Here is a 288,358-nt window from a genome sequence, read left to right as displayed (position 1 = left end):
TTCTTTGCCTTTCGATATAGACTGTGGTGGCAACAAGGACAGCGTCGAGACTTGTGGATGCAGAGATCGTGAGTTCGATTCCAAGCGGTGGCAGGGTTACGTTGGGAACATTAAATTTTCAGATACTTATGATATGAATTCCGGAAGCTGTGAAAACAGCTTGAAAATAATATTTAATTGATAATACAGCGAAGCTGTATAAAAATTATTCAACAGTTGCGAAATGGTTGAGAAAGCGCTTTCCGAAGATGTTACACAGCTACTTGTCGTATAACTGTCGAGATAGAGCAATGATCGATATGAACAAGAGCTACCAACACAGCTTAAAAGTAGCTGAGTAGATTCGCCAGATTTGTTGGTAAAAGGATCGCATAGAAGCTTTCGTTCGTATGTACAGCGCCTTTACTCAGCATAAAGCCGTATAAAGAGGGCCTAGAGAATGTTTACATTTGCACTAAATGTTAGTTGGGTAATAAATCATGATTTTTTTTATTATTACTACATTATGTGATAGTTCAAATATTTCATTATATTTGTGGTAAATTAGGGCATGTGTCTAGAATTCTTAAGAAGAAATGTCTTATGACTAGTGATCACTAAAATAAAATTTCCTGAAAAATCCTAAAGAAAATTTGATGAATTTTTATAAAAAGTCGTATTTTATAATCTCTAGACGCCCCTGAAGAAATGAACCCTTGAATAAACCAGGATGAGATCTCAACTAAGTTGATCTCTCTAGAAATTTTTCCTGTCATTTTTTATTTAAAAAAAAAATATTCAAAAGTTCAACCAAAGGCTATTGAAGCATTCTACAAGGAATTTAATCAAAAGTACATCAAGAAATTTATTATGAATTTCATCACAAATCCAATACACATTGTTTTTTTTTCAAGCGTTATTTTGGGATTGATTTCAAAGATTACTCCAGAAATTTCTCCTGGAGTTAGTCCTGGAGGTTCCTCCGAGAAATAATTTCAAAAATTGCTCCAGAAATTCCTTGAGGGTCGCCAGGGTTTTAACTATGAGTTATTTGATAATATTTTAAAAATCCTTTGAACAGTCCAAAAGTAGAACTTCACAAAGAGACTAGATGATTCTAACAGTATAGCTAAACTTTATTAAAAAAAAACATTGTTAAAGATATTTGAACGAACTCTTTAAAAAATCTTATTTTCGGCATAAATACCTGAAAAGAAAATATCTAGTATAAAAACTCTTTTTCAGGGAATACCCTTACATACAAAATATATTATAGCTCTTTCATAAAATAAAAAATATAGGGTTTTCTTCAGCAAAGTCAATCAAAATTTATTGTTTCATAACTGTGTTAAGGTGATTTGAAAACGAAGCCATTTTTTTAATTTTCAAGTGCACAAGACTGGAGAATCTGACAACAGTTCGCGTTGAAAATCAAGCAAATTATTTGCTTGCTGATGGTGACCAATGGGATAAATTTTCAACGCGGAACGCTGCTTGGTTCTCAAGTCTTGTGCTCTTGAAAATTTGAGGTGTGGCATCGTTCTATAATCATCGTTATTAAACGATGCAAACAAATGATATTTGGATTTACGAATCGCGGGGTCACACAAGTTTAAAAATATTAAAAGGTGTTAAAATATGAACGAATTTTGACGTTAACTTCGTCTTACGGCAATATACTGGGTGTCAATTGAAAATCTAAAATTTTGCGACCGTCACGAAATTATGAAAGATTTTGAACGCTAATAACTCAGTCATTTATCGATAGATTTTCAAAATTTTCCCACCAATCGGTCGGAAATGTATACAACAATTTTCTCGAATGGAGAAAACTATTGAATATCGACAATAAACTTTTGAAAATTTGGAAAATGTCGACCCCTTTCTTACGCAACCAATCACGTGCAAGCAGTTTTCCACGCTTCTTTTGCGTTCCGCTTCGCACTATAAAAACAGACCGATTCCTGCTTCTTCGCTCATTCTTCTTTTTGCCGTCAGACTGTGAACATGGTCGGCGAGCAAGTCTCGAGTGTCTGTCGCATTCTCAGCTCAGTTTTCAATGGAACGCGAATGGAACAACAACACGCCGCCACGACTGAAGCCGCTTGTTGAAGCGCCCATCGTCATCGCCACCGCAAACCTCATCGGGCGAGGAGGATTTCTACCAGTGCCCCGTCAAAATGTGTCCGTGTCACGCAAATTCAACAATTCAGTCGGCCCTTTTCAGAGCTAACAAATGTGTTTTAAAGAGTTGATTGTGTAATATTCCTTAATTTGTTCGAGATGGCTGAAGAAAATCGACCAAAGCCGCCAAAATGTGTCCGTGTTACGCAAATTCAATCGGCCCTTTTCAGAGCCAACAAATGTGTTTTAAAGAGTTATTTGTGTAATATTCCCTAATGTGTTTACCACATACTTGCTATAATCTCTTAATTCATCTCATAGCATCATACAATAATCGATTTATTACGAATAATTGACAATACGGCAATTTGAGGATGTTTCCGAGGACGCTGCTGCAGTGCCGTCGGGATGCAATAACAGCATAATGCTAATCTTGTACATCCCTTACCTAGACATCAGTTTCATATAGCCTATTTCCCAGATAAGAAACCGAAGAATTTGAAAGGAGGAGCATCACCTGCTATTCTAAGGGTATAAAGCATCCCTCCTTCGTTGAATTCGGTTTCATTCTGTTTTCGTTTTCGAGCTGGTAAGAGCTCCTCCAAACCTGCTCAGCTCCTCGCTCCCAGAGGCAAGCTGTTGATCACCAAGCGGCGGCAAGTTTGTACGAGATGGCTGAAGAAAATCGACCAAAGCCGCTTGTTGAAGCGCACATCGTCATCAGCACCGAAAATCTCACCGGGCGAGGAGGACGCAACCAGTGCGCCGTCAAAATGTGTCCGTGTCACGCAAATTCAACAATACAATCGGCCCTTTTCAGAGCTAACAAATGTGTTTTAAAGAGTTGATTGTGTAATATTCCTTAATTTGTTCGAGATGGCTGAAGAAAATCGACCAAAGCCGCCAAAATGGGCCTTTCAGACCATTATGGTGATATCTGCGCTGTAGAGATGACTATAATGGGCCAGCAACGATTCTGTTTTGCGTGTTTATTGAGCCGAATACCATAACGAAGCAAAAGAAGTTCTTCATGACGCGGAATTTATTCGAGTATCAGAAGGAGAACAGACCAATGATCGTGACAGGAAATTTAAACATCGATCTTACCAACCAGGAAAATATCGAGTTTGTGGATTTCATGGAGAAGTACCTGAAACTCAAACTAGCTTCGGATCGCTCTAAGCCAACCAATCTCAGCGGTTCTTGTGTCGACATGACCTTCACGCGCAACATTCGGGTGGAAAACAAGAGTTATTATTCTTGTTTCTTCTTTCATCGACCGATTCTTTCGGTGCTACAGTGTTAATCAAACAAACGGCCCTTTTAAGGGCCACCGAATTTTTCAAAAAGAGTTATTAAGCATTGATGAAGTGCTTTAAACAAAGAAACAAAACTACAAACATATATCTTTTCTAAATTCACAAACCATTACATTCTGGATTATAACTAAAGGAAGGTTGCAATTATGACATTTGACTATAAAACAAATGCAGCAAATTAAATGGCGTAGTTAACGTCATGCGGTCGTGTCTTGTACACAACCCCCACTGATTTTTTGAAGACACTTAGTCTGTCCTAGTTCTTAAAGATTAAATGTTCTATCAGAACTTACAACAACTAAAGTGATACTTTAGAGAAACTGATTTTCAAATAATTTTCTAATGCATGCCTGCCACTTATCATTCCGTTTCGCAGGCCATATATAAGAAACAACATTGTGCGGCGGGCCAATTGTTTTTTTCTTGTGCACAAGCAATTTTATCATTTTCATAACATTGAACAGTCAGTGAAATAAGTTTAGCTTGATGAAATCTCAAAAAAAAAAAAATAATGCTATTGAGTATCTAGCTTAGTATTCTGTAAGAATCTCTCCTAGGATTCTGCAGAAATCTTGCGCAAAGTAACTTCAGAATCTAGTTCAGGATTGCTATTGAAATTCTGTCACGAAATTTGTGAGAATGAAGTCCTGGATTTTATAGGAATCCTACCCAGAATTTGCATTACAGAGAAGTTTCCTTAACTCGAAGGCATCATGGAGTTCACAATTAATCAGTGCAACTGCGATTCATGGTCCCTTGAAAGCAGCTCTGAAGAACAGCTTATATCATACTTAAATAAGTTAAATAACTCGATAACAAAATATACAATATCGAGTTATGGTGAGTTGACTGCAATAGAAACTCTGCTCAGGGTTGTGTTAAAATAATGTCCTGGATTCTGAGAGAATCCTGCCCACGCTTGTGTTTAGTCCAGAATCTTTCTAGGAATTTTGTCAGGTATTCATCTTTTACCTGACAGATTCTGGGGAAATTATCTGGATTCTGAGGAATTATCCTGGATTCTGTGGAATTCTGGCACAAACTCTGTGAAAGTCTTGCCAAACATTCTTTAAAAATCCTGCTCAAGTTTTCCTTGAAAATTATATCGAAGATTCTCTGAAAGAGTAGTGTTTGATCTATTGAATCTGTTGCATTTTTTTTGTGTGCGAGCGACGGAATCCGAATCAATTGTGTCCGATTTGCCTTGTGCGGGTGCAGGGCCGCATTTACGGGGGGGGCCGAGGGGTCCATGGCCCCCGGGCCCCCAAATTTTAGGGGCCCCCACAAATCTCGAAAAACATATTTATAGTAAAACTTTTACAAATAATTACAATTATGAAATAGTACATACTTTTTGAAATCGCATCATATGATTCAACAGATTCATTTAATGAATCCGGAATTTTGTTTGAGCGAATTTTATGCAAATAAACTCAAATAAAATTACAAAAACAAAATATTAGAACATTCAGAACATGTTTAGAATAATATTCCATGTATACTTCACGAAAAACAAGAAGATTAAGCAATATTCAAATACTATTTGGATAAACAAGTAAAGTACTATCCTGTTGCTTAAATTCATTACAATTTTCTAACGTAACTTTTCCAACTGTAACGAAAGCATTTTCAACAAAGTTTAAGCCGATTCGAACGCCATTTATATATTAGTAGATCAAGTAATAGGACTTGACTATTTGAATATTTAATTTTAAAATTACTCTATCGATCACACTGTTCAAGTGCACACTAGGGCAATTCAAATTTTAAAAATGTTTGAAAATCCAATCTCCCATATGCTCCTTACCATCCTTACCATAAAAATAGTGTTCTGTGAAATTTTCAGCTTTCTAGGTGGTGATTTGAAGGTGGCCCAAAGACAATATAGGTTTATATAGAAATTACTTTGGAGAAATTTAGAGAAATGTTCCAAACACTCTAGTACTGTAATGTAAGTAGAAACTTATCATCCCATATTGAAAACTCATTCTTCAAACCTTAATGAAGGATGATGCTGAAGAAACAAATCCCTTTTGAGCTAATTTTGTTTGGGATTTTTGTACATGTTTGTAGGGCTATAATCCCATATTAGGCTAAATAATAGCAAACAAACTCATGGATATCTCTTCTGCTATCGTTCGGATATGAATTTCTCTCTTCAGCAAATTTCTTCATTATGGTTTGAAGAACGAGTTTTCAATATGGGATAATAAGTTTGTATTAATATTACAGAACTACCGTGTTTGGAACATATCTCAAAATTTCTCCATAGTAATTTCCATACAAACCTATATTGTCTTTGGGCCACCTTTAAATCACCACCTAGAAAGCTAAAAATTTCACAGAACACTATTTTTATGGTAAGGATGGTAAGGAGCATATGGGAGATTGGATTTTCAAACATTTTTAAATTTTGAACCGCCCTAGTGCACACCTCTAGTTTGAAAAAAGAGACCAAAAAGAGACCAGACCTTAAAGAAACCTAAAAGGAACCAGAAGATAAGAGTTTGATTCTTCATCATAGAATTGGGCCAGAATTTTTTTAATTCCCAGTTGCATTACGACAGTATTATTGCTTATATTATTGTATGTATTTCTTCTTGATTTTCTCTAGGAATTTTGTAAGAATTATGGTATTTTCTCAAAGATTCAGATATAATTGCGAAGATTTCTCCAGAAGTTCATTAAGTGATTACTTCCTGTGGAATTCCTCCAAGATTTTATTTAAGGAATTCCTCCAAAAAATTTGTTTTAGATATCGCAAAAATATAACCTGGATTTTTTCAAGGATAATCAATAAAATTACCTAAAAGATTCCATCAGAATTTTCTCCAAAGATTCTTTTAGATAATTTTCAAGGAAGTCCTAAGTCCTGCAGGATTTAATCCATCGATTTATATATTTCTAGTTTTATTTAGTATATCCTTCAAGATTTGCGTTTAGAACATCTTCAAAAAATCCTTGATAGAACTAGTAGGATAACGTTTGTAGAGTTCGTTTGAAGTATCTGGTTGTTTCACTGGAGGAAACTAGTGTAGTCTTTGGAAAAAAAAATCGGGGTAATCCCAGAAGAAAGTACTGGAGGTAGTATCGCTGGAGTTTGAAGTATTTCCTGGAGAAAATGCTCTAAGCATCCTTTGAAAAATCTCTAGTAGAATTCATGGGAGAATTTGTAGAGGAATCTCCACATGAATTTCTAGAGAGATCTCTGTATGCATCCCTGAAAGTATTCCAGATTAAATCTCTAGTTTTTAGTAGATTTTTTGAAATTTTCTTTGAGACATGTGAGACGAAATTCTTGCAGAACCAGCTTAATAGTCGCGTTATCATCTTTGAATTTTCTCTGGAGCCTGTAGAATTTTGCATCATGATTCATTGCAATCAGAATAAGGAAAAACATTTTAGAGACTATTTTGATTAAAATAGAGACCTTAGAGATCTTCCACTGGAAATAGAGATTTTTCAAAGACATCTATTAAAATAGAGACTAAGTCTCTAGAAGAGAAAACAAACTTGATATCAGCCCTACACCATTTTTTTCAACTCAAAACTGGTAAGTGAATCAACCTGGATGCTCAATAACTTGAATATTAAAACATGAATAGAATAAGCATAATTTGAATAAGAGTGCAAATAAGAAGGGAATCATCAACTGAATTTTGTTGTTGACAAATATGCCCAAAAAAAACATTGAATTTAACATGGAAACATGTAAAATCTACAAATATACATAGAACATTTAAGAAAATATTAGTTACATTAATTCAAATTTAAAATTGGTTTACATTCATAAGGGATTTGAAGCATTTTTAAACGTTAAAAATAGTTTGAATTCTGATAATGAAAACCTTACATAGAACGTAAAAAATATCTAATCTATTCTAAAGAATCAAAAAGTTTTTCTGAGTAAAGGGCCCCCACAACACATTGGCCCCAGGGCCCCCACATTTGTAAATCCGGCCCTGTGCGGGTGAGTATAATTCAAAGTGCGTCAGTAGTGTTTAATCCGTAGAATCTATTGCATGCGAGCAACGAAAAAAGAATCGTGTCCAGTTCGCTTAGTAATCGCACTATCGAGCGAGTTCTTTTGGAAGTCCAAGCAAGCCGGTTCGTTTGTTTTTCGTGGCGCCAGTGAAGAAGTTTTTTTACTCGGTTCGTTTCGCGCGGTCACTGGGCTATGCTTCGGGAAGCCCAAACTGAAAGTGGCTGCTCAGTCAAGAATTAAGGATCCATTGGTGAGCTCGTTTCATGCTTTTCTTTCAAATCCTTCAATTATATATGACTATAAACGTTGATTATAACAACGGTGAGAATTTTGCGTAAATATGATTTTTCAGTAAACTATGAATGGTTCGTCACTGTGGGTGTCGGCATAACTTCTTATTCATAAATTATTTATGATTTCTCGCTCAACATTACTAAAAGACCTATGTACATATGAGAGATTCTCTCCTCTCTCGCTCTCTTTTGATTATAACAGTGGAATACTAAAGCATTAGGGAAGTTTTTCACTATAGATCGAAAGGCAATTGCCTTGACTATCGTTTCATACAAAAAACGCAACAGAAGAGGTTAATGTGGTTCAGTTATTGATTAAAGAGAAAGTAAACAAAGAGAGCCTCTCAATGTAAGGATAGGCGTTGCGCGAGATTTGCATTTTTTATGAAAACATCTATTTCCTTTTGCTTCAATTTTTTGCAATAACAATAACTTTGAATTTCTGTGTGCCGGCATTAAATTTCATCCACTTGGAATTTTTTCATTTTAAGAAAAAATATCATATATACACAATTCCAACGAAACGTGTGAATTTCTGAGAATTATAATGTACATAATTGGAGTGTAGAATACCTTAGATATTCACATGAAATATCATGTAAACTGCAATTATATGTCATGTAACCCAGCAGGACCCTGCTGACATGATTTAATGTTGAGGTACCAATTTCCAACCCCTACTGTGGAGATGCTCTTAGCTGCGCATCACTGGAGTTGCTTTTAGCTAGCGCGCCATTCCTGTCATCACCGTGCGGTTAGCGCGCGCTTTTTGTTACTACCTCATTCGTGAAACAGTTGTCGAGCAAACAAGACTATGTTAACCTTTTTGCTAAAGAATAAAGTTGTTTGTTAGTTTAAGTTCATTAAACTAGTGTAGTGTTTTAGTTATTGCGGTTGATTGTCCGTTTTCCTATAAGGTTATGGCCCAGTAAATCGCAAATAGTAAAAATTCGAGAAGATGGAGAAGGACGATTTCGTGCGCGTTCCGTTATTCGATGGTTCGAACTATCCGGCGTGGAAGTACCGGATGCTGGGTGTGCTGGAAGAGCACGAGTTAACCGAGTGCATCAGTCGGGAAATCGCGGAAGTGGAAGAACTGAAAATCGAAGCAGCTGATACTGCTGCTGTCCAGGCGGATAAGAAGAAGCAGTTTGCTGCGCGGATAAAAAAAGATCGTCGGTGCAAATCTTTATTGATTTCTCGGATTCATGATAATCAGCTGGAATACGTTCAGGATCAGCCGACGCCGAAAGCAATCTGGTCGGCGTTGCAGTGGGTGTTCGAACGGAAGAGCATAGCTAGCCGTTTGCACCTGAAAAGAAAGATGCTGACACTCCGTCACGAGAGGGGAAGTTTGCAGGAGCATTTCCTCGTGTTCGACAAAATTGTGCGGGAGTATAAAAGCACCGGAGCACAAATCGACGATCTGGATATTGTTTGCCATCTTTTGCTGACGTTGGGGCCGGCATTTGCTACCGTCGTGACGGCGTTGGAAACAATGCCGGAAGAAAATTTGACAATCGAATTCGTGAAGTGTCGTCTGCTTGACGAAGAGATTAAGCAGAAAAGTGGTGGTGTGGAAGCTAGCCTGCCGGCTGGTGATTCAGCAGCATTTTCTGGAGCGAGTAAGAAGAAAACCGGCCAGTATCAGAAGAAATAGTTCAAGTGTTTTGGTTGCCACAAAGAGGGACATAAATTGTCCGAGTGCCCGGAGAAGAAAAGGAAGGGATCGAATAGGAGTAGTGCGCATTTGGGAGAAGAAGAAAATGGTGTGTGTTTTGCTGGTGCAAGGAAATTCTCAAGCCGTGAAGTTGGATGGATCGTCGATTCGGGTTCGTCGGAGCACTTGACAAACGACAAGAGTTTGTTCAAGCAGCTGTCGCCGATGAAGAATCCGATGCAGATCGCAGTAGCCAAGGAAGGAGAGTGCATCGTCGCAAAGGAACACGGTGAGGTACAACTTTACTCTCAAGTGAATGGTAAGTCGATTCCGATTACTTTGAAAAATGTGTTGTTCATTCCCGAAGCGAGAGTAAATCTGCTATCAGTGAGAAAAATGGAGACGGCCGGACTAAAAGTGATTTTCGCGGAGGGTAAAGTGTCGATTGAACGAGAATCCGGTGCAGTTGCGGTGGGTAACCGGCGCGGTAAATTATATGAACTGGACTTATACCGCGAAAAAGTGCATAAAGACTCTTCGTACTATTCGTGTGGGCGGATACCGAAAGGGCTTGAGATTTGGCATCGCCGGTACGGCCATTTGAGTGGAAAGAACTTGAAACTTTTGATACGTAATAATATGGTAACCGGTATGAAAGTGAATATGGATGGAAAATTCGCGGACGAAATCGTGTGTGAGCCTTGCATCGTCGGCAAGCAATCAAGAAAGCCATTTTCGGTTGGAGAAGAGCGACGGTCGACACGAGTGCTAGAGCTCATACATTCGGACGTATGTGGCCCGGTGACACCGGTGGGCGTCGATGGGGAAAAATACTTTGTGACTTTCATTGACGACTGGAGCCGTTTCACCGTCGTGTGCTTAATCAGTTCGAAGGATCAGGTAGTGGACGTTTTCCGCGAATATGAAGCCATAGTGTCCGCGAAGTTCGGAAGAAGTATCTCGCGTTTTCGTTGCGACAACGGTACGGAGTACAAGAATCGGGCTTTCCTGAGTTTTTGCAAGGAGAAGGGTGAGCAAATAGAGTGGACGGTGCCGTACACGCCAGAACAAAACGGTACCAGCGAACGCATGAACAGAACGCTTGTAGAGAAGACACGATCGATGCTGCAAGATTCTGGGGTGAGTAGTGAGCTGTGGGGTTCCGCTGTTCAAACTGCGGCGTTTTTGTCGAATCGCAGTCCAGCAAGCGCTATCGGCGAGAAGAAGACACCTTTCGAAATGTGGGAAGGAAAGAAACCAAACGTGGAAAAGCTTCGAGTATTCGGATCGGATGTTTTTGTGCACATTCCGAATGAGCTGCGGAAGAAACTCGACGGCAAATCATGGAAAGGAGTTTTCATCGGATACTCACATAACGGCTATCGAGTATGGGATCCAAGGCGGAAGCGGATTGTGGTGGCACGAGACGTGATTTTTGTCGAGGATAGAGGTGTGAAGCAAGCGGATCCTAGAAGAAGTATTGGAAACAGTGAAATCGTTCGGGTTCCTGTATCTTCCCGAGAAGCGGATTCTAGTGATGATGAAAGTGAAGAAGTAACCGATCCGGCGAATGAACATGAAGACGCAGAAGAGCAAAGTGACCTGGAGCAAAATGAAGAAGACAATGAGGGAGAATATGAATCCTGTGGGGACGATACGCTTCGTGGAGAAATATCGCAGGAAATGAGTGAAGAAGCCAGGAGTGACTGGCGGCCGCGGCGGAATCGACATGCTCCTTCTTGGCACAGTGATTATGATATGAACATTACCGGATATGCGTTGAACGCTACGAGCTACGTGGAGAACTTACCTAGTTCGTTGTGTGAGATGGAAAAACGAGCGGATTGGCCAAAATGGAAGACAGCAGTTCAAGAAGAGATCGATGCACTGGAGCGGAATCATACGTGGACGCTAGTGAAACTTCCAAAAGGGCGTGCTCCGATATCCTGTAAGTGGGTTTTCCGGGTGAAGAGAAGTGAAAACGGCGAAGAAGATCGGTACAAAGCAAGACTTGTGGCACGGGGGTTTACGCAGCGATACGGATTTGACTATTCCGAAACGTATTCCCCGGTGGCAAAGCTGGACACGCTCCGTGCAGTTTTAGCCATTGCAAACCAAGAAAAGATGACAGTCCACCAAATGGACGTGAAGTCGGCTTTTCTGAACGGATCGATATCTGAAGAAATTTACATGACTCAACCGGAAGGATATGTGAAAGGGAAGAACCAAGTGTGTAAATTGAATAAATCGCTCTATGGACTGAAGCAGGCGTCAAGAGCATGGAATGAACGTTTTCATAGTTTTGTGGAGAGACTTGGGTTCCGTCGAAGCACAAGTGATAAGTGTTTATATGTGAAGGGTACGGGACAGAATCAAATGTTTCTTGTACTTTATGTGGATGACGTTTTGCTTATTGGACGACACTTGAAGCTTATTGAAGTTGTGAAAAAGTGCCTTTCGACGGAATTCGAAATGACTGACGTTGGGGAAATTAACTGTTTTCTCGGCATGAAAACCGAACGAAATGTCGAGGAAAGGTTATTGAGAATTACTCAGCGGAGTTTTCTGGAAGGACTTTTAAAACGGTTCAACATGAGTGATTGTAAACCAGTATCAACACCGATGGAATGCAGGTTGCGGCTCAAGAAAGGAGAAGAATCGATGCGGACGGACAAGCCATATCGAGAGTTGGTTGGATGTTTAATGTACGTTACGTTGACATCTCGACCTGACCTGTGTGCGGCTGTAAATTATTTCAGCCAATTTCAAAGTTGCCCTACGGAAGAGCACTGGGTACATTTGAAGCGCATTCTTCGGTACATACGTGGTACTATTGACCTTGGGCTGGTATTTCGAGGAGACGATGAAGCGCCGGCAATGGAAGCATACTCAGACGCAGACTGGGCTAACGACCTGGTAGATCGACGCTCGCTGACAGGATTTGTTTTTCGTGTGCACGGATGCACGGTCAGTTGGCTAACAAGGAAACAATCAACGATCTCACTCTCATCTACTGAGGCAGAGCTCATCGCTTTGTGTGTCACAGTTTGTCATGGAATCTGACTGACTCGGTTGCTAAAGGAACTAGGAGTGAAGCTGGAAGAACCAATAGTTTACTTCGAGGACAACCAGTCAACCATTCGAGTCGTGGAGGGTGAACGAGATGTCGGAAGATTGAAACACATTGATATAAAATTCCGATTCGTACGAGAACTGATTCAGCGAGGGCAGGTAGCAGTACGATATATTCCAAGTGCAAATCAGCTTGCAGACGTTATGACGAAGGGATTACCTGGTAAGGCGTTTCTGCAACATCGTAACAATTTGGGATTGATGAAGTTCGGAAATTGAGCGAGGGTGTTGAGGTACCAATTTCCAACCCCTACTGTGGAGATGCTCTTAGCGTGCGCATCACTGGAGTTGCTTCTAGCTAGGCGCCATTCCTGTCATCACCGTGCGGTTAGCGCGCGCTTTTTGTTACTACCTCATTCGTGAAACAGTTGTCGAGCAAACAAGACTATGTTAACCTTTTTGCTAAAGAATAAAGTTGTTTGTTAGTTTAAGTTCATTAAACTAGTGTAGTGTTTTAGTTATTCCGGTTGATTGTCCGTTTTCCTATAATTTAAGGTTTAAATTTACATAACGTCATGTTTACACCACATAAATGAAGTTTACATGACATGTAATTTCATTATTTTCAACAGTGTATGATCATGTTTATTGTAGTAGGCGGATATTCATGTATTAGATCATAGTAGAAGTTGGAATAAAAACCTCATTCATTGTAGTGACTTTCGCTGGATCAGTCAAGCTTTTAATTCTTTCCGTAATCCGAACGATTGGGACACTACAACTGTCGACGACTCTGGGATCGAACCAAGCGAAAAGCTGCAGGAAAATTCCGATAACCCTCAAGCGAGAAGAATTTGGAAGTACTTTGAAAATGGCATCGGTAATTATACCAATTATTATTCTGTTATTATCTGTGATGATTTTTTTTAGAGAAACTAATTTTGAAATTAATTAATTAAATTGTTAAGTAGAGAGTACAGGAAATGCTATAAAGCAATTTCGGTCTGCTCTCCATAATGAAACGAAGGGTATTACCGGTCCGTTTCTGTTTAAGCAATCGAAGGGAATCATAAAGATTTCGGTCCTTTTCTTATAAAGAATTGAAGGAAGCTTTATGTGTCCGGTCCGTGATGCTAGAAGTGGATTATGGAAATTTCGGTCCATTTCTGAGAAGGAAATGAAGGGAATTGCTAAAACCATAATCCGGTCCGTAATAAAAAAAAATGAACGAAGGGATCCATGGATATTTCGGTCCTTTATCTCATTAGAAAAGAAGGAAATTTCATGCGAATAAATCCGGTCCGTTTTGAGTAGAAAATAATGAAAATTTGGTTTCGTCTGTCAATAACAGAAAAAGTTGTTATGCGTTGCTATGGAGACTGAAAATACAACTCCGGTAACTTCATACCTATAAAAGCTCGATTGCTATGATGAAAAAAAAATCTATCACGTATCACTAATGTACGAACCAAATTAAAAATGAAATTAATTACAGCTGAACTTTAACATCCATCCATTTTCCGAGATCGGTGACGGATCGACGAATATTCGCTGGGAATTATGGAAGGACCAGTTCGTTTCGTACCTAACGCTCAAAGGTATCGAGGACTACGAGGATATGTTTAAGGCGTTAATGTGCTTTGGTGGATCCGACGTCCATAAGATTGCGCGGGATGTGAACGTAGGTGAGTCGGCGATTGTGGACAACCGGTACAGATTGGCAATGGAAGTTTTAGATAATTACTAGGTACTCCCCGAGGATGTCGCAGAGGTACGAGCGGTTTAAATTTCGTCAACTTATGTTCAACCCGAATGAGCGGATTGACAAATTTGTCATTCGTTTGAAAGAACAAGCCGCCCAATGTGGTTTTGGCGAACAAGTTGAAGAGATGATCATGGATCAAATTGTGTTCGCTACACAGTATGACGACAAGCTTCGTGCCAAGTATCTAGAAGCTGACTCAAGCCTGGAGAAGATGTTGGAAATTGCACGCACGCACGAATCGGTGAAATCTCAAATTCAAGAGCTTCGTGGTAAACCCGTTCCTGCTGTTGAGTTGAATGCTGTAGGAGGAATTGTCAAGAATCCCAAACAGGGTAGGGTATCCTGTTCTCGGTGCATGGGAAACCATTTCGCAAATGATGTTCGTTGCCCTGCAAGAAGTTCCCGTTGCAGCAAATGCGGCAGACTAGGACATTATGCGCGATGCTGTAAAACCCAGCAATTCTGACCAAGCGGCAATCCAGCAATTCAGAATAGCAAGAATCGTGATCGAAAAGATAAATTTGTACGAGAAGTGGATGACGTAACGAATACCATCCAGATGCGTGAGTTGTTTCATCTTGAAGGCAAGCGTACTGTAATTGCTGTTGTTGGAGGTGTAAATGTTCGGTTCGTTATCGACACCGGGGCGGATGAGGATGTACTAAGCGTTGATGATTGGAAAACCTTGAAACGTGTTGGATTCAATGCTTTTGACGTCAGGAAAGACAGTGACAAAATCTTCCGTGCATATGGATCAATGAAGTCGTTGGACGTTTTAGGCGAAGTCGATGCTCGAGTTGCTGTTGGCGAGAGATACTGCAACACAACGCTCTTCGTGATCAAAGATGGAAAATGCTCGTTGCTTTCTGGTAAGTCTGCAGAAGCTCTCGGACTCATCAAGTTTCTACATGCTGTTACGGATGAAGCATTACCATGCATTAAAGGTGAGCAACTTTAACCCATATTAAAGAAACTCATTTAAAACTGATGTATGAAATTAAACATAATAAATTTGATTAAATGCAGATTATTCCGCGACCATCAAAATTGATAAATTTGTCCCTCCTGTGAGACAAGCGTATCGTCGTATACCTATCCCACTTGAAGAACTTACTCTACTTAAGCTTAAAGAGCTTGAGCGCCAGGACGTAATTGAACGTGTCTCTGAGGCTTCAGAATGGGTGTCGCCGATGTTGGTTAAACGTAGAAGCGCAGATGAAGTAAGAATTGTAATTGACCTCCGAGAAGCTAATAAGGCTATAGTGAGAGAAGTTCATCCTTTGCCAACATTTGAGCATATGGTTAGTCGATTGAAAGGCAGTAAAGTGTTCGCTAAGTTTGACATCAAACAAGCGTTCCATCAACTAATGCCTAGTGAAGACTGTCGATACATAACGACATTCATTTCACCTTTAGGATTGATGCGTTATAAACGACTAGTTTTCGGATTGTCTGCTGCACCCGAACTATTCCAAAAATGTATGGAATCAATGTTAGGAGATTTCACGTGGCTTATTGTATTTATCGTCGACAACCTGATTTTTGCCCCAGATAAGGAGACCTTGATGCGTAGAACAAATATTTTGAAGGAGAGATTACTGAAATACAATGTAGCTCTAAATGTTCAGAAAACCGTAGAATGTGCAGAAGAATTGGAGTTTTTGGGGTTCCGTCTATCTGCTGAAGGAGTCAGCATTTCACGAGAAAAGATTGAAGCGATTGCCAGATTTCGGCCACCGCAGTCAGCGGAAGAAGTCCGGAGTTTTCTGGGACTGATAACATTTGTTGGGCGTCATATTCCACATCTGTCAACACTTTGTAGTCCTCTTAATGCGCTCACAAGAAAAGGACAGAAATTCGAATGGACCAAAGATCATCAACATTCTTTTGAATTGTTGAAAAACAACCTTGCTAGTGTGGAAACGTTAGCATATTTTGATCCGGATTTAGAAACTTTTCTTATCGCTGACGCTTGTCCAATTGGTCTTGGAGCAGTTCTTTACCAAAAAGGGCCTGACGACATACTAAGAATAATTAGTTATGCATCTAAGACGAGAGTGTCTAATTTTATTAATTGAACGTCGATACGCGCAGACAGAACGAGAAGCTCTCGCTCTAGTATGGGCCCCAGAAAAATTCCACTTTTATCTCTATGGAAAATGTTTCTGGCTTATAACTGACCATAAACCATTGGTAACAGTTTTCGGAGATAAATCCAAACCTTGCGCCAGAATTGAGAGATGGAAGTTGCGATTAATGTCATATGACTATAAAGTCGTCTATAGGCCGGGAAAAAGTAACATTGCAGATCCATTTTCGAGGCTATGTCAGGAAGTACCAGTTGAACAAGGTAGCTACGATGAAGAAAGCGAAAGAATCGTGCGTTTAATGTCCGTTGACATTTGTCCCGTTTCTGTTTCACTCACGGAGATTATGGATGCAACTCGAAATGACATTGAATTATCGGAGCTCATTCGTTGGTTACCATACCCGACGAAAAGATGGCCAAAAACGTTGATACGGTACAAATCAATTTCAAGCGAAATTTCATCGGATGGGGACTTTATCTTGAAAAACAAGAAGATTATCATACCGAAAGCTTTACAGTTGAACATCTTAAGGCTTGCGCATGAGCCTCACCTAGGTACTAAAACGAATATTTTAAAATAGTTAATCATAGTTTTAAAGGTTTAATTTTAACAAACAATTATTTTATGTTACCATGGCAGAAATTAGTGATGGATTTTACAGAGGTAACAAATGGTACACATCTTATGGTTGTCGTTGATTATTTCTCAAGATTCCCTGAAATTGAAATAATGACATCCATAACTGCCAAGTTCACAATATTTAAACTACGCACGATTTTTGCGCGGTTTGGTTTTCCTAGGGAAATCATTTGTGACAACGGATCTCCATTTGGATCAGATGAATTCGTCACATTTTACAAATCATCTGGAATAATTCTCAATCATTCGGTACCATACGCTCCATTTCAGAATGGATTAGTCAAACGTTGCAATCGAACGCTTTTGAAGTCCATCAAAATAAGCGTTGCCCAAGGACGTGACTGGAAAAATGATGTTTATGATTTTTTACTAGCATACAGAAACACATCACACTCCATTACCAATGAAACGCCAGCGAAATTAATGTTTGGTCGTAATTTGAAGGATAAACTTCCAGATTATTCAGATGCAGATGTACAAGGATCATGGGCTAAGCTCCAGAAAACTGATCATATTAAGAAGGAGAAAGGCAGAATATATGGAGGCAACAAGAGACGAGCTAAGCATTCAGCGATTGATATTGGAGATCACGTTGTAGTGAAAAAATTCTCGAAACGTAACAAACTAACGCCAACTTTCGATCCACAGCCATATATAGTTACAAATAAAAATGGAACCCGTCTCACTGTGAAGAATTTAGAAGCTGGGGTTGAGTATGACAGACACATCAACCATACTAAACGTTTAACTTGTAATAGCCCGTTTTTCAATCTTGACCAGCCAGCATTGGTATTTGATGAAATTGTCAAAGCAAACGAAATAATTGACCATCCGAAGGCGGAAGATGATACACCGGCAGCATCTGGACCTGTGAGAACTAAGAAACATCGTGAAGCTCGAAAGCCAGAATATTTGAGAGATTATTTAGTATATAAATGTAAGAGAATTGCTTAGTTTCACGGGATTCAATTTAAATAAATTAATTTAAGATGAAAGGAGAGATGTAGTAGGCGGATATTCATGTATTAGATCATAGTAGGAGTTGGAATAAAAACCTCATTCATTGTAATGACTTTCACTGGATCAGTCAAGCTTTTAATTCTTTCCGTAATCCGAACGACTGGGACACTACATTTATATCCCACAAATAATTATTTATCATTGTCTAATTGCTTATGATGACCCAACGAACTACAAACTAATATTCCTTTCCCCAATCCCACCTGACTGCAAGGACTTAGCCGGCGCCGTTAGTGTATAAAAAGAGGCACTGGATTATGCACACTGAAAAAGATTATGGCCAATCGCAACCGATCTTCTAGTTCATTCTTTGTACATTTTCACAATCACGGAATAGCAACCATAGATATGTGTAGTTAGTCTAAGCTAAGCTAAAATTATATCGAAGATTCTCTGTAAATCCTAGGATGGATTAAGGTGAAACAGTTTGGAATCAATTTCTAAGATTACACTGAAACTTCAAAGGCACAAATCACGCAAAGGAAGCATCCAACAACAGTGAACTTTTTATTTTGGCTTTGTGCACTAGCAGAAAGCTTAAAATAAGAAGATCAGAAACGTTTACCAAGTATTTCTCCAGTTTTGTGCCTTTGAAAACGTGAGTAGGGGCACAAGTCGGCCATTGTGACGGCCATCTTTGGATTCCGAGATGTTTCACCTTAATGTATGTTTGCCCTTTACTGGCATATACCAGCTTTGCTAGTATGTCTGAAGCATAGTTTTGGGAACTTACAATCAGAAGACACAGTGTGTTTGTTTGACAAAATCGTAATTAGAATCGTAAGGTGTTCTGTAGCTTAGTTGGTTAAAGCGCCGGTCTAGCGTACACGGAGTCGTGAGTTCGAGTCTCACTAGAACGCGTATTTTTTCGCAAATTCATGTTTCAATTTGTCAAACAAACACACTGTATCTTCTGATTGCAAGTTCCCAAAACTATGTCCTAGGATGGAGTTTATCAGAAATACCAATACCTAAATTACATGAGACGGGGTTGGTGGTCTGATGGCTACCGCTTCTGCTTCATATGCAAAAGGTCATGGGTTAAATCCCAGGCCCGTCCCTTTCCTCGTACTTTTGTAGTTGTATATCTCTCACTTGCTTCTATCTTCCATTCTAAATATATGACACTCAAACTATTCGTTCATAGCAAACGCTAGAACCAGAGACGGACAAGAAACCGTTTCCCTAACGCTTCCTACTTCCACGCGCACGCATTTCTTACGCCTTATACATAGGCAGTCTGCTAACCACAAAAGCAACCCTCTCTGCCATGCCTTTCCCCCAGGCATTGGACATCCCTATATCAAACAGCAGTGAATGACAGTAGGCGCATGTCTCGGGCTCGAAAAATCGAGCCCTCTGTCAGTGTGCTGTCAACGTTGTCAATCGCGTCAAACAAACAAGCTCAAGCTCAAGCTCAAGCTCAATACCAATACCTAAATTACATGAGAATCATGATGTTGTCTCTAAAGATTGTGTTAAATTACAAAACATTCTGTGAGAATCCAGCCTATGGCTTAGTAAGATTGTATTTGACTAATTCAGGCTATTTTCAACAATAAATAAAGCTAATAGATGATATTCAATTTTATCTATGAAATCGTGAAGAAAGTTAAGGAAGAGAAACAGTTCTTGGAATCTTTGAAATTGAATCAAAACTAGAAATTGTAAACCTTGATCTAATAGAAATAATAAGTCTTGCTTCAAGTTTGATAAACAGTCAACGGGTCTGATATGAGACAAATTTTCAAACACTTCGCCGGCTGCACAAAATAACGCCGTAAGTCGTGCACGCAGCGAACTGGACTATCGAAATTCATACTTTTTGCCTTATGAAAGATGGAACGATTATCGCAATACGAACGCTTTATGTATCGTTTTAGCATCACTCCACACCAAGGCGTCGATAGGCGCGGGGTGTACGTACGAGTCTATCGATAGCAAGGTCCTTGATTCGATTCCAGGTTGCCGCGAAAACTATTTTTGTTTTCAAATTTCGGTTTCATAAGGCAAATTTATGAATTTCAACCCAATTCCTTGTGACGAATTTTCATAAGGGGTTCCTGTGTTTATCGATAGTCCATTTGCCTGAGTGTGTACGTTGTGCAGACCTGTTCTAAAGGAACTCCAACTTGGTCAATCAATACTTAGAAACTCTTCAGTAGAAAACGCAAACAAACATTGAGAAATCTTTGAAAATGAAAACTGAGAGTTCACAGGCCGTTCGAAGTTTGTATGGGAATTACTTTGGAAAAACAAGCAAATGGTTCAATCGCTCATAGCTATGCCATATGCCCTTAAGGGTTATTTGCTTTGTTTTCCCATAGTTATTCCCGCAAACTTTGAAGAGCCTTAACAGTCTCAATATTTATCCAAAAAAACTCAAATTTTGTCAGGATACTCAGAATTTGACCTAAAATCGAATGTGCGGTGTGGAACAACAACGATATTTTTAACTATCCTAACAAGTAAACCTAATAGTCAGCTCAATGATTCTATTGTACATTAAGTTCACTGATGTACACATTTCTAAATGTAATGCCATAGAAGCATTAACTCAATTTTACTACAGTTAACTCTCCCTTACTCGATATTGAAGGGACCATCGAGTTAGGGAGGTATCGAGATACAGAACACAAAACCAGTGCAACTGCGATCCAAGGGACCATCGAGTTAGCCATGAAAACCAACTTTTACTATGGTTCTCTAATTCGATATCGAGATACGGAATATCGAGTAAGGGAGAGTTAACTGTATTTGATTTTTTGAATTAAACACACATGTGTTCTAAAACAAGTTTGAAATTGAAAATGGTTTAAAAGCGTTCAAAAAAGAACTAGAAAATGAAGGCAAAACTGCAATATTGGTTTTGAACTTGGATGCGAGAAGCAACTATTAGGTTCCATCAAACGCAAAGCCTGCTACGATATGTGGCTAACATCCATCGTCTGGTTTTGTTGTCGTCTCTGCCATTGACCCTGCTAAGCAAGCCATGAGGTAGTCCTGCATCATCCATCCCACAGTACCTATATGTAATGAAGGTACGGTTCGCCGTTGGCTGATTTCCAGCGAGAAGAAGAGCCACAGAAACAGAATAGAGGCTGAACAGAAAACCTTGACTTTAGGTATCACTTGGACGGTTGGCTGGGTCGGGTACTGTATGATCTCTCTCCACTGACTGTTTCCCCGTATGAATATCCCGTACACGTACGACGGAGCATGCACAATGCATCACGGGGCGAATAGTGCAGACATAAGGTGGTTGGTCGTGTTCTTGGCAGTGTGCTGAAGTCATCTTCTATATCAATTATGGATAAAAGAGTGCAATTCAAAAGCCAATGCACCTACCTTAAACGAGTTCCGTAACACACATATGTTGGCAGCAGCCTATTTATTGCACCAATAAAAAAAAAATAAAATGCTCCATAGAACATTAAGAAGTGCTTCATAATAAAAGCAGTTATTCATCATTACATTATAAATTGTTCCAGTAGAAAATTCAAAATAAACCATAATTATAAAAGAATGACCCTTATAGCAAGGCATAGACTGACTGTAAATTTCTATGGTTGGTACTCCTTGATTGATCGGAACTGGCAAGAATTGCACTTCGATCCAAATTAATAAGGGATGGGACTGGCAACTCTGCTGTGCAATAGTGCGAAAGTTATATACCGCCAAGTAAAACCTATTTTTTTCGGTTGATATAGAATCGGATTATTAACTAGTCGGTGCTTAATTAGTGAATTCAGTAGCCAAGACTCTTTAGAAACTGTTATCCTTGAATTCTATAAGCTTATTTGCTAGAAAATCGCAAAGTGTATTGCGAGTCGTTTTCGATTTAATAGCATCAATTTTGTTTCATTGTATCGAATTCGATTACCTCATCCACATAAAGTGAAATATTCCAATTGAGTGCATTGTATAGCCTATGTACGTTAGTGTGGACAGTGAATATCAGTCACATACATCTGCAATATGTGTGGTATGCCACAAGGAAGAAAACGATATGAGAAGAATGATAGAATGCACGTACTGTCATAAGAGTGAGCATTTCAAATGCAAAAATATCATAGGCAATGCTGCTCGGAAGATTCGCGATCGTCCATACTTCTGCTCACTCCAATGCCAGGAGTTTCATCATAGGGAATGTAGTATCTCTTCAACTGAGTCACAAGTTTTGCGGGAAGTACAAACCGTCTTGTCCGAAGTAAGGGAAACTAAAAGAGAGCTGTTAAGCTTGAAAAGTACCGTTGGTGATATCGAGAAGTTCCAAAACTTCTTATCGGAAAAATTGGATGATCTGTTCACAGAGGTTACATCATTGAAGTCTGAGCAGGGAACATTAAGATCAGATGTGGCAGCATTGTATGAAAACGATAAGGCGTTGAATACCAGAGTGAGCAGTTTGGAGATGGAATTTGATCGGATCAATCGTACTGCTATTACCAGGAATGCTGTTTTGCTTGGAATTCCAATGAAGAGAGATGAAGAACCAAAACAAATTGTCCGTGATGTTGCTGCTGCTTTGGGATGTGAGTTAGAGTTAGGTGCTGTTGTCGAAGCAAAACGTCTTGCAAAGCGCGATGATCATTACGACCCTAAGTTTGCTGCCCCGATTAAAATTGTTGTCAATAGTGAGGTGGAAAAAGAGATTTTGTTCAGCAAGAAGAAACACCATGGTAAATCAATGCTGAACCAAGTTAATCCTGCATTTCATGACATTGAAAAAACGGTCGTTTTACGTGACGAACTAACGAGTTATGGAATCAAACTACTCAAAAATGCACGTGATATCCAAGATATGTCTGGTTTCAAATATGTATGGCCTGGGCGCAACGGCGCAATCCTCATGAAGAAGAACGAGTCGGCAAAGGTCGAAGTTATTCGCTCTGACATGGATCTGGAAAGAATCAAGAAGGAGAACCAGAAACGTCTGGCAAGAAATAACTCTTCATCTCCAATGGCTGAACCAGCCGCTAAACGTCGTTGAAATGTATTGTTTATTTTTGTGTTAGGGTAAATGATGGCTTCGGCACCCTGAGGGTATTTTCGGCAGCACTAACTTATCGTCCTTGTTTCAATTTATCTACGGAACAAGAGTTAACTTCACTGTACTCAACATATTCCTTGAACTATAATCTTCCATGTAAATCACATCTTTCACAAAAATATTATATAACATGGGTTTTATCGTTAAATGAAAGAAATGCTTACGAAATTATCGTCATTCGCGAGCTGCCGAATAAAGCAACACATGAACAGCATACAAAAACTTACCACTTTAAAAAGTCCAATTTTCCGCTCAAATGTCGATTTTTTCACAACAGCTACGCACCGATCACTTATGCACTATTGAACTTTTGATTTGTACATAAAGCACTCGCAAATACTTATTTTTTATGCTTTAAATCACAAATTAAAATTAATGCACTTTGATTTCCTCGGCAATCACTTTTTATTATGGGAACAGGTTGCCAGAAAACCATATTCAATTGCGGTGACTAATTAATTTATTGGAATTAGGCAACAAAGCATGCATTGGTAACAACTGAACCTTTTAATACTTTCTTATTTGAAGATTGTGGTGCATAATCTTCAGTATACTGAGAAACATATAAAATATACGTCTTTTAATAGTTGAACTACATTGGCAACACTCCTGTTGTTTTACAGGCTATCAGAGCATGATGGTTTTGTGTCAAGTCATAAGTGAATTGATTTGCAAAGGGCCAATTCTGATTTTCTCATACACTGAGAATAATAGGAACGCAAATAAATTTTATTGGCAAAGTTTAGATTTTTCCGAATCCGAAAAATTCGTGGAACATCGCAATCGGTATTTTTTTTATGTTACCATTCATTCTCTCGATAATAACATGATGATAGAGCAGCAACCTTCACAAACCACAACCATATCGAGCCATTCAGCGGGTCAGTTCAATTCACGGTGAAATTATTTACCTTTCGAATTTAAAGAAGTTTAAAAACAAATGTGCAAATACCGTCGTTGGGGGTGAGATTTGGCCAAAAATGCGTAAGTCCTCATTTATTTTTCAACAAATTTCGCAATTTGACCTGATGTGTTCGGCTAAATATGAGAATACATTGCAAATTCTGAACAAATAATTGAAATTTGATTATTTTCCTTTAAATTGGAGACGTAAAATTAGCCCAAATTCACCCCTTTGAGGAAATGGCATTGGTCCAAACAAACTTCACTCAGAAAATTGAACTATCGATAAACATAGGAAACCCTTATGAAGATTCGGCCCAAGAAAAAGGATTGAAATTCATAAATTTACGTTATAAAACCAAATTTGAAAACAAAAATATATCTCACGGCAACCTGGACAGGCTTCAAATTTTTCCCTCTTATTTACCATTATCACGTCTATCTTTTGATACTTTGGGTAGTGATAGGGATACTATCACTTCTTGGAAAAAGATGGATACCTTTATCACACTATCTGCAAAATTTTATAGCTATCCCTATCTATCCTATCATTGATACAAAAACAGAAAACAAAATCTTGCGCATAATGGGAAAAAGCTAATAGAAATAACTCAAGGTATGTTCTCATGAATATTCTCGCAACGGGCACGACGAGGGAATAACGGAAATCGATGTCCGACGCCATTTTGAAATCTAAGATGGCGGCCTCCGGTTAAGGAAAATCGTTGAAAACTCATGCAATATGGGTATTTTAGGAACGGGCGCGATGAGGGGATGAAGGAAATCGATGTGCGACGCCATTTTGAAATCTAAGATGGCGGGCTCTGGTTTGGTAAAATCATTAAAAACCCATGCAATATGAGTATTCTCAGAACGGGTACAATGAGGGGATGACGGAAATCGATATCCGACGCCATTTTGGAATCCAAGATGGCGGCCTCCGGTTAAGGAAAATCGTTGAAAACCCATGCAATATGGGTTTTTTCGAAACGGGTGGACGAGAGGATGACGGAATTCGATATCCGATGCCATTTTGAAATCCAAGATGGCGGCCTCTGGTTAAGATTTTTTTTTGAAAACTCATGCAATATGGGTATTTTTAGAACGGGCGCGACGAGGGGATGACGGAAATCGATGTGCGACGCCATTTTGAAATCTAAGATGGAGGGCTCCAGTTTGGTAAAATCATTGAAACCCCATGTTCAGTTTTATATGATATACCGGAGGCCGCCATCTAGGATTTCAAAATGGCGTCGCACATCGATTTCCGTCATCCCCTCGTCGCGCCCGTTCCGAAAATACCCATATTGCATGGGTTTTGAACAATTTTCCTTGACCAGAGGCCGCCATCTTAGATTCTAAAATGGCGTCGGATATCGATGTTCGTCATCCCCTTGTTGTGCTCGTTCCGAAAATACCCATATTGCATGGGTTTTCAGCAATTTTCCTTGACCGGATGCCGCCATCTTTGATTTCATGGCGTCGAACATCGATTTTCGTCATTCCCTCGTCGCGCCCGTTCTGAAAATACCCAAACTGCATGGGTTTTCAACAATTCTTACACTCCTGAAGCCGCCACCTTGGATTGCTATGTATGGAATTTAGTTAATTTTCTATATCCATCGTCCAACAATTTTTATTCTATAATATTATCAATTGATAAAGATAGACCCTCTATCATTGTTATTTGAGAGGTGTTGTACTGATAGTATCATCATCATCATGAGAATTTTTTGGGATAGGGATACTATCACTCTATCTTCTATCTCTGATAGAAACCATTCTCTCAGTGATAGTATCAGGATAGTTTTGATGCCTGAACCTGGAATCGAACCTAGAACTTTGCGATCGATAGGCTCGTGCGCACTCCCCTCGTCTATCGACGCTTTGATGTGGGGTGATGCTAAAACTATACATAAAGCTTTCGTATTGCAATAATCGTTCCATCTTTCTTAAGGCAAGATGTATGAATTTCTATAGCCCAGATCGCCGCGTGTAGAATTGATACGCAATAAGAACAAATCTAGAGAATCGTGTTCGACCATTCCGCTCTCCGCAACGGTCTTTGTATGAAAAAATAAATTTTGTGTTTGAGCCTACTCCCCCTCCCCCTAGAGCGTTACGTAATTTGTGGACGGCGCCTTAGTCTACACAAATTTAGTGGCGTTGTGTATTCAATATGACTCCCAGCTATTCTATTTATAACTGCAGTTGCATGCAATGCTGTTCTCAGTGTAGTCTGTTTTTTCTGCATTGGCCCTTTCAACGGGTAGAATATAATGAGTGACGTTTAAATTCAGGCATTGTCAACAAATACAAAAAGTTACCAATACATAACGTAGTTTTTGTGAAGTTTTGAATTGCCGAAGTGAACATTTTTGTTGCCGACAATAGTAAATGCATTGCCGATAAAAGAACAAGTGCCTCGTGACTTTGGTGAGGGAAAATAGATGATTTAGAGAACAAAATAGTGTTTTGTGCATAATAATCACTAAATAAAGAGTGCTCAAGTGCAGTTCAGGTGTATCCTGCTAATTGTTGTACTTCATTATTCTGTATAATTGTGTTCTTCAAAGTTCAGCTGCTTAGGCTGCCGACAATACGTAAGTTCCCCTACTTGTTTGAAGAAGCTCAATGGCTTGTAATCAGTTATTTGAATGTGTCGATGATGATTCTATGACACTACCCCGAACGCCACTACCCCGAATGCCACTACCCCGAACGCCATTACCCCGAAAGCCATTACCCCGAATGGGTCATTACCCCGAACGCCACTACCCCGAATGGGTCACTACCCCGAACGCCATTACCCCGAATGGATAACATTTTGAGACATATTCTAGTTAGAGAGTGGGGAGATAATTGTACGATTCCTTTTGAGTATTTCACAAGTTTGGCTCAAAAATGTAGTTTTCAAATATTAGAAGATAAAAAAGCAGCTAGTTGTTTAGCAAATAATTTTTACACACTAAGTTTTGTCCTCTAATTTTGGGAAGATTCACACAGCCACATTGCAATGTTCTGAAGAACAGCCTATTTCGAAAAGAAGGGTGAATTTATTATGAGAAGGATAGCTATAATATGCACAAAATTAGGATGTAGTAAAGTCTCTTATTGGACGTCGGTAGCCACTTCCTTTACTCATTTTTATAGGTGTCGGGCATTAAGATTAAGATCTTCTTAAAGATTTTGTTTCGTAAACGATGGTAATGGAAGTTCACCCTGAGATAGTCGCTGCAAGTGTTGTTCTATGGAACCCGCCTGAAAGCCAACCTAATAAACGACCGTTCCGCTATCGCACTTAAACACTTGTACATGTTAGAAAAATCGGCGGCCTCTTATTGACGCTACAGTAAGAACTTTTGTTGATTTGTGGGATCATTAATTTGAATTTCGGTGAGATAACCACAAAAAAAATTTTTTTTTTAATTCAAGATAATGAAGAAATGATGATGGCAGAAAAGTGGTGAGTAAATCCATAAGAGACCTGTCTGTTTTAATACAAGAAGATAAAAGAAAGGGAAATTTTCCGATTAGAATTATAGCAGGAATCACTTTAGTGAATGCCTTCAAGATATATTTCTTTATAAAAAGCTGTTCTATATGGAAATATTAGTGACTAACTTATCCAACAAAATCGTGAAAGAACAGCCTATTTAAAAAAGAAGGGCAAATTTCTGGTGAAATGTTTGCAGCTATGACGTGAATGATCACTGTAGCAACGTGATGCTATGACACAACCTATATTCATAAGAAAGAAAAATATTTGTTCAAAAACAAAATTGAAATATGAACACCACCAACAAGTCCAAATATCAGTGATTACGCATCTGTTGAGCAATACCATATTGAGGGTTATGGATTCGAATTCCTTTCAGTCAATAAAAGGCTTATTTTATTAAAGCCCATTCACAAATTTCGTAACGCTGAAGGGAGCAAAAAAGTTTTTGGGTGGTTGTCCTCAAAATGTTACAGCCCATTCACAATATGTAGAATTTCCATACAAAAAAAGTACGAGGGGGTAGGTAGGTGTTAAAAATGGCAATTTTTGGCGAAATTAAATTTGTGAATGAACCCTTGAATTGCGAAGGTGCCCACTGAGCTGATAAACAGGCACTGTCTCAGAAAGAATGAGAAGAATATAGTTGCAATCAAGATATTTCGAAAGAATAGCTGGTATATAAAAGAAGGGAAAATATATGATGAACATTTAACCGACGAATTTTACGTGCCATTAATTACCAGCCTTCATTAGAGACGCATTTTTGCACGCAAAACAAGATACTGTACTGTATTTCATACTATTCGGGGTAATGGCTTTCGGGGTAGTGACCCATTCGGGGTAGTGGCGTTCGGGGTAGTGGCGTTCGGGGTAATGGCGTTCGGGGTAATGGGATGGAGCCGTCGATGATTGGCTAATAAAACGGTATGTGTCTGGAAGTGAATCATTTAGTATTACTCAGCTTAATATAAGAGGAATCAATGACCTTGCGAAATTTGATAGTTTCCAAGATATTCTGCCCAGGTATTCTAGGAGAATTGATATTATTGTGCTGTGCGAGACATGGATTAGGAAGGATTGCGTAGCATTGTACAGAATTAGCGGTTATAAGGGAATATTTTCATGCAGAACTGAGTCTAACGGTGGTTTGGCTGTATTTGTGCGAAGTGAACTGAATATTGATGTTTGTCGTAATATTGTTGTGGATAGATTTCACCATATTCATTGCCATATTAGTACACAAGGAGTGCCTATAGATATTCATGCAATATACCGACCTCCAAGCTTCGATGTGAGGAGATGTCTTTTCGAAATTGAAAATATGCTATCAAATACACCTAAAGGGTGTAATAGTATTCTTGTGGGTGACATAAACATTCCAATTAATATTCAATCGAACAATATCGTTCGTGAGTATATGCATCTTTTATCGTGCTACAATGTATTCGTAATGAATACAGAGGTAACTAGGCCTATTAGTGGAAATGTGTTAGATCACGTGGCTTGCTCTGAATCTCTTGCCAGTGGTTTAATCAATGAAAGTCAATGAAGTTGTTGTTGATTTCAGCGACCATTCAATGATATTTTCCTCATTTAACGTACATTGTAAATCTTCTTCTATGCTTCTACAGAAGCAAATCGTAAACCATCGTATACTAGGAGAAATATTTCGGGACTGTATAGACAGAATGCCTCAGAATTTAACCGCCAATGATAAACTGATGTATTTGTTCGATTCTTATAACTCTAGTTTTGTACAAAGTTCAAAAACAGTAGAAGTAAAGGCAAAAGTGAAAAGTCACTGCCCGTGGATGTCATTGGATATATGGTGCCTCATTAAACAAAAAGAAAAATTGTTCAAAAAGAAACGCCAAGATCCGCAAGATTCAAGAACAGCAGAATTGCTTGAACATGTATCGAAATTACTTAGCAAGAAAAAAGCTTATAGCAAAAGAGAATTTTACCAGAATTTGTTGCGGAGAAATGATCAGAAATCTACGTGGAAACTGATAAATGAAACATTGGGAAGAAAATCAAAACAAGAAAATTCATTTGAAATTGAGAAAGATGGTCGCACAATAAATGATGCAAAAGAGATTTGTAGTATTTTTAACGATCATTTCATCAGTGTTGGAGCAAACTTAGCATCAGAAATCGGAAGCGATCGTAACATTTTAAGAATGCACACTATAGAAAATCAACAGAACTCTATGTTTTTAAGTCCTACTACGAGCAATGAAGTAATTGACCTTATTAACAAACTAGATCCAAAAAAATCAGCTGGATACGACAACATACCAGTGAGTTTCATAAAATTTCATTTCGATGTTTTTGTTCCAATGATTGTTGGTATATTCAATGAAATAATTGAAACGGGTCAATACCCAGATTCCTTAAAAATAGCAAGAGTTATACCGGTTTTTAAAGTAGAAGCCACAAGGATTTGAATAATTACCGTCCAATAGCTACACTATCGATCATCGACAAAATTCTGGAAAAGCTAATAGTGTCAAGGACAATGAAATACTTAACTCGCTACAACATCTTGTTCGAGCATCAATATGGCTTTAGAGAAAGATCCAGTACTCTTACTGCATCGTGTGATTTAGTAGATCGCATCTATGATACTCTGGATGGTAAACAGTTTGCAGGCACTTTGTTCATTGATTTAAAGAAAGCATTTGACACAATTGACCACGGTTTACTCATTGCAAAACTGGAAGCTTATGGTATCAGAGGCTCTGTACGAAAATTATTTGAAAGTTACCTTATGAACAGGAAGCAATATGTGTCTATTGGTGCCCACAAAAGTGATATGCAGTCGATTCGTATAGGAGTTCCACAAGGAAGTAATTTGGGACCAATTATGTTTCTGTTGTTTATAAATGACTTGGCGGGACTTCGTCTGATTGGAGAACTTCGGCTATTTGCTGACGATACATGCATTTTCTACAAAGGATTTGACCATGAAACAATTCTACATAACATGCGGCAAGACGTAACGATGCTACTGGAGTACTTCAAGTCAAACGTATTATCGATGAACCTAAAGAAAACTAAATATATGCTGATTCATTCACCAAGGCAACGAATTCCACATCATGATCCTGTAGTTGTCCAAGGGCAAGTACTAGATGAAGTTACTGAATACATTTTCCTAGGCCTTGTTATTGATTCTACTCTGAGTTGGAAACCCCATGTTGAGATGCTCAAGAAGAAAGTTAGTTCATTATGCGGTATTTTAAGGAAGGTCTCTGCATTTCTGCCTTCTGTTTGCTTGAAAAATATATATTTTGCATTGATTCACTCGCGTCCTTCATATCTTGTTGCAAACTGGGGTAATTCAAGTAAATCCAATTTGCGAGAGTTACAAGTTATTCAAAACAGATGTCTCAAGATAGTTTTCAAAAAACCCATTTTGTACCCTACAAATCTTTTGTACAGTGACAATTGTACATCTGTTTTTCCTTTAAAAGCCCTACACGCATTCCAAATAATACAACAAATGCACAAGATATCTACGAATATACCTTTACACCACAACTATACACTTTCAAGAATACAATCTACAAGAGAATCTCGACAGGAGGGGAATTTTAGTCTCCCGTGTCCTCGAACTGAGTTTGGTCGTAAGAAAAATACATACTTTGGAAGTAAATTGTACAATGAGCTACCTAGCTCGATCAAGAGCTCTCGTAGCTATTATACGTTTAAGTCCCAGTTGAGATAGTATTTCAAACAAAACATTGATTGCTTCCTTTTATAAATTTACCTAGAATCAATTAGAATTATGAATATAATTATGAATTAAACCTATTTAGACAATCGACATCTAAATTATTGTGAAAGGCCAACTGAAATAAAAATACGTATTCCAACATGCTTGAGTTCCTGAATTCACCGTGAAATTATGAATCATCTAATTATTTTTATTTAACTATTATTTAACCTTATAAATTAGTGTAATTAAAAAATCGCGCTGAAATGTGAATTGTGCACCATCTTCAAAGAGCTGCAAATAGGATTAGTTAATTATGTATCTACATTTGTTGTATTTTGTAAAAAGAAAAGATGGTAGGGTTTTTACGCTTTTCGGAGGGAGTTTGAAAGCCCCCTCCCAAAAGCTTTTCCCTAACCCAAAAGGATGCATAAGAAAATGAATAAATAAAAAAAAAGAAAGAAAGATTGTATGTTGTTAACAGAATATTAATAAAAGCTTAATTAAGTTTTACCAAATCAGGATGATAGTGTTGCCTAATATCTAAATATAAAAATTAAATGTAATGTTGTAATGATACTTATAAAGAAATAAAAAAAATGCCGTTTCAAATGGCGCTATCTGTAGCAAATGTCTTGATCCATTTGTTTATTTAAAGAATATGATATAATTACAATGGTAAATATCTTTATTTATCAAGGAGCACTTTTCGATTTTCCATGGAGCATTTTCATTGTCTCATAGTCGCTAAAACCTTTTGCCTATGTCGGCTGAACTGCTCTGACGTCGACGAAGACGATGACGACGGCGGGTGTGGGACAATTTGTGGTCGTGGTCGGGTTGCCCGCTGATGCAATAAACATTGGAAAGAGCTTTGAAAGAAGACTCTTCAATGCAGCAAAGACGACATGGCTCGCGTTGCACTCCTCCGATGTCGTATTCGTATGGATGGCCGGAGGGCTCTCGAAACAAGAGCAAAACTTTTCGCCCTCGCCTCCGTCTGGGATTGCTTGTAGTAATAATGAACATGCTTGCCCGATGGTACCGGAGAAGGCCCTTTCTTACGCGATGGTGTCATAACGAGACTCTTCAGCGTTGCTCTCGAGTGGTCGGCGTATGAGTGTAAGAATTTGCTCTTCACAGGACTACTCGGTACAATTCTTGGTCATGGTCATAGTAGGCACTGCGCACATGACATGCAAATCACCTTGGTGATTGGGAAGCCCGGTTCGGCATGGATGACTTTCTCCTGCAACAAAGTTGGCGTGGAAAGTTACCAGTTTCACTTCTAGGACGACAATTAAAGGTCGCCTCTGGCTGAAGCTGAATGTCGAGTTTCTCTACACGATCAATTTATTGTTAAATATTAGTATCCACGTTGGAATGAGGTAAGGCAACTCCACAAATTTTGTTTGCGATGACGTAATTTTCTTATTCAACTAAAACTTTTCCCCAACCCTAGCAATCTAAAACCAAAGTGTACATATCGGCCGGATAATGGATGGGTTCAATCCATTATTATTATTACAGCTTCATCTTTCCCCCTATCCGGAAGATAAAGTTTCTTTCGAACAGTAAAATCTCACTTTTGCGGTTCCAACCAATCTTGCCTACTGTGATTGATTGTTTTACACTAAAATTGATCTTTCTTCCACAATTTGACCAGCTCTTTAAAATCGACAAAGAGAGATTCCACTGTACCTTCTAATGCCCATCGGATCCAATGGCGAGCCAAATCTGCCCACGACGATTGAGAGATTCAAACATTCTTACTCGTACTCCGAACCAAACACACCGGCAGGAACAACAGCCGCAATTACGTGAATTATGCGCTCGATACTCCGTCTAGTAGAGGGACTGTGGCTGGCTGTTAGTTAGAAGAAAAGAATCTATCGATAGGTGAAGGTCACGCTGAGGCACGAATTTCATCATCATCATCCTCATCACCAACGGTCGGTCGGCAAAGGTTCCGTCTCAGAGGTAGAGATGGAAGAAAAGGTCAATGGCAGCGAAGGAACGATTCGGGTAGATTCACACGAATCAGCCTTCAATACGGCCTGTTCTCGCGAGTACCGCAATCTAGTCGTCGTTGACCGGTGTTGCCGCAGTGACCAGCTAGCTAGTCGTGATTAGATGAAAATTCCGTAGGCGGTCGTCCGGGTTGCTGCGTCCGTTCGAACACCTCGGGATGGACAGGAAATCCTACCACACTGATGAGGTTAATTAATTTTATGACTTTTTCCGCGCAACTTTGTAGAATCCGTACAGAATTTCGACGTGATTCATTACTGCGTTTACATAATTCTATCTGCCTACTTATGCACGAGGAGCGTGGAGCTAGAAGATGCATTTGGCTCGAGGCAGTCTGGATTTTCTTCGGACGATTTTCTTGTTTTTCACTCTATAAATCACCCATCACGACTTGCAAGCCATTAGCAACAATCAGCGAACCCGTGTTGGGACAGTTGAAACTGTTAAGTTGAGTAACCTTGCAGCAACCTTACTATCAGGAGGGAGTAATGGGCCAGAGTAGGCTTCCGTTGTTGCTATGCACAGCTAATAAATGTTGTAAATTAAAGTTTATTTTCATGCACATAGTTGGAGCAAATAAACGTAAAATTAAACGACTGATCGATTATTTTGCTATTGAATTCACATTTAATTTACACGATAATGTAAAATTCAAGCATTCTTAGTTGAAAATTTAATGTGTATACATATAGATTTACATAAACAGTATTCTTCAGTTTACACTACATTGACATTTAAATATTTACATCTACACTGTTCAGGCTCTACACTGTTTTTATTTTATTTGGGATTTTGAAGTTAATTGGCCTTGTTGTTTATTAATTTCATGAGAGAGTGAAAGAGAGAAAATGATTTTTGTGAAGAACCCCATGCAGCTATGAAGAAAGCGATGCGATAGGGTATCGGATTACTTTGGACGATGTTTTTAACTGAATTTGAATGAATGACATTAGTTTTGAAAATAAGAAGAAGAAGCAATTAAACTTTTTCAAACAGACTTTTCTTCAAAAAGCAAAAAAAATAAAACTATACCATTTAATTTCACTAGAGTTCGTATCCTTTGACAGATACGGGTATTTCAACCTCAACTGCAAGGCCGTCTGCAGTGTCGTGTAACACTTTCAGCTTTAGAAACCTAATTACTGGACAATGGTCCGAATTGACAATTTAGCACAAGAAAAATATATTAACACATATATTGAGCTTTTCGGTAATACAATCCGCATGTTTATTAAATTGATCAACTCATTACGCGTAGTAAAGATAAATAAATTATGGGTGAAATCATAAAAAAATACACGTGGTCAGCTGAGAATCTAACCCAGGACTCGTGTATATGCTCTCAGTTAATAACTGTGGAAGTGCTCATAAGAACACTAATCTGAGAAGCAGGCTCTATCCCAGTTGGGACGCAACGCCACAAAGAAGAAGAAGAATGAATCATAACACAACAATTTTTCATAAATTGTAAAATAATGGTGAATACATTCCGATAAAATTTTTGATACACTCAAGTGGTCTTGAACAAAATTGCAAAAAATGTTGTACTTAACTCGTTGCAGAACTCGATTTTTATTTTTACTCGTGCTGTAAAAATCATCATTCTGCAACTTGTTCCGTAAACTACTAGTTTAGTTCTCTAGATTCAAGGCTCCCCCAAATCAACGCGATTTTTGTCAGCCAAAGACATCATAGTCCTCATTTTACGTGTTTTACAGTTATTCAAGATTCACTTAGGCCAGAAATGTGACTTACTAGATATTTTTTTTGCAGAATATCAAACAAATGACCAAAACAAACAAACACATGAGAAAAATTCTATTTGAAATGACATGTTTTCTAAACTGCGTACAGCGATAAAAAATGTGATTTTTTTGAATTTGGAAGCAAACTTTCCACTCATCGAGATTAGCGATTACTTTTCTTGTCATTTCTTGAGTTCTTTTTACTTGAGAAAATCTCAAAAAAAAATATTGGAGGAATTTTCTTTAGAAATATTAGGTGAATTGCTGAAGATACCTTTAAAGAAATCCTAGTGGAAATCTTATATAAATCCTGAAAAAAAAGTTAAGGATTTCACTAGAAGTTATTGATTGATTTTTTTAAAGCTGTTTTGACAGGAAATATTTGGGATGCCCCAGGGAAATCGACGGATATAATCGTCTCAAAGAAAATTTTGAGGAATTCAGAATATTTCTGAAATAATCTTTGGAGAATTTCCATTTCTGCGGTTCACCTTGGATAAATCGATGTTGAATTCCTGAGATAATAAAATTCTTGGAAAAATTCCCTAGGAAAATTCGGAGAGAAAATCATTGGAAAATAATCACTGAATGAATACCTATAGAAATTTCAGAAGTAATGTCTAAACATTTGGGCCAATACATGAATAAATTTCTGTTTAAATTCATAGAGAAAACACATACAGTGATGCTTGTCGTAATGTCACTGGGAATTCTTAAAAATGTATTTGATCTTAGATGTACGCCTGCTCTGATGCTATGAAGAATCAAACTCATATCTTCTGGTTCCTGTTAGGTTTTGTTTCAAAAATCAGTCTCCTATGAATCATGTTGTTTTTTTTTTGTTGACCGAAAAAATCACCTGAAAATATCGTTAGAACGTTTGGAAACTGTACAATTTTTTCAACTCTACTCAAAACCGATCAAAATGTCACTTACGCCCTTTGCGTTTGAGCCCCTCAAATATAGTAACTTTAAATTTCCAGTCCAGGGTTCAAGTTTTCCTTGCCTCTCTGAGCAAAAATATTTGCCAACGTTTGTCCTACCCATGCTTGCGAACGTGGACGCGCCTCTGGTCTTCCAAGTCATAAATCCAGCCTTAACAACAATCAAGCGCCGCTCGATTTCCTTCGGTTTATGGGAACATATGAAATTGGATCACATTTGTATGGTATTCTGCAAAGTATCGAAAAATCGTATTGTGTAAAATATCGAAAAAGTCGTATTTATGCCCGCCATTACTGGTATTTATATTCCAGTGGAATTAAAACGCAGTATTAAATTAATTAAGCGAAATAAACGATTGTACTCAAAGAAACGATGTTTACACAGCGAGAGCACTTTTTACTTTGAATAATAAGATGGCGATTCTTGCACTACGCTTTGCTTATACAGCTATGGGGTTGCCACAGCTACTGCGGGCTGAGGGTAGAGATATGCATGCTAGTCGTATACATAATAGGAATGGCACGAAAGTTGTCTCTCCAATAGCCATAAATCTCGAATAATTCCAAAACGGATGAAATGAGGGGTATGATGAGTTTGGCAATGTTTTCCCCTACAAAATTTCCCATCTCTCAATAAGTAAAGAATGATAATAGCATCAAGCTATTACCAAACCACTTTTAACGATATAAAACATAAACTTTCTTAAAAAATCATAGTTTTCAAACATTTATTGAAACAGTGTGCAAAATATGCATTTAAATTATTTTTCCATGCTCTAAACGTCATTTCTCAGAGTTGTCCTTATACAAAAGTTTGATTGTAACATCCTTAGCTATCATTTGAAGGTTGAGCTCCCAAGTTTTCTAACAATGTGAAATTTTGGGACACCCTAAAAAGCATGCAACAGAACCAACGAAGCAAACACTACTCAATGTTGTTTCAATAGTTGTTGCGCTGCGTTGCGTGGATTGCATACTGAAAACTGTCATGTTATTTATTTTACCACTCTCATTCCATCTACTTATGGAAAACTATTTTGGATTAAATAGCTTTTCAACCGTAATCAGAGTCGAAAAGACATGACAATTTCCATGACACCTACTTGAAGAGAGGCCAGCGACTCACTGACGCCCTAATAGATGCCAAGGAGTTGGATTATAGTAAAGGGAATGACTTATGATTCACTATAAGCGAGTGATACGACTGGATTTAAATAATAGGATGTGGCGTTGCTAAGAAATTTAATGTCACTCCATGCGCGTGTTTTCCAGGGATGGGGATCTTTCCAATTTGTGTTCTTGCTAAAAAGTTTCGGTTTAAGTACCATTGTTGTTAGTTATTTAGGTATGAATGATCGTGTATTATTAACCTTGCTTAGGGGGGGTCTGTAGCCTTGAGGTTACGCTTTCGCTTCATAACCGGAAGGTCATGGGTTTGATTCCCAGCCCCTCCACAAAAAACCCGTCCAGCCACCAGAAGACACCTCACGAAGGACCGTGCTTTGGGGAGCACATCCATCCTCCGTCAGTATCAGATGGTGACTGAGACAAACTGACCCTCTTCGCAGGCAGCTAGCCTCACTAACAGCAGAGCTCTCTCCTACCTGCTCGGTGTGAGAGTAAAAAGAGTAGGAGAGAGTGTAGATGTAAATATAGATCTGTATCGGTTAAGAAGCTACAGATCAACTGATTCCGGCACAGTAGTGGCCACAAGCACGGAGTGCCTTACAAAAAAAAAAAAAAATTAACTTTACATGTTTGCACTTTTCTCAAAAAGGTCGCAGAGCAGATAAATATAGCATATTTTTGGCCGCCGGAAGATCTTACAGGGATTTTTTTAAGGATCTTCCCGATGAGTTGGGGATGCTTCATGAGCAGCGTTCAAGATAATTATGAAATCTGTATATAAATCTATCTATTTATTTTTGTAAATATAAATGAAATGGTGTTTGTATGTCACGAATTGGCTTCAGAACGGGTCAACAGATCTGTACAATTCCTTCACTTTTGTCTTTTTTAAGGTTTCCGATGGTTTTGTGAGAAGGAAAAGTATAAAAACAGTGATGCCATTTATTTAATTAGTAATCTAATTAGTATTATCTTGGTAAACAATGTTGCTACCGAGATACAAAAAGCAAAACTTTTATCTACATTTTTTTGTAATGCAACCAACCCTTAGTTCGATAATTCTCGATAACTTTTACAAAAATACATAATTAACTATCACACGATTTGTTGAAAGTCTTTCCATATGTTGAAGAGGTGTATGCTAGACTGAAAGCAGTCTGGATGGATGGTCTGAATCGACAATTTTAGCAGGAAAAAGTTATTTAATTGTTTGGAGTAAATTTTGAATCAAACTTTTTTGTTTGAGGAAATTTATGGTTGCGTTCTTCAGCAAACTTCCAGAAAATATCAATGTGAACAACTTTGATTCTCAAAGTTTTAACTTAGGGTGGACCCAAATATGTTTCTTTGTTTCAGATGGGTTGTAGAGAAAGTCAAGATACACTTCTATGCTGAAAATTGCAAATTCGTTATTCTTGCCTCCTTGGAGTAATATGACAATTTAAGAGAGAAAACTTTAAGTGTTCATAACTTATGGAATTGGTTCTATAAAAATTTCATTAGCTGTGTTCGAAAGGCCGTACATAATACAACTTTTGCCGCAAAAACTGTGAGAATGCTATTGTTTTAAATTAAGAAATTTTTCTTCAATAATGGCAATAATGGCAAACTTTAAATCCGTCTGGCTCTCACAAGATTTCAAATTTATCCCTTCAGCAAAGTTGTAGATTTTAACTAACTAGACTCTTCATATACCACTTCTCAAAAATTTGTATACGGGAAAGTTGTAGAGCTATTTAAAATCAATGCAATGTTGTAGCTGAAGAAGGCACGCCGATAACTTTATAAATCTTGAGAATAAAATGCGCATTTCGAGTTTTTATTGATATTTTTGAAGCCAATCAACTCAATATAAAAAATACGTTCTAACTGTTTAACAGATGGCCTTTTCGATTGTCAATAAAAGATTTTTTTTATCAAACACACTTCACGAGTTATGGGCATCAAACGATTTCAAAGTTTTTCACTTAAATTTTCTTATAACTTCATAATGATAAGAACTGCAAATTTGCAATGTTCAGCAAACAAGTGTATCTTCACTTCCTTAACAACCCTCCTGAAGACCACATTCACGTTAAACTGAAAACAAAAAGATCGACCAACAACTGATTTTTTGGGGCCACCCTAACTTAAAACTTTGATAATCAATTTACTAAGCTCATATGGCGAGTTAGGTCAAAAGTGTCTTTGGTAGAATTATTCATTAGTACATTATCTAAAAGCTCGCTGAAGAGCGCAACCACAAATTACCTCGAACAAAAAATTCTTGATCCATAATTACAGTCAACTCTCCATAACTCGATACTTAAGAAACCACCGAGTTAGGGAGGTTTCGAGTTATAGAACACAAAACCAGGGCTGGAAATGGTAATAGTAGTAGGCTGGAATTTCGTGAAACTCGCGTGGCTTTCATGATTAAAGCACATCAAAAGCTTGAATCTCATCAAGAGCCTTTGTTGGGGGCGAGAATTTTTCAAAATCAGTAGCGTCACCGATTGCAATATTTAGCGTAGATGTACCAATAGTGGAGGTACTAAGCACTATTGAAGTTCATTTAACCGCCCAAATTCAAGAAGCACAATTAATGTACATGTTAATGTTGCAACGGGAAGTAATGACCATTGACTTAATGAGAAAAATGATTTCATCACAGTAATCCACGGCCTGTCAGTGAAAAATAATACCTCCACTATTGGTACACTGTTCCTTTAGTTGCGGTATATTTTTGATTTGTGTTCCTATAGTTGCGGTATCCGTGGTTTTCTTATGGGATCCTCCACTATAGGAACACTTTACCGCAACTATTGGTACAAGCAAGAACAGTTTTAGCAACTTTAGTGATATTTCATCAGTTTTAAAGCAATTTGAAGCTCTTTTCAACTATTCCGTGTATCAACCATGGGCGTAAATAGCCATCAGACTTGAGGGGGGCCACGGCCCCTTCTCATGAGAAATATAAGTCGTAAAGGATTTAGATAACTTAACAATGCTTGTTTCGATAATATTTGTGAACCGATTATAGTGCCGCACTTTCATACAGAGGTTGATCAAAACCTAAAAATTGTTCAAAACCGACTGATCAACTTTCTTAGATACCAAATGTCACTTTTATGGAAAAATAGTAAAAAATTATTCAAAAATCTATGTTTTTGTTTTCTATTGCCAAGATGACGTATTCAACCCAATCTTATCGATATCGAATAGAATACAAGGATTTAAAAGCAGATTATTATAACCTTTCCAATTCGATTCGAACTAGATGTTTGCAAAGTTATAAAACAAGATAAAGATTTGAATGTATCCCAAGCCTTTGAAAAAAAAATGCTTGCTACTTTTAAAATATGAATTATTGTTGCTCAGCATTTCTGTAGCAAACGATTCATTTCTCTAAACCTCTCGAAACCAAAATGTGTACATAGGATTGAATAATACCTTTTTTGTTATAGTTAAAAACTTTAAATCCAAAAGCTGCTTGGCTACCATCATATTGAAGGATTGAAGTTTTTTTTTTATTCAAATAAAGCTGTCGTCAGCAAATTCGTACGATAACAGTTGTTTGAAGAAAACAGGCTGAAAGGTATTTTGCTCATGGATTTATTAATATCCAATCATAGTAAGGTAGAGCAAAAGTTCGACCTTAGTGGTATAATCAAAATTTTTATAAAAACAATAGCAGTTGAAAATAAATACCATACAGTGAACCTTCACAATATTTGCTATTATTTCGCTGATTGTCTTAAACAAACTTTTGCCCCATCGGTGGGGTTCGACATTTTTACAACAGACAAACTTTATATAAACTTATGCCTACAGATAAATACACTCTAATTTTTCATCAAAAAATTGCTCAAAGCCCAGTTTTTCGCAAAACTAGGTTAAAATGTGAAATGTTGGTGACTTTTTTTCGCACGATCAGGTTAATTTCGCTAAACTTGAAGATAATATGTGAATTTGGGGTAATTTGAAAATTTCTTTGCTAGATTATATGGGTCGAGCTTTTGGCCCGCTGATTTGAACTTTTACCACGCTATGGGCCAAAAATTGATTCCAAGCAATTATGTAGTAACTAATACACCTCACAGCATCCTTATGTTGCATAAAAACACCCTTACATGAAAGATCAAAGAAGATTTTATCCTTACTTATTTCCATGCAATGAAAATTTGATTAAAAATTATGTTTACATAAAAAAACAACAAATAGTCATTATTCTTCCAAATCTCAATCGATTCCTATGATATTTGTAGTGAAAGTCTCTTACTTGAACACTATGGCATTTATAAGCTTTGATTTGATGTGAGATAGAAATTCTAAACATTCGATATCTTATCATTAATCTAGAAACAAGTTTTATCTATTTTTCTTACAAATAACGCAACATCTTCTAATTACAGAAATTTTACATTAATGCATTTATAACGAAATAAAAAACATCTCTGAACCGAATTGATGTGGTGACGGACCTGGTGTAGAACACACGTCGAGGACCTGGGATCGAATCCCATTCTGGAGGTAGTCACTTATGACTCAAAAAGTTATAGTGGCGACTTCATTTGGAAGGGAAAAGAAGCTGTTGGTTTCGAAATGAACTAGCCTATGGTTAAAAATCTCTTTAACAAAGACAAACAAAAAGAATTGATGTAATGTCCATGTAAACTACGTAAGACGCCAAAAAAATTGGAGCAAGAAAAAATAATAAAAATAAATAAAATAAAGGGTCATATTATAAACACTTATAGAAGAATTAAAAGCGTGTTTTGAAACAATCTTTAGTTTGAATAAAATTTTACGTTTATTCTACAGAAACAAATAGTAACATGGTCTTATTATCTTTTCAATCTAAAAACTTCAGAAAATTGGTGTCAACATAACATTGAAAAACAATTGTTGCGACATCTACGATTCAACACGGTTCGATGTGGTTTTATGTACGAATCCGCCACTATCTTACACGGAGCCGCAAATCAACCCAACTTTGACTTCTTTTGACGCAATTCGGCTCTTCCGTGGGATAACCCAAATTTGGGTTAACTGATATATACACGGAGACGGAATTCAACGCAATTCCGTAGTTGAGCCCAATAACTCAATTTTGGCTGAATTTCCAAGGTCCCCACTAGGTAGTTTGGCTTTAATTCCATTAGAAAAATATACTCAATTTTGGGTTGATTTAACGCAGAATTGAGTTCTTTCGACCCAAACATAAGAAAAGTTGCATTTACCCAAATTTGGCTTATTGGGCCAAAGTATCCCCATTGGGTAGATGCAGCTCTCTCTATTTTTGACAACATTCGTGTGGGAGAAAGAGAAAACCGGGAAATTTTGGGTTGAAACTATAATCGATATACTTAATTTTGGGTAAACTCAAAAATTAGGTAAAAATATTTCTCCGTGTACCTATCATTAGGTTGTTTCCATTTGACAGCGGCAAAACAAACAACTCAGTGCAAAAAAAAATCTACCCAGCGTTAGCTTTCGAAGTCTCCGTGATGGGTAAAAAAAACTTAACGTTAGGTAAACTCGAAAGAACCCAAATTTGGCGTATTCCATTAAACTTCGACGATGGGTCGGTGCATCTCTCTCTGTTTTTGACAACATTGCTGTTGCAAGAGAGGCAAAACAACCCAACCGTGGGTAAAAACTAAAAGCAGTTTACCCAAATTTGAGTAAAAAGAACTTATTTTTTGGGTAGACTGATTTCTCCGTGTACTATATGTAAAGGAATTTCAATGTTCACAGTTTTGCTGTTACATTTGAATGCAACTGCTTCGCTGTCGTCTACTTACTAGCAGTTTATATATGTTCCCGACGTCTCAGAGACAAATTTATCGAATGGCTCATAAATTTGAATATGAAACATTTAAAAGTTTGCGAAAAATGTATACAAACAAAAGTTTCCTTACTGCACCATTGTATATTTTGAAGATTTTTTTTTTGTAAAACTTTACCATAACTCTCATACACAAACATTTCCCAGTAACAATTCGTTCTAGATAATTGATCACAAAATATCGCAGCTTGTTTCAAAATATAAAAAGGCTTTGGTTCTCTAATTAACAATACCACTACAAATGGATCAAGCCAGTTCTTCTTATTCTAAAACATGCTATAATAAATTTCAATATCGGGAAAGGCAAAAAGGAAACAGTATGGCAGTATGTGACGTTTTTAAATTACATATTGCTATTGCCTGTCAAACAATGATCATCCATAAATATATATTCAAAATGCATTTAATGCGTCTAGTATCATAAGTGTTTGATACTAAAAACTAGTTTTAACTGTATTGTCATTTCTTCTCCTTTTTTTCGGGGGGGCCAAGCCCATGGTTCAGGGGGGCCAGGCCCCCCCTGGCCCCTCCTTATTTACGCCAATGGTATCAACAAGACAATACGTCGATTGGCAGTGTCAGTACTGTGGCTAATGCAATAAAATCAGTGAAAACGGCACTACCGCAACTATAGGAACACCCACAACTAAGGGAACACTTACCCTAAGAGGTTATATATTCCGATAACTGATAGCTACTTGACGACGTCATTTCTATCCACCTCGATCAAATTTGTTGAAAAAATAATCTAGTGATCAAGATCGTATATGGTACGATAAGAATGACGTCATGTGATTACAATCATATTTGATGTTTACACAAGTAAGAGACTGCTTTGTCTTATTTATGCCGTGAGTAGTGTCATCGCAGGCTGCAACTGCAGGAAATGCAGTGGGTAATAAAACATTTTTGTTCTGTAATTTTGGGTTGTTATTAGCAACGGGTGTTTTTCTACTGTTAAGATATTTTGCCTACAGCAGCGACAGGCGGACATTGGCTCCCAACTCTGCACGAAACCAGTGCAAATTCTATACAAGAGACCATCGAGGTAGCCATGAAAACCAATAGTATGCGTTAGCGTTAGTGTTAGCGTTAGCGTAGTTACGGTAAACTTCGTAGATTGGATACTAGCAACATTCATGTTTCTCTTTGATAATCTCATTCAGAATGCTTTCAGGAACAAACTTTGATCCAATCTTAAACAAGAATAGCAAATGCATGGAAATTGCTATTCCTGGCCACGCCCATCTTTACCGTAACTTGGGATAGGGGAAGGAAATGTTGATGTAACACGTACTTAATGAGAGGCCACCGACTCCCTCATAAGTGCTACGGAGGTAGAAGTTGGGATAGGGGTATTAAATGTCAGGGTTCGCCTGAAAAACTAGCGATAGACCAAGGGCAATTGTTGTTCAGGTTATTTCAATTTAATCTTTTGAATGCAGGCACTCAAAAAAGAAGATATTTGTTTTATTTAACGCATAGATAATTATGTTTTAGTTTGTTGGTTTTATTACTGAAACATAACCCCGTTTTGTTATTAAGATGTTGAGCTTAATTAACTGCTCAGTAATAATTAAAAAGAAGTGCCGACCCCTCCAAGTTCATCGGAACGAAAAAAAAAAGAATGCGCGTAAATACGAATAAAAAAGTAAACATTGCACGAGATATATTTTCTGCTCTGCCATTTGCAAGCAAAACCGATTAAGATTCATCAAACGAAAAATATAAATAATTGTAAAAACAAAACTGTAAAACATAAAAAAGGGAAAACCAAACATTTTCAACAGAAAAAAAAAAACAGAAAAAAACGCGTGAAAAAAATATTATAATAATAAAAAAGCGTCAAAAGTCCAATGGACACTTTAAACAATACATGCGTGTATGATGATGATATAGGCTGCCATCTATTGTAGCAAGGTATCCACCGGTAGCAATGGCCTATTCTAACAAAACAATTTGTTCAAGGTTGTATGACTATTCGTATTCAATCATACTCCTGTCTGAAGGGCCAAAAACGAATGGCGGACCCGTAAGCAGAGACACTTACGCGAAACCCGCAAGGAAAAAGAATCTCCTTCCAAAAGTAAGTTCACACGAACAGTCGTACAATCAAGCCCTTGCTTGTCAGAAAGACCCAATAGATGGGAAGAAGAGCCCGCCCTTTTTCCACGAAATGTTAGCGATAGGAAGTTGACAGTTTCACTCTTCCTATCCATCTCGCTTCAATCGGGTGCCCTGATGGTCCCACCCAACCCAAAATGCATATAACATTGTAAATATAATTGAATAACACAAGTCATCATGGAAAGATCTCACCGTTTTTTTATCCTTGTTGTATTTTGAAGCTGGTCGTCGCAACGATGTCGTCGAACCAGGTCCGTCACACTTGGGCTCAGATTGTGTACCACTTCTAGTACTGCATTTCTCGCGGAACATTACTAAAGGACCTATCTAACATTGAGAGGCTCTCTTTGTTTACTTTCTCTTTCATTAATAACTGAGTCACATTAACTTCTTCTGTTGCGTTTTTTGTATGAAACGCTAGTCAAGGAAATTGACTTTCGATCTATAGTGAAAAACTTCCCAAAATCTTTAGTATTCCACTGTTATAATCGAAAGAGAACGAGAGAGGAGAGAATCTCTCATTTGTACATAGGTCCTTAAGTAATGTTCCGCGAGATTTGGTCCCTCAGTAGTACAAAAGGTACCCAAGTTTGACAGATCGCATTACACTTTTCACGGCATTCTAGATTACCTTATGAGCCATAAAATTTTGGGCAACTGCAAGGGACATCGAGGTCTTTAATTGGTCTTTGGTCGAACTATTTCACCGTTAGCTATAAAGTATCATTTATGCGAAACTATTCAAAAACCGAGAAAAAAAACAAACTTCCACTCTTCCGATAAAGCGATACGAAAATCAAATCCACTTGTTGGGCTTCTCAAACTGCACTGCCTGAAAACTGAAAAAAAAACTTCCATTCCGACGAACCGAAAGCCAAACAAAAAACACTTCTGCTATGCGAAAACTGTACCCGCTTGCTGGGATTCTCCAAATGAAGATCAAACGGTAGAGTTGCCAAAAATCGAACGGGCACTGTATTAAATTTGCAACACTCCAATTGAACACCACTGTACATGCCCAGTTTTCTAATCGTACCGTCATCTTGCTCATACCCGCTTCTCTTTCCCGCTTCCGAAAGATCACTTTAATCAGTTGGTGTGGGTAAGACTCGCAAGCGAAAATTCTCCTCACGTTCACCTCTCTCACCACACCACATCCACCCGTCCTACCTTTCACTACCACTACTACTGAGACCGCGTTCACTCATACACTAATCGCTTCCCCCGCGCATGCTGTCGCCAATCTTTTTTTTTCACAGCAATTCCACTTTTTTAAATTCTAAATTATTAACTTTTAATCCATTTTTCAACTGAAATTTAACTTGCACTCGCGACTTTGCTCTTTTCTGCGTTCGGATATGTATTTTTCGTCGATTTTACTTTGATATTTCCACATTTTTTCACAATTTGAGTACCACGATAAAAATGCACAACCTTCCCTCAGCCAGTGCTGCAAGGGTCCATCCTTTAAACAATACATGCGTGTATGCACAAAACAATCAAAAATGTATAAAATATTTTTTTTTATAAAAAAAACGTAGACGGCGCGAGTTTTGTGTGCCACATGTAAAGTTTAAATAGAGGGATCTCACCGCCATTTTGATGTTTAGCCATGATAACCAAAACTATGGGTCTCAAACTCAATTTCAAGATACGCGATATCGAATATGAGCGAGTTGACTGTAAAACATAAATAAGCACCATCCTATTCATTTTTTTTGTAATAAAATGCAAAACTCAATTACGAACAATTTCTCGGAAGACATCATATGTCTAAAATCAACGAGAACAGAGAAAATGCTTTTACTTTTTATTCCACCCTTATTGCTAATATTTGACAGATGCGCGTATTTCAGCTACCACTTGTAGCCTTCTTCAGTGACAGTTACTCTTATCCACTCTCTAAGCAGTTAGGGCGGAATTGAAAGTTACAAGGTACTCCAATCTACTTTTTTGTTTTTCTATCGAGAGAGGGTTCGAATACATTGAAAGGAGAGAAAACACATTTTTTGCAAAAAAAAAAATAATTAACTTATTTCGCATGGTAAAGATGGATGAATTATGGATGAAATTATGAAAAAAATCCTCGTGCTCGGCTGGGATTTGAACCCAGGACTCTTGTATGCTAGACGAGCGCTTTACCAACTATGCTACCGAGCCAATTGGTGACCCAATAACTCAGTTATTTATGAAAAATTGTTGTGTTATGATTCATTCTTCTTCTTCTTTGTGGCGTTACGTCCCAACTGGGATAAAGCCTGCTTCTCAGATTAGTGTTCTTATGAGCACTTCCACAGTCATTAACTGAGAGCTTTCTTTGCCGATTGACCATTTTTGCATGTGTATATCGTGTGACAGGTACGAAGATACTCTATGCCCTGGGAATCGAGAAAATTTCCAATCCGAAAAGATCCTCGACCAGCGGGATTCGAACCCACGACCCTCACCATGGTCATGCTGGATAGCTGCGCGTTTACCGCTACGGCTATCTGGGCCCATGATTCATTACGCAACTCAAAACAGTTGCGTAATGAAAAGGCGTTGCGTAATGAATCATTACAGCACTCGTTTCAGTTGCGTAATAACGATTCCCGCACCCAAGGGGTGGATCACTTCTGATGCATCTGATAAATTTGAATTATTTCATGCATTCAAATGCATTTAAATGCATACTCAACAAATTCGCATTTCATGGCATGCTCCAATGTTTATTTGCTATCCTAGTCTGAACGTCAAACTCATTTTTCTACAAGCTCAAGAAAAGCTGCTGCTCACCCAAGAAAATCACTACCTGTAAATAATCCTTCGATCTGATAGACAAAGGACTGACCCGCTTAGGACCCACAGTGAGGAAAACTACAATAACCTTACACTAACGGGATGGACGCTTCTGATCAGCTGCTGGCACTCCTCGGATTCATTGGAACACCAGATATTATCATTTTTGGCTTCACTCTCCTATGTGAAATAAATATAACCCTAATCCTCTATCCGCTTATGACCTTAGAGTTTAATATTCAGTACCGTTGTCTCCAATCAGTCTGTAAGTTAGACCTCACAGCGCCAGGGTACCCAAAAGCGAATTTTATAGTGAGAGTTGTGATTTTGAAGACAGATATGTTACTGAACGACCTATACACTATTTAATCCCTTTACCTACACTCGTGCCCCTTAATTTAATCCAAGCGTTGCAGTGATTCTACGCTCCGATTAAGAAATATTGAGATACTTGAAGGAGGAGAATACCAAGCTTAAGAGCTTATAGTTCTTTTCCTAACCCTAAGATTCTAGACCTACATTAAAGAAAATAAAACAAGTTATTAGTACAAATAATGTTATATTTGTTTAATTTTGTTGTCCTTTATTTAAGAATAGATGCGGATTTCTATTAGCCCCCAGTAAGCAAAAGACTTTAGGATTATCGGGAAGGAAATTCCGAGGGTTCCAATTAATCCTGATTAGTTCACAGGAGTTGGAACAATGTACTCCTGCAGTCAATCATCATTTTCTGTGCATCTAGCATATCCATAGATCGGTATTGAACTTCTTAGAGACCCAGATGGTTAGTGACCTAGATCGAGACTTTTGACTATAAACAGCTCTAATTAGGCTTCTGAATTGAATATATTTTCTCACTTCAAAGCTACATCTTGATCTTGATCTGAAATGAAGAGAATTTGTAAATATTTGAATAAAATGAGTGTAGAGTAAAACAATGATCAAACTTCCAAAACAAACAATGACGCGTTGCTATAGTCCGATACAATGGTCTGGTTCAGGGCTAAGTTGATGAATTTATTGAAAAAAATGCATTTAATGCAAATCGATGTACATTAGATGTGCACCGAACAAGTGATCCACCCCTTGCCCGCACCGCATACATCATTGCAGGAAAGTAGGCCGTTTCATAATAGATTGGCATGATGGAAAACAGCCTATTACGATGAGAAATTGTAAAAATCATTATAAACATAATATAATCAACTTTCGTTCGTTGTACTAAACTTGTTGGAACGACTAACAGCTGGTGAAAATACTCCAGACTAACGTATCTGGAGAACAAATCGTTACGAAGCGCACATATACATACACATTTATTCCATATATGAAGACTTCAATGCGACGGTACTCAGACGTCAAAGTCAGTTTGACATCTTCACTTGACATTCAAGTGCTTTATGGTCTTATCCACTGGTGTACTAAACTGACTCGGTCGAAGAATTTTGACACTAGAGCGGGTCCAGATCACGTGGTGATCATACGGGAGCGTGCCCCGCTCAAGTGTCACAATTCTCAGACCGAGTGAATTTAGTACACCAATGGATTAGACCATAGTTGGATTTTTTTTACAATCAGTGAACAATGAACATCCATCCATCGAGTGTTTCCATGTAGCGGACTCCCAACGGCCAAATCCCCACTGTACTAATGCTGTATATTATATAGTAATTATGCAAAAGGAATTAAGGAATGAACTCAGTCTTACTATGTTATCTATGTTAAGTAAGCACGTTATGTTATCTATGTTAAGTCTCCGAAGGCAAAATAAAATCTGCACTGTGCTGTTGGTTACAATCATCTCTCTTTAATTCGACATTAAAGAGATTGTCGATTTGTAAAACACAAAATCTGCCATGGAAACAATCTTTTCCATGCTTTTATAACACGATAACAAAATGCGAATTATCGAGATATGAAAGCTTGGTTATACTTCTTTTGCGTAATTTAGGATTTTGAAGAGCCTGTGCAATTTATTACAAGTTCTTTCACTTTAGTTATGCTCAAAATAATTACAATGAAATGATAAACATTGATTTTTATGCTTTAACACAATTTTTGAGAAAATCTCAGTGGGAAACCCAATTTGCGACTTGTCCGACTGCAGCAATATGTTCTGCTGTGACTGCGGTGTGCAAACCTAGCAAACCATGACTAACTTAGACGGTCTGCCCCTCAGAATGTCACAGACAGAGCCGACTTGCGAATGGATCAAAAAAGCAAACATTGCAATGAGAGGATGCACTGCTGCACATATATGCGTCAATGGTTGCTTGGATGGGATAACCCACCGAAAAAAGCACATCCCCGATATGTGACGGGTTCCTATGGGTAGAAGGTGCACTAGTCGAACATGGCTTCGAGCATAGCGCAGACTGACTTGTATATTGATAGAGGAACGAAGACGACGACGACGACAACGTCTTACAGCGAAGATGTGATGTCGGGATAGCGCGATTCGGATTTGAAGGGTACTGGGACTCGGGTCTTCGGGGCAGCGGAAATCTTCTTCCCTACACGCGGTCGATGGCTCGTGGTGGTGCCGTAATGGTTATGGGCTAGGATTTGTTCCGACGGTTTGTTGTGTGCTTGTAAAGAGTGGGACGAACCGGGCGCGCATCATAATCGTGACGACGATCGGCGGACTGGTTGCTCGGAACATCGGGGATATGAAATAATTTTTATGTAATCATGGCTGATGACATGTAATCGTATTTTTTCTGCATGCAATGGGAAGAAGGGTAGACGATGAAATAACCTGCTCTGGCGATGGCAAGTTCTCGGTCAGTTGGCGTTGTGCGACCTTTGGGTGCAATGAGCTCGTTGATGATGTAACAACACGAGCATCTCATATAAAACTCATATCAAAGCAACCATAGTTGTGGATGTTGCACCGCCTACTGAGTTTGTTTAAAATTCCTAGCATCGAACCCATTAATCTACTCACTTCATTGATCATTCTAACAAAGAACTTTCGATTAACCAGGTGTTTGTCCTAGAGTTTATCAGTAAGCCTCATCAAACATTCGTATTGGAATTCAATTCACCTCTCATTAATCAAAACGCCAATAGCATTCTGTGGTATGACTCAACGGCAAGCCATTTCTAGAATTCTCCAAGAGCCCCCTCGGGCAGAGTCCCAAATGCACTTAATAAATCACATAATTCTTTACCGAACAGTTAGACATTGTTCGCGGACCGGTATATCTTGCGCTCTTGTAGATGACTGCAGATCTCGAGCAGTAGCACCGTCGTCGTGGGTTGAATAGTGGCACACATGTCCACATGCATACATACAGTGCGAGCAACGGTTCGCCAAACTTCAACAATAAGAAATTTGTTAGCATAAATCTCACCATCACCAGCGTCGGCGTAGAGTGCCATGAAGTCAAGGTACGTCAGCTGACGGGACACGTAGCGGAATTTTGGGCAAGTGTGTCACCTTAAGCAATTTGTTCTCCAACTTTTTTCAGAGCTTTTCAACCTGATTGAAAATAGCAAGCCTATAACATTCACATACCAAACTGAACTGTAATACCTTGACTTATTTTTGCTTATGATTTGCTGTTATTTGGTTCAGTAAAAAGACCTAAGAATACATTAAACTATTATTTCTTAAAGTGAAGATGCATCGAAGCACAACCTCGAATTTTCAAGACCACAAGCGAGCGACCAGTGCGCTAAATTTTCAGCACAAACGGTTGTCTCGTTCTCTGGATTTGTGCACTTGAAAATTCAAGGTTTACGTTTCAAGGCTACGATGCATCTTCACCTTAATGAGCTATTCATAAGCTATTCAATTTAAATTTAAAATAAAATTTTAAGTTTAAATATTATTAAGAGTGAAGATTGTATGAACATACAGTTAAACTCCAAAAGAAAAATATTTATTCATTGTTGTATAAAGTAGGGGTAGTCTATCTGCCCCATACTCCTCTACGAATCAAATGCGGCACGAGCCACCGCCAAAACGAAGCAGGCCTTTGCTAAACAGTAACACCCATTGGAAATATTGGAATTGAACTTCAAACTGGACGAATGACACCGAAACAGACGAATGCGACTCGACGCTCTGGCCGAAGTGCAACAACCCGCAAGCACAAATGTTTGCTTTGAGCACCTACTGGTACAACCTCTTGGAGACTGAAGTGGCGTTCGCTGGAGGGAAGAAATAACAAACCTGAGCACACATAAATACCCGGAGACAATGATCTCCGGGGCGCCCATTCCCCCTTGCATCCCGAACATACAGGGAACAGTGAATGACTAATAAAAATATTGTCGGCAAACATGTTCTACTTGAAGGTTCTTAACCAAACAGCTGTGCTTTTGGATGAATCATGCTGCAGAGCGAACGGTCCTTTCAATAGAACGAGAGCTATAGTTGCACATATGCAAAGCCTGCTTCAATGTCACCGACGGTGGTGCTGCGTTAAATCCACGGCCTGCCATGATGTTGTGATTCATAATTGATAGCTTGAAAAGCGTGAAATGAAAAAGTGTAATCATGGCAAAGAGGTGTAATAGTTCACCATGAAATCCAATCGGCTGGGTAGAAACAGTCTTCTTTAAAGGGATTAATGACACTCTGTTTTGTCCCAAGCGCTCGCTCCCCCTTAACTCCAGACACAAACAGCTCAGGTGTCAACGAACGATCTTTGTGAGGTGGTATAACAATAACGAGTTTCCGGGAAAGAATCTACGAGGCTAAGTGCCACGTAGCGCGCAGGATCACGTAGGAACGAAAAAAAAGGCTAGGTTACAATACCGCGCCGTTCAACGTTCACATCTTTGGCGTGGTCAATTCTTTCTCGTAAAAAATACTTCACAAAGAATCGCGTTGCATCTTCTGCAGCAGGAACATTGCTCGCGTCATTGCGCAGTTTGTCAGCTGAGTGCGGCGATGGCATGGGGGAAAAGTGTGGTTATAGAAAGCAAAAATGCGAGTAACTAGGTGTGAACCTAGTTGCTTGGAATCGTTTCATGGTTTCCGAGGAAAAAAGAATCATAGTAGCGTCGTAGTAGGCGGTTTGTGAAGGATGACAAGAATGGTGGGTACTTCTTGCTGTGTTAGGTTAGAATAAATTGAACTAACATGGCGGTAATTGATGACTAATGGTTTTCAATAGCTGGATGCTCAGAATTTTTGGGATGAATTGACGAAAAAAGTTCTGAAGAGATGCTTTTTAATATTGCAATGTATTTTCTAAACCCGAATTACAAGTACGTACGTTTCACTGACACGTTTTACTGTCAACCATCGAGTTAAGCAGATATTAGAACACAAAAACAGTGCAACTGTGATTCAAGGGGCCATAGAAGTAGCTATGAAAGCCAGCTTTTGCTATGGTTCTTTAACTCGATATCGAGATACGGACACTCGAGAGTATTGTACTACAATACTTTTTTTTTATCATTACTTTGGTAATAAATTGTTGGATTAATTCTAATTAAACTTGCATATCTATAAAAATACCTGGAATCTCCACTGGAAACCACTACATAAAAAGAGGTAGACCCTTCAAATACTGAATAATAATTTAACGATATGATCTCAGAGGTAACAAACGAAAAAAAAACTCTTCCCAAAGCATGCCGAGGGACTCTCAATGGGTTTGTAAAAGGTTTTCAAGGATGTTCCTGTGGTTGTCAGAGTCTTCTTTAACATACTCAATGGGATTTCAGAGGTTCTTAAAGTTCAAAAAAGATAAAAAGTGTTGTAAAAAACGTTCACAAAGTATTCTCTAATAATCTCCAGTATCATTTTTTAATGCAAATTTCCTTAACGAAAACAAGAAGATGTTCTGAAAAGCGTTTTAAATGAATTCTCTAAACACTTCAAGGAGTTTTATGAGGCTGCAAGCGATTGTCAAGTATACTCAAGGAGATCTCTAGCTGTTTTCAAAAGGTTCCCAACTCAACCAGAGCAGGTGGAAAAAGCTGACCACCTTAGTAGAAATTTTCTAAAAAGAATCATACCAACCCTGCTGGTTATTTTTTCAATCAGGATTGAATCATTTTATAAAAGTTATTAAAGTCAAGTAGAAACATTGAAAACCTGCTTATTTTTGAATTCAATGGTTAACTAAGAGTGAATTTATATTTCCGAATAGATTATGAAATAATTAGGAATCCTCATATACTATGTAGTACAGGTAGTTGGAATATTAGGAAAATATAGTAAAATATATTAAAAGAAAACAAAAATAAAAAGACAGCACCAAATGGCCAGGTCAAAAGCCATCAATGAAGAAATAATAAAAAATCATTTGAATGTTTTTAAATTGCTGCAAGAAATATCAGCAACTTAAGCCTAATGGTGTCAGGAGAATGGTAGTAATTTTAATTTGTGCATAAAGGAATCATCTTATTATCTTATATCTTTGAAATCAAATGAAGATTTAGAATTCTGCTTGATTTGTTTCAATTTAAAATCTATCATATATGAGATCTGGGCAAAAATTCATGATTCTCATGCAAGATTTTTCTGCATTATGAAAAAAAGCTGGTGTAAACCGGAACAAATGTTTGAACACATCAAATAAGGCCTCCATTACATCTAAAGTATTTCTAACCATAATGTTTCGAAAGTGAATTTGATTGAAAAGCTTTAAACAATGTGAAATTGTCACCTTTTAAAACAATATAGCATCTACAAATGTGTAATTAATATTATCTTGTTCCGTTTTGTACAAATCCCTTATGACTCTATGATGGTTTTATGGTTTTGTAAAAGGTTATGCGTTATAAAATTTTGACAGTTTAAATGATGAATTAAATGCAAATATATTGTGAAAACACAATAAATAGATATATTAAAAAAATAGATTTCAATGCATTCCAAGCAACTATAACTTCATTATCACATTTTTCAGGCATTTTCAACTATGTATTATGAGAAACTTAGTGGTGAGTCTTCAAAATACTTTTAAATGTATGAATCATATCTTTGAAAATGTACAATGTATGTTGTAATATGATATATGAGCGAATTTGAATAAATAATAACTTAAATATATATATAAATAAAAATGGAATGGTGTTTGTATGCCACGAAATGGCTTACGAACGAGTCAACGGATTTGAATGATTCCTTTCACCGGGAACGTTGGAAAAATGACGAAACTGTCATTTTGTTTGGGACGATTCATAGCGTTTTTCATCAGCCTACTTGATGGCAAGACGAAGTATGCCGGGACCACTAGTTGATCAATAATATTAGATCCGCTAAAATTGCACTTCGAGAGTAAGCAAAAATTCCCTTCCCTTATTTATTTGAATCGTAGTGCCATTCTTAACAGTTCCGATCAATCACGGAGTAACAACCATTGACGTGGACAGTCAATCTATGCTATGCTATGCAATAGTAGTTACATCGTCGCGTAGAAGGTTAAAATGGTCCAAAATGCCACTGAGCGGTTCCATTTAAATTCGAATGTCGGTTTACTTTTGTATTTTTTTATTTGGATGAAATTTTGCACATGCTTTCTTTATGCCCAAAAATGCCTTTTTGCATCATCGGCTCGCCATTTTGACTCTAGCCTTACTTTTGAGAAGGGCCTAAGAAAAAAATCCTTAATAATTTTCAAAAAATTATAACTTAGAAACGGTTTGTCCGATTAGTTTGGTGCCTTCCGCAAAGTTTTAGGATATTGTTGGGACTATCTGGAAAAAAATATACACTGTAAAAAAAATGTTGTAATTTTGTATATATCAAAAATAAAGCTTAAAATTTTTTTTGATTTTTTTTATTTTTTTATATGTTAAAGTAGACAAAAAATGAAGTATTTTGCACAGTGGGTCAAGATGGAGAAATCATGGACAAAAAAGTTATGATTTTTTGAAAATAGGTGAATTTTTGAAAATGGTCATAATAAACTTTTTAAATATTTTTCAACTCGATTTTATGAAAGTACGCAAAATTCACAACAAAAATGGTATACGGAAAAATCAGGCTAACTTTTACCGTTTTAAAGATACAGCGATTTTAATACAAAATTATGATATAATTTTCAATTTTCGGTCATTATAATATAACTTAGAAACGGTTTGTCCGATCAGTTTGGAGTCTTCCGCAAAGTTTTAGGTTATTGGACTATCTGGAAAAAAAATATACACTGTAAAAAAAATGTTGTATTTTTTTATATATCGAAAATAAAGCTTAAAAATCAATTTTCTCAAAAATCGTATTTTTGATTTTTTTTTTATTTTTTTATATGTTAAAGTAGACAAAAAATGAAGTCTTTTGCACAGTGGGTCAAGATGGAGAAATCATGGACAAAAAAGTTATGATTTTTTTTTTAAAAAAAGGTGAATTTGTTGAAAATGGTCATAATAAACTTTTTAAATATTTTTAAATTCGATTTTATGAAAGTACGCAAAACAACAATAACCTAAAACTTTGCGGATGGCACCAAACTGATCGGACAAACCGTTTCTAAGTTATAATTTTTTGAACATTATCAAGGATTTTTTTCTTAGGCCCTTCTCAAAAGTAAGGCTTGAGTCAAAATGGCGAGCCGATGATGCAAAAAGGCATTTTTGGGCATAAAGAAAGCATGTGCAAAATTTCATCCAAATCAAAAAATATAAAAATCAAATTTGGGAAAAAAAGTCGTCATTTTCTGTGGAACCGCTCCACTTTAAGGATTTGTACACTCCAACCTCTTTTTACGACCGCTTTTTTACCGACAGTTCTTTTTCCGACCACTTTTTTACGACCGAAATTCAGATTAACGACCGTTTTTATAAATGATCGTTATCTTAAAAAGTATTCAAAATAGAGGATCATGATGTTCAGCAAAATTGTTCAGTAGTTCAAGGGCTAACATATGGTGGTCAATGAATTGCGGAATTCTGCCACTAGGCGGCGCTAGTGAGCATGAAACTTTTGTTTTGTGGATATCTCAGGATCCTGGCCACTTAGAAAGATGGCGTCTTCGGCAAACTTGTTCAGTAGCTCAAGGACTATCATTATAAACGCTATGAGGTTCAAAATTTTGCCACCAGGCGGCGCTTGTGAGCATGAAACATTTGTTTTGCGGATATCTCACGATCCTGGCCATTTAGAAAGATGGCGTCTTGGGCAAAGTTGTTCAGTAGCTCAAGGACTATCATAATTCTAGCAAAGAGATTCGAGATTTTGCCACCAGGCGGCGCTAGTGAGCATGATTTTTTTTTGTTTTGCGGATATGTTAGGATCCTGACTACATAGACATGGCGTCTTGGGCAACCTCATAGCGTTTAAAATGATAGTCTATGAGCTACTGAACAACTTTGTCGAAGACGCCATCTTTCTAAATGGCCAGGATCCTGAGATATCTGCAAAACAAAAGTTTCATGCTCACTAGCGCCGCCTGGTGGCAAAATTTTGAACCTCATACCGTTCATAATGATAGTCCTTGAGCTACTGAACAACTTTGCCGAAGACGCCATCTTTCTAGGTGGTCAGGATCCTGAGATATCCGCAAAACAATAGTTGCATGCACACTTGTACTGCATGGTGGCGCAATTTCACTTAAGCAGTGTTGCCAGCTACGAAAAAAAATTGAACCCTTCATGAAAAACTGGATTACAGTCGAAGAGTATTGCTATGTTGCTAAGCATTATATTTTTCTGTTCCGCTCAAGTTTGATGGTTTTGATCTTTACTTTATTCTTCTTAAACAGTGTTGCCAGCCACATGAACATTTGTGATTCAGCCGATTGTATGGCACGCAACACTTCCTTCGACTTTGGTGAACATTCGGTATCGTTATCTTTAAATTTTTTTGGTATTTGCAAATCACACCCCCATAAAATTGGCTCTTTTGATAACAATCGAGCAGTGTTGCCATCTTTTACCAAAATATGAAAACTTGAACGGCCATTTTGGAAAGTTCTCAACCCATGCTTCAACTTTGCCGAAGATCTCGAACCAGTATTTCCACATCTAGACGTTGCTTTTGGCAACAACATTATTATAACCCTGATTTTTTTACGACCGATTTTTTTTACGACCCCCCGATAACGGTCGTAAAAAGAGGTTGGGGTGTATTGTTTACTCGTAATAATATCAACATTAAAAATATTTCCCACATTTGAGTTTTTTCACAATTTTAAATCGTTCTGAAAAGTAGGTTGAAAAATGGGTCTGGTTCAAAATGACCCAATAAGTGGGGTAGTACCTAAATGGCGTTCTAAGAGAAGAAGGAGAACTAAGAGTCAGCAACCAAGCTCCTCCATGAGTTTGCGTCGTAGCATGGAAACGCTTATTCGTTCATAAAATCAGCGCTTACGACTTGTATAACTTACTGACTCATTCAACTACGTTCTAATTCTACATCCGCTGGTCGGTCCGAATCTGACTCAGGAATCGATTCTGATTTGGAATCTTAACGTCTAGTTGGAGGATGCAAAGGAAGCAAAAGAGCCAACTATTTTACTCCCAACCTAGTCCGGAGTTGCATGAGAGGGTTTGTATAAGCAACGTGACACTTGAATAACAAATGTAAACACAACACTGTTCGGAATTGCTTGCGACATCTTGCCTAGTCCGTACCTAAAATGTAGAACAGGTATATCGATGGAAGCGCGAAAATAGTACAGGTCGGACTCGATTATCCGGAGACTCGATTATCCAGTGATTCGATTATCCCCGTTTTTTGTGTATGACGGTCAAAAATTTATTTTTCTACTCAAGACCCCTAATGTTCCTAGAAATAATTTCAGGCTACGCCACTGCATCATATGAATATAATAACGATAAAATATAATATTTAAGTTCTTTTACCGCAGATTTTAATTTTTCTTTTAGTAATTCGATTATCCGAAATCTCCGGATAATCTAGTCCGACCTGTAATGTATCACAGCCTACCTAATTGAAAATTAGTAAGCTCATACTTATGCACACGGTGCCCCGACAGACCGTTATTATGTAAAAAAATGTCCATCAAATCTGAGTACAGGGATCGATTCCTTAGGTCATTATGCACCTCTGGGCCAATTTTTTAAAAAAATCCCTAGGAGGAATCTCGAGAAATCTGGATTTGAAGTTTTTGAATACAAATTTCGAAATGAACCATATTAAAATTATGCTATAGCACTAAAAAAAAATCTAAAAAGCAGCTTAAAATTGGCTAAAATGTTCTCAACTTGTATACAATTGTTACCGTTGTTATAATTTGAATATTTACTTACCGGTACCGGCATAAGTATGTTTTTTTTTTTCATAGTTTACTGTTCTAAGTTTAATTTATTGTTAATTTATGCATGAATGTCCAGTCCACAAGTATGCTCTTGAAATATTTTTGGCCGCTGGAAGAATCATATTAAAACGGTATTATTGGTAATAACAAAATATGTTGCAAAATAATGATTTTCTCAGTAAAATCGTACGTTTTAAGGATTCAAAATAATTTGCGAAGATGAAAATACGTTTGTTTGTTTTTGATTTTCCAGGTAACGGAGTGAATATCAATCTAGTATTCATTGAACATTTTGTTTGATGTCTCGATCTTTCCCTATCTCGGTCCCTTCGATATCGAGATGTGGAGAGTCGACTATAATTATTTCCGTATCAATAGGCTATAAAAAGTTGTTCGCTGTGACCAGAGCCGTAGCGTGACTTCATGGCGCCCTTGGCGAACCTCCATTTCAGCGCCCCTTAATCAAAGCTCAGCAGAATAAAAAAATAATTCTGAGCGATTTCTACGAGAATTTTTATGAAAATCATCAAAAGTGTCATAAAAGGTTATATTATTGCCTTGAGATCAGAACATATTAAATTATTGACTAAATCTCCTGCAAGAAAAAATGAATATTCTTTTATTTTTTAATGAAAATTTTCTGAGTACTTTTGAATAATATCTGAAAGATGCATTCACAAATTCCGAAGAAAAATAGAGTTTATATAGCTAAGAACAAATGTACAGTTTCTACTAGATATTTCAAACAAAATTTGTAAATTTTGGTGAAATGCAAATTTCTAAAGAAATTCTCCTTTACATGTCGGACCATTTGCTTTCAAGCAGAGTTTTAAAACTTTTCGCTCTGAATAACTGGAAAGAATTTTAGAGCTTATGCCAGAAATACAACTCGAAAGCCATAGCAATCCTTTACAACATTATGATTCTTAAACAAAGCCCAACCTCATAATAGTAATCGTAAAGGAAAAATTGTTATATTTTCTGAGATATGATAGGATGGTTTAGATTCTTTGGATATTTATAGAAATATCATTTTTCAGGAAATTCATAGAGAAAGCAAAGAAAATCAAGGATTTAAAAGGAAATATTTTTATTTGAAATTTTGCGTAGATTTAGTCAAGACATTATTTAAAAGCTTGATTGCAAAACTGCTGTTTGTTAATCAATAAAAAATATTTGAAATATATCGAAGAGTTTTCAATTTACTTTCAAGGAATTACTATTACCATTCAAATTGAAAGTCTTCTTCACAGTGAGATATCGAAAAATATTAACAAAAAATCTAAAGTTTTTTCCAAGAACCTTTACGGTGGAAGAGAAGGTGAACATGGAAATTGTCAATCATGCAAACTTTTTGAAAGGTGATCAAATATTAACAATAATGTTAATTAAGAAGTCTAAATAGTTACATTCAACTTTTCCACCGCATTTTTTTAAACCAAACGAGTTTCAGCTAGTGTAGAACATGTTTACGGTTATCTATCTATATAAATAAAAAAGAAATGGTGTTTGTATGTCACGAAATGGTTTACGAACGGGTCAACGGATTTGAATGATTTTTTCTCCGTTTTGTTCGTCAAGGGTTCCAACGAGTTTGTGTGTATAAAAATCCCAGGATATTCACCGGGAACGTTGAAAAAACGAGAGTGCACGGAACTGTCATTTTGTATGGGACGATCCATAGCGTTTTTCAACAGACTACTTGATGGCAAGACGAAGTTTGCTGGGAACACTAGTTAAAAATATATTACAAATTCTAGAATTATGTCTGGTGTGAGAATTTTCGTCTAGGTATAGAGCAGTTTACAAAATAATTAGAGTTATGAAAAAAATTACGCAACATTATATCAGAATGACGCCTAGAGTTATGTGAAAGATCGATCAAGATAAAGCAAGAGCCCGCTGCCTAGAATCTTGTAATTGATTCTGTGAGAATCTTGCCCAATTTTCTGTTGAAAATCTGCCCATAATTTCGTGGATCCTACTAAGGATAATCTTAGATTCATGTTCAGTATTCTGTGAAAATATTTCTTGTAATTTTACTAAAAAAAACGAGTGATTGAAACATACAGTCTAACTTTTAGCATACATACAAATCTGAATGATACAAATCTTTGTTTCTTATCATTAACAAACTTAATTTATGTGTATTTATTTGAACTTCAAACTTTAAAAATACATATAGGAATGAACAATATCTTTTGAAATACTTATTGTATATTTTGTTAAAGCCTTTCAAAACCTGTTTTATATGTTTCTTTATTATGTCCTATTTGTTTTTTTTTTGGAATTGTTACTAATAATAAGCACTATTCGTTGAGTGCTATGGAAAATGGAAATCATGTGGAAGCTTTGTACACAGATTTTAGTAAAGCATTTGACCGTGTTGATATACCCATGCTTATATTTAAACTGCGGAAAATGGGTATTGAAGCCAAACTGCTGGAATGGATCGAATCATATTTAAGCACTCGCGAGCTAATAGTGAAATTCAAAGGAAATAGGTCAACTCCCATACATGCCACTTCAGGGGTTCCACAAGGCTCTCATTTAGGTTCGCTCTTGTTTATACTGTTTGTGATCGACCTGTCTCTTATTCTTGACAAACTAAAAGTATTAATATATGCTGACGATATGAAACTTTATCTGAAAATAAAAACTGCACAGGACATACATACTTTTAAATATGAAGTACAAATTTTCCACACATGGTGTCAGAAAAGTCTACTACAACTGAATGTAAAAAAATGTAACCTGATATATTTTAACAGAAAAAGAAACATTCCTAATATAACAATAACTTTAGGCAATCAGAATGTTGAAAAATGTAATAGAATCAGAGATTTAGACATAATTTTAGATTCAAAACTTACTTTCATTGATCACTATAACACTATGATAAATAAAGCCAATAATATGTTAGGCTTCATTAAACGCTTCGCTTATAACTTCAATGATCCATACACAATAAAAACATTGTTCATTGCATATGTTAGATCAGTACTTGAATATTGCAGCATAATTTGGTCACCTTTTTCAACAGTACATGAAGAAAGGATAGAGTCGGTACAAAAACAATTTTTATTATATGCTCTTCGCAAATTAGGTTGGACTGAATTTCCATTACCATCTTACAAAGCTAGATGTATGTTGATTGATATTCAAACACTAAGAGAGCGTCGCGAATATGCTATGATTTCATTTATAAACGATATTGTTTCTCATAAAGTTGATTCACCAGAATTATTATCTAAATTAAACTTTTATGTACCATCAAGACGTTTACGCCATCGAGAACTATTTGTAATCACCGTACTAGTTATGCAAAATTTGGGCCAATGAACCAAATGATGACTACTTTTAATAAACATCATGATTTAATTGACTTAACTTGGTCCAAAGCGAAGCTAAAACAATACTTCTGCACATTATCTTAAGTAGGAAAATTGAATGTATTAGTGAAACTAGCACATAAGAAATTCTATGTAACGGTCTACAAACATGATTGACGACAATAAATAAATAAATAAATAAATAAATATGCACCTTTGAGAATTTTACCGAGTGATTCACACATTTTGGCGCCCCCTTTAGGCTGGCGCCCTTGGCGGGTGCCAACCTGGCAAACCGCACGCTACAGCACTGGCTGTGACAGTAATTAAAAATAGGCGGCCAAGTGGGACAGACTTTACACCTCAGATCTTTTAAAATATACATTGTTGAATACTGAACGCTTTACTACATTATAGCAAGTGCAGTGTTCACCATATGATTTATTTCACACTTCTGTTTGTTCGAATTGGTTCTACCTGAATTGTTCAGACCAAATGCATTTTAAATGATTCATAGCTCCACTAAATTGAATCCTCTCCTGGTGTCCATCATCCAAGTAATAAACCTCTACGGATCCGGCCAAACCATCCTTGTTAGCACAGAACAAAACGAATTCCAAGAACCGTCAAAAGAATTCCCAATAAAAATACCACCATTCGAACCACATTTGAACCCTTCTAAAACCCCACCAGAACCGTTTCGGGCGGGACAGCCAGACATATCCAAAATGTGCATGGTCATAAATTTCTTCCGTCGACTTCTTAAACCTGAGTCGCAAGAAACAAGTGGCCAGTCAGTTCACACACATAAAGTTCCCTTTTAAGACGCAAAAATAAAAGGAGCGCGAAAAACTCGCGAATCCATTAATTTGAAATCCAACAGCCATTTAAAACACACGCTGAAAGGTGCACATTAAATTGGATTATGTTGCGCCATCTTTGCAGCGTCATCTCGCATGTCTCGACAGGGCTTTTTCTGAGTGGGATTCTCGCGGGATAATTCTTCACTTTGGATGAGAATTTTAAGAAGTCAGTCAGTCGCGACTGATGGCATCCATTCGTCAAAATCTGGCGCGAAACCCGCGAAGGAAATTGATATAATCTTGGAAGCGTAATGGAAAATCGTGTCAAGAGATCATTCTTTTCGAGCTCATCAGTAAATGCAATCTATTGTGTTGGATTGGGTGGGAAGAAATATGGGAAGATAAATGATAATGTGGCGCGCTGCATGGGCGCAGGCAGGATTTCCGTCAGGGATGAGCGAGTGACCTTGAAAGTTCATTCACGAGTTTTTCGCGTGAACGATCATTATACACACTTCCCAAAATCTTTCAAAGTCAAAATTAACAAACTGTTATGGTAGGATTGATAATCGCTTCATGGGATATTTGAAATGTAATAGGGATATAACGAAACGCGCCACCCCATTCCCTCTTCCCAAAAGACTACGCCCATGAGTCGCGCTGTATGACTCCATGACCCGGTCGATTCCTCCGGTGGGCCGTTTCTCCGGTTGTCGGTGGTGTGTGTGTGTAGGTGAGAAAGATAACAGTAATGCCTCAATTTCCTCCGGGCTATAAGACAATGGATTATTAGACAGTCGTCGGAGGGGAAAAGAACGAAAACAAACATCGATAATTTATGGGAAACCTAGCACAAGTTTGTCCGATCATTTCTTCCGCGACGACGACGCCGCCAACTACGATGATGATTGAGCACGAAAAATTTGAACCTCATAGCGGCTCTCCCCCCAAGTAGGCGGGAGTAATTTCGTTCACAGCTATTCGTCGGAAGGGCGCTCGATCGCAGTAAGCCACACTACCCGCAGTGGTCCAAAATGTAAAATTAGATTAGAGTGGTGTTTGAAAAAATATACTGCGGTACAGATATTCTCATATATTTTACGGAAACATACATATTTCAAAAAGATATTGTTCTTCGAGCCACTGTGCGGTTTGGGGGTAAAGTTGGGAGTATCTATCCACAACCTTACACAGAGTGGAAGACAATCGGGCCATATTGAAATTAAAAATAATTATTTTTTATGACCCACGATGCCTAAGAACGGTACTTTTTCCATTTGCCCCGAAGGGCTGAAATGATGGTCGCGCTTCATAATGCTCCAGGTTTTCTGTTCGCAGTTTTTTTCACATTTTCCTCAATAGATACAGATGGACCTTCTATGGGAATCGCCCATAGAACCACGGATACGCGAGTGATGATAAGAAATTTCTTCCACCTGTTTGTTTCGTAAAATTCAAACAACTTGAAATGTCTGACGACACGGCAGAGCGAGTTGAAGTTGCGCGTTTGGCTGTAATATTTACCGTTGATATGCACACAAGGGAACCAACCAGCTGTCTAGCTCAACTCCAAGGCATGCTTTGTTCTCCGCCCAGTTATACTTATTCATCCAACGGTTCCGTCACCCACATGTCACAAATTCCACGTAACATTTACCTACGTCTTCTCATGATGATTATGATGATTATGTCAGCATAGAGTTGCCTTCTATTCTTGTACAGAATGGAAAATTCGCGTTCTCCAAAAGACCTGGCGAAAGAATTTTAACTCAATCTCTGACACTCGACCCGTGGAGAATTGCCGGAGTTGTTTCTTTCGCTACGCTCTCCGCCAATGTTGCTTCACTGAGGACAAGTACTGCGCTGTAATGAGCCGTTCGTGAACTTGTGATTTTGCTGTTGCACCTACAAAAAGGTCGGAACAATTTTCTCATATGTTCTAATAGAGCACTTGAATATGGAAAATCTTCTATGGGTGAAGATATTGTCAATCATAGTAGGCTGTTTTCATCACGACAATCTTATGATCATGAAACGGCCTACTTTCCTGCACTTAATCATGAATTGTCATAAGTGTAATTACGCAACTGATCTCAGTTGCGTAATGACTCATTACGCAACTTTTTCTGGTTTAATTGTGAATCTTTACATAACAATTTCCGAATAATGCTGAACGCATCTAACATGATTTCTTTTACGCTCAAGTTGCCGTTTTTCGAAATTACAAAACCTGTACTGTAAAACCCATAATGATTTTAATGCAAATATTATGATATAGTCATTTTTCAACTTTTTATGGCTTTTATTGTAAATTAAAATTTGAATACCTTGAAAATCAGTGCGCACACTACTAGCAACAGAACTGCTCCACATAAACTTTTCTCCAAGATACGAAACTAAACCATGATGAAAACTAGACGCACGGTAAAAGGTCACATAAAAGGGTACGAGAAGACCTTAACCCTCTAATACCGAACCCCGCCTTTAAACGGGGTACACTAGGGAATTTTGAGTATTTTTTCGTAGCTCGGAAATCAAAATGATTTTATTTTTGGCTTAATCCTTGACTCATAACACGCATATAAGAAAAAGTTTTTTTTTTTACTTTTGAAACTTTTTGTATTTTTGAAAATTGTTTGAAAAAATGAATTTTAATATAATCTACAAATGCCTGAGGTTCATTTAATTTGTAACATAAAAAGAACCGTACCTTTAATATTTTTCTACGATCAACCTATCACAGATAAAGAGCAAACCTGTTTTCCGTTAATTACACGGAAATCAAAAACTGTACAAAAAATAAATTTTAGCATTTTTAAAGGTACCGTTAAACTTGAATTTTTATTATTGCCAAAAATCAGTAACTAAAATATGAAAAAAGATAGGGATGTTCAAAAATAACAATTATAAAAATCGAATACCTAATTCATAGATCTGCGAATAAAAATAAATCATTGCCCAAACCGTGTTCAGGACGATTTTAGATAACTAAAAATGATATTAAGATCTAAAATAAAAATTTGAGAATTAGAGAATTTAGACATTTTTTGCATAATTTCTGATCTCGCCCTAAAAGCCATTGGCAACCGAGTGTGTAGCTCGTTGTTATTGTGTAAAGGAATGGACCGAAGTACATACACCCAAAATAATTCGGATGGCGGATTTCCCTCCTAACGTATTAGGTGCTAAATCCACCTATTGATGGTAAGATTCGCCTCCTAAGCGTAGACGGGCAAACCCATCAATTGAAATCGAGCACATTGGACTTGAAAATTCGAGCAATCTAAATGTTTACGCCCGACCCACACAATTGCACAACCAATCCGAAGCCGAATGATGGCATCGGAAACGCACACTTAGGCAAATGGTCACGCGGCAAATGGATGGTGGACATGTCAGAGGAATGGAATGAATATTGCAATATAAAACGCTTTATATATTGCTTTTGTCACTTCTCCCATCAAGCCGTCGATAGGTTCGTGGAGTTAGTACTGGTTTATGAATCGGGAGGTCCTTGGTTCGATTCTGAATAAGCGCGAGTGTTAATTATTAATTTTTGGTTCAGGCAAATTTATGAAATTCAACCCGATTTCTTGTGGCGAATTATCATAATAGATTCCGGTCCCTGTATTTAGATAATCATTTTGCTTGAGTGACTATCGAAATAAGGTATCGTGTGACAAATGGGTAAAGGAAATCGTATAGAGAGGGTTCTTAAAAAAAATAAAATGAATAAGATCTACTATATTTTTCAGATTGTTTCCTACTAAATCTATGCTATATTTAAATTTAATGTTTGTGCCAAAGTTCAAGGTAAATATTGAAAATTTTGGAAACTAGTGGGACAAGTGAAAATATTGTCGTTTTAAATGACTGAACTGAAACTAAAAAAATAACAGTCAGATCTGTGATTTCAAATGGCCTCATTTGTTAGTGTATGAATACACAAAAAATCACACATAAATAATAAACATTTTGTTCTTTTTAAAACAATTTTCTTGAGTAAAGTTATTTATTTAACAACAATGTTACTTTTATTGAAAGTAATAACATCATCGAAAATCAAACACCATTCTATTTTACCGATTTTCTACTACTCATTTTATATAAAGTTAAGTTATCTCTTTTCTAAGTAATGTATATATTGCCTTTATCGAGCGGATTTAACCCGGTCAAAAGTGTTAACATTCTTGTACCTACTGAATAAGTCATTATTTGAACCTAGTATCCAAATTCATGCGTCATCCGTTGAAGCCATTCAGAACATTACGATGTACATGTTTTTTTTTTTAATTTCTTTATTAGTATCATTCCAAACATTACATTCATTTCTTATATCTAGGTGATCTGTGTTAGACAACACTATCATCCTAATTTGGTAAAACAAATTTAAGATTTTATTAACATTTTGTTAACAACATACTACATCTCCCTGGCTCTTCACCCGAAAGGCTTTGGGGTTTCACATATTTCGACATGTTGAATCCAACAAAAATAGTCCGGTTGAAAACCCCGTGTAACACATCGTGACCTTCCCTTGTTAGCTACCCCATATACCCGATTGCCCCAAGGCTCCGCCACAAGAAATTTGCCTTAGACACCAAAATATGAAAAACAAAAAAATAATAACAGTAACTGGATTCGAAACAGCAACCTTCGGATCCATAAACATATACCCACATCACTCGCCTATCACAAATTCTCATGTGTGGAGTTCTCTACATCACACAACATGGAACCATCTTGTCACGGAGGACAACCTGCAAGAGGAGCAAAATACAACACCCGTTGGACAGCCAAGTGCGAGAAGGGGTGAGATGATATGTTCTATAAATATATTTAAAGTACCAACGCGGTGCTGCGGGAATTTCTTACTTATACCAGAGTCAAAATCTATATGTTTGTATATCTTTATTATCGGCAATGACTTATACATTTGCAGTGGAAATAGAATTTCATGCCGTGCGTGTTGGATTGGGTAATATATTAGGGAGAAACAAATAAACACACTTGACTATAACAGTCGGGCGCTTTATAAGCAGAATTTTATCGTTGACGTTTGCTGATTGATTTACTTTTCATTTCTATACATTTTGGTATCCTATTAGTCGCATGGTTGGGGACGGTATGAGACTCCTCGAAGTAGGAGACCCAGGGTTTGTGGGATTCGATTCATTTGACGATGTAATATTGTAATCAAACATCTAAGTGTGCATACAGCAAACTGGATTACCGTAATTCTTTTAACAATTACTTATCAAAATACAGGCCGTTGATAAACTATGTTATCATTTAGCGGGGAGGGGGTATCTAGCCAAAGACCACGGTTCACCCATTTGTGTTTCAAAGAAAATTCCACCATCAACTAAACCTGAAAGGTTTCATTAGCAGTCGGATGGTTCAAATTAAAAAAAAAAGTTTTAAAATTCAATATTTCATATCTACCAACAACGATTAGAAAACGATTAAGATTTCTATGGAAATTAGTATGACAAAATTTGAAAAAAAAATGTTCCTCACATGTTAGTACTGTAATGTTAATACAAAATTATCTCTAAGTGAAAACTAATTCCTCAAACAATAATAAGGAACACTGCAGTAGAAACAAATCTTTTTGAGCTAATTTTGTTAGGGATTTTATGCAGAAGTTTGTCACACTATAATCTCACATTTCGCTTAGTAATAGCAAACCAATTCATAAATATCTCTTCTCCCATTTTTCAAATTTCTGTTTCATTCATGAACAAATGAAACACATGATCATTGGGCGAGCGGGGGGTTATTCGTCAAAACCACACAAAAGCACGAGGGGGGAGGAGGTGACTGAAAAGTCAGGAAAAATGTTCACGTGGTTTATGGACGACCCCTAAGAAAGATATGGGGATTGGAATTTCAAACTTTTTTTAAATTTAAAACCGCTCTTATTAGCAGTCATTTACATTTACCGTAATATTTTTTTTTTTGTAAAGAAGATGCAATAGTACCTAACTGAAATTTACAGAAATTACAATAAGGTTTAATTATCGCACTCAACATTTTACACCAAAGCCAGATTTTCCATATTTTTGGAATTGATATACATAAATAATAATTCTCAAAAAAACTTATGTGCACATAATCGCAAAATAATGGTGAACGCGTCACGAAATGATTTCTTCAACCCTTAAGTGGATTTTTTGGTGTTGGTGTTCGTTCAGAGGTTTGCCAAGCCGCATAACTATATAAAACTCGTGAAGATCTTTTCCGAACAATATTTTTTCTACATCCCAGAAAATTTACTTATAATAATAATGTTCAACATATTGTCGATTTAAAGTCATGCTTTAGAGCATTCATGATGTCAAAACTATGTATCATTGCTTGACAGTTATCGAATGAGTGTAATAAAACTTATTTTAATCTGCATTTTATTATGCATATAAAAATAAACACACATTGTTTGAAAATGTATTGGAAAATATGAAGTTGGTGCAGTCCCATATTGAAAAATAAAGGCATACCAGTCTCCATATGAACTTTTAATTTAAATTTCAGCTGCAAACGTGAATTGTGTTCAAGTTTATTATTTTTTGCTGATCATTAGAAGCAAAATTAGTAAGCTATGCGATTGTGTTAAATATGTCAGGAAGAAATGTAAGGGGTCATCCATAAATGACGTAGCTATTTAGGGGGAAGGGGGATCTTTACGGGGCCCATATAGCCGTAGTGGTAAACGCGGAGCTATTCAGCATGATCAAGCTGAGGGTCGTGGGTTCGAATCCCAACGGTCGAGGATCTTTTCGGGTTGGAAATTTTCTCGACTTCCCAGAGCATAGAGTATCTTCGTTCCTGCCACACGATATACGCAAGCAAAAATGGTCATTGGTACAGTAAGCTTTCAGTTAATAACTGTGGAAGTGCTCATAAGAACACTGAGATGCAGGCTCTGTCCTCTGTTTTGTTTGACTTATAACCTTGGTTTATAAAATGATGATTCAGCTTCAAAACATTCATCAAGATTGAAAAAAAATGTGAAATTTTAGATTTTCTCGATAAATGCAATCAAACAGATTTTTCAAAGCTTTAAATGGTTATGTAAATATTAAATTATATTCGTGTCTTAATTGATAAATTTATAAATAAACAAAATCAAAGTTTAATAAATAAATTAAAAATCAATGCTTTAACTACTTGGAGTACATTGTTTTCTCATTTGTTAACAAGTCATAAAGTCAGCCGTTTTCAAGACAATAAAATATGCTCTTTTCGGCAAATATTACATGAAACAAGATATTTATACCGTGTATTATGCATTCAATGTTGCAGGAGATCTCACTCAATCAACTCATCGATTTGTTTTGATGTATCAATGCTCTTGATGGAATAGCCTGAATATTAATGAGGACAACAGATTCGAGTGATATCGAAATTGTCCTATCATTCAATTTTATTGATAACTTGGTAATTTGATATTTTTTTATTATTTAACTGTTTCATTATAGGTTGTGTAGGTTTATTCTATTATGAAGAAAGATAATGAAGTTCAGCTGAAATATTAATAGAGATAAATAATTTGTATAATAATCGCTAAAATTTTCTAAACATTCCAAATATATCAAGTGTAATCTTTTCTATATCTGACCACTGATTGCCAAATGGATTTGAATTTGGATAATAATTCATTTCGAATTAATATATTGTATTGTTCATTTTCATTGAAATCTATTTCCTAACAAAGAATAATAAAAAAAACAATCCTTTAATAACGAAATTTTTGTTCTAAATAAAAATAAACTAAAAATTTATTGTACCCTAACTCAACAATAACGAGCTTCATCAATCCAATCAATTTTTTTCACATTTTCTATAGTAAACTTGTTTGGCTTGGTGACAACAGCAAAAGTAATACAATTTAGCCTATATGAAACTAGATACCAAAATTATGTAACAGGAACTGTGTTTATTTGAAACTGTTTTCCAAATTACTTTCGAGGGGGCCTTCCTTAGCCGAGTGATTAGAGTCCGCGGCTATAAAGCAAAGCCATGCTGAAGGTGTCTGGGTTCGATTCCCGGTCGGTCCAGGATCATTTCGGGTTGGAAATTTTCTCGACTTCCCTGGGCATAGAGTATCATCGTACCTGCCACACGATATACGAATGCGAAAATAGCAACTTTGGCATAGAAAGCTCTCAGTTAATAACTGTGGGAGTGCTCATAAGAACACTAAGCTGAGAAGCAGGCTCTGTCCCAGTGAGGACGTCAATGCCAAGAAGAAGAAGAAGAAGAAGAAGAAGAAGAAGAAGGGGGGGGGGGTGCTTGATAGACTACGTATTTTCCAAGGGGAAGTATCAGCATTTGTGACGAAACGGTACGAGAGGGAAGGGGGGGTGTAAAAAATCAGTGAAAAATGCTACGTTATTTATGGACGGCCCCTAATAGAAAATTATAAACATTTGTATGAAAGAAAAACTTCAAAGTTTGAGCGCTATTTTCTCAGTGCCTACTTTTTTCAATATGGGCTTTTATGGACAGCATAAGTTGTTCTTAGAAAAACTTTCTTATCGAAAATGTCTCTGAAATTTTGTCCTGAACAACTAATTCTTATCACAATTCATAGATAGTCAAAATTAAAAATGATAAAAAAAAAGATTATTGCGTTATATAAAAATGAAATTTTGTTTTCATATTTTTCATGATAAAAAAAATCAGTATATATGTTCTCTTGACTTCTCCAAACGGTTTACTACAATCTCCCCACTGAACGTTCTGTTCTAAAATCAACATATCGGTGCAATAATTCTTAAAATAAATTGCTTGCAAAAACTAATAGCCAATTTGCAGAAGTTGTTCTTGAGTCAAAATGATCGATTCATCTATAGAAAACTCTTTTACTATTATACTAAAACCATGGTTAAAATTTAATCCCATATATGGGGCACGGTTTCTTATAATCGGCTCATTCTGGGTAGCATTCATCAGCATTGGATCGATATTTTTTTATCAATGTGAAAGTAGAACCGTGATCTTGTTTTCTTTGAATAGCACCAGCAAAAGATTCCACAGAGTTTTCATGTTTTAAAGACTATTCATTTTATAAAGAGGACACCTTGTTTATGCTATATCTTTTTTATCATGTATATAAAATCCCAGAGTTTTCTCTCTGTCAGTAACGCTTTGAAAGGTTTCATTGAGCAGCATACAACAGCAATTTAAGAGCATAACAACAGTCAAATTAAGAGCACTGCAAAAGTCCATTTGAATGTAACAACATTACAATAGGGTCCTAAATCCCTGTCCCAATTTTAGTGCCAAACGCTTACGTTCAGGCCAAAAACACATGTTTACTCAATTTTTTAATGTTTTTCATTTGTTTAAGTACAAAAAACATTTTTTCATGTTTTTATAGATTTTGTCACACTCCTTGATTTGAACTCAAATTTCGGGTGTATTTTGTTTTCCGTGTCCCTTCCGAAATGTCAGATAGCAACAACCCCAGTGTTAAAACTAAAACCCCTGTGATATTTTTGTCGACTAAGCGAACGTCAAACATGATCTCAAGTGTCAAGGTTCATTTATGGATCCAATTTTGAAATTAAAGTTCAAATATGATATATCCGTTATTTGAGCGAGAAAAATTGCTAAAGTAGTTGCAGTAATATGATCTTTCGTGTTATTAAATGAAAACAAGATTTAATAGACCATTTCAATGAAAAAATTTTATTGGCTTAAATGCTTTCTGTCAATTCACTGAACAAACTTTCCTAAGGAACCGATATGTTTTGGAACCTTTAACTAACAAAAAACAATGAAAACCTTGCGGCACGTTAGTTCACCCCTCGGTCCCCTACAATTTGTTTCACCTCGAAAAAATGCAGACCCCTTTTTCCCCTATGGTTTTGCCACCACGTTGTGGTGAATTTAAGATCAGCTGGCATGACCAGATGATTTTTGTTTATATTTTCATTTATCATAATGGGCTCCGCTGGTTTCGCTCCCTCCTTCCTTCCCGGTTCCTGAAGTCTCCGTAATCACCGCGGAAACCACCTTCATCGCTTCGGCCGGTTATGACCGCACCCGGCAAACACTTCACGGTTCTGTAACGCGAGGATTGTAGTCGACAGATGCCTGATCTCTATGTTTTGTACCGATGATGCCCGCCTAGAGGCAGCAACAGCCGCTCAAAATTTCCTTGCGCGGCTGTCGCTGCCTCAAGGCGGAAATCTTCCGGATCAACAGCCAACAAATAGATTTAGGCATTTGTCGGCATGAATAGTAAAAAAAAATAGCCTCTAATAGAACTTGCGGTACCGTAAGGGCTTGTTCACATATTTCATAACGCTGGAATTGGTCATTTTGGACACCCACCCACCCCCATGTAACACTTTTGGTATGAATAAATTTTAGTTTTTGTATGAGCCGTAACAGCATCAGGACACCCACCCACCCCTTCCAGCGTTATGAAATTTGTGAATCAACCCTAACTGTTGGGTAGATGAGAGATTTGTTGTTAGGGGATGGTTTTTCCTAAAGGAAGACCTGAATCGGGTTGGGGTTGAAACTGTGATTCAAAATGGGTTGCGCAAGTTCCAACCTGGTTCAATAACGTTTGTTTGAGTAATTTCAGGTAAGTTTCGTTGGCGCTCCTGTTTGGGACGCCCTGACCGGAATCACGGTCAGTTTGAGCGCGCACCTGATTTGACGTTTCCAAATGTAAACAAGCATCCCAATGCAGGGGTGGAATCGAAAAACTGTTGCAAAATCACCACGCTGATACCCATAGGGTTGAACAAACTGTGCCGCATCTCGAATTATTTTTCAAAATGTGGTGAGTATCCTTGTTTTCAAAAATTTGTAAGAAAATCAGGAGTGCATATAAACAAAATCTGAAAGCGTTAATATTCATTAAAGATGATTGTTTTCCGAAGAAAAATACAAAAACTGGGGGTTAGATCTGACGGAAATGGTCTATTAACCATTTTAGGACCCTATTACAAATTGTGGAGCACTATAACAGCTATTGCACAGGGTGTTCTAGAGTTTTCCGGAGCTTTGTCCTTCCTAATTCGTATAAAAGTCACGATCTTTTTATCATTGTAGTTTTCCGGTTTTATGAACTTGGACGGTAATCAAAATGTAAACAAACCAACTCTATGCTGTTCGACCGCACTTAAATTCCGATGCAAGTTGAAAATGTGATTCATTACGGGTTTCGTCATTTCAATATAAGGTTCAAAAACAAATAAGATATTTGCAAAGGAAAGATAAACATGATTGTGGGCCGAATATTCTAAGTTTTTTTTTTTTTTTTTATTTACACAACCTTCTTAAGTCGATGTTCCATGGTTCGATATCGACTTATGAAGGCAAAATAAAAATATTTTTTTATGGTAACTATAATGGTCCCCTAAAAGAGCTTTCCAAAGCATTCCTGTTCGATGACTCGATATATTCATTAGTCGATAGTCCCCTAATTCGAAAACAATTCGATTCGTTGTATATCGTTGACGATCGCCATCGCAGCACAAAGCTCTATACAGAAATTGTAGCACTGGTTAATCGGGATTCAATAGAATATTCTAGAATTTTCAGTCAGATTCTTCTCTCTAATTTATAGAAGCTTCTGGAATTTTTGAAATATTTCACAACATTAAATGCTGTTTAAAGGCTGTAATTATTTCAGATCAGAATAACGGCACTATAACAATGGAGTATGGTTAGAGCATAAATTTGGGCGATTTTGCGTTCATAAATATCATGCGTGTCTCAGCTTATTATTCATACACCAATGGCATATTAATCAACAGAGAAATTTCTCTGTCCATGTTATCATTTTGCAATTGAACATAAACATTATTAATCTTTGAAAGAGGTTTTTGCTTGAAAATTCTTATGGAACGTGACTAGCCACGCTGGGTTAGCTAGTTTATCAATTAAATCATAATCGGTTTTCTGTGCATCGTAATACTATTATTTTCCTCTTATATGGAAATATAAGATCTTACAAAGAAGAACCAAGAAGTTTCGACAAAAACTTCCTAGAAAAGATGTTCTTCAATGAATTGTGTTTTGGTATACTCAACTATTATACTTGGCTCCAGACCTACCAATCTTTGACCATTCTAAACATTGTTCCTTATTCGTGTGAATTATAATTATTTTGATGGCTTTTTTGTTATAACACCATCGTGCAATAATATAATAGTCTAACGATACTGTATACAGAAAACCGATTACGATTCTATTGATATATTATAAAGATATAGCATGCACAAGGCGTCCACTTTATAAAATGAACAGTCCTTAAGTAAGTTCTACAATAGAGAATGTGGCTACTCTGGTAGGTGATAAATTATTATGAATATACATTAAACTTGTTCAACATACGATGATTAACGCTTTAAAGGAGACTTGACTGTATATCTTTATTTTGCTGGGGATAACACATGTTCACATGTTTATCAATAGCATGAGCAATCATGCATATGAAACGTAAAATTACATCGACTTTGGTTACATATCATTTCAGTAGTAAGTTTGGAGCAGTAGATACACAGAGTGCCAGTCGATCCGATGGTTATGGTTCGCACTCCACTATGGGCGGTTTCCATACAGACTGGCGGCCAAAAATTTTATTTTTGTCTCATGTCGTATTTATGACTTTTATGATACAAATTTGATGTTTTATTTTCAAAAACAAGTTTTCGAGACTAACTTTTGAATAGGGCCTATCGCGAAATATTAAACTTTGTTACTTATAATGCATTTGAGCCATTTATGCGATTAACGTTGTGAAAACCATTATAAATATTAAAACTTACATAGAAATGATAATATGAATGATTTAGCGAAATTCAGTTATTTTCTGGATTAGTTTTTAGCTGTTTTCAATAGAAAATGGTTAAAAATTTTGGAAAAATTTAAAAAGCCTTAAATTAAAAAAGTGCAAATTTGTGCAGCTGAATTCTTCACGATCCTTTAGTTTACATCTCAAAGTACCCTTGGAACTGAATTTCAGCCTGGGACAACTTGGGACAAAAAGTACTCGATGTGTTAACTATTAGCTTATTCGATTTTTAAACCGCTTTATAAAAAAAAACATCATAAAAGCCACTATTTTGAAGCTTATTTTTATTTTTTTCATTGTTTCTAGGAAGCATTTTTTGTAAGCTTTCAAATGGTGTAAAAACATTTTACGTAAGTATTATAGAAAAAAGTTATATTCATTTGAGTAAACCATAGTTTTTGTTAATAAAAACAAATTTTTCTCCATAGGCTCAACTTTGGCATCTCATATCTTAGTGTGCAATGCAAATCATGCCCTAATATTTTAGGTATTTCTTAGCAGACATGTTTACAATGAAATGGCGAACAAGAATTTAAATTTGGGGCACATCATTTTTTTGATTATTGGCCACCTGATAAGCCATAGTGCACTCTCTCGGTTTTTTGCGTATCTCCATACTTCCAATACATGCACTTAGAAGAGGCATATGTGTGGAAGTTTTATTTTTTAATACATGTGTTGGTGATGCACGCACATGAAAAAAAAAATACATATGCGACATCAACCAGGATCGATCCATGGTCATGAGCGTGAGAACCAAATACTATACCGCAGCACTAAACCCGCTTGTTGGTATGCGTGGTGCAAAAAGCATATCAACTTGTACTTCCCCATTTGTACCGTAAAAACTGCTCGACTCAATGACCGGATTATCTGCCTATCAATAGACGCTCAAAAACGTCATGTCGCTCAGAAGAACACTTTTCCGCCATCAATAGACGCAGAAAACGCCTATAATGACGGTTTCAACTTTTGGGTGTACTATCATCACTGAGCGATAGAGGAGGACCTTCTCTTCATCGTAGCATTGTTCAATAACATGTGAATCCATCAGTTTGCTCAGTTACAACAAGCTACGCACTTGGTTACCAATGGCTTTAAGGGCGAGATCAGAAATTATGCGAGATTTGTAAACACAATTCTTGGAATTTTTTTGTTATACATCACATATTTTAAATTTTTGCTGAATTATTGTATAATCTTTTGCTCCGCAGTCTAGCTCGATTTCTTTTAGGTAGGGTGATGTGCTAGTATCCGTCGTATTAAGCATTGGTCAGTGAGAACTGCAATTTTCCCAGTATTGCAGTGAATGATGCTGATACAAACCGATGCCAAACAATTCTTTCTTAAAACGGCTTTAGCATTGTACAATAACATTTTGATAAATCTTGATCTCTTTTTGGAAATAATGCAAAGAAAATGCATCTTACCGTATTCTCAGTCCGTCGTATCGTTTTCAACTCCGTCGCAATCAGTTTCCAGATTCGTCTCACAACTTACGGCTCACTGTGTGTATTGAATGGTTAAAACACAACATATCAACGCTATAATAAAATGTTTTACAAGAATATATAGATCTACTGGCATCTCCCTCCATTCCTTCGGCATGATGGAATATACTAATTTCCTTTAAAAATCATTGTTCGTTATCAAAATTCAGCCCAAACATATGAACACAATTCCTTTTGACCGTACAATTATGGCATTTGCTCACAGTACAGCGAAAACAACACAATCAAAGGAACCGTATTTTTACGTCGAGCGTCGCGCACACATTGATGCGCACAAGCTTTTTTTTTTCTCAGTACGACGGATTGAACTTTGTTTACATTCTCAATTATACGCGGCGGTTGAGGAAATTTCGTAAAATTTGGTGATTTGTTGAAGTTTGATGGCGTGTGATTAGAATGAAAGCCTTCAGTAAAGAAGTACGAAGGTTTTCCATAGTGAAAATAAGTGCCCGGCGAAGTGAGTCACCTACGGGGGCGGGAAGAAACTTGAGTTGGAAAGTGGTGTGGCTCAGTCGATCGCTAAGCATTTCTCTCAAATCGTGTTCGTCCATGCGATTTCGGTGAAAAAGTTCAAAGTGGATAATTGAACTGAAGTTATTTAACGAAATACAGTATGATAATAAATCTTCGAGCTGTTTAGTAGAATACCTATAAGTAGATGAAAAAACCGAATTTAGTACTATACCATTTAATTCCACTAGAGTTTGTATCCTTTGACAGATACGCGTATTTCGACCTCAACTGTAAGGCCGTCTTCAGTGTCGTGTACTAGACTCGAAGTCGAGTCTAGTACACGACACTGAAGACGGCCTTACAGTTGAGGTCGAAATACGCGTATCTGTCAAAGGATACAAACTCTAGTGGAATTAAATGGTATAGTACTAAATTCGGTGAAATACAGTAGTTTTATTGCACTTTTGGTATACTACCCAAGTAACCAGTAAGCACGATAATGCGGCACGGTAACAGCATTATATGCGCATATAGGGTAATCATTTGATGTTTGTCAGTTTTGTATACGCATATAATGCTATTATAATGCCAGAAAAGGCGAAATAGCGTGCCATTATAGTGCCAAGATATAACCGTGCTTCTCGGCACCACTAATGCTGATATAAGACCACGTGAGAAACGTCAGTTGTTTTCGCCAGGTTTTTAGGGCGAATATTTTGTGCTTTCGCGTACGCAGCCAGAGAGCTTTCACGTATGCGGCCAAGCAACTGGTACACGAGGTAAATAAGTGAATGAATGAAAACGGAAACCTCTAATAGTATGCAAAAAATGTAATAAAATGATACAGATAGTACTTCTCCGTATCAGACATATTCGTTTTGGTAGTTTTCATCCTTTTGAGGATTTGCAATTGCCGCATTTTGATCCTCGTTTAATGATGATGAAATTCCTCATTTTGCGTCTCGAACCTGCGACACTCGTATTGTTGAGTTGTTGTCCTGCTCCTTTGCTCCTACGGCCACATAAGATGAATAGTATTGGAAAGAAAAGTGACCAATTTAAATCATCGCTTTTCCCCGTCATAAAACCTGCAATTGTAGTAGTGAGAAGATTTATGTTTGACACCCTCTTACCACTATATGCAAACACAAAGCACGTGGTATATCTGTCAAAACACTGGATGGCATTTAAACATGCCCTGTATTCGAATATAAAGCCAATATAGTGCTTATTTAATGCCTGTATGCATCAGGCTTAGAAGCATTAATGATGCTGTAATAGGGTTTCTATGCAGCGGAAGTGCTGTTATAAGGTATGTAGGCATTTGTGGTGCTATTATAATGCATGTACGCATCTATGATGCTGATTAAGGGCTTATTATTAGTGCTTATGGTTACTTGGGTAGTGTACAAACCATAACAGCTTTTACAAAATTACACTTGGATAATGAATCTATGTTGCAGGTAAGTTTGAATATCCGCCGTAGTGGAACATTTAAAGTTTGATACGACGAATAGTGGCGCTTACGACGAAGTAGAACAAAACCCTATCTGGCCATAAACTAAATAACAACTAAATTATTAAAGTATACAATTGTATTTACAATGTGTCTCACACAAAAGTGAGTTTGCATGATCAGTGCATGGAATTCCGAAAAAAATGAAGCATACCATAGTTTAAATTTCCTTCAAACACCAACAAAACTAGTATTTTATGCAATTTGGATGACCTACAGTACAAAATTGTGACGTGCTGGACCATTTTGGAAGCAGCAACGGATTCAGCAACCCCAAATGGATCATTAAAATAACCAAAATGGCAGCTATGAAAAGCATAGATAGCGCCACCGTAGTATTGGGTGCTTGTCAAAACAGCACTGCTGTCGCAATAGCTGTGTTGTTATATTTACCAATATGGCTTTGGTGAGTAAAATTGATAAATCGCGCAGACAATTTTCGTTGCATAGGATTCATCCAATGTTGCTGCAATGATTGTTGCAACATGGCCAGATTCATTTCCCAACCGCGTGTACGGAAAGAAATAACAGTCGTGATTGAAAATAAATGGTTAAGGAAAATCAATTGACAATTATAGTCTTTCTACCACTATCACATGTTGAGCAAAAAAAATATTGCTATTATTGCGCTAGGATGGTTAATCAGTCTGTTGTATCCTGCGCAAGTATTTCTCATTACAAGGCACTACGGAAATTCGCGAAATTTGAGAAATAACGTAAAATGAATAATAAATGAAGAATTTAAATGGCAACTCAATCCAAGGATATTTGCACAAAAATAGTATAATGTGATGAAAAGTATGGAACCGCGATAAAACCGCAAAATTTTGGTTTAATTGCATAAGCCAGCCGCGAAATTTCAAGAATTTTACAGCGAATTTCCATTATCTCTGCTAACTCTCTCGCGTCCTTCTACAAGTCTACTAGTGTTTAAAATTTACTTTAATATTGTCAGCACCCCACTAAACCGGATGGCGTACAAGTCCCTTAACTCGTTTATACAACGTTCATGTACGGAGCACAATAAATATTCACATATTGACATGTTAGTTGCGGCGTTGGTAGGCTTTCAAAAATTACTTTTGAATTCTTCTAGATATTGTGGGATTCTCATGGAAGGAATCTTCACAGAATATCTCTATGATTTTTCAAAAAATATCTGCGATTCTTCCGAAAATACCTCTGAAACTTTTTCGAAAATACCCCAGGGAATATTTTTCTGTAATCCTTCCGAGAATTCCTCTAAGATTTTATTGAAAATCCATTCGAGATTCATCTCTGAGTTTCTTCCAGAAATCCCTCTGGAATCTTTTAACATTTTCTCAGAGAAAAATCCCCTGGGATTGTAAATTGAATCAAACTGAGTTTCTTTAATATTTATTTCTGGGATGCTTCCGGAAACCTCAAAGGAATGCATTAGGAAACCTTTCCGGGATTTTTCCAGCATTTCCTCTGAAATTCTTTCAAACACCCCTTTAAATCTCACTGAGATTCTTCCGGGAATCCCTCAGTGATTCTTCCATATATTTCCCTGGGATTTCCCCGAAAATCCCTCTGAGAATTCTTTCGGCACTCCTATTGAAATCCTTAAGGTAATCCGTCTGAAATTTTTCCGGAAATCCTTCTGTCGTTCTTTCAGAAATTCATCTGGAATTGTTCCGTTCGGAAATCCTACTGAGAATCATCTTGAAATTTCTTAAGTATTCTTAAAGAGATGTCTCCTGGATTTTCCGAAAATCCTCATGAGATACTTATCAAAATCCACCTGAGTTTAATCCAAAAATCAATCATTTTGATATTTTTATAGAAATCATTCTGTAATACTTCGGTAAGTATCATTGGTGCTCTTCTGGAGATCCCCCTTAATGATCCCGAAATTCCCTCTGAAACTAAAATATTCAAAATAAAAATACAATTCATTCATTGGATTCATTCGGAAATCTTTCTGAAATTCTACTGACAATTCGTTTGGAATACTTCCGGAAATCCTGTAATAATTCTTCAGAATCTCTTGGAAGTTCTTCTCAAAAATCCCCCTAGATTTGTTTGGAAATCGTTCCGGTACTCTTACAAAAAACCCCTTTAACGTTGAAAGATCTGTCGTCGTAATCATCGAAACTTCATTAACAGTTTTTCTGTTTGAAACTGAAATTTATTGGAAAAATGTGTTCACTGTGATTTCTCTAAAGAATAGTACTTAGTGAACATATTTTCATGTAAACTTTCATGATTTTCAACAAGAAAACTGCTTTTGATTTTTTTTTCAATTGATGACGGATCCTGCCTCCTTACATTATTCCAGAAATCTTGTTGGAATCATTCCAGAAAAGTTTTTGCTATTACTTCAAATATTTTCCTAGAGTACTTTCGGGAATACCTCTGTGGTTCTTGAGACAATACATCTTAGATTATTCCAAAAACTATTCCAGTTTTTTCGGAAATCTTTCTGGAATTCTTGTAACAATTCCTATGAGATTCAGAGAGTTTTCCGGATTTCTATTTTGCTTACGAGAATCCCTTAGGAAATCTTCCAGGAAACCCTCTGGGGTACCTAAGAAATTCCTCATGAATTCTCCCGCATATCCCTCTGAGGCCCTTTCGGATATTTTTCTGGGACTCTCCTAAAAATTTCTGTGGAATATTTTTGGAATTCTGCAGGATATCTCTTCTGAATTCTTCCGAACATCTCTCTTACAGCAGTTCTTACGGATATCTTCGAGAATTTCTGAAAGATTCCCAGAAGGATTTTGAGGAATTTCAGGAAGAATCGTAGGAACATTTTCAGAGGAACCACACAGCTATTTCTTGAGGTACACCGCTAGTATCCCATGGAAATCGGAGACGAATCAACCTCGGGCTGAAAGTCTCATAAATAAAGCTAATAATAATAATCCCATGGAAATTTTCGGACGAATCCTTAAATGATATCCGAAAAAATCCCAGAACGATTTTCAGAATAATACCCGAGGTGTCTCTAGAAGAATTCCATAAATATTTCCAGGAGAATCTCTAAGGGATACCCGGAAGAATGTTCGAGGGATTTTCGGAAGAATTTCTGAATTTATACGAAAGAGTCACAGAGGGATGTCCGGAAGCATCTCAGAAAGGTTTCCAGAAGAATCCTTGTAGTAGTATCTCAGGAGGGTTTTCGGAATAATAATTGAAAAATAATATGAAATTAATATGTATTCCAGTAAGATTTCCAGAAGAATCTCAAAAAGATTAATGGACCAATCCCAGAGGGTTGTCTGGAAGAATCCTTGAAGATATTCCAAACAATTTCAACATAATTCCGGAATAATCCAAGAAGAATTACGTAAGAATTACAGAGGCATTTCCTAAAAAATCTCCAAAGGTTTTGTGAAAGCTTCCACACAAGAATTTCTCGAAAAACACCGGAACAATTTTCAGAAAAATTCTCGAAAGACAATTCCAGATGGGTTCCAGCAGCATTTTCGGAAGAACTCCAGAGGAAAAATTCTAGAAAGATGCTTGAAGAATCTCAAAAGTAATTCCGGAAGATTTCACTGCGTAACAAAAATGACATTTTTGCGTGTCTCAAGGATCAAATTATGTGTCTCTAATAGATTTGGGATTGTTGAATCTGATGCCATTCTACCAGAGAACAGAGTATAAACAGAAGGACAGATATAGATGGGCTACATGTAATATATGCAGGTATACATGAAATAGGGAAGGAAAACAAGATAGAAAATACAAACTCAAATACTGAACATGTAAACTACACTACAACAATTTCGAACACCGATACAAATTCGCAATAATAACATTCTACCCACAGAAACGTATCATATTATCTAATACTCCACACACACAAACAAGATTCACATCAGTACAAACCACCATAATTCAGAAAGTGTCGATAAAAAAGCGTAGGTGAAGAAACAGCTAAAACTATAAAAGTTCAAGTACAAACTAAGCTTATACACAAAAGCTCAACAGAACCGGTTACAGTGTACTCCCAAAATATTGATACAAGCACAGTGAGTAGGAGACAAAATCCAAATAAGGAGATAAAAAGTGATTGTGATTTTTCCCACTTCTAGCCACAGTGGGTCGCCGTTAGATGAGGACCATATGTAGAACACCCCTTCCTCACCCTTTCCTTATCAACGAAACGCGTCTTTGTAAGTAATGGTAGAGTAGAGTTAAAAACCGATAAGAAACTATTCGATCTTTTTAGAATCCTTGATAAAGGTTGAATAAAACAACCGAAACCGTCGGATGTAAAGTCAAACTTGTTTTAGCCGTTATTCAAGACTGCTAAGGCCGAAAAATATCCTCAGATAAAAAAATAAAAAAAGCTTCAAAATAGTGGCTTTTTTGATGTTTTTTTTTATAAAGCGGTTAAAAAAATCGAATAAGCTTATAGTTAACACATCGAGTACTTTTTTATCCCAAGTTGTTCCAGGCTTAAATTCAGTTCCAAGGGTACTTTGAGATGTAAACTAAAGGATCGTGAAGAATTTAGCTGCACAAATTTGCACTTTTTTAATTTAAGGCTTTTTGAATTTTTCCAATGTTTTTAACCATTTTCTATTAAAAACAGCTAAAAACTAATTCAGAAAATAACTGAATTTCGCTAAATCATCCATATCATTATTTATATGTAAGTTTTAATATTTACAATGGTTTGCACAACGTTAATCGCATAAATGGCTTATATGCATTATAAGTAACAAAGTTTAATACTTCGCTATAGGCCCTATTCAAAAGTTAGTCTCGAAAACTTGTTTTTGAAAATAAAACATCAAATTTGTATCATAAATACGACATGAGATGGAAAAAACATTTTTGGCCGCCAGTCTGTATGGAAACCGCCCATAGTGCAGTAGAAGCTGCAACCTAAGAATGCTAATGTCGCTACTGTACGTGTTACCAACATCTTGTTTGGCACGCGCTGACAGCGTGAGTACCGGGCCTCGAAGTGTCAAATCAATTTTTAAAAACATACCAAATCATCCTCTACAACCAGACATTGAACAAACAATGCAAAATTACATTTTAAGGTAATTATAAATAAATTCAGTTTTGTGACAACAGCGCCACGAGAGTTCTACTACTAATATTTCTATTATTCTACCACGAATCAAAATACATCCCCGAAGATTCACAAGCCAGGAAAAGAAATCATTTCGGCTGACGGATCCCCCCACTCATAAACTGGCGAAATGATTAGTCAAGGAATTCCAGTGAATGCCGAGTCCATCCAGTTTTTTACGCTAGCTTGCTATAAATTTTGATTCACCCCTTTCTGACATTACTTGCGTACACTATATGTTTTTATATCTAAATCAAAGCAAGCATTATTGAAAAAAAAAACAGTTATGTTGACATTCGAACGTGAAGAGTTTTCACTTTTGTGATTTGAGAACGATAATTGAAAATTTATTCCTTATTTTATTATAATAATTTGCTCTTAGCATAGCATAGCATAGCATAGACTGACTGTACATGTCAATGGTTGCAGTCGGAACTGGTAAGAATTGCACAACGGTCCAAATGAATAAGGGATGGGAGTTTCCGCTTACTCTCGAAGTGCAATTTTAGCAAATCTAATATTATTGATCAATGACGGCGCCGGCCAAGTCCTTACAGTCAGTTGAGATGGGGAAGGAATGTTAGGGTGTAATGATTGTTGCTTCTAGAGACCGAGAATACCTCTGCATCCCCACAATCACCACGGGAAGGGTGTTTATTAGTGAGGGAGGAAAAGATCTGGGAGTCACCTCTGGTCGGTGATGGGATCCATGGATAAGGGGGAGATATACGACTTATATTTAAAGCTAGTTTTGTATTTTTGTCTCGAGAAGTTTTTGGTAGAAGCTTTAAAAAATACGTCAACATCTATAATGTCGAACAATTCAAAAGACGTTTTAATTAATGACGAAAACTGAAAATTACATGTATATATTTTAAATTATATGAAACAGGAATAATGTCGACGCTTGTAGTGACGAACCATACATGGTTTGTTTGAAAATTACATATGAGTATTACTGTGCATTTTGTCTCGATATGGTAGAAGTTTTAAAAAATACGTCAACTTTCACAATGTCGAACAATTCAAAAGATAAATTTTAATAATGTCAAAAAGAGAAAAATATATGTATATTGAAATTATATAAGAAAAAAGCATAATGCCGACACTTATAGTGACGAACCACACAAAGTTTGTTTTAATATTACATAGAAGTTACGCTTTCAAGAAAAAATGTGTTATCATAAGCATGAAACGAACTCACCAGTTGGTAATCCATTCTCGACTGAACACAAAACTGACACTGACAGCAAAACTTCTTGGCGTCCCGAAAACATACCGTCTTGCTTAGGCCTTCCCAAATACCTCCTTATTCCTATATTCCTTATTTTATTATAATAATTTGCTCTTTTAGATTTATAATATGCGGACATTAAACGGATTAAAGAATCGGCATTGGATACTAATTATTAGGAATCATATTCATAGTTTGAGACTTACAAACATAATTCTGGACAAATTGAATATCAGAAGGAGGTGAGCTTACTCTGAGTGATAGATTTCTGAAAACAATTCAACAGTCTGATACCTATTAAGCCAAAGTAGGCTTTTTTTGAAATTTGTACACGTCGTTGATGATGATTGCTAAATTATGTCACAATTTCTTATTAAAGAAAATCAGTTGGTATTGCACTTAATAATCTAAAGAAGTATCGGCATACATTCTGCATATAAGCGCATATAGTGATACTTTTCCGGATCAATATAAACTGTGAGGACTGAGTTTTATCACTTTGAAATTACGAACTGCATTGTCAACATGGCTGCCAAAACGAATGAAGGGCTACTTAGCCTTCAGCTGCAATTATTAGTTTTTTTTCCCGCTAGGTTCCATACCATATGGTGATTTTAAATAACAACTTGTTGAAATGAACATACAAACATCTCGTTTCCCAAAGGTTGCGCGTTTTCCTTGTACTCAACATATGAACAATCAAATTTCAAATCAAATCGCAAATGGAAAAGAAAATAGAAAAGCCCATGTCCGAAACCCTCGAATTTGACGTGGTAAAAAACACGTAATATAAGAATAACCAACGTATGTCGCTGCTAATAATGTAGGTGTGAATTAAGATAGACCAGTTTTGACCACCTGAATTGTGTATTTACGAATTTCCAAAAAAAAAGTCGAGATGGCAAATAGACATAATGATGGAGCATACTTTGGTGGAGTTTGCTATTAGTAGAATGTTTTGCCTTTTCCTCTGCCATATTTAGTCTTTCTACAAGCTTCAGGATTTTTGATGATGCCGAAAATGGTATAATAATAATAGTTATACATAAATAGGTATATGGTGCACTTTGAAGAATCCGAATTAAACTTAGCTGCAAAACAAATGTTGTGAGAACACGAGTGAAAATTCTCACAATCTCAAATTATAGCCTACTTTGATCGAACTATCAAATCAGTAGGCAAGAAATGTCAAAAACGAATCACCCCCTGTCCTTTTATAGCTAGCGTAAAAAGTTGGATTCCCCACTAGCTCAGTTAAAAACACCCAGGAGTTCTCCCAGAAACTATTAGAATCTGGACACATCGAGGATGACGATATGATGGTTTCTTTCGACGTAGCGGCCCGTTTCCTCAGCGTTCCAGTAAAGGATTCCCTAGATCTTCTCGAGGTCTGGTTATTACCCCAAAGGACGGATGCAGCATGGAAAGAAAAGGTCAGGACATAAATGAGGTTGGCAAGATTGTGCATGGACGTGAATAACTTTCAATTTCGAGGAAATTTCTGCAAGCAGACGAAAGGAGCCCCATGGGAAACCCTCTCTCCCCGTTTTTGTGCGAACTATTAATGGCGAATTTTGAGGAAAGTTTGAAGAAACAAGGAGTATTACCGGATAAATGGTGAGGATATGTTAATGACATTTTCAGCGTTATCAAGCGGAACGATCTGGCTAGAATTTTGGATACAATCAACAGCGTACACAAGGATATCAAGTTCACCCACGAAGAGGAGAAGGATGGAAAACTGTCGTTTTTGGATCTACTTGCCACCGGGGAAGTTCATCTTACAACCTCGACATCTATAGGAAGCGTACAAACACCCAGCGAGTCATTCCTACACATCGAATCATCCGTTCCAGTATAAGATGGCAGCGTTTCACCACATGTTCCACAGGATGCAGACTAGAGTGGCTCGAAAAATCGTGTACTCTTGGGGATTAGAACTATATTGATACTGTTAGATACAATAATGATCTACAACTTTGCCGAAGACCGTTTTTAAATCGGACTCCTCAGTAATTTGTTATTGATTTTTAAATGGGTTGTAAGACTTTGGCTATAATTATTGGGCTGTTCTGCAGGCAGCACTGGTTATATGCAGTAAAACATAGTAGCCATGATTTGTGCGTGCTATCTTTCGCGCCAGGTGCAGCAATGTTGCCTGTTTAGAAGTTAAATGAACGCTGCTGAAGAATTTGTGAGTGGATATAAATCAATAACTAATTACTGAGGCGTTTTATTTGAAAAAGGTCTTCGGCAAAGTTGTAGCTGATGAATGTATCTCACAGTATCAATGTAGCTCTAATCCTCAAGAGCACATGGGCAAACACTATGACCGAGTGAATGATTTGCTTGCTTTTCCCATAGTAATTCCCATATAAACTTCAAAGGGCTTGTGCAGTCTCAGTATTCATCCAAATGAGCTCAAATTTTGGAAGGAAACAGAATTTGATCTAGAATCGAATGAGTGGTGTGGAGCTGAGAGAGACTCGCGAAGAGGAAAAATATCAACGTCATATGCAGCCCAGATTCCCCTCTCACGAAACGTCAAATGCAGCCCACCGTTTTTATGGCTGAAAAAGTGAAAAGTATTGTGTTCAAAGTAAACTGTTATTAAAAACCTCAGTCGGAGGAGCAGTTTTTCCAAAGTTGCTGATAAATCTAAGCAGAAGATTAATTATTTCTAATGTCTGCTACGTTTGCTGGCATGAAATTTCACTCAAATGGCTATTTATGATTCGATGTGATGCAAACTTAATCATATTTTGCTGGGAGGTTCATGTGAGGATTTGAACAGCATGCGCATAATTGGTATGCGCATGCGCATAATTGGTACGCGCATGCGCATAATTGGTATGCACAAAGTGGAATAAGAAAAAACTCAGCAATCACAGAAAAAGAAGACCGTCTTCGCGAGTCTCGTCTCAGGTGTGGAGCAAAAACGATTCTTTGAACCACTCTAATGCAGACTCTAACCTTCAGCGAAGACGGAAAGACCATGGAACTGGAATATATCTACGAGACGGCAAGGATAAACGGATACAAGGAAATGATACAAACTCTAGTGGAATTAAATGGTATAGGACTAAAGGCGGTTTTTGATTTACTTATCCGGCAGTATTCCAACAGATTTCCTCAAAGAATCTTAGAAACATTTACGAAGGCCATTTTCGAGGCATTTTCGTAAGAACATCCGGAAAAATATTAGAAACATTTTCGGAAAAATAACAGAGTTATAATGAATCTTCGAGCTGTTTAGTAGAATACCTATAAGTAGATAAAAAACCGAATTTAGTACTATACCATTTAATTCCACTAGAGTTTGTATCCTTTGACAGATACGCGTATTTCGACCTCAACTGTAAGGCCGTCTTCAGTGTCGTGTACAGTTGAGGTCGAAATACGCGTATCTGTCAAAGGATACAAACTCTAGCGGAATTAAATGGTATAGTACTAAATTCGATTTTTTCATCTGCTTAACAGAGTTATTTTCGGAGGAAAGCACTACTAGAATTGAAATCCATTCTGAGTACGATTACTGTGTCTTTATTTCGTCTTTAGCCGGTCTTTGAACACAAGGTGCTGCGAGTAATACTCTACCGGTGGACAATAAAACTGCATCTGATGGTGTTGTATGAATTATGAGTTGAAGTCAGCCAATGGAAATTGAATAATTCGGCCTAAAAAAATGGCAGGCTGCTCGAGCTGGTTAGGTCAATCAGATATTCAAAAAAAAAACCCTAAAGTCTGTATTCGAAAAACCTAGGGTAAAAAAAATACTTATACACTTTCGCATGAAGGGCTTGTCTCTGAAATTGTGCAATTAGAAACTCTTCAATACGACGCATATTATAGCCAAATATGAGCTCAGTAGCTCCAAAAATCCCATGCCAAAGAGAATCAAAAGTGCCAAGAATAGGATCTGGCTCCTCACTAAGAATTACGCAGATTTCAAGGACTGATAATATGATAGGATTACACATATTATATAAGAACGCAACTTTGTTCTGCCATAGTCGTAGAGTAATCCTAATCCAAAAAGAGACTTCTTCAGCCAAACAAGCTGCGAAAAAAAATGATCACAATTAATTTAATACGCACCCCTGCCTGATCGTGTCACATGATAGCTCTATCCATGGGCCCCACACAGGGCGTTGCCATGCCGAGCGATGCAAAACAGCCATGGTTTGCTGTTCATACTGCGGCTATAACCTGTGCAACCGAGCACCGATGCGACCGTGCAAATCCTAGGCCAGCTTGGATATCTTTTGTCATTTGTATTGCCCGCGCGAAACGCAGAGGTCTCTCACTCCTCCCACTGCATTAAATTCCTGTCCAATTTACCTGCGACGGGTGTTCAATCCTATACCCCGTGAACTTAACCCTGGTATATCTAAACCAAGACAATCCGGCGAAACGGGGAAAATCTGATAAGCAATAGCACGATATATAGCGTTTGTCTTCGTCCCCGTCGTCGTCTTCGGGGCTGCGTAATGAAAACGAAACGATCGCAATAAACAACGTTTCAATTTATGATGACTGTTTACCTGAGTAATGAGTTCTACTGGGACTCCATGACAGGTTCATAATGATCGACCACAGAGGAACGCTGTTGCGTGCCGACATGCCCCCGAGATGTCGTCGTGGAGCTCTGCGAAGTCGGTCGGTAACAATGATCATGTCGAGTAGGCGCTCACTCGGTAGCCTAGCAGCGCAACATATTGGTGGAATTTTTACCACCTACTGCGACATATGTGAGGGTGCCACAACATGGCAGTGGCGATCGACGTCAAGAAGTTTTCGTTTCATTTCCACAAATCGGAGCATGCCATGGGAGGATGTCGGCCGGTTGGCGGTAACCGTGGAGACGCAGGGTAGATCGGAGATACCCTGGGCAATAATTCTTCGTTCTGTAGTTGAATCGGGGATCGTTTCGGAATAAAATTAATTTTACACGTTCCTTTAGTTGACTCATTTGCATTGTTTCGTACTGTGAGATGCCTCCAGGGGCGAGTTTAGCTGCCGGCAGGGAAGGTAAACTGAGTGAATAATCGAATCTGTTGTTGTTATATTGCAGACGATGATGTCGTAGCTTAGGCGGAGGGTTCGATGACTTCTGGTTGCATTTGAGAATAGAATGTAATAGAAGGTAGAAGGGAGAAAAAGTATTATGCAAATTTGTTTGTGTAGTCGTCGTCGTAGACGATGTCGTTGGCGGTCAGTGGCAAGGTGGACAATAGAACTGTTGATCTTCCGCTAAGGGAGGAAGAACCTACCGATACTGTCGCCGTTGGCGGTTTTTATCCAGTTGTTGACAGGGCTATCATAAATCATGGTTCGTTTCTTCAAGTTGCTGGCGACGAGGAAGATTCCTTTGATGCCACTGCACTGTTGGTGGCACCCAAGAGACGCCGCTTACTGTGGTTTCAAATTGATATTCTATCAGCGAAACGATCAAAAGGGTGTCCGTTGGCATTTCACTTGATAATACCTATGAGACTTGAATTGGTAAGGGGCTTCAATTGAAATACCATCTGATTACAGTTATGTTGTTGGAATACAGAAGCAAAATTCTACTCTGCGAGGACATCGCACTGATGGGTATTTGGACAATCTAGCTGGCCAAAAATATTTCGAAGCGGTTTTCGCATTGCTCATGTGCTGCTAGTTGTGCAACAAGGTTTAAACACGGCCGACCCAACCTTTTTGAATGCCAAGCAAAATTTAAGAAACAGTGTTATACAGCACGGCAATATTGGAAAAAAAATCTTTGTTTGCGGATGACACAGGCCTTTACGCCAAAAGACGAAGGTTGTGTGTAATTTGTAGTAGATTGTACAAAAGCTTGAATAAATTTTCTTCATACCTGCTAAAATGGATGATTTCTCATTATTAATAAATTAATGAATATCTATCTTCTATATAAATAAAAATTGAATGCTGTTTGTATGTCACGAAATGGCTGGAGAACGAGTCAAGGGATGCTTATTGGGGAAGAGGAGCACCAGTTCTGGCTATAACCAGGTTCCACGATATGCATCACTTCAAACACGTGAAACGCTTTCCACGAAACAAACCATGGCACTCATTTAAATTGAACAACTAATGTCGTTTTCGTTTTTAGGAACTGGGTCGGTGATCAACACATAAATAAACCAACGTCAAGCACATTTTAGTTCGGTCGAACCTGAATCGGGTTGGGGTTGAAACTGTGATTCAGAACGGGTTGCGCCAGTTCCAACCTAGGTTCAAAACCGAATTCGACATAAGTCACTATTGAAGTGCAGAGGTGCAAAGCTACTTGGGCACTTCCATGATTCACTTTGATATCGGGGGTTTTTCGCGGCCGAATTGACGGAAACTTTGCAATAAGAAGCGCTTCAATACGACGATGTTGAAGTCGGTGTCCGGCCATTTGGCCGAACGCCATTTGGCCGAATGCCATTTGGCCGAATGTCATTTTGGCCGAATGCCGTTTGGCCGAACCACAAAAAAAAATGCTTCAACGCTGATAAGTAGGAGTCATAAGTGTGGCCCAATAACTAATCAGGTGATTCATTTGTTGATTTTGATAATATGGCCGAACGTCATATTTGTCGCTATATTAGTGCTCCAAGAGAATAATTGAAACTATCCGTTAATTCAGGACGAAGTTTTTAACTTGTGTCAAGATTCTAAGCTGATGGGATGGTTTGTTACCGGATTACCAACGGTGTGCTAGGTTTACTCCTGATTGATTTTTATCAGAATTTTTTTCTTCTTATAATCATAGGCTATTCTTTCGATTTGTACTGGTTCCATAATTGTTGGCAACAATAAATCTTATTTTTTTATTGGGAATTTTACCTTCTTTAAATTATCGGCAGTTCTTTGTAGTTATACTGATATAATAATTATTTAGTTCTTATAAGAGATTTTTCCTTCTTTTGATCATAAGCTGTTCTTTCATATTTGAATATTTTTCATAGTTTATTGGAATTATGGCTTCTAATACGCTCATAAAGAGTCTAATTAAAAACATATTTTTAGCGCAAGGGTTAACTTATAAATGATTTCATTCTCCTCCAAGATTAACTCTGCACCGTTGCTTTCGTATATCAATAAATCGTACGATTCAGTGAACTTAAAATAGGCTCACTGTTTCTCCGTCGAGAAAAGAAGAAGCTTAAACTCGTGTTTGCTAGAACTATGAATAGGCTGACCATAAGCTAACCAGATAAAAACAAGATAATTTTAAAAGACAAAGATTATGCGATTGTGCTACTTTTCCCCGAATGGCCTTGTAAAGCAATGCAGCTAAAAAAAGTGCAATAATAGTCTTTACCCTAACAGGCGAAAAAAGCTAAGTAATACCAAATTTAGAAATAGACATACAAAAGTGATATTAACTTGAAAGATATAATAGATAAAATATCCGAAAATAATATCTAAAATTTACTCCTGGAATACTATAAGCATATCATATTAAGCTTTTATAAGATCTCACCAATATCAGCGAGCTATTCCTTAGATCTTTCAACATCAAATTAAGCTATGGCTCAGAAGTTCCAGGAATTAAATTTTGAAATTATCTTCAGATCTTTTATCTCGATTTAATGGTCAGAACTTTGCTTCTGCTCGGGTAGTGAGATAGTGTTGAGTTAGAAAGATCGATAAGCTACCAAAGAAGGAGATATTTGATCATTCTCGACTAAATACATATTGTTCACCACCTTGAAATGCGAATGGTTATAACAATTTTGAGTGTTAGAACTTTTCTGAAAACTGAGCTATTCGGGGAAACGGGGTTTTCGGGGAACTAGCATTCTGAGAACTGGCGTTGGGAGAACGACATTCAGGAAACCGCCATTCGAGGGAAAGTAACAGAACCAGATTATGCAATCCCAAGTTACATGTCTGTATGATTCAATTGAAATCACTTGAAGCGCTTTCTTTAATTTCCGAGAAGCACATAGTTGTTCTTTTTCATTTTAGGTATTATAGAATAATTATCTTATAAAGATCCGTATTTTGGAAATCCACCAAAATTTGGCATAAATATGAGTAAAGAAACTCAAAAAGTTAAGCAGAAGCATGTACAGATCAAGTTTAACTCTGTTTGAGGAACTAATAATTACTTGGAAAATAGATGAGTAAGACAATAAACTGTGAAATATTTCTAAAAACTGTTTGTTATGTTGTTATTTTTATTGTTTTACTGGTGTTGAAAATTATGTTCCAATTTCCATTTCCTAAAATACGGGACAATTCGAGCTTTTTTCATAAAACGACGGGACAGTCCGTCGAGGGAATGAAAACGGTACTGTCCCGTTAAATACGGTACATATGGTAAGCCTAACTATGAATAAAATCGCCTAATACGATTCGAAGCATTGAAGCGAATCGATGCTACAGAAGGACGAAAAAGTCTCAAACTGTCTTTTAGTTGCTGTCAAAAGCTGACTACAAACGCGATGCGAAAACCTCTGCTGGCTACTATTACCGCTAGCAGAGAAGTTAATAATTGTTTTCATTTATGATGTTCTTTTTTCAGCGTTGACTATTTCTTGAACTAATACTAAAGAGCTGATTTATCCTTCTTTAAGAATAAATTGTTTTTTTGAAATTTATTAAAAATTTATGCTAACTATTATCTATCATCAATTATTTTCAATTTCGGCCAAACGGCATTCGGCCAAATGACCCTTTCGGCCAAATGGCGTTCGGCCAAATGACCCGGAACCGTTGAAGTCAAATATGAGCTTCATAGCTTTAAAAAAAAATACAAAAATATACACTGCAGAAGTGAATCAAAAGGGCCAAGAATAGCATCCGGCTTCCTATTTGGAATATTGGCGGATATGGAATTAAAAACGCAGTTACAGTGATTCCTCCATGAGTCGATGTTCCATGACTCGATATCGACTCATGGAACCATACTGGAAACAAAATTTCATGGTTACTATGATGGTCCCTTCAAACAGCTTTCCAAAGGATTGCTGTTCCATGACTCGATATTTCCATGAGTCGATGGTCCCTTCAATATCGACTCATGGAGGTTTCACTGTATAACTATTTTACAAAGCTTAACAATGTGCAAAATGCTTCCTTCTTCAATGACATTTTTTTCACTTCCCATTTCATATTTGAAATTTCTCGCTTGCTACGATTGCAGGTGTGCCGTTGTCACGGCAACCTGCTCACGTGGCTGTGCCGACGAGTTCACGACGGGTACTTGCGGTGCCCGAGTAAAAACATTTGCTCCGCTTGTAGTGTTCGCAACCCTTAACCCTTCTAATAAATGCTCTAAATATTTAAGTTTGGATAGGTTAAGTCTATTAAATTCACCTGTAAAGATTCAGAAATGCTAAGACAGATGAAATGTTACTGGTTATTGACAAAATGTTGATAACTAAATTAAATAAATTAAAAATAAGGATGATAGTATTGCTTAACACAGAACACCTAGATGAAAGAAATAAATGTGTTAGGGCAGGATCGTGGTTTCCGGCGAGGAATTGGGTTCACACACGGACGTTTCTGGCACTACCGGACTTGGTAAGGTTTTCTGAACTAGGCACCACAAGATCACTCAATCTCTAAGTACTTTACGACCACTTTACTTTTATTGAACTTTGAAGTTGACTCGATAATGGTTTGGATATAACTGATTAATTTTATTTCATTTACTTCCCTTTTCTACCATACGTTGTTTGAAATCTTTCGTTTAACGAATTTTCACAAGCTATAAAAAACTGCCAGCATTGCTGTCAGCTGCAATGGCATACCTGCCTTTTGGGCCACGATTGACTTGAGAACTGTCATCGCCGCCACCTGAAATTCGTGAATTTCAACTCAAAGATCTCCTATCACAAAAACAATCCATTGATGCCTAATCTACTAAACAAGTTCTAGTTCTACATTATAATTCAGGATTCTTCTAGGAAAGGCAACAAACAGATCTTCGTAATTGGACGGCGAATGGTTCCTTTGCTGGTTTGGAGATCGACGACTCGGATGAGCCCGTCTGGTCCTTCGATGGTGTTGACAATTCTCGCTAGAGGCCACTTGACGGGAGCGAGGAATTCATCTACGACGACTACCATCCTACCAGGCTTGATTGCAGTATTAGGAGCGATGATTTTGTTTTCCTTTTGCATCTCTTGCAAATATTCGGTCTGCCACTGGTGCCAAAATCGTTGAACTCGGTGCTGCAGAGCTCGATAGTGATCCAGTCGGTTGATTGGAACTTCGCTGACTTCGGTGTCGGGTAGGGCGTCCAGTGTGGTACCGATAAGAAAATGAGCTGGTGTGAGGACGGCCAGGTCATTTGGGTCTTCCGTCAAAGGTGTCAACGGGCGAGAGTTCATGGCACCTTCTATCTGCGTTAGAACAGTCGACATGTCCTCAAAGGAAAGGTTTGCATTACCCAGCTGCCGATACAAGTGTTTTTTCGCGATCTTGACGGCAGCTTCCCACAACCCACCGAAATGTGGGGCTTTCGGAGGAGTCATGTGCCACTGGATACCTTGGTTGGCGCAGTGTGCGGCAATCGAATTTGTGGATTTCTCTTGCTGTAGTATTCGGTACAATTCGTGTAGTTCATTGCGGGCTCCTTCGAAGTTCTTTCCGTTGTCGGAGTGTATGTGTGTGGGGCAACCACGACGAGCGACGAATCTTCGAAGAGCGTTGAGAAATGCTGGTGTAGACAGGTCGCTTACCAGCTCTAAATGTACCGCTTTCGTGACGAAACAGACGAAAACGCTAAAGTAGGCCTTGGTTGGTGAAGCGCGTTTATGGATTGCCTTGATGTATACCGGGCCGGCATAATCAATTCCGGTAACGGAAAACGGTCGGCTTGGTGTAATTCTCTGCAGAGGTAGTTGTCCAGTTTGTTGCTTGGCGGGAACGGGTGAGGCTCGAGAACAACGGAAGCAATTTCGTACGATGCTGTTGACCAAACGTCTGCCTTGTATGGGCCAGAATTCGTGTCGCATGGCCGCTAGGGTTACACGGCCGCCACCGTGCAGTAGTCTCATGTGGTAGTGCATGGCTATTAACCGTGTTAATGGATGGGAATTTGGAAGGAGGATGGGATGTTTAGTGATGTAAGGCTGGTCTGACAAACGCGATCTTCCCCCGACTCTAAGAATCCCCAACTCATCAATAAATGGGCTCAAAAGGCGTATGCTCGAATGCTTGGGTAATACCTTCCCCTTCCCCAAGTACCTCATGTCCTCTGCAAAAACGTCTGCTTGGGCTAGCTTTATAAATTTCATTCTCGCTGCTGACATTTCCTCTATGGTGATCGCATTTGTTATCACATCTGACTCGGGATAGGGTGACGGGGTAGTTTGACGACGACAAGCATGGATGAAGCGTAGACAATATGCTGTCACTCGTATCAATCTATTATAGCACGAAGAAGTGTCAAAAATCTCATTCACTTCGGGTTTGTTTTGGATAGCCGCCACCATTCTACGTCGCTCTAGAATTTCTTCAGGTGTTTTTTGCTGTTGGGTACTAATTGGCCACTCCGTTTCAGGTGCTGTTAGCCAGGCTGGTCCATGGTGCCACAAACTACTAGAAAGGAACTCTTCGACGCTCATCCCTCTTGTGATAAGGTCCGCTGGATTCTGTTTCCCTGCGATATGATGCCAATAAGATCCTTGTGTTGTTGTTTGGATTTCGGAAACTCTATTAGCGACGAAGGTAGTCCAGGTGTAGGGAGGAGATCGAAGCCACTCGAGTGTGACGGTAGAATCGGACCAAAAATGAGAAGCAGCGATAGGCATGTCCAAGGCTTGGGAAACCCTTTGGTGCAAGCGAGCAGCAATAACAGCAGCAGATAGCTCCAACCGGGGAATAGAAATTCGCTTGAGGGGGGCTACCTTCGATTTTGATGCGATCAGTTGGACGTTAATCGAACCTTTCTCGTCTGTAGAATGGGCATAAATGCAAGCTCCGTATGCTTGCTGGGATGCATCCGCAAATGTATGCAGCTGGACGGTGGAGTTTGGAAGGAATGCATATCGGTTAACACGGTAGGAGCAAATCTTCGGCAGATGAGTGCAATAGTTGTTCCACTTGGTTCGAATGGAGTCGGAAACTTCATCATCCCACCCACAAGGCTGTAACCAGAGTTCTTGCAGCAGCATTTTTGCTCGTATGATGATAGGAGCGGTCAGGCCAAGCGGATCAAAGTGTTTTGAAACGGCAGAGAGTATTGAGCGCTTCGTTGGCGGATCGTTTTCTACAATTGGGGTCGAGTCAAATCGTAGTTGGTCAGTTCCAGGTTCCCAACATATCCCGAGTGCTTTGATAGGTTCGGCGTTAAATTTCAGTGTTGGTTGTGTTCCGATTTGCGATGGGTCGAGTCCTTCCAGTACCTTTGCGTTGTTGGATGCCCATTTTCTTAGTTGGAATCCACCTTTGGCCAAAAGTTCGTCAAGTTCCCTTCGTGTTTCAATTGCCTCTTCCTCTGTTTCCGCTCCTCCAATATAATCGTCAACATAGAATCCCTTCTTGAGCGCAGGACCTCCTCGCGGGTAGGCATGTCCCTCGTCCGCAGCGAGTTGCTGCAAGATTCTGGTGGCAAGGAAGGACGAAGGGGCTAATCCGTAGGTAACCGTTCGTAATTCATATGTGGCGATGGGGTCATTTGGGTGGAAACGCCAGAGAATCCGCTGCAGTGGAGTATCGTCTGGGTGAAGTATCACTTGGCGGTACATTTTTGCGATGTCCGCTACTAGAGCAATTGGATACTTCCGAAATCGGAGTACTAGGGTTAAAAGCTCATCTTGAACAATTGGACCAACTTGGAGGGCATCATTAAGGGAATATCCGGTGGACGTTTTTGCCGATCCATCAAAGACCACACGTACCTTTGTGGTGGTACTAGCCTCTTTCACTACGGCATGATGGGGCAAATAATGTACTTGCAGTGGTTCCTTTTCGCTCGGTGGAACGAATCGCATATGGCCGAGTGATAAATATTCGGAAAGGAAATTGTGGTACTCTTCCATCAAGTGGGGCTCCCTGCTGAGACGTCTCTCCAGGCAGTGGAAGCGTCTAAGGGCAGCGGACTTCGATTCACCAAGCAAATGGTCAAAATTGGGATGGCGAGGCAAACGGACGATGTATCTTCCTTCTGGGGTACGTGAAACATTGGAAACATAGTGGGATTCACACTGTTGTTCCTCCACCGAGTAGTTCGGACGATTATCCACTTCCTCGAGGAGCCAAAAGCGCTCCATGGCTTCGTGAAGGGGATCGGAAAATGATACATGGCATGCTACGGGGGGCGATTTCAGAGGGGCCGAGTTTCTACCGGTAACAATCCAGCCAAAAACGGTCTTTATGAGAACGGGACTTTCGTTATCTTCAATTCGGGTACCAGGGTTTACGTAGGTAAAAAAGTGCTCCGCTCCGAGCAACATATCGATTGCACCGGTCTTATTGAAGGTAGGGTCGGCCAACGGAAGGTTCTTCGGGGCACACCAGTCGTTCGCCAGAGAAGAAACAACGGGCAAATCTATCGTGATACGGGGCATGACGAGAAAATCGAGACCAATCTCAAAATTGGAGTTTCTCGATTTGATGGTGGCACTGACAGAGTGGTTTCCACTGGAGGAGGACTCACCGACACCGAACACAGGGATGTTTATCTTGTTTCGCTTTAGTCGGAGAAGCTGGCATAGTCGTTCGCTAATGATATTAGATTGCGATCCACTATCCAACAGAGCTCGAGCGGGATGCGCTTGCCCATTACAATCGAGAACCATCAGTACTACTGTCGAAAGCAAAACATTGGCGTTCGATGTTTGCGATGAATTGGTCGTCGGAGCACTGACAGCATCATTGGTGGAAGTGGGTGGACGTGTGTTATGGTTTGCTGCTGTATCTTGTTTGGCGATAGGCTTCGGTGTGTACGTTGGTCGAGAGGTGGTGGATGATTGATCATTATCGAGTGGGTGGTGGCCTGGATGGAGCAATGAATGGTGTCGCCTTTTACAATGACGACACGAGAATTTTGATTGACAATTGCGAGCGAGGTGGTCTTGGCGAAAACAATTGTGGCAGAGGTGCTGGTCATTGACGACTTTTAGACGATCGGCAACGGTCATTTTTTCAAATCGTGGGCATTGGAAAAGTGGATGATGTTGATCGCATGAGTGGCATTTTCGTGGAGTAGCTTCAGTTACAGCATGGGAAACGGTTTTATGGAATGGGGGGCGTCGAAACATTGATGATTGCTGATTGGGTGTAGGCTGCGCTTGATGATTCACGGACATAGATTCCAGTACACGAATGCGGCGTTGAAGAAAGTCGATCAGACAAGCGTAGTCGGGGTTTGTGGTGGTCGTAGCGAAATCTTCCCATGCTTTTAGGGTACTATCGTCGAGTCGGAGACAGAGGAGATGCTCCAACATAGTACTCCACGAGTCTACGGGTTCACCTAGTTGACGAAGGGTTTTGGTATGGCGTTCGTACTCGTCAACGACAGAATGCAATGCAGCGGCGGATTCCTTTTTCATTCGGGGGCAATCGAGGAGAGCTTGTAAGTGGCGTTTTTTGAGTAAATACTCATTAGCGTAGCGAGACACAAGAGTTTGCCAAGCGATGGGATAATTGGCGGAGCTGATACCAATTGATTCGACGAGCTGTGCTGCTTCTCCTTTCAAAGCAGCACGGAGGTAATGAAACTTTTGGATATCGTAAACCTCGGGGTTGGAATGGATTAGAGCGACGAACGTGTCATGGAAGGCTAGCCAGTTGTTATAGTCTCCGTCGAACTCCGGCAAAGAAATAGTCGGCAACTTGATAGCGGACAATCCAGAGGGAGACAGTTGGGGAATTGCGTTTGTCGAAGGAGGTACAATGGGGAGATAGGATTGAAGAGCAGCCTTTATTTGAAAGTAGCGGGTTTCATTGTGGGAACGGAAAGCTAGGTTCTGTGCCATACCTTGATTGGTGAGTTCCGTGTCCTCGAGCTGGGTCTGCACATCCTCCAATCCCATCCACACGGTATCGAGGTTCTCGAGACGTAGTTTCACCTGGCCTCTATCCCGTTCCGCCACGTACTTCTCGACAAACTGCTCCGCTCTTCCAAGTGCAGCGATGAGTGTGGTACGTCGGTTGATGAGCTGCTGTCTCGTACGTTCGTCCGCCATTACGGAAACTGGTTATCGCTGGACACACTAGATCGGGTGATACAGAGAAAGACCCGGTAGAGCTGGACAAATGGAGTAGATAGTTTGGAGCGCTACTAACCTTCTAAAGGCTAGGATTAAGCCTTGTATTAAATTAAAAAACTGCAACGGTTCTCCTATCCGGCGGTGTAGCTCTACGGGTGGTATTCAGAACACGGATGGCAATGGCGTCGTCACTCTCACAATAGCCGTGCTCACGGAACGGCTGGGCACGCTTCCAGAATATTCGGTGAAATCCGGAACGGGGATGAAAATCGGAAAAAAATACGGAGATCTCAAGGCACCCGCGGTACACTTCTGCGCAACTTCGGAATTATACGTACCGAGTGCCTAATTGTATTAGGCCTTGTATAAAAAACTCAAGCTGGAACTCCGGAGAAGCTTCTAGATGGCTATGGAACACAATAGCCTCCGGGGAAGATGGCGATCTTGATGAATACCAGTGGGGCACACAATAGTGCGGAACGATGGCGGTAGATAGCGTCAAAGCCCGTGATGCGATGGCGGATTTTCTGGGAGGAAACCAGATCCTGGTCACGGCACCAAGATGTTAGGGCAGGATCGTGGTTTCTGGCGAGGAATTGGGTTCACACACGGACGTTTCTGGCACTACCGGACTTGGTAAGGTTTTCTGAACTAGGCACCACAAGATCACTCAATCTCTAAGTACTTTACGACCACTTTACTTTTATTGAACTTTGAAGTTGACTCGATAATGGTTTGGATATAACTGATTAATTTTATTTCATTTACTTCCCTTTTCTACCATACGTTGTTTGAAATCTTTCGTTTAACGAATTTTCACAAGCTATAAAAAACTGCCAGCATTGCTGTCAGCTGCAATGGCATACCTGCCTTTTGGGCCACGATTGACTTGAGAACTGTCAAAATGTTATGTTTGAAATGATACTAAAGAAATATTAAAAAAGGAAGTAGAAAAAGAAGTTAAATAACCTCATTGCTTAACTAAACTAATTGCTTAACTAACTAAGAGCCGATTTCTTCACCACGGCTTAAACCGTAAACCACGCTTACCCATATAGTTAAACTAGGTTTAAGGCCTAAGCGGTGGTGAAGAAATCGGCCCTACGTAACATAAACTCATAATTTCAAAGGGTAAACCCAAACTTTTGCACGGGAGTGTAAAGGGTATTCGCATATGATCCGTACAACTTTTTTAATGAAAACCACTATGCAATTGAGCTGAACAAATTGAGCATTATTATTTTGACGTATTATGTCACTGGTTCCCAAACTTGTTGGAGCCTCGATTCCCTTTGAAGTTTTACGAACGTTTCGCAGAAATCAATATTCATGGAAACCTACCGATGCTCTACGTGGTTTGACCAGGGTCTGATCTAGTGGTTTATGGACAGCTCCTAAGTATTGAGGTAGGAAGACTAGTATCTTTCCATGAGTACAACAAAACGTTCATAAACGATCTTGACAAAATCCAACACAAGCACTTGGACCTCCATCATTAACTTAAATATTTGGTATTTTTTCTCTCCAATTACCGTTAAGTCACCGTGCACACATACAAATTCCTATAGAATATTCATACAATTTTTCCCAAATTATTCTGTTGTCAGCAATATAAGGTAAAACTGATGGAATGAAGTAGTTTTTGTCACAAAACCTTCTGAAAAACCTGGTTCTAGTAGTCAAAATCATGTGAGTTCTGTTTAATAATAAACTCTTAGTAGAAACGCCAAAAAATCACATTTTTCATTTTAACGTTAGAGTATAAAATTTTTCAAAATTTCAATAAGTTTTCGCCGTAGATACTTCTAGTTAGATGTATTTCATCGTATGAACTATGAGATTTTATGCAAATTAGTCGAAACACAAATGCACGGTGAATGGACCCTTTCTAATATTCATGGTTCCTATTACCGTGCGTTGTGTAAAAGGCTTGAAATTATTGGGTAATATTGAATTTATTGTTATGTCGTGATTTAAGTACTCCATATTTAATTTTTGAGTGGATATGGAATGATGTGGGTGATACAGTCAAACCTCCTATAACGATTTCAAAGAAAAAATAATGATTTAGCCATTTTTAAATTTTCTATGGTTTTCATTGTAAAATAAGGTTTTAATATCCTTAAAACTGGGTGCGCACACTACTAGCAACATAGTTGCTCCACCAACAACGTTTCTTCAAAATAAGAATTTAAATCATGACGAAAACTATAAACACGGTAAATGGTGACATAGCACGGTACGAGGCGACCTTAACATTACATTTGTAAACATATTTTTTTGAGAATTTTTTGTTATGCTCCGTAATTTTAGATTTTTCCCTGAATGGTATATATGGTATAATTGTACGCCTCGTAGTGGAATTCTAGTTCGGTTTAAATGATTTGGAAAAATAATATAATTTTTTAACCTTCCTTGTGCATTGGGGTCATTTTTGGCCAATCGGAACGGTAAATAAGCTGTAACTTTGTAGAGAAAAGAGATATAAATTTTCTGACTTTTCCTAACTTTTGAAAACGAACATTTTCGTGCTAAAAGAAGCTTTCAGCGACCTCTAGGAGCGGCGCTACAAAAAAAGTGACACATTATGCATTAAGGGTCAAAAATGACCCATGGCTTTAAAACGCTCTCAAAAATCCATTTCTTAACCGATTTTCGTTTTTTTTAGCTTTATATGAAAGATATGGAACTCAAGAATGGAACCCTAGAAATTGTTTGTCAGTATGACCATTCTGGGCACAAGGGCACAAGGGAACCTGGAACCTGTTTCAGAAAGAACTGGCGTATAGCATATTCAGCAGTTCATACTCATGTATATAACGACGGTTCGAATTTCATGGTTTTTCATTCCGATTTACAAGAGCACCAAGAGGACCAACATTCAGATTTGGTCGGTATTTTGGAGTATTCCGGAACCGGTTCCGCTAGGGTGTGATGTGAACATTTTCAGACCATCATATAGTACCATCATGCGACGGCTCAAAATACATGATTTTTCATCCAGATGTAAATGGACACCATGCCATATACCTGGCGTTACGCACCTAGTGGAACAGAGCCTGCTTCTCAGCATTTATTAACGGAGAGGTTTGCCATCTGACTATTTTTGCCTATGTATATCGCTTGGCAAGCACGATGATACTGTATGCCTGGGAAGTCGACAAAAATTACAACCCGGAAAGATCCTCGTCCGGTGGGATTCGAACCCATGCCCCTTAGTTTGGTCTAGCTGAGAAGCTGCGTGTTTACCGCTGGGCTTCCCAAACATAAGAATATTATATTAGAATATCATTTCCGTTACGGCCAAATTAGAAAAAAAAATATTATACAGTCAACTCAGCATAACTGGATTTTGAACGGACCAGAGAACAAGGGAGGTATAGAGTAAAAGCTAGAGTAACTTGACCAGTGGATTACAACAGAGTTGAAACAGATTTTGCTATCCCGTTAGCGCGTTTTTTCTAAAAAAGTATGTTTTAATTTTTAATGATTAGTAGTTAAAATAAAAAAAATTATAACACTATTTACTCTAAACTAAACAAGTGTAACTCATTATGTTTTGAATCAAACCCAAATATAACTCATTTTGTTGCTCTCACAAATTTTATGAAAAATGTGTTATAATTATGTTCTAACAAGTAACAAATTTGAAGCAGCTTTTGTTAATATGGTTTTGTTTCAATTATGTTTAAATTTCTTCCATGAATTCAAAGTACTTCTAGCAAAAATGAAACAAATATGATATTTGTAATAAATCTTGATATAATCGTGCTACAATATTGTTGTAATCCACTGGTCGGTAGTAGATAAAATAACAAAAAATTCAATACAATTTCCTCTATACTAAACAAAATTGAAACAAAATATAATATAATTTAAACAAAAATGTAACTTATTATGTTTCAAATCAAACAAAAATATAACTCAGTTTGTCATTATTCATAACTTAATTATAACACAACTTGTTATGTTTTTTACATTAATAAAAGCGCACATGTATAAGTAACTTCCCTCAGATTTTTTATCACGATTTGTTTTACAATTATGCTATAAATTTAAACAAATTTGAAATAGCCTTTGTTATTATAACTGATTTTGTTTTAATTATGTAAAGACATTGTTACAACTCAACGTGCATGAACAAAAATTAAATAAAATTCGATATTTGTAACAATTCTTAATATAATTGTGATACAATTTTGTTGTAATCCACTGATTGCATTCTGTGCACGTGCTGCAGCCTTATGTGCAGGAACCATCCCGACCAGACGGAAAAAAAACAAGATTATAACAGAATGTGTTCCCCTGATATGATTTTTTTAAATCAATAGTTTTTATAAAACATGAACCGTTAGTAGCTAAAATAACAAAAAATCTAACAAAATTTGAACCGAATAATACTAAAATATAACAATCTCTGTTTCAATTATATCAAAATTATTACAGAATGTGTTGCAAGGATGTTACAAAATAACAAAATTATTGCAAACTATGTTACTGTTTATGACATCGGATGTTATTTGCAACAAACCTATAAATGCGTTGTCAAAAATATAACAAATGATGTTATAAATGTGTTACTAAAAATATAACAAGTTGAGAACAAAGCCATCTTGATAACAAAATTTTATCAACTGCTGTTATTTTTAACTGCTGCTGATAGGAATTTGTTCTAATTTTGTTATGTGGTTCTGGTCGGGATAAGATCCAATATAATCTCTACTGTAATCCTTACAGCGATTTTTCCATGGGTTCCACAAGCGGTTACCCTGAGATTTCTCCAAGAAACAAATTTTGTTCGCTACCAGACCGTTTCCGATAGAACTAAAGAAATACCAGCAATTCCATCAGGAATATTGCCAGAAGTTCCTCCAGGGATTTTTCCAAGGATTATTCCAGGAATTTCTGCAGGTATATTTGTACAGGGATTTCACCAAGACTTACTGCGGGAATGTCTCCAGTGATTCCTCCATAGATTCCTCCAGAAAAATTTTAACTAGAATTTCTCCAGGAATTTCTCGAACGATTCCTCAGGGAACTTTTTCAGATATTACTTCTGGGCCACTCAGGCTTCTCAGACACCCGTCTAGAATCACATTATAAGATTATGACATATTGTAACAAAAGCTGTTAAATTAATAGAAGTCCATGTAACTTTGCCAAGATGGCTTTGTTCTTAACTTGTCACATTTTTTTTTGTATACGATTAATTACATGACATTTGTTCTATTTTTTACTTTGCATGTGTAAGTTGGTTGTAAATAACTTCTAAAGTTATGGACAATAACAAAATTTGCAATAATGTTGTTTTGTTGTGACAGGTCGGTCACACGTTTTGTGATCATATTGGTATAATTTTAATAGGATTTGTTATATTCTATATTTATTTGGCGTTAAATTTGTTATTCCAACTACTAACGGTATATGTTTTATAACAACTGGACTTATAATAAAATCATATAAGAGCAAAACTGTTATCATCTTGTTTCGTCTATCTGGTCGGGGACTCTTCTTAGCATTCCTCCAGGAATATTTCTACAAGGATTTATGCAGTGATGTATTTAAGGCTTCCTCCAAGTTACAATACAACGGTTTCTTGAAGCTTTACTCCAGATATTTCTCCAGAATATTCTCGGGTAGTCTTCTCGAGATTCTTTTACGAATTATTCCTGAGACTTCCTCCGGGATCGCTCCCGAAATTCTCCTGGAGAAATTCATCTAGGGATTCTACAATAAATAACTTCTTGAATTCCTTTAGGGATTCCTCAAAAGTTTACTTTAGGAATTCCCTCAGGCATGCATCCAGGAAATCGCTACATGAATTTTTCAAAGGATTTTTTTCAGGTAATCTTTCAGGAATTCCCCTTCAAATTTCTTTAGAGACTCGTTCTGGGCCTCCAAAAACTCCTCCGGGCAATTCTTCGAGAATCCTCTATAAATTCCTACATAGATTTACCCATGAATTCCTCCAGAGATTTCATCAAAATGAATAATAATTCATCCTGAATTTCATCTGCGATTTTTTTTAAAGATTCCTCTAGGAACTCCTTTTCTCAAGAAGATGTTTGAAACAAAATAGATGAGGTCTTGAAAAGATTCCTAAAACACCTTCACGTAAATGCTTCCAGTGGACTTTTTGTTCTTTGAAAGAAGCACCACATCAGACCACGGACTAGCATGCAACGCCCAATTTCACAATCGAAACACGTTCCTGACGAAGAGTTTTCCTAACTGAAGCGGGAATCGAACCCACACTCCTTGGTCGATGCGGATAAATGCGTTGTAATTCTAGAAAAAAAAGAGTAATCCCTTGAAGAATCCCCGGTTGAATTTCTGGAAAAAAGTCTAAAGTAATTCTTGCAAGAGCCAATCGAGGGATTCTTAGAAGAATTCTCTAGAGGAATTCATGAAAAAAATCCCTGGAACATAAAGTATGCTTTTTGGCTCCGCTGTTTATTTTTTACCGGCTTTTTTATAATAAAGACTGCGTAGACGAAAAGCATATTTCATTAAAATGTGCAGTTGATTGTCTACCAGCCCATCCTTGGACAATTTCTAGAGGAAATCATTGATTATTTTTTTTCAAACAATCCTTTGTGATATTCCTGATGAAAAAGCTGAAGAAATCCCTGCAGGAATCGCTGTAGAGGTTTTACTAGAGAAATCCATGATTCCATAACAAACAATTCAATGTACCGTAAAATGGGGTGTTAAGGACTCGTGGGGTTTTAAGGGATTGAACTTCTCAGTCAAGTTTGACAAATCACAGAAACGTGGAAAATCGATATATAAATCATCTGAAATGCTCAATTTGTTCGGAGGATTGTGAGCTGCATTATGTAATAGAAGCTATCTAATAATATGAAGTATTGTGGTTGCTAGATATTAAAAACTGTTCAAAACATTTTTGTTCGAATTTTATGGGCTAAACACATTCATCTACAAAACCATGAAATATATTTGAGAAAAATTCGCGAGTAACGTAGAAGAAAAGTAAATTTAATTAAGATCATAGTGCAGACAAAAACTTCTTAAAATTATATCTGGGTTTCAATTTTGAGAAACTTTTATGAAAAAAGTCTCGTTTTGAAAATAAGTGGGGTGTTAAGGAATTATCTATTCTAACTTTTCTAAGTTACTAAACTCATTTGTTTTATGCCGTTATGTATTTCAATATAGCTTTGAATTGTTCCGTGAACTTGTTAACCTGCATGGAAAGTTAAGGAATCTATTTCGTAAGTCACTGAATATCACCAGAAAAGACTTATCTCAAAATTTGGTAAAATTGTTAGGAAAATGTAGATTAAAACTGAATTGGGGATACGACTGTGATAGTTATGTACTAGGTTATGGCTTTCACTCTATTATTCTCAAAAACGGATTTTAAGTGTTCCATGTCCGAAACGTCGGATGAAAACTGAAAATCCGTTTTGAGCATAATAGACTGAAGGGGTTTACATTATTGTATTTTCAAAAGTTGTTCCATCGCATTGGTGAAAAGATTGGAAATAGGAATGGATATATTATATATTATTACATATTATATGAGATGGTTTTGGAGCTATTGAGTTTTTTAAAAACTACCTACGTCCTAGATAAACAATAATAATATAAGATTATTTCCGATCTCTTTTTGGAAAACTTTTACTCGTCGTCATGTGTTGAGTGTTGTCGAGCATTGAGTACATTGTAGTATAGTGTATGCGATTTCCGCTTTATATTGGAAACTTTTCGTTAAGATTTTTTTTTCCGATTATGCCATTAGGTGTTACATGCAAATCCGTTATTTGGTGTGGTGCTTTATTGAAAAGGCAAATTAGACACTTACTTTATTCAAACTGAAAGCTTGTTGAAATTATCCTTCTTTTGACAAGTCATGACAAGGTTGCTCTGCACTATTCTAGGATACGAATACTGCATATAAGTATACAAATCCTTTCAAGACAATTGTGCGATGCACTTATAGCTTGGTTGAAAAAAGAATCAATATGTATGAGAGATTTAGTAGGTAAATTAAAACGGTTAACGTTTGCAGGAGTTCCAATTTGAATTATATTGATGTAATATCATCTTTAGATTGAACACATCATCGATATTGACCCAATTTTTTTTTTTTTTTGCTGTTGACAAAATATAGTTTTATTTACAAAGCTCAAATTCCTCAACACCCCATTTTGCATTTTCGTCAAAAATCACACATTTTTATGATTATCTCAGAAATCTGCCATAGGATCATCTACATTGTAATTGGCTTTTGATATACGCGTCGGGAGAATGGTAGGACTGTATTTTGTTCAATTATTGACATACTAGAAGTTGCTCGAAATTTAGGTAGAATTTTTTTTCATCCCTTAACACCCCATTTTACGGTAAAGCATTTACTGGAGGAATATTTGTAGAGATTTTCGTAAAATAATCCCTGAAGTAGTTCTAAGCATAATGTTTGACTTAATTCCTGTAGGAATTCATAGGAGAATCACTGAAGGAATTTCAAGAAGAACTCTTAGAGGAATCCCTGTTGGTGGTTCAGAACGAGTCCCAGACAGTCTGGAGAAATTATTAAAATAATTCATGTCGCGATTTTCCTTGTGGTAACTCTGGGAGAATTCCTCCAAGAAATTCTTGAGGAATTTGTAGGTTGAGAAACACCTGTAAAAATTCCTGGTAGAATCCCTGGAGTAATTTCGGGAGGAATCCAAGAAGAAATTTTCGGAATAATTCCTGGAAGCATCTTGAGAAGACTACTTGGAGATACCTTTGTATGTTTCCGTGGAGGAATCATCAGAGAAAATTCTGAAGAAATCACTAGATGAATATCTTGAGTAACCATTGAAACAAAATGTCCTAGTGTAACTCTTAGAGAAATTCCTGGGGGAAACCTTGAAGATATGAACATTAACATACTCTAACAATCCCTTCATTAAAAAAGTGTTGCCTTAAAGATTCTCTGCAAGAATCCACGATTTTCTAGAGGAATCTCAGAAAGAATACCAGAAAAATCGCTTAAAAATTATATGGAGAAATTCCGCAGCTTTGCTGAAAGAATTCCTGGAACATATCTTGGAGGATTTCTAGGAGAAACTCCTGGAAGAATCCCAGTAAAAATTTACTTTAGTAATCACTAGAGATATTCTTGCAGAAACTCCTTGCCAAATCTCTAAAGGAATCCCTGTAAATGTCTTGGCTGTCTTGGTAGTGTTATTCGAACAACACGCCAAGCCGTTCTCATAGGAGACGTTAGCCAAAAATAAGGACGTTTCATGTAATACTGTTCTATATGGTATGCCCTCTTCAATATCTAATCCAATTTCTCTCGTCGTTCCCTTACGGTACCTATCCATCTAGTATTCATGCTCCTTCTTACTTCAAGTAAAATTGACCGATATGCCGGTAACCAAATTAAATGCCTGTAAATATTGTTTGCAGGAATCCTGGGACGAATTGCTTATCGAATCCCTGGAGAAACTCCAGGAGGAATTGCTAAGATATTCAGCCTATCAAGAGCCCTATCAAAACTGGTCTTAAATGTATCATGGAAAACAATATTTCTTCCTGGAGCAATCTCTGGCAAAAGCCCTAGTGAAGAAATTGCTGTAAGAATTACGGTAGAGATTATTCGTGAAGGAATTTTCGAAATAATTCCTGGAGAATTCTCTGGAAGAACCTCTGGAGATATTTAGAGAGTGATTCTTGAAGGAATATCTGAAGGTTTTCCTAAAGGGATGTCTGATGCTCTATTTGAGCAGGTCTTAAAATTGCGATTGATGTCAAAAGTTATATAGTTATAAGTTAGAATTATGTCGAATGATTTCGATTCCTTATATTACTTTTTTTTCTAATTTGGTAATAACGTAAATAAAATTCAAGTATGGTAACTTTATGTTTAAGAGACCCATATAGCCTCAGCGGTAAACGCGCAGCTTTTCAGTAAGATAAAACTAATGGGCATGGGTTCGATTCCCACCGGTCGGGTTGGAAATTTTTTCGACTTCCCAGGTATACAATATCATCATGCCTTGGCATATATACATAGGCAAAAATAGTCAGATGGCAAACCTCTCCGTTTATAAATGCTGAGAAGCAGGCTCTGTTCCACTAGGTGCGTAACGCCAGGTATATGGCATGGTGTCCATTTACATCTGGATGAAAAATCATGTATTTTGAGCCGTCACATGATGGTACTATATGATGGTCTGAAAATGTCCACATCACTCCCTAGCGGAACCGGTTCCGGAATACTCCAAATTACCGACCAAATCTGAATGTTGGTCCTCTTGGTGCTCTTGTAAATCGGAATGAAAAACCATGAAATTCGAACCGTCGTTAAATACATGAGTATGAACTGCTGAATATGATATACGCCAGTTCCTTCTGAAACAGGTTCCAGGTTCCCTTGTGCCCAGAATGGTCATACTGACAAACAATTTCCAGGGTTCCATTCTTGAGTTCCATATCTTTCATATAAAAGCCAAAATCGGTTCAAAAATGGATTTTTGAGAGCGTTTTAAAGTCATGGGTCATTTTTGACCCTTAATGCATAATGTGTAACTTTTTCTTAATGCATTAGGAAGGTTAATGATCCATTGGCAATAAAAGCTCTTAGTTAATAACTGTGGAAGTGATAAGAACACTAAGCTGTTTGAAAGCTTATTAAAAAAGCTATCTTAGAAAAAAAACCAATGAAAATTCGTACTTTAGCTTTGGTTAATGTGGGGACTACACTGAAAAATTCATATTCGATGTTTTACCGAAACTTTACACATTCCATCAGTGCCGGATTTGGGCTTCGGTGGGCCCGGGTCTGAACTCTTGAGGGAGACCCTTCGTACAAAATGAGTGGAAAATGCTAAGTACAGTGGATCCACAATTAAGAATCGTCCACAATTTATGAATCAGCTGACTTTAAATGACAACATAACAACAAAAATCAACACAAAACATCACTTAAACAATTTTACTCAAAATAAATTATAAGCGAAAATGTTTCCGTGATGTTTTGTGCTATTTTTTACTGTTATTTTGTCCTTTAAAGGCAGCTGATTCATAAATTGTGGGTGATTCTTAATTGTGGATTCACTGTAATATAGAAATGAAATATTCGGAAAAAAAAATTGTAATACTACACGAATTATACTATAACAACATCACTTCGTGAGTGTTACGTAAAATAAATCATATGTATCAATTAATTGGAAAGTCTTACACAATAGATATTAAGATTGAATTTCAACTGAATCATTCTCAATCAAATTAAAAATATTCCTTTTCCAATCAAGACAATATGATTCTCGAGATTTGGATAACAATAATAAAAATGAACTAATATTTTTTCAATTTAATTTAATGAACTTGAATGTCATTTGTTATTGAAGAAATAAGCGAAACGGTTAGCTTTGGTATTATATCGTGAGGTAATTTCAGATTCCCTACCTTTATTGTTAGAAAAAAAAGATCATATCGTGACTCGATTAAACTATAATCTTTGAAATACTCAATTTGTTTTGCGTAACGCTAAAACAACAAACAATTATCAAGCTTTGTTTCAATCAGAAATTAAACTAGTCTTTGAGTACAAGGAGCAATTGCTTTCAGAAAAACTCATGAGCATAACTCGCGGTGTAATAACAACTTCCAGAACTAGCTACATAAGCTTTCTCCAAGGCTCATGTTTTAGTTCCTTACTTTATGATTACTGTTCGAGATATTGACAACAGTTTGGAAAAACTATGCTCGCTTAGACAACCTGCAGATGGTGCTATAGTTTCTGCAAATAGCTCTCGAGCAGAAATTTTGCAAAGACCATAGCAAAATAACCTTGATATTTTATCCACTGGGGCTAGTAATTTAGGGATCGGTTCAAATAGCTTGTATTTAAATTCTGTAGATTTCAGTCAAAACTAAGGTCAATTTTAAACTTTTAGTAAAAATTGCAATATTTTTTTTTTTTTTTGTGGTGGTAAAATTCAGTTTTATTCACAGGTCATTTCAGGGTACAATACAGTTATTTACAAGTCAACGACAAACAGGTATTTACACATCGAGATGAAAATTAAGTTGGTTAACATCAATTAAACCGTTAACGTCATTAACGAAGCAGATGTATTTTACAAAAAATTTTAGCATCTCAACTCTTGTTGTTTTCCTTATTCCGGGCAACGCCGGTCGCATCAGGTCTTCGAACGATAACCGTCTCCATCCATTCATCAGCGCGGTTAGCCTCTGTTGTACGACCGTCCATGCCGGGCCGACACGAGCACATTCGCTGAATTTATGCCGGAGCGTTTCGATTTGTTGTCCACCGCAGTGCACGCAAAATTCATTCTCTGCTCTCCGCATCACGAACAGCAGTTTGCGGTGCTCCCACTTCTAGTTTACCAACAGGTATAACTTGGTTCGTTCCGCCGAAGAGAGCTGCTTAACGTGGATGCTACGCCACGCACGTGGCCAGTCAATCGTTGGATGATTTTGTTCCACCTTGGGCAAGTCCGTCTGCGCGACGAAATGCCGATGGATGAGATCGGCGGAGGGGTTTTCTTGGATAGGGGGTGGAATGTGGGAGTAATATGAAAGGATTATTTTCAGGTCGGGATTATCGATTGAAATTGCTGGGCGAGGATTATCGTGGAAAAGAAGGGATTTATAATAGGGAAGGTAATCGATCTCTTTAAGATGACGGTTGATGGCGAGTGATTTTGCCTTCAACGCTGGCAGATGAAGGTTTAATTCCTCATGCTCCTTGCTGCGCGCAAGCTGCATCATCGGAACGCGGGCAGGCATTCCTCTCCACAAGAACGCGCCCATCGTGGAGGTGACTTTCGCCGTGTGTACACCTAGTGGTGGTAGCACCGACGAAACGTACCAAAGCTTCGACGTGCCGTATGTATTTAACATAATCACTTTCTGGTGTAAGGTGAGCAAACGCAGCGAGTGTAGCCACATTTGTTGCGCAAACTTCCCCACCATCGCATTCCAATTTATCGTTGTCATCAGTCGTATGGAGTTTGCGAAACTGATACCCAGAATTTTAACTACATCGGCTGTCTGTAGCCACTGGGTATTTATCGCATTGCCCTCATAAAATCCAACGTTGATTGACACCGTCTTTCGCAAGTTCAAGCGGGCGCCGGCAACAGCCTCGAACCGAGTGAATATTTCGTTCATCAGTTCGATCTGACCGGCTGACGTCACGATGACGCTGATATCGTCGGCGTATGCGACCAATAAATCGTTCCCGCATGCTTGCTCGAGCCTACAAATCAGGGGGTGGAGGTAGAGCACGAACAGATGCATGGACAACGGGTCACCCTGCCGGACCGAACGTTGAATCTCAAACGGACGTGAGAGACGCCCGTTGATGAGCAGCCGAGAGGTGGATCGACTAGCAATGCGCGAGAGAAGAGCGATGAGATCCCGATTGAAGCCGAGCGAGCACATGGTGTCGAAGAGGAAAGAGTGCCGGACCCGATCGAATGCGTTCTCTAAATCAAAGCTGATAAGCTTGCCTGCGCGCCGTTGGTGACGGAGACTCGCAATGATCTTTCAGAGCAAGAGTGGCCTGAAAAATATTACGCTCCGAATTGGAGCATTTCTGCCCGTCGCTCAGCACGTGGTGGGCTCGCATGACGCACTCTAGCCTGGTCTTGAGAATGCGCGAGAGAAGTTTGTAATCGCTGTTGAGCAGCGAGATGGGTCGATAAGAACGGGCCGTGTTGTCGCCTCCCTTCTTCTTCACCAGTACGATGATTCCCTCCACAAAAGCAGGGGGAAGGTTGCCTGCTAGTGCTTCGTTGAGCAAAAGATTGAGCTCCCGATGGATTACATCGAACATGCGGAGATAAAATTCTCGTGGGATGCCGTCATTGCCGGGAGAACACCGCGGGGCACTCGCTCTGATGGCAGAAAGTATTTCTGCTGTGGTGATCTCGTCCGTGCAGGCTTGATTGATGGGATCATCGGGAGGGATCACACGCTCGCATGCAAACCCGTCATCGTTGTTGTCGTCTGCTGCTTCCTCTGTGTACAGACCCGAGAAGAAGTTGAGCAGATTTGCTTCGATCGCTGCTGGCTCGGCAACGGTCTCATTCTCCTCCGTTCGCAACTGGGTGATGACGATCCTCTTCCTTCGTCTCTCCCCCAACTGAAAAATCGATACGGGTTCTCCCGCCACGTATGTCTCGTTCATACGCATAAACATGTGCGAGAAATTTCGCTGAAGCGCCAACATTTCGCCTTTCAAGCGATTGATTGTGGCCAACATTTCTGGGTGTTGGTAGTACCCATCGTACGCTAGCCGTAATTCCGCATATAGACGCTGATGTGCGTCATGGAATTCGTCATAGACGATTCGTGATTTGCGTTTGAAGAAGGTTTTGATTTTTGGCTTAACGTACGAAAGCCACCACTCGATCAACGAGCCGTAATTTCTGCGCTGCCGGGTCCAATATTGCCACTGTGTTTGGAACTCGGCAACGTTCTCGTCGGTGAGAAGATACGGTCGAAGGGACCAGAAACCACGGCCGGGCTCATGTCCTAGCTGGGGGAGGCAGACACGAAGTGTCAGCGCTTTGTGGTCTGTGAACGAACAGACATGCGTATGCGCGGTACGCAAATGCTCCCGCAAACCGCTGCTCACATATATGCGATCGAGGCGCGATTGTGCGTTCCGGCAAACGTAAGTGAAACCGGCATCTCGGGGGCGCAACTTTTCCCACACATCGTGGAGCTGCAGCTGTTGCACAGCTGTTTTGAGGGCCGGGCTGGTGTTTGCGCTAGACGAGTCGCATGCTCGAAGCACGCAATTGAAATCGCCAGCGAGGATAATGTGTTGAGTGGGATGGCGGAGATAGTAGGCGAGAGTGCCGTTGAAAAAATCCTCCCGTGCTGCGCGCTGTGCAGAGCCGGAGGGAGCGTAGAGGTTGCAAATCGTGGTATCATGCACTCGCAAAGCGATAAGGCGGCTACCCAGGCTTTTCTCGACGTGAGATACCTGAATGTACTCCTTCAGAGCAACAGCTGTTCCTCTTCTCGTATGGTCTACATTCGTGTATACGACGAAGCCAGGCAAGGAGAGCTGGTCGTTTTCCACTTCTTGCAGACACACAATATCGAGGCTTTGGCTGTGGATGAAGGCGCGCAGCGCCGCTAGTTTCGTGGGATTGGTGATGGTGCCGATGTTGAGGGACGCGATATTGTAGGATGTGAGAGCCATTACTGTTGAGAATCCTCATCCTGCTCGTCGTCATCGTCTTCTCGGCGTGGCTTTTTGCCGGCTGGTCGGCCTCTGCTTCGCCTGCTGCTCGTGGATGCCGACGATTCATCGGTCTCGTTGCCGTTGCCATTCTTGCTGTGCGATCGCAGCGCATGGATTGGCTTTTTGAACAAGTCCACCACAGCAACATTGGGTTGGGTGGCTTCGGTGGCTTGTTGAGTCGTTCGGTGAGATGACGACGGACCTTGCGCACGATGCTGATGCGGGCTGGGGGACGCTGTTAAATCAATCTTGTCGGATTGACTGTTGCTTTTCGTCGCCGGGGCAGACTGTTCGGTCCGACTCGGAAGCTTCGGCAGCTCGGGAAAAGCAGCCGGTGAGGCGAGCGATGGCGCGGTAGAAACTACCGATTTCGTGCTCGGTGGTTTCACACCGGACGATTTTTTCGGTGGCTGACGGATGCCACTTTGCTTCGCTACGTTGGCGTAGCTCTTCTGCACCAGCAGTTTTTTATTCTGGACACATGATATGCCAGAGTGTGCCTGCTCTTTGCAGTGTTTGCATGAGAGCACCTGCCCCTTGTATACCACGTACGCCTGCTGCCCATCGATGGTGACCCAGGAGTCGATGTTTCGGTTCAGTAGCATACGGGCAGACCATATGCCGAGTGGTATGCCGGCGAACTCGTAGCTCTCTCCCCACGTTAGCTCGTGAACCGAGATCACTTCACCGAACACACGCAAGAACTCCACGATCTTTTCCTTCGTCACGTTTTCGGGAAGGTCATGGACCTTCACTTCGACACTTCCATCCTCGATGGTTATTCGAAGCTTGTGCTTCTTCCCGTCTATTTCCACTTCGTGACGTCCATCGTGTTCTTCAACAATTTTCTGTGCGAGCGTCAGGTCGCCGACCTTGACGAATGCACATTGTTCACCTCTACTACACTGTAGTCTCAGCACATCTTCCTTCTTCAGGCCGAGCACTGTGCGGCAAAAGCCGTGCACCTTTTCGAACGACGGCTTCACGGGGAAGTTCGAATAATCGATCCGAAAGGTGTTTTCTCGCCTCATCGCGTAATCACCACACACGCGACGCGGCACAACGGAATATCGATAGAACGATCTGAAAAAAATGCCTGACTAATGAGGAGCGCAGTCGTAAAAACGTCTATGCGTCTCAGAAGCTGAGCGATAACTGGAATATTTAAACAAAACCATGAAAATAATAACGCAAAATTTAAAAAAACAGACACAATTGGAAAAGAGTAACAGTAAAATATGGAAACATCAAATTTCTGGTAGAATTTTGATGTGTTTGATAAGTTGGTAGTTTTAGTACTCTGACAGTAAAATCAAGAAAATGTATGAATTACCGAGTATTTTTACAGGATCATTCCAGAACATAGAGCACTGTAATTTAATCCAAAAGGCTGTTACTTGCTTTATATTTACCCGAGAAGATTTTCAAAGTTTTTGAATGTTTTCATTGGATCAAGGTTTTTTTTTCCAGCCTTGTTTCTGAAAGCAGTCTCGATGAGATTATCAAACAAAACATTAATGTTGCTAGTATTCAATCTACGAAGTTTACCGTATCTACGCTAACGCTAATTTGGATGGTTTTTATTGCCGAATAGAAAGATTTTCATTAAAACTGAAAAATACAGTTGAAAATCGTATGAAATTTAATGCTAACCATAAAACGATATCTCCGATGCATTTTAAATTAAAGATCATTAATGTAAAGAATAATTCATCTTTCACTTTTTTTCAATTCTCGGGGGGCCCCCTCAATCGGGGGGTCCGGGGCATTTGCCCCCTCGGCACCCCCCCAAATCCGGGCCTGCATTCCATACTTTTTTGTACCAAGTTGTCCCAGTCTAAAATTCATTTCCAAGGTTATTCAAAGATGTAAACTAAAGGATCGTGAAGAATTTAGCTGCACATATTTGCACTTTTTTTAGTTAGGCAAAATTTTCAAATGTTTTTTTTTTTTGAAGCTTATTGCACGAATGTTCTTATCAAGGTTTATAATTCCTGTAAATTTAGCCGTTATATTCTAGTGAAACAATAATAAAAATCTCTTTTCGTTCCCACTATTGCCATAATTGGTGCTATAGCCACAATTGGTACTTCTACCCTAGAACTCATTGACTTTTTTCAATATTTTTGCCGTTTTTCTTTAATATCAGCTAAAGATATTTTAAGTGGATAATTGAATATCGCTAAATGGTTCATATCATCATTATTATGTAAGCTTGATTATTTATAATGGTTTTCACTACGTTAATTGCATAAGTGGCCTATATGCATCATTAGTGAATAAACGATTTTTTTCGCTATAAGCCCTTTTCAAAAGTTAGTCTCGAAAACTTGTTCATTGAAAACAAAATATCAAATTTTTATCACAAACTCATAAATATGACTTGAGATGACAAAAAAATATTTGGCCGCAATTTTATATAGAGACCGCTCATTGTGCGGGCCAGATATGAGAAGAGTCTTCAAACTCTTCGGGGCAGCACAAAATAAAGATCGGTAGGAAAATGATAGCAGATTAAATTGAGGTTGATGAACGGGTAATCAACAATTTATGAAGTGTTTAGCACAAAGGTTCTAAAGTTTTATTAAATATCATGGATATGTTTAAAGTAAATAAAATTGTAAACTAACATTTACTCAACTTACTAATTTTAGCTCAATCTGGTGACGAAATGAATAAAATCAAAGACATCCATTATCCATTATCTGTTCCGAGAGCTGAATGACGTTTGGTTTTTTTTTTATTCGACGAATGTGCAAATTAGTGGGGTAGAAATTGAATAGTGTTCAGATTAAATGCAGTCAAACCAACGCACAATGGTCGGGCTCCATATAAAGGAGCGGCCAAAACTATTTTGAGATTTTCATGTATTTGTACACGTCGTTGATGATTGTTGTTTATTCATCTCACGATTTCGAATCAAAGAAAATCAGTTCGTTTTGAACTGACACGGCTGAAAAAGTATCTGCATACTTTATGCATGTTAGCACGTACAGTGATACTTATGCAAGTCAATATTAACTATCAAGACCGAGTTTTATCACTCGGTAATTGAACTAATTTTTTTTTTACTTTTCTGCCCTTTTTTGACTGAAGTCAAAAAATTGAAAAATGTATTAATTAAATAACGAACAAAATTCATATTGTAGGAATGCAATAACCATATATCAAACAAGCCGTATTCAACAGAAATGAACTCTTAATCTAACTATTTGAGTCAAACTTATCGCTTATGGTCAGCTTGTGCACACAGTAAAAAAAGATACCTCACCACGTACAACTATGTTGCTAAGTGACCATCATTCTTCGGGCAATGCGACAGCTGTGCTCTATCTCTAGCAGTGTGTGACCGGATATGGTCAAATCGCAGTTTAAAGCCAGATCAGCAGAAGCCCTTTCGGATTGATGATGATGCGAAGCTATGCGACTCCCCATCCGTGACCAGCAGTGGAGTGTTCCGATCCATAGCGAACAAGGGTCCATTTGTTCCCAGTTAATTATTCCAAAGTGTGCTGCTGCTGCTGCTGCTGGTTCAGTTGCTGTGCCCATACGTGCCCATCGCGATCGGGATAATACACTCCCCTAGATGGAGGTTCCGTTCGATCTCTCAATGTCTTCCCCGTCCCACGTGAGTTTAGCCAATGAGTCAGATGACGACGAAGAAGAATTCCCATCGAGCTGCTCCCTCGCAATACAGCGTGCATTCTACTGGGCTGACTCTGACTCCTAGGTACGCGTAATTAAAAGTGATTGTAAAATTAATGAGTTTGGGTAATAACGATAAAATTTTACGAGCATCAACCTCTTTATTTCTCTGTGTTTTGTTTTGGTTGTAGTCTGTAAGTATGTACGAGTTTCCGTGTGCGCCTCGTCCCGTTCCGCCGGGCTACTAGATCACGGTTTCTTTTACGAGGAGCGAATATGTACACTTGCCACAGGTTGCTTTGATCTGATCGATTTTCGTTTTCTTTACCTTCGACTTTTGGGTACATTGTTTTTCGAAGCAAGACAGGCTACCCTTGCCTTTGGTTGATCTTTTATTCAGATTTCATTGAAGTTTGAACTATATTAAAAACAGAAGAAAATTACTCTTTGTTTATTTCTAATAATTTTGAAGTCAATAATTCGGCCTTTTATTTGTAATATACTTTTTTTTATTAGCGACACTTTACACTGAAATAGTGCATTCGTGTCGTTTGTCATATGCTGCCCATATTCGCATAGCAGTCCCATGTTATAGTTTCTGTAAACATAGGACTCTTATGCAAATATGGGCAGTATAATCGTGTGATAGACTCCACATTTGATGTGGAATTAATGAAGATTTCATTTGCACAATGCTTACGACGATCCTTGGTTGTTTTTTTGATGAAATCTTTTACTGCATTCTATTGTAGACATATCTATATTGTTTACTCTGATGAAAGTTGAAATTGTGCCTGATCATATTCAGAAGCATACTTTTCAATTCTTTTCAATCCCACGTCTCTAGAGGTGAATTAGCATTTTCATTAAATGGCACTTGCTGATTATGACGCTGTTGGCGCGCATCCAACATTTTGCGACTAGGTTGGCCAATGGTGCAATCCGAAAGATGAACAATTTCATTTGGAGGTGCATCACTTCACTCCACACAGCGGTTGACCTTTTCTGGTGGAAGATTGTGCAGACAAATATCTCTATTCAAACAAACCCTCACCACGTGCAGCAGTTTATTCGACATTTAACCGTACGCAGCTGATTGCCCCTCGTTGATAACAAAGTAGCCCGTTTCGGAGGGCTTCTGTTATGTAAAATAAGGCGCGCCATAATGCCTACTTGGATGCCATAGGAAAGATTCAAACGCGCGCACTTCAATACAGAAGCGACGAACCCCTCTCGCTCTTGCTGCTCTGCTTCACGGTTGCTGATCTCTGGGAGCTCGGTTTAACTAGGGCTGTTCGATTTCAATTTTCCCTCGGGGTAAGTGTTGAACGACGCGACGTGCTGCTGCTACTTAGGCCCTGTCTGAAGCAAGCATCCAATAAATTGCTTTTCAATTTCCGATTTGCTCGGACCTCGTTTGTCAAAAATGCTGATCTCCACCGGAACGAAGCACCGGTGATTTGGTACATTCAAACAATCGATAAATAGGCCGTCCGTGTGCTAAAATTGGACGACGATTTGTACTGTTCCGAAAAAGAGCCGTTGGCTACTGCGATGACCTACTGATTTATTGCTGTTTGCGCTCACCGCCAACTATGAGGGCGACGAGCTTTGAGTTTGCCTCTTTCGCCCGATGCTGTTCAAGGAGGAAATCTATGATTAATCACAAGGGTCATAATTTAGCCGTTTTGCACGAGGCAAGTGAATGGACTTGGAATCATTGGAAAGTGGAACAATAACTAGGTCCGGACAGTGTTCTTCGCGCGGCACCTTGACTTTCGTGGTCCGACGCAGTGAGGCGAAAAGCAAACATGAATCGGTTTCGTCGAGGTTCTAGCTGGAGGATGGCTAACCAACCATTTCCTGGCTAGGAGTACATTATCGATATATGTTATATAGCGAGTGCTGCTCCACAGCAAACGAGCTGATAGTATCTGTGCAAGGCAAAAACTCCAACCTCATCGCTCTGTCTATGGCGTCAAGATTCACTGAGCGCACCGAAACACCGAGCTTTGGAGGATAATTATCCGGCCATTAGACGCAATGTATGTACTTGGCTTGCCTAGTTGATTCTCATCCTCTTCAAGTGGACAACGAACCCGCCTGCTGCGATTGGGTGATTGAGTGCTTAAACGTCAAAAAGGTTCTTTTCATTTCAACAACCCTCCGGCCGGATGTCGTTTAATATAAACGTTCTACTCGGGTAAAAAATGAAAAGAAAACTGCCGATTTCTCCTCCACTTGGTGTGACATCCGCTCGTGCGTTCGAGTGCCTCGTCGATATGATCTGACCAATTAAATATCGTCGTCGACTCTCTAAGCTTGTAATTATACCGACTGAGGCTCGTTGATATCGCTTATGAGCGCTAGATCGAGTGTGCCGTGCGCCGTCTGCCGCCTACTGTGACAAAGATGATAATGATTATGGCTGGATGGAAAGCTTAGATGTGGCTTGAGGGCCCTTAGTCTGCAGTTTTGAAACCGGTGGCCTTCACTGGAGGTCGCGCCTCCATGCGATGTTGGTTAATGTTTCTTTGTACTAGAGGTTCTCAATCGAATCTTTTAGCGGGTGTGACTGCATCTCTAACCTCCAGGACCTGCATCGAAGCAAACGACTAAACTAATTAGTTTGTGATTCACGACTTGAGAAACGCTGCTGTCGATTAAGGGTGTATGCATGCAAGACATTCGTCGGAAGGTTTTGGGAAAGACATTAGAGGGAGCAAAAACGTAATTACTTGAACGATGACTTAATAAACCGAATGACAATTTGGTTGAAGAGGCAAACCAACAACGATGGTGGTAGTGATATGTTGAGTGGATGGAAAGTTTAATGTGATAGCGAATTGAGCGTGTCAAAGGAGGTTATCAATTATGTTCTATTCAATAGAGATGATATACACTTCCCGCCAAAAGTATTATACAGCATTAGGGATGGTACACAAATTATGTCACACAAAAAAAATCGACTTTTTCGACCCCCTTCCCCCCTTTGTCACGATTTTTATATGAGTCCTTCGAAAATTTTGTAAGGCTTGTCACGCTTGGCTTGACCGCCTCCCCCCCCCCCTGGAGCGTGGCGTAATTTGTGCATGACCCCTTACAATCATAACTTTTTGCTCTTAGAACCGATTATTCTCGCATAACGTGCTAAGTTCCAGAAAAATTGCCTACATTAAGGCGTATTATGCAGATTAACAAAGTTTAGTTTTGTAATAAAAAGGGTCAAATTAACGAGTTGTAAGTATTTTGACGATTTCAAATTAAGTAGATGAAAAAACCGAATTTAGTACTATACCATTTAAATTCGTTTTTTTCATCTACTTATAGGTATTCTATTAAACAGCTCGAAGATTCATTATCATCATGATTTCAAATTTATATCACTCAAAGGGGTTTTCTCTCTTTCAAAATTTTCCGTTCAACAAATAAAAAAAAGAAAAAAAATAAGTATTTTGATAACATTTTAGACACAGGGGATCAAATTTTTGTTGATAGAGACATTGTCTATTCCTGCTTTGCTATATGGTCGGTGTTCAGACAGACCGGAATAGAGGATTTGGAGTTCTAAAGATACGTTAAGAACTATATTAATTCTTCTTTTTCCGATATTATTTTAACACAAATGCATCATCAAATAGATAAGTTCCATTATTCCAAATGTTTTGAAAATTCGAATGCCTGGAGTACATTTCCCGAAGACCACAAAAAAGCACTTGGTCCAGTCTGTCTGGACACCGACCATATGATGATCAAATTTGGTCCAGTGTGTCATTTTCAATTATCAGATTATTATTGGAGATGGTTTTGACCTAATAAATTTGATTTTCGTTCATTAAAGCATACATTTTTTGTTCTACGACATTCTCAATCTCATGCCTAATTATGAAAATTCAACCAAAGTACCGTAATTCGGGGTGTAGTTGATCAGTGGGGAGAAGTCGATCATTCCCGTACCTACTTGTAGAGTCTGTCAAGAGAGCTGTAATTCGATTTCAATTATGAAAATTACTGTGATGTCGCATTGTCTGATAAATGCTCTAGATTTTCCTAAATTTGGTTTGACAGATTTTTTAGAAAATATTTGATGAACTGTTGAAGGGTTCTTTGTCAAGGCCATGTGAACACACCAATCAAATAATATAAATCAAATATTCCAAAATTGTTTTCTGAAATTAGTTTAAATTTTTCATCGAGGATAAAAAACTATTTTCAGAGAATAAATTGTTGTTTTCGTGAGCAGGTTGCCAATTTCAAAGGAAATTGCCTACATTTAGGCGTTTAATGCGGTTTATTCGGTAACTCACAAATATCAATTCTAAAATTTACCGACTTATCAACAAGTTGTAAGATTTTTGAGAATTGATTCATATTCAGTAACCCCTTATTTAGTAGATAGCATATTTCTTTATTTTTAGAAACCCATCACAGTAATTGATCAAATTTACCCCGGAATCAAATACTTCACTTTTTGATTTATAAACAATTTTTTTGCTATTATAATAGCATAATGTCTAAATTTCCTTTACATAATACGATAAAAATTCAATCAGTACTGGTTTTAAAAATATTTTGATGATAATACATGTATCTCACCAGATCTTATTGAACAGAGTCGCTCAAAAGTGATCATCTTCACCCCATTTTACGGTACCGTTATTTCGGGTGAAATTGATCATTTTCAACGTTTTTCTTGCCTGACGTCTATAATGTTGACAATGCCTAACAACTAACTGCATAAAAACAAATACGAAGGCGAGCCTCATTGGCTCAAGTATCGAAATTTTCTAACAAATGTAATTTTAGTGCAAAAAACTATCTCAAAAATAAAAAATCTGGAGATCTCATTTCGGGGTGAAATTGATCACTTATCAATGCGATTCTTGTTAGTTTTCAAAACAGCTCTGCATAATAAATTTGAGCTCCCTGAATTCGACTATGCTTGCTAAATTCTTAACAATGCAATATTTATAGAAATAATTTAAAGTTAAATTTCAAGAATTATACGGAAAACACCTAAATGATTGCCATTAGGGATTTCCTGATATCTAACAGAAATTCAATTATTTCAACCAAATGAGTTTTTTCTTACGAGTTTTTTTATTATGAAATCTGGTTTCCTCACAAACTGTCAGGATTATACCATGTTCAAATCCTTAGCTAGAACTAGAAGTTTATTGATTTGTCAATACTGCACCGTACATGATTTTGAAATTTTACATTATTTTCCTAGAAATAAACATTCTTTAACTCAAAAAAAAACTTTACAACACACAATTTGACAATATTTACGACAAACAACATTCATTTACTGCAGGTTACATTGATATTTGTGCTCCGTTAGGAAGGATATCGAGTGACACAGTGATCAATTTCACTCGAATTTACGGTATTATTCTTTTGCCTTTGTTACTGTAGTACGTCATTTTTTTTTTTAGAATGTGAAAAATTGTCAATTAACACAAATTCAACTTAAGACACCTCCTAATCTTCTCCAAATCGGATGAAAATTTGTCCAGTAGTTTGTTTTGGCATTTCAATTAGAAATAGGAGACTTGATTAAATCAAAGATATTTCGATTTATGTAAAACGGTCTAATATCTATACAATATGCTAAGTAATTAATACAAATCATGAAAATGGGAGCTTTTGAACAGCAAACATCGAAATATTTCTTGTGAAATGTTTCTCATACAAAGCAGAATGTCCGGAATTTAAATCAAAACTGATGTTTCATTCATCAAATAACAATATTTCTAAGCCAAAATTCTCAATAAATTATTGTATATAGAACAAGATTTTCAGTAATGCCGTAAGTTCATTGAAAACATATACATGAGAAAGTACTTATCCGATTCAAGTATAGTGATTGGTATCGCACTGAAAACTATAAGGGAAGACGGGGTAAGACCAACCACCCTCAGATTTTTTTAAAGATACCAACACGTGGGTAGCACCACAACGGCTAGCATGCAACACCCAGCAGCACAGATGGAAAATATTTCTCACAAAAAGTTTGCCGGCCTGAGTCGGGAATCGAGCCCACCCTCCTTAGGACGATGCACCTAAATTCCAGGTGACACTAAGTGCGCGGCTACGAAGCCCACAGATGCGAGAAACTAGCGATTCTTTGGAAAGTTTTAGTTCAGTGCTTACTTTATTTAAACACAAGATTTTTGTCATTCCAAAGCATTTTGGATGATATTTATTCAATTCTTCAATTATTTTTTTCATAATAAATAATAAAATCAACGCTTTTGCTCCTAAATATTGAACTAAATCTAAATTTTACATATACTGGCTTTTTGTGTGAACAAATTTTTGTGAGAACAAATTTTTGTGAGTAGACAACAATTTACCCGTCCATGCATTGACAGAAATGTGAAACATGAATTGTAAATATTAAGCTTTAAAATAGTCGAGAGCCGAAAATTTTGAAAAATAGAAGAAGAAAAAATCCCAATAAGAATTTATGTAAAATTTGAGTTTTACTTTTCAAAGGCAGCTTCGAAGCTTTATCTATTTTTGATGAACTCGAGAAGAACTAAATCAGGTGATTATTGTGCTAAACTAATTATAGTACAGTCGGGTCTCCTATCAAACGCATTCCTATAACGCGCATTCCTATTACGAACTCTCCTATAATACTTATGACACATTTGAGGTGTTCGTACCCTGAGACGAGACTCGCGAAGACGGTCTTCTTTTTCTGTGATTGCTGAGTTTTTTCTTATTCCACTTTGTGTTTATACCAATCATGCGCAAGCCGTTCAAACTCTCACATGAACATCTCAGCAAAAAATGATTGCGTTTGCATCACACCGAATCACATCCAGTGAAATTTCATGCCAGCAAACGTAGCAGACATTAGAAATAACTAATCTTCAGATTTATCAGTAACTTCGGAAAAAACTGCTCCACCGACTGAAGTTTTCAATAACAGTTTATTTTGAATACAATACTTTTCACTTTCTCAACCACAAAAACGACGGGCTGCATTTGACGTTTCGTGACAGCGGAATCTGGGCTGCATATGACGTTGATATTTTTCCTCTTCACGAGCCTTTCTAAGTTCGTACCATGGTTCAATTATCTTGAAAGAAGTTTCAAACTGATAATTATCTGTATTCAAGATAGCCTTGGAATAATTTTCTTCGCAACTTGTACCATGGTATATGTACCAGTAGAGTGGTTCAAAAAATCGTTTTTGCTCCACACCGCTCATTCGATTCTAGATCAAATTCTGAGTGTCTTCCCAAAATTTGAGCTCATTCGGATAAAAACTGAGACTGCACTAGCCTTTTTTTATGGGAATTACTATGGGAAAAGCAAGCAACTCATTCAATCGGTCATTGGTTTTGCTCATGTGATCTTGGGGATTAGAGTTAATACTGTGACATACATTCATCAGCTACAACTTTGCTCAAGACCCTTTTCAAATCGGACGCCTCAGTAAGTAGTTATCGATTTATATCCAGTTACAAATTCTTCAGCAGTGCGCATTTAACTTCTGAACAGGCAACATTGCTGCACCTGGTGCGAAAGATAGCACCAGGGTTGGGAAAAAATCTGAAATTCACTCTACAGTAGCCAAACAAAGCCAATCACAGTCAGCGAAACCAGTGAAACTCATGCCCATCGCTGCTGTAGGCAAAATGCCTTGAAAATTGCAAAACACCCGTTGCTAAGGGCAACCCAAAATTATTGTAGAAAAATGTTCTATTTCCCGTTGCATTTCCCGCATTTAGAGCCTTCAATGACACTCATGATTTAGAAAATTCGTGCACCCAACAGAGGCTACTTGATGAGATTCACGTTTTTGAACTACTGTACTGGGAGAGCCACGTGATTTTCGCGAAAATTCAAGCCTACTACTATTACCATTCCCAGCACTGGATAGCACGCATAAATCATGGCTACTACAGTCGACTCTCCACATCTCGATGTTCTACATCTCGATAACTCTCCTTATGTCGATGATTTCCTCGGTCCCTTCATTCTGCATATAAATTTTCTCTCCATATCTCGATGTGGTTTTGTTGATTTTTCGTTCCCGATTTTCTCTCCCTATAAGCACTTTATCAAAGGATACTAGACCAGATTTTCGTGACTAAAAATAAATTGAGGAGCATGAAATGACGTCTGTTTGTTTATTGTTATCCCTATTTTCCTAACAACGGACCGGTGTTTAATCTAGTATTCAGCTCTCAGTACGATGTACCTTTAAGAAAAAGGTAAAGGATGATCCTTTTAGTTGAAAACTTGGCCGGTAGGGGCACTTTTTCTGACTTGCACTACGGGAAAAGCACCAATTTTCGACCCATCCATACGATTTTGGCCTACTTTGTATGGAAATCCGAAAATTGGCACAGAATTCTTCTTCTTCTCCACAGAAAATGTGGAAGCGATATACGTACATTTTGCGATTCTACCCCATTACCCCGAATGCCATCACCCCGAATTCCATTATCCCGAATGTACCATTACCTCGAATTCTATCACCCCGAATGCTATTTCCCCGAATTTACAATTATCTTGACATGATGATATTGATGACATTTCCCCATCGTATTGGAATTCGGGGTAATATCATTCGGAGTAATGGGGTAGAATCACATTTTGAATGTAGCCTAATGGCGCCTCCACTTATGTACAATTATGCATTATCGTATACGATTTCGTGTTGAGTGGGTATAGTTATTAGGTTGTTAAGTGATAAAAAATTCACAGTTTTTTGTAGCTTGATCGAAAGAGCACATTTGTCTAAGTATAACACGTTTTTTTGCACTTCAATATCTCATGTTGAATTATAAATTATTAAAAAAGATTTCAATACTTCGACTCAATGACATTTCAATTTACATAATGACAGCTCGTGTCGAAGTAAAATTTGCCGAGGGGTGATTCAAAAATGTTTTCCATATTAATTTCAAACATGTTTTAAAAATACATTGCCTTCCCGATTTTGGCAACAACGGGCGAATTTTAAGTTGCCAAATTGGGGAATTTTTGTTTACTTGTATTTTTTACCCTTATGAGTTCTGTAAGCCTTAAATAGGACATGGGAATCTCTTGTCAATTATAAAACTAGCTTATTCAAGTTATAAGTTATAAAAAATAATGACCGTGCAAAGCATTATTAATGTGCATAATTCCAGAGCTAAAAGTCAATAAATCAATACAGCGCCAGCCATATCCTCGGGGTCATTAAGGAAGGGAAAACATATTTATTAGATAATCATCGTTACCAAAGAATCTTCTGCATCTACACAGTTGTTATGGAACGGATATTGAGTTGGTAAAATAAAATACAGTGGGAGTCCGTTTTTGGCAACAAAGTCGAAATTTTCAGTTGCCAAAAACGAAACCGTGCCAAAATCGGAACCTATATTTTAAATTTTATTTTTCAATTTTTGTTTTTGAAAACATCATTAGAATATTATTACATCATCCTTATGGCCCATATTGCATCGAGACTTCGGAACGGTTCACTTCGAAGCAGTTTTCCGTAGGGTTGTACTACGAATCCATAGCCGGTCTTTGCGGCAATCGTTCTACATACTTTTTACCCCACAACGTCTTTTTTAGAAGCTGTTTGTATGAGTGGGCCATTTAAATCAATGATCGCAAAAGTGACCTTTATTAAAGAAATGGGCATTTTCTTAAAACTGTGAGAAAAGAAGAAAGAAATAAAATATGTTACTGTATTCTTACAAAGACGTAATTACAAAACAAAAGCGCTGGGTAGTACAAAACGGCATGAATTTTTTTTGTAATTTATTTAACATCAAATATAAGTTCAATTTCTAGGCTTCAGTATAAAATTTGACCATAACTCAGTAGGTTAAAATTTGCTCCTTTAATTTATGTTTCTGATAAAGTAAAGCATTTCATAATGAATGATTGATTGCAGTCAAAAAAGCAAACATAAAAAATTACATCTCATGATCTGCGACTCGTAAGTTTGTAGAAAACACAAACAAGCTTCTTATAATTTTTAGTTGAAATGAGTTTCAATTGAGCTTGATATGTGTTTTACGTTGTGTTACTTTTCCCCGAATGTCGGTTCCCCAAATAGCCTGTTTCCCCGAAAAGTTTTTAGTATTCATAATTGTCATTAATTGTTGCATTTTGATTGGCGATTCTTTCTAGTTTGGCTGTCCTCAGCATTTTTGGCAATATGTGTTTAGTCTAGAACGATCAAATATCTCCTTCTTTTGATTGGTTATCGGTCTGTCTAGTTCAGCACCCTGTCACTAAAAAACTATTCTTGTACCTCTGTGAACTGCATCACTTTAACCCATATCCGCCCAGCGTCCTAAAAATAGGACAGAAGCCCCGAACGCCCAGCGTCCTATAAATAGGACAGTACTTGTAGAGCAAATATCTTGAAAACAAAGAGGTTTAGGAGAAAACTGTCTTCTGCAAAGTTGATCACAGGACTGCTGACTTCCACTTGGTAACTATTTTAATTCAGAATTAACTCACCAGGTGGCGCACAGACGCCAACAAATGTCGCATATATAAGCAACATATGAAACAACTTTCCAGCGTACAAATATTTGCTTCGTTTATATCTCAGTCCAGCGATGAGATACAAAATTGGTGTCTTCGACAAAGTTGAACAACTAAATAATACCTATTCGCATAGAACCTTACAAATTCGGAAAACACTCCCAAGATGGCGCTAGTGAGCCAAAACTTTATTTGCTTATATCTTATTCCAGTTATGAGATACAAAAATGGTGTCTTCGACAAAGTTGAACAACTAAATAATACCTATTCGCATAGAACCTTATAAATGCGGAAAATATTCCCAAGACGGCGCTAGTGAGCAAAAACTTTATTTGCTTACATCTTAGCCCAGCGATGAGATACAAAAATGGTGTCTTCGACAAAGTTGAACAACTAAATAATACCTATTCGCATAGAACCTTATAAATTCGGAAAACACTCCCAAGATGGCGATAGTGAGCCAAAACTTTATTTGCTTACATCTTAGTCCAGTTATGAGATACAAAATTGGTGTCTTCGATAAAGTTGATCAACTAAATGAGAACTATTCACCTAAAACCTTATTTGTTCGGAAAACACTCAAAAGATGGCGCTAGCGATCGAACATTTTGATTGTTTATATCTTATTTCAGTGATGAGATACAACATTGGTGTCTTCGACAAATGTGTTCAACTGAATGAGATCTATTCGCCCGAAAACTTATTAGTTCGGAAAACTTTCACTAGATTGCGCTAGTCGGCAAATATTGAATTTGCTTGCATCTCAGTTCTGTTATGAGATACAAAATTGTTGTCTTCGACAATGTTGAACAACTAAATGATACTTAGTCACATAAAACCTTATAACACTCACAAGATGGCGCTAGTGGGCAAAGATTTTATTAGCTAATATCTCAGTCAAGTGATTAGATACAAAGTTTGTGTCATGGACAATGTTGAACAACTAAATGAATCCTATCCTAGTGGTCAAATATTTTATTTTTTTATATCAGTCCATCGATGGGACTGAAAAAAATCACAATCTCGAATTTGGTATCTTTGTCAAAAGTGTTCAGGTGAATGGGATCTATTCGCCCAGAAACATAATAGTTTAGAAAATTCTCCCAAGGTGGCGCTAGTAGACAAACACATTATTTGCTTTTATCTCAATCTAGAGATTGGATACAAAGTTAGTGTTTTTGGCAAAGTTGGAGAACTGAATGAGACCTATTTTCCTGAAAACTTATTACTTTGGAAATCACCTAAATGTCACTACTGGGCACACATTTTTTTCGCTTATATATCAGTCCACTGATTAAATCCAAAGAAAGCTATTCGCCTAAAACCTTCTTAGTTCGGAAGTCATTCTCATGATTGAAGTCCAGTGATGAAAAAAATGGTATCTTCGAAAACGATGATCAACTAAAGGAGATATTTTAGCAAAAAAAAAACATATTAGCTGGGAATTGCTTTTATGCGCGAAACATCAAGGAAACAACCTATAAGAAATTGATCTGCCTAGATCAAAACAATGGATACTTACTATCGATTCGAGCAACAATCGCTTATTTCGGATGCAATGCTCCTTACATTTTTAGATGAACCTTGACACCATTTAGATCCTTTGATCTTTTGAAGGGAGTGAAGAACGAAAAAACCGACAAATTGACTTATCCATCCATGAACTGAACTCCAATGGTGAAGGGCGGCTGTCAAACGAGAGTAAAATTGAATAGCCGCCAACCTAAGTCCAGAACCAGTTTTATGACTTAAACGTGGAAAAGTAAAAATTATTAATCGCAAAATTACAGGTAATAAATGCGCTTGAAAGATATTGTGTGCAAGCAGTTATTTACTACGCGCTATTGTAGTGCGTTGTTGCCAATTTAATTAGAAAATTCTACTTAATTCCCAAAATGAATGTTTTCGAGATAATTGATTACGCCTTCGCCATTGTTTGGTCATAGTTTTGTATGGCTGTTTACGTTTTAGAACCAGCGACGCGTTGAGGTAGCAGTAAAGAGCCTTCCTTGCTGAACTCACTCGGTCCAAGAATTGTGACATTTGAGCGGACACGCTTCCGTATGCTCCCAAAGTATTCTGGCCAGCTCTAGTGTCAAAAATCTTGGGCCGCGTGGATTCGGTTCTGTCGGTGAATGAGACTATATGCACAGACAAACAGACGTCACACTCTCATTATTGTCCATCGACCACCTTTTTAACGATCGCTTCAAAAATATGGTAGGTGGCCAATCCACCACCCGCAGCGCTCGCATCGTTTTTGTTCGCGTTTGACATTTACACACTACCGCCATCTGTTGGTCCGTCGGCCAAACACGGTGATTTTAGTATTGGGCGTACATGTCCTCGTGACTATGATTTTGACCGAGATTTGTTCTAAGTGTTACGTCTGTTTGTCTGTGCTATATGCATCAGTGATGCAGTAACTTAAACGTTATAGCCGAATAATGTTGGCTTCAAATATTCACATCTGTAAAGCATGTAATAGTTGGAGTCCAATATTTGACTGTCATTGGACTGAAGGACTAACTTTTGATCAGCACTAACGAAATTCTGATAATGCCAAATATAAATTTCGATCACTGTCAGATCAAAGTCACATTGTATACTAATAACTTGAACCAGAAAAAATATTTTGATAGTTATGTTTCCATTATCAGCTGGCAAGTTTTATATAATCTTTTTGAAGACTATTCTGAAACATTTGTAGGTTTTTTTCTAAATCAAAATATTTGATGTGAGATTTTATTTTGTTTTTGGTATAAATGGCTTAAGTGTGCATTATTTTACATGTACATGTATGGAAATGTATGTATGTCTGTATTTTACTTACGTGGTAGAGCAGAAAAGTGAATTGAAGTCACTAAATGATTTAGTTCTGGCATGCACCTTTCGCCTCTGAAATTTTTAATCTTTATGTTGCAATTTCTTTATCAGGGTACGTCCATAAATTACGTCACGCAAAGTTTTGCCATATTCATCCTCCTCAATTTTCCTTTGTATCACACTTTTTGTATGGATTCCAATTTTTATATGAGTAGTCACGTTTCATTGTAACCCCCTCCATCCTGTTCTGTACGTGACGTAATTTATGAATTACCCCTCACCAGCAGTTTTATCCAACTTGTTTACATTGTAATGGGTCAAACTGCATGAAAATATATTTGATTAATCTCGAAAATAAACTTATAGAACAGCTAGATATGGACGACACACTTTCAAGAATTTTTTTGGATTCTCACCATAGACTTCAAATTTTTTGGTGAAATAAGGTTTAATTTATGGGAATACGACTATGAGTAACAAAAACGGAGCTGAATTCCAATTGTGAGATACCTTGGGCGTTAACGGGTTAAGGGGAAACGGCTCTTTCGGGGAAATGACATTCGAAGAAAGGTCATTCGGAGAAAAGTAGCACAATCATGTTGTACACCTACCTTATTAAATCAACGGAAATTTACAGGATCAAAACACTACTAGAAATTCAAATTACCTCGCTAGGAATTTACAGGACACTCTAGAAATCTTAAGAGTTTTTTTTTTTGTATTCGTTTAGTATGATGTGGACATAATCTCCAATAACCAATTAAACATTCTCAGGATCAAAAAAAAAAATCCACACGTTCGATCCATATTCTTTTCAACGTGCATCTGTCGTGTCGATTGGCAAAGTAAAATAACGTGTAAAATCTATGATTATGTTAAAGATTGACTTTTTTTTTTTTTTTTTTTTTTTTTTTTTTTTTTTTTTTTTTTTTTTTTTTAAAAGACTTTGGTTCGACAGCAACAATTTTTGCACAAGATTTGAACGTGTTTTACAATGGCAATATCCATCACTAGTATAACTAGTTTGCCTATCATGACAAGGACTCACACTTGCCATTCACGCCTGACATGTTAAATAACATGTTATTTTTGGAAAAACCGGGCGCTCGTAATGGGTGCCTGGAATCGGAAAATACGCAATCGCTAATAAATCCTACAGCAACGTTTTCGATAATTTGTAAATTAACGTGTTTTACATTTGATTTTGGATTGCCGATAGCGACTGGTTTTACACCATCGTTTGAAGTGTTTTACAATTAGTGAAAATTCACGTGTGAAACACGTTAATCGAGCTTGCAGGATCATGACTTATGAACCAGCCAAATTAGGGTTTCATTTAACGCTTAACCATTTCAACAATGGGGTCTAAAGTTACTTAAGTAAGAGCTTTGAATTATTTAAAAACCATTACTTGAAATCATTTTCATAGCAATCACTAGAAGGAATGATCCGCTTTCTATGTTGAGTACAAGATCACATGTTATCAAATGTCCATTTTTGAGCACGCCTGAAATAAAAGGCAAACATTATTATCGATTGATAATTTTAATGAGGCATTTATCATTGCGTTTGTTTCCAATTTTAATTAATTGACTTATGAAATTTAGTAATGAAATTCTTCACCAAAATCAAAAGAAAAAGTTAAAAATTTCAACAATAAATGTTGTGACGCTAAATCATAATTATTCCTAAAGAATTTTGCTTTAGTGTAGCTTCAGAAGTGCTTGCCAGCAACAAATAGGTTTGGAATATCTATTTTACTGATTCGTTGCTGCCCAAGTAACCATGGAGCATTATATAATTGCATATATAATGCAGTTGCATTGCCGTAAGCCTACCATTAAAGTAGTTTAAAAGTGGAAAAGGACACTTTTACAGTTAAATTAATGCAAAAAGAACGATAAAGCAATGAAGCAACTTATTAAGTAATATTAATGCAGCAGTACAATTTATTAAGTAATGTTAGTGCATTGATACATTTGTAATGTAGGGTTAATGCTTTATTGCTTGACAGCTCTTGAAATGTGTTGAATAAAAGCAATGTTGCATCAATGGTGCAGTAAAATACATGCAATGTTATAATGCTTGTGGTTACTTGGGTGCTTTCTGGAGCTGCTAAAATGTGGGATCAAATTTCATGATTTGATTGAAGTATTTTTGATTGTCTAAATAATTTTGGCTTCACTTTTGCAAGGTGCAAAACCTTAGAATATGAGGCACAATCTTCTTCTTCTTATTCTTCTGGGCATTACGTCTTCACTGGGACAAACCTGCTTCTCAGTTTTTTGTTAAAGACAACGACACGTTAAGCTTCCAGTGAACGATTTGCCCTTTGAAGAAAGCACCACACTAGACAACGGACTAGCATGCAACTCCCAGTGGCACAATCGAAATACATTTCTGACGAAAAGTTTTCCGAACTGAAACGGAAATCTAACCCACACCCCTTGACTCGATGCGGACAAATGCTTGGTAACTGTAACCGCACGGCCACGAAGCCCACCTTAGCTTAGTCTTCTTATGAGCACTTCTACAAATATTAACTGAGACACAATATGAATTTAATTTATCACGATTGAAAGCACAATTCAAAATGCAAATTCAATTACAAAGGTTGCAATTTTTATTACCTTTTATAATAGAAATACACGATTTAATTTTGATTTTTATGGACCTTGTGTTATTTATGAGCATCCATTAGGTTGAGAACTCTTAAAATAGATTTTTGGACTTGTTGCCAAAATCGGGAAGAAATTGTTGCCAAAAACGGGTGTTGCAAAAATCGGGAAGGCACTGTAGTTCCAGATCACGGAAAACTGTGAAATTTCCGATTCTACTTCAATTTTTTACGTAGATTCAGAATATGTTAAAAACTGGATACCCCTAAACATGCCAATTATAGTATGATTATATACGTTTCCAGCTTTCTACGCTAGCTATAAAACTGCGGGGCTGATTTAACTTTAACATTTTTGCCTACCAATTTTATAGTTAAGACATGCGTTTGATTATTGATTGAAATGTCAAAAACCTTATAAACCTATTTTTTTTTTAATTTTAGGGTAGGCAGGACGTGACAGCTCAACTAAGCCTGCTCAGTTGTTTTTCGGCCGATATCCTTGACGATACAAAAGCAAGTGCTACCAGTATTATTTTTAAGCAAATCTTGTGAACAAATTCATATATCAAGGCCAATAATTTGGTTGTTTCTTGCACGTTTCGTTCATTTAGTGCAATTGAGGATGCTCTCTTTTTAAAAATTCAGGTGTATATTAGAAACAGGGAATACATTTAGAGAAAATTGACACAATTTCCATGATTTTGCTCTCAATTAAGTATATTTTATTGATTTTAGTATTGTAAGAGCACATGCGGAAAAATTAAATGGATTCGATACAAAAAGATTCGAAACAAAAACGTTTTTTGAAACTCTAATTCTCGTAAACTTATTCAAACAGACTCAAGTCAAAAAAGTATACAAACTTATTTTATCGATTCTACGTGTTTGGCAGACGAAATTCTACACATTTTGCTCTAAACCAACTTGATTTTTCACTTTTAGAACGTTTACTTTCCGGAATTACAAAACGACGAAAGTAAGATTTTCAACTTTCGCTACCTAACCACTACTTTCGCCGCTCCGCTGTATGGAGAGACAAAGTGACTTAACCACGAATCAAAACAAAACACTACTTGAGCCGATTTTACACTGGTACAAAAACGTCGAAAGTAACTGAATAAATCGGCTTATCATTTTGTAATAATTTTTTTGTGGGAAATAACAGGAACTCCCTAGTTTTTGAATGCGAGCTTATTGTATGCAAAATTTAAGCAATGTACACGGCGAAAAAATGTGAAAAAGGTGATTCATTTTAAAACAGTTTTAGAAGACAGGTTGTGATTCTTCTGAATTAATTTTCTTGAAACTGTATGGAAGTTACTTACGTCGATTTGAAAAAGTAATCGAGAATTTATGATCTAGCAACACGAGTGGGCTAGCAACAAAGTGCCCTGTTGAAATCCAACTCAACGATGTGAAAGTACTGAATCTTAATAAAGGAAATCTTAGGGTAATAACTGGCCTGATGACCGGTCACTGCCCATGTAGGTATCATCTTAAAAATATAGGAAAAATACAATCCTCTGAGTGTCGTTTTTGTCAAGCTGAAGACGAAACTGCTGAGCATTTACTCTGCAACTGCGGAGCATTGCTTAATCAAAGAACGTTAACATTTGGAAAAGGGTTATTAGAGCCCTTGGAAGTTTGGCAAGGTAGTCCTAATAGGGTAATAGACTTTATAAAACGAGTTGTGCCCAGTTGGGGCAGTGTGACACATCAACCAATGTCTATCTGTGAAAGGATATTTGATGAGCACCAAATAAAATATGGGTCATACCACAATATTCCTAAATAATGGAAGCAGTGGTTAAAAGGCTCTACAGATTAGGGAAAAAAATGTGAAAGTAGGCCTTTTCCAAAACGACCAATGAGAAGTGGTCTTTTTTGACAGGCAATAGGTTTCATTGTTGTACTTTGACCTGTCACGTCTTGTCTTATTTTAGGCATTTAACGAAGGAAGGTGTTTTTGATCTAAATAATAGAAATATAGAAAACAGCATTCCGAGCATTTTTTTTTTCTATCTTTATTAACGAGATTTTTAGCCCTGAGCTAGTTCATCTCGGGACCAACGGCTTTACTTCCCTTCCGAAGGAAGTCGTCACTATAACTTTTAGTGACTATCTCGGGGATGGGATTCGATCCCAGGTCCATTCCGAGCATTTTGTACATCATTATTGAATCGGATATTCCAACTATCACGATCAGCAAGCATATCCAAACCCGGTTTGGCCGGTACATATTTGATAACCTTCCTTAAACTTCATGGAGAAAGGCGATAAGCTAAAAATTAAATTCCAAGAAATGTTTCTAACATCCATAAGTGGTTTTTTGATTATTGATCTTTGTCAAGTTCTATGCCGTTCATGAACAGCTACTCACATGCTGTTACATACATAGCTACAAGATTACCGCTGAATTAGCTTTTTTATACCATAGCCTGACCATTAATTCTACCAAAACGAAGTACATGGTTGCAGGTAGAGATAGAGTCAGGCTTGGTGGTGTAGGTGCTGAGGTAGTGTTTGATGGGGATGTGTTTGAAGTTGTTGAAGAATTTGTTTACCTTGGAACACTTGTGACATGTGACAACGACGTTTCCCGCGAAGTGAAAAGACGTGTTGCGGCTGCGAATAGGGCCTTTTACGGACTACGTAACCAGCTTAGGTCTCGCAGCTTGCAAACACCCTGTATAAAGGGCCTATTTTGTAAATCGAGCAACACAACATTAACACAGAAAAGCAGCAATATCTAAATATATTTTTTAGATTTTTGTTCCCTGGAATAATGGATTTATTTTTAAACGTTCTTTTGCATCAACATTGGAAGATACCGTTTTGATTCATATTACGGACACTTAAGCACTCAGTGAAGTTTAACTTATCAAAAAGCATATAAAATAAATAAATAAATAAATTGGCTTTACTTTATAGTCGCGTTGGGTTCTTTTTAATTTGCGGAAAAACGAGAGTTGATATTTCGGAACCTTACCGAAAATAGAACCACCCTGTCGCACACAATTGTTTAAAAAATAATCAATTACCGATACAATGCTTAGAAAACGCGACAAAACGGTCTATATAAACAATTCTAGGCTTAAACACATCAACTATTTAGAACTTGGTAGACTAACCGGCGGGCCTCCGTTTCGCTGGCATAAACTGTTGCCCAAATGCATTTGTCAGGCTTCCATATCAAACGATAACGAGCGTACTAAACTTATATAACGTGAGTTCACACGAGTGGTTTTCATCACATCTCGCAGAATGCAGTTCAGAACCGTGCATCGTGCTGTTATTGCTCAGTTCCTGTTGGCGGCGGCGTTGGTGGTCGACTCCGGAAGACTTCCGCTGAACAAGTACATCATGATGGATTTCCAGGTGTCGTTCTTCGAAGCGTGGCGAAGCTGTCAGTTCTACGGACTCCAACTAGCTTCTGTAACATCCACGGAAGACAATCGGGAGCTGAGCGAGCTGTTTAACATGTCGAACCGCGGCAATGACACATTTTGGCTCGCCGGAACGGACATAGGTCGCGAAGGTAAATGGATCTGGATTACGACGAACAAGCTGGTCGTTCAGTACAGTCACTGGGGCAGCATTAGTCCGGAGTTTCATGAGTCACAGAACTGCATGGCGATCGGATCGTTCGACAACGACAGAACACTATGGGATGACATTCCTTGCGACGAGCCCCGCAAGTACATTTGTCAGAAGGTTTGAAATCAATTAAATATAATGCTTTGGCATATAAATTTGCTCCGAGAGGTGTTTGAAAACTCGTTTTTCCAATGTACAGGTTTCATAGTGCAATTCAACAGCACATCCATCGTCATCAATTGTTGCTCGCTCGTTGTTTTTACAGCTTGACAAAGAATCGGGACAAGTTTGCTCTTCCCATCATATCGTCAGTCTGCGAGCGGTAGTTCTTGTTGGCAAATATATCGGCGGTTGACGGCAAAGATGACGCAAAGTAAAGGGTAGTGCGTTGAAGCTGTCGTCGATGGATGTCGGTCCGGTAAGTTCCATAAACAGTGTGTGGTGCAGTTCTTTCTCCGCATGTTTATTCATAAGGCGCGCAATGACAAGGAAAAGAACCGACGACGGGGCGATGAGATTTGCAACTTCTTAAGAGTTCTTAAGTGCCACACCACCATATCTATATGCGAGTCTTCCTGATTTCTTTTCGTTCGTATGGTTGATTTTACTGGTGTCGTTATGCATGATTCATTCCATTCTGCAAACAGTACTTGTGCGGTATCGAACAGCATGCCTGCAGTGGAAAGCATCAATAAGAATCGATGTATATTTTGATTAGATACTGAATGTGGGTACTTGCATATATGTCGATACATGCTGATAGGAATTTTATCGAACTCGTTTCTATATTCCGTTGTCAGCAGTTTTAGAGATGTTTATAAATTGAGCTTAGGGTAGATTAAAAGTGCCAGTACTACCCCTATCGCTACTGACAAAAAAAAAGTTTGTTATCTGAAGTCCCTCTTCGGAGACTTATACATTCTTAGCACTTACCATACAAAATATAAATTGATCGCGATTTAAGTTATTTTACTAATCTAATGACAATTCAAAAATAATAATAGTCAATAACAAAGTTCAAATCAACGATCTAAAAACTTTCATGCACCGTCAACCGCAAATAAGAGGTCACCGATAATTTTAACCTTCAATTTCAGCGCCACCCAGTTCCTCATCGTGATTTCGTAATCAAAAATTCACCCTTGACACAAACCTAAAGCCTAAAAGCTTCCTTCAAATCTGCACTCCATCTTGGATTCGCATCAAATTTTGAACAAAAAAAAACGATTAATAAACCTTCCGCGTCCGACACAACTCAGACCGGCCTACACCTTGACCGAGACGACACACAGACCCAACACGGTTCACTGCCGAAATCAGCAGCGTGAAGAACGACGTCTTCTGCTAGCGTCATAGCAGATTCAACGAACTATGAAAAATGGTTGCTATTCGGATGTGATCGATAAAATAAAACAGCGGATACAATTTTCACTTCCTCAAATTTACGGATGCATTTATTTAAAAGTAACTGCTGAAGACTATATATTTAGGATGCCATTGTTCTTACGGAGACATTTTGCTTACAATTGTAGATGAGTTCTCTATTTGTGTGATGACACGCAAAACAGGTTCGCGCTGAACATCCCTTCAGTATCGATTTGATTTCGGTATTTACAATAGACGGAGATGACAAAGTTTGCTGCAGTGTTCGTTTTGGGATCACTTTTTGTGTTTTTATGTATTATTCTGTAATATTTATGCTATTTTCATTCAGCCGTACAACTTTTATCCTTGCTATTGCAAATATTCCTATTCTGTCAGTGTGGGGTAAACTATTTGTAGAGTGTAATCTGTTTTATTTCCAGTGTGTCGACTTTTCAAGAGCGTTGTACGATTTGCTGCAGTAGATTTAGGTCCTAATCAACAAATAGGAGAAGCTTACAATCTAGAGCGAAAGGGGTCTATAAATTATGAACAAAGTAGTTAATATATGTGATTCTGTTGCGTATGTACACTACTTAGTGACCACGAGATCGCCATCTTTGAGTGATGCGATTGCTGAACAGCCAAGAGAACACGTTGTAGGTTTGGCGGTAAGGGCAGCTAGAAAATGAGTAAATACGTGAATAAGAATGTTAAAAGAGCATTTTTCTTTATATTCAATGATTTGGTATTAGGTATATAGGGAGGCCGACTCCAGAGGCACGTTCATCGCCAATTCGAAAACATATGCCATCGCCGTATTTGATTTTATTCCTCGCATAACTTATGGTCTCGCCCTAAAAGTCATAGGTAACTCAGTGTGTAGCTCGATGTGAATGAACAAACGCATGATCTACACGTTATTCAAACCATGCTACCATGAAGAGAAGATCCTCGTCTATCTACCAGTGCACTATGGGCCAGGAACACAATCTGGCGGGACAAAATTAATAACTCGGTAACGAAGCGTTTCCGGTATTTGGAGTCTTCGGCAAAGTTTTTTGTAACAACGAGGACCATCTACTGACATAAACAGATAGTTCGTAAATCGTCCGCATAGGTGGCGCCACTATCTAACTTTTTCCTGTGACGTTCTAGAGACTTGGCATGTTCGGCAAAGTTGTTCATTTTGATAAAATAAACAACTCTCTCGAAGACGTTAAAATTCCACAGCCTACTGTTTTCAAGTTATTGGCGAAATTAAAGAAAATTAGTGAAAAAACTATTTTTTTCACCGAATTTGACATTTTTCCTAAGAACCATGTCATATAATATTTTTTGCTGATAAATATACAACGAACGCAAACTCTGGTGGAAAAAAATTAATAATACGACGCATAAAACCTAAGAAATTATGAAAAAACTTGAAAAATAGAGCACTTTTTAATCCTTCATATCTCCAAAAGCGCAAAAAATCGCAAGCTCAAATTTTCAGGCAACATAGAACAATACTTGATGAAACGGATGTCAAAATTCCAGAGAGGTATATTTTGGTGTTTTTAAGATTTTTTAATTTTTTTTACGGTTTCCTTTCCATTACGCGATTAATATTGTCATGGCAAATATTTAAGTGTATGTTTTGATTATCGGAAAAATATATTTTATTATTTCATGAAATTATTATATCTGCTCACAGTACAAGCTGGCTTTGGATTTCATCTCGAATTCGTTGTCACAGTAATTCCGGAAGCTCAAAATCTAAGCAAATCCGGTGATTAAACACATATTTAAGGTTAAACAACCTAACAGTTCTCAAAATCGAGGGAATCTCCATATTGATACCTTTGATCTGTATCCTCTGTTTCGAAACATCTAAGAATCAACGCTCTTTCCGCTTTAAAACAAATCTACAAGCTCCGGACAAGAGATCGTGCGCACTGAAATTTTAGTATTTAGAGATATCGACATGAATATGCTTTAAAATTTGATTTTCCGTGTTAAAAGTAACACATTCACAAAATAAATTGCTCACCTCGAACCATGATGACAACAATTAACTGACACATGATCAAGTCTTTCATGGCATACTATATCATTTGAATTATTGAAGAAAAACAAATATGTACCCAGTTTTAATCTACACTTTCATCTACATTACTCCATATCAACTCAAGGAACTGCTCTTGAACTGAATTTCATGGCTACTATGATGGCTTTTTTAAACAGTTTTCTGAAAGTTTTTGTTCCACAACTCGTTATTTCTTGAAGTCGATCGTCCCTTCAGATTCCTCATGGAAATTTACTGTATTGGAGAAATATAAACATTGTAAAAAAAATGATAGATCTCAAAAACACCAAAATATACCTCTCTGGAATTTTGACATCCGTTTCATCAAGTATTGCTCTATGTTGCCTGAAAATTTGAGCTTGCGATTTTTTGCGCTTTTGGAGATATTAAGGTTGATTCTATAACATTCCCCAGAATTCCGTTCCCCAGAATGAACCATTCTCCAGAAAATCGTTCCCCAGAATGTAACATTCCCCAAAATGCACCATTCCCCAGAAAGCTATATGAATATCCATTTTTTTTTTTCTTTTTTTAATTATTGCTTTGCGTGAGTCACTTATGTGGGGCCCAGATAGCCGTAGCGGTAAACGCGCAGCTATTCAGCAAGACCAAGATGAGGGTCGTGGGTTCGAATCCCACCGGTCGAGGATCTTTTCGGGTTGGAAATTTTCTCGACTTCCCAGGGCATACAGTATCTTCGTACCTGCCACACGATATACGCATGCAAAAATGATCATTGGCATAGTAAGCTCTCAGTTAATAACTGTGATAGTGCTCATAAGAACACTAAGCTGAGAAGCAGGCTCTGTCCCAGTAGGGACGTAACGCCAGAAAAGAGGAAGAAGAGTCACTTATGTGACAGGCTAAGGTCTGATGTGACAAAACAAATATGTAGGTAGGAGGGTTAGGGACATAATGAACACACGGGGCGAAATGGACACCCCCTTACTCTCTGGGAATATGCATATTTCAGCAAAACTTTATAAACTGTACGAAATCTGTATAGTATATGCACGTTTTGACGGAATAAAAGTTCACGCTTTGCTTCATTTGTCCTCTGAAATTCTACTATATTTTTTTCTCAGCTTCAAATTAGTTTATAAGCAAAGCGGAGGAAGCGGTGGATTTAATTTTAGAGCAAAGAAACATATTTCCATTCTATGTAAAATAAGCATTTACCTAATGTGTCCAATATGCCCCTAATCCCCCTATTCATGAGTATTTTGCATATTATAATAATACACCCTTCTTTTAATACATTCCCATAAAACATACAGACTATATGTTTATTTTTGCATATATAGTGATGCACCCTTCTTTCAGTATTATTTCGTTAATGATATAAGCAAAATATATCGATGGAGAGCCCATATAGCATAAAGTCACTTGGCATAAAATGATTTGGTATAAAGCCATTTGCCATCGAGCCATACTTATGCTCCTTCTTTTCAAAAAGGATGTTCTTCATGTCATGCCAAATGGTCATTGGCTAAATGACCATTATATCAAATGGTCCTTGATCATTTAATCAATCATGCCAGCCAAATGCCTTCTTGCCATTTGGTATCCTTACGGAAAATTTTGTCTATATCGTCAACAGGATAAGACTGAAAGAAGGGTGTATCACTATTTTTTTTTTTCATTTTTTCATTTTTCATTTTATTTATTCGATTTTATCAGTTTCAGTGTTGATTAATTATAACGGTTACAATTGCAGAGATTTGGGTCACCTTTCAGCTGCGTAATGACAATGTTATTTATAATAGGAATTTAATGTTTTGGTGTCTGAAGTCAAGCAGTATAGGGAAAAATCTGTTCACAAAAAAACCCTAGATCTAAGTGTTTCCTATTCTAATATCACAGTGGCTAAGCTAAAAGTTCTTCTATCAAAGGATTTGCTGATAGTTGACAAGAGTTAGAAAAGCTCCTGGTAGCTCGACTAATAAACTCTTCGATAGTATCCACTTTTGTGACTCGATGTAGCTGTTCTGTTGAGTACCAAGGGTCGAGGTTGTGAATCATTTTCAGCAGTTTATTTTGTTTCACCTGCATGCGCTTACGATGGGACTTGGCACAGTCGCCCCATACTGGAGATCCATAGAGCATAATAGGGCGAAGTATGCATTTGAAGACCAGCATTTTGTTTTTTAGATGTAGTTTTGAACGACGTTTGAGGAGCGCGTACATGGAACGAACTGCTTTATCCACTTTGCAGATTGCATTATTAACGTGTTTACCAAAAGTAAGTTTGGAATCGAATATTACTCCTAGGTAATTGGCATCGTTTACCCAAGCGGATGGCACTCCATTGGTTGTAACGACAGACCTTGGCAGATTGCGCTCTGCTCTTTTTCTCGTGAAAAAGATAGTTTGGGTTTTGTTTGCGTTGATTTTAATTCTCCATTTTCGCTGAAATTCCTCCAGGCAATTTTGGGCTTGTTGAAGTTTGGTCACCACGATTTCAGGATCCTTGTCTGATGCTAGGAAGGCCGTATCATCCGCGAAGAAAGCATAAACAACTCCGTCAACCATAAGAATGTCGGCAGTGAAAACATTATACAACGTAGGGCTTAGGACCGAACCTTGGGGTACTCCGAAGGGGATTTGGTAGGTAGTAGACCTCGAGCCGTTGACCAGAACTTCAAATGTTCGAGCGGATAGAAACGATTGAACAACTTTAACTATGTAGAGTGGACAGTTTGATTGTTGCAGTTTGAAAACCACAGCTTCCTGCCATACCGAATCGTAGGCCTTTTGAACGTCTAGCAGGACCATACCGGTGGACTTACCCACAGCAAAATTGCGCTTGATCTCTTTTTTGATCCGGACGAGCTGATGAACAGTTGAGTGTCCTTGTTTGAACCCAAATTGTTCGTGTGGGACAATAACATCGGTTTCTAGATGGCGATTCAACCTTGATAGAATAATTCTTTCAAAAATTTTACTAATGCTGCTCAGCAGGCTGATCGGTCGATAATTATCGGGACAAGTGATATTTTTGTTGGCCTTCGGAATGGCAATCACGGAAGCGTGCTTCCACTTCGCAGGGAAGTAGGACAGTCTCAGACAGGCGTTAAAAATCTTAGTTAAGAAGACGTGTCCTTTTCTAGGAAGATGTTTCAGGATAATATTTCTGATGCCATCCAGTCCAGGAGACTTTTTGGATTTCATTGCGCTGATGATAAATTTTACTTCCTTAGGCTTAACCAGAGAAGATGGCTCAATAACGCAATCGGCTGCGGCTATTCTTTGAACGGTTTCATCCACTGCTTTTGACGTAGCGTCGTCACCGACGAGTGGATTGTTGTGTGCGGCTGCAAATGTCGCTGCAAATGTTTCAGCTTTCTGTGTGGATGTCACAACTAGTGTACCATTTACCTTCAAAGGTGGGCTATGCTTCACGTGATTGCGAAGACTTTTACTCAACTTCCAAAATTTGTTGCTTCCGTTATCAAGGTTTTTAATCATATTTTCGAAGTTTTTGAAACGGTGTTCAGAGCATTGTTCTCGAATGGTGTCATTAAGTTGTGACACTATTGTGCCCAGCATTGGGTCACGAGTACGCAGATACTGACGCCTCCGTACGTTTCTTAGGCGAATTAGCAGCTTTGTGGATTCTGGAAGAGATACTTTGTGATGGTTGATCGTAACCATCGGAACGCTTTCGTCCTCAGCTCGTAGAACGACGTCTTCAAATAAAGAAATGGCTTCTTCAATGTTCTCTCGGTTGGTTAGATGGTTGACAAGTTCGGAATTCAGGTCGATCTGGGCATTGATTGATCTAACGAAGAGATTCCAATTTGCTCGATTGTAACATCGCCTGCTATGACCTGGGACTGTGGCTGGAGTAATATTGTTGATTTCAAATGTTACAGGAAGGTGGTCAGACGAGAGCGCAGTGTGGACTACCGGGATCGACATTTGTATCACATTATTTGATAAAATAAGGTCTAAGGTGGAAGGCCTTCCTCTCCCAGGCGGGTGACGCGTTGGCTCATCCGGGTGGTGGATGTAAAAGTTAGATGATTCATACTCTTGAACGAGAATTTTTCCTGCTTTGTTTGTGGTGGCGCAATTCCACATTGTGTGTCGAGAGTTGAAGTCTCCCACAACAAAGAACGGTACTTCAAAGCTGGTCAGCGTTCGAATGTCACGCCTCAACTGCTGAAGATGGGCTTTCCTATTCGAACCGGCATAATATGCTGCTACGATGTTTACTGGCGTTGTACCGGTGTTGATTGAAACTCCAATAGCCTCGATAATCGACGTGGATAGGTCAAGCTGGGTAAAAGAGATACCCCTCTTGATGAAGATGGCGACTCCTCCGCCGCGTTCTGCATCAGCATGCTGGCGATCCATGCGAATTGTTGAGTAGTTGGGACTGTACAGCGAATTGTGGCTACGTAGCCAGGTTTCTGTAACCACTGCGATATCGATGTCGTTGGATTCCACAAAGTTGAAAAACTCAGCGACTTTGTTATTCAAGGAACGGCTGTTCCAATTCATTAGCTTGAGAAGATTATGGTTGGACATTGTAGACGTGCTTTAGGGCGAGTTCAGACAGAACTGAGAATTGCGCTGCCTTCGATTGGCAAGTTGACAGTCTTGCAAATAATTCACGTGCAAGCATCAGAAATTCTTCTACGGAGAACAAATCGGGTTCACTAGGCTGGTCCGCTATCTCCACCGGCATACTCCTTGTGACGCTTGCATAGGAGTGAACTTGTTTGGTGATTGTCGACAGCACTGCAGATGGATGGTCCTGATGAATGTGCGGTTGTTGATGCTGAGATGAACGCTGTTGTGACAACTGAGCCCGCCCTGGAGCGCGAGTTGCCGGCGGCCGATTTTTCCTTTCCTCCAACCTCTTCAGGTACTGCAAACGGGTGGGACAACCTTTGAAGTTAGCAGTGTGGTTCTGGCTGCAGTTGGCACACTTTAACTTCGCTTTGGTCGTTGGATTATTTTCAGCCTTCGTTGGTAGTTGGCATTCTACTGTTTGATGGAGTTCACCACATTTCAGGCATTTTGCTTGGAGATTGCAATTTCGCATGCCATGCCCATACTGTTGGCATCGGAAGCATTGAACTACATCGTTTTTCTTCCGTGTATAAAAACGCCAATAGACGACAACGTTGAACAGAGTTTTGGTTTTCTGGAGCATTTGCAGTTTCACCATGCCTTTCGGAAATTGTAGTAAGTACGCTGCAATATCACCTGATCTTGACGATGATAGCAGCTTGACATCTGCTGGCGCTATATCGTTGTTTCTCAACTCATTTTCCAGATCTTGAATCTCGTACTTTGGAAGATCAGACAAGACAAATTTATCAGGCATTACGTCACTCGTGCCATGAGTGTAGAAATGCATATTTCTCGAACGCAACTTTTCCACAGTTGCGGCAAAGTGAGGTTTTGTTTTGATGTTGATCTGTATGCTGTTTCTGCCCACACGAAGCACATAATCTTGTCGACTCAAGTTTGCCGCTGGCAGGAGTTGGTTCAATTCAGTCACCGATGTTCCGTACACATGAATCGGAGGACAGCGAATCTTTCGAGCAACAATATTTTGACTATACTCGCTGTTTCCTGGGACAGTCGCATCGCCGGGGAGATTCGAGTCATCCATTACGTCAGTTAGAGACTCGAACGAGTTGCTGGTAGGGATGTTGAACGCCAGTGGTTGGGTTGATGTAGAAGCATTATTGGTGGACGGAATTATCGGTTGCGATAGCGAGCCGGATGGCTGACTGGAGCTGCCGGAGATGGTTCGGGTTCGCTGTGGATCCTCTGGGATTACTAGCGAACTTCCAAGCATAGCGCCGATTTGTTGTGATGAGGTTAGGCGCACTTTGTTTTTATCGTAGGTCTTACGGATCAGTATATTCACTTTCCCGGACGGCCCAGCCTCCGCGGCTGGACCGGCCTCTGACTTTCCATGGGATTTTTTCCCCAGGGTGGACGTTTACACTCCAAATAGTAGAAAATAGAGATTGCGACTAGGATAGGTGTTGACTGTTCGGAATTTGACAGATAACTGTATCACTATTTTGTGCAAAATTAAACAAGTCATTTGTAATTTAGACTTGACGCAAAGAAGGGCGTATCATTTTAATGTGCAGAATAGTAAGTTTTTATTCTGCCAAGTTTACGTAATCATTATATCGGAAACGTATAATAAGATACTACGAACGTCTTTATTCTAATCGGTGTAGCCCTAAAAAGTAAGAGATGATGCACCTTCTTAAAACATTGATGAAAAGCTGCATACATCACTACATTTGATAAAAATTGGACATACATGTGAAATTATACATTTGGAAACTACTACCGTCAAACGGGGTGACTTGCAACACTTTTCAGCTTCATTCAATTAAAACCATGGCCTAACGGCATCCAAAAATTTAAATTCCTTTATGAACTTTTAATGGCCGACCCGCCTACAGAATGAGGTGACAGAAGATTGAATCGAATTATTTTATCATACCAAAAATAATGACGAAGGTGAAATTTTTCAAATTTCCTTATACCCCGCAACTTGCAACACTCTATGCTAATTTAGTTTTTGCCATCAAAATGTTGATATTTTTTATTAGTCGCACTTCTTAAGTATTATTATTCATGTACTTAAAGCATTCGAACCAGTACAAGAGCATTTTGATTACATATTTGTAAGAAAATAATTGAGACATTTGTGTATGGGAAAATGAGGCGTTAAATCATCAAGGTTAAATATGTCAACGTAACAATATATTTAATGAGTGTTTGAATTTGATTGATGAATCATGACTCCTTTTATTATGAAGTAGATCTAATAACAAAGTTTTCCACTTTTATAAAACTCTAAATTCCATGGAAATTAAATGTTGCAAGTCACCCCGCATAGGTACATCTTTATAAAAAGTATTTTTATTAGAAAGTTATTGCTAAAATTTCGTAAAATAAAATTCGTCGTATTATCACTGTTATTAGTTTTGTAGATTATATCTATATCATGTTTTCAGGTCACGATTTCGAAACTCTATCAAGTATCAGTTTTCAAGGCATTCAAAAGAATTATGTTGAATTTGTAAAAATATTTCTAATAGCTACTTTCATTGTGGCCACTACATGAATTATAAGTATGACGTATTGTAGTACCGATTAATAACAAATTTTCATTTGAATTTTGTGTTTTATAGTGAAATTTGGTTGTAAACTACAATGTGTTGCAAGTCACTCCGCCGTTGCAAGTCACCCCGTATGACGGTATACCGAAAGAAGGGTGTAGCTCTATTTTGTGCTGTAGTGTAGTGATGAGTTGTATATTTTTTAAATAAATATTGGATATTGTGTTTCCCCATAGACTGATCTATCAGTCTTCATAAGTGCCAATAAAAGTGAAACTACTGTGATAGTTCATTTGCAAAAGAAATTTGAATTATGCATAAAGTATTCATAATTAGCAGCACCAATGCTAATCTTCTCATGTACTTGTAAACAACTTTGTATGTTTTATATCCTGCAAATAAAGAATAAAATAATATGTTAATCAGTCCACAGTTCGGGAAGTCTCTCCTCTGCGCCAACAGCAGCCAGTACTTATAGCTCAGAAATACCATAGGTACGAACACATAAAAGGTACCAAGCCAAAACGCAGAATAATTAATATCACTTGAGATAGGTAGACATGACAGTCCTTTCCCCTATAGAAACTGTCTAATAACTCTTCAAAAGCCAGCTAAAAGTTGCAACAACTCATACAACGAACAATCGAAAATATATCCGAAGAATTCCACGATCTTATTTTAAATACGCAAATTTGCTAATTCCAAGACAAACAAAACATTCAAATCATTGGATTTTACTGCTCAACATTACATTTGACAAATCCGTCAACACTAAAGAACAATTTCGTTCATCTCCATACAGCAATCGCTTCACAAAAGAACAACTATGTTCACAATAAACGACAATTTCGTCAGCTCTGAAGAACAATTTGGTTCAACACAAATTGGCAATTTCACCACACTTTCAAAAACAGATACAATTGGCAATTCGCCACGCCAAAGAAAATCGATTATCTTCAACACACGTTTCCATGATCCTCGTCGCCACTTTTATATCCTGCAAATAAAGAATAAAATAATATGTTAATCAGTCCACAGTTCGGGAAGTCTCTCCTCTGCGCCAACAGCAGCCAGTACTTATAGCTCAGAAATACCATAGGTACGAACACATAAAAGGTACCAAGCCAAAACGCAGAATAATTAATATCACTTGAGATAGGTAGACATGACAGTATGGAATTTAATTTTCAAGTTTTTTAAATAGATTATTTCAAAACTTTAAAGTAGGTATATAATTTTCTGGGGAATTGGTTTTCTGGGGAATGGTTCATTCTGGGGAGTGAAATTCTGGGGAATGAGATTCTGGGGAATGGAATTCTGGGGAATGGGTTTCGGGGGAATGATTTTCTGGGGAATGTTATAGAATCATTAAGGTTCAACAAATGCTCTATTTTTCAGGTTTTTTTCATGATTTCTTAAATTTTATGCGTCGTATTATTAAAAATTTTCAACCAGAGCTTGCGTTTGTTATATATTTATCAGCAAAAAATATTATATGACATGGTTCTTAGGAAAAATGTCAAATTCGGTGAAAAAAATCGTTTTTTCACTAATTTTCTCTAATTTCGCCAATAACTCGAAAACAGTAGGCTGTGGAATTTTGACGTCTTCGAGAGAGTTGTTTATTTTATCAAAATGAACAATTTTGTCGAACATGTCGAACAAGTCTCTAGAACATCAAAGTAAAAAGTTAGATTGTGGCGCCACCTATGCGGACGATTTACGAACTATTCGTTTATGTCAGTAGATGTTCCTCGTTGTAACAAAAAACTTTGTCGAAGACACCAAATACCGGAAACGCTTCGTTACCGAGTTATTAATTTTGTTCCGTCAGATTGCGTCCCTGTCCCATAGTGCAATGGGTTCAAACAGGCTGGAACAGCAGGGGACAGGAGCGACAATGGATTAAGAATAACAGAATGCCCTGAAGATTCAGACTGCTTTTTTGTATGGTATTCAGTTGGAGCTGCCTGACAGCTTAACTTGTCAATGCTGAACCCTCGGTCTAGCTTTTGCCAAGTTTCCCCTCTACCAGGACCAATACTCAGACGGACTAGGCTATGGTGCCTACATGAACACTGTTTTTTATTAGTATTGTGAGGCGGTACCTATGTACGTAATCGCATATTCCTATGTTCTATTATAGCATACAAGTTTGTGTAAATTGGGCAAGAGTTGATCTCTCTCAAGACTCAGATAGCTGTAGTGGTAAGCGCAGTAATTTAGCATGACCAAGCCGAGGGTCGTGGGTTTGATTTCCAGCGGTCAAAGATCTTTTCGTAAAGGAAATTTTATCGAATTCCCAGGGCATAGAGTAACATGCAAAAATGATCAACCTGCATAAATGGTCAAAGCTCTCAGTTAATAACTGTGGAAGTGCTTATAGGAACACTAAGCTGAGAAGCAAGCTCTGTCCTTGTTGGGACGTGAAGCTAGGTAGAAGAAGAAGTGGATCTCTCTTCTCGGTTGTATGTAGCTCAGCCTGATCTAACGTAAATTCCGTAAATTCTGCTTCGGGTCATGTTTTCGTAAGCAAACGAAAACGGATAACCAATCATCCAGACCCCAGTCTTATCAACTAATGCGGTACAATATCACTTACTTCTTACTCCGCGTCTGCCCTATCACCACTCGTCAAACTCCACAGACCGCAGTAAATCTCAAAGTTCCACCTCGGCTCCAACGGCGATCACCTGCGCCACCGAAACGTCCACATCCACATCCCCGGTGGAAACCGCCGGCGACTGGTCGTGTCGTTCCTCTTCTGCTCCTTCGTCATCTTCCTCGTCTTCCTCCTCCTCATCGTCATCGTCATCTTCTTCTGGTGCTTCTTCCGGGCCCACACTAACCTGGCTGGGTGGTTCCGTGTGGGAAGAATTAGCACTGCAGCTGCTCTTGCTGGTGCTGCTACTACTACAGCTACTGGTGGAAGTGTTTTGCTGCTTCATTTCCGGCGGGTCGTCCGCCTTGGCCGCCCTTATCAGCGAGGCAATCGTGCATCGGCCCTCTTCGCTGTCGGACGTGTCCGTATCCCCCGAGCTGGATTCGGTCGAATCCCGTTGGAGCGTTTGTTCCTGCTGCACGGAAGGGTTCGTTTGTTGCTGACTTGGTTCCGCTGGTGGGTTTTCATCGCTGGAGAAGTCCGTGCTGGTGATCAATTCCGAGCAGATCGGTGCCTTTCGGCGCCGTTTGGATGCGTTCAGAAGCTGCTGGCGGACGGCTTTCGCAACTGGGTTCAGTTTGATGATGGCGCTTTTTAGTTTGCGCTTTTTGCCGGAGGAACTGCTGGCGGGATTGATGACTGATGTGGCGTTGGGGGGAGTGATTGCACTGGGGATGGTTTCCGTCGAGGGACCGGATGTGCACGAAGCGGACGTTCCCTTGCCACTTTCCGAAGAGGTTTTCGAGGGGGTTTTGGGTATTTGGAGTTTTTGGCGCTTGCGACTCGAGCGCTTCGAGGATGAGGTCTTTCGTTTTTTGACTTTGGAACGCTTGGGTTTGGATTCTTTCTGACGTCGCTTGGACGATTTGCGAGATGAGCGAACATTCGACCGGCGGGATCGCTTTTTCAGGGTAACTTTGTTGTCCGATGAGCAGTCGCTGTCGGAGTCGGAATTGGAACTAGAGGTGGAACTGCATCCACTGGACGATGGACTGCTGCTTTCCGAGTCGGAAGTGGAACTTTCGTCACTACTATCTGAGCTGCTACTTCCGGTGGAAGAAGCTTGTCGCCGTTTGAGGGCTTTCCTCTTCCGAGTTGCTGCCGGAGCTTGACCTCGAATGTTGAATTTGACTTCGTCGTGGCTCGAAGAATCTGAGTCGCTTTTTATGCTAGGATCGCCGTGGCTTTTCTCCGATTCGCTCGCTTCATAGATGCTTTTGAATCCGATTCCTTCGGCATATCTGTTCAGTCGAGGTTTGGCGTAATATTTTTTCATGCCGCCACTGGCACTTCCACCGCCCGAAGAAGTGGACGCTCCGTTGTTGTATTCGGAGGCGAATGCATGATCCTCCAATTTGGCCAGTTCTTGGTTAAGAAGGGTTTCCGGAAAGAGTTGCTCCAGAACGGAATTACTTTCCATGGCTTGGTTTCGGGCAGTGTTGGTATCATCGTTGACGAAGACCACATCACTGTCGCTTTCCGATTCTAGGCTAACCATTTCCGGCGTTCTTAAGTGGGGTGGTTTAAGTGCTCCGACTATCCGGCAGTCGTCGCTATCACTGGACGAAAGGGAGATGTTTTCGCCATCTTCCAATCGACTCACGGGTGGCGGTGGTTGTTGAGGTACCATCGATGTTAGTGGTTGCATCCGTGACATATCCGGATATCCACTGGTGCTCGTTGCGGAGCCATTGTTTTGCTGGGATCCGGAAGTGGACACCGAAACAATCCCACTGACTCCGGCACCTCCGAAAGAGCCCGTCATAATCACAGTTTGGTCCGAGGATCTGGTTTCGATTGTAAATTGCGTCCGTCCCCGTCTGGCACTCCCACTGGGACCTCCGACCGAGTTCATTGTTCCTGAGGTTCCCGGCATTGGCTCCAGTATCGGTACTACATCGTCTTCCCCTTCGGAGGCCGAAAGACCCGATCCGGAAGACGACGACGAAGAAGATGAAAGCACGACCACGTTATTGTTGTAGTAGGGATCGTATTGGACGGAACGGTCATATCCAATCATATCGTACGGCGAGCGTGCAAAGTTGAGCAGTTCGTGGATAAAATGAGCAGTTCGAACACGACCCCAGTAGGAAACTCGCTCGCGGAATGCCGGCGAAGTAATATCGTGCGTCATCAGTAGATTCGGAAAGTCTTCCATTATGAGTGAGACCTGAGAAGGGTTGTTCCTGCTTAAAGCCACCAGTTCTCGATTGATCCACGGCATCAAGCGATGGATTTGCGCTGGATTTTCTCTGTAAAGATGAAAGTGAACATGATATTTTGAACCACCCTAGTACTTATCAATCTAAACGAGGTACGAACCTATAGAAAGCGGCACTGCATTCCCTCATTCGACCATTGATGTCGGCCAGCGGTCTGGCGTGTAACCGTCTGTGATAAATGTAACGTCTCCACTCGGGTCCATTCTGCCTAGAAGGAATGGAATCATCCGGATACTCCCGACTGAACCTTTGCACATCTCCGGACTGATGCAGAAACAGTTGTCGCAGCCGTTCACTTTGACTGGGCTGGACATGGAGCGTTGCACTGTAGGTGAACCTTGGCGGCTGGGACAGTGTGAAGTCCAGTCTGTGATACACTTGTGGCATTGTCCGGGCGGCTCCTCCTCCACCTGACCCGGAACCTTGTCCAGCATAGCTCGGGGGTGAAGCCGGAGGAGCAATCGAGATCTTATGCTCCTGGTAGTGACCGTACGTCTTCCGATTGTAGATGATCGACCGGAACGCTTGCTTGCACAGAGGACATTCAGCCTTAATCTACAAACATAAAAATGAAATTAGCAAATCAATATTATCTTTGTTGTAACACTGGAATTAGAGCATTGTTTTATAACATTGGTCATAATTATTGAACCCTTCGCTCCCACAGCCAGCCAATTGGTCCACAAAGGCACAAACAGCTTAATACAGGACTGGTAGCAATTGAGTGTATTCAATATAACATCTTTAGCGATCACATGTCTGACAAAGTGACTAAAAAGGGATGAAAAAAGAACAATCAGGATCAAAAAATAGACTAATCAACTATAGTTAACTCTCCCTTACGCGATATTCGTGTCTCGATATCGAGTTAGAGGACCATAGTAAAAGTTGGTATTTGCATTGGTTTTGTGTTTTATAACTCGGAGGTATCGAGCCTCGATAGTCCTTTAAATATTGTGTTATGGAGAGTTAACTGTACCAAAAATAAAAAAGGAACTAAATGAGGAAATATTTTTTAAGGATTCATTGTGACAATATTATAGTATGCAAGTTATTACCAAAGAGGAGTTTACAAAACAATTATACTTGCCAATTCGTCAACTGATTCTGCTCTTAAACACTTCTTATCTAGCAGATACCATGAATATTAGACAATTGCTTATAGCGGAATGTTCCTTTTTTGTCACGCTCCAACTTTATCAGGTTCCGATTTTGTCACGTTACGACTTTTTCAACAAATTATTTCGTTTTATCAATACGAAAAAAATAATATCTAATCTAATCTAATCTAAGTGCTTGCACAGCCAATATTGAAAAGCATCCTGGAAATACCGAAATTAATTCCAGTATTTTCTTGTCAGCATTAATGTTTGCAGCATATCAATGATTTGATACAAACATTAAAATGGCCAGGCCCACTGTGCAGACTTGGGGTTTGAAGATAATTCAAAAATTAACGTCGATCAGGTTATTCACGAGTGAATAACATGATAGACGAAAAATGTTGAAATACTGTAAAGGAAGAAACGGGGACAACCGTACCAACCGTTCCATTTAGGGAGATAGGCAACATCGTTGGGAGAGGCGTTGCTAAGAAAATTGATGCACACTCCATTGTTGTTTGTGGTCCTATTCCTGGGATGGGTATCAGGTATCAGGTATCAGAAGGCCGGCTCCAAAGGCACGTTCCCCACCAGTTGGGAGATTTGTGCCATCGCCATATTTGAGCCTATTTCATCATCTACCCGATGGGAGAGGAAAGGGAAGGGAAAGATGGGAGGAAATAGGAGTGGGGTCCCTTGAAGAGGGAAGATCGCATAAGCGAAATGAGAGCATGTAGCTCCATACCACAATGGGTTCGAACAGCGCCCTAAAAAGGGCACTGCAAAACGCATGAGCGTAAAGAGAGCCTATAGCTCATTACCACAGCGGGTTAAGAATAACAGGATGTCCTGAAGATTCAGGCTTCTGTATTCAGTTTCACTTAATAAGTGTTTACCAAGTAATTGGAATCGCATTTGCGCAAAAACTGGACAGTTACATATCAGGTGATACGAAGTTCCATAATCGGAGTCACAACTATCACACACAAATGAGTCAGCACGCTGAATATTTGCCATGTGATAGTTGAGTCGGCAGTGGCCTGTCAACGCTCTGACCAAGAGACTGCAATTCTGCTTTGACAGATTTGTTAAATACTTCGCCACCTTTGGAGATGGCTCAGTAATATACAATTTTGTTTGACGACACGACTCCAAACTATTCCAATATTGCTTGTGCTGAGTTGCCGCCCAAGAGTTTATCTGAAGCTTCACCCAGCACTTCGAAATTGGAATAGCCGGCTCAGGGCCAATGAAGTCATGCGATGCTCCATCACGAGCTAGCTCATCAGCCAATTCATTTCCAACGATGGAAGAATGGCCAGGTACCCATACAAGGTTTACAGAGTTGACTGAATTCAGTTCCTCAATTTGAGTTCGACATGCGATAACAAGCTTCGACCTTGAGTTGGCCGAAGCGAGAGCTTTTATAGCAGCCTGACTATCTGAACAGAAGTTTTACCGTATTAATTTTACCGTATTAAATTTTAGACTTGTTGATTGTTCCGTTGTCTACAAGATTATATTTATTTAGAATCATTTTTACTTACAAGAAGTCTTACAATCATTGAATTGCTTATGTTCTAAAAGTGTTCTAAAAGAGGCGGTACTTGGAGTTAACTTTTGGTATGTAAATATAAGCCAATCAGAATTTAGCACTATGCATTATAAGCGAAAAGAAATATAACCATTGGCCTCTTGCATCGTGAGAACGATGCACTTGGCGTAGGCAAGGAGATCGAATTACGCTATTGCATATATCGATTGTCTGGAATGATCGTTGGCGTCAGAGTGTAGTGACAATGACATGGGTCATTGCCTGAGTTGTAATTTGGAAAAGGTTGGCAATAATTTGGTTTGAATGTTAGCATGATATGAATGCTTGGGAATTGTGAAGTAAGGTTTTTATGATCGTGGGAAGGTTCAGCATTTCAGTTGATGTGAAATTTAGTTTTACTGTTTTATGCTTTTCACACTCTTAAGGATTTGTGAGAGCTAGGAAACGTTCTGTAATTTGATATTCTTTATGAACATCGGAACATGAACATGTTCTAATGCTTGAGATGAATTATTTATGTTTTTTGAATATTAACTTTGTAATGCAAGTCTATCATGCTACACCTCCACCCTTCGGGAGAGTAATGTATCGAAGAAAAATTACTCGTGTATAGCTATGCTCCAAATACCGTTTACATAAAAAATATACTTATTTGATCCTATCGAATTTCAAGCTTCTTAGTGTTATTCTAAGAAATTTTACCTACCCCATTTGATTGTCATTTTTTTTTGTGTTTTATTCTCTTTTTTATGGGTGTTAGGCTCGGTGGATCTCTTTTGTATTAAAATTTATTGTTAGTTATCGATACAATGATTAAATCAAAACTTTGTGTTTTTTTTTTTTTTTTTTTTTTTTTTTTATTTTTATGCTTTAATAAGTCGATTTTTGTGAACTGTAATATTCTCATTATTTTGTGTCAAATAGTGATTAATTTTACAATTTGGGTCATTGATTTCGACTATTTTATAAGGTCCTGAATAAAATGAATCAAGTTTTTTTCTGTTTTCTACGGTTAAATATACTAAATCTCCAATATTTAGATTTATTGGGTTGATATTTTGATTTGCTTGATTTGTTCGTATTAATTTTTGATCAATTAATTTTCTTCTAGCGATTTCATTTGATTTCTGAATTTTAAATTTAAGTTCATGATAATAGTCCTCGTAATTATAAAGTGGTTCTATGCCTTTTTCGTATATTTCGTTGGGTAGTTGAGCTTTTCTGCCAAAAACTAATTCAAATGGTGTAAATTGATGATCTGAATGTGGAGTGGTGTTATAGGAAAAACTGTAAAATTTTAACCAATCATCCCAATCTGTATGGTGTTTATTTGTAAAGGATCTCAGATATTCATTCAAACATCTGTGATTTCTCTCTAATGAACCAATAGTTTGGGGATGATAAGCCGTTGAAAAGTTTTGTTTAATTTCCAAAATTTTGCAAATTTGTTCTAAGGTTTGATTTTTAAATTCGGTTCCTTGATCTGACCTCAATTCAAGGAAATTTCCGTACACTAATATGAAATGATCGACTAATGCCTTGGCAATGACATTAGCTTCTTTGCTTGCCGTTGGTATTAAAACAACATACTTCGTTAAATCACATTGGATTGTAACTATGTATCTATTTTTGTTATTACTTAATGGAAGTGGTCCAACTGTATCAATTGAAATCACTTCAAATGGTGTGGAAGGTGTTGTGGTAACTATCATATTTTCTTTAGTATGTTTAGTAATTTTATTTTTTTTACATAACTCACAGGATTTTACGAACTGTGATATGCAACCTTTCATATCCTTCCATTTATATTTTTCTCTTATTTTGAGATAAAGTCTATGTTGTCCAATATGACCTCCTAATGGGATCTCATGGTTAATTCTTATTATTTCATGTATTTCATTTTTATCCGTTATGAATTTTGGCGGATTGTAAATTATTATTTGCACGTGTCTAACTTTTTCATTTGTTATTTTTTTGAAAATATTTATAGGCCATAACTTGAAAAGTTCATTATCCGAAGATAAAGCAATCTTTTTAATTTTCATCGTAAGTAATAATTTTTCTAATTTCAGAAGAGCAAACTCAAGTGTTTGACTTCCGTTTCTTATAAACTGTTGTTGCACTGATGCAACATGTTTTTTACTGTTCTTTGAAAAAATTATCATTTCAAGAACATTGTTATCATAACTAATTCTTAACTTATGCAATTTGTTGGTAATGCTTGGATTTTCAGTTACGTAAGTAGAGAGGTGATCAGGCTCTTTACTAACAGTAACCTTTGGTGTTTCTGCGGGTGTTGTAGTTTGATTTTGTTCTCGGGTCATTGCTCTTGTATTAACCTTCAAAATATTTATATTTTTCAATTCTTCAGACGTTGTGACAATACGTGACAGTGCGTCTGCGATTACATTAGCTTTGCCTTGTATGTATTCTACGACAAAGTCAAATTCTTCTAAGTCTAAACGCATATTTGTGAGTTTCGAGTTTGGATTTTTCATTCCAAACAGGAATACTAACGGTCTATGGTCTGTTCTTACAACGAACTTTTTTCCATACAAATAAGGTTTAAAGTAGTTAATAGCCCAGTGTATCGCTGTTAACTCTTTCAAAATTACTGGTTTATTTTTTTCTCCTTTCGTAAAGGTTTTACTTGCGAAAGCTATCGGTAGCTCGCTATTTTCAAATTGTTGAGACAGTACTGCTCCACAAGCAATGTCTGAAGCATCTGTCGTCAAGATAAATTGTTTATTAAAATCAGGATATTGAAGAATCATTGGTGACATTAAATAATTGCGTAATGATTCGAATGAATATTGACATCCATCCGTCCACATAAATTTTGAATTTTTCTTAAGTAAATTATTCAAAGGACTAGCAATTTTTGCAAAGTTTGGAACAAATTTCCTGTAGTAATTGCAGAAAGCTACAAATCGTCTAACATCATCCGCATTGGATGGAACTGGATAATTTTTAATTGTATCAAATTTAGAAGGATCAGGTAATATTCCTTTATCAGTTATTTTGTGACCTAGATAAGTCACTTCTGATTGAAAAAATTTACATTTACTTAGATTGAGTTTTAAATTATAGTGTCTCAATCTGTCAAAAACTTGTGTAAGATTCATTAGATGGTGGTTTACTGAACAACCAATCACAATGATGTCATCAATATAAATAAAAGCTAATTCGGGTGTCAATCCAGCCATGGCGATTGTCATCATACGCTGGAAACTATTTGGACTTATATTTAATCCAAATGGTAAACGCGTAAAATGATAATGTCCAGACTGTGTTGAAAACGCTGTGAATTTTCTTGAGTTCTCATCTAGTGGGATTTGATGAAAACCAGACATCAAGTCCAACGTGGAAAAATATTTAGCTCTTCCCAATTGATCCAAAATAGTATCAATCCTGGGGAGAGGAAATTTATCAGCAAGGATTTTTTTGTTAAGCTGTCGAAAATCGACAACTAAACGCCATCTCTTGTCATTAGTATCCGATTTTTTCGGTACCAACAAAATTGGAGAATTATATGGGGATACTGAGTGTTCGATAATGTTTTCACCCAGCATCTTATCCACTTGTTTCTGAATTTCATTGGTTTGGGCATGTAAGTTTTTGTAATTCGGAATATATATCGGACAGTTGTCCTGCAGAGGAATTTCCTGAGTATAAAAATTGTTAAAGGTTAAAACATCATCAGGTAAACTAAAAATGTCGTGATATTCTGCAATGAGGTTCTGTAAACCTTTTACTGCATCTAAAGGTATTCCAATAGTTTTAATTTGATTCAGAATGTCTTGCTGACGATTCTTCTTATTTTTAATACTACTATTAATTTTCATTATATGGTAATTATAGAGTGGTTCCATTATAGGTTGGAATCGTGAATACAATATATGTACAGGATTTTCTGTAGTGTTGATAAATTTAACATAAGGGTTATTAGATGATATGATAGTATTTCCACAGAAAACGCCTGGCAATATTTCCTGTGAATGCACAACCATATCGTATGTATATGGAATATTTATAATTCGCCTAATGACTTCACTTCTTTTCGGTAAGATAAAGCCATTGTTTAAGTTGTCTTGAATTGGTATAGTTATTTCTTCATTATTTACATTAAACTTAAGTAACCAAGACTCATAATCAATTATGCATCTATGGGAACTTAAGAAATCGCGGCCTAAAATGCCGTCTGTCATAATAGGGAATTCATCATTTACAAGGTGGAATTTATGCTTGATGCACAGTCCTCCTTCAAAATATAGGTCAGTTACTGCTGACGCGATGGTTTCAACCGTGTCATCAGTGATACCTGTTAACTTGATCTTCTCCGTTATATTTATTAGATAGCTGGGGTGTATTTTGCTACGTTTGAAAATAGATATGTCTGCTCCACAATCTATTATGAATGTGTTTGTAGTGTTTGTCATCTGAACATTGACCGATATGAAATTGGACGCGTTCAGATTCATCGTGAGTACGGGAACAGACCTGTTGTTCCTAAAAAATGATTTGGAACTTGTTGAGGTTGTTGGTGTTGCCTTTGCGGTGGCATCATGTTACTTGGCACCATACTTACCGGTTGAGGCAATGCACCGTTTGGCGCAAATTGACTGGAAAGCATTGAACCATCTACTTCATTCATATGATATAATCGTCTATTACCGGAATGGTTCCAGTTTTGTTGTCTTGGATGTTGATGATTGGTATTTTGGTAATTGTATCTTAAAAATCTGTTTGATGATTGTTGAGGAAAATTTGGTGTGGTTTGACGCGTATTATTACGTGTGAAACCTCTAAAATTACCTCTAGAGTTGTTGCCATTGTTGCGATTTTGATAATTTGATTGATAACTTGGCTTATTTTGAGGAGATTTCTTTCTCATCTGTAACATTGACACAGATGGTTCGTTGTTAAAATTCTCGTTTTCCATAACGATATTCAATGCCTCAGAAAGCGAATCAAATTTTCCAACTTTCAAAAGCATTTTTGTTTCCTGCTTCTGTGATGCGATAATCAAGGATTGAATGGCAGCCTTGTTTGCTAATTTTTTTGCTACTTCATTAGGTACTTCTTCTCTAATGTAAGCTTGTTTCAATTTATCTGCTAGTATGTCTACTTCCTTGGTAAACCCAGAAGTTTCTTGGCCTTTTTTTGGTTTAATATTTTTCAAGTTAGCGAGAGCTAATTCTGAACTGCTTTTGTCAGTACAGTCAGCAGAAATTTTATCCACAATTTCTTGGTAATTAGCCGGAACGCCAGTAAACAAATCTCTGGCCTTACCAGTCAACCTAGTCAAAATGAGCTGAATGGCAGGGGCTTGCTGATCTGCTGGCACTATAGTTTGCACCAATCTGATAGCATCAATAAATGATTTTACACCTCCTGGATTTCCATCGTAAGAGGGAATCAGTGATGCTAATTCAGATGCTGTTTTTATGTTCAATGCCATTTTAACTTTTTTGAAATCTTGATCAGTCTAATATTGAATATTATTGCGTAACTAAGTGATTTTAATGATATTGGTTTTGAATATTTCTTAAGTTTTGTTTCTAGTATATAAATTATTTCATCATAATCAAGACGTGCTGCTTTTATAAAGAAATCAACATGTCTATTATCTAAAACATCTTCATATTTCAAAAGAGTTTGTACGACTTTATTGTATATGGTTTTAGTTAAAAGAATTTTATCCTTTAGAGTACTTTTAAGGTATCTTCTAAAAGGAGATTTTTTTAAGTTTGTTTTAATATTATGTAGTTTTCCAATTAAATTTTGTATTTCTAATTCAATTCCACTCATTGAAAACTTTTAAAGTTGATCATAAGGTTAATTGCATAATAAAAAAAAATAAAATTTTTCTTTTATAGTTTTTCGCTCAGGGGCAACCATGTGATTGGATCGTCTCCTGGCAAATTTTCAATTCTTGCTATCAATTCTTCCCACGTACGGGGGGTTGTGTTTCTTTCAAAAGGTGCAAATGGTTCTGGACCATTACCCTTTTCAACTTCATTTAAAAATTTGAGAAAATCTTCCCATTCAATGTCATTCATTTTAAAATTTTAATTATAATTCATATAGTTAAGAAAAATATCAATACCAAATGAAATTTACTAATAAAGGCATAAACTTTCATTTATGTTCACCATATAAATCATAACATATTATTTCTTAATAGGGAATATTCATTCTTCTGTTATTTTCCAATATAATTATAAAAGTAGATTTACAATGCACAATTCACATATGAAAATTATTAATTAATGTTAGTAATCAATTACGGATTTGATACGCTCACCAATAGTTGTCTTCCTACGGGTAATTCTGCTCATCGCCATGTTCCTGGCTCTGGCACGATCGTTGCACCTCGGTCACTGCTGCTGCTTGTTGATGTTGTTCTAACTGTACGTTCTCATCTTCGTAGGGGCAGCTCCATGTTGCCGGTTTGCCCTTTGTTGGGGCGGCTCCAAGTTGCCGGTTCGCCCGTGGATAATTAATTTTCGTTTTCAATTCACTGCACCGCGGGATTTTCTTGTGTCACGCGATTCTGATTTTCCGCACAATTTGAAGATTATTTTGTTCACTTTACTGGATCTCGTTACAATTGTTCAGTTTATTTTTATCGAATGATTTAAAATGTTTATTTTTATTCACTGCACTTGATTTCTTACTCAAACTTTTTCCAGTACAGCAATACTCTTAGCTGCTTTGAGTGCATTTTTTCGAGTGTTCTTCTTTATCATGTTGTAAACCATTATCACTGTTTGGATACCAACCATCACCAAAATTAGCCACAACTTTAATGCATTTTCCTCATGGAACTGTTGATGGTTTTCTAGGAGATTAGTTATTTGAACATTTGCGTCGCCTTCGTTGGACGACTTTGATGCGCCTTTTCCCATAATTGAATCTCACTTATCACTTGAATCTCACTAGCACTGTTTGAAAAACTTCCGATTTTTGTTTTGTTTTTTCACTTGTTTGCTTCATGCAAAATCAATCACTAGATCATCTAGTTGGTGATCAATAATAATCCACTTCGGACTCCGAAAGATTCGAAAGTCACCGGTCGCCATTTACCGTATTAATTTTACCGTATTAAATTTTAGACTTGTTGATTGTTCCGTTGTCTACAAGATTATATTTATTTAGAATCATTTTTACTTACAAGAAGTCTTACAATCATTGAATTGCTTATGTTCTAAAAGTGTTCTAAAAGAGGCGGTACTTGGAGTTAACTTTTGGTATGTAAATATAAGCCAATCAGAATTTAGCACTATGCATTATAAGCGAAAAGAAATATAACCATTGGCCTCTTGCATCGTGAGAACGATGCACTTGGCGTAGGCAAGGAGATCGAATTACGCTATTGCATATATCGATTGTCTGGAATGATCGTTGGCGTCAGAGTGTAGTGACAATGACATGGGTCATTGCCTGAGTTGTAATTTGGAAAAGGTTGGCAATAATTTGGTTTGAATGTTAGCATGATATGAATGCTTGGGAATTGTGAAGTAAGGTTTTTATGATCGTGGGAAGGTTCAGCATTTCAGTTGATGTGAAATTTAGTTTTACTGTTTTATGCTTTTCACACTCTTAAGGATTTGTGAGAGCTAGGAAACGTTCTGTAATTTGATATTCTTTATGAACATCGGAACATGAACATGTTCTAATGCTTGAGATGAATTATTTATGTTTTTTGAATATTAACTTTGTAATGCAAGTCTATCATGCTACAAAGTATATGACTTTACCCATTACTAGAGATGTACCGAATAGCACTATTCGGCCTTCGGCCGAATACCGGATAGTTGGAAAATTATTATTCGGCCAAACGAATATTCGGCCGAACATTCGGCCGAATAATGACCTAATATTCGGCCAAACAAAATCCTAATATTCGGCCGAATAACACCGTCTAATTTCTCTAAAACTATATGTTTAATCCTGCACGGGAAAAAAAATCTGTGGTAAAATTTACTATTGTAGCTGACTACGCTCATTCTTAAAACTACCCTGGATTTTCAGAACAATTTACCATGTTTGTAGTACATTCCACCACATTACTGGTACATTTGACAGAAATCATTTTCCATCATTCGTCCATCTGATTTCGAATGCAGACATGGTAAAATCAAGCGCATTTCTGGTCTGCTGAAAATTGCCGGTGCGAGCGCTTAAGCTAACCCCCAAAAATGGTAGTTTTTACCACACATTTTTTTTGCGTGTGGATAAAGAAAAAAAAAACGAATTTGCTTAAGTAGGGAAAGCTTCTACGGTGAAAATTTGAACGGATTATGAATGAAAATGAATGATCGTCCTCTTGAGCTTTTGAAACCAATTTGTAGAAATCACAAAAACAGTAAATTTCAAAGATCTTTCGTATTTCTAAAGTAAGGGATCTGTATTCTATTGATAGCACTTTTTATCCATCTCATGTTTTGTTAAAAAATAACCCAATATACGTCACTAGATTTCTCATTCGACTTTAGGAAGTGTTTCAAAGAAATTGGAACAAACAGACTGCAGACCACTGACTAGCATAATACAGGAAGAACTTGAGCAGGTGTCTCAAACCAAACAATATCGAAAGAATGGAAAGTGCGGAATGAAGAATGTTAACGGTTAATATTAAAAGCATTGAGTCCATACGCGTCAAACTAGTCTAGTGGTTCCTTACAGCCCCAGAAAAATGATTATAAAGCTATCAGTACACTATGGCAAATATTTGGCATGGATTGATACAGTGCCAAACAAATGTTTGTCATCGCATAGATTTGGTTGGTGTTGAAACCTATGTTTGTCTGTTGGTTTATGCCTAGCGAAATATTTGCACCATTAGCAAAGCTAATAATGTTAGCTTAGGCTCATTTGCAGAGAATGCCTTATGTATTGAGCAGCACCGTAGTCATCTTAATGCCATAGATCGGATAAATTCTCACATTTTTTTAATATTGTTCCCATAGAATGTATGAAACGAAAATTTTAATGTATCATCATTTGAATTAATTCTTTGATTTTTAACTTTTCTTAAATAGTTAATTTTGTTACTATTCGGTCACTATTCGGCCTATTCGGCCGAATAACGGAATTCATTATTCGGCAGACCGAATATTCGGCAAAATCAAAATAATCGAGATATTCGGCCCGAATATTCGGCCGGCCGAATATTCGGTACATCTCTACCCATTACGCGCTGTTGAAGTGCTGATTGCACTCCACACATAAGAGCAAATATTTCCGCCTGAAAAACGGTGCAGTTTCTACCAAGTGAGTAAAACTGATTCAGCCTTAGCTCACGAGAATATACTCCTGCACCAGCTCTACCTTCAAGAAGGGAGCCATCAGTGTAACATACTATATTGTTTGATATACTTCTTTCCAAATAGCCAGACGTCCACTCTTCCCGTGAAGGGAATTGTGTGATAAATGTCCTGTAAGGAAAGTTACAAGCAATTGTGAGATCACTTGGAGCAAGGACAATTTTGTCCCAATTCACCAAAAGTGGAAACAACGAAGTGTGTGTAGATCTACGATTCACTGGATTTTTCTCCAGTAGATCCAGTACCCATAAACGGTAAGAGCAAGAAAGTGCTTCTTGTTTAAGATATATGTGTAGTGGCGCAACGTCGAAAAGGGCCTCGAGCGCTGCTGTGGGAGTTGTAGAGAACGCACCAGACATCGCCATCAAGCACATCCTTTGGAGATGGCCCAATTTTGATTGGATTGTTCTCACTTCGCCCTTTTGCCACCACACAAGACATCCATATGCCAATATTGGTCGAACAACTGTTGTGTAAATCCATTTGATATATTTGGGTTTGAGGCCCCAAGTTTTACCAAAGGTTCGCCGGCATTGACCGAAGGCCATGCAACCTTTTTACTCTGAAATCAATGTGAGGTGTCCATGAAAGTTTGGAATCTAGAATGACTCCGACATACTTTACTTGATCAGTCACATTAATCTCAGTGCCAAAAAGACGTAAAGGTCGAATTCCATCGCGGTTTCGTCTTTCCGTAAAAAGAACAATAGATGTTTTATTCGGGTTAACCGAAAGGCCATATTGGCGACAACAACTCTCGACTACCTGAAGAGCACTTTGCATCAGGTCGAATAGGGTGCTTATGCACATACCAACTATCAGAGCTAGATAGTCGTCGGCGAATCCATAAGTTGGAAAACCGCTACTATTGAGTTGCCTCAAAAGCGTATCTGCTACGAGATTCCACAAAAGTGGTGACAAGACTCCCCCTTGGGGGCATCCGCAAACACTCAATTTTCGAATCGCTGCTTGACGCAATGTCGAGAAGAGATGTCGGTTTTTGAGCATTTGATGAATCCAATTGGTAATCATTGCACTATGGTCCAGGAATCAGTTTTACGCGGAAAGATGCATTTTGAGCTTTAGAACGAAACATTAGACAAAAACGGTCTTCTACAAAGTTGTTTGTATTTGTAAGGTCCTTTGTTTGGTGTTATTGAAAATTAGGGTGGACCACATTTTCATAGAAAATGTGTAACTAACTTTCTTATTTGTAGAAATTATATTATACATGCTTCAGCAAAGTTGTAGACCATTCAATTTCAAGCAACTTTGCCAAAAAAAGTTTTTTTGTATCTCTTAAATTGATCGATTTAGAACTATTTTCCTACGGTGACATAGGGTGGTCCGAACAAAACTGGTTTTCTGGCTCTAGAGTTTTCAATTCAAATTTCTCATCAAAGTAGTCTATGAAACACTTTTAGAGCTTTAAAAAATGCGTAATTTGGTGAGTGAAGAAACTCGCTATCTCCTTCCGTTTGGGAGTTATTGTTGTTTTTCTCTCAAAAACATGCCTACTTTGATTGAGAATATCTCTGATTGGGGCAAACATAAAAAATATCTTTTGACGGCATTCAAAAGACAAAATAAAATTGTATATTATTTAAAAAAATTACGGATGTGTTATTTTTGTAACTCTAATAAAATGTCTTTAAAAACAAATATTTTTTATCACAAAAACCTCAATAACTTTTGAACTAAAATAGATATCATCAATCTTTTTGCATGAAAATTTGCGTTTTATTAAGTTCTAAAAGTCGTTCATAGACAACTTTGACGAGAAACTAATATTAAAAAAACTAGAGTTGAAAAACTTATTTTTGTTGGACCACCCTGCGATAATTAGGAAAAAATGCTCTAGATTGGACAAATTTTGAGCTACAGAAAAACTTTTTTTGGCAAAGTTGGTCAAAATTGCAAGTTCTACCGCTTTACCTAAGAGTATATACCAGTATTTTTGCAAATAAAAAAGTTGATTATATGATTTGTGTGATATTGTGGGCCACCCTATTTTTAAATGTCACAGTATGAAAGCTTACATTTTAAGAAACAATTTTGTAGAAGATCATTTTTGTCTAAAATTTTATTTTCATGCTCAAAACGCAAAATAATGAAAAAAATACATACTATGAAAATCTTCAACATAGTTTTAGAGCCCTATCTTTCTTATTTCAGATTTCTCGTCAAAGCGGTCTATGAACGACTTTAAGAACTCACCAAAACGCAAATTTCCATGCAAAAATATTGTTGATATCTATTTTAGTTCAAAAGTTATTAAAGTTTTTCTGCTTAAAATCCTTTGTTTTTCAGTGCATTTTATTAGAGTTACAAAAATAACACATCTGTAATTTTTTGATATAATATACAATTTTATTTTGGCTTTTGAATGCCGTCAAAAGATATTTTTTATGTCTGCCCCAATCAGAGATATTCTCAATCAAAGTAGGCATGTTTTTGAGAGAAAATCAACAATAACTCCCAAACGGAAGGAGATAGCGAGTTTCTTCACTCACCAAATTACGCATTTTTTAAAGCTCTAAAAGTGTTTCATAGACTACTTTGATGAGAAATTTGAATTGAAAACTCTAGAGCCAGAAAACCAGTTTTGTTCGGACCACCCTATGTCACCGTAGGAAAATAGCTCTAAATCGATCAATTTAAGAGATACAAAAAAACTTTTTTTGGCAAAGTTGCTTGAAATTGAATGGTCTACAACTTTGCTGAAGCATGTATAATATAATTTCTACAAATAAGAAAGTTAGTTACACAATTTCTATGAAAATGTGGTCCACCCTAATTTTCAATAACACCAAACAAAGGACCTTACAAATACAAACAACTTTGTAGAAGACCGTTTTTGTCTAATGTTTCATTCTAAAGCTCAAAATGCATCTTTCCGCGTAAAACTGATTCCTGGACCACTGTGCATTGTAGGTAGCCTATGGTTTCGTGCGGCTTCCAATATGGCATCGAAAGACACGTTATCAAAGGCACCCTCAATATCCAAGAAAACACCCAAGCACGATTGCTTCTGAGCGAATGCTTTCTCGATATCGTATACAACTTTGTGTAAAAGAGTCACAGTGGACTTTCCAGATTGGTAAGCATGTTGATTCACATGAAGAGGCATGTTTGCCAAATAAACATCACGGATGTGATGATCGATAATCCGTTCCAGACATTTCAGAAGAAAAGAGGTCAGACTGATTGGTCTAAAACTCTTCGCTTCCTCATACGACGCACGTCCTCCTTTTGGGATAAACTTTACAGTAATATCACGCCAGGGTTTGGGAATGTACCCGGTAGCAAAACTGCTTACAAGTAGCTTTTTCAAAACATGTTTGATAAACTCAAATCCCTTTTGGAGCAGAACAGGATAAATCCCATCCGCTCCTGGAGATTTGAAAGGAGCAAAACTATTAAGTGCCCATTGAATCGATTCAGTAGTTACGATACTGCGAGCCGAGGCCAGAGACTCGTAACTACATGAAAAGACATTTGGTTCATCCGTAGATGCTATGTCCACACATCCGGGGAAGTGTGTATTGAATAAACATTCTAAAACTTCTTCATCGGAAGAAGTAAAGTCACCATTAGGTAAGCGAATTTCGTTCACTTGGAAATCCTTAGATTTTGCAAGAATTTTGTTCAACCGACTGACTTCACTCAAACTGGAAACATTTGTACAAAGGTTTTTCCAGCCGGATCGTTCAGCAGAACGAAGAGCCTTCTTGTAAGCCTTGCGAGTTGACTTGAACGACTCTGATCCAGCTGAACGGCGTCTGTTCCAACTCCTTCTACATTGTTTCCTGAGTCTAGTCAGATCGGAATTCCACCATGGGGTCCCTCTTGTAGTCTTTACAGACCGCAGAGGACATGCTTCTTCAAAAGCTTCCATAATGTAGGATGTTGTAGTATCAACGGCATCATCCAGATCACTTGGATTTTCAATGGACGGAGAATATCCATGAAATTTGGTCGCAACCAATTCAATGTAGAGTTCCCAGTTTGTTGACCGGGGATTCCTAAAACGCAAAGTCTGCGCAGTTACATTTGAATGTTCAAAGAAGATGTAGCGATGATCAGATAATGATTCCTCATCTGATACATGCCAATTCGTCAACTCGTGACTGATTCTATTCGAGCAGAGCGTTATGTCTAACACTTCTTCTCTATTAGAAACCATGAAGGTTGGGCGATTGCCTATGTTAAGTAATCCAAGGTCTGTACTACTTAAGTATTCCATCAGACTGGAGCCTCTCAAATTGATATCTGAGCTGCCCCAGATGATGTGATGAGCATTGGCATCACTGCATACAATCAGCGGAAAGCCTTTTGTTACGCAGTGTACGACAACTCGTTTGAAGTCATCCGTTGGGGATGGTTCATCATGTGGTAAATATACCGAACAATAGACGTATTTCCTGTTGAGGTCACCAACAGAAACATCGATTGTGACAGCACATACATCTCTGGTAGTTAACTCAGAAATGAGTGTAGCAACGATTGCTTTATTAACGAGCACGCATGCGCGGGGCATGGAGCGCGAGTTTGCCATTTCAAGCTTGCTAAAAGTAGCAAAAACTGGGTCCACAAGGTTACCTAGATAGAAGTTCCCTCTACGAAAGTAGGGTTCTTGAACTAGCGCCACTTGGGCTGCACCATTTTGCATGAGTCTGCAAAGATTGATCGTTGCTGTTCTTTTATGCTGAAGATTGATCTGAGCTAACCTAACCGTAGCCACTACCCAAACTAGGCAGGATTAAGCTTTTTGCAATCTCAGCACGAAAAAGACCAGCAACGAAAAAACCAGATCGGTATCTATTTAAAGTCGCCAAAGGCGAAAGAGCACAGAATACACTGTGTAAAACGCATAATGCGAATCCATATAGGTGATAATTTAAATTAAATGTCAACATATTCATAATCCCACCCTTATTAAGCCTCAAGATAGAGACTGAAGAAGGGCAGCCGATTATCTCGGAGAAACACAAGGTCACCTGCACCATTGCTCCGGGTAGCACAGGAAGGACTCAATACTGTGGAGGGCGCCCTGGTACCCCACAGGCTCCGTTTGCGGTTAGGTTTTATTTAGACCCCCCTAACCATTCATTCTTAGGCACGGTACGCATCACACCATAAATTAGGGGTCACCTGTGAGGTGGACTTTTACCACCGGAACAGGCAGTCCGTAGTGTTAATTCTTAGCCAGTTGAAACAACCGCTACCGACACTACGCGGCTATCTAGGCTGCTCGGGAAAAGGAGGTTAATATTGATGATTAACTCCTGACGTGCCCAAGCAGAGTCCCCTGGGATGGGACACAGGTATTTCTCCCATGTGTCCTGGCTTTTGAGCCTAGGCTTAAGCGCCCTTACTCGCTCTCTGAAAAGAAAAAAAAATCTGCCCTCCCTCCCGTTTTGTAGCCATCTGCGATATAAACTTCTTAAATAAATTCTTCCTTTTGTTGCAATATTTAAAAATGTATCAACCACTTTGTACGAAAAATGCATGAAAATAGAGAGTGAAACACAATTTCTAATATTGATTGTAAATTAATAACGACTGAACATTCGCCAACCTTTTATCCAAAAAAATAAGCCCTTCTACAATAAAATCGACAAAAATTACGATTCCGGTACAGTATATACAGTAGGAACTATCATGAAATGTGACTTGTAATGCTTTGAAAACCACATCCGTTAAATGCATAACGTAAGCTAGAAATGTTTTTTTCCAATCAAATTTTACATAGAACTTTAAAACTGTCTAAACAACGCGTTGCAACGTTGAGTTTCACTACCAGATCACCATTTCCGTCTACCATTACTAACCTTAATCTCCATCCCAGTTCACGACTTAAATGATAAACTTTATGCCATAAAACATAGACTGGAAGAGTAACTCTCGCGTGGTTTTCGAAAAGTTCAAAAGCTACTGTCACTAATTGTGCATCGCGCTGGCTCTAAGCTCTCTGCATCAAACACAAATCTTATCATCAATGGCATTCAAGCTGTCACAAATATTGCAAACCCAACTTGAAACAAACTCACCGGATCCAACTTTCAGCAGAAATGTTCCATCGTCTCAGAATCGTTCGAATGATGAGCGTGCCGATGATCCTTGGGTTATGTACGATCCTTAGTGATAGCATTGCTGCATAATCGATGGCTTGCACATCACATCCCACACTAAACAAATTTGAATTAACACGAACTACTTTCAAAATTACAAGGAATAATTGGTTTTCGAAAATGAAACTTTAAAAATTTCAGAAAATTGACGGAGCAGAAAAAATCAATACGAAAAAAATAATATAAATATAAACTAAACATTTATTTTGATGCAGTTTAAATGATTTTAATAGCCTCAGAGTTGAATTTTTGACATCATGTTAGTGTTGAGCACATGTATCTTAGACGCCAAGATCTATAGCATTCAATAAGGGTTGACTCCTTCCTGTCCACTCATCAATTAAAGTTTTAAAACTTATAAGCAACAGCTTGGGCTGTTTGGACAACTAGGGACAGCTGGAAATTGTGATTATTTGAATACGTATTGACCATTGCACGAATTTTTAGATTCTATTGAAATTGTTCATGTGCTAGAGACAATTTGCACACTCACTAACATCAGTAGGCGTATGTCTCGAAAGCTATTTATGACGTTTCAAAATAATTCCAAGCAGAGAAATGAAAACTTCTTTTTAGTTATGTTTATTAGAAAGTAATTAGCATTGGTATAGAAAAGTGTCTACCGTATTGCCAGCTACATCCCACAAACAAACTTCATTTCCCTTTTCCTGGGTCTTAAAATCGCGAGCGACAGCCAATAGCCAGCATCTGCAATGGGGATGGACATTTTTTTTTCTTTGTGAAGATATTATCTGATGATCCATCATCTAAATCGTCTTCGGAATCATCGTTTCCGCAGATACAGTACGTAATCGATTAGAGATTCAGCATCCCTCCTAGCGAAAGAACTTTTACCAACTTGATCCTCGCCGCTGTCCAACAGCTCACCCAACTATGTCACGTTGAGGATCGAACTTAACTCGTCATCTAGAGGTATACCGGGTATGAATTCTGCACAAGCCATTGTATCTTTCTTTGGGTGGCATTTCTGGCAATGTTCGGATTGCATTCCCGGACCGAGTAAATTAGATCGTCAGTTGAATCATTTCCCCAAATCAAAACAAACACTTAAAAAGTTAGTATCAAAGCATGCTGTCAAACTCTAAAGTACGTGGTTGTGTGAAGTGTGCAATTGTTCACTGTGCAAATATTTTCTGCACAGTAGTCTAATAAGGTGCAAAATGCTCAATATATAAGAGAGTTGCAGAAACCTTTGTGTTGTCCTTATATAATATGGAATCATAAAATGTTCGATGTTAAAGTGATAGACATATACGTACATTCAATGTTCAGTTCTTGGTTATGAGGGATGAACCTGAGAATGAATTCAAGATATTCTGTCACGTAAATGTAGTTATCCACCGGTGTACTAAATTAACTATGGGATGTGGCCGTAGGTCGGACCGAAAGCAATAAAACAACTGGTTTGCTTGACGGTCAAATTAGAACTAACACAATTTATTCAAATTCAAATTACATATAAAAGTCATGGCATGCTGGGGTTTTCAGTCGCATCAACTTCAACACTCCTCCTCGACGGTAGAACTCCAGCTGCCTCACGGAATCTCGTCAACTTCAGGTTTGCCAACGGCTTAGTTAGCATGTCGGCAACCATCCTGTCCGTCGGACAATACTCAACGGAGATCTTCCCTTCTTCCTTCATTTGTCGGACGAAATGGTACTTCGTGTCGATGTGTTTCGACCTGTTGTTGATTCTTCCAGATTCCAACTGCCTCATACAAGACTGGTTGTCTTCGTGGATACGAATCGGTTTCGTCACGTCCACAGCAAAATCGGTCAGCAAGCGATTGATCCACTGCAATTCTTGGCAACACTCAGCGAGCGCCACAAATTCTGCTTCGGTGCTGCTCAACGCAACACACGTTTGCTTCCGGGATGCCCAGTGGATTGGTCCACCACCAAACGTAACCAGGAATCCGGAATTCGACTTCCGAGTTTTACCATCACCGGCCCAGTCGGCGTCGACGTAAACCTCCATCACTGCTCGTCCTGGACCCAGTACAAGCTCGTGGTCTTGGGTGTGCTTGAGGTAACGGAGGATCCGTTTTGCCTCCATCCAATCTGCCTGTGACGGGTTGCTTACCGATCGCCCAAGAATCGATACGCTGACTGCGATGTCCGGTCGGGTGTTCACTGCCACGTACAACAAACCACCAATCAAGCTGGCGTACTGGTGATTGTTCGGCAATTTCTCATTCTCCTCCTTTTGTTGCAGGTGGCCAGGGTCCAAAGGAATCTTCGACGATTTCGCTTCAGTCATCCCAAACCGCTCCAGCAACTTCCGAATGTAAACTCGTTGGTTCAGAGAAAACTGCTTCTCGGTGCGTCGCACTTGGATGCCCAAGAAATGCCGAATGTCTCCTAACGATGTCACCGTGAAGCTACGGTTTAATGCTGTCATCAGTTCGGCGTACTCCTCCTCGGTGTGACAAGCGATGACCATGTCGTCCACGTATACCACCAGATAGGTGAACTGCTTGCCTTGTTGCCGAACGTACAAACACGGGTCGTTTGCTGATTGCGTGAACCCTAGTTGCTTCAGCACGCCATCCAGCTTTCGGTTCCATACGTGTCCCGCTTGCTTGAGACCGTACAGACTCTTCTGTAGCAAACATACGGCGCCTCCACCACCCACTTCGTAGCCAGGCGGTTGCCGCATGTAAATCGTTTCGTCCAGATCACCGTGGAGGTAGGCCGTCATGACGTCCGCATGTTTCACCATCATGCTCTTCGCACTGGCGATTGTAAGCAACGCCCTAAACGTTACCTGCCGCACCACGGGGGCAAACACCTCGTCGAAATCCGTGCCAAACTTTTGGAAAAATCCTTGCGCAACCAATCGAGCCGTGTACTGCGCAACGTTGCCGTTCTCGTCGAGCTTGCGCTTGAAAATCCACTTGCTGCCGACTGGCTTGCGATCAGCAGGCAGATTCGCCAGCTTCCAGGTACCGTGCATCTTCAACGACTTGATCTCATCATCCATTGCAGCACGCCACTGTACTGCCTCTGGACCGTTGATTGCTTCAGAGAAACTTCGCGGTTCCGCCACAAACTTGCGCGCCATGCCGGTGGTCTCCCGGAATCGAGCTGGCAGCTGTCCTTTCGTGCTTCGATTTGAACGCCGGAGGGGCGTCTTCTCTTCTTCGTTGCCATCATCATCGAGCACATCTTAAGACGGTGAATCATAATATGAGGAGTTGGATTCGCATTCCTCCTGAACCGACGCGTCATCGTCGGATTCATCTTCCACAGCTGGTTGTGAAAGCACTGACTCGTACTCCACCATCGTCGCTGACGGTGACCGCGATGTCGAATCATCGTTCTCAACGTCGTCTTCCATCTCCACGAAACGTACATCACGGCTGATGACCACTTTCTTCGTTGCTTGATCGATGAAGCGGTACGCCTTGTGGCAGTCCGAGTAGCCAACGAAAGTCAACTTTTCCGCCTTCGGTGCCAACTTGCTTCGCTTCTCTTTGGGAATGTGAACGAACGCAGTGCACCCAAAAATGTGCAATCGTCCGTAATCCGGTTTCTTGCCAAACCACAGCTCGAACGGTGTCCTCTCGACGGACCTCGATGGCAGCATATTCTGCAAATGAACGGCCGTGTTGACCGCTTCCGCCCAGAACTCGTAGCCCATCTTCGCGTCGATCAGCATGCATCGAGCCATCTCAACGATCGACCGGTTTTTCCTCTCCGCGACTCCGTTTTGCTCCGGTGCATACCCAGCCGTGTACTGGGGAGCGATTCCATTTTCTCGGTAGAACCGTCCCAAACGCTTCGATTTGTATTCGCCTCCCTGGTCGGAACGAATAACGGTCGGACATCTTCCAAAACGATTCTTGACCATACTCACGTAATCTTCTATTACATCCGCAGCTCCCGACTTCTTCTTCAGGAAATACACCACGGTGTATCGGCTATGGTCGTCAATCATCGTGAGGAAGTACCGCGAACCACCCGGCGACATGGTATTCATCGGTCCACAGATGTCCGTGTGAATGATGTCCAGCACCTTCGCAGATTGACGATAATCCTTTCTCGGAAATGGCAGCCGAGCTATTTTACCTTCGACGCAGCACTCGCATGTCTGGAACACGCCACATTTCTGAATGCTCACGCCAGTCGCCAAATCATCACGCACCGCTCGATGAATCGCATCAGGATCACGGTGGCCTAATTTGCGGTGCCAATTATGGATGCAATCCTTATTATGGTGTGACGCCACCATACCACGCTGCTTGGTAGCCAGCTGGTATAGCCCACCAACTTTTTTCGCAACTGCTGCGACAGCACCGTCACGTTGGATAACGCAACCACGGCGATTGGAGAAAATCACCTCGGCTCCCTTGGCGATCAATCTTCCTACCGAGATCAGGTTCGACTCCAAATCTGGAACATAGAACACTTCGGACAGGATTACCTCTTGCTGCTTACCTTGTTCGTCTTGGCAAAACAGGCGCCCAGAACCGACACCTTTCACCAACGTCTCGTTTCCATCGGCCAGCGTAATGGAAATCCCCGAACTTGGCTTCAGCTCGTCGAAAAACGAACGGTCACAGCACATGTGCGACGTTGCTCCTGAGTCGACGATCCACACATTTGAATTCACGGTCGTAGTAGCCATGAACGCGAATGGCGTTACCATGCCAACCGTCGCCTTCGATTTTGACTTTTTCTTCGACACGTGGCTCTGGCTAGCACCGCTACTGGTTGGCTCTCTTCCGGCTCTTGATGCTGGGCATTCTCGCTTCATATGCCCGGGCTTGTTGCAGTTGTTGCAGACAATGGACTTTTTGTCTCCACCAGCACGCATAATGGACTCACCTCGATGGCTTTTTTCGGCTCGCTTCTGGGCTTCATCCAACAGTTTGCGCTTCACCAGCTCCATGGTGAGCTTCTCATCGGAACGGCTTTCCAACGCTGTCGTCAGGGTATCGAACGAGTCGGGCATGCTCTTCAGCACCATCGCTACCTTCAAGCTAGGTTCCAGGTCTTGTCCAGCATTCGCGAGACTTGCGAACAGCTCCTCCATGTGGAAAAGATGGCCCTCCATGTCCCCGTCGTCGGCGTACTCAGCTTTGCACAGCTTTTTCAAGTACGACACGCGGGTGCACATCGTCGTTTTCTGGTGATGTTTTCGCAACGCTTCCCAGGTCTCCTTGGCGGTCTTGCAGTTCCGAATCAGCGGGTGTTGGCTGTCGTCGACGAGCAAAACGATGGTGGCCCGTGCTTTGGCGTCTCCTTCCTGCCACGCGTCCGTCAGAGGTTCTGGGGCGGCCTCCGCAACGTGTTTCCACAGGTTTTCGCGCACCAACAGCATCTCCACCTTGAATTGCCAGCATTCGTAGCCGCCGCTCTTCAATTTCTCCAGGCCGAACTTGCTTCCATCCATGCCGGGAACGTGGAAAAATCTTGATTACGGGGTGAAAATTTTTCTTCTCGAACTTTCTACTAAATGGCCCATAACCTATGGGATGTGGCCGTAGGTCGGACCGAAAGCAATAAAACAACTGGTTTGCTTGACGGTCAAATTAGAACTAACAAAATTTATTCAAATTCAAATTACATATAAAAGTCATGGCATGCTGGGGTTTTCAGTCGCATCAACTTCAACATTAACTCAGTCCAAGAATTTTGACAGTAGAGCGAGACACGCTTCTGTATGCTCCCCATGGGTTTCGAACCCGCTCAAGTGTCAAAATTCTTGGACCGAGAGAATTTAGTACACCGGTGGATAAGACCATGGAAGCTAATTAGTACTAAATCAATACATATTGTAATCTGTCAAACTTGGGTAACGAATTTTAACAGATCACAGTTCATTTTTCTCAGCACTCTAGTTTTTTTCTCAAGTATCTACCTTACGTGCCACGAAAGTTTGAGCAACAGCAATGAGTTTATTACACCTTTAATGAAACATTCGAAGCCGACACTGAAGAAGTCAGTAAGTCGCAGACGAAACAGGCTTATACGTCAAGATAAACAACACGTTAAAGTTTCATTTATTTTAAAATTACTGGACTGTTTTAGGCATACTTCAGATACTCATCCAATTTTGCATTGTTCAGTTATTCTTCCAAATTATCCCTTAATTCTTCCAGGCATTTATTCAGACACTCTTTTGGATTCCTTCAAATGTTTCTCCAGAAATTTATTGAGGACTTTCACAAAAAAAAACCTCCCGGGATTTCATTCCCGACTAGGTGACCCGAATAACGTTTTATTACCACCCAGTAGGTCGATTTTTGATCATTTTTATTTTCAGATCTCTACAGTATCTATTTCTCCAGGGATTGTAAAAAAAAACAATGAATTTCTCAAACAAATTCTCTAGGGATACCCTTAGGAAGAACATTCAATCACAACCGTATTTTCTAGACAAGGTCAGATAGAGCTCCATTCCATTACTCCAGGGTTTTGTCTGGAGAATTCTTCCAAAGACTCCTCTGGTGATTCCTCCAGGAAAATTTCTACAGGGCGACCTTCAAAAAATTTTCTTATAAATTTGGCAATTCGTCCAAATTAGGGTCCAATTTTAGGGATTTTCTAGAAAAATCTTTACAGGAATTTCTCCAGCAAAAGTGGCACTTCTAGATTATTTTTTAAGTATTTATTTATGTGAATTTTAACTCATCTGACTAGTTATTCACTCCGATTCTTCTAGAAATTCGGCCAAGGATTACTCCAGGAATTTTCCCCATATGCCTTTAGAGATGTCTCCAATGATTTCTTCAGCAATTTTCTTATGTAGTCCTCCGGATATTTCTCCAGCAAATGTCTTCAGGAATTTATCCGAGAATTATAGCAGAAAACTCCCTAGAAAAGTTGTTCTAGGATTTTTTTCAAGAATTCCTCCAAAGATTTCCCCGGGTATTCCTCCAAAATCTGCGGCAAGAATTTCTCCAGGTAGTTTCCCAGAGATTTAGCTAAGGATTTCTCTAGCGATTCTTCCAGAAGTTTATCTAGGGATTCCTCTATAAAATCCTACAGGAATTTCTTGATATTTTTTCTAGAAGTTTCTCTAGGGATTGCTTCTGGAATTCTTCAGAAATTTATCTAAGGGAGTTTTTGAAAAAAAAAAACTTTGAAGAAATCCCTGAAAGAAGTCTTGGTATTATTTGTTTAAAAATTCCTGGAGGAATTTATGGTAGAATCTCTGAAAGATTTATTAGAGAAATTCTTGTAAGAATCTGTGTGGTATTGAATCTGCAGTATTACAACCCTATGCTTACAGTGGCGTTCTGATTACTCTAAGCGGCATAGCAAACAAACCAGCACCTCACTCTTCCAGTAACGTCAAAGCAAAGCGTCAACCTTCGGTGGCGCTCCCATTTGCCCACATCTATTCTGAACCACACAGAATCTTCGGAGATATTTTTTGAAAAACAATTCTATAGATAAATTTTTAGGTAAATCCTTGGAGAAATACCTGGAAAAATTATTAGAGTAATTAGTGTAGCAATTTAGCTAAAGCTATCTCTGGAAGGATTCTACCCCATTACACAGAATGCCATGACTCCGAATTACATTTCACCGAAAGTATCATTGCTCCGAATTTCACTACCCTAAATCATATTAGACCGAGACAATGTCATGCAGGTTAATTGTGCACTCGAGGTAAAACATTCGGGGTAATGGGTTTCGGAATAATGGGGTAGAATTCTCTGGTTTAACATTGGTGGAGGAAACTCTTGAAGAAACCCCTTAAGGAATTCATGAAGTAATTTCTTGTAGAATCCCGAGATAAATTCCTGGTGGAATCCCAGCAGAAAAGCTGGTAAAATCTTTGGAGCAATCTGTGAAAATCCCTGCAGAAAGAATTTCTGGAAAAATATCTAGAGTAAACCTAGAAGAAGTTATTCTAGTGTAATCCTCGGAAAACTCCTTGTAGACTCCTGTAGATATTTTTCTGGAAGAATGCTTAGAGGAGCCTCTGGGAAATTTTTGGAGGAATCTTTGAAGCAATATCATGAGTAATCTTTTGAAAAATACATGGAAGAATCTCTGGAGAAATCCTTAGGTCAATTCCTGGAAAAGTTCATAGAGGAATTCTTGGAGAAATTCCTGGAGGAATCTTATTGAAAACATTACCATAGAAGAATCACTCCAGCCAGAATTCCTAGAGGAATAGCAAAAGATACTTCTGGAGCCTTATTTGATACAGTCTAAAAAAATTGGTTGCAATCAGAAGTTCTGCGTGAAGCATTATCTGGTGAAATCCCTAGTGGAATCTTTGAAGAAATCGTTGTATCACTGTAGAGATTATCTTGGAAGAATTTCTGGTAAAATCCTTGGAGGAACCCTCGAAAAAAAATCAAGAGAATTTCTCTTCCAACACCATTGTTTTTGTTATCAATCTGAACAAGACAAATGAATAATTTGGTTCAATTTTTGACGGTAGCTATGTAACGACAGTTCGACGAACCAACATTCAACGGCACGAATATGTTTCTTCAAAATGTTTGCTGGTAGTTCTTTTTTTTTAATCCTATTAGACCGGGACAATGTCATGCAGGTTAATTGTGCACTCGAGGTAAAACATTCGGGGTAATAGGTTTCGGAATAATGGGGTAGAATTCTCTGGTTTAACTTTGGTGAAGAATCCCCTTAAGGAATTTATGAAGTAATTTCTTGTAGAATCCCGAGATAAATTCCTGGTGGAATCCCAGCAAAAAAGCTGGTAAAATCTTTGGAGCAATCTGTGAAAATCTCTGCAGAAAGAATTTCTGGCAAAATATCTGGAGTAAACCTAGAAGAAGTTATTCTAGTGTAATCCTCGGAAAACTCCTTGTAGACATTTCTGCAAGAATCCCTGTAGATATTTTTCTGGAAGAATGCTTAGAGGAGCTTCTGGGAAATTTTTGGAGGAATTTTTGAAGCAATATCATGAGTAATCTTTTGAAAAATACATGGAAGATTCTCTGGAGAAATCCTTAGGTCAATTCCTGGAAAAGTTCTTGGAGAAATTCCTGGAGGAATCTTATTAAAAATATTACCGAACGATTCTATGAAGAAATCACTGGAGGAATTCCTTCTCGAACTCCTTATGAAATTTGTTGCGAAAACTCTAGAAAAATCCCTGTAGATATTCTGCTGGAAGAATCCCTTGTATATTTCTTGAAAAAATCCTTGGAAGAGTCACTCCAGGCAGAATTCCTAGAGGAATAGCAAAAGATACTTCTGGAGCCTTATTTGATAGTCTAAAAAAATTGGTTGCGATCAGTAGTTCTGCGTGAAGCATTATCTGGTGAAATCCCTAGTGGAATCTCTGAAGAAATCGTTGTATCACTGTAGAGATTATCTTGAAAGAATTTCTAGTAAAATCCTTGGAGGAACCCTCGAAAAAAAAATCAAGAGAATTTCTCTTTCAACACCATTGTTTTTGTTATCAATCTGAACAAGACAAATGAATAATTTGGTTCAATTTTTAACGGTAGCTATGCAACGACAGTTCGACGAACCAACATTCAAAGGCACGAATATGTTTCTTCAAAATGTTGGCTGCTAGTTCATATGTATATTACACAGTTCGCCCAAACATTTGTGTTATTAGCAAAAATGTTCGTGCATTGCACGCATTGTGTAATCAAATCTTAAGGCTGTCGTGTTCTAGACTCAACTGAGGACGGCCTTACAGATGAGGTCGAAATACGCGTATCTGTCAAAAGACACCAAACTCTAGTGGAACTAAATGTTCAGCTGGAGCTGCTTCTCTGTACGAGATCTATTGGTTGCAAATTAAACCTCTTTTTCCAATAGCTAGACGAAATAGGCTATGCATCAACACTATTTTTTTTAGTATTGTGCAGAAGTAGTTTTATAAAAATGACTTGTCACAGTTTCCCTCCCGCTGTATTACTTATGTAGTCAACCTTTAGTCATTGATTGTTTAGTTTTGTATATTTCGTCGAAAGATTCTCGTTCACGCATCCGTAAGTAATATGAATGTTTGTTCTTATATAACGTACTTCTTGGAAGTAACATGCAGAACCAAATTAAAGTCTATGTTGACAACTGATTGTACTGATGTTATCTCTAAGTTCTTTAAAATATTATTCAAATTAGGGGATGATTTTACTTAATAATAGTAGTGTCGTATCTCAAAAAACCTGGTAGGACATTACAAACCGTCAATGGCATTTCCATATATGTACTAATTGCACATTGCACATTCAAGGATCTAACTGTGCTCTTAACCCACCCTCAGTTTGTAGTCTTCTCGCCAACATGAACTTATATTTTCCCGATGTTTAAATGATTTTGATTAATGATAGCCGTAATATGCAGTAGTTTGACCAGAATCTTTAGCTCAGAAGATAAAACCTGTTTCTATTGCTTTGAAATTCATCCAATTTCTAAAACTACTAACAAAAGCGATCAAATGCCTAAAATCATCGCTCCCTGGAAAATATAATTCCAAGCCCAGGGAAAATTGAACTTTTTTTTTACTTGAAGGTAAATATCATTATCTATAAGAAACCTTAACGAGCTTTGTTACAGTAGCATGATGTTACCTAGATAGAAGTTCCCTTTACGAAAGTAAGGTTTTTGAACTAGCGCCACTTGAGCAGTTTTATTTTGCATGAGTCTGCAAAGATTGATGGTTGCTGTTCTTTTATGCTGAAGATTGACCTGAGCTGTCCTAACCCAAACTAGGCAAGATTAAGATTTTTGCAATCTCAGCACAAAAAAGACCAGCAACGAATACACCAGATCTGCATCCATTAAAAGGCGAAAAAGCACAGAGTACGTGGTGTAAAACTCATAATGCGAAGCCATATAGGTGACAATTTCAACTGAATAAAAACATATTCATAATCCCACCCTTATTTAGCCTCAGGCGGCTCGAGACCCTACATGACAACCTAGGCTGATCGATTGATAATGACGATTGACTCCTGACGGGCCCGAGCCTGCTACCAGCTCTGTAAATGTAGACATAGACGATAGTAACTTTTTTCTTACCTTGCTCCACTCGAGAAGACAGCGATAGCAGAACTGATGACGACACGAATCCGTATAGCACTTCTGGCGGCACTTCCCGAGACAGATGGCACACTTGGGCGGTGGCGAGCTGCGGCCACTTTCCCCAGCATCATCCCCAGCGGCATCTCCGGAGCAGGAATTGTCCAACTCCTCCGCCGAAGAAGAACTGTCCAACATGTCAAGCAGCGAAGTCGAAGGAGGAGTCGCCGAGGCCAGCAAAATCTCCGGCGTCGGAGGACAGTCTATCACCTGCACTTCTTCCATTGTCAATTCAGCAATTTAAGCCAATTTTTTCCTTCTTCTCAAAATTCCGACGAAAAAATATCCTCCGCACTTTTTTCACACACAACTTCGTTTCTTCTACGCCATTAATGCAAGAGACGAGAAAAACTTTCCACCAGTCCGGGGCAGAAAAGGCTTCCAAAATCACGAAATCTCCTTCCGAATCCTTCCAACCGCATCACCAAACGTTTCCTCGCCAGTTAAACTTCCATTCACGACCAGATTAGATCCGGAAAAAGCACGTCATTGCAGAGAAATTCCCGAATCAAAAGTTGCACCATTTTACTTGCACTTATGAATTGGAGCTGCTTGCTGAGCTGAGTGTTCTTCTTTTCCTCTTCTTCTCCGCTGCTCGACTCGACTGACAAACCTTTCTGCTCGCCTGCTTTGACTTGACGGCGAGAGGCGACGACGATTTTTCGAGCGATAATGATGGCTGTGAAGCGGAACTCGTCAAAAGATCCTGTGCGAAATTGCGATTCAAAAGAATGGAAATCCCAAGTTAGCACGATAAAATAAAAAAAATCCTCATTATCCTTGTTCTTTTAAATGTTTCAATAAAAGTAAATAAGAATATCTTGATTTTCTGCTTGTTCCACCGATATGATGTCCCCGCACAATCCTTCAACGGGACGTTTTCAAATGCGCAGCTTGGAAGTCATCATCGCTGATCCAAATCAAAACACATCCAGACACACGCACACACGATCCTCAACGTATGAGCGTCGATGTGTGGGTGAGATTGTTTTGACGCGACCTAACGGGGTTTTGACAGCTCTGTGCTACGAGAAGTGTTGCCAAAACAAGCGTTTTACGTGTCGGGCGGCTGATTAGCGGAGGAACACGGAACATATTGTTCGTTTTGTTGAGGAATAGATTCTCGTGTAAATTTTCAACGTGGAAAAATAAATACTCACACCTCAGTTTATATGGCACTTTCATAGAAGCACGCATCTTGCATTCAATGTACAATCCAACTGAATGCGTTACATGTGCGTTACTTGTTGGTTTTGTTAGCTACGACGCCATCCAATATATGGCAAACATGGTGGGAGAATATTTTGGTGTGACAAATTTATTTAGGTGTGAGTCTATTAGAGGGCAAAATCCTCAATAAATAAAATAAAATTTAAGTGCTGGTTTGTTAAATATATACTGACAAGAAAAGGAATCGCCTATCTCGATGCATGGAAAATTTCTTCCCAGAAATGGCGCAAAAAATCACATTTTTCCTATCGCAGTATGCACACAGACAAACAGACGTCACACTCTCATCATTGTCAATCGACCACCTTTTTAACGGTCGATTCAAAAATATGATAGGTGGCTAATCCGCCACCCGCAGCGCTTGCATCGTTTTTGTTCGTGTTTGACGTTTACACACTACCGCCATCTGTTGGCCTGTCGGCCAAACACACCGATTTTAGCATTGGGCGTACATGTCATCGTGACTATGATTTTGATCGAGATTTGTTCTATGTGTTACGTCTGTTTGTCTGTGGTATGCAGTTGAAAATAAATGTCATTTCAAATGGGGCTCTCTGTAGGAAATTTATTGACCCATTCACACAGAAAAATGCTTTTCTTGACCATTTCTGGAGAGAAATTCTCCAAGCATCAATATAGGAGTTTACTTTTCTATTGAAGTTAGTGTAGAACTAGCCCTCGTGCGTTAAAATACACTCAAATAAAGATTTAAAAAAAAAAAAAAATCTATTGAAGTTAAGGGTAACCAATATATTTTGGACCTCTATATATTTTGGACCCCCTGGGCCTTTTTTCTGGAAATTTTCCAGTTTAAGTCGAAAGATCAACTCAATTCGCATGCAATTTGGAAAGATTGGACTATTCCGCACTTGCATCAATCGTTTGTACATAGAAAATGTGTTTATTTTATCTGAAATTAATTTAATTTAATCGGTTCATTCATGCAACCGTTACAACACGTTACACACAAAAATTGAAGCCGTCAGAAATTTTTCAAATGTAAACAAAAACTTGTTTCAAGTTTCTGAACTAAAACCGTAGACTTCCTTCGGTTTTCCATTGTAAATCGATTGATTAGACTATGGGCAAGCATATTATACAACCAGTACCGTGAGCTTTGTCGCCAAATGATAAAAAATGCCGGGGGTCCAAAATATATACTTTGAGGGTCCAAAATGTATTGATGTGTTCAAATTAATGAAAAACATTGCTTCACAATTCAATTATTTTCGATGTTTCTTGGATCCTACATGACCGTTTGGGCATTTTTATCTCGTAGAGGAAGTTTTTCTCTACATTTTAGCATGTTATTTGACTTGGTTGCGCTGTGCAATTAATTAATTGAGACAAAAAATTAAAATCACATCCTTAGGGGGTCCAAAATACGAACGTTACCCTATACTTGCCATAAGCAAGAATGGACTGATTTTATTTATTTAGAATTCTATCTACAAATAATGGTGTTGCTACGACATTCACTTCTTCTTCTTCTTCTTCTTTCTGGCGTTACGTCCCTACTGGAACAGAGCCTGCTTCTCAGCTTATTGTTCTTATGAGCACTTCCACAGTTATTAACTGAGAGCTTACTGTGCCAATGACCATTTTTGCATGCGTACATCGTGTGGCAGGTACGAAGATACTCTATGCCCTGGGAAGTCGAGAAAATTTCCAACCCGAAAAGATCCTTGACCGGTGGGATTCGAACCCACGACCCCCAGCTGGTCTTGCTGAATAGCTGCGCGTTTACCGCTACGGCTATCTGGGCCCCGTACGACATTCACGTAAAAACCTTTTTTTTCCACAACACGTTATATTGTACACTAGTGGTCCCAGCAAACTTCGTCTTACCATCAAGTAGGCTGTTGAAAAACGCTATTGATCGTCCCATACAAAATGACAGATTCGTTCACGCTCGTTTTCAACTTTCCCGGTGAATATCCTGGAGTTTTTACAAACACAAACACGTCGGAACCCTTGACGAACAAAACGGAGAAAGAATCATTCAAATCCGTTGAGCCGTTTGTAAGCCATTTCGTGATATACAAACACCATTCCATTTTTATTTTTATAGATACACAGCAAAAAAAGTTGTTGAATATAACATCGAAACCACTGCAACCAAGTCATTCCCTCGGTTGTGCAATATTACACAGCCCGACGTACTCGTGGGCTATTGGTGTAATGAATGCGACCGATGTAATTTTTTCGATGTATCAAATTCTTCTGTAATCGTAATTGTAATTCTGTAATCGAGGCGAAGTAATATGAAAACAATGTAATCTAAGCGATTTGAAAGAGAAAACCCGATCGCAAATTCAGCGCAATGGTTGATTAAATTGCTTTTTTTGCTAATAAATCCTACATATGATGTAAAATTAGGTTTTACTCACAGGTAAGAGTTATTGAATTTAATAATGTTGAAATAAATAGAAGCAATTTAATCAACCATTGAAGAGAAATTGATGGTAACAGGATTAAACATGTTTCTAATAAAAATTAAAAATATTAGGTTGAATTCACGACATTTTTATTGTCTTAAATAATTTTATAAATGATGAAGCATAATGGCTGGGACGTCTAACGTAGGTAATAAGCCACATAAACTGTAGTTCACCGTTTCAGGTAGCCTGAAGGCGCTCATGGTAATGTTTAATCAATCAATGTCCAACAATCAATGGAATCAACCGCAGAGCTACTTCCGTGCCGATCTGAAAATGAAAAGTGAAAACAAGGAAATATTATTCAATTATAATACACATCTATGGTTTAAATATTCAATAATTATAGATCGCTAGATCTATACTAAATATTCAATCGAATGTTAAATAGAGGTTCTTTTCAAATAGTTTACAAAAATATCAGTTCTTAAAGTCCTAAATTATTTTCTTTATTTTTGGATAACATGGAGATGCAAAGATTTTAACGAACACGCTTCAGGAAATCCTCCTGCGCTTAAAATTTTAGAAAATATAGAAAAACTCAGTTTTCAAAATCTTGCATGCATTTGGCGAGAAATTCATCTTCTGATAGTCCTGTTGAAATTCCACCTAAGGTTCCTCTGAAAATTCCAAGCATATTTTTTTTCTTGAGAAGCGTTTCGAAAATGTTTTTCGAAATTCCACTAGAGACTATTATCCAAGGGGCCCATTCACATATTTCATAACGCTGAATGGAGTAGGTGGCTTCAAGATGTTACAGGTCATACAAAATTCGGAAAATATTCTTACAAAATGCGTTATGAGGGGGTGGGTGGGTGTTGAAAATGGCCATTTTTGGCGTTATAAAATTTGTTAATAAATCCAAGGGCGACAAAAAGTTTAATCAGGAGTTTTTTTATCAATTCCTTCATGAGGTTATTTATCAAAATTTTGTTTTAATAGATATACAGTTGTGTTCAGAATAATTGTAGTGAAAGCCGATTTTCATACAAAATGCTCAACTTTGGCATGCTGTAACTTTGTTGAGCAATCGGCATGAAATTTTGGCAGTGAACTACAAATATACTCAATTTTATTATCACAAAATTTGAAAAAAATCACACTACCGGCTAAAAAGTTAAGCACCAGGTGAAATCACTCAGAATAATAGTAGATAATGATTTTAGATTTAGAGAAAATAAAAAAATGCGTTGAATTTTGGAAAAAAAAAATGTGTGAGCTCCAAGTACGCCTTGATGGATTCCTACGAGTATCTCTGAAAGACCTTCCAATTTTTTGATAGAATTCTTCCTAAAATATTTAAAAATATATGAATAAGCTAGAATCTTCAAATAATGTACTACAACACGTTTTGAAGAAATAACCTGGAAAAATTCGAACCGAATCCCTGAACCTTGACTAATGTTTTGAAGAATGCATGGAGATTGAGAAATTTCATTCGAAAAATTATTTGAGAAATGTGTGAATCGCAGCAACAATATTTTGATGTGATGATATGCTGGAGACAACCCAAAAGAAGTTTCTGGAGGAACTTAATGAGGAATCCTTTGTCAAATTAATCAAGGAATTCTTGGAAACGTTTATAATAAATATCATCAAATAATACCTGCAGGATTTGTGAAGCAATTCCTGAGAGTAATAGTGGATGAATATTTGAAAAATCCTCATGAAAATGCCTGGAATGAATGAAAAAATCGGCTTAGGAATTTTTGAAGGATTTTGTGGGAAAATGTCGAAACGATTTTTCCAAAAAATTGGGAATAAACTTTTGTGGAAGCGTTGGAGTGTTTTTTGGACCAAATTCTGAAGAAATTCCTCTAAGCATCCATTGAAAAATCGTTGGTGGCATCTCTGAAGAATCTGAAAGTATTGAAGAAGTAATCACTGGAGAAATAACTAGGATTACTGAAGCATTCCTCGTGAGTTCTAAGAAAAATATGAAAAAGAACTTGTGGAATAGTCACCTTATAGTTTTTGTAAATTTCTTTGGAGCCTCTAGAATTTTGCGTTAGAATTCACTGCAGGCATATTAGTGACTTTAGAGAATTTTTTTTATTGAAATAGAGACTTTCGAGACAACTACCGAAAATAGAATAGAGGTAATAAACTATAGAGGAAGAATGTCGCTGGCGTCGCTGCAGGAACATCTTTTGCTGGCGGAGATAGGAGGGGCTATAAATGTCAACGCGAAAAAGTATGCAGTTTGACACTTATGTACCCGACATGTTTCTGAGCGAGAACAAAGGGAGCAGCAGCGACATTCGTCCTCTATAGTTTTCTATCTCTATTGAAAATAGAGATTTTATCCAGCCGCCCATCATAGCGGATCGCCTAATGCTAGGCGGCCGTTTCAAAACGAGGTGACAGAAGTAACTGATAGGGTGACCAGTATCATCTTCGTTATCGCTCATTCATGAGATTTCGGTAGGTTTATTTTTGTTTTTACACCATGTACCGTTATAGACCGGGTCGGAGACAAGCTGAGAAACAAAGCAGATAGGCAAGAATTGCTGCTCTCCTTCGGGCGGACACGACGATCGCCGCTAGAAGGGAAAAACGTGAAAGAGATTCGTGTCTCGAGAAGTGCGTTTGACCGGCGCAACGCCGAAGCGAAACGGGAATAGATCACGATCTCTCGCCGCAGTTTCAATTTCAATATTTCTGTCGAAGAGATTCCGTCGTGCGGTTTGGACACTCGCGACTTAAAAGCGATAAGAAAACGCCCTCAGGGCAACAGGTTCGTTTCCGGTTGATTGAAACTCTTAGACTCTTCTTAGGATGGGCAAATGATTGTCGTTTATACAGTGCTTTTGAAGTGATCAGTTTCCAAAGTTTGTTCAAGATCGGTTTAATTTCTTTGTTACAGCTGTAAATTTGTGGTCAGAAGACTTTCCCCCGGGATTTGGTTTTAATTTTATCTGATAAGTGAACTCAAAAAAACCCCAGAGAAGCATGTCCGGAGACGTTCAGCCAAGGAAGCGCAAGGACAAGAAGAGGAAAAAAGGTAAGTCTCCGATTTTGGGCCACTGTTTGGGGATTAAAACCGAATCAATTTCATATGTCGTAACGATAAAACCGGTGGACAATCTGCTTCAAAGGTCTTTTCCCTTCCCTTGCCAAGCCAAGGAAAGTCACCAAAGGCAGCGATAAGTTATTACTTGGAGCCAGTTTTAATTTAGAACTTTTTATTAGCTTATGTGAAAATTCTTTAAATAGAAATTTTTGACTCGCAGCTCTCAGTTCAGTAGTCTTCCGTTTCGGCTTTCGTTGCTTCTTTGCTGCCATCAGCCGGTCGGTTTAATTATTGTGCGAGAAGGGAGCAAAACGAAGCGACTCGCGACTGTCACTTTTCTCGCATAATATTTTCTGAATCTCTGCTTTGAGTTGTGAGTTTGTCTCCATGCAAATGAACTCCTAGGGTGGACGGTTCGGGTCTCTGTTTATGCTATTTAAAAGTAGGTTGCTAGAGAATCACATGTTTTAATGTTGAAAAAATCGTAACTTTTGTTAAAGACTTAAAATTGTTTTATAGAAATGCTTTCTTATTATTAGGATAGTGTACATAGATTCATTTCATAGTATCCCCTTAAACTGGTTATCAACTTTGTTTACTTCTATAAAAAAGTATTTCATTAGCATCTTGTACACTCAATTTTTAAAACTAGTACGTTTATTCTCAAATGACGTGAATTTTGTTTCTAATTCGATTGAACAAAGTAAAAAAAATAAGTGACTTTTTAAATCTTCAAATTTACAAGGCTCACACACGGTTTTCCATGCTTCATATCTATAGGTTGGTGTTTTAAACACTTTTATCGATAAAGACGGTGTTGTTTTCTGAGGTCTATGCTAGAATCCTCCATACAAGTGTGACGACAAGCACGGTGGAATCCCAAACACGTGCATGTAGCATTTTGAATCAAACAGTTTGTTTTATCAAACATTGTTTTTTGATTAAGTCATTTAATTTAGGTTTCAAATGATAACTCAGCTTTAAATAATTCATTTGCTATAGCTAAGTATGCTGTCTCACTCAAGAAAAGTAAAGAAATCCCTTGACTGAGAGCATCCCAAAGTAAAGATAAATTGCTATACTGTGTTTTTGTAGTTACTATGCTTGTCAATTTTTTAAAACATGTCACTCGGATTGTGTGATCAATGAAGTTTGCGGTCTGAAATGAATGAAAATGTTTTCAAATTATCCCGTGAAATTTAATTAACTAATTCATAAAACAGTTCAGGAAACTATTGATTAATGATTTTTTTTAGGTATTTACGGAGGCAAAAAAACTACTAACTAAACTTTAACTTAAAGTTAAACTTTACTGTTGCAAAAAAATAAAAAATAAAATACTAAAATCACTAGTAAGACGAGCAAATACCTTTAAACTCTAATATGTTGCTTATCTTGACAGACAGGCCTATTTCGTCTGCGACTTACAGACTTCTTCAGTGTCTAGTGCTCGAGTCGTAGACGAAATAGGCCTGTCTGTCAAGATAAGCAACATACAAGCGTGAAAATCGCGGATTTCATAAATCATGCGGCAAAAATTGCATTGATATACATACAGTCGTGATTTCATAATTAGGAATTTTCTATTTAATACAGAAAATCCACGTCTTCTCCTTCAGAGCAGTTAAGTTCAGTTAGTGTAGCCGCTGACATCAAAAATATTGTTCAGGGAATTATAAAAAGCAATCTCATTTTATTTGAAGTCTTTTTCCTCGAGGATCGCTAGTCAATCAAGAGATGGTGTTCGGATAGCTCAAATCAAATGAAACATGTGGACTGTAATTTAACTCTTTATTCACACGCGGTTTTAACAATCGATTTATCACGTCTTCTCTTCGCGAGAGCAAGTGAAAAACTTATATCGGAAACGGAAATTCATCTGACAGCTCGGTTGAGCAAAAGCGGCGCTTTACACCGTAAACAAAAAAGCAAAAACTAATTCATAAAATTAACCCTAAATTTGCTCTCTTTTTAATTAGCTGTAACATACACCCCCCTTGGGCTAGGCACAACCCTGGGTTACTGTTTCTATTCGTTGTCTGCAATAGGTAGAACAACTACCTGCGTGGTTGGTCGACAGTATTCTCCAGTAGCGGTACGCACCTTGACGACTCGGATTATGCCGTCCTTGCCGGCATGCGTTGCGGTGATTCTTCCAAGCTTCCAGGTCTTCGGAGGAGTGTTATCTTCTTTCAAGACTACCATCATGCCGATCCGGATGAGTGACGGTGTCTTGAACCACTTTCCACGTCGTTGAAGGTCGGTTAGGTATTCGTCAGACCACCTTCTCCACAAAGCCTGCTTCCTCTTTTGGATGATTAGGTACTTCGTTAGTGCATTATCCCTTACCTCGTGATACAGCGGCTCGGGAATTGCTGTTAGCTCTCGCCCGATGAGAAAATGTCCCGGGCTGAGCGCTCTGTAGTCCACTGGATCATCCGATTGTTGACAAAGGGGGCGCGAGTTAAGCACCGCCTCTATTTGAATCAGCAGCGTATTCATTTCTTCATACGTTAGGTTCGACTCGTTGAGCACTCGATGCAGGTGATACTTCACGCATTTTACTCCGGCCTCCCAAAGACCACCTTGATGTGGGGCCTTGGGAGGAAGGAAGTTCCAATTGATGCCACGAGGTTGACAAAAGTCATCGATGCCTTTCTTAAGTTGCTGGGAATTCAATGCCTTCATCAGCTCCTTGAGCTGGCGCTGGGCTCCGACAAAATTTTTGCCGTTATCAGAATACAGCTCATGAACGTTTCCACGCCGGCCTACGAATCGCTGGAGGGCCGCCAGAAACGATTCCGTTGTCATCGATGTCACCAATTCAAGATGTATGGCCTTAGTGCACATACATACAAATAGCACTATGTAACCCTTCACTGGCGCACGGAGTCTCCCTTGCTTAAGGCAGACTGGTCCGGCGTAGTCGACGCCAGCTCTAGAGAATGGATCTGCAACTGTGACTCTGCACTTCGGCAAGTCTCCCATGTGCTGATCGGTGTCCTTCGGCTGCACCCGAAAACACTTCACACAACGCCGTAGCACTCGGTTGATAGACCTCTTCGCATTAACAGGCCAAAAATTCTTGCGGATCACAGCCAACAATCCGTTCAATCCCACATGGAGATTTTCACGATGCAAGGCTTCGATGAGTATTTCGGTGAAATGATGTTTCTCCGGTAGAATCAATGGGTGCTTCTGATCTTCCGGGAGAAAGGCATACCGAATGCGGCCGCCCACCCTGAGCAAACTAGTTTTTTTTTTCCTTACTTTTATTTGTTAGGCACTCCGTGCACTTGGCCACTACTATGCCGAGTATCATATATACAGAATCTATTTATAGTTCTTATTGCTATTTCTCTCATACCGAGCAGGTAGAGGAGAGTGCTGTCGTTGGTTCAATCCATATCCATATCGAAGTCCATTGGTGTGCGGTGGTTCATTTTACCATGTTTAAGTGTCGTGTGAGGCAACAGCCTACAAAGAGGGTCAGGTTGTCTCAGTCACCATCCGATACTGACGAAGGATGGATGTGTTCTTCCCCAATACACGGTCCTTCGTGCGGCGTCTTCTGGTGGCTGGACGGAGTTTTTGTGTGGGGGGATTGGGAATCGAACCCATGACCTTCCGCTTGCGAAGCGAAAGCGTAACCTCGAGGCTACGGGACCCCCCTATAAGAGCAAACTAGTTGCATTCTCCAATTCAGGTTGGCTAGTTTGCCCTTCACTGCTTCATTCTTCTTCACACACTTTATTTCTTCACGGTACACTTCAGCTTGCACAATCTTGACCATAGCGTGCTGTGCCATTCGGTAGTCTTCTCTGGTCAATTTTCCTCGACGTCGTTCTTCAATTTTTACACGGCAGTTTCGAATAAACCTCATCACGAATCCGAAGACCTTCTCCAACTTACGGTAGTCGCTATTGTTCATAATCACCTTCAGCAATCGATTTTCGGCAACTGCCGTTGCCGCCACTATTTCACTCGCAGCTTCCACAACATGCTCGCCAGGTTGAGCATCCACGGTTTCGAAGAGCGAAAGCAGCACAGATTCACCATCGTTCGATCTCAGGAAGACTGGGCCTCCCCACCACAAATCACTTTTAATCAGTTGCTTCGGGTACAACCCACGCGAAATCAAATCCGCTGGATTGGCATTTGTCGGCACATACTTCCATTCGAATTTCCCTGCCAACTTACTGTTAAATCTATATTATTTCAACATTGTATTAACGGATCAACTAGATTTAAATAGAATTTACTGATAATTATGGGTGAAGAGACGTATAATAAAAGACATGTTTATCGTTCAAGAGTCAAACGTAAAAAGCCGACGAGCTACAGCTCGTCTCATTTATTTTTACTTCAGCTTAGTTGTAATATTCTTCTTTACATATTGAGAGCTACAGTATGCAGCATTGTGTGTAAGGGTGGCATACACCACAATTCTCCCCCCTTAAAAAGAAATATAAAGGCTATATACAACATATTTACTAGATCAAATTAACTACTCAAATCAGAGCACTACACAATGTAAAGCGTAAGAAATCACAGAACTCAAAAGCATTTGCTTGAGCTTCTTTTCCAGACAAACTAACGTATCGGAATATTTGTCCATATCTGAACGCATGCTAGGCACACCTATCATACTATTCACACGTAATCGACTATTTTGTCTCACTAGTAACCGCTCTCGAATAGCCATAGCCTCCATACTTGTTTCCTCCGAATATCCGTTTTGTAAGCAGTAGCGGTCTCGATTTTTCTCTCCCAGATGAATGCATATCCCTTTGAATACCATGCTATAAGCCAGTCAGCTACAAATCGTTCCGTAAACCTGTTTTTCCTCGTCGCCACTGTTAAATCTATATTATTTCAACATTGTATTAACGGATCAACTAGATTTAAATAGAATTTACTGATAATTATGGGTGAAGAGACGTATAATAAAAGACATGTTTATCGTTCAAGAGTCAAACGTAAAAAGCCGACGAGCTACAGCTCGTCTCATTTATTTTTACTTCAGCTTAGTTGTAATATTCTTCTTTACATATTGAGAGCTACAGTATGCAGCATTGTGTGTAAGGGTGGCATACACCACACTTACGAATTTGCAGAACACGGTTCCGGACAAAGACGGGAACGTCTGGCTTCATGGATTCTATCCAACCCAACACAATCGTTGAATCAGACCAGAGTACCACGCCGTTCACATCTATCTCGAGCGCTTCAGTCACCTTTGCAATCTGCTGAGCTAGCAATAACGCCGCACAAAGCTCTAATCGAGGCGTGGTCAATTCGGCGGGTTTCATGTCGTCCTTTTCTTGTCGATCTAGTTCCTTCAGCGGAGCCACTCGTGACTTCGCACACAGTAAATTCATAACAGCTGGTCCTTCCGATTGCACATTCCGTATGTATACACAGCATCCGTAGGCCTTCCGAGAGGCATCCGAAAATCCATGCAGCTCTTGATAACTTGCAGCGTCCGTAGTCACTCTTCGTGGAATCTTCCTTCCTACTATCTCCGGTAATTCTCGCCTCAGCTTCGTCCACGTTGCTAGTTGGCTCTCAGCTAACGGCTCATCCCACTGCAGTCGGCCCTTCCAAAGATCCTGCATGATCAGTTTAGCAATTACGACTGTCGGACCCAGTAACCCCAACGGATCTTCCAAAGATCCTGCATGATCAGTTTAGCAATTACGACTGTCGGACCCAGTAACCCCAACGGATCGTAAAGCTTCGCTATGTCGGACATCACTTGACGCTTAGTCACGCTGACATTCTCACCGTCCATTGGCCTCACTTGGAAGAAGAAATGATCGCCTACAGGATTCCAGGACAAACCAAGCGTCTTGATTGTTACATTGATATCGTGGTTCTGGAAATCCATCTGCTTCTCTCGGAGTTCGATTGGCATATCCTGTAGTAGTTCAGCATCGTTCGCGCACCACTTGTGCAATCCAAAGCCGCCTCTAGCCAACAATGCCAGTAGCTCTTGTTGAATCTCCCTTGCTTCGTCCAACGTATCAGCTCCGGAAAGTACATCATCCACATAAAAACTCTTCTTCACAACCTTGCTCGCTTTAGGAAAATTTTCCTGCTCATCCTCAGCCAACTGATTGAGGACTCGGGTCGCCAAGAATGGCGCAGCCGCAGTTCCGTATGTGACCGTTGTCAATTCTATCTCCTTCAGTGGCTGCGAACTCTGTTCTCGGTACAATACCTTCTGGAATTTCGTATCGTCGTCGTGTATCAGAATCTGCCGGTACATTTTCGGCACGTCCGCCGTAAAGACGTACTTAGGTAGACGGAAACGCAACATGATGCTGAACAATGGATCCTGCACCTGTGGTCCAATCTTGAGCAGATCATTGAGTGAAGTTCCAGAAGAACTCTTCATGGAAGCATCGAAGACAACTCTTAGTCTTGTCGTTGAGCTGTCACACAGTGATGCGGCAAATAATATCCCAGATTACCGCTTGCTTCTGGATTCTCGACGATTCTGCAATGTCCGAGGGCCAGGTATTCTTCCATAAACTGTCGATACAGCTTCTGTTGGTCAGGATTCTTCTCAAGGTGGCGTTCTAATTGGTAGAAACGCTTCTCGGCCATTTGCCGAGTCATTCCAAGATCTCCAACATCTCCTTTGAACGGTAGTCGTACCTTGTACCGTCCGTCTGCAGTTCTGCTGTGCGTTTCCACGAAATGTCGCTCACAATCATCTTCCGGGGATCCAACGTCAACCGACTGATCGTCGATCGACCAGAACATCTTCATCAGCTTCACGAGATCTTCGTTTGCTTCGTCGACTGTGGCTTGCAACACTCGCACTGTTCCGATCGTCGTTGCAGTTTTCACTCGCCCGGATATCAGCCATCCTAGCCTGCTCTCTATCAGCATTGGAAGGTCAGGAGACATCCTGATCCTACCGGCTCGCAAGATTTCATAAAATGCTTCAGCACCGACTAGCAGGTCGACTTGGGCGGGTTCGTAGAACTTCGGGTCCGCCAGACGCAAGGTGGTAGGTATAGGCCAGTTGTCCACGTTAACTGTCGATTGCGGCAGCGTCCCGGTCACCCGAGGGACCACCAGGTAGTCCAGACAGAACTCGTAATCCGAATACTGCGACTGTACATTAGCGTGCACCTTATGCCTCACGGTGCTTCTCATTCCATTTACTCCGACGATCGGTAGATCTACACCCTGTTTCCGAATTCGTAGAAACTCGGCCAGCGATTCAGACATAAAGTTTGCCATTGCACCAGAGTCCAAAAGCATACGGCATCTGTGCCCCACTCCAGCAGCATCAAATATATTCACTATTGCCGTCCCTAGCAACACTTGTTTCGAGTCATCATCACTGCACTTTGCCGAACACTGCGCCACTGTCGTTTCACTGCGGCTACCGATACCAGGTTTCTCTCCGGTAGCATCTCCGGCAGCAGGTTTCACCGGTGCAGCAGACTTCTCCTTCGTAAAGTTTTCTTCCGGATGCATCATCAATGAATGATGGCGTTTGGAGCATTTTGAGCACGTTGCGGTAACTTTACAGTTCGACGTTCTATGACCTCTCTTAAGGCACATGAAGCAAAGCCCGAATTGCTTGGCCTTGTCGTAGCGTCGCTTCACGTCCAAGATCTTGAATTCGTCGCATTTATCAGCACTATGCTTGCTTGAGCACAGAGGGCAGGTATCATCGGCTTTCTGGGTAGTCGTCACTGTGTGCACCTTGCTTGCAGTTTGTTGAGCCCGAGTTGGAGGATTCGCGGTCCGCGACCTTGGGGTCCTCGCGTTTTCACAACGTTCCAAGATGTTCAGGTGATCACGAAGTGCTGTCATCATCTGCTTGTAAACAGGTAGTTGTCCTCTTTTAACATTCGATTCCCAAACCTTTCTACTGTCAGCGTCCAGTTTCGTAGAAATCAGCGTCGTCAATATGGCCTCTGATAATTTGTCTACATTCAAACCGTGGAACTCCAACGAGCTAACGCACTTGTCTACGTCGTCGATTAGTGCCTTCAATTGTTGGTAAGATTCACACGTCATTGGTTTCAAATGCAACAACTTGTTGATCGTATCGTTAATCAGGGCTGGCAGGTTTTCGAACTGTTGGATTAGGCTCCTCCACGCACCTTCGTAATCATTATCACGAATTATTTGAGCGTCAATCGCACCCTGCGCTTTGCCAACCAATGCCTTATCAAGGTAGTGGAGCTTGGTGGCGGCAGAGTCGGCAGTACATTTGTCGGCAATATCTCTGAACATCTGCTTGAACTTGAACCAGTGTTCATATTTGCCGTCAAATGTCGGTAGTGCTGCCTGCTGTAATACAATGGTCGGGGGGAATCGTACTTGGGAACTCGAAGGCGCCGCATGCACATCAAGTCTGTTAACCAATTCTAGGGTTTTCTTTGAAACTTCACAAGCTTCAATCATTTCACATAGCGCTATGCAGGTAAACTCGTAGAGCTCCTCAAAATCCACGAATTTAGGTTCGAATTCCGTTTTACGCGTAGGATCGACAAGGTAAATCTTGTTCAGGTGCTCGTTGTATTCTTCATAAGCTGACTCAACTGTTTTTTTTGTACAGCTTCAGAGCGTGAATACTAAACTTCTCATGATCAAGGTTAGCTGCTTGTACGGCTTGTTGAATACGAGTAACCTTACCTTGTGCTCTCTCGCAACATTGGCTCAAAGACGCAATGCTTTCCGCCATCTTGGTTTTCGCCTTTTCCTCCACGTGCTGAATTTTCTGCTCGGCGACGGATGCTACCGGTGTCGATGTCGTCGGAAGATGGGGTGTTGCCGGAAGAGAAAAATTCAGCCTTACAGGACGTCCGGAACGGAGAAACATCACTTTCTTTAGCCTTTTTCTTTTTGTTTTTTTTTTAGCACTTCAATCACAGCGTCTTCTCAATTTATGAGGTTATGTTCACTTCACTTCGGCGATTGCTCTTCCGATTTTTTCGCCGATCACTTATCTCGTGCGAGGTTCTTCCGTGTTCAAACAGCTTACTTGAGCTTTCTTCCAGAAGCTCATCAATAACACTGCTAAATTCTGTTCAGTGCACACTGTGCAAACTTCTTATGCTACGCGTAGCAGAATACTATCAATGTTTCCAGAACCAAGCCGAGATCACACTTTTCTTCCTCCGTTCTCCATCGAACGGATCTAAATTCCGCCGTGCAGCGGTCAAATTACCGCAGTGCAGCGATCAACACCAAATCACTTTTTCGAATGGCTCAACCATGACGAAATCACTCCCGACACGTTACAACGTGTTCCTGAACTTTTTCTAGGTTGCCCAATAACAAGTCACAGAGGGCGGAGTCCCATTCCGGAACACAATCACCGCGTGGCGGAATCCATTAACACGATTCGACAAGAAGCAGATTTCTGTCACTCCGCAAGCGAAAACTTCGCGTTTCACGAGGCGGAATCCACTTTCAGGGCACTTTTCACCGGTGCCGGAAACTTATTCACTGTTCGAACATATCCGGATCGAAAACGACCATGTTCGGATAGCTCAAATCAAATGAAACATGTGGACTGTAATTTAACTCTTTATTCACACGCGGTTTTAACAATCGATTTATCACGTCTTCTCTTCGCGAGAGCAAGTGAAAAACTTATATCGGAAACGGAAATTCATCTGACAGCTCGGTTGAGCAAAAGCGGCGCTTTACACCGTAAACAAAAAAGCAAAAACTAATTCATAAAATTAACCCTAAATTTGCTCTCTTTTTAATTAGCTGTAACAGATGGTCTTCCTAAATTTTAATGAAACTAATCTAAAATTTCTAATGAGAATTAACGGCGATTTATAGGTTCTTGACTTCAAGATAAACTGTTGAAAATCTTTGAAAATGGCGCTCATTAAGACCACCACATTTGGCTTGGCTTTTCAAATATTTGAAATCAGAAATGTGTCACATTTACTGATAATGAATGAATACAATATGTCAAGATATTAAACAGTGTAGGAATACTTGTATTTTTAGGATTCGTGGTTTTACGGCTAACCAGCCGAGTGGAAGTTTGACAACTATCGAAAAACTAAACATTACATATACTTTGCAATTGGATTAAATGGCCAAATTGATGTGAAGTTTTGCGAAAAAGTTACGACTCCCTGATCTCTAATGCACTTTGCAAATAAAGACCACGTGATTATTGAGCTAAAATAGAATTCAGATTAACTTCTGCGTCCTCTCGTGGCGTAAGGGTAACGCACCCTAACTAGAGATCAGGGAGTCGTGAATTCGATTCTCACCGAGAAGACGTGTAACTTTTTCGCAAAACTTCACATCAATTTGTCCATTTAATCAATTGCAAAGTAAGGTACCGTGGGGCAAGTGGGTAATGGAATTCGCATAGTTGAGATTCTTCCAATTCTAGAGACTTTAAATTGAAACAAATGAGGTTGTGTATATTTTTTAGCTTAACTCCCACCATATATAAGCAGCATGCTGAAATTGATTTTTATGAAAAATTGAAGAAAAAAATACAGAAAAAGTTTTTGAAAAATGTCTCCTTACTTTTCACTTGCCCCAAAAGTGGGGCAAGTGAAAAGTTTACTGTTTTGAACAATAAATTCAAGAACTAACAGTTATATTCACGATTTCTATTAGCTTTAACATTTGTTAAGGTTTCCCAATGAACAATAACATAAGTAACATGTAAACAAAGATAATGTTATTCTTTTCACTTGAATTTTTTTCTGTTCAGTTATATTAGTTGAAATGATTCGACACCACTATAACTGCAACATTTCCAATGTTAGTTCTTACATTATAGGACAGCAATTGCATTTCTGCTCTGTAGAATTTCCACCGCTCGTTATTTGTTTTTGAGAAAGTCGGATATGACGTCGGATAACTCTTCGGGAGAAATCAAACGGAATCCTTCAATAACGTATTTTGAATCTTTTTTATGTGGATAGACCTATACCTTATTTTTATGTTTTGAACTTGCTTTACATAGACATTCCACGAGATTTCCGTGTGTTCTCTAATATTGGAACTTTTCAGTCAACGTCTTCCTTTTAATTGGCTGCTCGAAGTAGACATATTAATATTGTAATGTTTGGCAACATCTTCTAGAGAAGTTCCATGATTTCTAATAGCTTTTAACGCTTGAGTATAGAGTTTCTTGAATTATCAGCACGTTATGTTTTTCTATGATAATTGCGAACCATGCTTACTTATAGCTACTTAAAGAGAAAACACAAATTCAATCTCTAATGATAAACTTTTCACTTGCCCCACCTGATAAGAAAATTGACGATGTTTAAATTTAGTTATTTTTAGGTCTACGTCGAATTAATTCTAAAAGTTTTTTTAATGCAGTTTGAAACTGTCACAGAGGACAACTAAGAAGTGGTACAGGAAATCATTTTCCGCAACTTTTTTCCACTGAAAATATTAAAATAAGATTCTACGCCGCCAACTTTTTACGGAGTAACAGTTGACAGGTTAACAATTTTTCACTCTATTATGCAATAATGGCTGAAAAATCTCAGAAATCTCTTACCTATCGTAATTTTCTCAATGACCTCAAAGGTTTACGCATGAGTTTAAAACGTTAATTCACATATTCAGTAAAATATATCAATTGTTTTCACTTACCCCATTTACCCACTTGCCCCGCGGTACCTTATATGTAATGTTTAGTTTTTCGGTAGATGTCAGAGAAGGAATGCTAAATTTGTTCAGCTTGATTACATAAATACATGCCTTCAAAGTTTGTACGGATAATATGCGGACACTCTGGCTTAGTATTGGCGCTGCAGTCATAGTAGGTTACCCTATGAAAACTTAGGATCAATAGAAAAGTTTAAAACAATATGTAGTCAAGTTAGGAGTTTTGTCAGTGAAGAATATTGTAATTCTAGAAGATACATATTACTTGAAGTGAATGGAAAGAACCACTGAAAATTGTATGTATAATTAATGGAATATTTGATGTACCTACCTTGATAACTTGATGGCTACAGCGTGGCGTCACGCCATTGTCGGGCGTATTGTAGAGCTCCATCTTCGTCGGTCTTGGGCGAAACTTCTCCAGTTGCCCCGAACGTTTAGGGTCGCCAGGTCCTCTTCCACTGCGTACAGCCAGCGTATTCGTGGTCTTCACCGAAGCCGCCGACCTCTACCTGGTTCCATGCTGAATATTATTTTCGCAATTCTTTCTTCCGACATTCGCACTAAGTGACCAGCCCACTGAAGTCTGCCGTACTTTACACGATTGATAATATTCGCATCTTTGTACACTTGATACAACTCGTGATTCATGCGTCTGCGCCACACACCATTTTCGAGTTTCCCACCGAGTATTGTCCGCCGCACTTTATGCTCGAAAAAACCGAGAGCTTTCCGGTCTGACTCTTTCAACGTCCACGATTCGTGCCCGTAGAGAGCCACCGGAAGAATCAATGTTTTATACAGGGCGAATTTTGTTTCCGTTTGCAAGCTGCGGGACCTAAGCTGGTTACGTAGTCCGTAAAAGGCCCTATTCCCAGCCGCAACACGTCTTTTCACTTTGCGGGAAACGTCGTGGTCACATGTCACAAGTGTTCCAAGGTAAACAAATTCTTCAACAACTTCAAACACATCACCATCAAACACTACCTCAGCACCTACACCACCATGCCTGACTCTATCTCTACCTCCAACCATGTACTTCGTTTTGGTAGAATTAATGGTCAGGCTTATTCTCGCTGTCTCCCTCTTCAGAGGTACGAAGGCCTCTTCCACTGACCTGCGATCGATTCCAATTAGGTCTATTTCGTCCGCAAAGCCAAGGAGCATATGCGACCTTGTGATAATAGTGCCATTTCTCTGCACGCCAGATCTCCCAATAGCACCCTCGAGTGCAATGTTGAACAGTAAATTCGTAAGTGCGTCTCCCTGCTTCAATCCGTCTAACGTCACGAACGAGGTTGACACCTCGTCTGCGATCCGAACACTTGATTTCGAACCATCCAGCGTAGAATCTCCGCATATCATTCCGGTTCATACTTTCTTGACCGTCAGCTACCACACTTTCTACGTGCTGCCTTTTCTTTCTGCGGTGGATTTGCTTTTCTTCAGCTCTCGCTGCCCTGTACCGCTCTTTGTTCTGTAGGGTACCGGCCACAAGCATACGGCTTCTGGCGACATTCTTCATGTCTGTCACTCTCTGGCACTCTTCATCGAACCAGTCGTTTCATCTTCGTCGTTGACCAGTGCCGATCACTTCCCGCGCCGTGGTTGTCACAGCTTCGTGGATAGGGTCCCACAGGCTGTAGACGTCTCCAGCAACGTTGATTCTTCCCAACTGCTCGTCTAGTTGCTGACGGTATTGCGCAGCTACCCAATCAGTCGACAAGCGTTGTATATTTAAGCGCAGCGTTCTGTTTGTTGTGGAACTCGTGACGCTGGATAACCGCGCCCGAATGTTGGCTACAACGAGATAATGATCCGAGTCGATATTAGAGCCTCGGAAGGCCCTGACATCCATGACATCTGAAAAATGTCGCCCATCAACCAGCACGTAGTCTATTTGGGAGCAGGCATCGCCACTTGGGTGTCTCCTTTATGCGTTGCCGGGTCTGTTGCCGTAAAATCAATCCGTTTGCTCTACTTTTGCCTTTTTTGGTTGGTGAAGAGTCTTCGATAGGCCACCTAACCAGGGTTGCGCTACCTACATCGTGCTAGAGGGGCTGCCTCCTCGGTGCTGACATGATACAGCATTGTCCGCTTGTTCTTTACATGATGATCACGGTCATAGCCATCACAGCCATCCACCTTTATCAGGGCTTTGGACCTGTAGCTCTGGTTCTCAATAGTTTCAAGTTCTTTCGGACATGCTACTATGGAGAGCCGTCATGCGCTAGCGTTGTTTTTTGATGTAATTATAACTAAATAAAACCTCTTGCAGTTTAAGATGATCACCATAAAACCGTTTTACGATCTGCTTTGAAAACCAGTGCAACGATTGAATCACCATCACAACACACGGGTTAAAAAGTTAGCACGTGGTGAAATCGCTCATAATAGTTTTGCTTGGTAAGTTTTTGTCCAGCCACACTTTTGTTGAAAATGGGATCATTTATAAATTTGTTACTTTGAATGAAATTGTGGAACACCGAGTGAAGAAAATTTTTAAAATCATTATGCAGCTGATATCATTATTTTGAGCAATTTCACCTGGTGCTTAACTTTTCAACCACACACTAAGAAAAAAAAACATTGAAAATTACGTCATATGTGCCCGATATATTGAAGCAAGTAAAATGACGTAAACTTAAGTCACAAATTACGTAATTTTTCGTCACAATGGACTGAATATTATACGAATCACAAAAACTTTCGGTCACATCAGACGCAATTTTACAAGAAAGAAGAATTTTTAAGTTCTGAAGCCATCAAATTTACTTTACGTGTGTAATATTAGTTTTCCTTAGTGTGCAGTACTATGACAAATTTTGTGATAATGAAATTGAAGATATTTAGAGTTCTTTGTCAAAATTTCATGCGTATTGCTCACAGGAAAACAAAGTTACAGCATTCCAAAGTTAAGCATTTTGTATGAAAATCGGCTACTATTATTCTGAACACAACTGTATGCACTTTACATTTTCAATACTGTTGGTTAGCTCCGCATAATTAAACTGATTAGTTTACAACCCAATTTTTATAAAATTTCATTATATATTTTGGTTAAAATTTTGGATTTCATTTGTTTTAATATATATCAAAATTAATTTAAAGGTGGCTCAGATCTGCACCTGTAGAATTGGACATTTTGTGTCAAACGTTGGAAGAGTTTTTAATGTATAGTTCAATGTACAGCCAATGACTAATGGAATACTACTGAAAAAATGTAACAATTTTCATAAAAGCAAATTTGTTGAAAATATTAAATTATCACAACAATCTTAAGTCTTACATAAAACAACATTTATTGCAACATTATTTTCTAAAACAACATGATAGGTAAACATCTAAGTATATCATGAAAAAAATGATGTGAGAGAATTTTAAAATTTATATAGTAATTTTAGGTTTTTTATGCTTCCAATTGACAATGTAAAGTTACTGTGTACGTTTTTGTTCTTAAGTTATCATTAATAACTTCATTTTGCATATCCTTTTGTATGTAATTATTATATCAAATTGTGTTAAGTATAGTTGCAAACTAGGCCTCCTCTCTGCTGGTAATTTTTATTATTAATCTTATTTATTTCATTATTTTTATTACATTTATTAAATTGCACAGTTTTCTAAAAAAATATATTGAAATTGTTCGATCCTGGCCTCATCGCCCGTCCCCGCAGGAGCAAGCGTCAAGGTCGAAGGATCAATCAAATACTACTCAATTTCGAGTGATATTGTTGAATACGATTTTCTCGATTTAAACTCGAATTATTGGATTTTTCCGCTTTTTACATTTTTCCTGCATATTGGCACAACTGGAGTAAATTAAACATATTTTGTCATTTAACTCTACCCTCAGTGTTGACAGAAATGCGTATAACAACTTGCCTTACTCAATGCTAGATAAAAACTTTGAGATAAGGAGAAAATAATCCCCTTAAGTGCCATCAAAAACTAGTTTTTGAACATGCACGTTTACGCATTTTTTTAATGAGTATTTAAAATAATTTAAACAGATTTTGTTTGGCGCGGTTCGGTGTTTCTAGGCGCGGATTGAATTTCTGAAGTCGCGATTTTCGCGGATACGTTTTTAAGATTTTTGTAACAGATGTTACAGAAAATCTCGCAAATATACAATCAGAAATTGTAACCATACTTGGACCGCTGCTATTTTTTCCAAATACAGAATTCTGAATTCTGCAGAAATATCAGAAACAAAGTGTGTCGCGAAGGGCGAAAAGCCACCCTAATAAAAACAAATAAGAATAATATCAGAAAAAAAAACAATTCTTAATTTGATAACAACTCAACATTTAACTTACCACAAACTCATTCGCTATTTGAATGACAATGTATTATGATTGTTGCGAACATTATGAGCAACGCAAATATTTTTACTCGGGTACCGCAGGCACCCGACGCCGAACTTGTCGTCGCAGCCACGTGAGCAGGTTGCCGTGGCAACGGCGCACCCGCGATCGTAGCAAGCGGGAAAAAATTCAAATTGAAAATCAGAAGTGAAAAAATTATACGAGAAGAAGGAAGCATTTTTGTGTAGCAAGGAAGCAATTGTAAAACGTTTTTAAAATAGTTAATAAAATTAGTTAAATAGTCAGTTTAAATGAGTTTTTAGTTCATATTTACGCCAATTAGTTATCCGAGTGGGATTGAGTGGTTTGTTCCGTGGAAGTGTTTCGCTTGAGTCACGTGTTTGAAGTGCTGCATATCGTGGAACCTGGCTGGAGCCAAAACTGGTGATCCTCTCCCCCAAAAAGCAGTTACTTCTGTCCGTCTACAGGTGAGCCTACTGTCGGTCGATTCCGAACGAGCCACGCTGTAACATTTGGTCCTTCTGTCCGTCTACAGGTGAGCCTACTGTCGGTCGATTCCGAACGAGCCACGCTGTAACATTTGGTCCTTCTGTCCGTCTACAGGTGAGCCTACTGTCGGTCGATTCCGAACGAGCCACGCTGTAACATTTGGTCCTTCTGTCCGTCTACAGGTGAGCCTACTGTCTATCGATTCCGAACGAGCCACGCTGTAACATTTGGTCCTTCGAATGCCTACGAACGGTCTATATGGAACCACAGGTACGTCGCTCTGGAAGAACGAATAAAGGTGTAGTTCCTAAGCGTTTAGATAATTACGTAGTAGAATTTCCGAAGCAAAGTAGTATGCTTCGTACTCCACCCAACCATCCCCACGGGGGGGAAAACGTTCCTGCTCAGCAAGGTACGGCGCCGCAAAACAAATCTGTCGTTTCCGGTGTATCGAAATCTGCCAAATCCCAATTGCGATCTAAAGGATCGCGGACCTCACGGAGCAGTAACACTGACAGCCAACTTAAGCTTCTGGATCTGGAGGAGCAGAACGAGGAGGCTGAATTGCAAGCGTCCATCGAACGCGACAGGATCGTTGCTGAGAAGCAATTGGCCGAGCTGCAAATCCAACATGACCTGGCACTGAAGACCGAGGAGAGGAAAACGGAATTCTTGAAGCGGCAACGAGAGCGTGAGTTGAAGAAGTTTGAGCTGCAGTCCTGTTCAAGTCGTGGGTCTACTACTACGAGCAGATCAAGTGCGTGTACTAGTACGTCGAAACGCGTTGTAGATTGGCTTGCCGATACGAAAAAGGTAAGACCAACTAGCATGTTAGTTGAATCGTCGCCCTGGATGAATCATCAATTTTCGCGAGATCCAGACACGCCGGCGCCCAATGTGTGGTATCCATCTGCACCCAGCAAGCGCAACCCATCGGCACCTACTATGAAGAATGCAACGGCAGGACGTGGAAACAATTGGTCGCCAACCGGCGGCGAGCCAAATATGGTAGCGATCGGTGCGAGGAACGCGTCGGTTCTCGAACCGGCTGTGAACGAGGTTCTGTCGCAAGCGTTTAGAGCGTTGCAAAGCAGAAACATGAGGGATCTGCCCCCTTTCTCCGGCGACGTGATGGAGTGGACAGTTTTTGAAAATGAGTTCAGAACATCCACTGAGGAGTTTCAGTTGTCAGATCGCGATAATCTGAGACGACTGAACAAAGCGCTTCATGGAAAGGCGCGAAAAACCGTGGAATCGTTGCTTTCATCCCCTGAGAATGTGGAGCAAATTCTGCGAATGCTGAAGTCAAACTTTGGTCGAACTGAGTGGGTGGTTGCCAACCGACTGGAAACACTGAGAAACCTGGATTACGTGAAAGAGGGAAACATCGAGTCCTTCCGTGCCTTTTACAATGCGGTAATTGGTACCAAGGTAGCGATGACCAACGCGAGGGCCAACAACTATCTTATGAATCCCGAACTCATCTCTCACCTGGCTGAAAAACTTCCTGCTTTCAGCAAACAGATGTGGGTTCGGCATAAGGCCGCTCTGATAAAGGAAGGCATTGCTATTGAGTTCGACACTTTCTCTCGTTGGTTGGAGGATGAGATGGACAACCAACTTGCGAGTCTAAATCCTGTTTTCAGTGTCAAGAAACCCAGCTATCAGCAGAAGCAGAAGCCGATGGTTCTGAACGTCAACCGTCGCGACGACGAAGCAACGAAGAAGTGTCCCCTGTGCTCGGCAAGTTCTCATTCTGGCCTGGAGAAGTGCGAGCAATTCCGGAAATTATCGGTTGGTCAACGTCGATCCGCAGCAAACTCTTGCAAGGTTTGTTACATCTGTCTGAAGTCGGACCATGCACGAAAGAACTGCAAAGCTGATAGAAAGTGCTCCATCTGCAACAAGAATCATCACGAACTGGTCCATTCCGAGGAACCAACAAGGAATTCTGGATTCAACCGTCCGGACGTGCAGAACAATCGTGAGAACGTGTGCAACGTCAACGGTAGAAACATGAACACGCTGCTTCGAGTAGGAAAAGTGAGAATCCATGGTCCACAAGGAGTCGAGGAAGTTTTTGCGCTGTTTGATGAAGGTTCGTCGCTGTCGATGATGGATGCTGCCGTTGCTGAAAGTATCGGACTGCGAGGACCGATCGCCCCCGTGAGCTATCGTTGGACGAATGGTATTCTACACAAGGAGGAGCAGTCAATGATGCTGTCGTTCCGCATTTCTGGACCTTCGGAGCAAGCAAAACTGTACGAAGTGAGCAACATCCAAACAGTTGAGAATATCGCACTGCCAGCGGTAAAATTCGATATGGCAAAGGTAAGGCAGCTATATCCTATGCTCGATGAGAACAAACTAGCGGCGATTCAAGATGCATGTCCCTGTATGCTAATTGGATCGAATAACGCGGGTCTGATTGTGCCTCTGAAGACGGTGCAATACTCGCTTGACGGCTTGCAGCTGACTCGATGCCATCTAGGATGGACAATCCACGGAGTAGTCGACCCGACTATTGTAGGATCGAGCAACCATCACGCATTCCTGTGCTCCGACAACGATGATAGCGAGCTTACTGATCTTGTGAAGCAGATGTACAAGGTTGAAGACTTCGGGATTACTGGCCAGTCGGTGAAAATAGCCGACGAAGATCAACGTGCATTGGACATCATGCACCGTTCGATTAGACGACGTGGTGAACGTTTTGAAGTTGGTCAGATTTACAAATACAACAACTTCGTCTTCCCGGATAGCAAACCTCAAGCCTTGAGGCGTCTCCAAATCATCGAGAAAAAGATGGACTCCAATCCTGAGTTTGCTGATCGTTACTGCGCGAAGATTCAGGATTATGTCGATAAGGGATACGCTAGGCAGTTAGAGCTAGAGGAGTTAGCTGAAACACCGAACACCTGGTACCTGCCTCACTTCAGCGTGGCGACCGATGAAAAATTTCGATTGGTCATGGACGCCAAAGCAAAGTCGCACGGGTTTTCTCTGAACGATTTGCTACTGAAGGGTCCGGATTTCGTTCCTCCGTTGATTGCGATCCTGATACGGGCCCGAATGAAGAAAATTGCCTTCGTTGCGGACATAAGGGAAATGTTCCATCAAGTCCTCATTCGTAGAGAAGATCAAGATTCCCAGCGTTTCTTGTGGCGCGGTATGAACCGTACGGATCCTCCCAACGTGTACGTGATGCAAGTGATGATATTCGGTGCTGTTTCGTCTCCATCAATGGCACAGTTCATAAAAAACTTCAATGCGAAGGAACTGGACGAAAAATATCCCGGCGTTGAACGAGCTGTCGTCAAGCAGCATTACGTCGATGATTATTTCGACTGTGCAGATACCGAGGAAGCCGCCATCGAACTGGTTCAACGTGTGATCGAGGTGCACGATAAAGGTGGATTCAAACTGGTGAAATTTTCGTCCAATTCGAAAGCCGTGTTGGATTCTCTCGATGCTGAAATTGTAGCGGAGATGCAGAGTGATGTCCGTGTGCTTGGAATCCGGTGGGACCTGCAGTCCGATGAGTTTGTATTTCCACTTAACTTCCCAAAACTGGACCAGCGATTCCGATCTGGCGAAGCGGTGCCAACGAAGCGAGAACTGTTGAAGTTTATGATGGGCATCTTTGATCCGCTGTGTTTGCTCAGTCCGATCACGATTCAGCTGAAACTCATATTTCAAGAGCTGTGGCGTCTACAGTCTGGATGGGACGACGAAATTCCTGACGGTCTGGTGCCACGATGGATGGAATGGCTGAACGAGACCGCAAGACTGGGAGAAATTCGATTGCCAAGGTATTACTACCCAGCGATACAATCGTTTGGCGATGTCGAACTGCACGCTTTCTGTGACGCGAGTGATAAGGCTTATGCCTGCGTGGTCTACATGGTTCACCGTCGGAAGGGCAAATCACACGTTGCCCTAGTGTATGCGAAATCAAGAGTAGCGCCCCTGAAGTCGCAGACTGTTCCGCGACTAGAGCTACAAGGATGTGTCCTGGCAAGCCAGATGATAAGTGTGCTTCAAACGGAGATGATGGTGGACATTACCAAAGTGTACCTTTGGACCGATTCGAAGATCTGCCTAGGCTGGCTGAGCTCGAACCAGAAGCTGACAGCGTACGTCGGTGCTCGAGTGATGAAGATTAAAGAGAATGGTCATGGAGTTGATTTGTGGCACTGGATTCCGTCGCAGCTGAACGTGGCTGACTTGGCAACGAAGTTTTCAAAATTTGGCGACATGCAGGAATGGTTGCGAGGTCCAGATTTCCTCTATCGTGATAATGCTCACTGGCCGGTTGATGAACCGCTACAGATGTCCTCTGCGGAGTTAGCGAATTTTCATACCGAGCTAGAGTGCAAGGATATACCCATGGCCGATCCGCTGTGTTGCGCAGCGTTCGAAGAGAAAATGCTTGATCTTCCTGACATTGCCAGATTCTCTGACTTCAACCGGCTGATCAGATCAACTGCGTACTATCTGAAAATGAGAAAGCTGTTAGTATTGCCGAGACACGAAAAACCTAAGCGACTGACGATCACTGTACGAGACATGGAAGACGCTAGAAGAGCTTGGTATGAAAAAGTACAGTCAGAGGTTTTCGGGGATGAACTGTGCAGCCTGAAGAAGTCAGGCTACGTGAAGAGTGGCAGTCGCCTAAAAACATATTCGCCGTTTCTGCATAACGGGATCATCCGTATGCGAGGTCGCATTCAAGACAACAGCAAATCGTTCGAAGTCAACAATCCGGTGATTCTTCCGGATAACCATCCGTTTTCAACACTGCTGATTCGTGTGTACCATATTGCCAACGCTCACCAAGGTACGGAAACCGTCATCAACAGCATCAAAGAACGCCATCGTATACTGAAAATTCGTTCGCAAGTCAAGAAGTATGCGATGTCCTGTGTGAAGTGTCGAGAACTGAGAGCAAAACCTACCGTTCCGCAGATGGGAATGCTACCGCCGGAGCGAACAACACCGTTCGTGTATCCATTCACCTGTACCGGCATAGATTATTTCGGGCCGCTGTCTGTGAAGGTCGGCCGTCGTGTGGAAAAAAGATGGGTTGTATTGTTCACATGTATGACGTCAAGAGCGGTACATCTGGAGGTGGTGCCATCCCTCGATACAAACAGCTGTATAATGGCAATACGATGCTTCATGTCCGTCCGTGGACTGCCGCAGTGCATCATGACCGACAACGGCACCAACTTCACCGGTGCTGATCAAGAAATCAAGACTCTTGTGAAGACATTGGACCAGCCGCAGATTGAGGAGTCACTGAGCGTCAGAGGTGTGGAATGGAAGTTCATACCCCCTGGTGCACCCCATTTTGGAGGATGCTGGGAGCGACTAGTGCGTTCTGTTAAAACCGCGCTTCGTGCTATGTTACACGATCGACATCCCACAGACCTGGTGCTTCGGACAGCTTTGTGTGAAGCAATGAACACCGTCAACAATCGACCGTTGACACACGTTACTGATGACCCTCTGGATCCGGAACCACTGACCCCGAACATGCTGTTGTTAGGACGGAACAACGTGATCCAATTCGACCATGATTTCGATGAACGAGATCTAGATTGTCGTGCAGCCTACAAGCATTCCCAGATTTATGCAGATCGTTTTTGGCGTAGATGGGTAGCAGCTTATCGTCCGGAGCTGATCCGGAGTCGCAAATGGCCCGACAACAGGATGTACCATGAGTTTAAGGTTGGTGACTTGGTGATGCTGGTAGACGAGACTTTGCATCGTGGCAACTGGCCAAAAGGCGTAGTAGAGCGAGTTTACCGGGGCCCTGACGACAAGATAAGAACAGTGGACGTCCGAACATCGAAGTCAACGTACAAGAGACCGGTCAGCAAGATTATATTGTTGAATCCCATCAGCTCGAAGTCTGGCCCGGAGAATGTTGCGAACATTATGAGCAACGCAAATATTTTTACTCGGGTACCGCAGGCACCCGACGCCGAACTTGTCGTCGCAGCCACGTGAGCAGGTTGCCGTGGCAACGGCGCACCCGCGATCGTAGCAAGCGGGAAAAAATTCAAATTGAAAATCAGAAGTGAAAAAATTATACGAGAAGAAGGAAGCATTTTTGTGTAGCAAGGAAGCAATTGTAAAACGTTTTTAAAATAGTTAATAAAATTAGTTAAATAGTCAGTTTAAATGAGTTTTTAGTTCATATTTACGCCAATTAGTTATCCGAGTGGGATTGAGTGGTTTGTTCCGTGGAAGTGTTTCGCTTGAGTCACGTGTTTGAAGTGCTGCATATCGTGGAACCTGGCTGGAGCCAAAACTGGTGATCCTCTCCCCCAAAAAGCAGTTACTTCTGTCCGTCTACAGGTGAGCCTACTGTCGGTCGATTCCGAACGAGCCACGCTGTAACATTTGGTCCTTCTGTCCGTCTACAGGTGAGCCTACTGTCGGTCGATTCCGAACGAGCCACGCTGTAACATTTGGTCCTTCTGTCCGTCTACAGGTGAGCCTACTGTCGGTCGATTCCGAACGAGCCACGCTGTAACATTTGGTCCTTCTGTCCGTCTACAGGTGAGCCTACTGTCTATCGATTCCGAACGAGCCACGCTGTAACAATGATATAATTTATATAATATAATATATGATGATTAAACATTACTGCGGTAAACTGTAAGTCTCCTGCAGTTTGATCATTTTAATATCATCTTATAGTGAAAAAGTTGTTCTTCTTATTTTTGTGCGACTTCGTAAAATAAACCTGAGCCAAAAAAATCCATATTAAACAATGTTCTACTTTATGATTAGTCGTTTTTCAAAAGCGCGGTTTTGCGTGACCGCCGTAAAAAAAAACCTTAGTGTACATCCCAAAATACTACATAATATGTTATAGCTTGTTTGTTTCGAAACTTAGCCGAGAGCTTGTTTCGAAACTTAGATGGAAAGTTATGTATATTTCTAATACCTGCAAGTTCCTACAGCATTCTTAAAACTGTAAAATTGAACATGCAAAAGTTATGTCGAAAAAACACTAACCCTTTAATTACTATTAAGAAATGTATAAGGTATATCTTGAAAATAATGAAGTTATGGACTAGGTGTTTTCGATAAAGTTGTTTAAAGCATCTTTTTTTACAACTTTTGAAGACACCTTTGAAAGGTTCAAACAATAAATTTTCTCTATTTTAGGGGGATAGATCCAATGCTTAACACATCAAAACAAACGCATTTACTTACTGAACAACTTTCTAGAAGACACTAACACGCTTGGAAGCATAATTAAGGTGCTATTAACTAAGAGCGCCTCAATAACGAAATCTTCCACTGTGGTTTAAACTCAAATTTTGGATTAATTTTGTACCTGCTTAAAGGTCAGATTCAGATAGGAACAACGCCAGTGTCAAAAGTAATGTTTTGTCAACTAGTTAAATGAACGACAAACATGATCAAAAGTGTCAAGGTTAAAGTTTGAACCCATTTTTAAAATTAAAGTTAGATATAGTCGTTATTTGAGTGAGAAAAATTGCCATTGACGCGCTCTTTTGTGTTATTTAAAAAAGAGTTTTTATCAAAACATTTAGGACACAATTAGGGGAAGGGGTGGTAAAATGAACACCTTATGGAAAGCATAGAAACAAGTTTCTGATAGAAAAACGAGAAATTTGTATAGTTCTATCGCACAACATCAAAAATAGGGAGGTAATCTATAGCAGCGACATGGATTCAGACTCAAATAGATAAATTTTCACATATTTTCATCGCTATCAAAAAGGGATACAAATGTTCATTTTACCTGCACTATGTGGGTAAAATGAACAACGATTGGTGGTAAAACGAACACCATGCAAAAAACGTGAGCGAAACAAATATTTCTGAAAATTTTCATTGCCCCACCGAAAATACATCCCTTAATGATTGTAATCCATTCAAAAATAATTCTAAAGGTATCAGATTTGACATCATATCATAACGATATTCATCTCACTGAAAAACCTCAAGTCTTCCGAGCTAAAAGTTACGTCAGTTTTAATTTTCAAACGCGGTTTTCTAAAATCTTAGTTTTCGTTGATATTTTCACTTCAATTGGCCAACATATCAACTCGACCACTCAGATTTATGCTCTAAATCGGCCAAACGTGATAAAAATTAATCGAAATTTGTTTTTTCTCGGTAAAAGGCACGGTGTTCATTTTACCACCCCTGTTCATTTTACCACCACTTCCCCTATTCATCTCGGCAAGCCTCGTTGGATAAATGTACGACTCGTGCTGTAAAAATCATTATTCTACTACTTTTTGCATCAACTACTAATTGGTGCATGAAAACGGAAAGTGTACAGCTAATACAGTTTGCGGATGTTTTTATAAGTTATTTTGATAAAGCCTACTGAGTGTCGGCGTTATTGACTGTATTCCAGATTCCGAGTAGCGCAGAAAAGGCACACTACTGTAGATACCAGTGGATTGTTTAGAGCTGTAAACCTATAAATCTGGCGAGTATTTTTGACACATGTCTGAAAAATCGTTTTCTAAGGAGTCCATCAAATATTTTGCCAAGAATCCCGTCAAGAGTTAAACAAAAATCTGTCAAGAATATTTCAATGACCCCTATATGCTCATCCATCAAAGATCTTGTCAAGGATTAATAATAGATCTTGATTTCTCGGGGTAATTGCTGAGAGAAAATGTGGATGAGTTGTTTAACCCTTCAGTCGTCGCGCGGTTTGCCACCGTCAGATCCACCACGCTGATGTTGTGTACGATAAGCAAGATTTTTTCACCACGGTTGTACAAAATACATCAGTGCGACGACTGAACTGTTAAGGAATGTATATTAAAATAGCTGGAAGAATAACTGGAAACATCGGCGTAGGAACGCTTGGAAGAATTTTTGTGGGATTTACTGGAAAAATCCCAATATGAATTTCCTTCAAAGCTCTGTAATAAATCTTCGGGGATTTTTTTTTTTAAACTTCTGCAGGAATCTTTGAAAAATTGCTTAGAGTAACAACTGGTGAAATCGGTGAAAGTGAAAAAAATTGTTTAAGCATTTCTGGGGCCAATCATGGGAAAATTTTCTCTGTTGAAATTACTGAAAATATTAGCGGGGTGGTCTCAAAAGTATCCTGAAGCAATTTCTGGTGAAATTCTTCTAGGAATCCCTTGAAAAATTACTCTTGAAATTTGCGGACGCATTCTTACGAGAATTTGTGTAGGGATCTCTGGAGATGTTCTTAAAAGTGTTTATGGAGAAATCGCTGCAAATCCTTCGAAAAATACCTGAAGCTTTGTCTCAAGGAATCTTCTTCCCCCAACTTGCAGAAGAACCTGAAGAGTAGTCAAGTAAGAGTCCCTGAAGGATTATCTTTTTCTTCTTGGCATTAACGTTCACTCTAAATCAGAGCCTGCTTCTCAGTTTAGTGTTCTTATGAGCACTTCCACAACTTTGCCAAAGTTGCCATTTTCGCATTCGTATATCGTGTTGAAGGTACGATAATACTCTATGCCCAGGGAAGTCAATGAAATTTCCATAACGAAAAGATCCTGGGCCGACCGAGAATCGAACCCAGACACCTTCTGCATGGCTTTGCTTTGTAGCCGAGGACTCTAACCAATCGCTTAAGGAAGGCCCCTAGATTGTAGAATTTTGCACCAGGATTCTTTGGAGGAGCCTCTAAAACGTAGACCTCCAAGCAGAAAAACTAGAAATGAGGCTGAGACCTATTTGGTAAAAAAAGTCATTTTAGAGACCTAATATAGAAATAAATATAGGGGCTTTTAAGAAACTTGCATTGAAATATTAACGAAGTCTGTAAAAAGAAACTTGCTACAGGGCTTATACGTAGTTAAATTATCTATTCCATCAGAATACAAATGATTGTTTTACTAAGAATGTGCGTTAAATAAGCATAAAACACCGGCACGTCTCCACGCTAAAAAAACCGCCACTTATTAATAGATGAAACATGTGATTTTATCCCAAATGGTCGGCATCATCTCAAGCGCACATCGCCACCTCAACCAATATAGCGACCGTACACAAACTCGAGCTAGCAATCGCAGTAGCCAAAGCTCCCATCTCACATGGCCATCTTTGCGTCGCGACGTCCCATGTTGGTTTAACTTTCACTCTCTTTTTGCGCTGCCGTCGCCGGCCCTGTTTTGGCATGCTTTGTATATTTTCCAACTTAATTTTACGATTATCGAACCAAAGCCGAAATCTCATGACCAACTGCGACCACCACTTTGGCGCTCTCCCAGGTTTAATTTTTATTTCAGTTTTTAGTGCGGCGATCATCGTCTTCCGACAGCGAACACCATGCGGCGCGTTAGAAATGGCAAAAAAAGTGTTCCGACAAACGGCTCATAAAGAAGTATTCTCGCCGCGAACGATTCAAATTACTACGCCATTTTGGCGCGTAATAAAGGATCCCCATGTCAAAGGCAGTTGCACTAGAATGACGCCAGGGACGACGCCCGTGAGGACTCAGCAGTTTTCACGTCGGTTCGGAAAACAACGGACAATGTGTTGATTGTTTACGGTGTTTTTCGCTGCTAGCTCACTTGAAGTGGGCGTGTCGTCAAAACGGCTAAGGACGCACAGGATTAATTGGCTTTTATCCGCAAGGCAAGCCATCGGCGTCGCCGGTTCGAGATGGAAAGTGAAAATTTTACAAAATGCGCAAATCCGCCGACACATTTTGCGCATCATGTTTTATCTGTTTTTTTGCAGTATTGATTTTTTGTCAGTAAAAAATGGTTTAGACTTTAGAGTGTCCTATTTAACGTGTTGTGTTCACAAGAAAGCCAAAACAAATCGTTTACGTCTCTGGTTTAGTCTTTTTGAATGACGAATAGGGGTATAAATCGAACATTGTTCTTCATTTCGTGTTTGGTAACTTTTTGCTCCTTCTTAGATTCCTGTTTCGTCTCATTTTTCAGGCATCAGTTGGCGAACAATTTCTTCGAAGAGAAAAATTTTCTTCCATTACTCACCAGCAAGAAAATTTTCTTTTCTTGGAAGAAAATAAGCGCCGGAATTCGTCTACAGGTATACAGGGTGTCCATCCATCCGGGAAATCCGGGAAAACCGGGAAAAACCCGGGAATTACAAATGACCGGGAAAAATACGGGAAATACCCGGGAATTTGAAGAACACCCCGGGAAAATATGTATTTTAAACGTAAGACTACCGGTTTCTTAAAATTTCAAGCACTGTGGGCGAAATTTTTCCCAGAAGATGCACTCGTACTCCCACTATCACTATCTTTTGGTGGTTTGGTAGAAAGATAGTTAACAATTAAGATCTATTAAACATTTCTTGTAGGATACTTAGTGATTCATACCTTGTCATGAATTCGTCTTGGCGAAATTTTCGTTTGATTTCTATTCAAATTCATGGCAAATTTTTAATGAAATCTTTGCTGGAATCCTAACGGGATTCGAATCGATAATTGACCAGTTTCTTGAAAGATCCTTCTGAAAGATCACTAAAAATATTATTAGTAGATTGCTAATAAGGCTTTTAGTGGATTCTAGAAAAGATCCTTGAATGATTCTGCTTGAAATTTTCTAGTAGATTCGTAGTTATTAATAAAAAGCTAAGTGAAAAAATACATGCCTTATTTTTTGAGAGATCTGAAATCCTGGACAGATTCATGAAATGTTCCGTTTGGCGGATTTCTGGGATTATTTATGAAATTGATTCTTGTACTAGTTTGACTATGACACAGTTCTTATGTGGTGCCCTTGACGAGATTTTGTATGGATTTTTGCAGGGTTGGTAGGCTTCAGGCCTGGTAGCGAGTCACTTTGCAACATAAAGTCACTAAATTCCCTTTTTTTCGTAAAAATGATTACCAAAGTTACTATTTTTGTGATTGAATGATAAGTAAACGATAGTCATTGATAGATACGCTTCATAAACTCAAACAGCAGAATAGAGATGTTTTACTGGTTTTTACTATTCTAATGAAAACATTTTTTTCATCAATATATCAAAGTGTCTGGAGAGATAAATAGTGCACAGACATTTCTGATAGAATATCTGGAATTTGACAACGAAGTTCTGATAAAGCCTAATTCCTGACAGACCAACTGAGTTTATTTAGATAGATTTCTGGAGAAATCTATGAAGAATAGCCTAAAGGGATCTTTGGCCTACCTTTTGGAAGCAATTCAACAAAGAAGCCTGAAACATTTTTGAAATTTCAACCTACAATTTTTTTCATATTTGTAAGAAACTTGTTAAGAAATTATTCCTATAATAATTTACCAAGAAACTAGATCAGTAATATATTAAAAAAATAGATTCAAAATTTGTACAATAAATTTCAACAAGCCTTTCATCTCTACGATTCCGAACGACTATTTCTGTTCCAAATACTCGCTTTCGAATAAAAATAGTCATTGTTTAAACACACATGGTTGCATTAGCTAATTGTTTTGAAATCAGTTTGAAATAAGTGTTAATAATTAGTCCTTGATGCTTTACTAGCAGCTTCATTTTTTTTACAAAAAGAAAAATTCACATCGCGATAATCTTTTTGTTTTTCAATATGTTTGCATCATTTTTTCACAAGTGAAAAAAAACTCTTCTGCTTTTGGAGCCTGTGTCGATTTTAATCTTAATTCTTTTTTTTTCTATCTTTATAAACGAGATTTTTAGCCCTGGACACTAGACCAACGGCTTTACTTCCCTTCCGAAGGAAGTCGTCACTGAAATTTTTTGTGACTATTTCGGGGATGGGATTCGATCCCAGGTCCTCGGCGTGAGAGGCGTGTGTTCTAACCACTACACCAGGTCCGTCCCCTAATCTTAATTGATCTTGCAAACATATTGAGAAACAAAAAAGTTATAGCGATTAGACTATTTTTCTATGGTAAAAAGCTGAAGCTGCTTGTAGAGGCGTTAATGATAGGTTGTTTTGAATACTTCAAGTATTGAAAAATATCTAGTCTAGATTATTATAATACGTCTAAATCAATCTTTAATTATTATAGCCAAGATTTTAACCCAATAATCACCTCATTCAGTTTTCCTCGAGTTCATCGATAACAAAAAAGGCTTGGATAAGGCTACCTTGTGAGCGGGTGAGGGTTAAGTTTTAATATATTTTTACTGGTATTTTTCCTCTTCTGTTTTAAATTCTCGAATCTGCCGGAAATTCCACAAGAACGTTCAGGAATTTATGTGCAATTTTTCTGTTGAATAATCATCCTATATCATCGTAAACTTTCTCCAGAACTCTTCCTTAAATCCCCATAAAAAAATCTCTAGAAATGTGTTCCACAACTCAGACATGTAAATAGTTTTATTGGAAGAATTTTGTCAGAATTTATTTCTTCAGAGTTGATGCATTTTGAATTTCCAGAAGATTTTCTCCTAATGATTGGAAATTAAAAACTGTTTGCGCATGCCTAGCTCTGCGACCTAGCTTTTATGCGCACCGTACAAGATTTATCAAATTTTTTATTGGCACACTCTGCCCCTGAATGATGTTCAATATCCACTGTAATTCGGTAAAGTTATTTGTATTCGTAGTTTAAAGTAACTAACTGTTCAGACATATTTCGAATTATTGAAGGTAATTTCATTTTTAATTTTATATAATGTGTAGTCTTGCTAATACTGTTGATTATGAAAACTATGTTTTGTGTCTGAACTTCAATTGTTAAAACCAATGTGTGTGGTTATTAAGCAATTTTAGTCACACAATTAAGTTATTTTGATAATTTTAGTCACTATTATTCAGCTGTCTGACCGCTACTTGCTCTGCGATTCACAACGAATCCTTCAAATCATTTTCAACAAATTCCATGACAAAATCTTCGATGAATAAATGAACAGCAAGATCTTTTATGTACTCTCGGACAGTTTTTTATTAATTTTTTTGACGAGATTCTTGACCAAATCTTTTAAAGATTATTTGGAAAATGCAATCTTAGACTTACATGAAGCCGTTGCGACAGCTTCGTAGGATAACAATAAAATGTGTTTCTGTTAAAAAGTATGTCCTTGAATCCAACATGAATTCTGCTAGATCAAGAATTTCTCCAGGAACTAGCCCTGGTTCATGTCTAACGCATTTCCGAAGGCATTCTTAAAAGTTAAATGGCTTGGCTATTGAATTTTGCTCTTGTGTGGAAGTTAGATACACTGAGCGGAAATTTGTTTATATAATTCCAAAATATTTCTTAACTTCCTATGAATGCTAGGAGAGGGACGGTTTTGCAGATACTTCAACAAATATTTCAATTCTCTTTGTCCAAAACTCTTTCGAAATTCAAATCGTTTTAAGCTTATAGTGTTCTATACATTTAATTAAAAATAATTCATAAATAAGTTAGATCAAGTCCTCCAAATTTGTTCACATTTTATGCAAGTCGCAGAACAACCATCTGCAGAATTGTCATCCTTTTTTTTAATTTATTGGACGTCCGGGAAAAATCCGGGAATTGGAAAACTGATTTTGAATGGACACCCTGGGTATATAAAGTTCCAATTTTCAAGAGACTACCAGCCTTGATAATAAAATATTTAACAACTAATATGTTTAGCATAAGTTGTTTGCCTTTTACGTAGTAATTTCCAAACCAACTACAACCAACCACAACCAAACTTCTTCCAAATCACATCAAATTTTGGGAGAATGATTTCAATCATAATTGACACCGTTTAAGCATAGGGGAGCACAATCTTTAAAACTTGCATCAGTCTAGTGTACATCTCTTGAACAATACAAATTCTGTTATGGATTCTGAGTGTAAATAGGATCGATGCTCCAACTATAACGACAATTTTCGTATTTGCAAAAAAATCGTTGCAAAACTGAACGTTTTCGGCACTCGTCGTAATTATCCAACTTGGATTTATTATCAAGCTTCGTTGGATAAATGTACGACTTGTGCTGAAAAAGATTTCATTTTGCAACTCGTTGTATTAATAACTATTTCTTGAAATCACGATTAAGCGAACCACATCATATTCATCTTCACATTTCCTTCTTATTTGTAGATGATGAAGACACTGTTAAGGAAACGCCCGCACCCAAGGTAACGGCCGGAGCTGCCCAAGCCGCCACTCAGCCCGGTGACATTCAGATGCACGTGCACAACGATCACGGAACCGGTGGCCATTGGTGTGCAAAAGTAGTGTTCTTCATTCTCCTCACCGGTTTGGGTGCCCTGATCGGGTTAATCATTCTCGAAAACCGGGGCGTTTCGAATGCCGATACGCCCTTATCGGAATCACGATACGCCGAGTACTTTGACGGGTGGGTAGATGAAAACCGCGAAGACGATCACCACCATGAGGAGATTCTGGAAGCGTTGAACCAACTGGACGAGCATGAGGATGAAGATGAAGCTCACGGCGAGGCGGATGACCATGGCGATGAGGAGGACGAAGATGATGGGGCTCCCTACGCCGAAGAGGAAGATCATGACGATGAACGTGACCTGCAAGATGAAGAAGATGAAGGCGAGCTGCCGAAGCTAGATGACGATGAAGTTGAAGAAATTGTAGCCACTGAGAAGAAGGTTGCTCAACAGGAAGCTCGAGCTGCAGCGGACAATGACGATGATGATGATGGTAAGTTGAAACTTTTCATTGGTGCAATTGCTTCCTCTTTAGAATCTCCTACGTACAACTATGAGATACGAGCTTTACGAATTTGCTAGTTTTCTTGATGATGCCATACTTAACCGCGATCGTTTTGCAAAAACTAACAGAATTAATGAAAATTTCCCATAAATTAACTTGGAAAATGATCGTTTTCCCTGATCAAAATCCAGATGCTTATGAAAATGAGGAGGATGAAAATGAGGGTGGCGATGAAGCCGATCAGGCTGACGCCGAAGAAGAAGAAGAAGAAGAAGAAGAAGAACAAATAGAATACGACGAAACGGATGAACTCGTCGACGAGGCTGACGAAGACGCCGACGATGACGAGAACGATGAAGAAGATGATGGTAATTCGATATTTTCCTACTTCAAATTTTAACCCGACCATCCGAGTGAGTACAAGTGGGAACTTCTGCATTCCGCTACATGCGTTTTCTGCATTGTGTATTTTCGCCGCGACGTGCCAATTATTTTGTGTTTTTGCGTTATCTTTTTGGAGTGCTCCATCGTGTCTTCCCTTCGGATTCGGATCCGTCCTGCACCATGTCAAAGATTAAGGGTGTAACGGTACGGCGCAAGAGACATCTCCGCCGAATAAGGGGGCCTGTTGGGTTGTTTTCTCTCGTTTGGCTTCCCGGATGGAGGTGAATTACAAAGTAATTGCAAATTATGTTCTTGATAACAAAACTTGTTATTGCTTTGTTTGAAATAAGAGTTAAAATAACTAAAAGTTGCTCCTGCAACAATTTGAGAATGTTGCATTTAGTTCTTTGAATGGCAAACCAATTATAATGTTATCACAGGAGCATTTTTTAGTTAGTTTTTTAGATATTTCAACTCTTATTTCAAATAGGTTGTTATGTTTAGTAATTCACCTCTACCAGGGTTATCCGTCCGACGTCCATCTGCCGCGGCTTTGAAGTGTGGTGTGCGACTTTTGACTTGCTCCAATTGGCTGTTGTTGACTGAGGAAACAAAATTTGTTCTATTTTCCGTAACGCGTGAAGCTACAAAAACAACCGCAAAGACAGTTGACGACGACCATCCTGATGACGACAATGACAACGACGACGGAGATGAGAACGATGATGGCGAGGATAAGGATACCGGCGCTGGAGACTTTGGAGATGATAATGATGACGATGACGACGATGATAAGGAACCTGAATTGGAGCAAAACGATGATGATGGCGACGATGAAGAAGATGGTGATACTAAGGTCGATCAGGATGGTGACGATAATGACCAAGACGCAGACGATAATGATGATGACAATGAAGATGGTGATAATAATCGTGATGGGGAATTGGATGATGATGATGACAACGGTTAGTAGATTCAGACTTTATCTCACGGGAATGGTTCGGATAATGTTTATTCCAGTTAAGGCTCAAGAATCATTAGCAATAATTAAAATTTGAGGCGGAATAGGTTGTCATTGAAATGTTCAAACTAGTTGATGTTGCACTGAAGTAGCTGAAAAAGCATCAGCATGTTTTCTACATGTGGACATATAGGTGCAAAGCTACTTGGACATTTCCATGATTCATTTTGGCATGGGAGTTTTTTCTCGGCCGAATTGTCTGTTCAATACGACGCATATTGTGGACAAATAAAAGTTTAGTGCATTTGAGACGAAGGTTTCAAAAGCAATGAAAAGGGATTAAATTATGGTTTGAAGTGCTTGTATGCAGTTTGAAAGGACTGACGCGGTTCAACACGGTTGAGATTCTAGCATTTGAATTGAAAAACTTGTGTTGGCCATCGAAGAACCATAGGCATAGACCGAAGCCGTATGCTTCCGTGGTGTTATTGTACTAGGCAAAACATATTAAAATGGAAATTAAGGTAAATTTACCATTTTTTATTTTCATATGCTGCATAACCATGTTTTTGCAACGCATACCCGCCAATCGAAATGTTTATTATGATTTATTATCAAGTTATATTTCATAACATTGATCCTACATATAACGTTTTTCATAATTAGAATTTTCAATTTTCAAATTGTGTTTAAACTAGTTACAATATTAAAAACTCTGCAAAATTGATACACTCGGAACGTGAAATTAAACTTAGATTGTTTTAATTTGATATAACACCTCCTCGTAACGCATTTTGTATGAATATTTTTCAAATTTTGATTGAGCTGTAACATTTTCAGGATACCTACCTCCTTTAGCGTTATGAAATTTGAGATATGCCCTTCTACACCCACTTATGTCATGTTCTTTACAAACCTTAGCGAATTTAATTTATTTTACATTCAGTTTTTATATTTATGGAGCAATTTTCCCCATAAATATGATTTAATTCTTTAACGAGAAATAGATTTATAACGTTTACACAACATAATGCAGACAAGGTATAGTAACACATTTCAACATTAACGCTTTCAATATTTGTACATCCAGAAAAAGAAGAACCCCCCAGGAAAACATGTATTCAAATAAATTTCAAGAACCAATTGCAGTTGTATTGATTTGACAAGATGTTCTTTGAAGATTTATAGAAATGATAATTCATGGAAAGCTTTAAAATATTCTACAGTCGCCTCTCCACATCTCGATGTTCTTCTTCTCGATATCTCGCCCTATGTCGATGATTTGATCGGTCCCTTCATTCTGCATACATTTTCACTCTCCATATCTCGATTCCTCCTTATCTCGATATCTCCCTATCTCGATGTGACTTTCGTTCCAAATTTTCTCCCCGTATTATCAAAGGTTACTAGACTAGATTTTACGGATTCAATCCCGGGATTCCCGAAATGTACGTAGAATTTGATGAAAACCACTAAATTTTAATGGAAAATAATAACATTTTTCCTCACTATCAAGCTTTATTTGATATAATAGGAAAACATAATTAAAAAGAGAATAAACGAGTAATTATTTTCATAAAAAGACTAATTTAGTAAGAAACAATTATTTTATTTGTCTAGTTGCAAAATTTTAATGCTTTTCTTTTAAACATTGGCCGTTTTTATATGCCTATGCTGGAGGTAGCAAATTTGAAACTACACATAAACTTCAGGTAATAATTTAGAATAATGATCTTTTAGCATGATCTACAATACCTTCAATGATGTTTACTCGTTTCTCATGTTCTAGAGTTTTTATGTAATGTTTGAAGCAAATTGCTTTAAAATTATGACTAAAATTTTACCATACTTCCATTCATAAGTGTTATAGCGAATTCGAAAAAAATCCATAGCAAACACGTAATTAGTCAAACTAAGATTTGAATTTTGTTAGGTTACTTCATCAGAATAAGCAAGTAATATCTGAAATGTGATTTGCTATATTTAACATATTATCTTGGTAAGTTACATTATCTGTTTATTTCATTGAAAGAAATACATTGTTTTGTTAAAATTGTACTTCCATTTCAACCAAAATGCTAGTTTTATTGAAAGTTTGTTAAATCCCAGGATTTTCCGGGACAAGCTTAGAGCAAAATGGTCGGGAAATGGACACTCTAGTATGGGCTTATTCCCATATTTCATAAAAAATCGTTACAAGCGGGTGGTTGTCGAAAATGCCGTTATGAAAAATGTAAAGCCCCACCCACACATTGTTCAAACCGTTCAAAAAACCTTTATGTTCGACATGTATCACTCAAAATACCAAAATACAACTGGTAAACTGGGGGATGCGCATTGAAAATTTTCGGAAAAATGATCGGAGTGTACCTGGTCATGATTTCGTCACGCTAAAAATTGTTGTACAATTTATGTAGCACAGATACCGCCAACTGTTAAAGAAAAATTGAGATAGGTCTAAATTATGCATAAGCTTTTTACAATCGTTCTAAAATATATTTCTAACTTACTGTTCTGAACGGGCTTTAATCACGGGCGTAATTTTCGGAAATATCACTGATCACTTGGAACGACGCGAATACTTATCGAACAACCGAAATTTATCAGCCAACTAAGGAACTTTATTGTAGATTTCTCAATTCACTGTGGTGGTTTATTTCACTATGGTCAAACTAGTGACCGGTCGGCCTGAGCGAGAGCAGCAAAAAAAGAAGCGCGAAACCGCCAAAATATAGGGGAAATCAGGGTAAAACCGACACTGTGGGTAAGATCGACACCCTTTGATTTTTCATGTTTTGAGCAGATTTTCATACAGTTTCCACCACGCTCTATCTTAACTTGTGAAATGTTCTGTTTCGAATGACATTACAACTTACGCTACCAATAAACTGCCAAAATATACAACAAAATCATATTGGATAACATAGAAGCAATAGCAGTTGCAATATTTAGCTGTTATTCTTTAACTATTTCGCCTGTGAAATTTTTTAAATGTCATTATTTGTTCTGCGTCTACATCATCATTTACTATTATTACATTGATACAACATGAAGGAGAAATTATTTTTTGGTTTTACGACAGCTGAAAACGCTATTGAAAAATAAATGTCCACTCGGGGTAAGATCGACACTTTCATTTGGGGTAAAATCGACACCTTACTTTGCTTCATAATCTAATTTCAGGGAATCTTTCTAATCGGAGGACTATCTCTGTAGTTTATGTGAGTCTTTATTTTTTAATTCCAGTGAAGTTCATGGACGGCGAACTTGTTAACATGTGAAATATGACACTATGTAACTTGTTACAAGCTATCATTAAGTATTAAAAAATATTTTTATGTTATCACGTTTCAACTTATTTGATGGAGCTTGAAGAAAAATTTCTCATTTAAAATTGAAGAATTAACAGAATTTGAAATATTTTCACATAAATTAATCTAATTATTTATTTACAAACCATTAGGTTCGACAGTTTTTATTATCTAAAAATAATTACACTTTTCTGTTTTGTAAAAATAAAACAGTATTTATTTTCACAACCAATTATTCGCTACAACTTTATCTACGTAAACATTACATGAACACAAATTAATAATATCCATGTGTATTCACCCCAACTTTATAATCTTAGCATGGAACATTTGAAATTTTCACATTTATTTAGTGGATCTTTGACCTCTCCTCAATAATTTACGTAATATGTGTATGATCCTTCAGAGGAAGGGGTCATAAATGTCGAAAGTCATGTTTAAAGCATTCTTTCGAATATGAAATGTGATGGTGATGTTTACAACGTATAAATTTTACTCAAAGTGCATGTGTCGGGTTTACCCCAACAGGGTGTCGATCTTACCCGCACTCTCAATTGTCTCACCTAAAAATGATGCAATATCAATTTGATTTAAATCACTATATAACCTTAATATATCATCCAGCGATTACAAGGATTGATAGATTTATAACCAATATGTGATTCTACAACAATTTTGGGTTCGATTAACAAGCTAAAGTACATACATTTTATCAATAAGCTTAGGGTGTCGGTTTTACCCCGAATTCCCCTACATAATAGAAATGCGTTCTATACAAAGGTGCGTTTCAATCAGTTTGCAAATTTGATAGTATGGAGATGGATTCTACATTGGAATTTAAATTCATAATATTTAGGAAAAAATATCGAATCCTAACATACACCGGCCACCGAAATGAATATTTCAAATCAATCTTATTCTAATTAAATCATTGAAAGAATTAAATAATTCACTTAGCTGGATCATCTGCGATGTTTCCTGCGATATCGTCCTCCATGGTGGATGGTAAGAGACAGAGCTTTGATGTTGGCCTCTTGAAGAGTCCCGAAACGGTGCGTATGGTCACTACGCGCACCACGCCGTCTTGGCCAGGGTGAAGATGCATGATGCGGGCTAATGGCCAGAGTATGGGCGGAAGCTGTTGATCCTGGACGATCACTACTTGACCAACCTTGAGGTCGACCTTTCGTGGGTTGATTGTGGCTTGATGTTGAAGTTCTTTTAGATACTCGGAAGTCCATCGGCACCAGAATTGCTGAACCTTCTGCTGAGCTAGCTGGTACCTGTCCAGTCGGTTGACTGGCACTTCTCGCAGATCCGGCTCAGGGAGAGCTTGTAGATGCGAGCCCACTAAGAAGTGTCCCGGTGTGAGGGCTTCAAGGTCGTTGGGGTCATCCGATAATGCGACCAAAGGACGAGAGTTCATGCACCCCTCAATTTGCACCAACACTGTTTCCAGGTCCTCTTGCAGCAACGAACTGGTTCCTATTTGGTGAACGAGGTGCTTTTTAGCCACCTTAACTGCGGCCTCCCATAGGCCGCCGAAGTTGGAAGCACGAGGGGGAATCATGTGCCAGTTGATTCCATTCGTTGCGAGACTGGTAGCGATACGAGCGTTTTCGGTTCTATTATTGAGCATTTGGTAGAGAGCATGAAGTTCGTGTTTTGTCCCGGCAAAGTTTGTGGCATTATCCGAGTAGATGTGCTCGGGTAACCCACGGCGAGCAATAAATCTACGCAAAGCAGAGAGGAAGGATTGCGTAGACAAATCGCCGACGAGTTCAATATGAACAGCCTTAGTGCTGAAGCATACGAACAGTGCTATATAGGCCTTGGTGGGAGCTGAACGTCGAATTTTTGATTTGACCAATACTGGTTCGCAGTAATCAACACCTGTTGATGAAAACGGACGACTTGGTGTGATACGGGCTGCGGGTATTTGACCTACAGGCTGCTTAATTGATCGTGTACAGCGGTGGCAATTCCAAATGGCCCTCCTGCCGTTGGTTGGCCAGAATTCATTCCGAACTACAGCCAGGGTATGCGAAATACCACCATGTAGCAGCTTACGGTGATACGACATCAGAAGCAGTCTTGTGAAGTGATGGAATCCAGGTAACAAAATAGGATGTTTTGTTTCATGTGGCTGCGCAGACAGTCTGAGCCGGCCACCGACTCGGATTATGCCAGATGAATCAACAAATGAATTCAGTAGTCTCAGAGAGGACTGGTTTGCGACCGACTGTCCCCTTTTCAGAGCACGGAGTTCATTGTGGTAGCACTCAGTTTGAACCATTTTAACGAGCGCAATTTTCGAGTGCTCGAGCTCCTCGGTTGTTAAAACATCTGAGTTTCCCTTTTTTTATCCGAGCATTGTTGATAACATGAAAGCAATAAGCAATGGTTCGCAGCAAACGATGGTATGAAGAGAATCGGGAAATTATTGGGTTGGGTGGTGGCGGGGTTTGAATTGCGAGGGTGATTATTTTCCGCTTCAGAAGCTCATCGTTGTCGTCGTTTCTCCAAACTGCATTTTGTTCCGGCCAACATTCCTCTCCCTCCCGCAACCAGTTAGGTCCATGCCTCCAAAGTTGACTCTCTGTAATCTGCTCCACTGCCATTCCCCGCGAAACAAGATCCGCAGGATTCTCCGTTCCGGGTACGTGCTGCCATTTGGATCTGTGGGTGAGAATTTGGATATCCGCCACACGGTTCGACTCAAACGTCTTCCATGCTTGGGGTGGTGAACGGAGCCAATGCAATACCACCATAGAATCGGACCAATACCAAACGGAATTCGCTCCAATTTCCAAAGTAGTCCGAACCTTCGATGTGAGCTGAGCAGCGATTTGTCCAGCGCATAATTCCGACCGGGGGATGCTACGCTTCTTCAATGGAGCCACTCGGGATTTTGAAGTAAGAAGCTCGACTTTTATGTCCCCACCGGATCCAACCGTCCGCACATATAGGCACGCCCCATAAGCAACATCGGATGCATCTGCGAAGCAATGCAGTTGCACATCCCCTTCCTCAAAAGCATATCGATCGATTCGGAAGTTAGATAGGCTTGGTAATTCGTTGACGAATGTCCTCCATCTAGCTTGAATTTCGATTGGTACCTCCTCGTCCCATTCCAGCGACAGCATCCACAATTGCTGCATCAAAATCTTGGCTCTCACTACTATCGGTGCAATCAAGCCAAGCGGATTATACAACCTTGAAATCTCCGACAAAATCTTGCGCTTAGTTATGGGCCCGTCCTTCATGTCTACGTTGATGTCGAAGCGAAACTGATCAGACGATGGTTCCCAACTGAGTCCTAACGTCTTGATTGCCTCGTCAGGATCGAATGTTCGGTTTGATTGAGTGGCAAGGTCTTCTTCGGGAACTCCATCGAGGACCTCATGGAAATTGGAACACCATTTTCTCAGCCGAAAACCTCCACGATTAAGTAGCTTCGTCATCTCCTGCCGTAGTTGAATAGCCGCTGGGATGGAATCCTCTCCTCGGATGAAATCGTCCATATAAAAATCTTGTTTGAGGGCATCTGCTCCAAGGGGAAACGATCTACCTTCGTCATCGGTTAATTGGTGCAGCGTTCGTGTCGCTAAAAACGACGATGGAGATAATCCATACGGGGGACGGACCTGGTGTAGTGGTTAGCACACTCGCCTCTCACGTCGAGGACCTGGGATCGAATCCCATCCCCCAGATAGTCACTAAAAATTTCAGTGACGACTTCCTTCGGAAGAGAAGTAAAGCCGTTGGTCCCGAGATGAACTAGCCCAGGGCTAACAATCTCGTTAATAAAGATAAAAAAAATAATCCATACGTTACAGTGGTGAGAGCGTACCTGCCCAACAAACATTTTAGTGGAATAAGAGTTTAACAAACCACTCTAAAGCTTACTTCAGCTGAAATAACTGTTGTTCAGCTACTAATGTTACTTGGGTGGTGATAGGGTGACCCTTGCCGAAGCGAAATAGTACGCATTGGAGAGGCTGATCGTCAGGGTGCATACGGACCATACGGTACATTTTCTCTATGTCCGCCAGTAAAACTATTCTGTACCTCCTAAAACGCAGTACAATCAAATAGAGCTCGTCTTGCAGGACAGGTCCGACCAAAAGCGCATCATTTAGGGAGTACCCTGTACTGATTTTCGCTGACGCATCAAATACGCCTCGAACTTTTGTGGTCGAGCTCGATTCCTTCAGCACAGGGTGGTGGGGGAGAAAACATGTCGTTGGGGGTAGTTTTTCGTCAGACGGAATTTCACGCATGTGTCCAAGGTTGATGAATTCCGCCATGAATGCGTGATACCTTTCTTTCAGAAGTTCATTTCGGTCTAGCTTGCGCTCGAGACCTTCCAACCGTCGCAAAGCATTGGGATACGAAACACCAATCATCTGGGAAAATCCTTCCTCTTTTGGGTATTTGACTACATATTGGCCAGCAGAATCCCTTGATACCGTCTGCTTGTAGAAATCCTCGCAAACCTGCTCCGTTGGAGAAAGAACCTTCGTGTCAACCTCCTCTATTTGCCAAAACCTTTCTATGTGTCTATCTAGCGATTCAAGGGTGGAAATGTGACACAGTGGGGGGTGGGTAATTGGAGTATATGACGATTTTCCTGACACAAGCCATCCAAATACGCTTTCCACAAGCGTGGGTGATGTTTCGCCCAAATTGATCCGATCACCCTTCAGGAAGTTGTAGAAGTGTTCGGCGCCAATAATCAGATCTATCTTCCGTGACACATTGTAGTCGGGATCAGCAAGGTTAATGCCCTCCGGAATGGACCAATTGTTCTTTGGGATTGTAACCGCGGGTAGGTTCGTCGTAATGTTACGAAGAACTAAGCAATCAATCAGAATAGCGATCTTATCGAATCGTGATCGAACTTCGGTAGAAACCGAGCCAACAGCACGAATCTGTGCTTCACCGACACCGAAAATGGGTTGATTTATTCGGCGTCTAACCAATCGCAATTGTTGGCAGAGTCGGTCACTCATTAGGCAGCATTGTGAACCCGAATCTAATAATGCTCGCGCTAAGTGCTCTCTCCCGTACCCATCTACAATGATAAGTACGACGACAGAAATCGCTTCGACTTCACATAGTGCCACGTTGGTTGACTGAGTTGGTGGAGCTTGACCAGTGTTTGAATTTCCGTTGCTGCTAGTTGGTGAATCGAACCCGGGATGCTGCAAACTGTGATGTCGTTTTTGGCAAACACGACACGAGAATTTGGAAGAACATTTGCGGACGAAATGATCTCCCCGAAAACAGTTACTACATATCTTCTTGGCGTTCACCAAATTCAGCCTATCTTTCAGGGGCATTTTCTCGAAGACGGGACATTTTACCAACAGATGTTACTTGTTTTAATTATGAATCGTGGTTTACGGCCAACCAGCCGAGTGGAAGTTTAACAACTACCGAAAGCTAAACATTACATATAATTTGCAATTGGATTAGATGGACAAATTGATGTGAAGATTTGCGAAAAAGTTACACGTCTTCTCAGTGAGAATCGAACTCACGACTCCCCGATCTCTAGTTGGGGCGCGTTAACCACTACGCCATGAGAGGACTCATGAACGCAGAAGTTAACCTGAATTCGATTTCAGCTTGTAGCATGGTCACTTTTTTGTAAATATTATTTTAAGATTTATTCAATATAAATATAGATGTACATAAATTGTTACATAATTATATTGTTTTTTCATGTTCTTCAATGTTAATTTATTATTCGTGTTAAATTATTTTTCATTTAATCATATATTATTTCATTGTCAAATTTAACAAATTCGATAGTTCACTTAAATATATGCGATATTCAATATCACAGTTCAAAATGAAATGCACTTTTCCAAAACCGCATACAAAACTTGCATACAAGTCGCCTTCTACCAATACTATATCAAATAAAAGTCCCTGTCGCCTTACACACTACACCACGAAACACGAATAAGCCTAAGGTTCAAAGTTCAAGCCCGAACGTTAACGATCGTTATAAATAGATCGGAGTCCAAAAATAGACGGAACGATACAGGTCATTCAGATGGAATGGTAGCGAAAGAGATAGCGCTTCAATCGGTTCTCATTCGTAGTTGATGAGGATCGTCGTTTGAAAAGGTCGTGAAATTACTTCGGTGATTTTACGTACTTCCGTCCACGAAGATGTAAAATCACACCTTATCTGAGGACTTTCAGAATCTCTACTCGTCCATTTTGACCTGGACCGTGGAAGAGGCGAGAGTGCGTGAATATTTTTAGTGTCGCGGTGTGTTTAATTTGGTAATAGTTTAAAAATGTGAGAAGTCTTTTAGATTAAAATTAATGTTACTTTTTGTTCCTTTCGTTAGAGTAGAAAAGTCAATAACCTAAGTCAAGAGGTTAAGTGCGGTCATTTAGTTTCGTGTGTGCGTTTGTGAATAAGAAAAGGTAATTGTGGTTTTTTAATTGTTGTGTGGAGAATTTTTTAGTTAATGCGTCGAACAGCCGTTCGACGGCTTTTTATCCAGAATTTAAATCTAGCGATCAACGGCCCAAGCTCGGCACACCGCATCTACTCGCTAAACGCTGCTCTCGACCCCACGCTTCAGCGTTCAAAAGTCCCGGTTTGAGGGGAAAGCCGGAAGGGAACAAACCGTTCCGACAGAGCGGCCATTACCAGTTCTAATAGCGTGGACAGGCCACGTGTGAAGCCCCCGACGATCCCCACCGTCGTCAACTGCGTCATCCGTCACCGACGCAAGTGATTTCCGGCGTGCGACACTTCATCAAGGAGTAAATCCAAAAAGTCGCAGTTCGTTGCCGTATTTGGAGTAGTAGCCGCAATACCACCATCGTCGATGTGCTAATTTCGGAATCCTGCTTTGCCGTCTCATTCTTCGTCCAGCACTTCTGCTTTGCCAGCCCATTGAACGGCCGTCGCTTCTGCTTTGCCGGCGGCATTCATCGCAGCATCTAAAAGGGTCCGTGAGTACAAGCCAACCAAACTAACCATGCGCATGCGTTAAAACTCCACACAATAACCGAGCTCGAAGATAAGAAGAAGATGATCGATAAATGTCGATAGAATTAGTTTAGCAAATCCGCACACACATTAGGGAAAGTAGGAAGAAGAAGTAGAAGGGGAAAGGAACACACAATTATGAATAAAACCTAGGTTATCAAATTTGAATAAATTTCTAAATGTTTTTGCTGTTCTCAACCAGATTATGTATTTTTGTAATATGTTAGTGCTTTCCCTGTAACAGTTTTTTTGGTCTTCGAGATTTCTCACGTTTCGCGTCGTTCTACCTGTTTCTTTTTCTGTTTTTTGTACGCCAGGATAGACTGCCTGGGAAATCAGTCTCTCCACTCACGTGTCTGAAGCGGACAGGGAAATTTGAATTAGTGAGTTCTTCCAGTGATGATACTCGTGAGTGGTGTCTTTTTGTGTCGGTAGAACGACGGTCAACATCAACTATTTTTTGAGAATCGCTTAAGGCGACCTCTATAACTGAGAAATCTCGATCCACTATTCCTTTGAGTTTTCTGTATCGTTTCCTAAATTGCTATTTGGACTCTTATAAAACAAACCCGCCCTGAGGTTGGGTTTCTTGCCGGGCAAACATAACTCGACAGACGGTCCTCTTCGGAGGTGGCGCTAAAGCCGTCTGTTTCTTGAGCCAGGGAACGAAACAGGAGAGGGAAAACCTTTAGCCGTATTTTACGTGCTACATTTTGGCGCCCAACGTTTAGAAGGCAGACACATTTTTTGAATTTTTGGCGCTTATTGGACAATTGCACATTTTTGAGAATTTCTTTCGTTTTTTGCACATAATACTAAAACAAAAACATATATACACAATACAAATCAATTAATTTATTATCGTATGCGGTATTTTTCATATATAATCCTTTTCATAATTTTTTTTACACATAATTCACACACATATATATATATTATCATATTTATATCATTACAATTATAAGCATTTTGTTGTGTGAAAGAAATATTCGTAGTTGTATGTTGTGTACAAATTTGTGCCGTTCTAAAATTTTCTTTGTAAATAGACATTTAAAGTGAACTTGTAGTTATTTTTTTTATTATTCATAAGCCTTGCACATTCTCTAATAATTATAAAAATGTCGTTTCCACACGCTGATTATTTGACTAATGAGGAAATAAATTATGAGCTGGTTCTGCGAAATTACAAAGAGGAAACTGACAAGGATATTCCAACGAAATTGCGATTGTTGCGTAAACTGTTTCAAACGGATCAAAAAGAGGGAAGGGATTACAGATCACCTTACAGGTTTGAACAGGAGGTAGACATAATCTCCAATAGGGTTCTACTGATTCAACAGGAATGGCAAGGGAAAGAAGGGGATCCTAGGCTAGTCTCGCGATTAAAACATTACTACTTGCGAGTTCGAAGGGGGAAAACTACAGACAAAGAAGTAGAAAACACTAGGAGGGAACTTCTTAGGTCTATTTCAGAGACTCTTCGCACCGTTACCGATAAGTACCCAGGCGATGATGAGAGCAAAACGAACCCGGGTACACTGCAAGGTCACGAGAATCAGACTGCTAGGGATTTGGGTGCATATCCCAAGAACTTGCCGTTGCAATCGAAACCAGTCGATGACCTTAAGGATCCAAAACCATCTCAACCGACATACGAAGAACTACAGGAGAAGATTCGTGAGCTCCAATCTGCTATTCAACAGATGCGATCACAGGGTAGCCAAGGCCATGAACGGAGATCACGGAACTGGAAGCAATCTGAGCCGGGACGAGATGACCTGGGTAGCGATATCAGTGAACCAGAAATGGTGAAACAACACGACAAGGAACACATCGCAAACAGTAGTAAACAGCGAGCAACGAGAACTCTAGAGTATAGGACCGACGTATCCGACAGCGAAGGCGACGAAGTGAGACGAACCAACCGACAATTCGTGGACCAGATTCCGTACAGACACAGGGAATACAGGCATAACCCAAACCGTGAGGATGAACGACGTAGGAATAGGATATCGAGCGATGATCGGTTCAGCGCAGGTGGATCATATTCAACGGACGGTTATCATCACCGAAACGGTCGACAAATCCGAAGGATCGAACACTGGAAGCTCTCTTTCTCAGGAGATAACAGGACAGTTTCAGTGGAAAACTTCCTGTACAAGCTGAAAAAGATCGCAGCAAGGGAAGGAGTATCTCAGCAAGGTCTGCTTCGCGATATACACCTTGTCCTAGACGGCCAGGCCTCAGACTGGTTCTTCACGTATGTAGATGAATTTGAAGATTGGGAAGATTTTGAGGAGAAAATAAGGTTTCGGTTTGGGAATCCAAATCAAGACCAAGGAATCCGGCAAAAAATTCACGATCGGAAGCAACTCAGGGGTGAATTTTTCAGCGCTTTCGTATCGGAGATAGAGCGTTTAAACAAGATGCTATCGAGGCCACTCTCCAAACGTCGAAAGTTCGAAGTGGTGTGGGACAATATGCGCCCACACTATCGTTCAAAGATCTCCATTGTTCGAGTCCGAGATTTGGAGCACTTGATTCAACTCAACCATAGAATCGACGCAGCCGATAGCAGCTTCCAAATTCATAACGAATTCAGGAATACGGAGCAGAGGAATCAGCGAAACGTCCACCAGATAGAATGTGCATCTTCGCAAGACGAATGCGACGAACCGGAAGGAGTAGATGTGGTAGATGCAAGAATGGATCATCGGGGACAGATGTCGAGAAGAAGAGTCCAACCAACGTTTGCGCAGAACACGAGCAAAACGAATCAACAGCAAACCAGCGAATCAACAGGGAATGCGTGTTGGAACTGTCGGAAAACAGGCCATAACTGGCGGGACTGTAAAGAGCCACGAGCAATCTTCTGCTATGGTTGTGGGGAGTTAGGGCGAACCATCCGTTCATGTCAGCGTTGCGCTGAATCGAACCGAAGATGGAATGCACCAATCCAGGGAAACCAGTAAGGGAATGTGCGATGGGAACTACGGACATTCCAGTAGAAATTAAGGTTCCCACCGAAAAAGGCTATTTCGACCCAGTTGACCGCATACATACGATCAAAATTCAGACAAAAAAATGTCCTTACTTAAGAGTAAACGTTTTCGACACCGAGATCCTAGGATTATTAGACTCAGGAGCGGGAATCAGTGTGGTGAACTCGTTGGAGTTGTCGGAAAAGTACGGTCTGAAGCTCCAACCAACCAGACTTAGAGTTTGTACTGCCGACAACACCGAATATCGATGCCTGGGATATCTTAACGTTCCGTATACATACAAGAACGTGACAAGAGTTGTACCAACTGTAGTAGTCCCACAGATATCTAAACCCATCCTTGGCTGCAATTTCTGGCGGAGTTTTGGAATTTCGCCTATGGCAGATTTAGGGAACGGGCCGGAACAAGTGGGAAGTTTTGCGGAAACCGAAGAGGCATTCGCTTTCACCCTTGAACCGATAGGAGAACTTCCAAGAATAGAGTCCACGGGAAATGATACGACACTTGATGTACCAACCTTTGACATCCCAGAAGAATCGCAGGAGCCAACGGTAGAAACGCTGGAGGTAGAGCACGAATTAACCGATAAAGAGCGTCAGGAGTTAATTCAAGTTATCAAACAGTTTCCGTTCACCAGCAGTAATAACTTAGGCCGGACGCACTTGATCGAACACGAGATTGTGCTTAAGGAGGGAGCAAAGCCTAAAAATCAGGTAATGTACCGCTCAGCACCGGCTATACAGAAAGAGATTGATGCAGAAATCCAACGATTTAAGGACATGGACGTCATAGAAGAGTGCTACAGCGAGTGGACGAACCCCTTAGTGCCTGTCAGGAAATCCAATGGCAAGATAAGGGTTTGCCTGGACTCGCGTAGACTTAACACGATGACGGTTAAGGATAGCTACCCCATAAGGAACATGTTGGAGATTTTCCAACGATTAGAAAATGCGAAATATTTTTCAATCATAGATTTGAAAGATGCCTACTTTCAAATCCCACTTAAAGAGGAATGCCGGAATTACACAGCCTTCCGGACGACTAAGGGACTCTTCCGATTTAAAGTTTTACCATTTGGAGTGACCAACGCCCCTTTCACCATGTGTAGGTTAATGGACAAGGTCATTGGTTTCGACCTGATTCCTTCGGTGTTCGTCTATCTTGACGACATCGTGATCGCGTCTAGAACTTTAAAGGAGCATTTGAGACTACTGAAAGTTGTGGCTGAAAGGTTGAAGAACGCCAACTTAACAATATCCCTCGAAAAGTCTCGATTCTGCCGAAAGCAGGTCAAGTATCTAGGGTATCTGTTGACCGAGCGCGGCGTGGCAATAGACGGCTCTAGAATCTCGCCAATTTTGGACTACGCAAGGCCAAACACCGTTAAAGATGTACGCCGATTGCTGGGGTTAGCAGGTTTCTACCAGCGGTTTATACAAAATTACAGCCGAATCACCGCACCCATAACTGACCTTTTGAAAAAGGCAAAGAAAAAATTTGAATGGACGGAGGCTGCGGAGGACGCGTTCATGGAATTGAAGTCAGTTCTGACTTCTGCGCCAATACTGGCCAATCCAGATTTCGCTAAACCGTTTATAATCGAAAGCGATGCTTCAGATACAGCGGTGGGCGCAGCTTTGATTCAAGAACAGGAAGGGGAGAACAGAGTAGTGGCGTTCTTTAGCAAAAAGTTGAGCCGAACTCAGCGAGCGTATTCGAGCGTAGAAAAGGAGTGTTTGGGTGTACTACTAGCGGTTGAAAACTTCCGCCACTATGTTGAGGGGTCACGTTTTAAGGTGATTACTGACGCACGAAGCCTTTTGTGGTTGTTCACCATCGGAGTAGAGTCCGGCAACTCGAAACTTCTCCGATGGGCCTTAAAAATACAGTCATACGACATTCAACTTGAGTATCGGAAAGGAGCGAATAACATCACTGCAGACTGCCTGTCCCGTTCGTTGAATGTGCTAGATTTATCATCACACGATGAAGAATATGAAGAACTTGCCGAGAATATACAGGCCGAACCGGAGAAATTTCCTGAATATCGAGTGTCCGATGGAAACATTTTCCGCTACGTAAAAAGTAAGCATCGAACGGAAGATAATCGGTTTCGATGGAAGCTGATGCCGAAGGAGGCAGAGCGAACCGAGATCATTAAGAGAGAGCACGAGATAGCACATTTTGGGTTTGAGAAGACTTTGCAGGGGCTCAAACGTCGGTATTACTGGTCGGGAATGGCCAAAGAAGTCAGGAATCTCTGTCAAAAGTGTTTGAAGTGCCAGACGTCAAAATCAGGAAACACTAACGTTAACCCTCCGATGGGAGGTCAGAAGGAATTTGTAGAGTATCCCTGGCAATTTGTGACGCTGGATTACGTTGGTCCTCTGCCAGCTTCAGGGAAGGGAAGACACACGTGCTTACTCGTTGCCACCGATGTTTTTAGCAAGTTCGTGTTAGTCCAACCGTTTCGTGAAGCGAAAGCCAGTTCACTGGTTGAATTCGTACGAAATATGATTTTCTTGCTCTTCGGAGTTCCAGAAGTGATACTGACGGACAATGGAACTCAGTTCACTTCCAAAGCGTTCCGAGATCTCCTGTCTGAATATGGGGTCAATCATTGGCTTACCCCGTCGTACCACCCACAGGTGAACAACACAGAGAGAGTAAACCGGGTGGTAACGACAGCGATACGGGCCACGATTAGGCAACACAAAGATTGGGCGGAAAATCTGCAATCGATTGCGTGTGCGATTCGAAACGCAGTACACGAGTCCACCAAGTACACCCCGTACTTTGTAGTGTTCGGTCGGGAGATGGTGTCGGATGGGAAAGAGTACCAAAGATTGCGACAAGGTTCGGGTAACACAAGTGGTGAAAATTCTCAAGACAAGCGAAAGAGACTGTATGAGGAGATAAAACAGCATCTCTCGAAAGCATACGAACGCCACAAGCGAACATACAATCTGCGATCGAATGCGGAATGTCCTACTTACATCACTGGGGAAACGGTACTGAAGCGAACCTTCGAACAGTCGAGCAAGGCAAAAAACTTCTGCGCGAAGCTAGCCCCGAAGTACGAACTCGCCGTAGTCAGGAAAATTTTAGGAAAACACTGCTACGAGCTTGAGGACCTTCAAGGGAAAAGGCTAGGCGTCTTTTATGGGAGTCATCTGAAGAAGATGCACCCACCGTCTTAGACAATTTTTTTTTCAAGCTATGAACCTCTTCGGAGTGACCTTTTATAGAAAAACACGCCTACGGGTTCATAAATCACCGAGTCACTAAGGTGACCAACGACTTTTTTCAAAGCTATGTAACGTGAGAGACTATTTTCAAAAATACCTTCGGGGAAAGTCATACGTCACAGTCGATTTGATTAGGGTGAGGAAATGGTTTAGGATCACCACTGTCGATTAAAGAGTGTCCCTGGGCGATGATTTCTCACTGAAGTAGTAAGAATCATCAAGCATAGAAGGAGCTGGGCGATGATCTGGTAAGGAGTAGTGGCAACACGAATACTACAGAGAGCCTAAGTGATGACTTCCGATCCTTAGTACTCAGTACTAAGTTAGTACTGATTCTTATGAAGCAAGGAAGGAGCCCATGTTTGACCTCTGGCCCCAATTGACCATACGGTGGCTCTAAATCACCCATCACTGTGATTGATCGCCTGTAATGACGTCATCTCACATGGAAAATTCGATGGACAATGAAAACTCAAGCTATGAAAACTTCCCCTCGAAGCAACTAAGGTATTTCCATGAAAATCTCCACGAAAACACCTTCAAGGGCAAAGGAATCAAAGAATAAAGGGAGTTGACTACGAAACGTAATCCTCCCATGTACATAATGTAAATATTAGATTAGTTAGTTAGTACGCGCCTAACGCCCTACGGTAATGCTATTATTAGTACCTTAAAATTAGATTAATTAGTAAAGTAAATTCACTCACGATTCTTATTGGAATTAGCCCTTCGTTTTCGTCCTTCGATTTAGTATCCAGTCCTAGTTGCATTTTCTCTTTTCTTTTTTTTTTTTGGTTGTCCAGATCTTCTTTATCGACAGTGTTTATTTTCGTCCTTCTATGGCGTTTCAGAATAGTTCGTCCGTCTTTCATTCAAAGTCATCCAGTCCATCGTTTGTTATTTGTATCCGTCCTTGTGCTTTTCGAAGCAATTCTTGTCATCTAGTTAGTCAATCAATCACAAGAACCAGTTTCCAATTATAATAATCGTCCATGCCATTGTTGAACGGTTGAGCTTCGCACAGACGTTGCTTCACCTAAAAATAGATAATCAACCCTCCCCGAGCCCCGAAAAACAGTTCTATTAGGCACAACAACCAACGATACAATTAATTATAAACTTTCCGTTATGTTTTCCACCATCCTTGTGGGATTTCGTAGTAAAAACGGTAAATTCCGAACCAGCCAGCTCCAAATCCAAACGGCACTTAACAATTTTTTTCACATTTTGTTTTGCTCGTTTTGACGTTCGTGTTTAGTTTTGTTCCGTTACGTTGGCAGCGCATGAGTGGGTGAGTTACAAGGGAGTGAGTGACGGCTCGTTCCCGGAGTGACCGATCGAGGGGTGATTCATTGTTTGTGGTATTGTACGTTCTCATAATATTTCGAATGAAATATTTATGATGAAGATTTTAAAATTTATGTTGTTTGTGTGTTGTGAAATGTATTCGGACTTATGTCTGGAGTATTTTCGCAGCACACTGTTTAAAGTGGAAAGCGGCTGTGATCATATGTTTCGGGTAGAATATCTGGAGAGATCGCAGCCAGGATTCACTAGTCCATTTATTGTGGAAAGTGAACGCAGTCAAGGATTCGGAACATGTTCTGGAGTAGACTGACGTTCAGGATTCACAGGTTCTTGTTACGGGAGTTTTACGGACACTGTCTTAGTTTTCGGCTCATGGTGGCTGGAGTAGAAGACAGGGGTCCTAGTTCATGTTTACTTCTCTGGAGTTAAGGCCTACTCCAGATGCAAGTATTTTATTGTCACGTTTTTTTTTATGTGTTGTGTGTATGCGTTGCCTGCCAACTGTCATTTTTTCAATTCAATAGCCCAATCACTTTTCTTCAATAGATTCAAAAAATCAGCTGGAACATTTTTTAGGGTTTAACCCTACGAAAATTTGATTGAAATTCTCTCAATTTCAATCAAATTTTCGTACCTTTAGTAGAGGATAATGTAGCATGGTCACTTTTTTGTAAATATTATTTTAAGATTTATTCAATATAAATATAGATGTACATAAATTGTTACATAATTATATTGTTTTTTCATGTTCTTCAATGTTAATTTATTATTCGTGTTAAATTATTTTTCATTTAATCATATATTATTTCATTGTCAAATTTAACAAATTCGATAGTTCACTTAAATATATGCGATATTCAATATCACAGTTCAAAATGAAATGCACTTTTCCAAAACCGCATACAAAACTTGCATACAAGTCGCCTTCTACCAATACTATATCAAATAAAAGTCCCTGTCGCCTTACACACTACACCACGAAACACGAATAAGCCTAAGGTTCAAAGTTCAAGCCCGAACGTTAACGATCGTTATAAATAGATCGGAGTCCAAAAATAGACGGAACGATACAGGTCATTCAGATGGAATGGTAGCGAAAGAGATAGCGCTTCAATCGGTTCTCATTCGTAGTTGATGAGGATCGTCGTTTGAAAAGGTCGTGAAATTACTTCGGTGATTTTACGTACTTCCGTCCACGAAGATGTAAAATCACACCTTATCTGAGGACTTTCAGAATCTCTACTCGTCCATTTTGACCTGGACCGTGGAAGAGGCGAGAGTGCGTGAATATTTTTAGTGTCGCGGTGTGTTTAATTTGGTAATAGTTTAAAAATGTGAGAAGTCTTTTAGATTAAAATTAATGTTACTTTTTGTTCCTTTCGTTAGAGTAGAAAAGTCAATAACCTAAGTCAAGAGGTTAAGTGCGGTCATTTAGTTTCGTGTGTGCGTTTGTGAATAAGAAAAGGTAATTGTGGTTTTTTAATTGTTGTGTGGAGAATTTTTTAGTTAATGCGTCGAACAGCCGTTCGACGGCTTTTTATCCAGAATTTAAATCTAGCGATCAACGGCCCAAGCTCGGCACACCGCATCTACTCGCTAAACGCTGCTCTCGACCCCACGCTTCAGCGTTCAAAAGTCCCGGTTTGAGGGGAAAGCCGGAAGGGAACAAACCGTTCCGACAGAGCGGCCATTACCAGTTCTAATAGCGTGGACAGGCCACGTGTGAAGCCCCCGACGATCCCCACCGTCGTCAACTGCGTCATCCGTCACCGACGCAAGTGATTTCCGGCGTGCGACACTTCATCAAGGAGTAAATCCAAAAAGTCGCAGTTCGTTGCCGTATTTGGAGTAGTAGCCGCAATACCACCATCGTCGATGTGCTAATTTCGGAATCCTGCTTTGCCGTCTCATTCTTCGTCCAGCACTTCTGCTTTGCCAGCCCATTGAACGGCCGTCGCTTCTGCTTTGCCGGCGGCATTCATCGCAGCATCTAAAAGGGTCCGTGAGTACAAGCCAACCAAACTAACCATGCGCATGCGTTAAAACTCCACACAATAACCGAGCTCGAAGATAAGAAGAAGATGATCGATAAATGTCGATAGAATTAGTTTAGCAAATCCGCACACACATTAGGGAAAGTAGGAAGAAGAAGTAGAAGGGGAAAGGAACACACAATTATGAATAAAACCTAGGTTATCAAATTTGAATAAATTTCTAAATGTTTTTGCTGTTCTCAACCAGATTATGTATTTTTGTAATATGTTAGTGCTTTCCCTGTAACAGTTTTTTTGGTCTTCGAGATTTCTCACGTTTCGCGTCGTTCTACCTGTTTCTTTTTCTGTTTTTTGTACGCCAGGATAGACTGCCTGGGAAATCAGTCTCTCCACTCACGTGTCTGAAGCGGACAGGGAAATTTGAATTAGTGAGTTCTTCCAGTGATGATACTCGTGAGTGGTGTCTTTTTGTGTCGGTAGAACGACGGTCAACATCAACTATTTTTTGAGAATCGCTTAAGGCGACCTCTATAACTGAGAAATCTCGATCCACTATTCCTTTGAGTTTTCTGTATCGTTTCCTAAATTGCTATTTGGACTCTTATAAAACAAACCCGCCCTGAGGTTGGGTTTCTTGCCGGGCAAACATAACTCGACAGACGGTCCTCTTCGGAGGTGGCGCTAAAGCCGTCTGTTTCTTGAGCCAGGGAACGAAACAGGAGAGGGAAAACCTTTAGCCGTATTTTACGTGCTACAAGCTCAATAATCACGTGGTCCTCTTTCGCAAAGTGCACCTCTTTCGGAAGAATTAGATGCCCATCCAAACACAACGCTTTCTATATATATCCAATGCCTAGCCCGAGAGCGCATTGTTTTTTAGGTATAGGAATAGCACACTACACTAGCCAGCAACTGCGCTGGCTGAGGTTTCTATTGTGTGGGCTCCCAATGGGTCGCGACGTTCTCAAACGACCGGTTACGGAACATGAGTCCGTTGCTCGATAAATACTTGTTTTAATTATGAATCGTGGTTTACGGCCAACCAGCCGAGTGGAAGTTTAACAACTACCGAAAGCTAAACATTACATATAATTTGCAATTGGATTAGATGGACAAATTGATGTGAAGATTTGCGAAAAAGTTACACGTCTTCTCAGTGAGAATCGAACTCACGACTCCCCGATCTCTAGTTGGGGCGCGTTAACCACTACGCCATGAGAGGACTCATGAACGCAGAAGTTAACCTGAATTCGATTTCAGCTCAATAATCACGTGGTCCTCTTTCGCAAAGTGCACCTCTTTCGGAAGAATTAGATGCCCATCCAAACACAACGCTTTCTATATATATCCAATGCCTAGCCCGAGAGCGCATTGTTTTTTAGGTATAGGAATAGCACACTACACTAGCCAGCAACTGCGCTGGCTGAGGTTTCTATTGTGTGGGCTCCCAATGGGTCGCGACGTTCTCAAACGACCGGTTACGGAACATGAGTCCGTTGCTCGATAAATACTTGTTTTAATTATGAATCGTGGTTTACGGCCAACCAGCCGAGTGGAAGTTTAACAACTACCGAACTGAACTGAAGTGTAGTGTGCTATTCCTATACCTAAAAAACAATGCGCTCTCGGGCTAGGCATTGGATATATATAGAAAGCGTTGTGTTTGGATGGGCATCTAATTCTTCCGAAAGAGGTGCACTTTGCGAAAGAGGACCACGTGATTATTGAGCTGAAATCGAATTCAGGTTAACTTCTGCGTTCATGAGTCCTCTCATGGCGTAGTGGTTAACGCGCCCCAACTAGAGATCGGGGAGTCGTGAGTTCGATTCTCACTGAGAAGACGTGTAACTTTTTCGCAAATCTTCACATCAATTTGTCCATCTAATCCAATTGCAAATTATATGTAATGTTTAGCTTTCAACAGATGTTGTTGGCTGCATGCATGGCATCCAGGTAGGTAGTTTTCCGTTGCAGCGTAGCTGTTGATTCGAGCTGAAGGGGGACCTTGCGACGACCTTGATTGCTTTGAGGGGGGAGTATGCTTATTCTGAATGGTGGGTGCGAAATGATCAGTAGCGATCGATAGGGATTCCAGTGTGCGTATTTTTTTTTGTTGAGGAATTCAACCAAATTGGTATACGTTGGATCGTTACCAGCCGTAATGAATTCCTCCCAATCCTTGAGAGTTTGCTCATCAAGCCTCGAGCAAAGCAAATGAACCAACAAACTACTCCACTGGTCTGTTGGCTCACCCAATTGTTCCAAAATTTTAAAAATGCCGTTGGAACTCCTCCAGGACGACACAAAGTTTGGAAGCGGATTTAGTAAACGGTTTTTGTGGACAAGTAATTGCTTGCAGGTGCTTCTTTTTCAACAAATATTTGTTGAAATAGCGATTCAGAAGAGACTGCCATGCCACGCTATAATTCGCGTCGGAGATAGTCAGCGATTCAATTAACTTCAGCGCATCACCCTTCAATGCGGAACGAAGATACTGGAACTACTGGATACACGGGATATCTGCCGACGAATGTATCAGCAAACTGAAGGAATCGTGAATCGTTAACCACTCGTTCAGATCACCATCGAACTAAGGTAGCGTGATTGTTGGAAGTTTCACACCGATTGAACGGGAGATTGCTGGCACGGATGTAATTGTTGGCGTTGCGACTGGTGCAGGGAAGCAGGGATGAAGACCGCCTTCAACCCGAAAATATTACTCTTCTACCCTTGCCCTAATGCTCATATTACCCTTCAGAAATTCCATAGAATCATCGAACGTCTCATATTCACCTTGGATGTCCTCGAAGTTCTCCATCAGTTTGTCCAACGGATTCAAACGTATCGTATCTTGGGAGTCTCGTCCAGGGTTGAAATTGTTCAGGAACTCATCGATGCGGCTAATCGAATCCATGATGTTGCGTCGCTTGAGTTCCTTCTGCTTCATTTTCTTCTCCGATATCGTGCGCGCTGGACGAATTCCAAGAGATGGCTGTAATGATCGAAAGGACCCAGGAAGTACCGAAAGGGGGATATGATATGCTTGGACAGACACTCACCTGTGCCTGTCCAAAGACAGGCCTTGTATTATCAAGTTAGACAGGAACCTCGATCGTGATGTCGATCCCCGAGTGCGCACACCTTGTGCACACAGTCGGCTATTGCAGATTATATGCGACTCGAGCTGGGATGCTAATGTCGGTTGAACGGCGATTTGATGGCTAAATTCCTTTTAGCACTCTGAGTGATACAATCACTATCGCCGATTTCTGAAGTTTATTTATTTGTTTTATGGTCTGCATTGAACTAATGAACTGCCATTATACGCATAAATGTCCCATGTTCCAAAATATGAAACCGAGAAAAACGCGAATAAAGATTTTAGTACATTTATGTACCGTATTGGTGAAGGTTATGACAAATTTGAATAATTTCTTCATAATAATATGAGGCTATGGGTGTTCTTTATAGTCAAGAATTGGTTTTAGCGATAGAATTTGAATTTTTCTATGAAATTCAAAGTGGGACGGTTATGCCTAGAAATACCACGTTTTGAAGGAATTTCTACGCATAAGAGTCCCACTAATTGTAGCAGACCGATTTTGTACAATCAAACTGCTCTTGGTGGTAGCTTTGACGAGAGTTTTATAACGAAAATGGAAGATGTGTATTGTAAAGCCTATGTTGAGGGTCCAAACGAAGGCTCGTGTGGCATGTAGCAAAGTGAAGCCGTATATGGGTATGTGAATCAATGTGGTTAAACAGGTTGATAAATGCTGGGCATGGCGTACCATTGGGTACCTTGTGTACCTGAAGCAATAAAATAGACCCCTTTGAGTGGTTCATAGCCTCCAATTATAAATGTTCCTGAGCTGGCTGGCCCCTAGATTTCTGGAGGACCATTCCCCCTATTGTTTGGAGGGCCATAGTGCACAGTTTGGCTTACAGTTCTTCTCTGGCTCTCGGACGATGCTCAGCCGCCCCTGACATGAGGAACAGACGCTCAAAGTTTGCAGAAGCAAACCATGGGGGGATGGGGAACCCGTCAGCACACGACCAAAGTTCTCATCTGGGTTGATTACCCGATCTTCTCTTAGGTTGTTCGAACCCCAGCCATTACCACGAGAAGTAAGGGATAGGGCGGAAGGTTATGGACCACAAGAAGTACCAATGGTACGCCATGCCCAGTATTTACCTACCAAACGAACCATAATGTGGCATTCAATTTTCAATTAGTTGTAGTTTCTAAAAAATCGTTAACATGAATACAACTTAACACCGCACAAAAATACAGGTAACAGAAAAATGTGATTAAGACATGAGCTCAGAAAACCAGAAACATCAAACAAGATAAAATTTTGCGTCGAATGTTTCTGGATGCATCCAATTTCATTCATTTTTCAAAAAGTTTCAAGAATTTGAATTTAGCAAAAAAAATTCGCCTAGCTCAATTATTTAGTCTATCCCTGTACAGCACCTGTCTTAGAACACTATTGGGCGAAACAGGCAGTGTTCCACATGGGATGTGAAGCCAAAAAAAAAAGATTATATAAAACGATTTGACACAGCTCAATGAATCCTATAAATTTAGTATTTTATTGCAACAGTTTTTGGATACATAGTGGGACAGATATGCGTAGAAATTCAGTAGCGAGACAGTTATACGTAGAAATTTAACAGTGGGACAAATTGACTTGGTATGCTTTTAAATTGTTTTCTAATAATGTAGGTTAAAATAGACTTTTTGGCTACAAAAACTTGAAAATGACAAAAAGTAACATGGGACAATTATGCGTATAACGGCAGTAAAGCTTTGTGTGAAATATTTTAGGTGTGCGCTCTGAATGTGGTTTCCTGCGAGACAAGCAAACAAACAACGGTTAGCACTCGTGGAAAAGATTGTGTTCAATTTGAACGACCTAAATGTTCGAGTTCGCTCCCCCTAGTTGGTAATGTGTTCCTTCACTAATTAGTTATGATATGCTACGATTACTGTTTGATTATGTAAAAAACGGATCACTGTACTTGAACCGTGGATCTTCTTATCCTCAGGCCCAAACCTTACCCTCAACTCCACTTTGAACCGATGGTGATGGACTGTACTGCCCATAACTGCATAACAGTCACATTCGAAAGTTTTGACAAATTGGAGTTAATACCATGGAGAGTCATCCAATGATAAATACTTTCGATCAACTTACTGAAATCTGTGAGTTTGTTCTAGAAAATTCGAAAAAAAAATACCAAGTTGTTTTGTCACATTGGTAATTATAACCGCATAACAGTTATATTAAGATTATAAATGAGCCTCGTAATGTCAAAGCAAGGAAATTTCTATCAGAATTATTCTCTGATCATTAACCTAGTATGCGATATGAGTTGTACAAAACATCAGCCTCAAATAAGCACTTTTGAGTTCCTGGTAATTTTTAGAAATTTTAGTTTCTTCCCATACTGCCATAAAATGCACACTTGGTATTCCATTTACTCTAGGCCTACTTTTGTCGAATGTTACAAATATGCAGTTATGGGCAGTGTAGGGCTCAAAGACATGACGTTTAAATCATGGGTAACTGTGATTTTTATAGAGTGTATTCATGTTGGTAACCCTATAAAATTTTAGGCTATAGAGTGATACACTTTTAATTATTTCGCAGTGAAAATTAATTCCCACGTGAAAATGATGTATGAACAATATGTTCGTTAGCTTATAGCTGATATAGATAGTTGAATTGGATACAAAATATTTTTATCGGAATGTATATGGCGAACTGGAAAAATTTATTGCTTTTTTCGAGAATTTATTATTAATTGCGTCAAAAGCATAATGAAAAAGCGATCAAAACACCTTAGTGTCTTCGGCAAAGTGATAGACTATTGTGTTAGCAATAGGATAGTTGCATTTTCGAATTATTTTCAATTATATTTTTGGGTTTCAGGAACGCATTTTGGTTGAAAGGTCCACCTCAAAAACCTCACCAAATTTTCTCATTTTCGGACAGATAACTTGTTTTGATAAATAAGGTCGGAATTTGATGTGGCAAGGGTAGTTTAGAAAATACGAACAGGTCTACTGGACACGGTGTATTTTACCGAAGACAGGTATAAAATCGACAAGGTGTTGTCCATTATGAGAATCTTCAGCAACTTACAGCACGATTCGTTACTCACAATTTCTGATCCAAATTATTCAACCAACAATTATATATATTGTTGAAACTATCCTGAATATATTTTATGCGTTTTTAACACACGTTGCAGCAACCTGTGTGCGCGTATAGCTGCGTTTCAAAATCTCTGTGTCGTTTTATTTAGGTTCCGCTTTGAAATTAACGGTCGGCTGGCAGTGCTCTGCCATTAAGTGCTCCTTTGTAAATAGACAATCGCGATTGTTTTATGAGTATTCACGCAGGTAAATGTCACAGCGATAATCGCTCGTCATATAGTTGTGACGATGTGATTTGGTGACGTTGATGCGACAAAATGTTTCACGAGGGTTCGTTTGAAAATCTCCTTATCTGGGATCGTATTTGATTGAGTTTCAGTAATTGTAATGTGCTTCATGAACTGTGGGCAAGCCCTTCGATTTAATTTATTGGAATTTATTATATTGTCAATAAAGGGCTTGATTAACTCTTCCAACTTCAGAATATTTGTTTTCTATTTCAAGAAATTATACAAATTGCTATAACTATTTTTGCAGAATTTTTCGACAAATTACCGTTAAATTTTGCTTTTGTTTTTTTTTTTTGAAAATCGAAGACATTTGTTATTATTTTTATGTACAGATATTCCGATGTACTTTGGGGGATCTTAACTATCGGTCGCCATTTTCATTAAATGATATATTAGTTTGTACAATGTAATGCCAGGTGTTAGGGAGCTTAAGAATTTGTACAATTTACGTTAATGGTAAATACGTAGGCTTAGCTTAGCTTAGCTTAGACTGACTACACATATCAATGGTTGCTATTCCGTAATTGACCGAAGTCAGTGAAAATGCACAAAGAATCAACTAGAAGTTCGGCTGGGATTGGCCATAATCTTCTTCAGTGTACATAATTCAGTGCCTCTATTTATACAGGGTCAATAACGGCGCCGGCCACGTCCTTGCAGTCAGGTGGGATTGGGGGAAGGAATGTTAGTGTGTAACCTTTGCTTTTTGGAGACCGTGTTTGCCTCTGCATCTCCACAAAGGTTACTGGGAGGGATGTTTGTTAATGGGGAGGATCGTTGGGTCATAGGATTCACTTTGATAAGCGATTAGACCATGATAAACAATGATTTGTGAGATATATACATGCTTATACGTAAATATAATATTTTCATTTGATATGAACAATTTCTATGTAGAGGAAAATTATGCCGACACTTGAGGTGACGAACCATTCAAAGTTTGTTGAACAAATACCTAAATGTAACATTCCTACAGCTGTCAGGACGAAAGCATGTGTTATTATATTTTACTCATTTGAAAAGAAACAAAAAATTGGTTGGGACATCATAGAACACTCTTATTCTTATGCCGACACTTACAGTGGCGAACCATCCAAAGTTTGTTGAATAAAGTGAACCTTTCGCAAGTCTACACTTGTAGTGTCGAACCATTCAAAGTTTTTTTTAATTACAAAAATAAAGGTATATAAGAGGTGTTCTGAAAAAAAAGTTAAACATAAAAAAATCCTGAATCAGAGTTTGTGTCGACACTCACAGTGACGAACCATCCATAGTTTGTTGAAAAATCATATTTACATCCCACCATTGTAACGATTGAATGTGCAGTCATACATATTTTATAGATTAGAAATAGTAGCATGAAACGAGCTCACCAATTGATCCGTTATCCTTGACTGAGCAGCCACAATCCACTTTCGGCTTCACTCGTTTGCTCGGCTATAAAAAAGCACTCAGGAAAAAAAATAAGCGCGCGACCCAAAAAGAATTAAAAAAAAAAAACTGTTCGGGCTTTCTTGACGCACTGCCCAGGAGCAAGCGTCAAGGTCGAAGGATCAAACAGAACTCAATTTACGTTAATGGTAAATACGTAGGAGTGATAAAGTGCATTGTACCGTTATTTACACATTTATTTTAAGTAGATTTATAATGTACGCGTAATGCCTTTTTTAGAACCGGTCGCCACTGGCAATGCTAACGATGACGACGACGATGATGAGCCAGATAATCAAACCGCCGAAGATGATGATGATGAAAATGATTCCATCGCCAAAGAAATCAATCAGCTAGCCGAAGATGATGACGACGACGATACGGTTGAAGGAAACTCACCATTCGATGAAGAGGTTTGTCCCGATTTTTGTTAATTTTTATCGGTTATTTATTTACGCTCTTATGATTTGCTGATTCAAGAACCAAACTAATGCTTTGAATGATCATGTTAACAAATCAACTGACGGAACTGTGCTCAGAAAAGAACGTGAAATTGAAAAGGTAAGTCATGGCTTCTACACCTATTGCTTCTTGTGTTCATTTAGCATTTGAGTTTGAATTTGATTCAACCACATGTATAGACTGTTGAGGTAGAAGCTTATGCAAAAGATGAAACACCTGCTGATCCTATGGTTAGTGCAGAGGTACTTAAAACTCAAATGGATGAATTGGTAAACACCTATAACAAACTAGCAGAGAAGATGAACTTGCCAAAGGAGGAACCTTTCGATAAAGTGGGTACCAAACATGTGAACAATAAGGTAAGGACTTGCTTGCATTTTACACGAATTTTTGGTAGACTGAGTTTTGTGAGAATTGTTTCATGTTAGCTCTCTGTTTCTTACAGGACGATGATGATCAAGTGAACGACGACACTTTCAGCAAAAAGGCTGTCAATGACAAAGATGACGGTGACCAGGACGATGACGAGGATGATGATGAAGACAATTTTGAAAACTTCGTCGATAATGACGGCGGCGAAGAAGAGTACCTCGCAAAGTTACGGAAGGAGCAGGAGCAACGAAATCAGCAGAAACAACAAGAAGAAAAAGACGAGCCCCGAGAAGAATCATCTCGTAAGTATCCGGCCGAACCGCTAGAATAAATCTTGTTTTTAATGCTACAGAATCACAACGAAAAAAATTTAGGCCCCATCCATTCAATCATTCCATATTGCTCCCACCCTGGAGAAAGTGCAACTTATAGCTTTTCCTTCTGGACAATCAGACTTTTCAAAATTATTCCAAAATTTGCAAATGAACTTTTTTTTTTGTTTCGGTTCGTGTATTGTTTTTTTTTTTTTGCTGACCGAGCCCATTCCGACATTTTCAGTTGTGGTGCAGATCTTGGTTGGCGCAGCCCTGATCGGAGCTGCTCGTATCCTTCTGATGCCTTCCGCACGTGGTTCTACTCCACGGCCACAAACGGTATCCAATGAGCAAACGGCGCCATCGAGTGAGTGTTAGGCGTGCCTTATTTTTCTACTAGATTGATGTTTTGTTTTCCGTATTCTGGATGTCTCACTCTGTTTATAGATATTTCTTTAGTTGTTGTGTTATTACTATTCACACATTTTCTTGGATTTAGTGGCTAAAATATTGCATGGCCTAACACCTGCCTCTTACTTGGTGTCCGTTTTTCTTTACGTTATTATGTTTTGTAAAGATTTGAGAAAAATCAAATTACTTACCTTATTCTATTCCTAACACCGCGTGTCTGCGCGCTAATAAATTGCACTTTCCGTTTCTGTTCCAAAGTTCACACATTTACACGTTTTTATAGTACACATATGAATCGAGTTAGCAATCTTTAGGACTACACGCGCAAATTGCTGCTGCTGTTGCTGTTGGTGCTGCTGCCTTGTAAAAAAGAGCGAATCCGCACAAAAAGTGTTCCGTGCAATCATGGTAGTGTATAGTAATGCCACAGAACTGTGCATGTATTGATTGGTGTGAACTATTCGTGTAATTGTTACTAAAGATATGTAACACCGGTTCTAAAATGGTTTCGATGCCGTTTGCTTTCGTTCTGCTATTCAAGATAGCACATACCAGCATACGGACGGAAGCTATCCCTCGTCGATTGACGAGGAACAGGAAGCGAACTTGATGAGCAACCTGAGTGAACGATTGCTGCGTACTGAGATGGCAGCCGCCAATTTGGTCGAGAAGGCTGAGATCATTGAAGAATTGCTCAGTCCAAGGCAGGGTGTCGTTCAACAGCCTCGATCGGTAATGGAAGATTTCGTCAATGCCGCCGGAAGTGGGCTGGGCGGCGATGATGAGGAAATAATCGAGGGCAATGGTAAGTATGCAATGGACGCACTTCGATTGAATTTGACTTGTGAATTCAGAGAGCCTTTCTTAGCCAAGTGGTTAGAGTCCGCGGTTACAAAGCAAAGCCATGCTTAAGGTATCTGGGTTCCTTGACTCCCCTGGGCATAGAGTATCATCGTACCTGCCACACGATATACGAATGAAAAAAATGGCAACTTTGGCAAAGAAAGCTCTCAGCTAATAACTGTGGAAGTGCTCTTAGAACGCTACGCTGAGTAGCCGGCTCTGTCTCAGTGAGGACGTTAATGCCAAGAAGAAGATATAAGGTTCGAGTAGACTACAGTTTGAAATTGATATATCTCAAAAACTAAATAATTTCGAAACATGGGGTCTTCAGTTAAGTTGTTCTGGATGTGAAGGCTATCTGATGGTTGCTCATTAGATTCGGAATTGATCGCTAGGTGGCACTAGTGTGCATGAAACTTTTACGTTTGTTTAAGTCAGTCCAGTTAGAAAGATGGACAAATTTGTTCAGTTTTCAAGGGCTATTATTGCTTGAGCAAGTTGATTCAACATTTTGTCATAAGGCGGCGATAGTGAGCATGAAACTATTGTTTTGCAGATATCTCAGGAGCCTGACTACTTAGAAAGATGGCGTCTTCAGCATAGTTGTTCAGTAGCTCAAGTGCTATAATTATTCATGACAAGGACGGCATCTGCGATCGAGGTGCTATTTGCAAAACACAAGTTTCATGCTCATTGGCGTCACTTGATGGCAAAATGATGAATGGTTGCCCTTGGCTTATTGAATATCTTTGCCGAAGACGCCATTTTTAAAAATGATTAGGCTCATAAGATATCTGAAAAACAAAAGTTTAATGCTCACTGCGCCGCCTAGTTGTAAAATTTTGAATCAACGACCTCTAACAATGATAGTTCTTGAGCTACTGCAAAACTTTGCCGAAGACGCCATCTTTCTAAGTGGTCAGGCTCCCGAGATATTTGCAGGCGTTGCCTGGTGGTGGAATTCCGAAACTGAAAAATCATCGAATGTCAGCCCTTGATCTCCTTAACAACTTTGTCGAAGATGGTTTTTCTATATTTAATCTAGATCGCAAGATATTTCATGTTGAACACGAAAAATCAACGGTGGTGTACAAGAAAACAAAAGAAGAAAGAAATTCACATTCTCGCGTTAACGTTCATAGCAGCAACATCGGGAAGTAGAAGCTGGTCTTGTTTGAGCTTGTTTCGCGGACACGCGGTTTTTGGAAAAACAGAAAGTTTTAATATTCTTGATTGAAGTGGCATAGAGTATAATCGTACCTGCCATACGATATACGAATGCGAAAATGGCAACTTTGGCATAGAAAGCTCTCAGTTAATAACTGTGGAAGTGCTCATAAGAACACTAAGCTGAGAAGCAGGCTCTGTCCCAGTGGGGACGTTAATGCCAAGAAGAAGAAGAAGAAGATTGAAGTGGTGGAGTTGTTCATGATTAAATTGATTATTTAAGTTTCGCGTTTTTTTTAATATATCCATTAACTTTTATTATCTTTGAATTCAGAAATCTTAGAGAAAAAAAAATAATCAGCTAGAATAGGTTAGGTTTAATTTTAGTGATAAGTGGTGTAAATATAGGTTAAGTTTTAGTGGATGAGCTCAAGTGATAGTGAGTTTTTGGGGTTTGAGGACCAAGATGGCGTAAACTAGGACTCATTCCCAGGTAAGAACGACATAAAAGACGGATTAATGAAATGTGGAGTTAGACGGAAGTTGGAAGAAATTATCGTAAGTCAAAAAGCAAAAACCTTTGTCAACCTTACACAAAGGAACGGAAATGGTACAACGAAAAGAAATGACGAACAATCTGACAAACAAAATGAACGTCGATGGGACAGAAGAAAATGAAACAGACAAACTGAATGAAGCAACTGGAATGGAAAACAGAAGGAATATGAAAAAGGACCCGAAAACAAACAAGTACACGACCCGAGAAAACTGGATCAAGAATACGACAGACACAGTTTTCTTCATTGAGAGGGAAAATCCAAATGACAAACCAGTGCACACGATGGAAATGGCCAAAATTCTTCATAATATTGGAATAAAATACTACAAGGAATTGAAATTCGCAGGACAAGGACGGTACAGAATTTCTTTCAATCGACCGAGAGACGCAGAGGATTTGATTAATTCAAAACTACTGACCGGAGAATTCAAATTCAAGACATACGTACCTAACATGCTGAAGGAATCCATAGGTATCGTTAGGAATGTCCCCCCTTCACTGACCGACGATGAAATATTAAACAACATCCAGACCGGAGGCAAAAAGAAAATTACGAAAGTGGAACGAATCAAAAGGATGAAGGACGAAAAATTGATACCGACGTACACAATCAAAATTTTTGTTGCGGGACAAGAACTACCTGAAAATGTTGCTATTTACGGGGTAGCGGCGATGGTGGAAGCTTACATCTTCCCCATAAAAATGTGTAGTAAGTGCTGGCGCTATGGACACAGGCAAAAATCATGTAAGAGTAGGAATGACCGCTGCGAAAACTGTGGTCTTGAACATGACAAGCAGACATGCACGAATCCGACTAATTGCTATCACTGCAAACAGACGCACAGAGTGACGGACAAAAATTGCCCGGAAAGGATTCGCCAAGACAAGATTCGTTACGTTATGGCTAATGAGAGACTGACCTTCATCGAAGCATCAAATAAATTCCCAAAACCACAGCAACTACAAGGCAGACTGGAATCATTGACAGAATTTCCCCCCATGACGGGAAACGACTGTAACAACACCCGACCAACAACCCGATCTCAAAACTCACTGACAGGTACAATTCACAAAACAGGAAACCATTTGAAACAACCACACGAAAAACCGTCCGAAGTATCTACAATCATAAACAAGATAAGCGCAATACAGAAATCCATCCTCAAACACGCGGATAAATCTAAGAACAACAAAGACACTATTGACACCGACATTCTACTGATTAACATAAGCGATCAAATTAAGTCGATAATTGAATCGGAAGTTATGAAAGGTCAAGCCAACCCAGCAAACGCAGCATGGACAGTTACAGGAATTTAAAATTTATGCAACATATCATCACTAGTATTCGTCCTTCTGACACTCGTAAAGTACTGATAAACTTCCTCAATACAAATAGAATTGATATAGCTCTTTTACAAGAAATTTGGATTAAACCTAATGAAGAATATAAATTTGCAGGATTTCAATTTGTTAAATTACTAAGAAATAACGGTTACGGAGGCGTAGGTATACTAGTCCGTAATGAAATAACATTTAAAAAATTTAATTTGCCAGATTTAAGCCCATTAGAAGCAATAGCCATTAAAACATTAAACACAGAAAAGCCTCTTTTAATAATTTCAATATATATACCTCCACTCCCTATAAGAAATCAAGACATTAAAGACCCGTTAACAAAATTACTAGAAATAATTGAAAAATCAGAATTACCAACAATATTAGCTGGAGACTTCAATGCTCATAGCCAAACCTGGAATTTAAAACAAAATAATTGCCCAAGAGGAGAGTTGCTAGAAAAACTATTAGAAAATACAGCTTTAGTTAATTTGAATGACGGTTCCCCTACATTAATCAAGTCACCAAACACAACTCCATCAACCATTGATTTAACATTTGCATCATCAGATATAGCACATAAAATAGAATGGAATATCATCAGCCTGGCCTGATCGATACTCATTAACAGAAAGAAGGGCACTTAGTCGGCTCCGAATAGGACATACCCGCATTACACATGAACATCTTTTTAGCAGAAGTAGCAATATGTGTGAAACTTGTGGTGAACAGTTAACTGCTTCGCATATACTCATAGATTGCAGAGCATATGAAAATCAGAGAAGAGATTGTGAATTAGCAAATACAATAGGGGAAATTTTAAGCTACAATGAACAAGAAGAGAAAAAACTACTGAAATTTATTAAAAATACTAAACTAATTAAGAAAATTTAAAATTGTACACCATAAAGTCTAAGAATAAATAAAGTTTCCTTTTGTTGGGCGAATGACCATAATGGTTAAAACCCAGAAAAAAAAGAATGGAATATACACTTTGATGAAATTATGAGTAATCACCGAATTATATCTTTTGAAATATTAAACTCCGCTAAAAAATATAACTATCAAATTGAATGTATAAACAAAGCAAAAGCAATCCAAATGATCAATGAAATTGAAGTGGAAACAATAACCGATCAACATAAGATTTTACCTATTATAAAAGAAATGGACAAATGTAAATATTAAAAAATGGACAAATGTAAATATTAAAAAAACAACAATAGAACTTCCAAAACATGGTGGAATAAAGAGATTGAAGAACAATTAAAAATGAAAAACTTTCTTCTAACACAATATTTAAGAAATCCAGCCTACGAAAATCTAATGAAATTCAAAAATGCAAGGGCTAAATTAAAACAACTCATACGAAAAGCTTCAAGAAATAACTGGAACAAACTGATTGACTCGATTAAACCTGAAATGGCCTGTAAAGAACTATGGAATATAATAAAACGAATTGGAGGAGGTTTTCCTACCAAAAACAATAATCACTTACTGAATGATGCAAACTTAGCTTCCAATTTTGTTGATATAAATTTTCCAGAAATAATTCAAGCTATAAACTATAATCAATCTCCAAATACATTCACAACTAACATTTCAATTTCAGAAGTACAAAAAATTATACATTCCAAGAAAGATACTTGAGCTCCTGGAACTGATGGTATATCATTTCACATCCTTAAAAATCTAAATTCATCATTAATAATTAAAGTAACAGATATGCTTAACGTAGTTCTAAAATCATACGATATTGCTGAAGACTGGAGAGAGATAAAAATAGTTCCCATTTTAAAACCCAACAAAGACCCACTAAAAGCAGAATCATATAGGCCAATTTCGTTGCTTTGTGTTTTTCTTAAACTAATTAATTTTGTAGTAAAAAAACATTTAACAAATTTTCTAATGGAAGAACAATTATTACCGGAATATTCATTTGGATTCAAACAAAAAATATCAGCAATAAACTGTGTTAACGCATTAATATCTCATATTAAAGAAGCAAAAAGAGAAAAAGAAATAGTAATAGCAACCTTTTTAGATTTATCTAAAGCCTTTGATAACGTCAACATTGAGAAATTATTAGAAATCCTTAACAATATACAGACTCCCCCCGAAATAATCAATTGGATATACCATTATCTTAGTAAAAGAAAAGTGATATTGACACTAGCTAACGGAACAAAGATAATAAGAACTACTAATAAAGGTCTTCCTCAAGGTTGTCCTTTATCACCTGTTTTATTTAATATTTATACTATGGAATTGCATAAGTTATCAGGAGAAGATAAGATTTTCTTTCAATTTGCAGATGATTTCACTGCTATAGTTAAAGCAAAAACAATACCTGAGGCAGAGGAGAAAATGAATACTTTTTTAAACCAAATTTTAAATATATTTAATAGTTTAGGAATGCAAGTAAACCCCGACAAATGTGCAACAGTAATTTTCACAAATAAATTTCACCCCACAACAAGAATCACAATAAATAATGTACCAATAGAAATAAATCCCTTTCACAAATTTTTAGGAATAATTCTAGATCACAGATTAAATTTCAATAAACAGGTGGAATACTCTACTACAAAAGCTAAAAGAAAAATAAATATAGGGGGAGATCCCCCAGTACCGGACAGCACCCAATACCGGACAAAGTCGAAACATTGAGAAATCATGGTCCAATCAAGATGATGTATTAGTAGTAAAGGAAGCTATTATGGAGACTAATGTTTGCGTAGAATAACACATCCTTGAAATATGCATGCCTTTTTTAAAAAGTACAAAAGATTGAAAATTTCAAAAAAATTGACGTATTGCCTTAATTTTGAGCCTATTTAGTAATTATTTTGAATATGAAAAAATACTTTCGATCACTCAAGCATATTCGAACATAATCCTAATTTGATTGTATGAATGAATTTTGTACCATAATTGGACTAAATATGGACAAATTACAATTTTGTTTAAGCACCTCCTGTCCCCCAGTTTCGGACAGCCTAATTTGTTATATGATATCTTTGTAATTATTACACGAGTGTCTCAAAATACATTCATTTTTCATGGATTCCGTCGATCATGGTATCAAACATGCAATAAAATTAGGAAGAATGAACATTCAGAACAACATCGTAAAATATGCTATTTTTCATCCTATAAGAAAGAGGTTTTTGATGGACATCTTGCAAACTATGATATACTCAAATTGTTCTTGTAAATGTTGCAAATGCATTGAATTGCCAATTATATACTATTCCTAAAGTAAACACATTCAATGATGTTCAAATTTACAGAATTCGAGGCATTTCCAGATTGTGTCCGGTATTGGGTGCCACCTTTCAAGATCGATCAATTTGGTACTAAAATACATCATCAAAATGCAATGTCAAAATTCATACTTATATTTTCAAATTTATTTTTGTACACTATAAAAATGATAATATTTATCATAAATGAGTAACAGGAGCACATAAAACCAATATTTTTCGAATTATGAATTTAGTGGCTTAAGTGTCCGGTACTGGGGGATCTCCCCCTATTAAAAATGATAGGGTGATGTGCTAGTATCCATCGTATTAAGCATTGATCAGTGAGAACTGCAATTTTCCCAGTATTGCAGTGAATGATGCTGATACAAACCGATGCCAAACAATTGTTTCTCAAAACGGCTTTAGCATTGTACAATAACATTTTGATAAATCTTGATCTGTTTTTGGAAATAATGCAAAAAAAATGCATCTTATCGTATTCTCAATCCGTCGTATCGTTTTCAACTCCGTCGCAATCAGTTTCCAGATTCGTCTCACAAATTACGGCTCACTGTGATGTATTGAGTGGTTAAAACACAATATATCAACGCTATAATAAAATGTTTCACTAGAATATATAGATCTACGGGCATCTCGCTCCATTCCTTCAACATGTTGGAATATACTAATTTCCTTCAAAATTAATTGTTCGTCATCAAAATTCAGCCCAAACATATGAACACAATTCCTTTTGACCGTACAATTATGGCATTTCCTTACAGTACAGCGAAAACAACACAATCAAAGGAACCGTATTTTTACGTCGAGCGTCGCGCACACATTGATGCGCACAAGCTTTTTTTTTCTCAGTACGACGGATTGAACTTTGTTTACATTCTTAATTATACGCGGCGGTTGAAGAAATTTCGTAAAATGTGATGATTTATTGAAGTTTCACGACGTGTGATTGGAATGAAATCCTTCAGTGAAGAAGTACGAAGGTTTTCCATAGTGAAAATAAGTGAACGGCGAAGTAAGTCACCCACGGGGGCGGGAAGAAACTTGTGTTGGAAAGTGGTGTGGCTTAGTCGATCGATAAGCATTTCTCTCAAATCGTGTTCGTCCATGCGATTTCGGTGAAAAAGTGCAAATTGGATAATTGAACTGAAGTTATTTACCGAAATACAGTAGTTTTATTGCATTTTTGGTGTACAGTTGTACGAACCATAACAGCTTTCAATAAATTACACTTGGATAATGAGTCTTTGTTGCAGGTAAGTTTGAATATCCGCCGTAGTGGAACATTTAAAGTTTGATACGACGAATAATAGCGCTTACGACGGAGTAGAACGAAATCCTACCAAAATGGCCGTATGAAGATCTTGTAATCTTCAAAAAACATTATCTTGTAATCTTCTGCTCCTTATTACCTAACATTGTATAGCCCACATTTTAGTTTTTTTTTTTTGATAAACTGACTAACAACAAAATGGCGGCCAAAGAATTACTGTATGGGGAATGTCGGTCCCCCAAGGAACATCTAAATATCTTCAAAACCATATGACCAATGATCAATATTGACGCAGATTATCTGTGAAAAAATGGTACAAATATATCGAAAAACAAAAAAGTTATCGCTGTTTGAATATTGTGGTAAAAACGTGAAGCTGCCGGTAGAGGGGTTAGGCATGACTTTAATATGCCACATACTGTGTCTGAGCTAACATATCATAAAAACAATCGTAACAATTTTTTTATTTTTCCATGATTCATAATATTTTTTTGAATAAAGGTCACTACTTACACTCAAATACTTACACACAAAATAAACCAAACGTCATTGTTACGTGAAAATATACGTTGTTTTTTTTTTATCGCACTTTCTACGTAGCTCTTACGTGAATCATAGGTAGCCCAGAATGAACGCATGAACTTTTGAACTTCGTCTATTCCACCGGAGAGCACGTAAGAGCTACGTGGATTTTCCGGTAGCCTTTACGAAGCGTTTCAATAGGACCTAGATGGTTTTGCATTAAATTTAAATGTAATAAACACTATCTTATTTCTAATAGGCTTTGGAAAAAAAAACTAATTCCCAATTGGAAAATATAAACAAACTTAAAGGATTGTGATATTTTTAAATTCAATCTGAGCATTTTGAATCATGTTTCCCAAATTTTGTGAGTTTGGTCGATCTTGTTGTTGCCTACGCGTGCTATAATTGATGGAGGTTATAAATCAGGTCTAAAATATGAAGTAATGCAGGGATTCTTCGGCATTCAAAGCATATGTATATGTTAAGCGCCTGGTTGGGGCAACATGCACTCCATTGGTCGGGGCAGAACAATCCATTCAAAAATAAACTACAATCATAAAAGTTAGGCCATTTGAAGTTTTCAATAACGTATTTATGCACAATTGTATCATCTTGTCGTCGAAAATCATCCAAAACTCGTGTTTTTACGATAAATAAAATTACGTTTAAAACACGATGGTACATCTTGCCTCATTGTTGGGGTGCATCATGCCCCTTCGTTTACGTAACGCACTAGGGGGAGGGAGCGGGTCCTCCGGAGCGTTACGGTCCATACAAGTTTTAAATTTTCCGTTCAAAACCTGTAACGTGGGGGAGGGATGGGGTCTAAAAGTGACTAATTTTAGGTTACGTAATATTTGAAAAGTCCCTTAGGTGCGTCTTGCCTCAATGTTGTGGTGCGTTCTGTCCCAAAAAGCGGTGCATCGTGCCCTGCATCAATCTTTATTCACGCAATGAAAAAACTTAAATTTTTCAACAATCTAATGTAATTATGATGAAATTTTGTACAACAATATGTAGGGTGAACAAATCTTCCTTAAGTGGTGCATATTACCTCAGGAACCCAGAAAAAATACTCGCATTTTTTTTACTCTCACTCGAATCGCTTGAGGATTTGTGTTGAAAAATTTGAGTTCAGTTTTTTCTCCTCAGAAAAACGACAAAATCGTCTCCTCTTTGCATCGCAGAGGAATTTCTGTCATATCATTTTCTGGTAGAATTAATTGAATAAATTCTGAAGAAATGATTAAACTCGAGTAGAACCAGTCAGTATTCATATAAATTAAAAAAAAGCTTTCAGTGCGCATCGTACCTTCGTGCTGTGCGTACACGAATTCTCTCTGCTCTTGGAAGTTTTCTTAAAAACTACCTAAAGCAATAAAACAGTACTTTTCAGTGCTACAAAAACAGTACTTTTCAGTGCTAAAATTAAAAACGGTACTTTTCAGTGCTACTAAAACAGTACTTTTCAGTACTATTTTTCTACTATTGATTCCTTTACGATCCTTGTTTGGACCCGTGCCTTCGATTTTTCGTTGGACCCGTTGGCGAAAGCTAGCGGTGGTAATCCTTCTTGGACACCGTCTTGGGAAAAAACCTCTCGAAGGTCACGTCTTCTTTCGTTTATTAACTAAACATGGTATCAACAACAAACAAAAGGAAGGGAGAATCTCTGATTTCACTACTTCCTTCCAAAAAAGTGGGTTTTAAAACTGTCACTACACGTGGCAAGAATGGAAGAAAGGACGCTTCCCCGGTATGCGAACTTTCTTCCAAGGGTGAAATGAATAATTGTATCGAAATGAGCAATCAGTTCGATGCTCTAGACAAATTTTCCGAACACCAAATCGAAGCAGCCTCTAGCCCAGGCTCTTTGATTCAAGTGAGGAAGCAAAGAGTGCCGCCTATCGTGGTCAGTTGTTCCGAATTTGCGGGATTTAGGCAGGAGATCTTGAACTCCATTAGGGTAATCAAGGTTTCCTTTCAAATCGCAAAGAAAGGAGACTGTCGCGTTTTGCCGGAAACTCTTAAAGATCGTGAACTTCTTCTCAAACATCTTGAAGAGAAGAAGCACAATTTTTTTACTTATGACGACAAAACTGAACGTTTGTTCAAAGTTGTCTTGAAAGGTCTCTTAAGTGATTATAAATCACCTGAAGAGATCAAAAATGGAATAAATGATATACTTGAATTTTCCCCAGTCCAAGTAATCATTATGAAAAAGAGAACCCAATCTGGCATTGTTCGGAAAGGGCTTTCTCAAGAATTTTATTTAGTTCACTTTAACAAAAAAGAACTAAATAATATTAAAGCTTTAGAAAAAGCAAAACTTATGTTTGATGTCCGTGTGACATGGGAACATTTCCAGAAACCTGGAGGAAATTACCAGAACCCCACTCAGTGCCGTCGGTGCCAAAAGTGGGGTCATGGTACAAAAAATTGTCGCATGGATGCTAAATGCATGATTTGCGGAGGTTCTTCTCACGCTAAGGACGTCTGTCCAGTGAAGGAAGATATCACCAAATTCATATGCTGTAATTGCGGGGCTAACCATAAGTCCAATTTTTGGAATTGTCCTTCACGCAAAAGGGTCATTGAGGCTCGTGCCAGGCAGATGAAAGATAATATCCGTTACGATAACGGTCGTTTCCGGAATTTGCCTGGTAGAGTATCGAACAATGCTCATTTTTCAGTTAACGATCGCTTGATCATGAATCATACCCATCAGGAAGATCATAATCATGCTCATTCACAAACTAATTTTAATCCGTCGGGTTGCCGTTCGAATCTTTCAATTTCGAATGTATCTACCCACGGTAAATCCTTTGCCGATATCGTAGCAGGAAATTCGAACTCCTCCCCTGTTCGATCCATGGGTACCCATTCTACTTGTTTCAAATCAAATGGAAAAAACCCTACCGCCACAGGTAACTCCGCTTCTTCGTCTACCGGAAATTCCAATGGGAAATCACATGACATGTCTGCCTCTGATTTTAATTTTCTAACTGAACAATTGAATCTAATGATTGATGCAATGTTCAAAGCCACCACTATGACTGAAGCAGTCCAAGTAGGTGTAAAATTTACCAATCAAATTGTTATTGGATTACGTTTTTCTAATGGATCCAAATAATAATTTAAATATTTTAAATTGGAATGCTCGTTCTCTGAATGGTAAAGAGGACGAGCTGTTTAATTTTCTTACGGTTAATAACGTGCATATAGCAGTTATTACCGAAACGTATTTAAAACCTGGATCTAAACTCAAAAGAGATCCTAACTTTTTTGTTTATCGTAACGATCGACTTGATGGGGCATGTGGGGGAGTTGCAATCATCATTCATAGGCGTATAAAACATCAACTGTTTTCATCATTTGAAACTAAAGTTTTTGAAACTTTAGGTGTTTCTGTTGAAACACAGTTTGGTAAATATAATTTCATAGCTGCCTATTTGCCTTTTCAATGCTCTGGACAGCAAGTTAATTTGCTCCAAACTGACTTGCGTAAATTGACTCGCAATAAGTCAAAATTTTTTGTCATTGGTGACTTTAATGCCAAACATCGGTCATGGAATAATTCTCAAAGTAATTCCAACGGTAGAATTTTATTTGATGAGTGCTCTTCAGGATATTTCTCAATTCAATACCCTGATAGCCCCACATGTTTTTCCTCTTCTAGAAATCCATCTACGATTAATTTGGTCTTAACCGACTCTAGTCATCTTTGTAGCCAACTAATTACTCATGCTGATTTTGATTCTGATCATGTCCCTGTTACATTTCAAATATCCCAAGAAGCGATTCTCAATCCTATCAGCTCCACTTTCAATTATTTACGAGCCGACTGGAATATATATGAAACGTATGTTGACTCTAATCTCGATGTTAACATTTCTTTAGAAACTAAACTTGATATTGACAATGCTCTTGAAACTTTAACAAATTCCATTGTTGAAGCCAGAAGCATTGCAATTCCAAAATGTGAAGTAAAATTTGAATCCGTGATTATAGACGATGATCTTAAACTCTTGATCCGTCTTAAAAACGTGAGGAGAAGGCAATTTCAACGCACTCGCGATCCTGCTATGAAAATTATATGGCAGGATTTGCAGAAAGAAATCAAAAAGCGTTTTGCTCAATTAAGAAACAAAAATTTTGAAAATAAAATTTCTCAATTGGACCCTGGTTCTAAGCCCTTTTGGAAATTATCTAAAATCTTGAAAAAACCTCAGAAGCCAATACCGGCATTGAAAGAGGAAAACAAATTATTACTAACTAATTGCGAAAAAGCTCAAAAACTTGCTATGCAGTTTGAAAGTGCGCACAATTTTAATTTAGGACTTACTAGTCCAATTGAAAATGAAGTTACGCAGGAGTTCGAAAATATTCTCAATCAAGAGAACGTTTTCGAAAATGCCTGGGAGACTGATTTGGAAGAAGTGAGAACTATTATTAAAAAATTCAAAAACATGAAAGCTCCTGGCGATGATGGAATTTTCTACATCCTCATCAAGAAACTTCCAGAAAGTAGCTTATCATTTTTAGTTGATATATTTAACAAATGTTTTCAATTAGCATATTTTCCTGACAAATGGAAAAATGCTAAGGTTGTTCCAATTTTAAAACCAGACAAAAATCCTGCAGAAGCTTCTAGCTATCGTCCAATCAGTTTGCTTTCCTCCATCAGTAAACTTTTTGAAAAGGTTATTTTGAACAGAATGATGGCCCACATCAACGAAAATTCAATTTTTGCCAATGAACAGTTCGGATTCCGCCATGGACATTCGACCACTCATCAACTTTTACGTGTAACAAATTTGATCCGTTCCAACAAATCTGAAGGCTATTCTACTGGTCTTGCTCTTCTAGACATAGAAAAAGCATTTGACAGTGTTTGGCATGAAGGTTTGATTGTAAAATTAAAAAACTTTAATTTTCCAACATACATTGTTAGAATAATTCAAAGTTATCTGTCAAATCGTACACTTCAGGTTAATTATCAAAACTCCAGATCTGAAAGACTTCCTGTAAGAGCTGGTGTTCCCCAAGGTAGCATTTTGGGACCAATATTATACAATATTTTCACATCTGACTTACCTGAGCTACCTCAGGGATGTCAAAAATCTTTGTTTGCGGATGACACAGGCCTCTCCGCCAAAGGACGAAGCCTGCGTGTCATCTGTAGTCGATTGCAAAAAAGTTTGGATATTTTTTCTTCATACTTGCAAAAATGGAAGATTTCTCCTAATGCTTCCAAAACTCAACTAATAATATTCCCACATAAACCAAAAGCTCTTTATTTGAAACCTTCAAGTAGACATGTTGTCACGATGAGAGGGGTTCCAATAAATTGGTCAGATGAAGTTAAGTATCTAGGGCTCATGCTAGATATGAATTTAACTTTCAAAAATCACATTGAGGGCATTCAAGCCAAATGTAATAAATATGTAAAATTTCTCTATCCCCTTATTAATAGAAAATCAAAACTTTGTCTTAAGAACAAGCTTTTGATATTCAAACAAATTTTCAGGCCAGCCATGTTGTATGCTGTACCAATATGGACTAGCTGTTGTAATACCAGGAAGAAAGCTCTGCAGAGAATTCAAAATAAAATTTTGAAAATGATTCTGAGACTTCCTCGCTGGTATAGTACCAATGAGTTACATAGAATATCCAATGTTGAAACATTGGAACAAATGTCAAATAAAATAATAAATAATTTCAGGCAAAAATCGTTACAATCTTCTATTGCCACGATTAATGCGTTATATGTTTAGGTTAAGTTAGGTTAAGTATATTAAAAACGTTTTTTTTCTCTTATAAGCAGGTGAAATCAACTCACCTGTAAAAAAAAACTGAACTGCTACGGCAACTGAAATGTAATATGTTGTTAACAAAATGTTAATTAAATCTTAAATTTGTTTTACCAAATTAGGATGATAGTGTTGTCTAATAACACAGAACACCTAGATATAAGAAATGAATGTAATGTTTGGAATGATAGGGGAACTTACGTATTGTCGGCAGCCTAAGCAGCTGAACTTTGAAGAGGGCAATTTTACGCAACAATAGAGCACAACAATTAGCAGCAGACACCTTAACTACACTTGAGCACTCTTCATTTGTTAATTATTATACACAAAACACTATTTTATTCTCTTAATCTTCTATTTTTCCTCACCAAAGTCACGAGGCACTTATTCTTTTATCGGCAATGCAATTACTATTGTCGGCAACAAAAATGTTCACTTCGGCAATCCAAAACTGCGCAAAAACTAGTTTATGTATTGGTAACATTTCGTATTTGTTGACAAATCCTGAAATTAAACGTCACTCATTATGTTCTACTCGATGAAAGGGCCAATGCAGAAAAATACAGACTACACTGAGAACAGAATTGCTGTTATAAATAGAATAGCAGAGAGTCAAATTGAATACATTTATTTTATCGAATGTTTTTTGTATTCAATCTCACTATGGCAGCATTTCGGCTGTAAAAATTGCCATGCCATGGTATTGCAGCAAGTGCGAATCCAGCCTAGAAGTTGCAGCGTGACGTCATGGTTAATTGATTCATAATGTTGTGCTCTGCAAGAAAAATACACGGAACACGATTATCGGATTACTTGAATTTCAGAGTTGCGTTTGAATGGGTTACATGCATGCCCCTATTCGCTACTCACACTACTGTTTATTAGAGTGCCGGCTTATCTTTTAAAACCTTTCAAAACAAAAAATTCTTGTACTCTTATGAATAAGAATCATATTAGAAGAGAAACCTCAAATTTTGAGTTAAAAATATTAAGATTTAAAGGGGCAAGCGTCTTGAAGGTAAATTTTCAAATTATAAAAAAGGCCTTCAGTGAAGTCACCATAACTTCGGTAATTTATAACCAATTTTTAAACTTTCAGCACCATTATCTTAAAAACTAAATTTATGAAAACTTTGTAGAACATCGAATTTGTGTAAAATCAAAACTAGTTTCAATGAAAAGTAGATTACTCCAAATGTTTCCTCATTTTACTAAAATAATATCTTTGTTTGACAATAACTTCATGAATACTCAACCGATTCCAAATCTTGTTGCATGGTTTTGAAGCTTACTTAATTATTTACATACTTTATTCGACACATTTCACTAAAAAAATGATTTGACCAAGTTATTCAACAAAAACTGCAAAAATCCATGATTTCTTAACGAATAACGTCAGTTTTTTAAAAATGTTTGTCAGTTAAACAATATTTTTAAAGCTGAAACTGGTTTTCTTCATTTGATAAACCTTTGAAAAGGACTTGTCAACAACTTTTAAATAATTTTGAAACAGTAATATTTTTACTCATACTAAAATAATATATGAACTATTCAACTCGTAAATAAAACAAAATGCTTTATAAATACAAGTTTAATAGAAAAAATGTAATTTTTGGCGAAAAAAAACGTAAATAAGCCAAAGAAATTACATTTTTTCTTAAAAAAAAACCATGTTATGAACTTATGGTCAAACAAATATGAATTTTCCAGTAAAATGAAGAAAAATTTCGAGAAAACTACTTTTAACAAAGATTTGTTTCGATTTAAGACAAATTTGATATTCTACAAAGTTTTCAAAAATTTAATTTTGAAAATAATGATGCTAAAATTTTTGAAATTGGTGAGAAATAACCGAAGTTATGGTGACTTCCCTTAAGGCCCTTTTTTATAACTTGAAAATTCACCTTCAAGACGCATGCGCCACTCCTAAATTGTTAATAGGATAAGAGATAGAATTTAAGTAAAGTACATAATATTAATATTTCAGTGTGTGACCTGTAGTCAAAGACGGTGAATAAATATATATTCAAATCTTAATATTTTTGGCTTAAACTTTGCGGTTTCTCTTCTAATATGATTTGATGTCATAAGAGCACACGAATTCTCGGTTTTGAGAACATTTGAAAAATAAGCCGCACCCTAGTGTCTATGCGCAAAAAATCGCTTAAAGGTAACGCGAAATTGAAAATTCTACAGGCTATTTTTACATTTTTTTACGTTCATATTATTCTCAGTGTATGAGAAAATCAGAATAGGCCCTTTGCAAATCAATGCACTTATGACTTGACACAAAAACATCATCCTCTGATTGCCTGTAGAACAACAGGAGTGTTGCCAAAATAGTTTACCTATTGAAAGACGTATATTTTATATGTTTCTCAGTATATTGAAGTTTATGCGCTACAATCTTCAGATAAGGAAAGTATTGAAAGGCTCAATTATTACCAATGCATGCTTTGTTGCCTAATTCCAATGCATTAATTAGTTTTGTTCAATTTTTTCAATGAATTTAAATTGTGAATAAAAAATACACCGCAACTGAATACGGTTTTCTGGCAACCTATTCCCGTAATAAAAAGTGATTGCCGAGGAAAGCAAAGTGCATTAATTTTAATTTGTGATTTAGAGCATGAAAATTCAGTATTTTTGAGTGTATTATAGACAAATCAAAAGTTTAATAGTGCATGAGTGATCGGTGCGTAGCTTGTGTTACAAATTGGTATTGGAGCGGAGAATTGGACCTTTCAAAGTGGTGAGTTTTTCTTAAGCTGTTCTTGTATTGTTTTATTCGGCAGCTCACGAATGACGATAATTTCGTAAGCATTTATTTCATTCAATGATAAAACCCATGTTATATCATATTTTTGTGAAAGATGAGGTTTACATGGAAGATTATAGTTCAAGGAATATATTGAGTACATTGAAGTACTCTTGTTCCGTAGAAAAATCTTAACAAGGACGATAAGTTAGTGCTGCCGAAAATACCCTCAGGGTGCCGAAGCCATCATTTACCCTACTAATAAAAAAAAAAAAAGCTTTCGAAATCTTTTGTTTGTAATCCTATAGAGATTTCTTTAAGTAATTCCTGAAGAAAAACTCAGATAAATTGTTTGATAAACCTGTGAAATTTTCTTGGGAAAAATCTTAGATTAATACTTGAAAAAAAGCTTGGAAGAACCCCTGAAACAAATCTTGGAATAATTTCTGGATAGATTCCTTGTAAAATCCCTATAGGGATTGTTTAAGGCGTCACTGTAGTAAATCCTGGAAAAATAAAAAGAAGTTTCGGCATTTTAATGGCTTTGTTTTGACTCCCTCCTTAGTTTTGTCCGTCTACCTGGATTTGAAACAAGTTCAATTTCGAATTTCACATAAATAATCAGAACCAGAATAACATATTGTTCGTTGGAAATTTCACAGTAATTCTTATCGAAGGCGATGATGGAGAACTCTACTCTGGCGATGAAGAGTACGACTATGAACCGGAAGATGACTACGGTGAAGAGCTAGAAGAGATTGAAGAGGAGGAAGAATATGAAGAAGAGGAACAAAAGTTGATAGAACAGGAGCTCGAAATCGGATCTTTTGTGCCGACCACGTTCGAAGAGTTCAGTTCTATGTACCGAGCGCCCTCAAGCGGTGAAACCAACGAATCGATTCCAGTACTTCCTGAAGCAGTTCCAGTTACAACTCAATCGGTTGTTCCTGAACCACCTTCTAAAGAAACCCCAAAAACCATTCACAAAGAATCGCCGCTAATGAAAAAGAAGCCTCCGAAAGGGGCATTGAACAAACTTATCTACGGACTTCACAAAGAACCGTTGATCACTGCGGAGGATCTCCAACAATCGATAGAGCAAGGTGAGGCTCAATCTGCCCATTCGTCTCATCCATCGGACATTCATTCCCCTGTCCAATGCTCCGAACCGACCACAGCACCCACCCCAACTGAACCAAATACAGCAAGCATTAAAATTCTTACCACTACCATTATCCCCGATCCTGAACCCGAACCCGAACCGCTCTTCGAAGCAGTAGCAGCATCTGCGAGTCAATCGGCGAAAGAGAAACACGTGGAGTTTATACTTCCTGAGCAGGTCTCGGATATTCCGCTACCCGAAGAGGAGCTTCCCATGGAAGTACCTGAAGATGTCATGGATAATGGCAGTAAAGAGAACCTTTTTATTCCTTACGACGATGAAGGAGACATTGAAGACTCGTATGAAGATGAGTTGCTCTACGAAGATGAGGAAGAGCTGGACTCGGTTCTGCTACGGCAGTATCCTTCTGATGAAGAAGAAGAACCGTTTTCGGACGACGAACTATCCGATGTAGACGACTCAGAACTGATGAAACGCCTGGAGGAGAAATATGGCAAGCTGGAGGTGAAGAAAGATCCTGCTGCACAACAACCCGAGGACGGAGACGAAGAAGAAGACAGCTGGACAAGTATACCTTCGCATAAGCTAGTCGATAGTAGAGTAGACGGCGCTTGGGTGCCTACATTTTGAGCCATCATCCATCTAGTGTCACCTCGTTTGCTGAATTTCTACATACTCACCGTTTCAAATTCATCTTTTCTAGTATTTTCAATGTGATTCTATAGTAAAATCAAACTGTACGAAAAAATGTGTTCTGAACCTTGTTCTTTTTTACGCTATTTCCATAGAGATTCCCTCTAGGCCTAGTGAATCTCAGATCTACGAGGAAGAACTGAATCGAGCGAGAAGACATCTCGATGAGGTAAGTGTGTTCGGTTGACAACAGATTGCAATGTATAATCGTATAATCTTTTGATTTCTTAGGAATTCGGGTTCGAATAAGTTAGTTACTTTATCCTAATGCTCAATAATGTTTAAGAAACCAAATTAGAATACATAAACACACAAAAACAGACAGTGCTTACCATTTTAGTACATTATTAAGACTCGATTGATCAGTAAGACATACAACCGTACAGATAAAGGACGATGAAGACATTCAAATAATTAGACATGTTGACTCTAGCCTCATTGACGTTGAACTAAAATCGTAATACACGTTATTCTCATTATTTCTAATTTGTACTACTACTGTTTGACTATTAATATCAACTACCAAAGGATATCGTTAAAACTGCACCGATCTGTGATTTTTATGTTTAATTATAGTTAGTTGATTTTCAATTTAGTTGAACCTTCCCGTCAGGAAGTACTAATCTCAATTTTTCTGCACCCACAAACAGATGGCAAGCCATGCTCATACCTTTAGATGGCTTGCCTTCCATACATAGTAAAGATTGAGCTTACTATTTCACTCCCTAACTATTTTTTTATGATGCCACTAACATATCAACATCTTAACGAATGTGTGATTGAAAGTTTAATTTTCTTTTGCATTTTCCTAACCTCAACGCTTTGGGTGTGATTTGCGCTAACCTCATTCACCATATTCCGGACGATCGCCACAAACACACGCATAACCGCACATGCACACATACAAAACCGCCACGTGACAAATCGGTAGCTGAAGAATCCGAAGAAAGCATTGGAAGAGTATGAAACGCTGCTGCGCAAAAGTCGTCGCCTAGTTCCGGCCCTGGTTGGGAAGGCGCGTGCCCTGGATGTACTGGCTGAGCAGAAGCAAAGTAATTCCCTGCTAAGTGAGGCCATAGGAGCTTACAGGGATGTGGTATTGTTGGGGGACGCCGTAGATGACGAGACGGCCAGAACCGCCGGCGAACGGTGCATCGATCGGTCTCGATTCCGTGGACAGTATCTACAGGTGATCGATGTGCATCAGGAGCTGATTCGGCGATTTGATTCCGAACCTAAGTATAGGAATCAGCTGGCGGTGACCTATCTATTGGCTAACAGGTTCGTTGGATTAGTGTTTTTTTCTGATAGAGTAAAGTGGGGCAAAAGTTCGAGTGGGGTAAGAGTTTCTTTTTAAGATTTCTAGCTCAATTCAAAACAAATCTTATAAATGTCATTGTGGTTCAAATGCTATTCAAGTAAGAAACTTTTACTCCAAATATCATAAAAATCGATTGAGATTTGGAAAAGTTATGGCTATTTGTTGTTTTTCGACGTGAATATTGTAATTTTTGGTCAAAATTTCGTTGCATGGAACCAATAGAAGATAAAATCTTTTTAAATATTTTATGTAAGGGCGTTTCTAGGCCTATTATAAGGTTGCTTTGACGTGTATTAGATTTTGCATAAATGCTTGAAAACAATTTTTGGCCCATAGTGGGGCAAAAGTTCGAATCAGCGGGGCAAAAGTTCGACCCATGTATAAAATCACGGAAAAATTTTCAAATTGCCTAAAATCCACATATTATCTTCAAATTTAGTTAAATTTGCCTGATCGTGTGAATACTGTCACCAAAATTTTACATTTCCACTTAGTTTTGCGAAAAACTGCTATTTTTGAGTATATTACAATTAACCCGGTTTTGGGAAATTTTTTGATGAAAATTTAATGTGTATTTTTCGGCAAACTTAAGTTTACGACTGGTGTAAAGTATGCCTGTCATAAAGGGTTCGATATTTAGTGTTTTAGCCAGCGAACTTTTGCCCCACACTAGATTCGAACTCTTGCCCCACCGGTGGGGCAAAAGTTCGAATAAGACAATACATTTTGAAACTGTTATAACTAAAAATGGGTAAATATTTGGACACAAGTTTGTTCAGCAAAATTATAGCCAATATGTTGAAGATTCACTGTATGGTATTTGTTTTGTTTAAACTGCTATTGTTTTCCTGGAAACTTTGATTATACCACTAAGGTCGAACTTTTGCCCCACCTTACTCTAATTTATTAAAACGTTCATAAAACCCGTTTTAGATTACCAGAAGCGAAAGCAGTGCTTCACGAAACCCTAATGCGCTGGATCGACGATGGATTCGCTTTGGTGCACTATGGGTTTGTGTTGAAGAATCTCGACAAAGACATGGAACTGGCAGCACAATACCTTCGCGAAGGCATCGAAACCGAACAGGAAGGCACTCAAGATGGTCGGTTCTACTTCCACCTTGGCGATGCACTGCAACGTCTAGGCCGACAACAAGAAGCCTTGGATGTGTATAGAAAAGGTGCCGAGAAGAAGCTGTTCCTATCGATGTACCAACGATCGCTGTACAATGTAGACAGTCTTAAGTCGCGACCGTTTTGGACAGTCGAACAAACCACATTTGCGGCTCAGCTGGAGTTGATACAGTCGCAGTGGACGGGCATACGAGACGAAGGTCTCAAACTGCTAAATTCAGCCGGAAACTTCAAAGACGAGGCCGAGAACCTTCGTGACACCGGAGATTGGAAGCAGTTCGAGCTGTTCTTCCGGGGCTACCGGATAGACAAGAACTGTGCCAAAGCGCCCCTCACGTGTCGCCTGGTAGAACAATTCACGGCGGCCCGTAGCTGTAAGCGAGGCCAGGTAAAGTTCAGCGTGATGCATCCGGGAACGCACGTGTGGCCACACTGCGGACCAACCAACTGCCGAATACGGGCACATTTGGGACTGAAGGTGCCGAGCGGCACGTTCATTCGTGTCGCGGAGGAGACGAGGTAAGAATGAGAATGAAGAGGATGCATGGGATGTTTCTGGGGGATTTTTGATCGATATACCGTCAAGCTATCATTCACCGTGCATTCCACAAAAATCTGCAATTGTGCAGCTTTTTCAAATTATTTATTGCAAGCGTAAATACCACTAGTAGAAGCATTAGCCGTAGAAGGCCAATGTCGCGACTGTTCGTGTGACCAACATCTAGTTTGCCACGCTCTGACAGTCTGAGTACCGGGTCTATAAGTGTCAAATCAAATTTTTCAACCATAATAAAACATTCTCTACAACATGGCACTAAACAAAAAATCAAAAAGATCAATAGTAAGTATTAATAAAATAATTATATTTTGTGATAACAGCGCCACTAGCGTTCTACTATTTATATTTTTATTATATCACTACGAAGCATGGCAATTAGAAATGTTTGTTGAAATCAAAGCAACTCAGCAATAATTAAATCCGTTTTATATACAGTTAGTTTTCCTGTTGCTATGATCATTTTATGTAACAACTGCATAGCAACCATAGTCGTATAAGTATCATCATGTTATCGGAACCGAAATCAGTGGCCAATAAACCACCAGTTTAGAGTGTTACCACGTGTTTCTCTTTGGATCGGAGGTCTTGATTTCGTCTTTGGGTTATCAGCCCAGTCAACGGTCGAGGGCGTTGTTGCGGATGGAGGAAGAAACCCAATTTCCGTCGCTTTGATGAGCTGGAAAGACAGCTGAAGAACGCCTACGGAGCTCGTTACGGAGCTCGACCTGGTGAGCCAGCTGTTTGTTTCGTTGCCACCTAGTTCCGATGTGGAAAATTTGGATGACCAACTGAAGCTTGAGACTGTTAAAGCATGCCTTCTAGCGGAGGAGCAAAAGCGTTCTGGAAGAGGTGTTGAATCGACGGGACAATCATCGAAATTCGCCGGTAAGTGCTACCACTGTGGCGCAATCGGGCATAAGAAGTTTGCCTGTCCGAAAATAAAAAATCGTTCCGATCGGGCTCAAGTAGCGAAGATTCCGATCGACAAGGCGGTGGCGCTTGTGTCCGGAGCAAAGGTGTCGGAAAAGCCGGACGAAATCGAGTGGGTCCTAGATTCGGGTGCGAGTTTCCACATGGTCGGCGACGAAGGTTACTTCCAGGAGATCCACTAGCTGCACTTGCCGCTTCATACCGACAGTGCATAGAATGGCTGGTAGCAACAAAGGAAGGTACCGTGAAGGGCAGGTTGTGCGTTGGTGAAAATAGATACACGTTGTCGTTTGGACACGTATTGCTAGTCAATCAACTGAAAAAACCTGATGTCGTTGTCGAAGTTGCTGAAAGCGGGTGTGCACGTGGAATTCAAGCCGAATCGTGCCATTTTGACGAAGGACGGCGAAATCGAAGGACAGTCTTTTTTTTATCTTCGGATGAATCGTTTGCCAAACGGATCGGCATTGGCAGTCGGTAGTAACACGGAGCGGTATGGGCATCTTAGCTTCAAGAATGTGCTCAAGCTGAAAAAATGGCGATGGTGAACGGGCTGGATGGTTTTGCGATGCTTGCGCTTAGAGCAACATAGTAAAGCAGTCGTTCTGTGGTACAAGATCACTAACTCGAAGGCCCCTGAAGCGCGTGCACACGGACGTGTGTGGGCAAAACACCTCGTCAATTTCGGATGGATATCGCTACTTTCTGTCGTTCGTGGACGAGTATACGCACTTCGTGTACCTGCTAAAGAGAAAGGAACATGTGTTCGATTATTTCAAGGTATACAAAGCGATGGCAATGGCTAAATTTGGGACGAAAATTGCAAATTTGCGGTGTGACCTCGGGTGTGAGTATTTTTTGAAAGAACATCGAATCTACTATAATGCAAAAGGCATTAAAGTGGAGAAAATGCGAACGATGCTGACCGAGTCGGGTGCGCCGAAGTACCTTTGGAGAGAAGCGGTCCTGAATGCTGTGTACATCACCAACAGAAGTCCGTTTGAAGCAATCAAAGATGAGGAAACGCATGTGGAACGGTGGCAGGGAGAAAAGCCTGATGTTACCAAGCTGCGAGCTTTCGGGTGCCAAGCGTTTTCCTGGGTACCAGCAGAAGGGAGGTAAGCAGGATCCAACCGGACGAAGGTGCGTGATGCTCGGATACGCATCAACTGGATATCAACTCTGGGGAAAAGCGGAAGTACCCGTGATATCTGCAGCAACAAAGCAGTATTCCCTTTGAAGGCACCGAGTGAGAGCGTCGAACGATTAGTGATTCCGGAGGACGTATCATCGGTTCCCGAGTAAGAGGGGAAATTGAAGAGCAGCAGGTGTTTAAAGCAGTTCGAGAAGCTCCAAATGATGCTCGTGACACCGACGATGAGGACGTTGGTGATCGAGACCCCGACGAAGATTCTGCTACGGAAGTGGAAGACAACGACGAGGAAGACGCAACCGCACTCCGACCACAATCAGAAAGGAATTGGACTACTGGTGAAGTTCGTAGGTCCAGTGGTCGGCAGTGCAAGAGACCAGGTTGATTTTGCTCATTTTACCACGTACAAGGCCCTCTCTGCTGGTTCGAATTCCTTACAGGTTCCCGAATGCTACAACAATGTTGAAGGTCATCCGAACGAGTTGGACTGGAGGAAAGCGATCCAAGACGAATTGGTGGCGCTGCAGAGGAATCTAACGTGGACCGTGATCAAACGCCTTGTTAAGGTACAACCCGTACCGTGCAAGTGGGTGTTCACCTGAAGACAGATGCTGACGGGCGTCCTGCGAGGCTAGTAGCTAAGGGCTTCGCGCAAAAAAGGCATGTGGACTACGAGGAGACTTTCGCACCGGTGGCCCGGTTGACTACCATCCGGATGCTATTGACGCTAGCAACCACGAATGGGATGCATATTCACCAGCTAGATGTCAAGACCACTTTCCTGAACGGGAAGCTCAAGGAAAAGATGAACGTGCAGGGGGTAAAGACGCGCCATGATGTAGTGTGCTTGCTGCATCGTGCACTTTATGGTCAGAAGCGGTCGCCTAGGTGCTGGAAGAGCCATTTCAACGAGTTCCTGGCGACCTTGGGCTTTGTGCGTTTGAAGCACGATTATTGCTTGTACGTTCGGGCCTGTGGAGATGCCACTGTGTACCTGGTGGTATACGATATTGAACGTGGACAGTCCACCATTTCCTTGAAATCAAGGAATTTGGATTGTGACCTGATTAAACTGTTCCTGATAAGCCAGATCGAGAAGATAATTGCTCGTTTTGGAATGCAAAACTGCAATCCTGTGAAGAAGCCCGCCGAACCAAGACTGCAGTTGAAGCGATAAGCCGGAAAATGCGAATACCCTTACCTGATGGATTCTCGACCTAACCTGTGTTTCGTCGTTGGATACTTGACGAGGTTCCAGGATGCTGCTGGTGAAGAACACTGGAAGCATGCGCGTCCTACGATACCTGCAAGCAACGAAGAAGTTTGGATTAGTCTCCAGAAGAAAACCGAAGAAACCAACGGTAGCTGCTTACGTGAACTGCGACTTCACAAGCGACGAATGCGACCAGAAATGCGTTTCCGGATTTCTACTGAAGGTGCACGGAACCACTGTCGCCTGGTCATCAAAGAAGCAGTCAATTGTGGCGATGTCTTCTACCAAAGCCGAGTACGTCGCCAGTACGTTGAGTTCCTGTGTGAGCGAGACGATTTGACTAACCGGATCAATGGCTGATCTTCGACAATATGCCCTTCTGTTTCCGGTACTGCTCTATGAAGACAACCAAGGAGCGATTGCGATGGCAGAACGAGAGGAAACGAGGAGAGTTAAACACATTGACGTGCAGTTTCATTTCATCCGAAATACAGTCGCCGAAGGGAAGGTCAAGCTGATTTACATTCCGACCCAAAGGAGCAAGCAGACTTCCTCATGAAATCCTTGCCCGCTCCAACGTTGACAGCTTTAAGAAGTAAGTAAAGGTTAGAAGGAAACAACTGGGCTTTGGTTGTTTCCTTCTAGGTTGTGTTAAAATCTAAGCTACTCAGCAATATTCGAATTCCGTATTATGTACAGTTAGTTTCCCTGTTGCTATGATCATTATATATTACAACTGCATAGCAACCATAGTACTTAGTATAAATATCATCATGTCATCAGAACCGAAATCGGATTCTAATAAACCGCCAGTTTGATAGTGCTTCACTTTAATTTCATTATGATTCTTTAAACCAATTTTTGCTGCGAAATCAATAATAAAACTGATATGAAGCAGGCGCCACCTGCGGACATTTGGCCGAATGCCGTTTGGCCGAACGCCATTTAGCCAAAAGGGTCATTTTGCCGAGTGCCGTTTGGCCGAAATAAAAAATGTAGTAAACTTCAGTTAGCATGCATTTGCAATGAATTTCAAAACTGAATTTCAAAGAAAAAAGCGTATTTTTAACGACATCATTTATATACAGCTCTTTAGTGTTAGTTCAAAGAACAGTCAGAGTGATTCCAAGCAACAGCACCAAAATTTGGTAAATTTTTTAATTCATTTTTTTCTATTGAGCTGAAACTTTGCACAGTTTTCCAGTTCCATCTAAATCGTCATTTTCCGATATCAAATCTTCAAGTTGAGTCACGACTAACTTTTCAAAAGGGTGTATGTGAAAATGGTTCAAAAATATTCAAAAAGCTGCACAGCAAAAACGGTTCGTTCGATTGTTAGACAACTAAAGAAACAAAGTTAGACAACTAAATAAAGATTCCAAAAAAAATACACACAGTAAAAAATTTTTTTTTTTTGCATTAAATATCTCAAAACCCTATCGGAATACCAACGTAATTTTTTGAGGGAAAACGGTCCATTATATTAGCTATCTACCATAAAAATTTGGTGATGGTAAACCAATAAACAAAAAAGTTATGACATTTCAAACATGTCACAATTTTCACATTTAGTAGAAAAAAAATTTTTTTTTCGGTGTAAATTATTACGGGAACCACAGTTTGTTGCTGATTTTATTGTTAAGGACCTTGCGTGAATTAAACAAGTCGTTTTCATGTATTCATTAGTATTATGTATATTATATGTATAAATATTATGTATATGTATAAATATTATATGTATATGTATATATGTACAAATTAAAATGAATTAACAGATTACACGAAAATAACTTTTTTTTTTACCAGGATATTTTTTTTAGAGTATGATCGATGAGTTTCTAAATGTTATATATAAACTTTAAAAGTTTTGGATTTGGGTATGCGTTATGAGATCATGAAAACATTTTATTAATACTTATTTATTTATTTATTGTTACTCAATTTTTTTACAATATCGAACACTTTTGCATCATTATCAGTACAGTTCGAGTATAGTTTTGCTTTAATTTTATTTTCTGACAATGGAATGAAACAGTGAAATTTTTGGGTTCCTTGGATCGTTTTCGCGTTATTATATTGCTCGCTGAGCTCTGATGCCGTTAATTCGTACTCTTCAGTAGTAGTAAAACAAAATGATAATTTTGTTAAATCTTCTTCTTTTCTGCGATTCGCCTAATCAAATAGTTCTTTTGCAGTTTTAATTGGATGCTCACGTTCTTTGGCTAAACTTGCTCTTGTGGCCATGCGCTTTATGGTTCCTCCAATAGCATCACAAGGACCTTTGCCATGTGACGTAACAAAGAAATGCCATTCTGCATCAATTCCGTACTTTGATTTAAATTGACATAGGCTCGAAAAATTCTTACGGTTTTTGTACTGCGATGCTGCTCCATCAGACATGAAATAAATGAACAAATTTACAGATACTGAGTCGTGTCTTAAATCTTCGGAAATTACAATAAAACTAAAATGTTCAATTTGCGTACTTCCATTGAAATAAATAACGAATGGATGAATTGTAGCTTGTTGTACGTTCCAGTGATGGGACTGCACTTCATCTTGCAATACAAAGCTATAGTTTTCAGAAAAATCACAAATGACTAAAAATTCACCATCTTGTAATGTATTTTTCGTATTTTTTAAAAAGCGGGATTGCTCTGTTTTAATAAAGTCGTGAGGAATTAAACTTTCTAATTTCAAGCAAAAAAATGACACAAACTCATCTACAGGTTTTACAATGGTTTCTAGGTCACACCTATCCGTGGTCACCCATTGCTCAAATGATAACTGATCAATATAATTTTCTTCAAACTCAGCGAATAAAGTATTTTCCAATGATGAAGAATCTGGACAATCCGAACAAGATCGTAGATAGCAATTTGATGTTGTATTTTCACACAAAAGACTACCAGTTAACATTTTAATATCCTTTGATAAATTGATTCTTTTCAAACTATGTAAGATTAGGTTAATATTTTCGTGTGTTGTGCACACACAAACATTATGTGTTCCTGAATTGGATAGAAGCTTGCATTGCCTTGAACGAAGGCTTGCAAATGAGGAAAAACCTACCTTAATATTTTCGTTAATTTCCTTGAAGCGTGTATACGCTTCTTTCAAAGTAGTCATCATTAATCGTTTTTGGATTGCTTGACGCTTTCCATCTTTTTCTACAGATACATAATCTTTTTGGCCAGGCATAGCTCTACTTACTTCATCGTCTTCAAAATATTGAATTATTTTTTCTTTTGTCTCACCTGTTAATGAAGTACTCGACCTAGCATTTTTGGTTGCAAGACAGTTATTTTTGAATTGTTTTGCCTCTTTTGCTGTATTTCTATTGGTTTTGAACTCGTCAATGGCGTCTTGAATAGACCACGAGCTTGGCAGCATCGACAAAATCAATAATTTTTCTTTCCTTTTCGTGGCTAGATTCGAGAACCTTTCCTTCATATTCATAATTACCTCATCGTAGTCTGTATTTTCCACATCCTCAGGTCCTAATTTGAAGAGGTTTCTTCGTACAGCTTCGTTGATTTCAGGGTAGTTTTTTTCGGGATAATTGACGTAACCCATCTTCGTCCATTTAATCGGAGTCACTTTTATTCCAGCTATCCCTTCGTTGAAGCGTTCGATGTTGACCTTCTGGATGCACTCATCTTCTGATTGATTTGTTGAAACAGATGTCGCTGATGGTACCGTGGCAAGACTATCTGCATTTGGTACTTCTGGTAACTCCTCAGTTGTTGTCGGTGCATCTAGTAATTCCTCAGTTGTTGTTGTTTTCGAACTTCCTGCAACCTGATCCACCGATGATGTACAGATTGCCCGTTTGTCAACGTTTAAACGGCAGGACGTACAAATGCGTAAATTTGTATTCAATGTAGACATTGGAGCATAGCCAGCCGCTTTCAGTTTATCTATGGTGCTTTCGGTGAGATTTCGTAGCTCTTTCGAACACTTTTTTTCTGCAAACGGCCTGCAACAGTTGAGAAAGCGACTACTCATGTTGCTCGTTAGATTTTAATAAACAAAATCACTTTTAAGTTTTTACTGAACTAGTCAGTAAAAACTTAAAAGTGATTTTGTTTATTAAAATCTAAAATCGAGTTTGGTGTCGTTTGCTGACTGAAGAAAAATTTTACAATTAAATCTTTTATAACCATAGTGGTAGTATATTTTTAACTTTTTCGTGAGTATGTTCATGGTATGTACCTATCATGTTTTTAATGTTGTTGAAGTTACTCGCTTTCTCCCAAATATGATTAACAAAGTCTATTCTCTACCAAGGCGGGTCTATACCCAGGTGTAATCAGATTTTAACTTTGTGGAGAAAACCAGCGCCGAGAAAACCGACCTGCTTTACGTATACTAGATCACCTGGGTATAGACCCGCCTTGTTCTCTACGAGGTAAACTTTTTGCAGGTAAACTAGTCGTATACCTGTATAGAAAACTTTTTTTGTAGCTTTTTCTTCAATATAAGATTTCTTATAGGTTTCTTTTATCAAAAGGTTTCAACACTATTGAGAGAATTTTTCTTCAGTTACGTACAATAAAAAATATGACACTATCAAGACTTTAGATCACAACACTGGATCGCGTCTAACTTTCTAATAGATGCTATAATAGTTATGAATAATTAAATAAAATATCATGAAAACAACTTGTTAACCTCATGTGGTACCCTTAACAAAAAATTCAGCAACAAACTGCGGTCCTAAAAAAATTAACAATGAAAAAAAAAATTTTTTTTCACTAAGTGTCAAATTTGTGAAATATTTGAAATGTCATAACTTTTTTGTTTATTGGCTTACCATCACCAAATTTTTATGGTAGATAGCTAATATAATGGACCGTTTTCCCTCAAAAAATTACGTTGGTATTCCGATAGAATTTTGAGACATTTAATGCAAAAAAAAAAAAATTACTTTTTTTTTGGAATCTTTATTTAGTTGTCTAACTTTGTTTCTTTAGTTGTCTAACAATCGAACGAACCGTTTTTGCTGTGCAGCTTTTTGAATATTTTTGAACCATTTTCACATACACCCTTTTGAAAAGTTAGTCGTGACTCAACTTGAAGATTTGATATCGGAAAATGACGATTTAGATGGAACTGAAAAACTGTGCAAAGTTTCAGATATTTTTGAAATGGTCGATCAGAATCGACTTGCATGCCTCCGTGGAATCCCTCAGTCAATGCTAAAAGAAGAACATCCTAAGTGTATGTAATTATTCACTTCTCTGCTAGCTTTAATACTTGCCAGCATCGCTTTTCGCATTGCGTTTGTAGTCAGCTTTTGACAATTACTAAAACGATTTACGACTTATTCGTCTTTCTGACGCACCGATTTGCTTCAATCATTCTGATAGTAGGGTAAAAGCACAGGTTTTGGCCAGTCTAAGAGAAAATGTCTATAAAAATTAAATGGGAAGCCGTATTTATACTACAAATATGTCAAATGCAAGCTTTCAATCCATATTATGTGTGTAAAATATCAAAACTGAGCTAAAACCATTTTGTCGTTTTCAAAATCCCGCTGGTCAATATAGGCCAACGGAACCAGTTTTGGCCAGAGATTTAACTTCGGTTCCTATATTGGCCAATTGCATTGATTTCTCATGAGAGTGCCCAAATTAGGAGTGCCTTGGCTAAATTAGGCGTATGGAATTTAAAATTATAAAGAAAATGAATTGTTTTTCTTATGTTTTGCATCAATTTGGACGAGTAAATGAATGTAGCTCTATCACATGAATGTGATCTACTGAACACAAAAGGTTTCATGCTGATTGGCTATGTAAAATGGTGTATATCCACTATGACTACAACTGGCGTATGGCCAAAACCGGTGCTTCTATCCTACTTAGTAAATTAATTAATGTCTAGCAACCATAAGTTTGGCTTTTTTTACAACAGAGAAACACTGAGCTTCTTTAACGTAAGTGTTTACCGAGTTGTTCGGTTTAATTTTTAATAGGACTTTCTATGAACGTATTATAAGTCTTAATTCCTATAACTATGAAAAATATTCAAATATGAAGGAACAGCATATGATCAAAAGAAGGCAAAATCTCATATCTTAAAAGTGTAATGCAAATAATTGTTAAATCAGTATACTGCCGATGATTTAAAGAAGGTAAAATTCCCAATTAAAATAAAAGCTAAATTATTGCCAATGAAAGTTGATAGAATAGCCTATGTTGAAAGGAAGCAAAAATTTCTTATGAAATTATCAAAAACATTTCCAACACTAGCACATCGTTGGTAGCCCAGAGACGAACCAATTATGAGCTCAGAGTCTTGACGCGAGTCTTGAATGAACGGATAGTTTCAATTATTCTCTTGGAGCACTTATACAGCGACAAACGTCATATCATAAAGATCAACAAATTAAATAGCAGATCAGTTATTGGGCCACACTTATGAATCCTACACATTAGCGCTAAAAAAATTGATTATTTTTTGGCCAAACGACCCATTCGGCCAAATGGCGTCCGGTCAAACGGCATTCGGCCAAATGGCCGGACACCGCTTACAAAGGCTGACAATTTGTTTCACAGAACGATTTATAGATTTATAGTTTATTTCAAAACCTTCCCCAATTAGATAACTTTTCACAATGATCTTCTTTTACCCCCGACAAACAGATCTTGGGAGAACGGCAAATGGCTCATCTTCGACGATAGCTTCGAGCACGAAGTGTGGCACAATGGCACCAGCACCCGCCTGGTGCTTATTGTCGACTTTTGGCACCCGGACCTGACGGAATCTCAGCGAAAGTCACTATCCCCGATCTGAGCAAGCAACAAGGTATTCACCATTTCAAAAAAGCCTTATATCTCGGTGCAACTTCCACCAAAGACGTTAGATGTAGAGACAGGAGGACGTGGTCGATCAAGTATCAAATAGAAAAGTGCATTTCTTTATTCGCTGCTTTATTTTATGTTCAAATTTGAGTTTTACATTACGAGTGAGATGTATAGAAAACTTAAGGTCGAATTATCTGTATATGTTAAGCAATCGAATGAGAATATTTTTAGAGGTTTGTTTATACAAGAACAACTAGGACTATGTACACGAGTTTAGCCATGAGGACAATCAAAGACTTGAAGGAAGAGGTCAGATATTGTATTATAAGAGTTTTAATACAAATCGTTAAAAAAAAGTTCATCCGACTTTGCGCACATCTCCGAATTCCTTTCATGCACTAGCAAGTGTAAAACTCAGTCCAGAACTTTATCATTGCCTCGTCGAATCCCTCAATGTCGTTGAGTTTGTACGGTTTTTCCGAATCTTTTGAATTGCTGTATTCCAATATAGAGCAAGAGCTATCTTGACAGTTGTTCGTCTTCAACCTGATTTAACATAAAATGTCATAAGATTAGAGTAATAATCACAAAAGCCATCGAACACTACTCACCCGTCGTAAGCGAAACGAACGTAATCCTCTACCAACTTTTCCGCCATTGCATATTCCTCGGAATCCAATTCAAAGTCGGAGAAAAGCCCAGCTGCTCTGAACAGATAGATTAGATCGTCCGAATGACAAACTCCAAATTTTCCGTCGTCCTTTGCGAAGTATTTGGAATGCGAATAGCGTCCTGCAAAGTTGAAGTATCGCACATCGATCCTCGCTTTTGATGGATTGTCTAGGGCGATATGCTGTTGCACTCCCTGTGCTATTGGGAATGTGATGAACGCTTCGCTCATGATCTGTAAAATAATTATCGCTGAATATTCTAGTATCTTTATTCAAAAAAGAAAAAAAAATATTTCTCACATCCTGGATTTTATGGGCGTTAGCTTGCGTAATCCAGCTGTCCTCACTTCCGTCTGAAAAGAACCGTTCCTTCAACAGCTGCTTAGATTTTTCATTGTCCGGGCAGCCAAGAAGTCTAGTTAGATACGATCCTGCATTTTCGTTCAACCGATCCAGCAGAGTTTGGTTGACAATCAGAGCTAGCGATGCAAACGCACCTTCATTGGGAACAAACGAAGTGACCCAGGGTACTTGTAGATACTCGCCCCTAGTCCACAGATCCCGTTGATCCCCGCTGATAAAAGTTTCTTCATCTACGAATTGTTCTACTACAGGCCTGTACGGAGTCAATGGGAAAACATGCCAGAACTTCAACTTGTCGATACTCTGACCAAGAACTTTGGCATCCACTTGTCGCAGCGCTTCTACCAGTTCTTCCGAAGTCATATCCGCTGCTGACTCGATTCCAACGGCCAAAGTTTGCTCCCTAGCAAATTTCAAAGGATTCTCATTCGGCTTTGTCCAGAATCCTAGCGCGCTGCCACTTAAACTCCAAGCCCGTGCAAACAATCCCTTACTCAGCGGGCTCATCATCTGCATCTGTACGGAAGCTCCGCCGGCGCTCTGCCCAAATAAGGTCACCAGCTCTGGATCGCCACCAAATCGATCGATGTTCTGCCTAACCCATCGCAATACCGCGTTTTGATCCTTCAGTCCAAAATTACCCGTAGCTGCGTGGTCCCCAGTCGACAAGAACCCAAAAACTCCCAATCGATATTGCATCACGATCAGGATAACCTCTTCGGTATCCATGAACCTGTCCGGTCCGAACTCACCTTTCGACGCTGATCCAGAGAAATACCCTCCACCATGAATGTAGACCATCACAGCAAGTTTCTCGCGTTTAGCTTGTTTCGGTTTGTACAGATTGATGTACAAGCAGTCCTCATCGCCTTCAACCTTCTGATCGATCCAGAGATCATTCTTCTGAACACATTTGCTCCGTTCGAACGAGGCGTCGTAGTCTGCGGTCCACGGCTCAACAGGTTGAGGGTTTTTGAATCTGAGTTCCCCTACGGGCGGCTTGGCATATGGAACGCCCAGAAACGCTTCGTATTCGTTGCCTTTTTGGCTGGTGTAATACTTTCCCAGAATGCAACCATTGTCGATACAAACTTTTGGTTGGGATACTTCCGAAAGAACACTAGTCACAGTATAGATGATTAGCAGGGACGAAATTCTGAGAAACAGCATTCTGCGTCCGATCAACTTAACTGCACCGATTGAAATGAGTATTGCTCTATACTCACCACATTAGTACACTTCGAGAAAGATTAGACAAATTGGCAGTTTCACCTTTGCTTATTTGTATATTAATCGTTTTGATGACCTTACTGATCCCTCCTTGAATCTTTCAGCGGGGCACAGTTTACAGTCAGGTGCGGTCTGAATTGCCGGCAATTGATAAGGAGTATCGTCTATATTTGGCAATAGCATTGCTTGTGTACACTCAGGCAAATGGACTATCGATAAACATAGGAAACCCTTATGAAAATTCGCCACAAGGAATCGGGTTGAAATTCATATATTTGCCTTATGAAACCGAAATTTGAGAACAAAAATAGTTTTCGCGGCAACCTGGAATCGAACAAAAGGACTATG

General features: G+C 38.9%; 4 protein-coding genes and 1 non-coding gene across 11 annotated transcripts; 3 read left to right on the top strand and 2 right to left on the bottom strand.

The window, feature by feature from the left end:
• Positions 1-138,779: 138,779 nt before the first annotated feature.
• LOC5570943 (CD209 antigen-like protein E) lies at positions 138,780-140,571 on the top strand. 2 transcript variants are annotated; one of them, XR_002499316.1, is made up of 3 exons: positions 138,780-139,368; positions 139,451-139,669; positions 140,349-140,571. XR_002499316.1 is itself a non-coding variant. In XM_001653359.2 (2 exons), the coding sequence occupies exons 1-2, from the start codon at positions 138,919-138,921 to the stop codon at positions 139,457-139,459; spliced, it is 459 nt and encodes a 152-aa protein (XP_001653409.2). In that variant the 5' UTR covers positions 138,780-138,918; the 3' UTR covers positions 139,460-140,571. The 2 variants fall into 2 exon arrangements, 1 of the variants encoding a protein (XP_001653409.2); XM_001653359.2 differs by having other exon boundaries at positions 139,451-140,571.
• Positions 140,572-140,676: 105 nt separating this feature from the next.
• LOC5570941 (E3 ubiquitin-protein ligase Topors) lies at positions 140,677-184,487 on the bottom strand. The gene is made up of 4 exons (XM_001653358.2): positions 183,791-184,487; positions 154,775-155,229; positions 152,393-154,704; positions 140,677-141,294 (listed from the first exon to the last, which is right to left on the bottom strand). Exons 1-3 carry the CDS (start codon positions 184,073-184,075, stop codon positions 152,451-152,453), a joined length of 2,994 nt encoding a protein of 997 aa, XP_001653408.1. The 5' UTR covers positions 184,076-184,487; the 3' UTR covers positions 140,677-141,294; positions 152,393-152,450.
• Positions 184,488-189,968: 5,481 nt separating this feature from the next.
• On the top strand, positions 189,969-286,071 carry LOC5566108 (aspartyl/asparaginyl beta-hydroxylase). 6 transcript variants are annotated; one of them, XM_021839745.1, is made up of 15 exons: positions 189,969-190,255; positions 190,385-190,522; positions 222,004-222,579; positions 222,783-222,959; positions 223,620-223,940; positions 251,951-252,123; positions 252,618-252,846; positions 253,103-253,225; positions 253,811-254,074; positions 271,474-271,914; positions 272,089-272,502; positions 272,723-272,796; positions 273,559-273,908; positions 274,882-275,601; positions 285,585-286,071. In XM_021839745.1, exons 2-15 carry the CDS (start codon positions 190,471-190,473, stop codon positions 285,733-285,735), a joined length of 4,065 nt encoding a protein of 1,354 aa, XP_021695437.1. In that variant the 5' UTR covers positions 189,969-190,255; positions 190,385-190,470; the 3' UTR covers positions 285,736-286,071. The 6 variants fall into 6 exon arrangements, with proteins under 6 accessions (XP_021695437.1, XP_021695438.1, XP_021695439.1 ...); XM_021839746.1 differs by lacking the exons at positions 222,783-222,959; positions 223,620-223,940 and adding exons at positions 252,191-252,271; positions 252,352-252,531 and having other exon boundaries at positions 189,970-190,255; XM_021839747.1 differs by lacking the exons at positions 222,783-222,959; positions 223,620-223,940 and adding exons at positions 252,191-252,271; positions 252,352-252,531 and having other exon boundaries at positions 189,970-190,255; positions 190,361-190,522.
• Trnas-aga lies at positions 245,591-245,664 on the top strand. The gene has a single exon. It is a non-coding gene; the product is annotated as a tRNA-Ser (tRNA).
• On the bottom strand, positions 285,947-288,017 carry LOC5566107 (venom carboxylesterase-6). Its single transcript, XM_001650425.2, has 3 exons — positions 286,718-288,017; positions 286,358-286,650; positions 285,947-286,292 (listed from the first exon to the last, which is right to left on the bottom strand). The coding sequence occupies exons 1-3, from the start codon at positions 287,948-287,950 to the stop codon at positions 286,145-286,147; spliced, it is 1,674 nt and encodes a 557-aa protein (XP_001650475.2). The 5' UTR covers positions 287,951-288,017; the 3' UTR covers positions 285,947-286,144.
• Positions 288,018-288,358: the final 341 nt, after the last annotated feature.

Source organism: Aedes aegypti, chromosome 2 (assembly GCF_002204515.2).
Source record: "Aedes aegypti strain LVP_AGWG chromosome 2, AaegL5.0 Primary Assembly, whole genome shotgun sequence".
Taxonomy (NCBI): domain Eukaryota; kingdom Metazoa; phylum Arthropoda; class Insecta; order Diptera; family Culicidae; genus Aedes; species Aedes aegypti.
This window is presented reverse-complemented; position numbering and strand designations above follow the sequence as displayed.

Coding starts and splice junctions, on each gene's coding strand:
- LOC5570943 (XM_001653359.2), top strand. CDS start 138,919: ATGCAGTTCAGAACCGTGCATCGTGCTGTTATTGCTCAGTTCCTGTTG.
- LOC5570941 (XM_001653358.2), bottom strand. CDS start 184,075: ATGGAAGAAGTGCAGGTGATAGACTGTCCTCCGACGCCGGAGATTTTG. Junction 155,230..183,790: donor GTCTTCTCGAGTGGAGCAAG/GTAAGAAAAAAG, acceptor TTATGTTTGTAG/ATTAAGGCTGAATGTCCTCT. Junction 154,705..154,774: donor TGCAGTGCCGCTTTCTATAG/GTTCGTACCTCG, acceptor TCATCTTTACAG/AGAAAATCCAGCGCAAATCC.
- LOC5566108 (XM_021839745.1), top strand. CDS start 190,471: ATGTCCGGAGACGTTCAGCCAAGGAAGCGCAAGGACAAGAAGAGGAAA. Junction 271,915..272,088: donor CCAACAATCGATAGAGCAAG/GTGAGGCTCAAT, acceptor TCTTCGAAGCAG/TAGCAGCATCTGCGAGTCAA. Junction 272,503..272,722: donor AGAAGAAGACAGCTGGACAA/GTATACCTTCGC, acceptor CTATTTCCATAG/AGATTCCCTCTAGGCCTAGT.
- LOC5566107 (XM_001650425.2), bottom strand. CDS start 287,950: ATGCTGTTTCTCAGAATTTCGTCCCTGCTAATCATCTATACTGTGACT. Junction 286,651..286,717: donor ACGCCCATAAAATCCAGGAT/GTGAGAAATATT, acceptor ATTATTTTACAG/ATCATGAGCGAAGCGTTCAT. Junction 286,293..286,357: donor GTTCGTTTCGCTTACGACGG/GTGAGTAGTGTT, acceptor ATGTTAAATCAG/GTTGAAGACGAACAACTGTC.